General features: G+C 46.6%; 1 protein-coding gene across 3 annotated transcripts; it reads left to right on the top strand.

Moving 5' to 3' along the window:
* Positions 1-14,884: 14,884 nt before the first annotated feature.
* On the top strand, positions 14,885-240,027 carry LOC134969121 (pre-mRNA-processing factor 39-like). Of its 3 annotated transcripts, none has more exons than XM_063944845.1 (16): positions 14,885-14,992; positions 25,369-25,556; positions 26,292-26,417; positions 68,383-68,501; positions 106,383-106,550; positions 106,791-106,947; positions 159,199-159,303; positions 159,394-159,558; positions 171,886-172,012; positions 172,204-172,472; positions 191,687-191,862; positions 210,135-210,209; positions 211,398-211,472; positions 212,649-212,723; positions 239,021-239,321; positions 239,425-240,027. In XM_063944845.1, exons 1-16 carry the CDS (start codon positions 14,959-14,961, stop codon positions 239,485-239,487), a joined length of 2,223 nt encoding a protein of 740 aa, XP_063800915.1. In that variant the 5' UTR covers positions 14,885-14,958; the 3' UTR covers positions 239,488-240,027. The 3 variants fall into 3 exon arrangements, with proteins under 3 accessions (XP_063800915.1, XP_063800917.1, XP_063800916.1); XM_063944847.1 differs by lacking the exon at positions 14,885-14,992 and adding an exon at positions 15,017-15,120; XM_063944846.1 differs by lacking the exon at positions 14,885-14,992 and adding an exon at positions 15,018-15,154.
* The last annotated feature ends 48,331 nt before the right edge of the window (positions 240,028-288,358 follow it).

A 288,358-nucleotide genomic window follows, 5' to 3' on the forward strand; every position in this document is an offset into this window, starting at 1 on the left:
TGACGTTGTTCATGCCATGGCATGCGGTATCTTATTGTTGGTTGTGTTGACACACTGGTTGTGTTACATATTCTTTCAGCATGTGGCTGTGTATTTTTCACGCCGTTGGATGGTGTTCTATTGGATGCCACGTCCTGCGGCGTGTTCGAGGTGTGAGCTGGTATGACACTCACCATGTTTACACAATAAATTCTTTCCTCGTGTCAAAGTCGAAAAATATCGTTATTCTCATGCCTTGTACTAACCCCATGCGCTTGCCCGCTGCACGTGCACATTCTCTCCCGTGCGTGCGCATATTCGCAGTTGCGTGACGGCGCCTCCACGGACATGCGCTCAAGCGCGTGGTATGTGCATTTACGGTAGAGTTTGTGTGCGTCTGGCGGGCGACTCGATTGTCACATAGTTAATCCAAATAGTGTATTTTGTAGGTTATGGTCTCCTTAATAATATCAGTAAGTTTGTTTAGTGTAACTGGTTCATGGACAGAGAAATCCCTCTTTACATGATACGAAGGGTCAGACAGGTTTTGAGCAGTGGTGTTTAGTATGCAACGGTAGAGTATATTATTAGTAACATTCCGGTGTTGGTTTGAAAGAGATTAATCGCTCTTGCGAATAGTTATGGTTATAAGAAGTTTATGGACATTTACTGTATTTGCAATTCATTATCCATGCGGCGGGAATCCTGAGATTCCCTCCCACCTGAGCAGTATGAAATAGTCACAGCCCACCTGTTTGAATCAACCTATGACCTTTTGTTATAATGTGAAGACAGATTCCTGTGTCCAATGAACAATGAGATTGTAGGCCCCTTTGTAGTGAACTGTATGCAGTGTATATAAGGCAGCCAGTTTGGGCCAGCTCAGGCTACTCTCCACAAAAGGTTTTCATCACTGACTAACTTGAGAGCTGGTGACCAGGACTGCGCAGCGATCATTCCCCAGTGTGTAAGTTTTTCTCTGTAACCAACTTGTTCTCTGATTGTATTTGCCATACTCTCTCTCTCTCTCTGCTATTGTTAAACTGTTGTATATTGTATAATTTCTGTTATTTCTGTTTAGGTGTTTATGTTAGTGCTGTAGTGTATAAGATGTAATTGTTTTCCCCTTTTACATACTAAAATCTCGTTAGTAAAGGTTTTGGAACCTTACAAGGTATTGTGTGTTTATCATTACATTTCTAAGGGTATTCGGAGTATCTCAACCGCTCAAGCGGCTTTTGTATAATAGAGGTTAATCAGCATTACATTGTGTTGCATACAAGGTTTACTGTGTGTCATTCTGTGAGCGTCTGCGCCGCTCGTGTTCCTCTTGTGGGCACAGCGTCCGCTACGCTAGTAGCGTAGCATTACGGTACTCGGACCGCCTATAGCGTGCTCGATACCCAGCGTAAGCCGTGAGCGAACGTGCCGCTCGTGCGTCTCGACCACGGCCTAGCGCCTGCTACGCTAAGTGCGTACCATTACGAGTCTCTTACCAATATATAGTGAATGTTATAAGATAAATAATTAGCTTTATCACTCGAAATGCCCGTCTCCCTGGGCACAGTTCTCTAACTGGAGTCTGGAGGAGGGGCATAGAGGGAGGAGCCAGTTCACACTCATTCAAAGTCTTATAGTGTGCCCATGTCTCTTGCGGATCCCGTCTATACCCCATGGTCCTTACGGAGTCCCCAGCATCCTCTACAGACTAAGAGAAAAGGATTTACCGGTAGGTATTAAAATCCTATTTTACCCTGCACAGAAACAAAATAACCCACCCAAATCTAACTCTTTCTGCACATGTTATATCCTCCCCTGCAGTGCACATGGGAGGTCATTCCGAGTTGTTCGCTCTGTAAATTTTTTCGCATCGCAGCGATTTTCCGCTTAGTGCGCATGCGCAATGTCCGCACTGCGACTGCGCCAAGTAAATTTGCTATGCAGTTAGGAATTTTACTCACGGTTTTTTCTTCGTTCTGGTGATCGTAATGTGATTGACAGGAAGTGGGTGTTTCTGGGCGGAAACAGGCCGTTTTATGGGTGTGTGGGAAAAAACCCTACCGTTTCTGGGAAAAACGCGGGAGTGGCTGGAGAAACGGAGGAGTGTCTGGGCGAACGCTGGGTGTGTTTGTGACGTCAAACCAGGAACGACAAGCACTGAACTGATCGCAGATGCCGAGTAAGTCTCGAGCTACTCAGAAACTGCACAGAGATGTATTTTCGCAATAATGCGAATCTTTCGTTCGCAATTTTAAGAAGCTAAGATTCACTCCCAGTAGGCGGCGGCTTAGCGTGTGCAATGCTGCTAAAAGCAGCTTGCGAACGAACAACTCGGAATGACCCCCATGGTTTTGCCCAACTGCTAACAAAATTCCTGCTGCGATCAACAGTTAGATTTGGGTAGGTTATTTCGTTTCTGTGCAGGGTAAATACTGGCTGCTTTATTTTTACACTGCAATTTAGATTTCAGTTTGAACACACCCCACCCAAATCTAACTCTCTCTGCACATGTTATATCTGTCCCCCCTACAGTGCACATGGGCCCTCATTCCGAGTTGTTCGCTCGGTAATTTTCTTCGCATCGCAGCGATTTTCCGCAAACTGCGCATGCGCAATGTTCGCACTGCGACTGCGCCAAGTAAATTTGCTAAGAAGTTTGGTATTTTACTCACGGAATTACGAGGTTTTTTCTTCGTTCTGGTGATCGTTGTGTGATTGACAGGAAGTGGGTGTTTCTGGGCGGAAACTGGCCGTTTTATGGGAGTGTGTGAAAAAACGCTGCCGTTTCTGGAAAAAACGCGGGAGTGGCTGGAGAAACGGGGGAGTGTCTGGGCGAACGCTGGGTGTGTTTGTGACGTCAAACCAGGAACGAAACTGACTGAACTGATCGCAGTGGCAGAGTAAGTCCCGAGCTACTCAGAAACTGCTAAGAAATTTCTATTTGCAATTTTGAGAATCTTTCGTTCGCAGTTTTGCTAAGCTAAGATTCACTCCCAGTAGGCGGCGGCTTAGCGTGTGCAATGCTGCTAAAAGCAGCTTGCGAGCGAACAACCCGGAATGACCACCCTGGTTTTGCCCAACTGCTAACAAATTTGCTGCTGCGATCAACTCAGAATTAGGCCCTGAGTAAAACCTGGCTACAGACAGATAAAAACTCTGCACAGCGAGTAGTGGAAGTGATGGTTCTAGACCAGGCTATACAGGTATTAGACCGTGGTGTAAAACACTGGGCCCTGCAGGCTGATCCCCAGACAATTGAGGAGTTAGCAGTGGTGACTAAGAGGTACCTGACCCTGGGAAAATTTAATAAAGCCAAGCAAGAGTTACAGCCAGTACCTAAGCCCAGTACCCAGATCCCCATTGTTAAACCAAACAGCCCGTCTCCAGTCATATGTATTGAGTGCAGGGAGTCCAGTCATGCACAGCGGTACTGCCTAAAGCAGGGTGAGCTAGTGGATTGCAGCTCAGGGAAAACAGCGCAACCTGTAGTCAGTATGGTGGCTGGAATTGTTTCCCCAGCTGAAACTACCCTGTTTTGTCTGATGGTACAGATTGAAGGCTGGGGTATCTGGGCCTTGGTTGATACTGGCAGTGAATTGTCTATCATCTCTGCTAACCTGGTTCCTCCCGAGTATGGCCAGGTTGTACTTCTGGTAAAGGTGCTATGTATACTTGGGGACATAGAAGAATGCCGGTGGTGATTAAAAGAAGACCAGTAAAATGGTAGCCACAGTAGCTTCCAAACCTCCTTATCCACTAATCCTGGTCCAGTACTTCCCACTGTTGCAGTAGTTTGTTACTTGGCATGACATTGGCAGACAGACAGAGGTTGAGCTGTCCCAGGAAACAAGATCTACTGGAAGCCAAGGTTGTATGACTGTAAAGCCCTCCCTTGCCAGTGAGATTGAGACACATTGGTCCCCCATTCGTGAAAGAGTGTCTTTGCATGACTTTAGGCGAGATCAACATAACGATGGCAACTTGTCCAATACTTTTTAAAATGTGGTAGTGGTAAATGGTAAGGTAAACTCTGCTTTAACACCTGAAAATGTACCTTACTTTATGTGAAAAAGATTTTTTTACCTTGTAACTTATTTGCAAGGTAAGAGGGTACACCAGTTGCTGATTCCCCGAAAACACGAGCTGCTGGTATTGAGGGCGGCTCACATGCATTTATGGGGTGGCCATTTAGGGGAGGAGAAAACTCTCCAGCGTATCCAGCTATGGTTCTCCTGGCTAGGCATTCATGCTGCAGTAAAAATAGGATTTTAATTACCTACCGGTAAATCTTTTTCTCGCAGTCCGTAGAGGATGCTGGGGTCCATTTTTGTACCATGGGGTATAGACGTTTCCGCAGGAGCCTTCGACAGTGTGAACTGGCTCCTCCCTCTATGTCCCTCCTCCAGACCTCAGTATAGGAACTGTGCCCAAGGAGATGGACAACTTCGAGAGAAGAATTTACATTAAACTAGTGGCGAGATTCACACCAGCTCACACCATACCAAAAACATGTCGCCTAACATGGCCTTTAACATAACCCATGCTAACGTGCATGCATAACGTAACAGCAACTGCTGTGAAACATCTTAACACATGAGAACCTGTGTAAAAAGACAAAACGTAATTTGCAGGAAAAATGAGCACTGGGCGGACACCCAGCATCCTCTACAGACTACGAGAAAAGGATTTACCGGTAGGTAATTAAAATCCTATTTTCTCTTCCGTCCTAGAGGATGCTGGGGTCCATTTTAGTACCATGGGGATGTACCAAAGCTCCCAGTACGGGTGGGAAAGTGCTAATGTTCCTGCAGAACTGACTGACCAAACTGAAGGTCGTCAGCAGCCAAGGTGATATGGAAATAAGACACAACATTTGGAAGAAAATGCTCTACCTTCATGAAAAGTCAAATAAGGACTCTTGTGTGACAGAGCCCCTAATTCAGACACTTGTCTGCCCGAGGCCAAGGCCAACAGCATGACCACTTTCCAAGTGAAAAACTTCAACTCTACCTCTTGTAGAGACTCAAACCAGTCCGATTTAAGGACCTGCAACACCACATTAAGATCCCATGGCACCGCAGGAGGCACAAAGGGAGGTTGGATGCGCAGAACCGCCTTCACGAACGCCTGGACCTCAGGAAGGGAAGCCAACTATTTCTGAAAGAAAATAGACAAGGCAGAATTTGGACCTTGATAGACCCTAATCTCAAGCCGGCATCCACACCCGCCTGTAGAAATAGGAGAAGACGTCCTAATTTAAACTCCACCGCAGGAGACTTCTTGGATTCACACCAAGATACATCTTTTCTCCAAATACGATGCTAATGTTTGGACGTTACCCTTTTCCTGGCCAGAATAAGTGTGGGAATGACTTCATTGGGAATACCCTTACGGGCTAGGATCTGGCGCTCAACAGCCATGCCGTCAAACGCAGCCGCGGTAAGTCTTGATAAACAAACGGTCCCTGCTGAAGCAGGTCCTCGTGAAGAGGAAGAGGCTGAGGATCTTCCAGTAATAACTCCTGAAGATTTGGATACCAAGTCCTCCTTGGCCAGTCTGGAACAATGAGAATTGCTCGAACCCTTGTTCTTCTGATGATCTTGAGAACTTTTGGTATTAGTGGAAGTGAAGGGAACAGATACACCGACTGAAACACCCACTGGGTCACCAGTGCATCCATTGCTATTGCTTGCGGGTCTCTCGACCTGGAACAATATTTCTGAAGCTTCTTGTTGAGATGTGATGCCATCATATCTACTTGAGGAATGCCACAACGATCTGCTACCTCTGCAAAGACTTCTGGGTGGAGGTCCCATTCTCCTGGATGGAGATCGTGTCTGCTGAGGAAGACTGCTTCCCAGTTGTCCACTCCCGGAATGAAAATTGCCGACAGATCTTTTGCATGTCTTTCTGCCCAGAGGAGTATCTTTGTCACCTCTGCCATTGCCGCTCTGCTTTTTGTTCCGCCCTGGCGGTTTATGTAAGCTACTGCCGTTACATTGTCTGACTGGATCTGTATGGGACGACCTTGAAGAAGGTGTGCCGCTTGATGAAGGCTGTTGTACACAGCTCTCAATTCCAGAATGTTTATGTGAATGAGTACTTCTTGACTTGACCATCGTCCTTGGAAGCTTTCCCCTTGGGTGACTGCTCCCCAACCTCGGAGGCTTGCATCTGTGGTCACCAGGATCCAAGTCTGAATCCCGAACCTGCATCCCTCCAGGAGGTGAGAACTTTAAAGCCACCACAAGAGTGAAATACTGGCTTTTGTTGACAGGATTATCCTCCGGTGCATGTGTAGGTGCGATCCGGACCACTTGTCCAGTAGGTCCCATTGGAACACCCTGGCGTGGAATCGGACAAATTGTAGAACCTCATAGGCCGCTACCATCTTCCCCAGCAGGCGGATGTACTGATGAATCGAAACGCGTGCTGGTTTTAAAACTTGTTTGACCATCCTCTGGATCTCCAGAGCCTTTTCCACCGGTAGGAATACTTTCTGTCCTTCTGTGTCCAATATCATTCCCAGAAATGATAACCTCATTGTGGGTTCCAATTGTGATTTTGGAAGGTTTATGATCAACCGTGCTGTTGAAGCAAACTCAGGGAAAGTGCAATGTTCTGCACTAGTTTCTCCCTGGATCTCGCTTTTATGAGGAGATCGTCCAAGTATGGGATGACTTTGACTCCTTTCTTGCAAAGAAGAACCATCATCTCTGCCATCACCTTGGTGAATATTCTCGGAGGCGTGGAAAGCCTGAAAGGCAATGTTTGGAACTGGTAGTGGCACCTTAGGTATGCCTGATGTGGCGGGTAGATGGGAACATGTAGATAAGCATCTTTGATGTCCATCGATACCAGAAACTCCTTTTCCTCCAAGCTGGAGATCACCGCTCTCAGGGATTCCATCTTGAATTTGAACCTTTTCAAATAAAGGTTCAGAGTCTTTAGGTTTAAAATCGGTCTGACCGAGCCATCCGGTTTCAGCACTACAAACAGGCTTGAATAAAACCCTTTTTCCTGTTATGACACAGGAACTAAGGAAATTACGTTGTCTTGACATAATTCCTGTATTGCGTTCTGCACTTTTGCTCTGTCCTGAACAGAAGCTGGTAAGGCTGATTTGAAAAATCGGCATGGGGGAAGGTCCTGAAATTCCAATTTGTACCCTTGGGATACTATCTGCAATACCCAAGGATCCAGATCTGAGTGAACCCAGACCTGGCTGAAAGACAGTAGACATGCCCCCACCCAATCGTACTCCCGCAGGGGAGCCCCAGCGTCATGCTGAGGTTTTAGCAGAAGTAGCTGTTGACTTCTGCTCCTGCGAGCCTGATGGTGTTGTAGATTTTTTACCTCTTCCTCGACCTCTTCCTGCGAAGAAGGGGGTACCCTTTGCCTTTTTGGACTTGTTGGGCCGAAAGGATTGTATCATATGAGAATGAAATCCTTTCCTAGGTGGAGCAGCTGCGGAAGGCAGAAATGCTGACTTGACTGATGTAGTTGTTGAAATCATGGCATCCAGATTGTCTCCAAAGAGGGCTTTTCCATTGTAAGGAAGCGCCTCAATATTCTTTTTTTATTCCGCATCAGCATGCCATTGGCGGATCCACAGCGCCCTGCGGGCTGAAATCGCCATAGCAGAGGATCTTAAACTCAGCAACCCAATATCCTTCATAGCTTCAACTAAGTAACTTGCAGCATCTTTGATATGGCCGAGAGTTAGGACTATTTCATCCCTGTCAACTGTGTCTATGTTAACAAGCAAGTTGTCAGACCATTTTTCCACAGCGTTACCTACCCACGCGCAAGCAATGGTGGGCCTGAGCACCTTATAGCCGTATATATGGACTTTAGGGTTGTTTCTAATTTACGGTCAGCTGGATCTTTTCAGGAGGCTGAACCAGGGGCAGGCAAAACTATTTTCTTAGACAGCCGAGAAACTGAGGTGTCTATCATTGGGGGTGTCTCCCATTTGTGCCTGTCTTCCTCAGGTTAAGGGTACGCTACACGTATCCTTCTGGGAAGGGTACATTTCTTCTCAGGGTTAGCCCAGGATTCTTCAAAGAACGCATTCAAATCCTTTGAAGGAGGAAAAGTCACAACCTGCTTTTTATTTAATTTAAAATAATCATTTTCCTCAGGGACCATTGTTGTTTCAGGAAACTCCAACACTTTCTTTATAGCAACTATCATACATTGTATGCTTTTGGCTAATTTGGGGTCTACCCCTCTCAAATCCCCAGTGTCGACGTCAGAGTCGGAATCTGTGTCTTGCGTCCCCTTGCATTATCTGGGCCAGAGACTTTTTCTGGGAACTGGATGGGACCCGAGTGGATGATATGGAGGGCTCAGTAAACAGTGCATCCTCCACAGACTGCCTCCAATATTTAGTCTGTTGTTCAGACTCAGAGAATTTCTTTGCAAGCATTGACATATTCTTTTGCAACATTCTCACCCACTCCGGCTCCTTCTGAAAGGGAAGGGCCACCACATTACCCTCCTGTGCATCTAAAATGGATTCTTCCTGTGAAGAACCCTCCCCAATGTCTGACATGTTACACACTTGTACACGCACACACACACACACACACACACACACACACACACACACACACACACACACACAAACAAACACACACACACACGGGAGCTCTTGGGGATAGACCCACACTAAAGTCTGTCAGAGAGACACAGAGGGATTTGCCAGTCCACACACTGTGCCTTATTGTGAATTGTGAAAATATTACCCACTTACAGCGCATATACCCCCTCCCCCGTGCTCGGCACCCTCGTGCTGAGAGACATGGCGCGCGCTGCGTGTGTACCTGTATGCCGCCAACGATGACCGGAGGATCCCCTCTCTGCAGGACTCTGGTAGTATACTCACCAGCCTTCTGACTTCTGGCTCTGTTAGGGGGTGGCAGCAGTGCTGTGGGAGTGAACGCTGGCCAGGCTTGGGCTGTGTTCAGTACCCTTCAGGAGCTAATGGTGTCCTGTCAGCGGAAGTAGAACCAATAACTAATTGAGAAGTTGGTTCCCACTTCCCGCCCTAAGTCCCACAAAGCAGAGAAGCTGTTGCCAGCAGCTTCCCTGTAAAATAAAAAAACTAAGAAAGTCTTTTTCCAGCAAAGCTCTGTAGAGCTCCACTAGTGTGCATCCAGTCTCCTGGGCACATTTTCTAAACTGAGGTCTGGAGGAGGGGCATAGAGGGAGGAGCCAGTACACACTGTTGAAAAGTCTTAAAGTGCCGAAGGCTCCTGCGGATCCGTCTATACCCCATGGTACTAAAATGGACCCCAGCATCCTCTAGGACGTAAGAGATAAAATATTGTCAGGAATGCCCAGTGTACCAAAAGAATGCACCCCAGACAGAATTTAGGGCGCCCTTGGTTTTCCTGCCTTTAATTTCCATGCCTGTTGTGCCAGTTTTTATGGATCGATAGGGCCAGTAGAAAAATCGGATCATGGGCATCAGTATATATTGGTGACGGTGGACTATGTCACCGAGTACCCGGAGGCCATACCACTACATAACATGAAATCTAGCACTATTGTCCAGGAGTTGTTCATGCTGTATACCCGTCTAGGAATACCAAAAGAGGTCCTAACCGACTAAGGTACCCCTTTTGCGTCTAAATTAATGAAATACCTGTGTCACCTGTTAAGGGTGGATAGAATTACCACTTCGGTTTAATTACCACCTGCAGACAGATGGCTTGCTCCAATGCTTTAACAGAACCCTTATGCAGATTATGAAAAGAGCAGTGTCACGGGAGAAGCGAGATTGGGATATACTCTTACCTTAGCTAATGTTTGCAGTTTGAGAGATACGCCAAGCCTCTATGTGGTTTAGACCCTTCAAACTCCTCTATGGTAGACAACGCAGAGGGTTACTAGATCTATTAAAAGAAGGATGGGAGCATCAATTGTCCCAAGAGCCTAACGTCGTTCAGTTTGTGTCTCAATTGTATGGCTGTCTAAGGCAAATTGCACCACATCTGACCAGTATATGGTAAGGGATTAACAGCATCAAAAACGCAGTCAGGATGTTACTGCTGTCACCCGGACCTTTAATAGGGGCGACAACATACTGATACTTGTGTCTAGGTATGGCAGGAAGGTAGAAGGAAAGAGGTACAAGTCTACCATGTGAATTTGTTGAAGCCTTGGAAAGAAAGTGTAAGTTAGCCCTCTTTAGTGGCAGTGAAAACCCCAGAATGTCAGGTGCCTATTGAAGTCACTTTGAGTCCTAGCCAGAATCAAGAAGTGGTAAACTTAGTAGCACAGTACCAGGTTGTGTTCTCTGCCCTCCAGGGAAAAAGTCAAATCATACAGCATGACAATGTTACTCCACCCGGGGTGGTGATAAAACAAAGGCCATATTGTATATCTGAGGCCCAACAGGCAGCAGTAAAATGGGAACTGGAAGAAATGCGGTGCTTGGGGTCATAGATGAGTCAAACAGCCTTTTGGAGCTTTGAGATTCTGTAATGACTTCAGAAAGTTAAATAAAGGTCCTCAGTCTGATTCCTATCCTATGCCCCGGGTTGATAAACTGGTAGAAAACTTAGCAATAAGCCAGTAACTCATCACGCTAGATTTACTGAAGGGGAACTGGCAAATTCCTCTGAAGGAAGCTGCCAAAGCAACGACAGCCTTCTCTACCCCAGTGGGTTTGTTCCAGTATAAAGTCACACCTTCCAAAGGTGGATGCAGTGTTACAGTCTCTACACAGGCACAAGGGTTCACAGCTAACCTGGAGAAGTGTGCCATCATAATTGTGGAGGCAAAGTATCTGGGGTATATTGTATGCAAAGAGCAAGTTAAACCTCAACCCAGCAAGGTGGAAGCAGTCCTCACATGGTCTAAGCTAAAATGTAAGTCGCAACTCAGGACATTCTTTGGTCTGGTGGGCTATTATCATAGGTTCAGGGGCGGTACTTGCAGCAATGCAACGGTGCAATGCACCAGGGCCACGCCACGATGAAGGGGCCCACAGCCAGAGGCCCTACAATGAGTCAGATTGAGTAGGATACAATTGGGCGAGAGTTAACATATTGACATTCATTATGTCGACATGAAGAACAGTCAACAAACTGTCCCTTGTGATCTAGCAGTTTAGTACTTTGTACCGGTGGCAGCAGTGCCTTTTCTGGATCATATTGCATTGGCAATGTCTCAGCAGTGTCCTGGTGAGTATTTTCCCCACTATCCCTAATCCCTAAACCTCCCCGTAGTAGCTAACCTTAACCATTCCCCCTCCCCGCCGTCTAACCCTAGCCACCACCCCAGTGCCTAACCCTCCTCCCAGCAGCCTAACCCTAAACTTACCCGTAGTGCCTACTTTATTGGTGTTACATATAAAAGAAAAACTACTGTGTGGCATAATGTGTATAAGGAGCTCTACTGTGTGGAGTAACCTGTATAAGGCGTACTACTGTGTAGTGTAACGTATATAAGAAGCACTACTGTTTGGCGTAATGTGTATAAGGGGCACTATTGTGTGGCGTAAAATGTATAAGGAGCACTACTGTGTGTTGTAACATGTATAAGAGGCACTACTGTGTGTTGTAACGTGTATAAGGAGCTCTACTGTGTGGCGTAACGTATAAAGATCAGTACTGTGTGACGTAACGTGTATCATGAGCTCTACTGTGTGCCATAATGTATATTAAGAATACTACTGTGTGGCATAACATGTTTAAGAGGCACTACTGTGTGTTGTAACGTGTATAAGGAGCACTATTGTGTGGCGTAACGTGTATAAGGAGCACTACCGTGTGGCATAAGATGTATAAGAGGCACTACTGTGTGTTGTAACATGTATAAGGAGCACTAATGTGTGGCGTAACGTGTATAAGGAGCACTACTGCGTAGCGTAACGTATATAAGGAGTACTACTGTTCAGTGTAATGTAATTCAGTGTAACGTAATAAGGTTGCACTACTGTGTGTTGTAATGTGTATAAGGAGCACTACTGTGTGGCACAACATGTATAAGGTGCTCTACTGTGTGGCGTAACCTGTATAAGGGGTACTATTGTGTGGTGTAACGTATATAAGAAGCACTACTGTTTGGTGTAACGTGTATAAGGGGCACTATTTGGTGGCGTAAAGTGTATAAGGAGCACTACTGTGTGGTGTAACATGTATAAGAGGCACTACTGTGTGTTGTAACATGTATAAGGAGCGCTACAGTGTGGCGTAACATGTATAAGGAGCACTGCTGTGTGGCATAACATGTATAAGGAGCACTACTGTGTAGTGTAATGTATATAAGGAGTACTACTTAGGTGTTCTCATAGATAGCAAACTAAGCATCAGTACCCAAAGCAGGATTACAGCAAAGAAGGCTAATAAGATATTAGCATGCATAAAACGGGGAATTGATGCAAGGGACGAGGGTGTTATACTCCCATTATATAAATCACTAGTGAGGCCACACCTTGAATACTGTGTACAGTTCTGGGCACCATACTACAAAAAGGATATCCTGGAGCTAGAAAAGGTTCAGAGGCGGGCGACCAAACTAATTAAGGGCATGGAGACGCTGGAATACGAGGAAAGGCTTGAAAGACTAGGCATGTTTACACTGGAAAAGTGGAGACTAAGAGGGGACATGATCAACATCTACAAATATAAAAGGGGACAATACACAGAGCTTGCACGGGAACTGTTTTTGGTTAGCTCAACACAGAGGACTCGTGGACACTCGCTCAGGTTAGAGGAGAGGAGATTCCGCACAATACGACGTAAAGGCTTTTTCACGGTAAGGACAATACGTGTTTGGAATTCCCTGCCTGAGGGAGTTGTAATGGCAGACTCAGTCAACACCTTTAAGAATGGGTTAGATAAATTCCTAATGGATAAGGATATCCAAGGTTATGGTGCATAGTCACGCATTCTAGTTACTAAAAAAGACAGGGATAAAACGCAACAGCTGTCATCAGCATCAGTCAAAATGTAAGACCAATTAATCCTGCATAGGAGACCAAAAATAGGTTGTACTCGATGGACAATTGTCTTTTTTTCAACCTCAGATACATATTTTTTGACACACATTTTTTGGATTATGGGGGGGTAGGGCAATGCATATTGTTGCACCTGGGCCCACCACGGTCTTGTTCCGCCACTGCGTAGGTTCATACGTGATTTTGCCAGAGGGTAGCATCCCTCGCTGAATGTCTGAGGAAACAGTCCCCAGACAAGATCTGATCGTAGATGTGCTAAATGTAGCACATCTACAATCATTTACTCTGACATGTGGAGGGACGCCAAGCACAGGGCAAGTCCGCCCCGCATGACTGGCCCTAGCCCTCCCCCCCCCCCCTCGCACAGGTACAAAACCATTGCACGGTGGCGATGGTGTTTTACCCGATGAGTAGTTCCCTGCCAGCGCAGCTCCTGTGCGCTGGCAGTCCGCTACTCGTCGCGTCCCGGGTCGCAGAGGCTGTGTGTGACATCACGCAGCCGCCGCTGCCCGCCCCCCAACCATCCGGACAGGCCTCCGTCGTCCGGACCGTGGTTCTAACGCTGTTGTCACACCCCCTCCCGCCCCGTGACCGCCTCTGCCTGTCAATCAAGCAGAGGCGATCGCAGCCCAGAGATGCTGATAGCATCTCACTGGGCTCCCAGGGTGTGCATGCGCATGGCGCACGCCACAAAGCAATTCAGACCGCAATCGCTGCAGTGATGCAGTCTGAATTAAAACCTAGGCCCGCAGAGACTGCTTTACAGAATTTAAGAAAAGATTTGTGCGCAGAGCCTGTATTGCAAGCTCATGATTTCAGGTGTCAAATGTAACCCTTGCAAAACAACAGCTACTTATTCAAAATGGTAAGATATGGTGTATGTGCCCACTTTGCCAGAGTATTTCATGCCCAAAACAGCATTGGGGCAGGCAAAATACAAATGGGTCATATGTAAGTGACCACTCTCTGTTGATTTCAGGTGTCAAAATTGTGGCCAAGACTAGTTAACCCTTGCAAAACTACAGCTACTCATTCAAAATGGCAAATTATAACATATGGTGTGTGCCCAGTTTGCCAGTGTATTTCATGCCCAAAACAGCATTGGGCCAGGCAAAATACAAGTGGGTCATATGTAAGTGACCACCCTCTGTTGATTTCAGGTGTCAAATGTACTATGGCCCAAGACTAGTTAACCCTTGCAAAACTACAGCTACTTATTCAAAATGGCAATGTATAAAATGGTGTTTTTGCCCACTTTGCCAGTGTATTTCATGCCCAAAACAGCATTGGGCCAAGCAAAATACAAGTGGGTCATATGTAAGTAACCACCCTCTGTTGATTTCAGGTGTCAAATGTATGGCCCAAGACTAGTTAACCCTTGCAAAACTACAGCTACTCATTCAGAATGGCAAATTATAACATATGGTGTGTGCGCCCAGTTTGCCAGTGTATTTCATGCCCAAAACAGCATTGGGCCAAGCAAAAGACAAGTGGGTCATATGTAAGTGACCACGCTTTGTTGATTTCAGGTGTCAAATTTGTGGCCCAAGACTAGTTAACCCTTGCAAAACTAAATTGTCAGAATAAGAAGCTGTAATTTGAATAAAAAGTGAATAAGAAGCTAACTTCAGCCTCGTTTCCACCAATGCATTTGACTTCCCACTTTAGTGGACGCTCTGGAAACCATACATACATATATTATATATTACATGAATACAAAAGGGTGGACGCCGGCCTCTAGTACAAACACGACATGCTGCTCTGATATTGATATTGTATCTTTATAAAAAGAACACGTCTTGAAATAAATATTATACTAAACTGTAATGTAATAGATCTTCCTTAACTAAACGATCGATATGCCTGAATCAATGATGGCCGACCTAGATTCAGATGCTGGTCACGTTGCCCGAGTTGCACTGGCTGCTGGGTCCGGCTGATTGGCCGCTAACTGTAGGAAGGGGAGGGTGGTTACCGTCGCTATTGCATGACGTCACGAAGGGAAGATGGCGTGGAGGGTTCCGACAAACGGCTCTGGAGGTCCGAATTTAAAACCATTAATGGCAACATTTAAAATAGTTACTGTAAAGATTGCATGGGAATAGTGAGGGGTTATGCGGCCGATAAATTGTGTTATACGAGGAAATGTTGTATGAGATCCTGAATAGGTAATGTGACGGGATACTCTGATGTCCTGAATAGGTAATGTTAATGTAATGGGATACTATATAGGCCCTCAGATAGGTAATGTGATGGGATAATATGCAACCTGGGTAGGCAATGTAATGGGATACTCTGTAGGCCCTACATAGCTAATGTGATGTGATGGGATACTCTGTAGGCCCTGTATAGCTAATGTAATGTGATGGGATACTCTGTAGGCCCTGCATAGCTAATGTGATGGGATACTCTGTAGGCCCTGCATAGCTATTGTGATGTGATGGGATACTCTGTAGGCCCTGTATAGCTAATGTGATGGGATACTCTGTAGGCCCTGTATAGCTAATGTAATGTGATGGGATACTCTGTAGGCCCTGCATAGCTAATGTGATGTGATGGGATACTCTGTAGGCCCTGCATAGCTAATGTGATGTGATGGGATACTCTGTAGGCCCTGTATAGCTAATGTGATGGGATACTCTGTAGGCCCTGTATAGCTAATGTGATGTGATGGGATACTCTGTAGGCCCTGTATAGCTAATGTGATGGGATACTCTGTAGGCCCTGTATAGCTAATGTGATGGGATACTCTGTAGGCCCTGTATAGCTAATGTGATGGGATACTCTGTAGGCCCTGTATAGCTAATGTGATGGGATACTCTGTAGGCCCTGTATAGCTAATGTGATGGGATACTCTGTAGGCCCTGCATAGCTAATGTGATGTGATGGGATACTCTGTAGGCCCTGCATAGCTAATGTGATGGGATACTCTGTAGGCCCTGTATAGCTAATGGGATACTCTGTAGGCCCTGCATAGCTAATGTGATGGGATACTCTGTAGGCCCTGTATAGCTAATGTGATGGGATACTCTGTAGGCCCTGCATAGCTAATGTGATGTGATGGGATACTTTGCAGACCCTGGTTAGGTAATGTTTTGTGATACATTACCTTGCCCTACTGCAGAGTAACCTAACGGGATCCTCTGCAGGCCATGGATAGGCAATGTGTTGAGATACATACTCTTGGGCCTGGTAGGTAATGTGATGGGATAGTCTACAGGCCCTGGGTAGGTAATGTAATGTGAGGTGATAGTCTGCAGGTCATGAGTAGATAATGTAATTTGATTGGGTACTCTGCAGGTCCTGAGTACATAATATGATGGGATAGTCTGCAGGCTCTGGGTAGGTAATGAAATGTGATGGGATAGTCAAACTGGCCCTGGGTAGGTTAAGTAATGGGATGGGATAGCCTGCGGCCCTGGGTAGGTTAAGTAATGGGGTGGGATAGCCAGCAGGCCCTGGGTAGGTTAAGTAATGGGGTGGGATAGCCAGCAGGCCCTGGGTCGGTTAAGTAATGGTGTGGGATAGCCAGCAGGCCCTGGGTAGGTTAAGTAATGGGGTGGGATAGCCAGCAGGCCCTGGGTCGGTTAAGTAATGGGATGGGATAGCCTGCAGGCCCTGGGTAGGATAAGTAATGGGATGGGATAGTCTGCAGGCCCTGGGCAGGTTAAGTAATGGGATAGTCTGCAGGCCCTGGGTAGGTAATGTAATGGGATGGGATATTCTGCAGGCCCTGGGTAGGTTAAGGTATGGGATGGGATAGTCTGCAGGCCCTGGGTAGGTAATGTAGTGGGATGTGATATTCTGCAGGACCTGGGTAGGTTAAGTAATGGGATGGGATAGTCTGCAGTCCCTGGGTAGGTTAAGTAATGGGATGGGAAAGTCTGCAGTCCCTGGGTAGGTTAAGTAATGGGATGGGATAGTCTGCAGGCCCTGGGTAGGTTAAGTAATGGGATGTGATAGTCTGCAGGCCCTGGGTAGGTAATGTAATGGGATGTGATATTCTGCAGGCCCTGGGTAGGTTAAGTAATGGGATGGGATAGTCTGCAGGCCCTGGTTAGGTAATGTAATGGGATGTGATATTCTGCAGGTCCTGGGTAGGTCAAGGTATGGGATGGGATAGTCTGTAGGCCCTGGGTAGGTAATGTAATGGGATGTGATATTCTGCAGGACCTGGGTAGGTTAAGTAACGGGATGGGATTGTCTGCAGGCCCTGGGTAGGTTAAGTAATGGGATGGGATAGCCTGCAGGCCCTGGGTAGGTTAAGTAATGGGGTGGGATAGCCAGCAGGCCCTGGGTAGGTTAAGTAATGGGGTGGAATAGCCAGCAGGCCCTGGGTAGGTTAAGTAATGGGATGGGATAGCCTGCAGGCCCTGGGTAGGTTAAGTAATGGGATGGGATAGCCTGCAGGCCCTGGGTAGGTTAAGTAATGGGATGGGATAGCCTGCAGGCCCTGGGTAGGTAATGTAATGGGATGGGATATTCTGCAGGCCCTGGGTAGGTTAAGGTATGGGATGGGATAGTCTGCAGGCCCTGGGTAGGTAATGTAGTGGGATGTGATATTCTGCAGGACCTGGGTAGGTTAAGTAATGGGATGGGATAGTCTGCAGGCCCTGGTTAGGTAATGTAATGGGATGTGATATTCTGCAGGTCCTGGGTAGGTCAAGGTATGGGATGGGATAGTCTGTAGGCCCTGGGTAGGTAATGTAATGGGATGTGATATTCTGCAGGACCTGGGTAGGTTAAGTAACGGGATGGGATAGCTTGCAGGCCCTGGGTAGGTTAAGTAATGGGATGGTATAGCCTTCAGGCCCTGGGTCGGTTAAGTAATGGTGTGGGATAGCCAGCAGGCCCTGGGTAGGTTAAGTAATGGGGTGGGATAGCCTGCAGGCCCTGGGTAGGTTAAGTAATGGGATGGGATAGCCTGCAGGCCCTGGGTAGGTTAAGTAATGGGATGGGATAGCCTGCAGGCCCTGGGTAGGTTAAGTAATGGGATGGGATAGCCTGCAGGCCCTGGGTAGGTAATGTAATGGGATGGGATATTCTGCAGGCCCTGGGTAGGTTAAGGTATGGGATGGGATAGTCTGCAGGCCCTGGGTAGGTAATGTAGTGGGATGTGATATTCTGCAGGACCTGGGTAGGTTAAGTAATGGGATGGGATAGTCTGCAGTCCCTGGGTAGGTTAAGTAATGGGATGGGATAGTCTGCAGTCCCTGGGTAGGTTAAGTAATGGGATGGGATAGTCTGCAGGCCCTGGGTAGGTTAAGTAATGGGATGGGATAGTCTGCAGGCCCTGGGTAGGTAATGTAATGGGATGTGATATTCTGCAGGACCTGGGTAGGTTAAGTAATGGGATGGGATAGTCCGCAGGCCCTGGGTAGGTTAAGTAATGGGATGGGATAGTCTGCAGGCCATGGGTAGGTAATGTTATGGGATGGGATAGTCTGTAGGCCCTGGGTAGGATAAGTAATGCAATGGGATAGTCTGCAGGCCCTGAGTAGGTTAAGTAATGGGATGGGATAGTCCGCAGGCCCTGGGTAGGTTAAGTAATGGGATGGGATAGTCTGCAGGCCCTGGGTAGGTAATGTAATGGGATGGGATATTCTGCAGGCCCTGGGTAGGTAATGTAATTTGATGGTGTACTACAGGTCCTGAGTACATAATGTGATGGGATACTCTGCAGGCCCTGGATAGGTAATGTGATGGGGTGCTCTGCAGGTTATAGGTACATAATATGATGGGATAGTCTGCAGGCCATGGGTAGGTTAAGCTATGGGATAGTCTGCTGGCCCTGGGTAGGTTAAGCTATGGGATGGGCTAGTCTGCAGGACCTGGATAGGCAATGTAGTGGGATGGAGTACCCTGTAGGTTTTGGGTACATAATGTGATGGGATAGTCTGCAGTCCCTGGGTAAGTTAAGTGATGGGATAGTCTGCAGTCTGGGTAGGTTAAGTAATGGGATAGGATAGTTTGCAGGCTCGGGTTAATTAATGGGATGGGATAGTCTTCAGGCTTGGGTAGGTCAAGTGATGGGATAGTCTGCAGGCTCGGGATAGGTTAAGTAATGGGATGGGATAGTCTGCAGGCCGTGGGTAGCCAATGTAATGGGATGGGCTAGTCTGCAGGCCCTGTGTAGGCAATGGGATGGGCTAGTCTGCAGGCCCTGTGTAGGCAATGGGATGGGATAGTCTGCAGGCCCTGGGTAGATAATGGGATGGGGTACTCTGCAGGTTGTGGGTACAAAATGTGATGGAATAGTCTGCAGGTCCTGGGTAGGTAATGTAATGTGATGGTGTACTCTGCTACTCTTGGGTATAATTACTAAAGTTTCTAAACAAGACAAGCGGTGGTATTGCCCATAGCAACCAATCAGATTTTATCTATTATTTCTCTAACGTCCTAAGTGGATGCTGGGGACTCCGTCAGGACCATGGGGAATAGCGGCTCCGCAGGAGACAGGGCACAAAAATAAAGCTTTAGGATTAGGTGGTGTGTACTGGCTCCTCCCCCTATGACCCTCCTCCAAGCCTCAGTTAGGTTTTTGTGCCCGTCCGAGCAGGGTGCAATCTAGGTGGCTCTCCTAAAGAGCTGCTTAGAAAAAGTTTTTAGGTTTTTTATTTTCAGTGAGTCCTGCTGGCAACAGGCTCACTGCATCGAGGGACTTAGGGGAGAGAATTTCAACTCACTTGCGTGCAGGATGGATTGGATTCTTAGGCTACTGGACACCATTAGCTCCAGAGGGAGTCGGAACACAGGTCTCACCCTGGGGTTCGTCCCGGAGCCGCGCTGCCGACCCCCCTTACAGATGCTGAAGATTGAAGGTCCGGAAACAGGCGGCAGAAGGCTCTTCAGTCTTCATGAAGGTAGCGCACAGCACTGCAGCTGTGCGCCATTGTTGTCACACACTTCACACCAAGCGGTCACGGAGGGTGCAGGGCGCTGCTGGGGGCGCCCTGGGCAGCAATATTTAATACCTTTATGGCAAAAGAATACATCACATATAGCCATTGAGGCTATATGTATGTATTTAACCCATGCCCGATATCTAAAACTCCGGGAGAAAAGCCCGCCGAAATAGGGGGCGGGGCTTATTCTCCTCAGCACACAGCGCCATTTTCCTGCTCAGCTCCGCTGTGAGGAAGGCTCCCAGGACTCTCCCCTGCACTGCACTACAGAAACAGGGTAAAACAGAGAGGGGGGGCATTTTTTGGCGATATTTTGATATATTTAAGCTGCTATAAGGAACAACACTTATATAAGGTTGTTCCCATATATATTATAGCGCTTGGGTGTGTGCTGGCAAACTCTCCCTCTGTCTCCCCAAAGGGCTAGTGGGGTCCTGTCTTCGATAAGAGCATTCCCTGTGTGTCTGCTGTGTGTCGGTACGTGTGTGTCGACATGTATGAGGACGATGTTGGTGTGGAGGCAGAGCAATTGCCGATAATGGTGATGTCACCCCCCAGGGAGTCGACACCGGAATGGATGGCTTTGTTTATGGAATTACGTGATGATAATGTCAGCACATTACAAAAATCAGTTGACGACATGAGACGGCCGGCAAACCAGTTAGTACCTGCCCAGGCGTCTCAGACACCGTCAGGGGCTGTAAAGCGCCCTTTACCTCAGTCGGTCGACACAGACCCAGACACAGAATCTAGTGTCGACGGTGATGAAACAAACGTATTTTCAAGTAGGGCCACACGTTATATGATCACGGCAGTGAAGGAGGCTTTGCATATCTCTGATACTGCAAGTACCACAAAAAGGGGTATTATGTGGGGGGTGAAAAAACTACCTGTAGTTTTTCCTGAATCAGAGGAATTAAATGATGTATGTGATGAAGCGTGGGTTAACCCAGATAGAAAAGTGCTAATTTCAAAAAAGTTATTAGCATTATACCCTTTCCCGCCAGAGGTTAGGCCGCGCTGGGAAACACCCCCTAGGGTGGATAAGGCGCTCACACGCTTATCAAAACAAGTGGCGTTACCGTCTCCTGATACGGCCGCCCTCAGGGATCCAGCTGATAGGAGACTGGAAACTACCCTAAAAAGTATATACACACATACTGGTGTTATACTGCGACCAGCCATCGCCTCAGCCTGGATGTGCAGTGCTGGGGTCGTCTGGTTGGATTCCCTGACTGAAAATATTGATACCCTGGATAGGGACAGTATTTTATTGACTATAGAGCAGGCATGTCCAAACTGCGGCCCTCCAGCTGTTGTGAAACTACATATCCCAGCATGACCTGACACAGTTTTGCTGTCAGAGAATGCTAAAGCTGTGTCAGGGCATGCTGGGATGTGTAGTTTCTCAACAGCTGGAGGGCCGCAGTTTGGACATGCCTGCTATAGAGCAATTAAAGGATGCTTTCCTTTATATGCGAGATGCTCAGAGAGATATTTGCACTCTGGCATCGAGAGTAAATGCGATGTCCATATCTGCCAGAAGGAGTTTATGGACGCGACAGTGGTCAGGTGATGCGGATTCCAAACGACATATGGAAGTATTGCCGTATAAAGGGGAGGAATTATTTGGCGTCGGTCTATCGGATCTGGTGGCCACGGCAACTGCCGGAAAATCCACCTTTTTACCTCAGACCCCCTCCCAACAGAAAAAGACACCGTCTTTTCAGCCGCAGTCCTTTCGGTCCTATAAGAACAAGCGGACAAAAGGACAGTCATATCTGCCTCGGGGCAGAGGAAGGGGTAAGAGAGGGCAGCAAGCAGCCCCTGCCCAGGAACAGAAGCCCTCTCAGGGTTCTGCAAAGCCCTCAGCATGACGCTGGGGCCTTACAAGCGGACTCAGGAGCGGTGGGGGGTCGACTCAAGAATTTCAGCGCACAGTGGGCTTGCTCACAGGTGGACCCCTGGATCCTGCAGGTAGTATCTCAGGGTTACAGGTTGGAATTCGAGAAGTCTCCCCCTCGCAGGTTCCTAAAGTCTGCTTTGCCAACGTCTCCCTCAGACAGGGCGACGGTATTGGAAGCCATTCACAAGCTGTTTTCTCAGCAGGTGATAGTCAAGGTACCCCTCCTACAACAGGGAAAGGGGTATTACTCCACGCTATTTGTGGTACCGAAGCCGGACGGCTCGGTAAGACCTATTCTAAATCTGAAATCTTTGAACCTGTACATACAAAAATTCAAGTTCAAGATGGAGTCACTCAGAGCAGTGATAGCGAACCTGGAAGAAGGGGACTTTATGGTGTCCCTGGACATAAAGGATGCTTACCTGCATGTCCCAATTTGCCCTTCACATCAAGGGTACCTCAGGTTCGTGGTGCAAAACTGTCATTATCAGTTTCAGACGCTGCCGTGTGGATTGTCCACGGCACCTCGGGTCTTTACCAAGGTAATGGCCGAAATGATGATTCTTCTGCGAAGAAGAGGCGTATTAATTATCCCTTACTTGGACGATCTCCTGATAAGGGCAAGGTCCAGAGAACAGCTGGAGGACGGAGTAGCACTAACCCGACTAGTGCTGCAACAACACGGGTGGATTCTGAATTTTCCAAAATCTCAGTTGACCCCGACGACACGTCTGCTGTTCCTGGGAATGATTCTGGACACGGTTCAGAAAAAGGTGTTTCTTCCGGAGGAGAAAGCCAGGGAGTTATCCGAACTTGTCAGGAACCTCCTAAAACCAGGGAAAGTGACTGTGCATCAATGCACAAGAGTCCTGGGAAAGATGGTGGCTTCTTACGAAGCGATTCCATTCGGCAGATTCCACGCACAAACTTTTCAGTGGGATCTGCTGGACAAATGGTCCGGATCACATCTGCAGATGCATCAGCGGATAACCTTATCGCCACGGACAAGGGTGTCTCTTCTGTGGTGGTTGCAGAGTGCTCATCTGTTAGAGGGCCGCAGATTCGGCATACAGGACTGGGTCCTGGTGACCACGGATGCCAGTCTGAGAGGCTGGGGAGCGGTCACACAGGGAAGAAACTTCCAGGGCTTGTGGTCAAGCCTGGAGATGTCTCTTCACATAAATATACTGGAGCTAAGAGCGATTTACAATGCTCTAAGTCTGGCAAAACCCCTGCTTCAGGGTCAGCCGGTGTTGATCCAGTCGGACAACATCACGGCAGTCGCCCACGTAAACAGACAGGGCGGCCCAAGAAGCAGGACAGCAATGGCAGAAGCTGCAAGGATTCTTCGCTGGGCGGAAGATCATGTGATAGCACTGTCAGCAGTATTCATTCCGGGAGTGGACAACTGGGAAGCAGACTTCCTCAGCAGACACGATCTACACCCGGGAGAGTGGGGACTTCATCCAGAAGTCTTCCACATGATTATGAACCGTTGGGAAAAACCAATGGTGGATATGATGGCGTCCCGCCTCAACAAAAAACTGGACAGGTATTGCGCCAGGTCAAGAGACCCTCAGGCAATAGCTGTGGACGCTCTGGTAACACCGTGGGTGTTCCAGTCAGTGTATGTGTTCCCTCCTCTGCCTCTCATACCAAAAGTACTGAGAATTATACGGCAAAAGGGAGTAAGAACGATACTAGTGGCTCCGGATTGGCCAAGAAGAACTTGGTACCCGGAACTTCAAGAGATGCTCACGGAGGATCCGTGGCCTCTACCTCTAAGACGGGACCTGCTTCAGCAGGGACCGTGTCTATTCCAAGACTTACCGCGGCTGCGTTTGACGGCATGGCGGTTGAACGCCGAATTCTAAGGGAAAAAGGCATTCCGGAAGAGGTCATTCCTACACTGGTAAAAGCCAGGAAGGAGGTGACTGCACAACATTATCACCGCATTTGGAGAAAATATGTTGCGTGGTGTGAGGCCAGGAAGGCCCCCACGGAGGAATTTCAACTGGGTCGATTCCTACATTTCCTGCAAACAGGATTGTCTATGGGCCTCAAATTGGGGTCCATTAAGGTTCAAATTTCGGCCCTGTCGATTTTCTTCCAGAAAGAATTGGCTTCAGTTCCTGAAGTCCAGACTTTTGTAAAAGGAGTACTACATATACAGCCCCCGGTTGTGCCCCCAGTGGCACCGTGGGATCTTAATGTAGTCTTGGATTTTCTCAAATCCCATTGGTTTGAGCCGCTCAAATCGGTGGAGTTGAAGTATCTTACATGGAAAGTAACCATGCTACTGGCCCTGGCTTCAGCCAGGAGAGTATCAGAATTGGCGGCTTTATCATATAAGAGCCCATATCTGATTTTCCATACGGACAGGGCAGAACTGCGGACGCGTCCTCATTTTCTGCCTAAGGTGGTGTCAGCGTTTCACCTGAACCAGCCTATTGTGGTGCCTGCGGCTACTAACGATTTGGAGGATTCCAAGTTGTTGGACGTGGTCCGGGCATTGAAAATATATATTTCAAGAACGGCGGGAGTCAGAAAGTCTGACTCACTGTTTATATTGTATGCACCCAACAAGATGGGTGCTCCTGCTTCTAAGCAGACGATTGCTCGTTGGATTTGTAGCACAATTCAACTTGCACATTCTGTGGCAGGCTTGCCACAACCTAAATCTGTCAAGGCCCATTCCACAAGGAAAGTGGGCTCATCCTGGGCGGCTGCCCGGGGGGTCTCGGCATTACAACTCTGCCGAGCTGCTACTTGGTCAGGGGCAAACACGTTTGCAAAATTCTACAAATTTGATACCCTGGCTGAGGAGGACCTTGAGTTCTCTCATTCGGTGCTGCAGAGTCATCCGCACTCTCCCGCCCGTTTGGGAGCTTTGGTATAATCCCCATGGTCCTGACGGAGTCCCCAGCATCCACTTAGGACGTTAGAGAAAATAAGAATTTACTTACCGATAATTCTATTTCTCGTAGTCCGTAGTGGATGCTGGGCGCCCATCCCAAGTGCGGATTGTCTGCAATACTTGTACATAGTTATTGTTACAAACAAATTCGGGTTGTTATTGTTGTGAGCCGTCTGTTCAGAGGCTCCTACGTTTGTCATACTGTTAACTGGGTTCAGATCACAAGTTATACGGTGTGATTGGTGTGGCTGGTATGAGTCTTACCCGGGATTCAATATCCTTCCTTATTATGTACGCTCGTCCGGGCACAGTATCCTAACTGAGGCTTGGAGGAGGGTCATAGGGGGAGGAGCCAGTACACACCACCTAATCCTAAAGCTTTATTTTTGTGCCCTGTCTCCTGCGGAGCCGCTATTCCCCATGGTCCTGACGGAGTCCCCAGCATCCACTACGGACTACGAGAAATAGAATTATCGGTAAGTAAATTCTTATTTTTCCATACTGCAATAAAGAAATGATAGCTAGAATCTGATTGGTTGCTACGGGCAACATCACCATGTGTCTGCTTTAGGCACTGTAAATATACCCCAGAGAGTAGTATGTGTCTGTCATTTGCTGTAATGCATTGCTTATAAGGATAATGTAACTGTGTTGTTTTTTTTTTTTTTTTTTTATAAAATGTGTGCAGATGTGCCTTCTGTCCCTGTTCATCCATTCGTGCCCTGTGACGTTTTCACCACTGAGGACTGCTCAGGCAGTGATGATGATGCGCCCAAAGAGGAGGCGCTTAATATGCCACCACGCTGGATAGAATCTGTAAATAAGCCGAATAGTTACACAGAGTGGACTAAGCTGGTGTCTGTTGCAGAGGGAAAGGTAACTATTGCAGCTATTCTTATCTCTATCAAGCACTCTCGGTTCGCCACATGCACCGTTTCAATTTCTGGCACCCATAATAGATTTGGTCATTTTATTTATTACATGTTTGCAGCATTGTATACACAGAAGCAGCAGCAGCACCAAGTCATTTTCTCAGAGAAGGTGGGCCACGTGCAATATCAGTGCGAGTTCTTGCTTATGCAGTAACGTCTCCAGCACCGTGCATGCACATATCTACGGCAAAATGGAGTTTGGTATAATTTTCTCTCTGATTTCTGTACTGCATATATCTCTGGTAAAATGGCAACGGTACTATATTCCCGGTGACTTCTTCAGCAGCGGCCACATAGGTATATTCAGCGCGTGCAAGGTTTACAATGTGGGCCTCCCTTGACCCCACACCCTGCATCCATTATAGATCTGCCAATACAGTAGAAGCTGTGTCTGATGGACAGCCTGCTTGTGCCTGCATCAGTTTGTCTGTTCATTTAGCTGTCCTATTATCCAATCTTTGAATACATCAAACTCTTCTCTGACAACATGACTTGTTCTCGAATCCCTCTGATTTTAAACCCTTTAGGGGGGAATCAGTTCCCAGTGTTGTGCCTCCATGATGTTTGGCTAGGGTAACCCAACATCGCTAAGGTTAATTTAAATCCCTCTTTAGTTTACTTGGATGTGCAAGGAATGCTGACAGATGTCTACATACCTATCTCTCCTTGGCTCTCACAGAAAAACCTGGCAGCTTGTAGGAAAGTGTACGATGCTTTTCTCATGCAATTCCCACTCGCTCACATCTACTGGAGAAAGTATGCAGAGACGGTGAACAAGATTGGCACTGCAGAAGAAGCTGAAAAGGTGCGTGTGACTATTCCACAGTCTATAAGTGTTGTTGTTCCCCATTTACATTGGTAAACTGCTGAATTTATCTCTGGATGTTGTTGGCATATAACTATTAATATGTCCCTCTTGTAAGTTAAAATATGAGAAGCACTAGTGTGAGTTTGCAGAATCTCACATGAGATATAGGGCCGCAAGTAAATTTCTCCCGCTTCAAACTGCCAGGTAAAAAAACAAAAACTGAAGTTCTAGCAAGGGGGATGTAAAGATGGTTAAATATACTAAAGTCATTCATTTGAATTACCTTGAGTATACACCATGCTGTGTGTGTGTGTGGGAGGGGGGGGGCGGACCTTGGTGTTAATACAGAGAGGGAGAATTCCACAAAGATACTCATCCACTACAAACCTGGTCCAGCCCTTGTAATCCACAGTGGGTGTATTATTACTTGTAACAAATGTATCAGTTATTTATTTTTTCTCTATTCCTTATAAGGCGCAAGATACTATATTATGTATAATATTCGTGTTCATTAATACAGAGCAGTAAGAAAGTACCATCTCTGCAGAACATAACTGCCATTTTAATTAAGTCAGAAAGAAGCACACTCAAGTTGGGTACACCCTAGACGACTGCCAATCTTGCCGATGGGGCGATTTTACCCTCGTCCTGGACCAGGCAAGAAAGCCAGTACACACTAGCCGATTTAATAAACATCGGAACGATCCCTCGTTCCGTCCTTCATTACACTGCTGAGCACCTCAAACGATATCTTCAGATTGACCTGCATGCACAGCCAATCTGAAGATGCAACGATCGGCCCGTGGGAGCGCGCACTAGTGCATACACACCGGACTATTGGAATGATTTATCATTTCGGTCCGTTGGATATTGGCAATTCGTCAAAAATATCGTCTAGTGCAGGCCTGGCCAACCTGTGGCTCTCCAGATGTTGTGAAACTACACATCCTAGCATGCCCTGCCACGGTTTTAGCATTCCTTAATAGCAAAACTCTGGCAAAGCATGATGGGACTTGCAGTTTTACAACAGCTGGAGAGCCACAGGTTGGCCAGGCCTGGTCTAGTGTGTACCCAGCTTTAAGTGTAAATAATGATCTAACAAACCTACAATACTCTTGTAATGCCAACCACTGAGAAATAAATGATACTTTCTACACACTGTACAGGGGTTATCCTTCGACTGTTCTGCCACTGATGGTAAGCCTTTGCGCATGCGCAGACCTCACCCGCCATCCACCATTGGACTTCTGCCGCCAATGTATGTCGATGGCAAAAGAATTTGCTATCACTATCAAACCATCAATGGTTTTTGAACATTGATGATAGTTGGCCATCGCTACACTGTTCTACATAGACAGTACCCTTTCTATCAGTGTTACTAACTGTGATGTGCAACAAGTAGAAAAGAAGTGACTGAATCCTAAAACAAGTCTATTCCTTTCCCAAAAAACTCAAAATAGCTCCAACCCATATGAATGGTGCGTAGAAAGAGAATATAGTTTAGGATATTGCTGCATACTTCACAGTGCATTTATACTGTTTTATGTACAGATCTGGTGGTTAATGTGTTGAGCTGCTGGGTTTCAATATTACTGAATTAAGGTGGCTTTTTCCAGTTGTTAAAACTCCTTGTTAATAAAAGCAAAATATGCCAATTTTTAGTCATTTTAAAAATGTACATCAGTCACAGAAAATCTCAGTGCATTACCCCCTGGCTGTTGAATCACTTTGGTGTAGATGTACTAATCCTTGCTGGCCCTTCAGGGGGTGGAGCCGGAACTTCTGGTCCACTGCATTTCTAGGAAAAAAAACCTAATTAAAAAAAAGAACAAAATTGCAACACAGAATACCAATTTTTGTCATAAGTGAAATTGCCAGCTATGCTACCTATACACTTTTTCAAATGATTATGTCCCTACACTTTATGTTAAACCCATACACATTCTTCACTGCCTACACATTTTGTTAAACATGCATTGCCTCCACACACTGTAGTTAATCTAACATAAGCATCACATACAAATGTTGTTTCTGCTGCGGGGTACACTGGGCTCCACAAGGATTAACATCGGGGTGTAGTGTAGGATCTTGATCCGAGGCACCAACAGGCTCGAAGCTTTTGACTGTTCCCAAGATGCACAGCGCCGCCTACTCTATAACCCCGCCTCTGTGCACAGGAGCTCAGTTTGTAAGTTGGTGCCATAGTGTAAGCAGGCACTTAACAGGAACTACAAGGGCTGCAGCAGGCAAAGTCTCAGACTTTTCTGTCTGCTGCTCCGTCACCCCCAGCGGCGCTGTAAACTCCCGTGCCCTGGTTGCCCGGTCACTGCAGCGGAGGCTCCTGTTTCTTCAAAAACGGTCAGTCACGCACGCTGCCGTCCTCCCGGATCGTGGGGCCACAGGTACGGGAGAGGTAAGGGGCTTCTGTGCCCGCACTTTACCGCGATCCAGTGCGGCCGTAGGAGGCGGGCCACGCGCGTGCTGGCGTGGATACTGATTACTGGGCAGCCGCTCCACTAGCCCCCAGGGACAAATAAGGGGCACAGGTCTGGGTTTTTTCTTTACTATATTAACACCGCTTTTCACTGCCCGCAGCGCCCGGTATGGATGCCAGCAGGGGGAGCAGGTCAGACTTGAGGCCCCCCCAAAGGCGCCATTCCCGCCCTGGAGCTGCATATCTCTCCCTCACTCCTGACCTGTGGCCATCACAGATTGAGCTGAGCTGTTTCTAGGACTGCTGGGGCAAATCCTCCTCTGTAGAACCGCCTGATCGCCAGTGCTGTGCTTCATACAGGACACTTAAGTATTCTACCTGTCACTGGGACAGTGTTAGTTAAGAAAGAGTGCATACATTCAGGGTTGTGTGGTACAAACACCCTGTGATATACATCCAGTGTTTACTGTGCTTTGATATATCTATTGTTAACACATATAGCCATACTGAGTATTACTTTGTAGTGCTAGTCCAGTGCAGTTTTCTCTGACGTCCTAGTGGATGCTGGGGACTCCGAAAGGACCATGGGAATAGCGGCTCCGCAGGAGACTGGGCACAAAAGTAAAAGCTTTAAGACTACCTGGTGTGCACTGGCTCCTCCCCCTATGACCCTCCTCCAAGCCTCAGTTAGATTTTTGTGCCCGAACGAGAAGGGTGCAGTCTAGGTGGCTCTCCTGAGCTGCTTAGAAAAAAGTTTAGTGTTAGGTTTTTTATTTTCAGTGAGACCTGCTGGCAACAGGCTCACTGCATCGAGGGACTAAGGGGAGAAGAAGCGAACTCACCTGCGTGCAGAGTGGATTGGGCTTCTTAGGCTACTGGACATTAGCTCCAGAGGGACGATCACAGGCCCAGCCATGGATGGGTCCCAGAGCCGCGCCGCCGTCCCCCTTACAGAGCCAGAAGAGCAGAAGAGGTCCGGAAAAATCGGCGGCAGAAGACGTCCTGTCTTCAATAAGGTAGCGCACAGCACCGCAGCTGTGCGCCATTGCTCTCAGCACACTTCACACTCCGGTCACTGAGGGTGCAGGGCGCTGGGTGGGGGCGCCCTGAGACGCAATATAAACACCTTAGGGGGCAAAAAATGCATCACACATAAGCTGCTGGGCTATATGGATGCATTTAACTCATGCCTGTTTTTCCATAAAAAAGCGGGAGAACGGCCGCCGAGAAGGGAGCGGAGCCTATCTCCTCAGCACACTGGCGCCATTTTTCCTCACAGCTCCGTTGGAGGGAAGCTCCCTGACTCTCCCCTGCAGTCCTGCACTACAGAAACAGGGTAAAACAAGAGAGGGGGGGCACTAATTTGGCAGATAAATCTATACAGCAGCTATATAAGGGAAAAACACTTATATAAGGTTATCCCTGTATATATATATATAGCGCTCTGGTGTGTGCTGGCAAACTCTCCCTCTGTCTCCCCAAAGGGCTAGTGGGGTCCTGTCCTCTATCAGAGCATTCCCTGTGTGTGTGCTGTGTGTCGGTACGTTGTGTCGACATGTATGAGGAGGAAAATGGTATGGAGGCGGAGCAATTGCCTGTATTAGTGATGTCAGCCCCTAGGGAGTCGACACCTGACTGGATGGTCTTATGGAAGGAATTACGTGATAGTGTCAGCACTTTACAAAAGACTGTTGACGACATGAGACAGCCGGCAAATCAGTTAATACCTGTACAGGCGTCTCAAACACCGTCAGGGGCTCTAAAGCGCCCGTTACCTCAGGTGGTCGACACAGACCCAGACACGGATACTGACTCCAGTGTCGACGGTGAGGAAACAAACGTATTTTCCAGTAGGGCCACACGTTACATTATCACGGCAATGAAGGAGGTTTTGAACATTTCTGATACTACAAGTACCACAAAAAAGGGTATTATGTGGGGTGTGAAAAAACTACCCGTAGTTTTTCCTGAATCAGATAAATTAAATGAGGTGTGTGATGAAGCGTGGGTTTCCCCCGATAAAAAACTGCTAATTTCTATAAAATTATTGGCATTATACCCTTTCCCGCCAGAGGTTAGGGCGCGTTGGGAAACACCCCCTAGGGTAGATAAGGCGCTCACACGCTTATCAAAACAAGTGGCGTTACCGTCTCCTGATACGGCCGCCCTCCAGGAACCAGCTGATAGGAAGCTGGAAAATATCCTAAAAAGTATATACACACATACTGGTATTATACTGCGACCAGCAATCGCCTCAGCCTGGATGTGCAGTGCTGGGGTGGCTTGGTCAGATTCCCTGACTGAAAATATTGATACCCTGGACAGGGACAATATATTATTGACTATAGAGCATTTAAAGGATGCATTTCTATATATGAGAGATGCACAGAGGGATATTTGCACTCTGGCATCAAGAGTAAGTGCGCTGTCCATTTCTGCCAGAAGAGGGTTATGGACGCGACAGTGGTCAGGTGATGCGGATTCCAAACGGCATATGGAAGTATTGCCGTATAAAGGGGAGGAGTTATTTGGGGTCGGTCTATCGGACCTGGTGGCCACGGCAACGGCTGGGAAATCCACCTTTTTACCCCAGGTCACCTCTCAGCAGAAAAAGACACCGTCTTTTCAGGCTCAGTCCTTTCGTCCCCATAAGGGCAAGCGGGCAAAAGGCCACTCGTATCTGCCCCGGGGCAGAGGAAGGGGAAAAAGACTGCAGCAGACAGCCTCTTCCCAGGAACAGAAGCCCTCCCCCGCTTCTGCCAAGTCCTCAGCATGACGCTGGGGCCTTACAAGCGGACTCAGGCACGGTGGGGGCCCGTCTCAAGAATTTCAGCGCGCAGTGGGCTCACTCGCAAGTGGACCCCTGGATCCTGCAGGTAGTATCTCAGGGGTACAAATTGGAATTCGAGACGTCTCCCCCTCGCCGGTTCCTGAAGTCTGCCTTACCAACGTCTCCCCCCGACAGGGAGGCGGTATTGGAAGCCATTCACAAGCTGTATTCCCAGCAGGTGATAATCAAGGTACCCCTCCTACAACAGGGAAAGGGGTATTATTCCACGCTGTTTGTGGTACCGAAGCCGGACGGCTCGGTGAGACCTATTTTAAATCTGAAATCCTTGAACACTTACATACAAAGGTTCAAATTCAAGATGGAATCACTCAGAGCAGTGATAGCGAACCTGGAAGAAGGGGACTATATGGTGTCTCTGGACATCAAGGATGCTTACCTCCATGTCCCAACTTGCCCTTCTCACCAAGGGTACCTCAGGTTTGTGGTACAGAACTGTCACTATCAGTTTCAGACGCTGCCGTTTGGATTGTCCACGGCACCCCGGGTCTTTACCAAGGTAATGGCCGAAATGATGATTCTTCTTCGAAGAAAAGGCGTCTTAATTATCCCTTACTTGGACGATCTCCTGATAAGGGCAAGGTCCAGAGAACAGTTAGAGGTCGGAGTAGCACTATCTCAAGTAGTACTACGACAGCACGGATGGATTCTAAATATTCCAAAATCGCAGCTGATTCCGACGACACGTCTGCTGTTCCTAGGGATGATTCTGGACACAGTACAGAAAAAGGTGTTTCTCCCGGAGGAGAAAGCCAGGGAGTTATCCGACCTAGTCAGGAACCTCCTAAAACCAGGCCAAGTGTCAGTGCATCAATGCACAAGGGTCCTGGGAAAAATGGTGGCTTCTTACGAAGCGATTCCATTCGGCAGATTCCACGCAAGAACTTTTCAGTGGGATCTGCTGGACAAATGGTCCGGATCGCATCTTCAAATGCATCAGCGGATAACCCTGTCTCCAAGGACAAGGGTGTCTCTCCTGTGGTGGTTGCAGAGTGCTCATCTTCTAGAGGGCCGCAGATTCGGCATTCAGGACTGGGTCCTGGTGACCACGGATGCCAGCCTGAGAGGCTGGGGAGCAGTCACACAGGGAAGAAATTTCCAGTGCTTGTGGTCAAGCATGGAAACGTCACTTCACATAAATATCCTGGAACTAAGGGCCATTTACAATGCCCTAAGTCAGGCAAGGCCTCTGCTTCAGGGTCAGCCGATGCTGATCCAGTCGGACAACATCACGGCAGTCGCCCACGTAAACAGACAGGGCGGCACAAGAAGCAGGAGGGCAATGACGGAAGTTGCAAGGATTCTTTGCTGGGCGGAAAATCATGTGATAGCACTGTCAGCAGTGTTCATTCCGGGAGTGGACAACTGGGAAGCAGACTTCCTCAGCAGACACGATCTCCACCCGGGGGAGTGGGGACTTCACCCAGAAGTCTTCCACATGATTGTGAACCGTTGGGAAAAACCAAAGGTGGACATGATGGCGTCCCGCCTCAACAAAAAACTGGACAGATATTGCGCCAGGTCAAGGGACCCTCAGGCAATAGCTGTGGACGCTCTGGTAACACCGTGGGTGTACCAGTCAGTGTATGTGTTCCCTCCTCTGCCTCTCATACCCAAGGTACTGAGAATCATAAGAAGGAGAGGAGTAAGGACTATACTCGTGGCTCCGGATTGGCCAAGAAGGACTTGGTACCCGGAACTTCAAGAGATGCTCACGGAAGACCCGTGGCCTCTACCTCTAAGAAAGGACCTGCTCCAGCAGGGACCATGTCTGTTCCAAGACTTACCGCGGCTGCGTTTGACGGCATGGCGGTTGAACGCCGGATCCTGAAGGAAAAAGGCATTCCGGATGAAGTCATCCCTACCCTGATCAAAGCCAGGAAGGATGTAACTGTGCAACATTATCACCGTATTTGGCGTAAATATGTTGCGTGGTGTGAGGCCAGGAAGGCCCCTACAGAGGAATTTCAACTGGGTCGTTTCCTGCATTTCCTGCAAACAGGACTGTCTATGGGCCTAAAATTAGGGTCCATTAAGGTTCAAATTTCGGCCCTGTCAATATTCTTCCAAAAGGAACTAGCTTCAGTTCCTGAAGTTCAGACGTTTGTCAAGGGAGTACTGCATATACAGCCTCCTTTTGTGCCTCCAGTGGCACCTTGGGATCTCAATGTAGTTTTGGGGTTCCTAAAATCACATTGGTTTGAACCACTCACCACTGTGGACTTAAAATATCTCACATGGAAAGTGGTAATGCTGTTAGCCCTGGCCTCAGCCAGGCGTGTTTCAGAATTAGCGGCTTTATCCTATAAAAGCCCTTACCTAATTTTTCATACGGACAGGGCAGAATTGAGGACTCGTCCTCAATTTCTCCCTAAGGTGGTTTCAGCATTTCACTTAAACCAGCCTATTGTGGTGCCTGCGGCTACTAGGGACTTGGAGGATTCCAAGTTGCTGGACGTAGTCAGGGCCCTGAAAATATATGTTTCCAGGACGGCTGGAGTCAGAAAATCTGACTCGCTGTTTATCCTGTATGCACCCAACAAGCTGGGTGCTCCTGCTTCTAAGCAGACTATTGTTCGTTGGATTTGTGGTACAATTCAGCTTGCACATTCTGTGGCAGGCCTGCCACAGCCAAAATCTGTAAAAGCCCATTCCACACGGAAAGTGGGCTCATCTTGGGCGGCTGCCCGAGGGGTCTCGGCTTTACAACTTTGCCGAGCAGCTACTTGGTCAGGGGCAAACACGTTTGCTAAATTCTACAAATTTGATACCCTGGCTGAGGAGGACCTGGAGTTCTCTCATTCGGTGCTGCAGAGTCATCCGCACTCTCCCGCCCGTTTGGGAGCTTTGGTATAATCCCCATGGTCCTTTCGGAGTCCCCAGCATCCACTAAGACGTCAGAGAAAATAAGAATTTACTTACCGATAATTCTATTTCTCATAGTCCGTAGTGGATGCTGGGCGCCCATCCCAAGTGCGGATTGTCTGCAATACTTGTACATAGTTATTGTTACAAAAAAATCGGGTTATTATTGTGAGCCATCTTTTCAGAGGCTCCTCTGTTATCATGCTGTTAACTGGGTTCAGATCACAAGTTGTACGGTGTGATTGGTGTGGCTGGTATGAGTCTTACCCGGGATTCAAAATCCTTCCTTATTGTGTACGCTCGTCCGGGCACAGTATCCTAACTGAGGCTTGGAGGAGGGTCATAGGGGGAGGAGCCAGTGCACACCAGGTAGTCTTAAAGCTTTTACTTTTGTGCCCAGTCTCCTGCGGAGCCGCTATTCCCCATGGTCCTTTCGGAGTCCCCAGCATCCACTACGGACTATGAGAAATAGAATTATCGGTAAGTAAATTCTTATTTTTTTATTTTCAGTGAGACCTGCTGGCAACAGGCTCACTGCAACGAGGGACTAAGGGGAGAAGAAGCGAACCTACCTAAGTGGTGGTAGCTTGGGCTTCTTAGGCTACTGGACACCATTAGCTCCAGAGGGATCGAACACAGGACCCGACCTCGTCGTCCGTTCCCGGAGCCGCGCCGCCGTCCCCCTTACAGAGCCAGAAACAAGAAGGTGGTCCGGAAAATCGACGGCTGAAGACTTCTGTCTTCTCCAAGGTAGCGCACAGCACTGCAGCTGTGCGCCATTGCTCCTCATGCACACCACACACTGCGGTCACCGATGGGTGCAGGGCGCTGGGGGGGGGCGCCCTGAGCAGCAATAATAACACCTTGGCTGGCAAAACTAACACCATATATAGCCCCAGAGGCGATATAGGTGTATATTAACCCCTGCCAGAAACGATAAAATAGCGGGAGAAAGCCCGCCGAAAAAGGGGCGGAGCCAACTCCCTCAGCACACTGGCGCCATTATTCCCTCACAGCTTCGCTGGAAGGAAGCTCCCTGGCTCTCCCCTGCAGTCCTGCACTACAGAAAGGGTAAAAAAGAGAGGGGGGGCACAATTTAGGCGCAGTGTATATATATATATATATATATATATATATATATATATATATATATATATATATATATATATATATATATATATATATATATATATATATATATTATAGGCAGCTATAGGGGAAAACACTCTGTATAGTGATATCCCTGTGTTATATAGTGCCCTGGTGTGTGCTGGCATACTATCCCTCTGTCTCCCCAAAGGGCTTTGTGGGGTCCTGTCCTCTGTAAGAGCATTCCCTGTGTGTCTGCTGTGTCGGTACTGCTGTGTTGACATGTATGATGAGGATAATGATGTGGAGGCGGAGCAAATGCCTGTGAATGTGATGTCACCCCCTGCGGGGTCGACACCAGTGTGGATGGACTTATGGAAGGAATTACGTGACAGTGTCAGCTCCTTACATAAAAGGTTTGACGACATAGGACAGCCGGCTACTCAGCTTGTGCCTGTCCAAGCGTCTCAAATGTCATCAGGGGCTATAAAACGCCCGCTACCTCAGATGACAGATACAGATGTCGACACGGATACCGACTCCAGTGTCGACGATGATGAGACGAGTGTACCCTCCAATAGATCCACCCGTTCGTTATATGATTGAGGCTATGAAAAATGTATTACACATTTCTGATGATACCCCAGGTACCACAAAAAAAAGGGTATTATGTTTGGTGAGAAAAAACTACCAGTAGTTTTTCCTGCATCTGACGAATTAAATGAGGTGTGTGAGGAAGCGTGGACTTCCCCAGATAAGAAATTGATCATTTCTAAACGGTTAATGGCTGCGTACCCTTTCCCGCCAGAGGATAGGTCACGCTGGGAAACACCCCCTAGGGTAGATAAAGCACTGACACGCTTATCAAAGAAGGTGGCACTACCGTCTCCGGCCGCCCTAAAAGAACCTGCTGATAGAAAGCTGGAAAGTACCCTAAAAGCTATATACACACACACTGGCATTATATTGAGACCCGCTATTGCATCAGCTTGGATGTGCAGTGCTGCTGCTGCGTGGTCAGACTCCCTGACGAAAAACATTGATACCATGGATAGGGACAATATTTTGCTAACGATTGACCATATAAAAGACGCGGTCTTATACATGCGTGATGCACAGAGGGATATTTGCCGGCTGGCATCAAAAATAAGCGCTATGTCCATTGCCGCCAGACGGGGGTTATGGACTAGGCAATGGTCAGGTGATGCCGACTCCAAGCGGCACATGGAAGTTTTACCCTATAAAGGGGTGGAATTTTTTGGGGAAGGTCTTTCAGACCTCGTTTCCACAGCTACTGCTGGGAAATCGACTTTTTTGCCACAGGCTACCCCACAGCAAAAGAAAGCACCGTATTATCAGGTACAGTCCTTTCGGCCCCAGAAAAATAAGCGGGCTAGAGGCTCATCCTTTCTGCCGAGGGGCAGAGGAAGGGGGAAAAAGCTGCAGCACACAGCTAGTTCCCAGGAGCAGAAGTCCTCCCCTGCGTCCGGTAAGTCCACAGCATGACGCTGGGGCTGCTCAGGCGGAATCGGGAACGGTGGGGGCACGTCTCAGGTTTTTCAGCACACAGTGGGCTCTCTCACAAGTGGATCCCTGGGTCCTTCAAGTAGTATCTCAGGGGTACAGGCTGGAATTCGAGACGTCTCCCCCCCCGCCGTTTCCTAAAATCTACCTTGCCGGCAACTCCCTCTGCCAGGGAGGCAGTGTTGGTGGCTATTCAAAAACTGTATTCACAGAAAGTGATCGTCAAGGTACCCCTCCTTCAGCAAGGAAAGGGTTACTACTCCACAATGTTTGTGGTTCCGAAACCGGGCGGTTCGGTGAGACCCATCTTAAATTGAAAAGCCTTGAACACTTATATCAAAAGGTTCAAGTTCAAGATGGAATCGCTCAGGGCGGTTATTGCGAGCCTGGAGGAGGGGGATTACATGGTATCCCTGGACATCAAGGATGCGTACCTGCATGTCCCCATTTACCCTCCGCACCAGGAGTACCTCAGATTTGTGGTACAGGACTGTCGCTATCAGTTCCAGATGCTGCCGTTTGGGTTATCCACGGCACCGAGGGTCTTTACCAAGGTAATGGCCGAAATGATGATACTCCTTCGCAAGAAGGGAGTTTTAATTATCCCGTACTTGGACGATCTCCTGATAAAGGCGAGGTCCAAAGAACAGTTGATAGTGGGGGTGGCACTTTCTCAGGAAGTGCTACAACAGCACGGCTGGATTCTAAACATTCCAAAGTCACAGCTGGTCCCGACGACACGTCTTCTGTTCCTGGGAATGATTCTGGACACAGACCAGAAAAGAGTGTTTCTTCCACTGGAAAAAGCAGAGGAATTGTCATCTCTGGTCAGAGACATCCTAAAACCAGGAAAAGTGTCGGTACATCAATGCACACGAGTCCTGGGAAAAATGGTAGCTTCGTACGAAGCAATTCCATTCGGAAGGTTCCACGCAAGGACGTTCCAGTGGGACCTGTTGGACAAATGGTCCGGGTCCCATCTCCAGATGCAACAGCGGATAACCCTATCGGCCAGAACCAGGGTGTCGCTGCTGTGGTGGCTGCAGAGGGCTCATCTACTAGAGGGCCGCAGATTCGGAATACAGGACTGGGTCCTGGTGACCACGGATGCCAGCCTTCGGGGCTGGGGGGCAGTCACAAAGGGAAGAAATTTCCAAGGACTGTGGTCAAATCAGGAGATTTCTCTTCACATAAATATCCTGGAGCTAAGGGCCATTTACAATGCCCTAAGCCAGGCAAGACCCCTGCTTCAAAACCAGCCGGTACTGATCCAGTCAGACAACATCACGGCAGTCGCCCATGTAAACAGACAGGGCGGCACGAGAAGCAGGATGGCGATGGCAGAAGCCACAAGGATTCTCAGATGGGCAGAGAATCATGTGTTAGCACTGACGGCAGTGTTCATTCCGGGAGTGGACAACTGGGAAGCAGACTTCCTCAGCAGGCACGACCTCCACCCGGGAGAATGGGGACTTCATCCAGAAGTCTTCCAAATGCTGGTCAACCGGTGGGAAAAACCACAGGTAGACATGATGGCGTCCCGCCTCAACAAGAAGTTGAAAAGATATTGCGCCCGGTCAAGAGACCCTCAGGCGATAGCGGTGGACGCTCTAGTGACACCATGGGTGTACCAGTCGGTTTATGTGTTTCCTCCTCTACCTCTCATACCCAAGGTACTGAGAATAATAAGAAGGCGAGGAGTGAAAACCATACTCGTGGTTCCGGATTGGCCAAGAAGAGCTTGGTACCCGGAACTTCAAGAGATGCTTACAGAGGACCCTTGGCCTCTGCCGCTCAGACAAGACCTGCTGCAGCAGGGACCCTGTCTGTTCCAAGACTTACCGCGGCTGCGTTTGACGGCATGGCGGTTGAACACCGGATCCTGAAGGAAAAGGGTATTCCGGAGGAAGTCATCCCTACCCTGATCAAAGCCAGGAAGGATGTCACCGCAAGACATTATCACCGCATTTGGCGAAAATATGTTGCTTGGTGTGAGGCCATGAAGGCCCCGACGGAGGAATTTCAACTGGGTCGATTCCTGCACTTCCTGCAAGCAGGGGTGACGTTGGGCCTCAAATTGGGGTCCATAAAGGTCCAGATTTTGGCTCTGTCGATTTTCTTCCAAAAAGAACTGGCTTCACTGCCCGAAGTTCAGACTTTTGTCAAAGGAGTACTGCATATTCAGCCTCCTTTTGTGCCCCCAGTGGCACCTTGGGATCTCAATGTGGTTTTGGCATTCCTGAAATCACATTGGTTCGAACCACTTAAGACTGTGGATTTAAAATATCTCACGTGGAAAGTGGTCATGCTGTTGGCCTTGGCGTCGGCCAGGCGGGTTTCAGAATTGGCGGCTTTGTCTTGTAAAAGCCCTTATCTGATTTTCCATATGGATAGGGCAGAATTAAGGACTCGTCCTCAGTTTCTCCCAAAGGTGGTCTCAGCTTTTCACTTAAACCAACCTATTGTGGTGCCTGCGGCTACTAGGGACTTGGAGGATTCCAAGTTGCTGGACGTAGTCAGGGCCCTAAAAATGTATATTTCCAGGACGGCTGGAGTCAGAAAGACTGACTCGCTGTTTATCCTGTATGCACCCACCAAGCTGGGTGCTCCTGCTTCTAAGCAGTCTATTGCGCGCTGGATTTGTAGCACTATTCAGCTGGCGCATTCTGCGGTAGGCTTACCGCAGCCTAAATCTGTAAAAGCCCATTCCACACGGAAGGTGGGCTCATCTTGGGCGGCTGCCCGAGGGGTCTCGGCTTTACAACTTTGCCGAGCAGCTACTTGGTCGGGGGCAAACACGTTTGCAAAATTCTACAAATTTGATACCCTGGCTGAGGAGGACCTGGAATTCTCTCATTCGGTGCTGCAGAGTCATCCGCACTCTCCCGCCTGTTTGGGAGCTTTGGTATAATCCCCATGGTCCTTACGGAGTCCCCAGCATCCACTAGGACGTCAGAGAAAATAAGAATTTACTCACCGGTAATTCTATTTCTCGTAGTCCGTAGTGGATGCTGGGCGCCCATCCCAAGTGCGGATTGTCTGCAATACCTGTACATAGTTATTGTTACAAAAATCGGGTTTTGTTGTGAGCCATCTCTTCAGAGGCTCCATTTGTTATCATACTGTTAACCGGGGTTCCTATCACGTGTTATATGGTGTGATTGGTGTGGCTGGTATGAGTCTTACCCGGGATTCAAAAATCCTTCCTTATTGTGTCAGCTCTTCCGGGCACAGTTCCTAACTGAGGCTTGGAGGAGGGTCATAGGGGCAGGAGCCAGTGCACACCAGATAGTCCTAAATCTTTCTTTAGATGTGCCCAGTCTCCTGCGGAGCCGTCTATTCCCCATGGTCCTTACGGAGTCCCCAGCATCCACTACGGACTACGAGAAATAGAATTACCGGTGAGTAAATTGTGATTATATATGTATGTGTGCATGTACCTTCTGCGTGATTGCAATATATATATATATATATATGTATGTATATATATGTATGTGTATGTATGTATATATATGTGTGTATATGTGTATATATGTGTATATATGTATATATATGTGTATGTATATATATGTGTGTATATGTGTGTGTATATATATATATATATATATATATATATATATATATATATATATATGTATGTATATATGTGTGTATATATATATATGTATGTATATATGTGTGTATATATATATATATATATATATATATGTATATATGTATATATGTGTGTGTGTATATATATATAATATATATTATTCCTATATTGCTATACCTGATGGGGCCAAGTCTATCAGGTTTTATTTCTGTTTAAAATAGGATTGTATCACAATATATACTTGCAGTGTATTTTTACTTGTGATTTATAGTCACCATATAGTTTATATCTGTTGAACTCCCGGTCTGTGCTATCATAGGCACACTTCACCAAGTGATCTTGCTAGGTATATTGCTACATTTTGTACCAGGTTGCCCAATATTGTGCACATAATTATGTCTGCTACACGTGGCAATGACGCTGGGGCTTCTCCCACACTGCGTGGTAGTGAGGCTGCGGAGGTGCCAGAGGATAATATGGCAGCTGAGAGTTCAGGTTCAGGGGGTTCCTTACCCCCCAGTGGGTTAGTAGCACCTGGGGCATCACAGGACCCACCTTGGGCTACATTTTCCATGTTGTTAAACACTCTTGTAACTAAATTGAAGCTCCCTGTGGGACCACTTGTGCCACTGCAGCAGTTTATGGTCCCTTCTATTAATCCGCCATGGGCGGATCAACTTTCCACTCAGTAACAGCATTTGAACCGGTCTGTGACTAAATCTAAGTGTCACTCTTACGGAAGAGAAGTCATTGGTGGATGTCCCGGATTTGGTTGAGGCAATCATGCTCATTCTTCAGGTGTCTGATGATCTTGAGACTGTCTCTAAAAAAACGGATAGGTTTAAACGTAAGAAGGTGGTTAAACAAGTTTTAACTCATTCTGAACACCTGGTTGACATACGTCAAGAATCCTGTGAAAATCCAGGGACAAAATTCCCACCGAATAAGAGACTATTGGCTCGCTATCCTTTCTCTGCAGAGATATGTAAGAATTGGGAAACCCCTCCGCCTGTAGATTCTTATGTGGCGCGTATGGTTGTTTCCTCTGCTCTGCCAGTAACTACCGTCGCCTCTCTGAAGACACTGACGGATAGACGTGTGGAGGTCTGTTTAAAAGCGATTTATACCCTAACTGGGGCTGTGCATAGGCCAACAATTGCAGCAACTTGGGCTGCTGAAGCTGTTGAGGCGTGGGCTCAGGAGCTTGAGGCGGAACTGCCTTCCAACGCATCTGAGCATACTCGACAATGTCTCTCGTATATTGCCACTGCTTCTCTATACCTTAAGGAGGCGGCCTCCGATGCAGGGGTGCTCGCTGCCAAGGCTGCTATTACGTCCGTCTTGGCCAGACGTATACTTTGGTTGAGATCCTGGTCGGTGGATATGGATTCCAAGAAAACCCTGGAGGTGCTTCCTTTCAAGGGAGACATTCTTTTTGGAGAAAACCTCAAAAAGATTGTGGCTGATCTGGTTACTGCTAAAACAGCTTGCCTACCTAGTACGTCTCCTTCAGCACAGAAGGCTAAAGGTACTTTCCCTCGGCCCTTTCGTCCTCCAGGAAAATCAAAAGGTCAGGCGTACCCAAAGCAAGCTTGTGCTTCCATACCTGCCAAGCCCAGACCGAAGCGTGCCTGTCAGCCAGCTTCCAAAACTGACAAGCCTGCCGCATGACGGGGCGGGCCTCCCTCTGGGGGATCCCAGGGTTGGGGGCCGACTTCTAGGTTTTGCCCAGGAATGGTTGAGGACCACTTCAGATACCTGGGTAAGGGAAGTCGTCGCTCGAAGTTACGCCATACCCTTCAAGAATCGTCCCCCGCAGCGATTTTGCCTTTCAGATGTGCCTCTGGATCCGGCAAAAGGAAACACGTTGCACTCGGTGGTACATTCCCTTCTGACCACAGGAGTGGTAGTACAGGTGCCTCTGGCTCAGAGACGCAAGGGGTACTATTCACCGCTGTTTCTAGTCCTGAAACCGGACGGGTTCTCACGGCCCATTCTCAATCTGAAGTCCTTGAACAAGCATGTGCGGATCTCCAAGTTTCGTATAGGAAACGCTACGCTCTATTGTTCTGGCCATGGAACCTGGGGACTATATGGTCTCCCTGGACATACATGATGCCTACCTACATATTCCTATTGCTGTATCTCCTCAGCAGTACCTGAGGTTTGCGGTGGGCAACCTTCATTACCAATTTCAGGCGTTACCCTTTGGTTTGACAATGGTTCACCGTGTTTTCACCAAAGTTATGGCGGTCAGGACGGCTACACTCCGCCGTCAAGGGGTCAGGATCTTACCGTACTTGGACGATTTGTTGATCCTGGCAAATTCCCCAGAACTTCTCCTGTGTCATCTCGAACTGACGGTCCAGTGCATGAAAGCCCACGGGTGGGTGATCAACTGGAAGAAATCCTCCCTGGTTCCTGCTCGGAGCATGTTACATCTTAAAGCGTTATTGGACACTCACAACCAACGGTTATTCCTGTCTCAGGAGAAAATCCTGAAGCTTCAGGACAGGATTCGATGCTTCCTATCTCCTCCGCAAGTGTCGATACATTCAGCAATGCAAGTGCTAGGTCTCATGGTGTCGGCTTTCGACATGGTGGAGTACGCTCAATTCCATTCCCGCCCTCTGCAGAAGCTGATTCTTGCCAAGTGGGATGGCCTGCCTCACTGGATCAGGTCTCAAATGATCTCTTTGTCTCCGGAGGTCCGTCTGTCACTGTGCTGGTGGCTTCAGGACCAACGATTGAGCAGGGGTCGTCCCTTCTGGATCTCCAACTGGGTCCTTCTGACGACGGATGCCAGTCTGAGAGGTTGGGGCGCGGTGTTGGAGCAACACTCCCTTAAGGGTCGGTGGACCAAGGAGGAGTCTCTCCTCCCGATAAACATTCTGGAACTGCGGGTGGTGTTCAATGCTCTGAAGTTGGCCCAACATTTAATACAGAACAGACCTGTTCAAGTACAGTCGGACAACGCCACCACGGTGGCGTACATCAATCATCAAGGCGGCACTCGAAGCCGCATGGCAATGAGGGAAGTATCACGGATTCTTCAGTGGGCGGCGAGCCATCTGCCGGCCTTATCTGCAGTGTTCATTCCGGGCATCCTGAACTGGGAAGCAGACTCTCAGTCGTTGGGATGTACACGCAGAAGAGTGGAGCCTCCATCCAGAGGTGTTTCAACTTCTCGTGGACACGTGGGGCCTTCCAGATGTGGATCTAATGGCGTCTCGACACAATCGCAAGGTTCCGGTCTTCGGAGCAAGAAAAAGGGATCCTCAAGCTGCGTTCGTGGACGCTCTAACAATTCCATGGAACTTTCAGCTACCGTATGTGTTCCCTCCTGTGTCACTCCTGCTCAGAGTAATACGGACGTTCAAGCAAGGAGGAGGAAACCTGCTTCTGGTCGTTCCAGCGTGGCCCAGATGACGGCATGGCTCTTGAGGCTTCTGTCCTGAGGGCCAAGGATTTTTCTGAGGCGGTCGTTCAAACTATGTTGAAGGCCCGTAAGCCGGCTCCTGCTCGGATTTACCATAGGGTCTGGAATGCTTTCTTTACTTGGTGTGCGTCTCGCAATCATGGCGTTTTCAAGTTTAGTACGGCCAAACTATTGGCCTTTCTACAACGGGGCCTGGACTTGGTTCACATCTCTGCCTTGTCGGTTTGGTTTCAGAGAAAAATTGCTACCCTACCTGATGTCCACACATTCACTCGGGGTGTGTTGCGGATCCAGGCTCCTTATGTGCCACCTGTGGCCCCTTGGGACTTGGTGGTTTTGGAGGCCTTGCAGGAGTCTCCATTTCAGCCTCTTGCCTCTGCTGACCTTAAGTGGCTTTCCTTTAAGGTCCTTTTCTTGCTGGCGATTGCTTCAACTAGAAGGGTATCGGATTTGGGTGCCTTTATTCTGTAAGTCTCCATATTTGATTTTTCACCGTCACCGGGCGGTTCTTAGAACGCGGCCAGGTTATTTACCCAAGGTGGTGTCTTCCTTCCACCTTTAACCAGGAGATTGTGGTTCCGGCCTTTAACTCTCCTGAGTTGTCTTCCAAAGAGCGGTCTTTGGATGTGGTACGGGCTCTCCGTATCTATGTGAAGAGAACATCCTCCATTAGGAAATCTGATTCTTTGTTTGTACTGTTTGGTTTTCACAAACATGGCCTGCCTGCTTCCAAGCAGACTTTGGCCAGATGGATTAGAATGGTGATTGCACATGCTTATGTACAGGCTGGTCGTCCAGTTTCTGTTAACATTAAAGACCATTTTACTCGGTCGGTTGGACCTTCTTGGGCGGCCCACCGTGGTGCGACCCTTGAACAATTGTGCAAGGCGGCAACGTGGCCCTCTGGGAACACGTTATAAGGTTCTATGCCTTTGATACCGCCGCTTCCCAGGATGCTTCCTTTGGACGCCGGGTTCTTGTGCCCGCTACAGTGCGTCTCCTCCCGTGAGGAACTGCTTTAGGACATCCCCGATGTTAATCCTTGTGGAGCCCAGTGTACCCCGCAGCAGAAAACGATATTTATGGTAAGAACTTACCGTTGTTAAATCTTTCTGTGAGGTACACTGGGCTCCACAAGGCGCCCACCCATACGCACTTAGCTTCTTTGGGTTGGTATTGGCATAACCGCTGACACCCTCTCCTGTGGTGAATGTGTGGTGTAATTGGCTACGAGCGATTGTCGTCTCTGGTACCTGCTACTGCATTGGACTGGTTAGCGAAGCTGAGCTCTGTGCATGGAGGCTGGGTTATAGAGGAGGCGGCGCTCTGCATCTTGGGAACAGTCAAAAGCTTTGAGCCTGTTGGTGCCTCGGATCAAGATCCTACTCTACACCCCGATGTTAATCCTTGTGGAACCCAGTGTACCTGCAGAAAGAGATTTAACATCTGTAAGTTCTTACCATAAATCTCGTTTTCTCTAACATCCAAAAGGGTGACACTGGAAATACTAAGATGTCTAGAATATGGACAAAATATGTCTCCTCTCCCTTTATATCCTGGAAGCACAGTCCTTTTAAATTGCCCAAAGGAGCTGCATGATAATTTTAGAGCTGGTATACTTTTTAAGTTAATTATTTTATTTTAAACTATGTAGTCCTTACAGTTTTCTGGAAGGTTTTGTTTGGTCTCAAGCTGGACAAAATAATTTCTTTGATCTTTGGAGGAAAGAGACCCTTTCTCTCTGGGGCTCATGATGGTCTTAGTGAAGATCATGTCTCCCTTTGTGAGGGTGCAATGTGCACAGTTCCATTTGAGAGAATTACAGATCAAGCTAATTCAGGAATGGAACAAGTGTTACATTTCCAAACAGTTTTTCAGATGGTTTCCAAATACATGTCTATCACCCCATTTGGTGCTAGGACACAGCAACCCCAACGTGGTTCACCCATTCTCCGTCTTGGACTGAATAATAGGAAAAATGGGACACCAACCTTTTAAGGCTGGGAGGCAATTGTTCTCCAGTGCTGGACTCAGGTTCTTTCGACTCTGATGGAGTCCATGTTCTAATAAATGTGTCAGAAGTTCTCAACATTTTGTTAGTGCCACTGTGGTGGCTTACCTCAATCAAGGGGGCACCAAGAGTGCCTTGGCCATGAGACAGACTAGTTGAGTCCTTTGATTTACCGATCAAAGTATTTTAAAGACCACAGTAATCATAAAACTGAGAATCTGGAATCTGCTTGCTGAGAAAATCTGCTCCAAAGTGCTGGTACTTTGGAAACACTGGGGCTAATTCAGATCTGATCGTAGATGTGCTAAATTTAGCACATCTACGATCAGTTTCTTAGACATGCGGGGGAAAGCCCAGCAAAGGGCTAGTCCGCTCCGCATGTCTGACTACCCGCCCCCCCACGCACTGGTGCAAAAGCATTGCACGCCGGTGATGCATTTGCCTCCCTGATGAGTAGCTCGCTGGCAGCGGCTGCTTGTGACATCACACAGCTGCCACGGACCGCCCCCGCATTGGTCTGGACACGCCTGCGTTGTCCGGAACGCACCCCTCCAACGGCGTTCTAATGTCGTTGGCACGCCCCTCCGCCCCGCAAACCGCCTCTGTCTGTCAATCAGCTTTTAGCATCTCACTGGGCTCCCAGCATGCACACTCCACAAAGGGTTTGAGACTGCGTTCGCTGCCGCTGCGATCCAATCTGAATTAGGTACACTGTCTGTTATACCTGGTCTTTCTAGTAGCATTGCTGCCACAGATGTTCAAAACCAGTAAAACAGAGGGCAATCCAGTGAGTCTTATAACTCCAGACTGGCCAAGAAGATCATGGTACTTTACATACTAAGCTAGGCAGTGGTCCTTTGTCGTCCTCTGGCTACAAGACTACATATTTTAAATCCGGGCCACTTTCATCACTGGCATTTACTTTGGCATTCACTTTGGCTGGCTTTAATGATGTGACTTTTGAAATCATGTTCTGGTGTGGTTTAGACCATGCTCATACTCAAGGTTAGGAAGCAAGAATTACCACATGATCTGGAAGTTATACATATCCTGGTTACCTAACTCATCTTTTCAGTTGGATGGCTTACTACTGTTCTTGCAAGACAGTCTGGAATGGGGTTTGGCAATTAGCTCTTTAAAGGTTCATCTTTCTGCCCTCAGTTTTCTTGCTCTTTAAGTTGGAAGTGTCAAATTTCTTTCAGGGAGTGATGCATTTGCAGTCTCTATACAACACCCTATTTGCTACTTTGAAACACAATCTGGTGGTTCTGTTGCCATATACACAGCCAGGAGTTTCAGTGCTGAGGGCTCTGTTCTCCGCTTTCGCAAAGGCAGAGCTCTCCTTAGCAGTACACTTCTTTCCAGCCCACAGTCGTTACCATGTCCTATATTAATGAGGATCTTGTTATTAAATCCTTAGTTTGGAGTAAGTATTCAGAGGCTGTGGGGTCTTTCCTTTGTTCTCTGGATCTGGGTAGGGCTTTTTTGTCTAGTGTCTACAGGACCCATGAATTTAATCGGATGGATGTCCAGTTGATCTATTGCAGTGTTCAAAAGAAAAGTAGTCCAGCATCTAAATAGACCACTGCCATTTGGATTGCTTCAGTAGTTTGTCAGATAAAATAGGGAATGGGACCTGTTTCTGAACTGGTTATGGCACGTTCAGTAAGTTCTGGTGGGTGCTTCTTGGGATGTAAAGCATGGTGGCTTCGGTTAGCAGCTATGTCTGGCAGCCGTCTGGTCATCAGTACACCCTTACACAAAATTCCACAGGTTAAATATTCCTTCATCTAAAGACGCTCGCTTAGGGTGCAGGGTGCTGCTCACTACAACTTCTGAGTGTGCCCTTCTATAGGGACTGCTTTGGGACATGTCCAGTGTTTCCAGGTTCCCACAATTGAAATTTTTATTCTTAATGTTTAAGCTTTTTCCCGGAGTCCATTGGGGGACACTGTACACCCTCACTTTACACTCCTCTTTCTGTTTACGTTCTTGTTTGCTTCGTTTTTCTCGATGTTAGGATCTTTGCTCCAGTTATTGGAGAACCTTGCTTTCTCCCCTTTCTGTTCTATCCTCAGAGCTTTGTTAGAGTAGTACAGCACTTTCTGGCAGACTTTTATGGTATAGAAGGGGAGGAGCTTGACCTTCTATAATGTAACCCATACGGCGTTTCCAGTTTCTCGCAATGGACTCTGAGAAATATATTTAATGCAATTGTAGTATCCCCATTTTTGAGAGATTGCGCACCTACTTGTGGTGTAATTTACAGGTTTTTACGATTTAAGTGTATGACATTATGGGCCACGATGGGGGTATTTATGGAGTGTAGACTCTCAGCTTTTACATGGGGCTAGCTCTAGAATAAAAGTTTTATGTACTACTAAAAATTGTATGATCAAGTACAGTTTTGGCCTTTGTGGGGGTACTCGATAAACAATAATAGGATTTTAATTACCTACCGGTAAATCCTTTTCTCATAGTCCGTAGAGGATACTGGGGTCCATATTAGTATTATGGGGTATACACTGGGTCCACTAGGAGCCTTGGGCACTTTAAGAAATCAATAGTGTGCGCTGACTCTACCCTCTATGCCCCTCCAACCAGACTCAGTCTAGAAACTGTGCCTGAGGAGACGGACATACTTTGAAAGAAGGATTTAAAAGAACAGTGGTGATATTCGAACCAGCACACACACACTAGAGGAAAGCCATGCTAACCAAACTGGAACAGCAACAGCTGAACCAACAACAATACTGAACCAAGTAACAGTGCAGGAAGAACGAAGCACTGGGCGGGCACCCAGTATCCTCTACGGACTACGAGAAAAGGATTTACCGGTAGGTAATTAAAATCCTATTTTATTTACGTCCTAGAGGATACTCGTGTCCACATTAGTACCAAGGGGATGTACCAAAGTTCCCAAACCGGGTGGGAGAGTGCTGAGGTTCCAGCAGAACAGATTTACCAAACTGAAGGTCCTCATAGTAACATAGTATTTGAGGTTGAATAGAGGCAAATTGCCCATCGTGTTCAACCTGTTTTAAGTTGTGATGATTCTACATACTTGCTGAATAATGTTTTATGACTAGTTAGCTACTATAACTCATGTTACCCCCGGATTAACCACGATGATATTTTAAGTATTATAACCTTGGATAGCTTTTTCATTCAGAAGTTAATCCATTCCTTTTTTAAATCCAATTACAGAGTCCGCCATTACCACCTTTCCTGGCAGGGAATTCCACATCCTAATTGCCCTAACAGTGAAGAACCCTTTCCTCCGTTGCGTTCTGAACTTTCTCTCCTCTAGTCGCAGCGAGTGCCCACGTGTCCTAAACGGTGTTCTTTTAATAAATAATTCCTCTGATAACTCTTTGATGTCCCTTTACATATTTGAAGATATTAATATCTCCTCTTAGGCGCCTCTTTTCTAGTGTATACATATTCAGGCTAGCAAATCTTTCCTTATAGCCCAGTCCTTCTAGGCCTTTAATCAATTTAGTAGTTAGCCTTTGAACACTTTCGAGTTCACTGATGTTTTTTATACAATGGTGCCCAAAACTGAACACAATATTCCACGTGCGGACGTACCAATGCCTTATACAGCGGCATGATTACATCCGAGTCCCTTGTCTCAATTCCCCTTTTTATGCACGCTAGCACCTTACTTGCCTTCTTTACTGCGTTTTGACAATTGTGTACGGTTATTAAGCCTATTATCAATGAATACCCCCAAATCTTTTTCTAACTCTGTTTCCCCTAGGCGTTCCCCATTTAATATGTAGGATGCAAGTTTGTTTTTAGTCCCAAAATGCATAACCTTGCATTTGTCTGTATTGAACCTAATTTTCCATTTAGACGCCCAGAGTTCAAGTTTAGATAGATCATTCTGCAAGGACTCCACATCCAATTCTTAATTAATTACCTTACACAGTTTAGTATCATCTGCAAAGATTGACACTGTGCTTTCCAGGCCTATTTCTAGGTCATTGATAAATATGTTGAACAGTAGTGGTCCGAGTACGGACCCTTGTGGTATTCCGCTGACTACTGGGGACCAGGATGAGGACTTCCCATTGACCACTACTCGCTGTACCCTGCTATCCAACCAGCTGCTTATCCATGTGCAAATAGTTTTTCCTAGGCCAGGCTCCTTTAATTTGATCATCAGTCTCCTGTGAGGAACTGTATCGAAGGCTTTTGCAAAATCTAGGAAGACCACATCCACTGCTTTTCCTTGATCAAGATTATTGCTCACTTCCTCGTAGAAGCTAATTAAGTTAGTCTGACATGACCTGTCCCTCACAAACCCATGCTGGTTCTTGCTAATAATCCTAGCGGACTGTAGATACTCCTGTATGCCGTCCCTTAGAATTCCTTCCAATATTTTCCCCACTATAGATGTTAAACTAACTGGTCTGTAGCTTCCCAGAAGATTTTTGGATCCCTTTTTAAATAATGGTACTACCTCAGCTATACGCCAATCCTTCGGTACCATGCCTGATCTAATTGAACTATTGAAAATCAAGTATAGGGGTCGTGCTAGTTGTGAACTAAGCTCCATAAGACCCCTCGGGTGAAGTCCATCAGGACCAGGTGATTTATTAATCTTAATTTTGCTTAGTCTCTCCCGGACTACTTCTTCGCTTAAACAAGTATCTAACCATGAATCATTACTGTCACAATTGTTATGCTCTACTCCCACCATCAGTTCTTCACTGGTGAATACTGATGAAAAGAATTTGTTCAGTATTTCAGCTTTTATTTAGTCATCATTTATCAATTCTCCTAATTCATCTTTTAATGGACCGATATTCTCCTTTTTTAATCTTTTACCGTTTATGTATTTAAAAAACTTTTTAGGATTGGTTTTACTCTCTCTAGCGATTTGCTTTTCATTTTCCATTTTAGCTGCTCTTATTGCTTTTTGCATTTCTTATTACACTCCTTGTAATACTTGAAAGACTCCTCCTTTCCATTAGATTTAAATGCTTTGAAAGCCCGCTTTTTTTTAAAATCCATTTCTGCCTTAACCTTCTTGTTAAGCCACATCGGTTTGAGTTTAATACTCCTGCGTTTACTGCCCATGGGAATAAAGTTATGAATATTGCTATCCAGCAACCCTTTTAAAACATCCCACATTTCCGAAGTGTTCTTGTTATTAAACAGAACCTCCCACTGTCGTTAAGTGCACATCTAAGCATACTGAAATTAGCCTTCCTAAAGTTAAAAGTTTTGGTGGAACTCCTGTAGCTATGTTTCCTGAAACTGATGTTGAATGTGATCATATAGTGATCACTGTTACCCAAAGTCTCCCCAACTTTAGTGTTTGATATAATGTCCACATTATTAGTAATTACTAGATCCAGGGTAGTTTTACCCCTAGTTGGGTCCTCGACTAATTGAGACAAGTAGTGATCCCTAAACATATTTAAGAACCTGCTGCGTTACTCCAGTTTATATCTGGGTAGTTAAAATCCCCAATCACAAGGATGTCCCCCAATCCCGCAGCAGTTGTGATTTGCTGTAATAGTTGTTCTTCCTCATATATGCTAATATCCGGCTGTTTGTAGCACGTGCCTATGACTAGTTTTTTTGCATCAATTCCCCCACTTGAGATTTCAACCCATAGTGACTCCACATTATCGCCAGTCTCCTCATAGATAACCTCCTTTAGGTATGGTTTAAGTGATGGTTTAACATAAAGACATACACCACCTCCTCTTCTGTTAGCCCTGTCCCTCCTGAAAAGAGAATACCCCTCCAAGTTAGCAACTCAGATCAACAAACAATGAGTCCGATTTTCTGTGACGAGCTGTTCGCTTCACATAGATCTTCAAAGCCCTCACAACATCCAAGGACTTTGAAGTAGCAGAGGTGTCTGTAACCACCGGAACCACAAAAGGTTGGTTGATATGAAACGCAGACCGCACCTTTGGAAGAAATTGCTGACTAGTTCTGAGTTCAGCTCTATTTTCATAAAAAATCAAATAGGGGCTATTGTGAGACAATGCCCCCAGCTCCGAGACACGTCTTGCTGAAGCCAAAGCCAACAGTGTGATGGCCTTCCACGTAAGAAACTTGATGTCAACGTCCTGTAAAGGCTCATACCATTCCGATTGCAGGAACTGCAACACCACGTTGAGTTCCCAAGGTGCCGTAGGAGGCACAAAGGGCTGTTGGATGTGCAGAACACTCTTCAAAAATGTCTGAACCTCCGGGAGAGAAGCCAATTGTTTCTGGAAGAAAATGGATAAGGCTGAAATCTGGACTTTTAAGGAGCCCAAACGTAGGCCCACATCCACTCCTGACTGCAGAAAAAAGGAGAAAACGTCCATCCCAGGAAATTTCCTGTTCTCACACCAAGAGACGTATTTTTTCCCAAATACGGTGGTAATGTTTAGACATTACCCCCTTTCTGGCTTGGATCAAGGTTAGAATAACCCTGTCCAGGATCCGGAGCAATGAGAATAGCTTGAACCTTTTCCCTTTTTATTCTTTTGAGAATTCTTGTGATCAATGGAAGTGGTGGAAACACGTACACCACCTGGTAGTCCCATGGAGTCACCAGAGCATCCACCGCCACTGCTTGTGGGTCTCTCGACCTAAAACAATACCGCTTGAGCTTCTTGTTGAGACGAGAGGCCATCATGTCGATTTGTGGAATACCCCACCAACGTGGCAAGCACCCGAACACCTCTGGGTAAAGGCCCCACTCTCCTGGGTGTAGGTCGTGCCTGCTGAGGAAGTCTGCTTCCCAGTTGTCCATCCCGGAATGAAGACTGCCGACAAAGCCACAGCGTGCCGTTCTGCCCAGAGGAGAATCATTGTTACCTCTGACATTACTGCTCTGCTCTTCATTCCGCCATGTCGGTTAAAGTACATTACCGCCGTCACATTGTCCGACTGGACCTGAATGGCGTGATCCTGTAGAAGGGCATTGTATATGGCCCGTAGTTCCAGAATGTTTGGAAGAATGGTTTCCTGACTTGACCATTTTCCTTGGAACTATTCCCCTTGGGTGACTGCTCCCTCAACCTCTGAGGCTTGCGTCTGTGGTTATCAGAATCCAATTTTGAATCCTGAACCTTCGGCCCTCGGTCAGGTGAGAAGTCTGAAGCCACCACAGAAGAGAAATCCTGGCTTTTGGAGACAGATGTATCCTAGGCTGCATGTGAAGATGCAATCCGGACCATTTGTCCTACAGATACAGCTGGAAGGGCCTTGCGTGAAACCTTCCTTACTGCAGTGTCTCATAAGAGACTACCATCTTCCCCAGGAGGCGAATGCATAGATGCACTGATATCTGGGTTGGTCTTAGAACGTCCCGCACCATCGACTGAATTACCAATGCCTTTTCCAATGGAAGTAATACCTCCTGTGCCTCCGTATCCAGTATCATTCCCAGGAACGGAAGCCTCCATGTTGGTTCCAGGTGAGATTTTGTCAGGTTCAGCATCCACCCATGATCCTGGAGTAGTCGTGTTGAGAGGGCAATGTTATCTAATAACCTCTCCCTGGATGGTGTCTTTATCAGCAGATCGTCCAGGTAGGTAATATGTTCACTCCTTGCTTGCGGAGGAGAAACATCATCTCTGCCATTACCTTGGTGAACACCCTCGGTGCTGTGGAGAGGCCAAATGGCAGGGCCTGGAGCTGGTAGTGACAGTCCTGTAATGCAAACCTTAGATCAGCCTGATGAGGCGGCCAAATCAAAATATGAAGGTACGCATCCTTGATATCCAGAGACACCAGATACTCCCCCCTCCTCCAGACCTGAGATCACCGCTCTCAGAGACGCCATCTTGTATTTGAACACCCGTTAGTACGGGTTCAGTGACTTGAGGTATAAAATGGGCCCCACCGAACCGTCCGGTTTTGGTACCACAAACAGGTTGAAATAATAACCCTTGTTTTGCAGTTGAAGCGTAACTGGAACAATGACCGGAGTCTGTACCAGTTTTTGAATTGCTGCCTGCAAAGTCATGCTTGCGTCTGGAGAAGCTGGTAAGCCTGATTTGAAAAATCTGTGAGGTGGGAGTTCCTGAAAAGCTAGTCTGTAGCCCTGGGCGATAAGATCTTTGCCCCAGGGATCCAGGCATGATGTTGCCCATATGTGACTGAAATATCTTAATCGGGCTCCCACCTGCCTGTCGTCTAGGCAGTGTGGTCCACCGTCATACTGAAGGCTTTTAGGAAGCAGAACCGGAGATCTGTTCCTGTGATACTGCAGTTGCAGGTTTTCTGGGTTTACCTCTGTTGCCTTTGAAGGCTGTAGAAGAACCTTTGGATTTACTTTTAAATTTCGCTGTCCGAAAGGACTGCAGAGTTGTAGCAGAGTAGGTTTTCCTAGCTGGGGGTGCTGTGGAAGGAGGGTATGTAGACTTACCCGCCGTAGCCTTGGATATCCAGTTCATCTCCTAAAAGGGCTTCACCTGTGAATGGTAGGCATTCCACGCCTTTCCCGGAATCCACATCCGGAGTCCACTGGCATAGCCACAAGCCCCTACCTGCTGACACTGCCATTGCAGGGGTGTGTGCGTTGAGCAAACCAATTTCCTTTATGGCCTCCACCATAAAATTAGCAGAGTCCTGTATATGCTGTAGTAGTAGTAGTAGTAGTAGTAAAATGATCTCCCCCCCCCCTGGATAAGGAATCTAACCCGTCAATCAGATTACCTGACCATTTTGCAATGGCCCTAGTGATCCATGCACAAGCAATAGTGGGTCTCTGCGCCACCCCAGCAGCTGTGTACAGGGATTTGAGAGTGGTCTCAATATTGCGGTCAGCCGTGTCCTTTAAGGAGGCTGCCCCAGGGACAGGTTAGACTATCTTACGTAACCACCTAGATACCGATGCTTCAACAATCGGTGGATTTTCACACTTTTTCCTATCATCTTGAGGAAACTGGAAGGATGTGAGTAACCTTTTAGGGATCTGAAACTTCTTGTCCGGATTAACATAAGTTTCTTCAAACAGAGAATTTAACTCCTTTGAAGCAGGGAAAGTAGCAGAGGATTTCTTTTTTACATTAAAATAAGATTCCTCATCCACCTCTGCCACCTTGTCTGGAATGTGCAAGACTCCTCTAATAGCTTCTATAAGGGCCTGTATTTCTTGTGACAGGGCTGCATCCCCCCCACACGAGTCCACTTCACCCTCCTCCGCGTCTGATACGTCGTCATCGGTGTCAGCCTGCAGGATTTGGGCCAGAGTACGCTTTTGTGGACAAATGGCATGGGTCTGAGAGGCTGGTATGGGAACTGAATCTCTAGCCATCAGGTCCTCCACAGGCTCTCTTAAGTATTGCATCTCTTTCTCATTATGGGATAGTTTATTAAAAATATGTGAGATCATACCTTTAAGGGAATCCAACCATGCGGGTTCAGACACTAGCCTGAGAATGTGTACCGTCCTTGGTGCACTGTAGTGAATCCCCTGGGGAAGACAAACACTCTCCTGCGCAGGAAACACACTCCCTTGACATGGTAATGTGAAAGGACACACACACTTACACACAGTAAAGGTGAAAGCACAGTTAATCCACACAGAGCCCGCAGGGAGACACAGAGAAGATGGAGCCAGCCACACTGCGTCCTTTATGCTAAAGCCAAGCTCAGCTGGGTCACAAACCAAGCTCCTTAATAGGGCTTAGTATTCTAACACTGCTCCCACCTCTTACTATGACCCCCTGGTACCGCTGAGGAAACATGGAGTCTGTGTGGAGGAGCTGCGCTTCCCTGCAAGTCCTGTCAGTGTGAGCTGCAGAGGGAAAATGGCGCTGGTGAGCTGCTGGATCCGCTCATAGTGAAGCCCTGCCCCCGTAATGGGGTGCAGTCTTACCGGTTTTATTATACTGGCTGAGGTGTCTGAGAAGCTTAATAGCGGGTTAGAACCCTCTGTAAGCTGTTTGCCAGTAGAGGGTAATGCTAAAAAGATCAGCTCGGCCCCCACGGCGGAAACACACACGCACCTACTCACCACTCTTCTTACTTCTGCCTCTGTTAGGGGTGGCGGCGTGCTGCTGGACCGTACGCTCGCCGTGGTGGGGCATGCCAATAGGACCCTCAGGAGCTCGGCATCCTGCCAGCGGGGAACGGGACTATTAACCCTATAGAAGGTTGGGCTGTTAACCCCCCCCCCTCCCAAGTCCCAGGAAGCAGACATAGAGGTAGGAGCCAGCCCACATTATTGATTTCTTTAAATGCCCAAGGCTCCTAGCGGACCCCGTCTATACCCCAGTATCCTCTAGGACGTAAGAGAAATATGGATTACTTTTTTTTTATTTTTCAAGCACATGACAACCAGCAATCTTATTTTGCAGACATTTAATTGTATGTGTACAAGTCAAAGCTGTGTAATCATTAAATGATGGAAGCAGAGAGGAATTGTGGGATTCGGGCTGTGACTGCTTAAATGCATTTGCATCCAAATTGCCTTCACTAAAGTGCAATTACGTAAACTAGTAACATGTGCAGGTTCATTTGTATTAATAGCAGAATAGACATACGCTATTAGGTTTTAATCGAAATGCCCCTAAAAACACTCAAATGCTGCAGGCTAAACTTTACTTTGGGATGTAGTCAAAAGAGCAACAATGAAAATCTAGACAATCATAAGGTCAACACCAAAATGTAGACAACCCCCCCCCCCCCCCAACCACCCTCACTGACACTACACCCTGCTCCTACACACACACACACACACACACACACACACACACACACACACACACACACACACATTTTGTCCCTGTTAACAATTTGACTGTCTACATACTAATTTTCGACATATAAGGTGAATTCATTTCGCCCGGTAAAGTACACAATAACGGGCGTTAACCTATAGAATCCGGGATGATTTCTCGGACAATGACTTAACATGATTGCAGCACCCTAAAACATGCTATTTCTTCTTCAGGGTCCATAGGGCGCCACATGGGAAAAAATGAGGGTGCAGGTGGGATTTCTTTCGGATCTGCTCAGACCAGGGGAGACCTGCGGGGACAGCCACGGGCAGACGGAGGAGATCAGCGCACAGTAGCGCTGCAGGAGGATATCACACAGCCGCCCGACCTCACGGCAGTGTCCACCTGGCTCCAGCAAGCGTGACCTCACTTGCTGGAACCGGGTGGAAGCTGCCGTGAGCGGCGCGGCTGTGAGACATCCTGCTGCAGCGCTGATCTCCTCTATATGCCCGCGGCTTTCCCCTATCTCCCTGTGCGCCCCCTCCTGCTCTAATCCCTCAACTCAGTCCGACATCTTTTTATGTCTGACTGAGATGGTCGAAAAGGGGGCCAAAACCATTTTCGTTACAAGCACGTGGTTCGGCAGCTATTCTGCCAATCCACTTGCTTTTCGACAAGTCGAATTCATCGACTTGTCGAAATATTTTGGGGTATATTGAATAGATCGAATCACGGTTCGACCTTAAAAAGTCGAAAACTGACGTCTTTTCGACAGATGGCAGCTTTCGACTTTAATTTGAATATACCCCATAGTGTCTGTAGTATGATTTGTCTATTTTGAATTACTAAATAATATGCCACACCACTTTCCTTACCGTGTATGGGAAAGATAAATTTTGCTAAGTTATGCACTCAAATACCATGTAATATATGCATGAGCAATGCAGAAAAGGGGTGAATACCTTGGCCAGTCAGAAGTGTTTAGCCAATGCTGGCGACCTTTGTCATCATCTTCTTGTATTTGTACCTGACCTCTGGCACCTACAATTGATACATCTTTAACAGGTGTATATATATATCTGCTGATCTGCATCTGTACGCGGCCTACATTAGAATGCCTCTCCCCTGCCTGTTTTCTGTGCATGCTGAGAACCATCTGCATATTTCTCATACGTCCTAGAGGATGCTCGGGTCACCATTAGAACCATGGGGTATAGACGGGATCCGCAGGAGACATGGGCACTTTAAGACTTTGAAAGGGTGTGAACTGGCTCCTCCCTCTGTGCCCCTCCTCCAGACTCCAGTTTTAGAATTGTGCCCAGTGAGACTGGACGCACTACAGGGGAGCTCTACTGAGTTTCTCTGAAAATACTTTTTGTTAGGTTTTTTATGTTCAGGGAGGCTGCTGGCAACAGTCTCCCTGCTTCGTGGGACTTAGGGGAGAGAAGTATGACCAACTTCCAGTGAGTTCAATGGCTCTGCTTCTGGCTACAGGACACCATTAGCTCCTGAGGGTGCTGATCGCTGGGTACGCCTAGATGCTCACTCCCGCAGCCGGCCGTCACCCCCTTACAGAGCCAGGAGTCAGAAGACAGGTGAGTAGCAGAAGAAAAGAAGACTTCAGTGACTGCATTCTCTGAGGTACCGCGCAGCGCGCCAAGCTCCCACATACACACAGCACTACAGGGGGGGGGGCGCGGCGCCCAGGGCAGCTAATAAATCCTCAGTGCACACTGGCAAGAGGGGACATTAGTGCAGAGGCACTGTCCTAACCCCCGCCAGTATAATCGTATAGTAAAAGAAGTGGGACGGAAGCGCGCCATTAAGGGGGCGGAGCTTCGTCCTCACAGCTCACTCGGCGCCATTTCCTCCCCATCAGGCTGCAGAGATGCTGGTCCTTCCTTCACACTGACGAGTATCAGGGTGCAAAACGGGGGGGGGGGGGGGGGGGAGTCGGCCTGGCGGGGCCTGGCTAATTTGGTGCAATATACCTTATATTAAAAGCGCTGCAGGTCTGGGGCTTTTATTAGGCGCTTTAGATCCGCTGATTGAGCGCTGGGATGTGAGCTGGCAAATTCCCTCTGTGTCTGTCTGACCGGCTTTCCTGTGGGTCTGTCCCCTATAAGCCCAGTGTCTGTGGGTGTTTATTACATGTGTGTCGGCATGTCTGAAGCTGAGTGCTCTTCACAGGAGGAGGCCGTATTAGAAACACAAAAGGAAGTGGGGGTGGCCATGTCGGCACACAGCTGACTCCTGATTGGGGAATGTGTTGAATGTGTTGAATGCTTTGAATGTTAATGTGGCTCGTATTGGTAAGAGATTAGACAAGTCTGAGTCTTAGACCCAGGCATGGAAGAAGACTGTGGAGGATATGTTATTACAAGCCCAGGTCCACTCGGGGTCACAGAAACGTACGTTGGCTCAGTTGGCAGACACTGATACCGACACGGACACTGATTCCTGTGTCGACTATAACGATTCCAGATTAAATCCAAAATTGGCAAAGAGCATTCAGTACATGATTGTGGCAGTTAGAGGTATTACATATCACTGAGAACCCGGCTGTCCCTGATTAAAGGGTCTGTATGTATACGGAAAGGAAACCTGAGATAACGTTTCCTCCCTCTCATGAACTGAACACGCTATTTGAAAAAGTCTGGGAAGGTCCTGACGGAAAGTTTCAGATTCCCAAAAGAATTACGGTAGCTTATCCGTTTCCCTCGGCGGATAGGGAAAAGTAGGAGTCACTTCCCACTGTGGACAAGGCCCTGTCACGTTTGTCTAAAAAGGTGTCTCTCCCGTCACCTGACACGGTGGCCCTTTACGATCCTGCGGATCGTAAACAAGAAACTACGTTAAAGTCCATTTATGTGACCACAGGTACGCTATTCAGACCTGTCATTGCGTCTGCGTGGGTAAGTAGTGCTATCGAAAAGTGGGCAGACAACTTGTCTTCTGAATTAGATACCCTGGATAGGGATAGCATCCTCTTGACACTGGGTTATATCAAGGACGCTGCAGCATACCTTAAGGAAGCTGCGAGAGATATTGGTCTTTTGGGATCAAAGGCCAATGCCATGGCAGTCTCAGCTAGGCGAGCGTTGTGGATTCACCAATGGAATGCTGATTCCAAGAAAAGTATGGACTCTCTACCATATAAAGGTAAGGCCTTATTTGGCGACGGACTTGATGATTTGGTATCTATAGCTACCGCGGGTAAGTCATCCTTTTTGCCTTATGTTCCTCCACAACAAAAGAAGACGCACCACTATCAGATGCAGTCCTTTCGGCCCAATAAATACAGGAAGGGCCGAGGTTCTTCCTTCCTTGCTACTAGAGGAAGAGGTAAATGATCACCAGCCTTGTCAGGCTCCCAGGAGCAGAAGTCCTCCCAGGCTTCTGCCAATTCCACTGCCTGACGTTGGGGCTCCTATGCGGGAGTCCGCACCGGTGGGGGCACGTCTCAAACTCTTTAGTCAGTTTTGGGTTCGATCGAACCTAGACCCATGGGTTTTACAAACAATATCCCAAGGGTACAAGCTGGAGTTCCAAGACGTTCTTCCTCGCCGTTTTTTCAAATTGGCCTTACCAGCTTCTCTTCCAGACAGGGAGGTAGTTTGCGACGCAATACAAAAGTTGTGTCAAAATCAAGTTATCGTCAGGGTTCCACAGTCACAACAGGGAGAAGGTTTTTATTCAAGCCTGTTTGTGGTCCTGAAGACGGACAGCTCGGTCAGACCAATCCTAAACCTGAAATCCCTAAATTGCTTCCTAAAGAAATTCAAATTCAAGATGGAGTCTCTCCGAGCAGTGATCTCCAGTCTGTAGGAAGGGGATTTTATGGTGTCGGTGGACATAAAGGATGCCTACTTACATGTTCCCATTTATCCTCCACATCAGGCTTACCTGAGGTTTGCAATACAGGAGTGTCATTACCAATTTCAAACGTTGCCGTTTGGTCTGTCCACGGCTTTGAGGATTTTCACCAAAATAATGGCGGAGATGATGGTTCTCCTTCACAAGCAAGGAGTCCCGATTATCCCGTACTTTGACGATCTCCTGATAAAGGCGAGATCCAGAGACCAGCTGGTGCAAAACGTTGCACTCTCCCTTACAGTTCTTCAGCAACGTGGTTGGCTCCTAAACTTGCCACAATCAAAGTTGATTCTGACGACGCGGTTGTCGTTCTTGGGAATGATATTGGACACAGCGAGTTTTTCTTCCAGTGGAAAAGGCTCTGGAACTTCAGAGTCTGGTCAAACAAGTTCTGAAACCAGCAAGAGTGTCAATCCATCAATGCATTCGGTTGCTGGGGAAGATGGTTGCGGCCTACGAGGCCATTCAGTTTGGCAGATGCCAGAGTGTTCCAGTGGGACCTGTTGGACAAGTGGTCCGGGTCCCACCTACACATGCACCGGAGGATAATCCTGTCTTCCAAGACCAGGGTATCACTCCTGTGGTGGCTGCACAGCTCTCACCTCCTAGAGGGGCGCAGGTTCGGGATACAGGACTGGATCCTAGTCACCACGGATGCAAGCCTCCGAGGCTGGGGGGCAGTCACAATGGGAGAAAACTTCCAAGGAAGATGGTCAAGTCAGGAAACTTATCTCCACATAAATGTTCTGGAGTTCAGGGCCATTTACAACGGCCTTCTGCAAGCGGAACATCTTCGAGATCTGCCTGTACTGATCCAGTCGGACAATGTAACAGCAGTAGCGTACATAAACCGCCAGGCCGGAACGAAAAGCAGAGCGGCAATGGCAGAAGCCACGAGAATTTTCCGTATGGCGGAAAAGCATACAAGCGCTCTGTCAGCGATCTTCATTCCAGGAGTGGACAACTGGGAAGCAGACTTCCTCAGCAGACACGATCTCCATCCAGGAGAGTGGGGTCTCCACCAAGAAGTCTTCGCAGAGGTGACGGGTCGTTGGGGAGTACCTCAAGTAGACGTGATGGCATCTCGTCTCAACAAGAAGCTTCAGAGATATTGTTCCTGGTCAAGGGACCCTCAAGCAATTGCAGTGGATGCTCTGGTGACACCGTGGGTGTTTCAGTCGGTGTATGTATTCCCTCCACTTCCTCTCATTCCAAAAGTGCTAAAGATCATAAGAAGAACAAGGATCCGGGCGATCCTCATTGTCCCAGACTGGCCAAGGAGGGCTTGGTATCCAGATCTTCAGGAATTACTCATAGGAGATCCCTGGCCTCTTGCTCTGCGCAAGGACTTGTTACAACAGGGGATGTGCGTGTATCAGGACTTACCGTGGCTACGTTTGACGGCATGGCAGTTGAGCGCAAAATCCTAGCCCGTAAGGGTATTCCCAGTGAAGTCATTCCCACACTTATTCAGGCCAGAAAAGGGGTAACGTCTAAACATTACCACCGTATTTGGAGGAAATATGTTTCTTGGTGTGAATCCAAGAAGGCTCCTATGGAAGAATTTCAGCTGGGACGTTTTCTCCATTTTCTACAAGCAGGTGTGGATGCGGGCCTAAAGTTGGGCTCAGTTAAGGTACAGATTTCAGCCTTATCGGTTTTCTTTCTGAAACAATTGGCCTCCCTTCCAGAAGTTCAGACTTTCGTGAAAGGCATGTTGCACATCCAACCTCCATTTGTGCCTCCAGTGGCACGATGGGATCTTAGTGTGTTGTTGCAGTTCCTTCAATCACATTGGTTTGAACCTTTACGGAAGGTGGAGTTGAAATTCCTCACTTGGAAAGTGGTCATCCTGTTGGCCTTGGCATCTGCAAGGCGGGTGTCTGAGTTGGTGGCCTTGTCTCACAAGAGCCCTTATTTGATCTTCCATGAAGATAGAGCTGAATTGAGGACATGTCAACAATTTCTACCAAAGGTGGTTTCCTCTTTCCACATGAACCAACCTATTGTGGTGCCTGTGGCTACCGACGCCTTCGCTGAGTCAAAATCTCTGGATGTGGTCAGAGCTTTGAAGATTTATGTCGCCGGAACGGCTCAGATTAGGAAAACAGAGGCTATGTTTGTCCTGTATGCTCCCAACAAGGTTGGGTGTCCTGCTTCCAAGCAGACCATTGCACACTGGATCTGTAACACGATTCAGCATGCTCATTCCATGGCTGGATTGCCGTTACCGGAATCGGTGAAGGCCCTTTCTACTAGGAAGGTGGGCTCATATTGGGCGGCTGCCCAGGGGGTCTCTGCATTGCAACTTTGCAGAGCAGCTACTTGGTCGGGGTCAAACACATTTGCAAAGTTCTACAAGTTTGACACCTTGGCCGATGAGGACCTTAAGTTCGGTCAATCGGTGCTGCAGAGTCATCCGCACTCTCCTGCCCGTTCTAGAGCTTTGGTATAACCCCATGGTTCTAATGGTAACCCCAGCATCCCCTAGGATGTATGAGAAAATAGGATTTTAATACCTTCCGGTAAATCCTTTTCTCTTAGTCCGTAGAGGATGCTGGGCGCCTGTCCCAGTGCGTACTGTATCTGCAGTTATTAGTTGTGCTTACACACATGTTGTGTTACGGTTATTGTCAGCATGTTGCTGCAATTGTTCATGCAGTTGGCTTGTGTTCTGTTGAAGGCCACGTTGTGCGGCATGCTTGAGGTGTGAGCTGGTATGAATCTCACCTTAGTTTAACAATAAATCCTTTCCTTGAAATGTCCGTCTCACTGGGCACAGTTCCTATAACTGGAGTCTGGAGGAGGGGCGTAGAGGGAGGAGCCAATTCACACCCTTTCAAAGTCTTAAAATGCCCATGTCTTCTGCGGATCCCGTCTATACCCCATGGTTCTAATGGTGACCCCAGCATCCTCTATGGACTAAGAGAAAATAATTTACCGGTAGGTATAAAAATCCTATTTTTACGCCACGGAAAGTGACATAAGTACAACTCTGCACCAGACTCTGTGTATTAATATATATATAAAAAGTAAACATTTACAACCACTCTTAGACTATTCTGCCTCCCAGGGAGGCCCTCAGACATGAATTTCACAGTTTCCAGTCCTGCAGATACCGGATTTATTGAAGGCCCACTTTAGGTCATGTTATATGCTTTCCTCGACAATGTATACAGAAATGTTCCTCAACATATTGCATAGGGCATGCGTTCAACATACTTGTGTTTGTGATACCGGCATAGGGTTAGGCTGCGCCGGGGGTGTTTGGGTTAGGCACTAAGGGGGGTGGTTAGGGTTAGCCTGCAGGTACGGAGGGATAGGGGATGTGTGTTAGAATACTTTTATCTAGAAGGTGTCGGGATTTTGCGAATTGGCATGCCACTTTCGGTCTTTTGACCGCCGGCATCCCGTACACAACCTTTGCATAGATACTATCTGTTCCCTAATAGGAGATATATAATTGGGCTTTCAACAACTCATACCTATTTTAAATATGGCCAGTCCCCAGGCTGATCTTCACTGTTTCTGGACATGTCCGTATTTGTCGATTCTGGTTGCAAGTGCTCAATTACTCATGAGAACATTTGTTTAACTATATATCATTAACCCCTAAATGGGTTCTGTTTGGTATTCTCCCCGGAGGTCTTTGAATTTTTAAAGGGAGGCAGACACCTACTACTGGCGGGGGATCCGGATTGAAAGTCGACAGTAACTAGGTCGACAATGTCTAGGTCGACCACTATTGGTCGACAGGGTCAAAAGGTCGACAGGTCAAAAGGTCGACATGAGTTTTTCACAATTTTTTTCTTTTTTTTGAACCTTTTCATACTTAACGATCCACGTGGACTACGATTGGAACGGTAATCTGTGCCGAGCGAAGCGAAGGCACCATACCCGAAGCATGGCGAGCGAAGCGGTGCACTAATTGGGGTTCCCGGTCACTCTACGAAGAAAACGACACCAAAATAACATTAAAAACTCATGTCGACCTTTTGACCTGTCGACCTTTTGACCCTGTCGACCTAGTTACTGTCGACCAATAGTGGTCGACCTAGACATTGTCGACCTAGTTACTGTCGACTTTCAATACCACACCCACTGGCGGTCAGCACAGCTGTCCGAAAGTCTATCCTGCATGTCTGCCCCAACCTGGTCTCTTTGTAAAACTAGACTATTTTAACTCTTTGGCATGGTATGGATGGAGGTAGTGCAAGCAAGGAGGCTAAAACCAAAATACTGGGACAGATGTATTAACCTGGAGAAGGCATAAGGAAGTGATAAACCAGTGATATGTGCAAGGTGATAAAGGCACCAGCCAATCAGCTCCAATATGTAAATTAACAGTTAGGATCTGATTGGCTGCTGCCTTTATCACCTTGCACTTATCACTGGTTTATCACTTCCTTATGTCTTCTCCAGGTTAATACATCTGCCCCACTGTTTGAAATGTGGGGAGAGTGTTATTGTGACCCTCTCATGGGCATTCAGACCCAAATTAGAAACTCGTTATGTAACACCTCCTGGTAACTTTTTTGTACTTGCTTGTTGATCATCTTTGTGAACCTACCAGTGTCCACTTTTCTTTCGTCTGGTGGCCATATGACTTCTTGTTCATATTATATTCATGCTCAATTGGCCATCTGTATTACTTTGTTGGGCTTTCTAACTGTGACTTTACATGTATTTCTTTCTACTATGTCAATTGTTCATACATTGCTTCAATAAAAATATATAAAAGCATGCAATGATTGTCATACATACAAACACACTGAATGTGCCCAGACATATTGCATGGAAGTTGCAGTAATGGATCATGAGTTAGCAAGCATAGAATGATCAGATAACAGGAGTAGTTAAACAGAACACCATTATATAGACAAGGTCATCAGTAAGTTAGACCACATATGCAAACTAAAAAGAACACAGAGAAAGTTTTGCTGTGTTCATTTGAATCCTTACTGTCGATGTACTAGCAATATGCAACGGGGCACTGGTTGACCATTCAAGAGAGTCTTTTACACTTGTATTGCGAAATGTCAAGATACCTACGTAGCAATTCTCCCAGATTGCAACGTCCTCTGCACAGTCGAAATGAAGTGCAAAGAATTTTCATTCTACGTGCGTTAAGGAAATGCTGCACCTTCAACGAAGCGTGAATTGAACCTGCTGCCTGTCCTGGTGAGATCAGTGTTCTCCCCGCAACTCAGCAGTTGGGGAGGTTCCAGAGAGCTGGAGGAGTACTTGCTTCTGAATATATGGTACCTGCCGAGGACCAATGAAGATGGTGACTGAGGAGAAACCACTTGGAGAGAAAAAGGCAAGTTTAAATAGCACTAATACAGGTTGAGTATCCCTTATCCAAAATGCTTGGGACCCAGAAGTATTTTGGATATCGGCTTTTTCCGTATTTTGGAATAATTGCATACCATAATGAGATATCATGGTGATGGGACCTAAGTCTCAGCACACAATGCATTTGTTTCTTATACACCTTATACACACACCCTGAAGGTCATTTTAGCTAATACATTTTAATATATTTGTGCATTAAACAAAGTGTGTGTACATTCACACAATTAATTTATGTTTCATATACACCTTATACACACAGCCTGAAGGTCATTTAATACAATATTTTTAATAACTTTGTGTATTAAATAAAGTTTGTGTACATTAAGCCATCAGAAACAAAGGTTTCACTATCTCACACTCAAAAAATTCCATATTTCGGAATATTCCGTATTTCAGAATATTTGGATATGGGATACTCAACCTGTAGTCCAGTCCACATGGAGCGCACAACACACACAATAAACTATAAAAACTAACTGTGCTTTACTATGTAAATAATTCTTGAAAACATAGAACACTTGCTTAGAAACGTGAATTAAGTATATTCCTTCAATAGTAAAACAAAAAAGATTATCTAAGGGTGTGTACACACGGTGAGATCCTTGCTATGCCCGATTTTCACTTGTGATTTCCCTTGAACTCCCCGGAGCCCAGATAGCACGGATTTTGACTAACTTTTCTTGAGATATGGACTATGTGTGCTTACGATTTTGGCTTATGTGAGATGTCATTGACATGTGAGATGAACTAGATAGTACATCGATCTAGCAAGGATTGACTTGCCTGCACAGTCTGTTTTTTCTTGCGATGCCGACCTGGCGGGACCGCGCATCGGGATCGCAAGGTGACTTTCACCTTACGATCTGCACTAACTTTTCTTGCGATTTTGACTATATAGTCAAAATCGACAGAAAACATCTCACCGTGTGTACTAGGGTGCATCAAACGCCCCATGAATTTTTAAAAGTAAGAAAAATGATTTGTCCCCAAGCTACATTTTTTTAGAATTAAGGATATATTGCATACCAATTTTGAAGAATCTGAGATATTTATGTGGCCCACCATGTCCATGAAGATTAAAGATTTCTATTAATTTCTATATTTCTATTTATTTTATTTTATTTCTATTTATTTCTATAAATTTCTATTTATTTTATCTGAAAAATAAATAATGATTTGATTAATGATTTGTGATTTGGATGTGAACAGCCACGATAGGCCCGTGAGGCTTCATGCTGTTCCCTTTCTTTGTTATGTTCTTTTTGGGTGTGGAGGTGGACCACCTAAAGTCAAATCGTACAGCAAAACAAATTTGCATAGTTGTTTCTATGCTAAAAAGGTACATTTTAAGAATAGGGACAGCAAGCATTCCGAATGTCGGGGCGTTTGATGCACCCTAGTGTGTACACACCCTAAGAAAACAAAACAACGAATATTTGTCTTAACATATTGTGCATTTTAATAATCATTTTTACAGGTTGTTTTTTTTTTTTTGTGGGACACAAACTCCTGGTAATGTTTTACCTCTAGGAGCCATGGCGCTGGAAAACAAAAACAGACTCCACCTCTCTGTAACCCCTGTTTCTTCCTCCGTTTTTTTCCTGTGTCCTGTATGTCCTGCACAGGAGGTCGGCAAAAGGCTTTTGCTCTTTGTAATTCTTTTATTTCCTTTTTTGTTTTTTTATATAAAAAAATCTTTGCATAAATTTCCTCAAAGTGTTTTATTGTTTACATTGCTTTTTTTGTTTTGTTTGTTTCTTTCTAACAATTGACAGTTGTGAAAATGCCATCAGTGAGCATTGGTAAATATATGAATTGTGGCTAAGTTTATGCATAGTTAGAAAATAATGTGTATGCACAATATAGTATATACATGAGCTGTGTTCATTTACTGACCTGTTTCCTGTGCTTTTGGTGGGGGTTCTTTTATTCTTTGTGAGGGTTTTTATTTTTACATGTTTCTTCACTTTTTATGTCCTGCTATTGTGTATAATAGTGGAGTTGTGTTATATATGCAAAAAATGCCAACCTAAATGCAAAGTAGTTCTAGTCATACATAGGAAAATACACTTAGTTTATTAAATATTAAAATAGTATACATTACCATTTTTTCTTAAATGTTTTTCACTGAAACATACCTCTACCGACACCATTGGAGTACTGCAATTTTCACGCAGATTATAGAGTGGCGCTTCCAAAGCCGGATTGCATGTGTACTAACATTTGTGCTCTGTTCAGGTCTATATTCGTGCTGTGAAGGTGAATCCACTCAATATAGCCATGTGGGTAAATTACATCTCCTACGTGAAAAAAACCTTGAATATGTCTCTGCCAGAATCTCAAGAGAAATTGGATCGGTAAGCGAAGGATGACCTGTACATAGATATATATCTCTCCCCCCCCCCCCCACCCCCCCCCCCCCCCCCCACCTCCCCCCCCATCCCAGACATTCAGCTTGAATTGGGCATTGGAAATGGATGGTATTTCTGTGTATGTTTGTGTGGGGAATATCTCATGAGTTGGGTTGTGAGTAATACATTTGTATGTATGCCAGTATTTACGGGTGGAAGTAATACTATATTAAAGACTGCATTGTTGTAAAATGTTTAAAGCATGTCTATTACCCCATAGTTATTTTGAAACTAAGCTATATACACTGCATGTTCCCTCACTTGGATATCTAGTTGTTCAGTTGCCAAATTTCCTATTTCAATAATTAAATTGTAAACCAGTGACGTGCGGTGGGGTGAGGCAGAGCCTTTCCTGTCATACTTGCGTCTAAACCAGAGTTTTGATTGAATAAAGTATATGAAAAATACTGATAATTTGTTTGAAATATCTTCTTTGCATTATTCTAATAATTTTTATAGCCCAAACTCTGGTGTAAAAAGTCTATGGCAGGTGAGGCAGTGCCACACCTGCTGACCTTTTCTGCACTTCTCAGATCAAAACCCATCAAACTTCCAGGAGTTTATACTGCTGCACCTGTGTATAATGCCCAGATGTACCCTTTGGCTCATATATTGCATTGAAATCTGGCTCTGGGGTTAGCCAGTGCCTCCTGAGCCATTTAGCTCACCGCACGTCCCTGTTGGAAACTATTTCATGGCTCCGATACGGCTTACCAATTGTGTATGCATTCTTTTCCTAGCCTATTACGTTACTACATTTGTTTTTTTTGCATGTGTCCATCTGGTTTCTGTTTTAACAGGTAGAAGTGCATTTCTTTTTGTGCTTTTAAGAGGCCAGGAAGAAATTTTATCGTGGGAGACCTCTTCCACCAGTCTGACACTGACCAGCCAGCCAAAGTCTATTCCACTCTTAAAAACTATTTTAGTATTGTGATTTATATGCAATGATTGATATTAATGTGTTCATAATAAATATATAAATGTTGCCATTGTTTTCTACTTGCAGTTCTCAAACATACTTGCAAACAGCATCAACTGTTTTAGGTCTCTTAGAAGTTCTGCCAACCAGAATAATTTTGTTTGTAAATATCCTCTTTCCACTCCATAGATTATTCTCAGTGGAGTTTTTAGAGTTTGGAAGATAGATATATACATCATATTTTTAGATTTGGACAGTGTTTGTGAACTAACGCACAATGTATTTAAACAGTGCCTGCCTTCTCGTTAACTGATTGCCAGGACTTCTTGTTTTTGCAGGATCATTGAAAGGGCATATACTCATGTGCTATGCTTACTCAGAGCTGCCTTATGGTGTTCTTTGAACATTATCTTTCTCTCATTCATTGGGACACTTTAAAATATTGTATACAAATGTGCATTAAGCTTGGCCACTTCAAATCTCCCTTCAGAAACTCATGCCCCTCCACCTCCAAACCCTGTATGCTTCCAGTATCATCACTTTTCTTAAGTGCCCAAAGACGTCATGGGATATTTGGGGCAGGCTGAGGAGGTACTGTGGATGGTACCTTCTGTTACCTGCCAACTCCCAAAATGGGATATCTTCTGAGCAGGGCCTGGTGACTGATGGTGACACAGATCTCTGTTCAGTTGCTATATCAAATTGCCTGGTCTAGAGAGGTTACTGGCATGTGATGCAGAGGACTAGAGGCTGTGATCGCCTATGGAGGACCCCAGTGAAAATGGCAGAGAGAGCCTAGGCTATCTCTGGCCCAAGCTATTGTTTAGCTTACACAGCTCACAGCAAGTTCCATGCAGCCATAGGGAATGATATTTTTCCCTATGGCATCTCCAGTAAGTGCCCTTCTAGTGGTTCTTCAGTCTCGGCAAGCGTCATACTATCCATTTTGTTTCAAAATTATGACAACATGTCATAACTCAGATGGTAAGCTAGACCACTCTTTTACTGTTCACGTAGTGGAAAGGACCTACTCTAAGACCCATCATTAACTTTGACTTGAGTCAGTGAGTCAGCATAGAGGTAGTTGGAGCAATTGGCATATCGTTTGCAATCTGACTACCCAAATTGGATTTGCTAACAATGGTATAGTATCTGAATATCTGCTGCATGCTACTGTTTATGCGGTTCTCTTTTGTGCCTTCTAGAAGTCTGGGAGATGGATGTTGAGTTCAAATTAGAAGAGGTGGTATGGGAGCGCTAGTGTTAATTATTATATGTACCTGCAAAGTAAAAAACAAATATTTAATAAAACAATTGATTAGCATTAAAAAATGCTGCTGCTATGTTGCAGAAGTTTACACACTCTTTTGAGTACTTTTCTTGGGATACCGGCCGGCCGGTATGGAGGTTGCTGGTGTCAGAGTTTCCGTGTCTTTTGTGGGCGGGGAGGTGGATTCCCTATCTACCTGTCCCTATCCTACCTTCCTTCCCTGCGACGCTGGTTACTCATCCTGGCAGTCGTCCTCCGTTCCTGGCGTGTTCCGCAAAACCGGAAGTGATCGCTCCGTGACTTCCGGTATGACGTATGTCCGGTTTCCCACCAGCCAACGCGTTTCGTGACTGAGCACTTCGTCGGGGATGATTGTTGTTCCTGTTGGATTAGGCTTTATAAAGGGAAATCCTCATAAAACTTTATTGACAAAATCGGAAGTCCTTACCGGAAGTGACTTCATAAAAAAGCGGGTAGCACATCTTCTATTACTTTGCAGTGAGTTATATGAAATGTATGTGAAAATAAAATAAAAAATGTAAAAGAATGTATATGAAGGTGTTATTCTTGTAAATTCTTGAACCATTCTTGTGAAGGAGAAGGTTTTTTATATAAAAATTATTTATGAAAAAACTTTCGTTTATAAAAAGACTTTCAGTTCTATGTCTATGTTTAGACCTGGTGGTTTCATTGTTGCCAGTTCATATATCCACTTCGTCTCTGTTTTTTTCAGATCGGTGACTGTCTCCTCCTCTCCAATGAGGTTTCTCTGACGTCCTAGTGGATGCTGGGAACTCCGTAAGGACCATGAGGAATAGCGGCTCCGCAGGAGACTGGGCACAAAAAGAAAGCTTTAGGACTACCTGGTGTGCACTGGCTCCTCCCCCTATGACCCTCCTCCAAGCCTCAGTTAGATTTTTGTGCCCGACAGAGCTGGGTGCAATCTAGGGGGCTCTCCTGAGCTTCTTAGAAAAAGTTAGTTTTAGGTTTTTTATTTTCAGTGAGACCTGCTGGCAACAGGCTCACTGCATCGAGGGACTAAGGGGAGAAGAAGCGAACCTGCCTGCTTGCAGCCAGCTTGGGCTTCTTAGGCTACTGGACACCATTAGCTCCAGAGGGACCGAACACAGGCCCAGCCTCGGAGTCCGGTCCCAGAGCCGCGCCGCCGGCCCCCTTACAGAGCCAGAAGCAAGAAGAGGTCCGGAAAATCGGCGGCAGAAGACATCAGTCTTCACCAAGGTAGCACACAGCACTGCAGCTGTGCGCCATTGCTCCTCATGCACACCACACACTCCGGTCACTGATGGGTGCAGGGCGCTGGGGGGGGGCGCCCTGAGCAGCAATATAAACACCTTGGCTGGCAAAAATACATCACATATAACCCCCAGGGCTATATGGATGTATATTAACCCCTGCCAGATTCCAGAAAAAAGCGGGAGAAAAGTCCGCCGAGAAGGGGGCGGAGCCTATCTCCTCAGCACACTGGCGCCATTTTCCCTCACAGCTCCGTTGGAGGGAAGCTCCCTGGCTCTCCCCTGCAGTTAATACACTACAGAAAGGGTTAAAAAGAGAGGGGGGGCACAATTTAGGCGCAGTATACAAATATATGCAGCTATAAGGGAAAACACTTTTTTATAGGTGCTATCCCTGTGATATATAGCGCACTGGTGTGTGCTGGCATACTCTCCCTCTGTCTCCCCAAAGGGCTTTGTGGGGTCCTGTCCTCTATCAGAGCATTCCCTGTGTGTGTGCTGTGTGTCGTTACAGCTGTGTCGACAGGTATGTGGAGGATAATGAGGCGGAGCGAATGCCTGTAAATATGTTGTCACCCCCTGCGGGGTCGACACCGGGGTGGTTGAACTTATGGAAGGATTACGTGAAAGTGTCAACTCCTTACATAAAAGGTCGACGACACGGAACAGCCGGCTACTCAGCTTGTGCCTGTTCCAGCGTCTCAAATGTCATGAAAAATGTATTACACATTTATGATTATACCCCAGGTACCACATAAAAGGGTATTGTGTTTGGTGAGAGAAAACTATTAGTAGTTTTTCCTGCATCTGAGAAATTAAATGAGGTGTGTGAGGAAGAGTGGTCTTCCCCCGGTAAGAAATTGATAATTTCTACAACGGTTATTGGCAGCGTACTCTTTCCCGCCAGAGGATAGGTCACGCGGGGAAACACCCCATAGGGTAGATACAGCGCTTACACGCTTATCAGAAAAGGTGGCACTACCGTCTCCGGATACGGCCGCCCTGAAGGAGCCTGCTGATAGAAAGCAGGAGGTTACCCTATAAGATATGGTCACACACTAGGGCATTATATTGCGACCAGCCGTTGCTTCGGCATGGATGTGCAGTGCTCCCGCTGCGTGGTCAGATTTCCTGTCGGAAAATAACTATGGATAGGGACAATATTTTGCTGAAAATAGAGCATATAAAAGACGTGGTCTTATACATGCGTGATGCTCAGAGGGATATTTGCCGGCTGGCATAAAAAATAAGCGCTAGGTCCATTGCCGCCAGACGGGGGTTATGGACTTGACAATGGTCAGGCGATGCCGACTCGAATCGGCACATGGAAGTTGCCCTATAAGGGGGTAAAACTGTTTGGGGATAGTTTTTCAGACCTCGTTTCCACAGCTACTGCTGGGAAATCGATTTTTTTTGCCACAGGCTACCCCACAACAAAAGAAAGCACCGTATCATCAAGTACAGTCCTTTCGGCCCCAGAAAAGCAAGAGGGCTAGAGGCTCATCCTTTCTGCCGAGAGGCAAAGGTAGAGGAAAAATCTGCAACACACAGCTAGTTCCCAAGAGCAGAAGTCCTCCCTGCGTCCGGTAGGTCCACAGCATGGTGCTGGGGCTGCTCAGGCGGACCCGGGTACGGTGGGGGCCCGTCTCAGATATTTCAGCGGACAGTGGGCTCTCTCACATGGATCCCTGGGTCCTTCAAGCAGGATCTCAGGGGTACAGGCTGGAGTTCGAGACGTTCTTTCCCCCGCCGTTTCCTAAAATCTGCCTTACCGGCACCTCCCTCTGCCAGGGAGACGGTGTTGGTGGATATTCAACACTATAATCACAACAAGTGATTGTCAAGGTACCCCTCCTTCAGCAAGGAAGGGGTTACTATTCCACAGTGGTTGTGGTACCGAAATGGTTCGGGAGACCCATCTTGAAATTAAAATACTTGAACTTTTTTATCAGAAGATTCAAGTTCAAGATGAAATCGCTCAGGGCGGTTGTTACGAGCCTGGACGAGGGGGATTACAGGGTCTCCCTGGACATCAAGGATGCGTACCTGCATGTCCCCATTTACCCCCCTCACCAGGAGTACCTCAGATATGTGGTACAGGACTGTCACTATCAGTTCCAGACGCGGCCGTTGGAGTTGTCCACGGCACCGAAGGTCTTTACCTAGGTAATGGCCGAAGTGACGATACTCCTTCGCAAGAAGGAAGTTTTTATTATCCCGTACTTGGACGATCTCCTGATAAAGGCGAGGTCCAAAGAACAGTTGGTAGTGGGGGTAGCAGAAGTGCTACAACAGCACGACTGGATTCTCAATATTCCAAATTCACAGCTGGTCCCGACGACACGTCTTCTGTTCCTGGGAATGTTTCTGAACGCAGACCAGAAAAGAGGGTTTCTTCCAGTGGGAAAAGCCGAGGAGTTGTCATCTCTAGTCAGAGACATCCTAAAACCAGGACAGGTGTCGGTACATCAATGCACACGAGTCCTGGGAAAAATGGTAGCTTCGTACGAAGCATAATTCCATTCGGATGACTCCACGCAAGGACGTTCCAGTGGGACCTGTGGGACTAATGGTCCGGGTCCCATCTACAGATACAACAGCGGATAACCCTGTCAGCAAGAAACAGGGTGTCGCTGCTGTGGTGGCTGCAGAGGGCTCATCTACTAGAGGGCCGCAGATTCGGAATACAGGACTGGGTCCTGGTGACCACGGATGCCAGCCTTCGGGGCTGGGGTGCAGTCACACAGGGAAGAAATTTCCAAGGAGATTTCGCTTCACATAAATATTCTGCAGCTAAGGGCCATTTACAATACCCTAAGCCAAGCAAGGCCCCTGCTTCAGAACCAGCCGGTACTGATCCAATCAGACGACATCACGGCGGTCGCCCATGTAAACAGACAGGGCGGCACAAGAGCAGGATGGCGATGGCAGAAGCCACAAGGATTCTCCGATGGGCGACCTACACCCAGGAGAATGGGGACTTCATCCAGAAGTTTTCCAAATGCGGGTAAACCGTTGGGAATGACCACGGCTGGACATGATGGCGTCCCGCCTCAACAAGACGTTGAAAAGATATGGCGCCAGGTCAAGGGACCCTCAGGCGATCGCTGGGGACGCTCTAGTGACACCATGGGTGTACCAGTCGGTTTATGTGTCTCCTCCTCTACCTCTCATACCCAAGGTACTGAGAATAATAAGAAGGCGAGGAGTGAAAACCATACTCGGGGTTCCGGATTGGCCATGAAGAGCTTGGTACCCGGAACTTCAAGAGATGCTGGCAGAGGACGCTTGGCCTCTGCCGCTCAGACAAGACCTGCTGCAGCAGGGACCCTGTCTGTTCCAAGACTTACCGCGGCTGCGTTTGACGGCATGGCGTTAGAACACCGGATCCTAAAGGAAAAGGGTATTCCGAAGGATGTCATCCCTACCCTGATCATAGCCAGGAAGGATGTCACCGCAAGACATTATCGCTTGTTGTTGCTTGGTGGGAGGCCATTAAGGCCCCGACGGAGGAATTTCAACTATGTCGATTCCTGCACTTCCTGCAAGCAGGGGTGACGTTTGGGCCTCAAATTGGGGTCCATCAAGGTCCAGATTTCGGCTCTGTCTAATTTCTTCCAGAAAGAACTGGCTTCACTGCCTGAAGTTCAGACTTTGGTTAAAGGAGTACTACATATTCAGCCTCCTTTTTGTGCCTCCTGTGGCACTTTTTGGATCTCAACGTGGTGTTGGATTTCCTAAAGTCGCATGGGTAGAGCCACTTAAAACCATGGAGCTAAAGTATCTCGCGTGGAAAGTGGTCATGCTGTTGGCCTTGGCCTTGGCCAGGCGTGTGTCAGAATTGGCGGCTTTGTCATATAAAAGGCCTTATCTGATTTTCTATATGGAGAGGGCAGAGTTGAGGACTCGTCCTCAGTTTCTCCCAAAGGTAGTCTCAGGTTTTCACTTGAACCAACCTATTGTGGTGCCTGCGGCTACTGGGGACTTGGAGGATTCCAAGTTGCTGGACGTAGTCAGGGCCCTGAAAATTTTATTTTTCCAGGACGGCTGGAGTCAGGAAAACTGACTCGCTGTTTATCCTGATGGCACCCAACAAGCTGGGTGCTCCTGCTTCTAAGCAGTCTATTGCGCGCTGGATTTGTAGCACTATTCAGCTGGCGCATTCTGCGGTAGGATTACCGCAGCCTAAATCAATAAAAGCCCATTCCACAAGGACGGTGGGCTCATCTTGGGCGGCTGCCCGACGGGTCTCGGCTTTACAACTTTGCCGAGCAGCTACTTGGTCAGGGGCAAACAAGTTTGCAAAATTCTATGAATTTGATACCCTGGCTGAGGAGGACCTGGAGTTCTCTCATTCGGTGCTGCAGAGTCATCCGCACTCTCCCGCCCGTTTGGGAGCTTTGGTATTATCCCCATGGTCCTTACGGAGTTCCCAGCATCCACTAGGACGTCAGAGAAAATAAGAATTTACTTACCGATAATTCTATTTCTCGTAGCCCGTAGTGGATGCTGGGCGCCCATCCCAAGTGCGGATTGTCTGCAATACTTGTACATAGTTATTGTTAACTAATCGGGTTCTTGTTGTGAGCCATCTATTCAGAGGCTCCTCTGTTATCATGCTGTTAACTGGGTTTCATATCACAAGTTGTACGGTGTGATTGGTGTGGCTGGTATGAGTCTTACCCGGGATTCAAAATCCTTCCTTATTGTGTACGCTCGTCCGGGCACAGTGTCCTAACTGAGGCTTGGAGGAGGGTCATAGGGGGAGGAGCCAGTGCACACCAGGTAGTCCTAAAGCTTTCTTTTTGTGCCCAGTCTCCTGCGGAGCCGCTATTCCCCATGGTCCTTACGGAGTTCCCAGCATCCACTACGGACTACGAGAAATAGAATTATCGGTAAGTAAATTCTTATTTTTACCTGTTGTATAGCTGTGAATCTCAGATCAGTGGGATTCATTTAATGTTTTGCTTTAAAATGTTCAGGGACACTGTCTGTAACCCTTTTCTAATGTTGTACAGATGTTCAGCAACACGGATTCTTAATTTTCTCTTCGTCTGTCCCACATACTGCATGCCGCACGGGCACTCTAGGAGATATATGACTCCTTCTGAGTCGCACGTCAATTTGTTAATTTCCACTGAAAAATAATACAATAAAAAAAGATGAAACAAAAGGATTCTTCAAATGTCTCAACTGCAATTGTTGCAAATTAACAAAGGCAAGATCTACACAAGCTGTTACAGCCTTCAAATCAAATCAAACAAAGAATATTCCATAAAACAAAAATTGACGTGCGACTCAGAAGGAGTCATATATCTCCTAGAGTGCCCGTGCGGCATGCAGTATGTGGGACAGACGAAGAGAAAATTAAGAATCCGTGTTGCTGAACATCTGTACAACATTAGAAAAGGGTTACAGACACATAGTGTCCCTGAACATTTTAAAGCAAAACATTAAATGAATCCCACTGATCTGAGATTCACAGCTATACAACAGGTAAAACCTCATTGGAGAGGAGGAGACATAGTCACCGATCTGAAAAAAACAGACGAAGTGGATATATGAACTGGCAACAATGAAACCACCAGGTCTAAACATAGACATAGAACTGAAAGTCTTTTTATAAACGAAAGTTTTTTTATATATAATTTTTTGATATAAAAAACCTTCTCCTTCACAAGAATGGTTCAAGAATTTACAAGAATAACACCTTCATATACATTCTTTTAAATGTTTTAATTTTTTTCACATACATTTCATATAACTCACTGCAAAGTAATAGAACATGTGCTATCCGCTTTATTATGAAGTCACTTCCGGTAAGGACTTCCGTTTTTGTCAATAAAGTTTTATGAGGATTTCCCTTTATAAAGCCTAATCCAACAGGAACAACAATCATCCTTGACGAAGTGCTCAGTCACGAAACACGTTGGATGGTGGGAAACCGGACGTACGTCATACCGGAAGTCACGGAGCGATCACTTCCGGTTTTGCGGAACACGCCAGGAACGGAGGACGACTGCCAGGACGAGTAACCAGCGTTGCAGGGAAGGTAGGATAGGTACAGGTAGATGGGGAATCCACCTCCCCGCCCACAAAAGACACGGAAACTCTGACACCAGCAACCTCCATACCGGCCGTCCGGTATCCCAAGAAAAGTACTCAAAAAAAGTGTAAACATTCTGCAACATAGCAGCAGCATTTTTTAATGCTAATCAATTGTTTTATTAAATATTTGTTTTTTACTTTGCAGGTACATACAATAATTAACACTAGCGCTCCCATACCACCTCTTCTAACTACTTTTAAATTGGAGCAGCTTTTTACACCTTAGCGCGGTATTAACCTACATTATTTTGAGTTCAAACTACTCTTAAATCCCTGCCTGTGTCTGAGGAGTTCTTGTTCACTTCTGAGCTGGACATGATTATTTATTTGCCTGGCCACAAGGGGAAGAGGTCCTTACTCCCCTGTAAGTTCCTCCAGACTGAAGTGCTCTAGGTTTTGCCTCTTGTGAGCCTTAAGGGAGTAAGTTCTCCAGAGGACAATCCTATATTCCTTGTGGCAGTCAGCAGGGAACAGAAGTAGCTTTGGCAGTAGGCGTCCAGCTTCCAAACTAATCTGCATGATGGCCAAGTTACTTACCAGGGATAGCCTGTTGTGACCGCTTGGCTGCTTTTTCTACTGTGACTGATGGTATATTTCTGCCACAGATGCATAGGTGAGTGGATTCAACTCACAGAGATACATCCATCATAGCTCCCCTGATGTCCCTACACATATGGGTATTTCGTCACTGGCTTCCCTGGAAAACATAAGTGATTTGCATTATGGGGAGCCATTCTGTCATTGATCTCCCCAGAAGTAGTACCAAAATGAAGTAGGATGGGGACAGCCTTTTCCTACTTGGATGATCTGCTGAACAAGGCTGGCTTCCTCGCCTTGCTGCATATATATGTACGGGAGACATTCCTGACCTTAGACCAGGGGTTCCCAACAATGGTCCTCCATTCACACTAACTGTGCAGGTTTTAAGGATATCCATACTTAAGCACAGGTGACTTAAGTACCTCAGTTATTTTGCTTTAACCATCTGTGCTCAAGCATGGTTTGATCTTCAATTACAAGCAATCCATTTTAACTCCTTAACAGTGGATGGTCTTCATGGGACTGCTTTTCAGTACCCATCAGCAAGGTATTTTTTGCCACATGGAAAAAAAATCTCCTTGCTGGAATTTGTGAAGTCGCTGGTAGTTTGTAGATTTTTGAATGAAAATCATAGAAAGGATGGTGGTCTCCTACACTGGTATTCAGTGTACATAGTTTTATCCCAGGGAGATGAAAACTAAATCTATTTAATGGAAAAAAATCTCTCCATGGTCTAACCAGCAAGTTCAGCAGAATATCTCTAAGGATGCTCTTTTTGTTGCTGAGGGGCAGTAACCTCAGTGGCTGTTGCTGTTGGGGCAACGGTATTCTCTCTCTCTCTCCTGTATTTGAGGCTTAAAATACTGAAGTTCTGGCATCCTTTGTTGAATAGTAAGGAGGAGGCATTTTAATTTTTCAAGGCAGATTTCTGTATTGCGCTCCTGTGCCCCAATGCTTCCAGGGTCCCCCACTGAACTTAGAAGTTTTATAAATCTGTTAAATCGCTTTCTCTGTGTTTCACATCTCTGCATAACAGCAACACGTGTGCTTTACTGTTTAATATAAACAATTTGGAGTAAACCGTGTTCAGAACATTGAGACTTCTTTTAGTGCACATGAACAGTAAATACGGACACTGATGATTGATGCGCTCACAGGGCTGTTGTGTCGGTGACTGGATGTTGTCAGCATGTTGGCAGTCAGAAGGCCAAGACCATAATGTCGAATGTCAACACAGTTAAAATACCCAACATGTTGACATATGAAGTGTTGACAGTGTTAAAATGGTGACAATAGAAATTTCATGGTTAGGTGTAAAATTGACTGTCGACATTATGTACCTGTTGAGTTTTTAACTTGTCGACATGCCATGCCTTGTCGACATTATGGTGCCTATAAAATGACTGTTGACATGTTGATTTTCGACAAAACATGGCAAAATAGTCATTGACCTATAAATGGATTATGCAGTGATGAGTCGTTATCAGAAGGTAATACTGCTAACTAATGCAGTGCTGCCTATGACATACATAGATTTTGACAGGAGATTATATTCACTTGGCCCATCTAGTGTGCTTTAAACACATGTACACGCTTACACACTAGGGTTAATTTTATTGGTAGCAAATTAACCTGCCAGTACATTTCTCTAGCATCCATAATGGATATTGGGGAGGCTTAGTACGATGGGGTATAGACGGGTTCCAAAGGAGCCGGTGCACTTTAAATTTCTTCACTGGGTGTGCTGACTCCTCCCCTCTGCCCCCTCCCACAGGTAGTTTTAGAAAAAAGTGCCCTCAGGAGAGGATGCACATCTCTGCAGCTCCAGAGTTTTCTTCAATTTATTTTAAACTTTTATTATTTTCGGTATGCTGTTTGGGCAACAGTATGCCTGCACCGTGGGAGTTAGAGGGTGGTGGAAGCGGTCACCGGCCTTGCGAGGTGCAGAGCCTCTTCCCCGCTGCAGGACCACCGTCCTGAGAGGTTGTTTGTTCAGCGGGGCACTGCGCCTTGGCTGTCGCAATCGTAGCACGCTGAACACCCTTAACATATGCCTGAAGGTGACGTCTGTGGTGAGTACAAACCGGGGGCCCCGCCAGGGGGGACCCCCGGTTCAAAGTGCAGCTGAAAGTGGGTGTGGCATACGGGACCCGTTTGTGGGGGTGCCCCGCTAGAGTCCCCCCCCCTCCCCCAATGTAAACTGACTCAAGATGGCTCAAACTAGCACTTGTGTGTGTTTTTAAGCCTGATTGGAGACATTGTCGGTATAAAAGTCACTATAGTTCTGGCCCCATGGTGTGTGTGTGTGTGTGTGTGTGGCGGCGGAGCTACCTCAGATCTGGACCAGAGGCATTTTAGCGCCTTTAGCTGCTTAATGCAGCAGCAAACCGCACACACAGCACTTCCTGATTCACAAGACAGGCTGGAAAACTGGTACAGGGTGTAGCAAAGGGGGAGAGCTGCTATTGTACTAGCGTTTTGCTGTGATATTATTAGCTGACAGCCTCACTGGGACTGTGCAGCTAGGGGTGTGCTGGTGTCTTTCTCTGTGTGTCTCCTCTCACATATAGTAAGGGCAGGCTTGATCAGTATACTATACATACAATGGAAGGTGAGTATCTACTGCTCCCACAGATAGCTGCGGTGAGGGCGTCCAGGGAGGGAGATGTCACTCTCTCCACCAAAACAATCACAAAACAAATACAAGAGTCCGCCTTCTACTGCGCTATCTGCAAGTCCTCAAATAAGAATAGTGATGGTTTGTCAAAAAATAGTTTAGAAGTCCCAAACTTCAGAACCCAGGAAAGAAAGCCACCAACAGTCTAGATAATTCAGGGTGAATGGTGTTTGGGAATCTTAAATGACGGTAGTTGACAGATGTATATTGTGAATGTGTGATTGGAGAGCTCCTTATAGGTACGCACCGTACTCACATGTACAATGTGCGCAAAGTGTCGATAAAGGTATCTTTCTCCTCCATAAATGGAATGGATTCTGTCGGTCTTCTTTCTTTTTAGTTCCCCCTCATAAAACAAAGAAGAACAGAAGGGTGTAGAAACTCCAATGGTGTAATACGTTCGATGTACTGCCGTCGGAAAAGATACATGAAAACTAACAAGGCGACGTAAATCCTATTTGTAATCGGGAACGTACCGAACTTACATAAATACAAATGAAATACTCCTATAAAGGTATCTTTCAAAGGTTCAAATAATATGGGGGTGATGCGTACCCCAAACTCACATTCTGCAGATGTTGTAAAGGCACATCAAGGTTTCTTTAGAGAATAGTTTCCTGCTTCTTCTCTACCGTGCTCTCGTCGAGACCACAAGATACATAAAACCCACAAAGAAGAAGGTTTTATGATATGTCCATTTATTACAAAAAAACGTTTTTAAAACATCTAAAAGTTTTTTAAGACATAAATCACCATGCATACAATGGAGGGAAACATCCCAATACTGGGAGGTAGTTGTAAAAAACACAGACCTGGGGTGCGGTGAATCCGGACTCCCACACTCCTAGGTACTGATCTCCCGGGTATCGGGATGTACCGCCTTAATTACCAACGCGTTTCAACTGAAAAGTCTTTGTCAAGGTATAACTAGGTGGTGTACTGTGCAGGTTTAAATACCCTGTAGCATGGTGACACCCATTTTGGGGGCGGATCAGAGAACACTATCTAAACTCCCTATATGGGTCATGAAAGCCTGTTCGGTATGGAATGATTCCCATATCCATTAGAATAATAAATAGTGACCCTAATAAACTACTTAATAGATATAAAAACATGAAAACTGCTTCTGTTCTTTGTTTTATGAGGGGGAACTAAAAAGAAAGAAGACCGACAGAATCCATTCCATTTATGGAGGAGAAAGATAGCTTTATGGACATTTTGCACACATTGTACATGCGAGTACGGCGCGTACCTATAAGGAGCTCTCCAATCATGCATTCACGATATACATCTGTCAACTACCGTCATTTAAGATTCCCAAACACCATTCACCCTGAATTATCTAGACTGTTGGTGGCTTTCTTTCCTGGGTTCTGAAGTTTGGGACTTCTAAACTATTTTTTGACAAACCATCACTATTCTTATTTGAGCACTTGCGGATAGCGCAGCAGAAGGCGGACTCTTGTATTTGTTTTTTGATCAGTATACTATCTGTGTGTATGTTGTTGTGATTACTGTAAACATGGGTAAACACAAACTCTGTAGTGTATGCCACACTAGATTCTCTCCCTTATCTACTGATTCTGTTTCATGTGAACAGTGCAGCCAATCTTCACAAATCTGTGAAGGGGCGGAGGGAGATGGACCAGAGCCCTCCTGGCTAGGAGCTATTAAAACTATGATTTCTCTTACATCCCAGAGGATGCTGGGGACTCCAAAAGGACCATGGGGTATAGACGGATCCGCAGGAGACATGGGCACACTAAAGAGACTTTTACTGGGTTTGAACTGGCTCCTCCCTCTATGCCCCTCCCCCAGACATCAGTTAGACTTCGTGCCCAGGAGTGACTGGACACACACTAGGGAAGCTCTGAGTTTCTCTAGAAAGACTTTTGTTAGGTTTTTTTATTTTCAGGGAGACCTGCTGGCTACAGGCTCCCTGCATCGAGGGACTGAGGGGAGAGAAGTCAGACCTACTTCTTCTTAGTTAAAGGCTCTGCTTCTTAGGCTACTGGACACCATTAGCTCCAGAGTGTTCGATCACTTGGCTCCCCTAGCTGCTTGTTCTCGGAGCCGCGCCGTCACCCCCCTCACAGAAGACAGAAGCCGGGTGAGTATTAGAAGAACCGAAGACTTCAGACGGCAGAAGACTTCAGTAACGGTACAGCGCAGCGGTCGCACTGTGCTCCATGCTCCCACACACTTTACCAACGGCACTCGCAGGGTGCAGGGCGCTGGGGGGGGGGGAGCGCCCTGGGCAGCCGTTACTGAGGTTCACTGGACTGGCAGAACGTAGATTCCATACCCCCGCCAGTATAAAAAATTAAAACTGAGCGGGACTACAGCGCGCTGGGAAGGGGCGGGGCTTAGCCGCACAGCTCACCAGCGCCATTTTCTCTCTCTCCACAGCCGCGGCAGAGACGCTGGCACGGACCTCCAAGCTCCTTCAACTGACAGGGGAGCAAAACGGGGGGGGGGGGGGGGGGCACATGAATTTTGGTGCTTTTTATAATATATTGCAGCACTAGACACATATATTATCACCCCCATTTTGTGTCATCTCTTCTAGGGGTGGACTATTCCACACTGGGTAATCCTACGCTGACCGCCCAAGATGGCTGCCGCACTTGGTACCTTGTGAGGGTGGAATACACAACCCTTGGAAGGGGTGTAGTACTGGTCACCTTACCGACGCCGGGATCCCTGCAGCATACCAACGCCGGGATCCCGGCGGGGAGGGGCGAGTGCAGCAAGCCCCTTGTGGGCTCGCCACGCTGCGGGCTCGGTGGCGACCTACGGTCGCCACGGGTTCTATTCCCACTCTATGGGTGTCGTGGACACCCACGAGTGGAAATAGTCCCTGTTGGTCGGCATGCCGACCATCGGGATAGTGAGCCGTCGGACTCGTGGAGGAGGTCATGTGACTGTCGGTCAGCTGACCAGTGGTCACATGAATACCACCCCTTGGAAGTTATTACCCAAAATGCCTACACCAATCCTGCATTATGCTTTCTGTGTGCTTAAGGTTTTCTTTTATGTCTGTGTGGCTTATCTATTGTTGTATTACTCAAATCCTCTGTATCATGTGCATTGTTTTTGTGCGGTTGTGTTGATACTACGTGTCGACATGTCTGAGGCTGAGTGTTCCTCCCCGGAGGTTGTTACTAGGGGCATAGAGAGGGATTTGGGAATGACTGTCAGCACAGCCGACTGCTGATTGGGTAAATATGCTGAGTACACTGATTGCAAATGTGGCTTTATTGTCTAAGAGGCTGGATAAATCTGATTCTCAGACACACACATGGAGAAAATCCATTGAGGACGCTTTATCTCAGGTACAGACCACCTCAGGGTCACAAAAGCGTTCATTTACCCAGATGGCAGATACAGATACTGACACGGATTCTGATTCCAATGTCTATTTCAATGAGGCTTCCTTACATCCGAGGGTTGTTAGGAGTATTCAGTACATGATTGTAGCAATCAAAGATGTTTTACATATCTCTGAGGAACCTGCTGTTCCTGACACAAGGGTTTGTTTATTTAAAGGAAAAAGGCCTGAGGTGAAGTTTCCCCCCTCTTATGAAATGAATGCGCTTTGTGATAAGGCTTGGGAGTCGCCTGACAAACGGTGGCAGATTCCCAAGAGAATTTTGATGGCATATCCTTTCCCCTCTGACGACAGGGACAAATGGGAGTCGTCTCCCAATGTGGACAAGGCTCTATCACGATTGTCCAAGAAGGTGGCACTTCTGTCTCCGGACACGGCTGCTCTCAAGGATCCAGCGGATCGCAAGCTGGAGACGACATTGAAGTCCTTTTTCGTCAATACTGGTGCATTGCTCAGACTTGCTGTGGCGTCTGTATGGGTGAGTAGTGCTATTGCTAAGTAGGATGATAATTTGGCTTCTGATATGGATACCCTTGATAAGTATAACATTCTTTTGACTCTTGGTTATATCAAGGATGCTGCAGATTACCTAAAGGATGCGGCAAGGGATGTTGGCCTCTTGGGATCAAGAGCCAATGACATGGCGGTCTCGGCCAGGAGGGCACTGTGGATTCATCAATGGAATGCTGATGCCGACTCCAAGAAGAATATGGAAGCTCTCCCTTTTAAAGGTAGTGTCTTGTTTGGTGACGGCCTTGCTGACCTGGTGTCTACCGCTACTGCGGGTAAGTAATCTTTTCTTCCTTATGTTCACACACAACAGATGCAGTCCTTTCTGCCTAATAAATACAAAAAAGGAAAGGGCTCGTCCTTCCTCGCTTCAAAGGGTAGAGGAAGGGGAAAGAAGTCGCCCGCTGTGTCAGGCTCCCAGGACCAAAAGTCCTCCCCTGCCTCTACCAAATCTACCGCATGACGCTGGGGCTCCCCTGCGGGATTCCGTGCCGGTGGGGGCCATCTCCAATTCTTCAGTCAGGTCTGGTTTCAATCGGCCCTGGAACCTTGTGTCTTAGACATAGGGTCCCAACGGTACAAACTGGAGTTTCAGGGGATGCCCCCCGCCACTTTTTCGTGTCGGCCTAGCCAGTTTCTCTTCCAGAAAGAGAAGTGGTAAATGCTGCAATACAAAAGCTGTGTCAACAGAGGGTCGTTGTGCTGGTTCCCCCGTCCCAACGGGAGGAAGGGTTCTATTCGAGCCTCTTTGTCGTACCGAAGCCGGACGGCTCGGTCAGACCGATTCTGAACCTGAAATCCCTCAATCCATACTTAAAAAGTTCAAGATGGAGTCTCTTCGAGCTGTGATCTCCAGCCTCGAAGGGGGGGATTTTATGGCGTCAGTCGACATAAAGGATGCTTACTTACACGTCCCGATATACCCTCCTCATCAGGCCTTCCTGAGGTTTGCGGTGCAGGATTGTCATTACCAATTTCAGGCGTTGCCGTTTGGGCTTTCCACGGCCCGAGGGTGTTCATCAAGGTGATGGCGGAAATTATGGTTTTCCTTCGCAAGCAAGGGGTCACAATTATCCCGTACTTGGACGATCTCCTGATAAAGGTGAGGTCAAAGGAACAGTTGTTAAGAAGTGTGGATCTCTCCCTGTCTGTCCTGCGACATCACAGTTGGGTTCTAAATTTGCCAAAGTCTCACTTGATCCCGTCCACTTGGTTGCGCTTCCTGGGCATGATCCTAGACACGGAGCTTCAGAGTGTTTCTTCCAGAGGACAAAGCTCTCGAAATCCAGCGAATGGTCAGGGAGCTTCTGAGGCCGACAAGTGTCGATTCATCAATGCACTCGAGTGCTAGGGAAGATGGTTGCGGCTTACGAAGCCATTCCGTTTGGCAGGTTTCATGCCAGGGTGTTTCAGTGGGATCTGCTGAACAAATGGTCCGGGTCTCACCTGCACATGCACCGGAAAATAAGTCTATCTTCCAGGGCCAGGATTTCTCTCCTGTGGTGGCTACAAGGTTCTCACCTTCTAGAGGGGCGCAGATTTGGAATCCAGAACTGGACCCCACACGGTGCATGTTTTCCAGGTCTCCTCACAGAATCGCAAGTGAAATAATTAGCTCCACCTGTGGACCTTTTAAAATGTGTCAGTGAATAATTAATATACCTGTGCACCTGCTGGGTTACCTGCAAAACTTGCACTGTGTGGGGTCCTGAGGACCGAGTTTGAGAACCTATGCTCTAGGACGTAAGAGAAAATAGTATTTTAATACCTACCAGTAAATCCTTTTCTCCTAGTCCGTAGAGGATGCTGGGCGCCCATCCCTGTGCGGACTGTTCCTTGCAGTTGTATTGATACTGGTTATTTTTGGTTACACAAGGTTTGTGTATCGGTTATATTCAGCTTGTTGCTGTTGTTAGTTCATACTGTTATCTGGTTTCTTGCCACTCCGGTTGTACGGTATGTTTGTGGTGTGGGCTGGTAGGTTTCTCGCCCTTAGTTTAACAAAAATCCTTTCCTCAAAATGTCCGTCTCTCCTGGGCACTGTTCCTATAACGGAGGTCTGGGGAGGGGCAAAGAGGGAGGAGCCAGTTCACACCCAGTAAATCTTTTTAGTGTGCCCATATCTCCTGCGGATCCGTCTATACCCCATGGTCCTTTTGGAGTCCCCAGCATCCTCTACGGACTAGGAGAAAAGGATTTACCGGTAGGTATTAAAATCCTATTTTCTGTGATGTCATCACAACTGTCAGCTAATATTCAGAAAACTCAGCTACTACAACAAACTGTTGCAGACTTTGCTGCTAGGGCAGATGTTACATAGCTCTCCATCTCTCATGCAGGTCCAAAGAAGCGTGGTTTACCTGCCCTACACTCTGATTCAGATGAGGATATACAGGAGGATGGGGAGGACTTAGAGCCCATTAGCAGGGATTCTGATTCTGCTCATGGTATTGAACCCCTGATTCTGGCTATACGGGATGTGTTCAAGCTCCCTCTAGAGGACGCTGCGTCACAGCAGTAGTTTTTCTTTTCACAAAATAAGTTCAATGTCTCTTTCCCTGATTCTGCAGAGTTAGATGACCTTTTCCAATTGGCCTGGAAAAAAAGACAAAAAATTCCAAGTGTCAAAAAAGTTTTTGCGCACTTTCCCATTTGCTCCTGAAGGTATGAAAATTCTAGTAAGAATCCCCGGGGGTTGACGTATCAGTCTCTCGACTGTCTAAAAAGGCGGTGCTGCCTGCCCCAGCTTCTTTACCATGAAAGGTCCTTGGGACAGAAAGATAGACTACACTCAAATCTATTTACATGGCAGCAGGTGTATCGCAGAGGCCGGTTATAGCAGGTTGCTGGATGACCCATGCCATTCATACGTGACGTGGGCAACTCAAATTCAGGTGGGCTGGGCCTCTCCGGGGATATGCCTCTGGTCGCTATGATGACTCTCCTCAAGCACATTCAGGACACTACACGCGTGAGTGTGACTCGCTTAAGGAGATGGGGAATATTAATGCTAGGACTTCTGCCATGGTAGTGTCGGCGCGCAGGGCTTTGTGGTTGCGTCAGTGGATAGCAGACGCAGAATCCAAGCGCAGTATGGAATCCCTCCCCTTTTCTGGGGAATGGCTCTTTGGGGTTGAGTTGAATACGTGGATTTCCAAGGTCACAGCTGGGAAATCCACATTTCTCCCCTCTGGGACCCGCCAGCTAGACGTTCCTTCCCGGGGCCGACTGTTCAGTCCTTTTGGTCTAACAGATTTCGATCTAGGGCCAGAGGTGCCTCCAATGCAAATATAGGCTTCAGAGGAAAGTCAAATAGACTTTCCACCACCGGTTCACAGGAACAGAGCACCAGTTCAGCATCCACTAAGCCCTCAGCATAACTGTGCCCACCCACCCCGAGGAGATCTCAAGGTGGTAGCTCGACTGCGTCACTTCAGCCGCATCTGGGAGGGCTTCTACCAGGATACCTGGGTAAGGGAATTCATTTCTCAGGGCTACAATCTGGAGTTCGATGGTGCTTCTCCCTAACGATTTTTCAAATCAAGCTTGCCAGCTTTGGGGGATACGCAAGTTACGTTGCAACAGGCCATCCGAAAGTTGGTCCAGTCCCATGTCAATGTTCCAGTACCGTTACCACAGCGAGGCAGGGGTTATTACTCCAGCCTGTTTGTGGTACCAAAACCGGATGGCTCGGTACGGCCCATTTTGAATCTAAAGTCCTTGAACCTTTACCTAAAGGTTTTCAAGTTCAAAATGGAATCCAGGGCAGTGATTGCGGGCCTGGAAGAACAGGAATTCCTGGTTTCCTTGGATATCAAGGACGCCTACCTTCATATTCCAATTTGGCCACATCCATCAGGCTTATCTGAGGTTTGCCCTACTGGACGATCACTACCAGTTCCAGGCACTACCCACTGGCCTGTTCACGGCTCCGAGGGTATTCACGAAGGTGATGGCGGAGATGATTCTCCAACTCTGGGTCCAGGAGGTCAATGTTGTCCCTTACCTGGGCGATCTTCTGATAAAAGCAAGATCCAGGGAGCTTTTATTGCTCCATATCGACCACACTATTCAACTTCTGTCACGCCATGGGTGGATACTCAATCTATAGAAGGCTCACCTGGAGCCGACTCAACGGCTCCTGTTCCTGAAGATGTTGCTGCATACTGTGGCCCAGAAGGTGTTCCTCCCGGAGGACAAAGAGAGAACACTTAAGGAGTTTGTCCACATGGTACTCCGGCCTACTCGAGTATCCATCCATCTTTGCATCATATTGTTGGGGAAGATGGTCGCCTCCTACGTGGCGATCCAATATGGGAGGTTCCATGCCAGAACATTTTAATTGGATCTCCTGAGCAAGTGGTCCGGATCACATCTACAGATGCACCGGATGATTCGGCTGTCACCTCAGGCCAGGATTTCCCTCCTGTGGTGGCTGCAGTCCTCCAAACTACTGGAAGGCCGGAGTTTCAGGATTGGACCCTCACGACGGATGCGAGTCTGCGAGTATGGGGTGTTGTCACCCAAGGTGCACAGTTCTAGTGCAGGTGGTCATCTCACAAAGCCCTCCTTCCGATCAACATTCTAGAACTTCGGGCGATATACAATGCTCTGCTTCAGGCCCCTCCTCTGCTCACGGATCACACGATTCAAGTTCAGTCAGACAATGCCACAGCAGTGGCGTACATCAATCGGCAAGGAGGGACAAAAAGCAGTGCCTGCGTACGAGAAGTGTCAAGGATACTCCTCTGGGCAGAAAGAAATGCAAGAACAATGTCTGCAATCTTCATTCCGCGTGTGGACAACTAAGAAGCGGACTTCCTGAGTTGTCACGATCTCCACCCAGGGGAGTGGGGTCTCCACCATCAGGTGTTCGACTAGATCATCCACCGGTGGGGCTGCCCACAGATAGACATGATGGCTTCTCGTCTCAACAAGAAGCTTCACTGGTATTGCTCACGAATCGGGGACCCTCCGTTGAGGGCAGTGGATGCACCGACGTCGCCTTGGCCTTACTGGCTGGTCTACCTGTTTCCTCCGATTCCATTGCTCCCAAGGGTGCTCTTGCAAATAAGAAATCAAGGAGTCCAGGCATTTCTGATTGCCCCGGAATGGCCTCAGAGGGTGTGGTATGCGAATCTTCTGGACATGTCTGTCGAAGACCCTTGGCCTCTACCACTAAGAAGCGATCTTCTTCAACAAGGACCGTTCGTCTACCCGGAATTACCGCAACTTCGGTTGACGGCATGGAGGTCAAGCGGAACATCCTAGCTCATAAAGGCCTTTCCAAAAAGGTTATTGCTACCATGGTTCAGGCCTGGGACATCAAAACACTATCATCATATCTAGAGAAGATATGTCTCTTGGTGCGAGGAACGCGCGTATCCGCCTGCAGCGTTCCACTTGGGACATTTCTTGCGTTTCCTTCAGGCAGGTGTGGATAAGGGTTTGCGTCTGGGTTCCATTAAAGTCCAGATTTCAGCTCTCTACATTTTTTTTTTCCCCCGGAAGATTGGCACTGTTGCCAGAAATTCAGACCACCTTGCAAGGGGTACTCCACATACAACCTCCTTTTGTGCCATCTACGGCACCCTGCGGTTTGAAAGTGGTTTTGGAATTTCTACAGTCGTCCTGGTTTGAACCTCTGATGACGGTAGAAGACAAGTACCTCACATGGTAGACAGTGATGTTACTGGCCATGGCTTCTGCTAGACGTGTCTCATACTTGGGGGCCTTATCGTGTAAGAGCCCATACTTTTTTTTTTTTACGTTGGCAGAGCGGAGCTCAGGACTAGGTAGCAGTTCCTGCCGAAGGTTGTCTCTGCGTTTCACCTGAATCAACCTATTGTGGTTCTGTCCAGTTCTGCAACTTCTGCTCCTCCGGTGGCATTGGATGCTGTGCGAGCCTTGAAGATCTATGTCAAGCGAACGGCTCTGATCAGAAAGATGGATTCCTTGTTCGTGCTCTATGATGCGCAGAAAAAGGTTTGTCCTGCTTCAAAGCAGTCCATTGCTCATTGGATTATGCTTACTATCCAACAGGCCTATGTTTCGGCAACCTTACCTGTTCCTAAGTCTCTAAAGGCCCGCTCTACAAGATCAGTGGGTCTTCCTGGGCAGCTGCTTGTGGAGTCTCTGCCTTGTGATTATGCCGTGCTACTACCTGGTCGGGGAAGAAAACCTTTGTGAAATTCTACCAGTTTGATTCCCTGGCCACACAGGATACCCAGTTTGGGCAGGCAGTGCTGCAGCAGTTTCCACACATTCCCGCTTGTTCTGGAAGCTGTGGGATGCCCCCATAGTACCAAGTCTCCCCAATATCCCTTATGGATGCTAGAGAAAATAGGATTTTAATTACCTACCGGTAAATCCTTTTCTCTTTCATAAGGGATATTGGGCGCCCGCCTCAGTGCGTTGACTTTTCTGCAAGTTCTCTGTTATGTGGTTACCTGTTCAGCTGTTGCTGTTATTGTTACCAGCCGTTGCTGGTTGTTATATGTTCGTGGTGTGCTGGTATTAGATCTCACCACTTTTTGTTATGTTCCTTCTCTCATATATGTCCTTTCTCCTTCGGGCACTGTTTTACCTATAACTGCCTGTGGGAGGGGGCATAGAGGGTAGGAGCCAGCACACCCATTGAAGAAATTTAAAGTGCACAGGCTCTTTTGGATCCCGTCTATTCCCCATCGTACTAAGTCTCCCCAATATCCCTTATGGACTACGAGAAAAGGATTTATCGGTAGGTAATTAAAATCCTATTTTTTTTGTTTGTGGGAGGGTTCCGGAGAAAACCCACGCATGCACGGGGAGAATATACTAACTCCACACAGGGCCATGGTGGAATCAAACCCATGATCTTATTGCTGTGAGGCCGTAATGCTAACCATTACATCATCCGTACTACTGATAGCCCCTTTTAAATTGCCTGAGGCTCTACCTATGTTGAGCTAACCTGTTATGTACAGCCGTGGTCAAATGGTTTGAGAATTACATAAGTATTGGTTTTCACAAAGTTACCTGCTTCAGTGCTTTTAGAACTTTTTTGTCAGATGTTACTATGTATACTGAAGTAAAATTACAAACATTTCATAAGTGAAAAAGGCTTTTATTGACAATTACATTCAGTTTGTGCAAAGAGTCAATATTTGCAGTGTTGACCCTTCTTTTTCAAGACCTCTGCAATTCGCCCTGGCATGCTGTCAATCAACTACTGGCTGCCACATACTGACTGATGGCCACTAATTTTTGCCTAATCAATGCTTGGAGTTTGTCAGAATTTGTGGGTTTTTGTTTGTCCACTCGCCTCGCTTCGCTTCTTAGGTTGTCATCGAGGAGAAACTAAATGCTGAAGGATGACACAGTGCTTACTGTAATTTCTTACATAAGTTCTGGTTTGGGTACGCTTTACCAGCGGCCGATGGCGACGCGGCAGGGGAGGGGCGAGTCCAACGAAGCCCCTTGCTGGCTCGGTGGTTAGCTATGCTCGCCACAGGTTCTTTTCCCACTCTATGGGTGTCTGCTCACATTTTATTGGCTGTAATGCGATGTATATGCGTTTATTTGCCATTATCATTTGAAGTTATTAAGCATTCATTAGAAGCTTAATATTTGTCAATTGTTCATAATGGAATGTTTGTACATGGTAGGATATACTGTATATATAATAGAATGCTTTGTTATATCTTAATGCAATCTTTTCACTTGATTTAATAGGTTATATGATTGTTCATGCTTTTCATTTTGTACCTGTTTGTTTAACTAATTTGTATTTTTAATCATATTTGCTAGCAAAAAAAAATTCTAATAGTAGTGAGACTCAAAACTAAAAAATGTATCTCTGGTTGTAATCATGTGAGATAAATAAAGGAAGAAGGTGTCTCTTACCTGTGCTTTCCCTGTTCCCTAATTACCTTGTAAAATTCCTTCCTCAATGAGCATTGCATGATAGTGATATGTTTGATATGCAACACAATTATTAGTCATTCTTTAATCCCTATTTCTCTATCGTCCTAGTGGATGCTGGGGTTCCTGAAAGGACCATGGGGAATAGCGGCTCCGCAGGAGACAGGGCACAAAAAGTAAAGCTTTCCGATCAGGTGGTGTGCACTGGCTCCTCCCCCTATGACCCTCCTCCAAGCCTCAGTTAGATTTTTGTGCCCGGCCGAGAAGGGTGCAATCTAGGTGGCTCTCCTAAAGAGCTGCTTAGAGAAAGTTTAGCTTAGGTTTTTTATTTTACAGTGAGTCCTGCTGGCAACAGGATCACTGCAACGAGGGACTTAGGGGAGAAGAAGTGAACTCACCTGCGTGCAGGATGGATTGGCTTCTTGGCTACTGGACATCAGCTCCAGAGGGACGATCACAGGTACAGCCTGGATGGTCACCGGAGCCTCGCCGCCGGCCCCCTTGCAGATGCTGAAACATGAAGAGGTCCAGAATCGGCGGCAGAAGACTCCTCAGTCTTCTAAAGGTAGCGCACAGCACTGCAGCTGTGCGCCATTTTCCTCTCAGCACACTTCACACGGCAGTCACTGAGGGTGCAGGGCGCTGGGAGGGGAGCGCCCTGGGAGGCAAATGAAAACCTATTTGGCTAAAAAATACCTCACATATAGCCTCCGGGGGCTATATGGAGATATTTAACCCCTGCCAGAATACACTAAAGAGCGGGAGACGAGCCCGCCGGAAAAGGGGCGGGGCCTATCTCCTCAGCACACAGCGCCATTTTCCTTACACAGCTCCGCTGGTCAGGACGGCTCCCAGGTCTCTCCCCTGCACTGCACTACAGAAACAGGGTAAAACAAGAGAGGGGGGGCCAAATAGTGGCAAAAATTATATTATAAAAGCAGCTATACAGGGAGCACTTATTATAAGGCTATCCCTGTCATATATAGCGCTTTTGGTGTGTGCTGGCAAACTCTCCCTCTGTCTCCCCAAAGGGCTAGTGGGGTCCTGTCTTCGTTAAGAGCATTCCCTGTGTGTCTGCTGTGTGTCGGTACGTGTGTGTCGACATGTATGAGGACGATATTGGTGTGGAGGTGGAGCAATTGCCAAATATGGGGATGTCACCTCCTAGGGGGTCGACACCAGAATGGATGCCTTTATTTATGGAATTACGGGATAGTGTCAACACGCTAAAGCAGTCGTTTGACGACATGAGACGGCCGGACAATCAGTTAGTGCCTGTCCAGGCGCCTCAAACACCGTCAGGGGCTGTAAAACGCCCTTTGCCTCAGTCGGTCGACACAGACCCAGACACAGGCACTGATTCCAGTGGCGACGGTGACGAATCAACCGTATTTTCCAGTAGGGCCACACGTTATATGATTTTGGCAATGAAGGAGGCGTTACATTTAGCTGATACTACAGGTACCACTAAACAGGGTATTATGTGGGGTGTGAAAAAACTACCTATAGTTTTTCCTGAATCAGAAGAACTAAATGATGTATGTGATGAAGCGTGGGTTGCCCCCGATAAAAAGATGCTAATTTCAAAGAAGTTATTAGCTTTATACCCTTTCCCGTCAGAGGTTAGGGCGCGCTGGGAAACACCTCCTAGGGTGGACAAGGCGCTCACACGCTTATCTAAACAAGTGGCGTTACCCTCTCCTGAGACGGCCGCACTTAAAGATCCAGCAGATAGGAGGATGGAAAATATCCAAAAAAGTATATACACACATACAGGTGTTATACTACGACCAGCTATAGCGACAGCCTGGATGTGCAGTGCTGGAGTAGCTTGGTCAGAGTCCCTGATTGAAAATATTGATACCCTGGATAGGGACAATGTTTTACTGTCTTTAGAGCAAATAAAGGATGCATTTCTTTATATGCGTGATGCACAGAGGGATATCTGCACACTGGCATCACGGGTAAGTGCTATGTCCATTTCGGCCAGAAGAAGTTTATGGACGCGACAGTGGTCAGGCGATGCGGACTCAAAACGGCATATGGAAGTTTTGCCGTATAAAGGGGAGGAGTTATTTGGAGTCGGTCTATCAGATTTGGTGGCCACGGCTACAGCCGGGAAATCAACCTTTTTACCTCAAGCTACTCCCCAACAGAAAAAGACACCGACTTTTCAACCGCAGCCCTTTCGTTCCTTTAAAAACAAGAGAGCAAAGGGATATTCATATCTGCCACGAGGCAGAGGAAGGGGGAAGAGACACCAACAGGCAGCTCCTTCCCAGGAACAGAAGCCCTCCCCCGCTTCTACAAAAGCCTCAGCATGACGCTGGGGCTTCTCAAGCGGACTCGGGGGCGGTGGGCGGTCGTCTCAAGAATTTCAGCGCGCAGTGGGCTCACTCGCAGGTAGATCCCTGGATCCTGCAGATAATATCTCAGGGGTACAGGTTGGAACTAGAGACAGATCCGCCTCGCCGTTTCCTGAAGTCTGCTTTACCAACGTCCCCCTCCGAAAGGGAGACGGTTTTGGAAGCCATTCACAAGCTGTACTCTCAGCAGGTGATAGTCAAGGTACCTCTTCTACAACAGGGAAAGGGGTATTATTCCACTCTATTTGTGGTACCGAAGCCGGACGGCTCGGTAAGACCTATTCTAAATCTGAAGTCCTTGAACCTGTACATAAAGAAGTTCAAGTTCAAAATGGAGTCACTCAGAGCAGTGATAGCGAACCTGGAAGAAGGGGACTTTATGGTGTCCTTGGACATCAAGGATGCGTACCTCCACGTTCCAATTTACCCCTCACACCAGGGGTACCTCAGGTTCGTTGTACAAAACTGTCACTATCAGTTTCAGACGCTGCCGTTCGGATTGTCCACGGCACCTCGGGTCTTTACAAAGGTAATGGCCGAGATGATGATTCTTCTTCGAAGAAAAGGCGTATTAATTATCCCATACTTGGACGATCTCCTAATAAGGGCAAGGTCCAGAGAACAGCTAGAGAGGGGATTAGCACTGTCTCAAGAAGTGCTAAAACAGCACGGCTGGATTCTGAATATTCCAAAATCCCAGTTAATGCCGACAACTCGTCTGCTGTTCCTAGGGATGATTCTGGACACGGTTCAGAAAAAGGTTTTTCTCCCGGAGGAAAAAGCCAAGGAGTTATCCGAGCTTGTCAGGAACCTCCTAAAACCAGGAAAGGTGTCTGTACATCAATGCACAAGAGTCCTGGGAAAAATGGTGGCTTCTTACGAAGCAATTCCATTCGGCAGATTCCATGCACGAATTTTCCAGAGGGATCTGTTGGACAAATGGTCAGGGTCGCATCTTCAGATGCACCAGCGGATAACCCTGTCTCCAAGGACAAGGGTATCTCTTCTGTGGTGGTTGCAGAGTGCTCATCTATTGGAGGGCCGCAGATTCGGCATACGGGATTGGATCCTGGTGACCACGGACGCCAGCCTGAGAGGCTGGGGAGCAGTCACACAAGGAAGAAACTTCCAGGGAGTGTGGACGAGCCTGGAAACGTCTCTTCACATAAACATTCTGGAACTAAGAGCAATCTACAATGCTCTAAGCCAGGCAGAACCTCTGCTTCAAGGAAAACCGGTGTTGATCCAGTCGGACAACATCACGGCAGTCGCCCATGTAAACAGACAGGGCGGCACAAGAAGCAGGAGTGCAATGGCAGAAGCTGCAAGGATTCTTCGCTGGGCAGAGAATCATGTGATAGCACTGTCAGCAGTGTTCATCCCGGGAGTGGACAACTGGGAAGCAGACTTCCTCAGCAGACACGACCTTCACCCGGGAGAGTGGGGACTTCATCCGGAAGTCTTCCACATGCTGGTAACCCGTTGGGAAAGACCAATGGTGGACATGATGGCGTCTCGCCTCAACAAAAAACTGGACAGGTATTGCGCCAGGTCAAGAGATCCGCAGGCAATAGCTGTGGACGCGCTGGTAACGCCTTGGGTGTACCAGTCGGTGTATGTGTTTCCTCCTCTGCCTCTCATACCAAAAGTATTGAGAATTATACGGCAAAGAGGCGTAAGAACGATACTAGTGGTTCCGGATTGGCCAAGAAGGACTTGGTACCCGGAACTTCAAGAGATGATCACGGAAGATCCGTGGCCTCTACCTCTAAGGAGGGACTTGCTTCAGCAGGGTCCCTGTCTGTTTCAAGACTTACCGCGGCTGCGTTTGACGGCATGGCGGTTGAACGCCGGATCCTAAAGGAAAAAGGCATGCCGGAAGAAGTCATTCCTACTTTGATTAAAGCAAGGAAGGAAGTAACCGTGCAACACTATCACCGCATTTGGCGAAGATATGTTGCGTGGTGCGAGGATCGGAGTGCTCCGACGGAGGAATTTCAACTGGGTCGATTCCTACATTTCCTGCAATCAGGATTGTCTATGGGTCTCAAATTGGGATCTATTAAGGTTCAAATTTCGGCCCTGTCGATTTTCTTTCAAAAAGAATTGGCTTCAGTTCCTGAAGTCCAGACTTTTGTTAAGGGAGTGCTGCATATACAGCCTCCTGTGGTGCCTCCAGTGGCACCGTGGGATCTCAATGTGGTTTTGGAATTTCTAAAATCTCATTGGTTTGAACCACTAAAAAAGGTGGATTTAAAATATCTCACATGGAAAGTGACCATGTTACTAGCCCTGGCTTCGGCCAGGAGAGTGTCAGAACTGGCAGCTTTATCTTACAAAAGCCCATATCTGATTTTCCATTCGGACAGGGCAGAACTGCGGACTCGTCCGCATTTTCTCCCTAAGGTGGTGTCAGCATTTCATCTGAACCAGCCTATTGTAGTGCCTGCGGCTACAAGTGACTTGGAGGACTCCAAGTTACTGGACGTTGTCAGAGCATTAAAAATATATATTGCAAGGACAGCTGGAGTCAGAAAATCTGACTCGTTGTTTATATTGTATGCACCCAACAAGATGGGTGCTCCTGCGTCTAAGCAGACGATTGCTCGTTGGATCTGTAGCACAATCCAACTTGCACATTCTGTGGCAGGCCTGCCACAGCCTAAATCTGTAAAGGCCCACTCCACAAGGAAGGTGGGCTCATCTTGGGCGGCTGCCCGAGGGGTCTCGGCATTACAACTTTGCCGAGCAGCTACGTGGTCAGGGGAGAACACGTTTGTAAAATTTTACAAATTTGATACTCTGGCTAAGGAGGACCTGGAGTTCTCTCATTCGGTGCTGCAGAGTCATCCGCACTCTCCCGCCCGTTTGGGAGCTTTGGTATAATCCCCATGGTCCTTTCAGGAACCCCAGCATCCACTAGGACGATAGAGAAAATAAGAATTTTCTTACCGATAATTCTATTTCTCGGAGTCCGTAGTGGATGCTGGGCGCCCATCCCAAGTGCGGATTATCTGCAATAATTGTACATAGTTATTGTTAACTAATTCGGGTTATTGTTTAGGAAGCCATCTTTCAGAGGCTCCTCTGTTATCATACTGTTAACTGGGTTTGATCACAAGTTGTACGGTGTGATTGGTGTGGCTGGTATGAGTCTTACCCGGGATTCAAAATTCCTCCCTTATTGTGTACGCTCGTCCGGGCACAGTACCTAACTGAGGCTTGGAGGAGGGTCATAGGGGGAGGAGCCAGTGCACACCACCTGATCGGAAAGCTTTACTTTTTGTGCCCTGTCTCCTGCGGAGCCGCTATTCCCCATGGTCCTTTCAGGAACCCCAGCATCCACTACGGACTCCGAGAAATAGAATTATCGGTAAGTAAATTCTTATTTTTAATTACAGGTTGAGTATCCCTTATCCAAAATGCTTGGGACCAGAAGTATTTTGGATATTAGATTTTTCCGTATTTTGGAATAATTGCATACCATAATGAGATCATGGTGATGAGACCCAAGTCTAAGCACAGAATACATTTATGTTTCATATACACCTTATACACACACAGCCTGAAGGTCATTTTAGCCAATATTTTTAATAACTTTGTGCATTAAACACAGTGTGTGTACATTCACACAATTCATTTGTTTCATATACACCTTATACACACAGCCTGAAGGTCATTTAATACAATATTTTTAATAACTTTGTGTATTAAACAAAGTTTGTGTACAATGACCCAAACAAAAACAAAGGTTTCACTATCTCAGTCTCTCAGAAAATTCCATATTTCGAAATATTTGGATATGGGATACTCAACCTGTATATGTATTTGTCTCTTTTCTGTTAACACTTATTTTAAATGTTTAATTTCACATTGCTTCAATATGCTTGATTATTCAGTAATGATTTAATAGTCTTGTTATTAGCATGATGTTCTAGATCATTGCTCTCTATAGAGTACGTTTTTTAAGAGGTTTTCTCTTTTCTTTAAACTCGTGGTATCCCAGCCTTTTTGAGTGTTCTTTTATAGGTTAATGTACTTTTTTTTTTTGTGTGTGTGTGTGATCTGTGCTCAAATGAATTCTGATATCTACTTTTGGACCCATGTTTTTTTGTTGTTAATATTTTTAATGGCTGTTGGCTACAAGTACAGATATGGGATCTAATACCTGGAAACCTGTGATCAAGAACCATAAAGTGGAAAAATAAGTTGCTGTTTCCATCCAGTGACCTTGTCATACTATACATAGACATGTCCTAATAAATAGTTGAATGCTGGGGAGAATGTGGGAGTATTTTTTTTTTTTGTTTTGTTAATATATCTTATTATATTCTAGGAATGATGCTCCAGATTAACAAAATAAAGTTTTCCGGAAAGCATCCTAATGTGCATATCGCTTTTATTAAATACATCTGCTAATAAATTAGAAAAAGGGATTAATCATTAGTTTAGATAGCTAGACATACTGAAGTCGCGGCATGTAAATTTTGAGTGTTGGCCTAGGATGATTCTTAACCTGAAATTTGCACACTAAAATAAATCCTAAGCATTTTTACATATATAATGAAACTTTATATATGTATTTCTCACCCCTGTGCTGAGCCTGTTTTGGCACTTTTTAGGCGGGCCTCTTTCCATCAATATCGGTATGTTTTTTCCAAAACACCAAAAAGCAAGCTTTCTAGATGTAGGTTTTTGTAATAAAATCTACACTTGAAAACTACAGTATAATGAATATTTTCTTTTTGCTGGTTTTAATGAAATAAATAAAATGTATAGGAATAATATTATAGACTTGCATACCGTTTTGACAACCCACTGTTTCAAATCAGGGCACCCTAAGTTTATTGAAACCAGAATCATTAGAAATTAGCTAATTAGAACCCCTGATCTCTGGACTTAACATTTTCTGTAGTACAGGGTGTTTGTTGGCTTTGAGGATTCCCCTCTGTTACATGTATACCTGTAACCAAAGTGCGGAAGATCAGGAATGTTAAGTGCCCACGCCCATCCATTAGTTCTACTAGTATTTTTCTGGTGCAGGTAGATATTGTCTGGTGATCGTATGTGCTCACCAGACAGTAACCACTGCAGGGCTAAATAATGATTATTATTTTTTATTGGTCTGTTGATCTTTGGGGTGGCTTACACATTGGAGGTGCCACCTTGAAGATATTTTTTGTGGCATCCTGCTCTACTGCAGGAGGTCCGCCACAGAGGCATTTAATGTATACCCAAGCCCTGGGTGTAAGTGTATCTTGATGTGTGCAGTAACTAGTAACATTTCCCTGCTAAGCAAAACCAGTAGTACTGATATTCTGTAGGAAAAGCCCATCTCCAGCCACTAGTTACCAGCCTGTCAAAATGACGGAACAACATAACCATATTGTTAGTGCCAGCGACTGTGTGTGGCCGATTTGAAGCAACACTTGAAAAACGTGTGAAAAACGCTTTAATTCTCCCCATGAGGTGAGGAGCAGCATTAGCTTTTTATTATATAGGATGTACAGGTTTCTCTTTACTGTAGGGATTGTGATAAAATCAGTACATTAATCCCACTACGAGCATCTCCTGTTAGCTGTGACTTGTGCACAAGTGTAGAATTGAGTTTTACTTTTTCTCTGCACATAGCAGAGTCACGCTTTTCTAAACTGCTTTATACTGTATCAGTGACCACTAGTGATTTCATTGGGGTCTTTTTTTTATTTTATTTTATTTGGTACTTAGAAGTCTTTAACATGACTATTTTTCTGTAAGTACTTATTTATGCTGCTTGGAATGTGTTTATTGTGCATTATTGTGTATTTTTTGTGTGTGAAGTCTGTTCCAGGGTCTATTGTTCATTCTTCGCCACCTCCTGTCATCATTCAGTAGCCTTGCTGGTATTCAGCTTTAGATTAAGGCTACTGCTGGTGGGGTCCTCTCCTGTTATTTGTGAATGCTCTGGTTTTGGCCTAATAGCTCCTGTATCTCTACTCTAGTAGTCTATTTATTTCTCTCTTCCTCATAAATTTGCTTAGTGCTGTATGTGGGATTCTAATAGTAATAACAAGTAGAAATGCCAGTGGTTTTCAATAAAATTATTTATACTTTTATCACAGTTTAAAAAAACATACAAATACATTACAACAGATTATAAAAGGAATTTATTATATCTGAATATATTAATCTCTTCAATATATCCAATCATTAGTTTCAGCACAAACTTCGTTTTAGCACACACTTTAGCACATAGTTTTAGCACAAACTATATTGCAGAGTGTCAGTCTGCAATATAGTTATAATTTGGCAATAAGTTTGTGCTAAAACTATGTGCTAAAACCAATGATTGCCTATATTGAAGAGATTAATATACTCAGATATAATCAATTCCTGTTATAATCAGTTGTAATGTATTCGAATGTTTTTTTAAACTGTTATAAAGTATAAATAATTTTATTGGAACCTGGCATTTCTACTTTTTAATACTATTATAATTCAATATAACCATGCGCAATCTTTTTTTGGTGGTAATTTGCATTTTGTGCTAGAACTCCTACAGAAGAGTTCTTGAGGATTTCTGCAGGTGATTCTATTTGTATATTCTTACCAATCGCATACTTTCAAATCATTTGCTGGCGCCTTGAGGGTTTCCTTGTATTTTCTGCTGTATGTGGGAGTAAGCCTCCATAGCCAACTCCTTTGGGCCCACCTCCCATAACCTATGCTCCCCTAAGGAACTACATGTAAAATGGAATTAATGGTAAGTACACCACGTTTATCACACCCCTCTATTATTGCAGTATCCGCTCACTAAAGGTAACAGTGCATTTTGGATACAAAATAAATCCCCTGACATTAGTTGGTGTTGTAAAAGTTTTTTGTTTTTTTTTGTGGTTAAAATGTATGATGCTTAATTTATATTATGGTTATCATAGAAAGGGACCATAGAGTACCAAATCTTGCCAATTTTTTTAACAATTATTATTAAGCCAATTAAAGATATACCTCAAGTTACTTGTGCCTCTTCTGCTTTGAGAGTACAGAACTCCAAAGCATTTGATTCTTGTAGCGCAGTGTAATGAAATCCTATGGTCGGCAGAACGTTTGGTTTGGGTGGTGATTTTTGTAGACCAATAATACAGTTTAGGATACATTTGCACATTTCTCATACGTCCTAGAGGATGCTGGGGACCACATCAAGACCATGGGGTATAGGCGGTTCCGCAGGAACCATAGGCACTCTTAAGACTTTTCAATGGATGTGAACTGGCTCCTCCCCCTATGCCCCTCCTCCAGACCTCAGTTTTACAAATGTGTTCAGGCAGACTGGATGCACTCTGAGGAGCTCTACTGAGTTTCTCTGAAAATACTTATTAGGTTTTTTATTTTCAGGGAGATCTGCTGGCAACATACTCCCTGCTTCGTGGGACTGAGGGGGCAGGAGCAGAACCAACTTCCTAAAGAGTTTCATGGCTCTGCTTCTGGCTGACAGGACACCATTAGCTCCTAAAGGGTACTGAACGCTAGCCGTGTCTAGATGCTCACTCCCACAGCACGCCGTCGCCCTTCTCGCAGAGCCAGAAGTCAGAAGACAGGTGAGTATGAGAAGAATGAACTTCTATCAAGTAAGTGACGGCTGAGGTGCGGCACGGCTGGCGGGAGCGCAGCGCGCCATTGCTGCCCACACACGCAAGCACTGTAGGGTGCAGGGAGCGGGGGGACAGCAAAAATATACCTCAAAACTGGCTAAAAAGGGGCATAAGGTGCCACTGGCACAGCTCTACCCCCGCCAGTATAAATATTACTGTGATTACTGAGTGTAAGGATGCCCCATTGCGGGGCCGGAGCTTCCTCCTCAGGCAGCCAGCACACTGCTCAGCGCCATTTTCTCTCCTCAGGCTGCAGAGAACACGCTGGTCCTCTCCTCCACTTCTGACAAGTACAGGGTGATATTTGGGAGTGCACAGGGCGTTGTAGTGCAATTTTATAGTGTGATTAACTGTATAAAAGCGCTATTTGGCTGTGGACATTCTGTGTTCACACATTACTGGCGCTGGGATTGTGAACTGGCTGCTCCTATACTGTGTTCCTCTGACAGATTTTACTGTGGGTCTGTCCCCAAATAAGTCCAAGTGTGAGTGTGCTGTACACGTGTAAGGCATGTCTGAGGCAGGGAGTTGCTCCCTGGAGGAAGCCATTTTAGGGACACAGACTTGTAATGTGGTGGTATTCCAGTGGGACCTGTTGGACAAGTGGTCGGGGTCACACCTGCACATGCATCGAAAGATAATCCTGTCGTCAAAAAACAGATTTCGCTCCAGTGGTGGTGTTACACAGCTCTCACCTACTAGAGGGACGCAGGTTCGTGATTCAGGACTGGGTCCTGGTAATCACGGATGCAAGTCTCCGAGGCTGGGGAGCTGTCACTCAGGGAGAAAACTTCCAAGGACGTTGGTCACATCAGAAAGCCTGCCTTCACATAAATGTGCTGGAGCTGAGAGCCATTTACAACGGCCATCAATAAGCGGTACATCTTCTTCAAGACCGTCCCGTGCAGATCCAGGCAGACAATGTAACAGCAGTCGCATACATAAACAGGCAGGGCGGAACGAAAAGCAGAGCGGCAATGGCAGAGGCGACAAAAATCCTCCGCTGGGCAGAAAAACATCTACAGGCTCTGTCGGCAGTATTCATTCCTGGAGTAGACAACTGGGAAGCAGACTTCCTCAGCAGACACGATCTCCATCCTGGAGAGTGGGGCCTCCACCAAGAAGTCTTCGCTGAGGTGACAAGTCTTTGGGGAGTTCCTCAAGTAGACATGATGGCATCTCGCCTCAACAAGAAGCTTCAGAGATACTGTTCTAGGTCAAGAGACCCTCAAGCGATAGCAGTGGATGCATTAGTGATCCAGTAGGTTTTCCCGTCTGTGTATGTCTTTCCTTCACTTCCGCTGATCCCAGAGGTACTCTGGATCATAAGAAAAACAAGGGTTCGAGCAATCTTCATTGCCCCAGACTGGCCAAGGAGGGCTTGTTACCCAGATCTTCAGGAGTTGCTCATAGAAGATCCTCGGCCTCTTCCTCTTCGCGAGGACCTGCTGCAGCAGGGGCCATGCGTGTATCAAGACTTAACGCGGCTACGTTTGACGGCATGGCTGTTGAGCGCTGGATCCTAGCCAGGAAGGGTATACCCAAGGAAGTCATCCCCACTCTTATTCAGGCCAGGAAAGGGGTAATGTCAAAACATTACCACCGTATTTGGAGAAAATATGTGTCTTGGTGTGAATCCAAGAAGGCTCCTATGGAAGAGTTTCACTTAGGACGTGTCCTCCATTTTCTACAGGCTGTTGTGGAAGCAGGCCTCCGATTGGGATCAATCAAGGTTCATATTTCAGCCTTGTCAGTGTTTTTCCAAAAACAATTGGCCTCTCTTCCAGAGGTTCAGAACTTCGTGAAAGGGGTTCTGCACATCCAGCCTTCATTTGTGCCTCCAGTGGCACCATGGGACCTTAACGTCGTGTTGCAGTTCCTTCAATCAGATTCGTTTGAGCCTCTACAACAGATAGAGTTGAAGTTTCTCACTTGGAAAGTGGTGATGCTTTTGGCATTGGCATCTGCGCGGTGGGTGTCTGAATTGGGGGCCTTGTCTCACAAGAGCCCTTACCTGATCTTCCATGAAGATAGGGCAGAGTTGAGGACTCGTCAACATTTTCTTCCGAAGGTGGTTTCATCTTTCCACATAAACCAACCTATTGTAGTGCCAGTAGTTACTGACACATTCACTGAATCAAAGTCTCTAGATGTGGTTAGAGCTTTGAAAATCTATGTGGCTAGAACGTCTCGTATACGGAAAACAGAGGCCCTGTTTGTCCTGTATGCTCACAACAAAAATGGGTATCCTGCTTCCAAGCAGACTATTGCATGTTGGATCAGAAATACGATTCAGCAAGCTCATACTACGGCTGGATTGCCGTTACCGACATCTGTAAAGGCCCACTCCACTAGGAAGGTGAGCTCATCCTGGGCGGCTGCCCGGGGCGTCTCTGCATTACAACTGTGCCGAGCAGCTACTTGGTTAGGGTCAAACATATTTGCAAAGTTCTACAAGTTTGACACCTTGGCCGATGAGGACCTAAAGTTTGGTCAATCGCTGCTGCAGGGTCATCCGCACTCTCCCGCACGTACTGGAGCTTTGGTATAAACCCCATTGTCTTGATGTGGTCCCCAGCATCCTCTAGGACGTATGAGTAAACAGGATTTTGATACCTACCAGTAAATCCTTTTCTCCTAGTCCGTAGAGGATGCTGGGCGCCCATCCCAGTGCGTACTTTACCTACAGTTTTAGTTATTAGAGGTTCACAAGTTGTGTTATCTTAGTTCAGCATGTTGCTGCAATTAGTTCATTCCTGTTGGCGTGTGTTATGTTAAATGCCATGTGTGCGGTATGGTTGAGGGTGTGAGTTGGTATGTATCTCACCACTAGTATTAAAGTAAGTCCTTCCCTCGAAATGTCCATCTCCCTGGGCACAGTTCCTATAACTGAGGTCTGGAGAAGGGGCATAGGGAGAGGAGCCAGTTCACACCCATTGAAAAGTCTTAAGAGTGCCCATGGCTCCTGCGGAACCGCCTATACCCTATGGTCTTGATGTGGTCCCCAGCATCCTCTACGGACTTGGAGAAAAGTATTTACCGGTAGGTATCAAAATCCTGTTTTTTTCTTGGCGCTCATGATACTTTATTAGCACTTTTATAATTTCCCTCAATGTATATTGATTCAAATAAAGTGGTGTTAGGTATACTGCCCCTGCTTTATATTGCGGCCAGTACACTTTTTTGAGATCAGGAAGGTGCTTGTGCTTTGGTTTCATCTGCATAGTAATAAATTACTATTTCTGCAATACTTTTTATAGGGTGATTATGGATGCCGTGGATGCTGCCGGCTCGGACTACCTCTCGGATGGTCTGTGGAATCTTTGCATAGAGTGGGTGATAAAATTGGGTCATCTAAAAAGAGCACTAGCACTAATGGACCGTTTACTTTGTATCCCCACTCAGCAGTATCAGTATCATTTTATGAGGTAAGAACACTATATATATATATCTATATCTATATATCTATATATCTATATATCTATATATCTATATATCTATATATCTATATATCTATATATCTTGCTGTGCTATGCTTTCCTTTTTCCATACACACAATATTCTTTACAACTTTGTCTGTTTTTTATATTTTACAAACATGTAAACCTCAAAACATAATTCATGCCGCTTGTACAGTAACCTACACATGTCTCTCTTGTACCATACAGACTTACTCAGTTTGTATCTAGATATTCACCTGTTGACATATTGAGCTCGGAGGAGCTTGAATGGATCTACTCAAACGTTCAAATTGAGAATGAAAAGGAAAATGATCAGGTTGCTGATGAAGACTGTCCGCCAGAGGATATTATACAGTCATTAACGGTACGTACCGTTTCTTATATCTATAGTATCATCTTTAAAGTGGCTTAATAACACTAATGTTGTGTTTGGCAAGTACTTTTAATTTCTCTTACGTCCTAGAGGATGCTGGGGTCCATTTTAGTACCATGGGGTATAGACTGCTCCGCAGGCGCGCTCTGAGGGACATATAAAATCCTTACTCTCACTGGCAAAATGTACATACATGTGAGCCGCTGATGTACACTACCCCCACCAGTATTAAAAAAAATTGTTCACGGAGGTAAAATCGCGCCATTACAAGGGGGCGGGCTTTCTCTTTAGACTTGCCAGTAACACTCATGGGCGCCATTTTCTTCAACAGAAATGCCAGTGTGCTGATCCTGAAGTTGCTCCTTCTCACACATCGCTGATACAAGTTCCAGGGTGTTATAGAAGGGGAGGGGGGCAACATTACATTAGGTCTGAGTACTTAATATTGAATTATACAGTGCTGTGATTGTGTATACTGTATACAATACTTATAGGCGCGTGGTGTGGACAGGCAAATCCCTTTTGGGTCCCTCTGACAGACATTAATGTTGGTCTGTCCCCATTAGCTCCCCGGTGTGGAAGTGGTGTGTCTGTACAAGAGTGCACCATGTCTGGAGAAAGTTCTTCCCCAGAGGAACCCAGTTTGAATGAACAAGAGTGTCTGAGCCTGTGTGAGTGAGAGAGCTGCAGAATAATATGTCTAAGCTTGCAAAGAAATTTTCTGAGTCTGAACAGCAGACAAAGTATTGGCGACAGTCTGTGGAGGATGCACGGTTTGCTGACTCCTCCACGTCATCCACTCGGGATCCCTCCAATTCCCCAAAAAGGTCTCTGGCGCAGATTATGCAAAGGGACACTGACACAGATTCCGACACGGAGGTCGACACTGGGGATTTGAGAGGGATAGACCCCAAACTGGCTAAGAGCATTCAGTGTATGATAGTCACTATAAAAGAGGTGTTGGAAATTACTGACACAACACCTACCCCTGAGGAAAAATATTATTTGAAATCAAATAAAAAACAGTTGGTGACTTTTCCTCCGTCTAAGGACTTAAATGCATTCTTTGAAGAATCCTGGTCTAACCCAGAAAAGAAGTTTGCTATCCCTAAAAGGTTGCGTGTAGTGTACCCCTTCCCTGAAGAGAATAGGCGTAAGTGGGAGTCACCCCCAATGGTAGACGCCTCAGTCTTTAGGCTATCCAAGAAAATCATTTTGCCTGCCCCAGGGTCAGCTTCCTTAAAAGAACCTGCTGACCGCAAGTTAGAGACTACTTTTAAGTCTGTCTATATAGCTACGGATACGTTACTCAGGCCCACAATTGCTTCTGCGTGGGTTTGTAACGCTGTGGAAAAATGGGCAGACAACTTGATTATTAATATTGACACTGTTGATAAGGATGATATGCTTCTAATTTTAGGTCATATATAAGATCCTGCAGGTTACATAGTTGAGGCTATGAAGGACGTTGGCTTAATGGGCTCAAGAGCCTCTGCTATGGCAATTTCAGCTCGCAGGGTGCTCTGGATCCGCCAATGGAATGCTGACGCAGAATCCAAAAGAAATATTGAGGCGCTCCCCTACAATGGTGAGGCACTTTTTGTTGAAAAGCTGGATGCCATGATATCAACTACTACATCTGGCAAATCAGCATTTCTGCCGTCGGCAACTGCACCGCCTAAAAAAGTATATCATTCTCATACTATGCAGTTCTTTCGGCCCAACAAGTACAAAAAGGCAAAGGGTACTCCCGTCTTCGCAGGGAGAGGAAGAGGTAGGAAATCTACAACACCATCAGGCTCGCAGGAGCAGAAGTCAACAACTACTTCTGCCAAAACCACAGCACGACGCTGGGGCTTCCCCTGTGGGTGTGCGATCAGGTGGGGGCGCGTCTTCTGTTCTTCAGCCAGTTCTGGGATCACTCAGATCTGAATCCTTGGATATTACAAATAGTATCTCAAGGTTACAAACTAGAATTTCAAGACCTTCCCCCATGCCGATTTTTCAAATCAGCCTTACCAGTTTCTGTTCAGGACAGAACAAAAGTGCTCAACGCCATACAGAAATTAGTTAAAAATTAAGTAATTTCCTTGGTTCCTGTCGAACAACAGAGCAGGGGATATTATTCAAGCCTGTTCGTAGTGCCAAAGCCGGATGGCTCGGTCAGGCCGATTTTAAACCTAAAAACTCAATCTTTATTTAAAAAGATGCAAATTTAAGATGGAGTCCCTGAGAGCCGGGATCTCCAGCTTGTAGAGAAAGGATTTCCTGGTGTCGGTGGACATCAAGGATGCTTATTTGCATGTTCCCACTTTTTCTCCGCATCAAGAATACCTGAGGTTTGCAGTTCAAGACTCTCACTACCAGACGTTACCTTTCGGGCTCTCCACGGCTCTGAGAATATTCACCAAGGTAATGGCGGAAATGATGGTTCTCCTTCGCAAGAAAGGAGTCAACATAATTCCTTACTTGGACGATCTCCTCATAAAGGCGAGATCGAGGGACAAGTTGGTCCAGGACATAACACTATCCCTGACGGTACTGCAAAAGCACGGTTGGATCATCAACTTCCAAAAATCACAATTGGAACCGACAATGAGGTTATCATTTCTGGGAATGATACTGGACACTGAAGAACAGAGTATTTCTACCGGTTGAAAAAGCTCAGGAGATCTAGAGCATGGTCAGATAAATTTTGAGACCAAAGCGTGTATCTGTTCATCAGTGCATTCGCCTGCTGGGGAAGATGGTAGCAGCTTACGAGGCTCTACAATATGGCCGATTCCATGCCAGGGTTTTCCAGTGAGACCTACTGGACAAGTGGTCCGGATCGCATCTGCACATGCATCAACAGATAACCTTATCTGCGAAAGCCAAAATTTTGCTCCTGTGGTGGATACAAAGTTCTCGCCTCCTAGAGGGATGCAGGTTCGGGATTCAGACTTGGATCCTGATGACTACAGATGCAAGCTTCCGAGGTTGGGGAGCAGCCACACAAGGGGAAAGCTTCCAAGGAAGATGGTCAAATCAAGAAGTACTCCTTCATATAAACATTCTGGAGCTGAGAGCTGTGTACAACAGCCTTCTTCAAGCGGCACACCTTCTACAAGGCCGTCCCGTACTGATCCATTCAGACAATGTAACGGCAGTAGCTTAGATAAACCGCCATGGCGGAACAAAAAGCAGAGCGGCAATGGCAGAGGTGACAAAAATTCTCCTCTGGGCAGGGAGACATGCAAAAGCTCTGTCGGCAATTTTCATTCCTGGAGTGGACAACTGGGAAGCGGACTTCCTCAGCAGACACGATCTCCATCCAGGAGAATCCAGAGGTCTTTGCGGAGATAGCAAATCGTTTGGGCGTTCCTCCAGTAGATATGATGGCATCACGTCTCAACAAGAAGCTTCAGAGATATTGGTCCAGGTCAAGAGACCCACAAGCAATAGCAGTGGATGCTCTGGTAACCCAGTGGGTGTTCCGGTCAGTATATCTGTTCCCTCCACTTCCGCTAATACCAAAGGTTCTCAAGATCATCAGAAGAACAGGGGTTCGTGCAATTCTCATTGCTCCAGACTGGCCAAGGAGGGCTTGGTATCCAGATCTTCAGGAGTTACTACTGGAAGATCCTCAGCCTCTTCCTCTTCACGAGGACCTGCTTCAGCAGGGGCCGTTTGTTTATCAAGACATACCGCGGCTGCGTTTGACAGCATGGCTGTTGAGTGCCCAATCCTAGCCCGTAAGGGTATTCCTAATAAAGTCATTCCCACACCTATTCTGGCCAGGAAAGGGGTAACGTCCAAACATTACCATCGGATTTGGAGAAAATATGTATCGTGGTGTGAATCCAAGAAGTCTCCTGCGGTGGAGTTTCAATTAGGACGTCTTCTCCTATTTCTACAGGCGGGTGTGGATGCTGGCTTGAGATTAGGGTCTATCAAAGTCCAAATTTCGACCTTGTCCATTTTCTTTCAGAAACAGTTGGCTTCCTGTCCTGAGGTACAGACGTTCGTGAAGGGGGTTATGCACATCCAACCTCCCTTTGTGCCTCCTGCGGCGCCATGGGATCTTAATGTGGTATTGCAGTTCCTTAAATTCGGACTGGTTTGAGCCTCTACAAAAGCTAAAGTTGAAGTTTCTCACTTAAAGTGGTCATTCTGTTGGCCTTGGCCTCAGGCAGACGAGTGTCTGAGTTAGGAGCTCTGTCTCACAAGAGTCCTTACTTAATTTTTCATGAAGGTAGGGCTGAACTGAGAACGCGTCAGCATTTTCTTCCAAATGTTGAGTCGTCTTTCCAGATCAACCAACCTGTTGTGGTGCCAGTGGCTTCTGACACCTCAGCCGTTTCAGAGTCCTTGGATGTCGTCAGCATTAAGGATTTATGTTGCTAGAACGGCTCGGGTTAGGAAAACAGAAGCTTTGTTTGTGCTCTATGACCCCAACAAAATTGGGGGTCCTGCTTCTAAGCAGACTATTTCGTGCCGGATCAGAGGTACCATTCAGCACGCTCATTCCACGGCAGGGTTGCTGTTACCGACTTCGGTAAAAGCCCACTCTACTAGGAAAGTGGGTTCGTCCTGGGCGGCTGCCCGGGGTGTCTCGGCATTGCAAATCTACCAAGCAGCTACTTGGTCTGGGGCAAACACGTTTGCCAAGTTTTACAAGTTTGATACCTTGGCTGCTGACGACCTTAAGTTTGGTCAGTCAGTTCTGAAGGAACATTAGCACTTTTCCACCCATACTAGGAGCTTTGGTACATCCCCATGGTACTAAAATGGACCCCAGCATCTTCTAGGACGTAAGAGAAAATAGGATTTGAATAACCTACCGGATAATCATTTTCTCGTAGTCCTGTAGAGGATGCTGGGCGTTTAAATTTTTACACAGGTTCTCATGTGTTAAGATGCTTTTACAGCAGTTGCTGTTACGTTAAGCATGCACGTTGGTATGGATTATGTTGAAGGCCATGTTTTGCGGCATGCTTGTTGTATGGTGTGAGCTGGTGTGAATCTTGCCACTAGTTTAATAAAATTCTTCTCTCAAAGATGTCCGTCTCGGGCACAGTTCCTATACTGAGGTCTGGAGGAGGGGCATAGAGGGAGGAGCCAGTTCACACTGTAGAAAAGTCTTAAAGTGCCCAGGGCTCCTGCGGAACGGTCTATATCCCATGGTACTAAAATGGACCCCAGCATCCTCTACGGACTAGGAGAAAAAGATTTACCGGTAGGTTATTAAAATCCTATTTTCCTCTGTACTATAGTCTTCACAAGTTTGCAAAAATGTAAAATATCTTTAGTTCTTTTCTCCAGCAAGATCCACCGGATACATTGGGATATGATGGAGTGACCGCTGATTTGCACCAAATGGTCAAAGCTTTTCGGCCTCCCATCATGCAACGGGCCTGTCCATATATCCCCGCCTCCTGGCTCAGGCAAATCAGTTTTTTGTTTGGTGCGGCAGGAGCTGGGACATGGTCAGAGGGCTGCTGGTTTTTAGCAGCCATAAGCTTTTTTATTTTATTTTTATAGTCTTACAATTTTTTCTGAGTGATCTTTCTAAACAGCGTCTTATACGTACCTTAGAAAGAGTCGCTCCAACAACGCTTACCCACAAGTACAGTTCTGTTTCGGCGGGCAACTGTGTTGGATGAACTAGCAAGTGCAGCAGACGTTACCAGGCTGTGGGCGGAGCACGGGAAGAAGGTATGGCATCCGTTCCGCTTAGAGGGGGAACACGGACACAGCCGCACTGTTTTGGGAGAAGACTGCCAAACAGTCGCTGACGCGACTGCCACCTAGAGAGCACCAGCGCTAGGCCTTATGGATCATAGTCTCCAGGGGTAGTATGAGGCCGTGATCCCTAGGGTTGATGTCATCAGTGGGTTGTCAGATGCTGTCCTAGTCGCCCCTTTCCCTGGTTCATGACCAGTTTCCTCCAAGTCTTCCGCCATGAACTGTTTTACCGCTTCCGTCTGAGACGCTGTGTTCTAAGGGGACCCAGGTGCAGCATAGGCGGTTGTGTGACTGGTGCATCTGTGTTCACTAGGTTCACGGAGCGGTGGTATATATTAAGTGTCTGGATCGACTCGGCGTTCGCAAACGTATTGATCGGTCCTGGAAGCGGGGTGAGTGTCCCTGTATCCCACTCGGAGTATGGGTTATACAGCACTAAGGGGTCTATTTACTAAGCCTTGGATGGAGATAAAATCCCTGGAGATAAAGTACCAGCCAATCGGCTCCTAACTGCTATGGCGCAGACTGTGTTTGAAAAATGACAGTTAGGAGCCAATTGGCTGGTTCTTTATCTCCAGTGACTTTATCTCCATCCAAGGCTTAGTAATAAGAACCCTAAGTCTCGATCTACCTTTGAGTTCGAATAGTTGGAAAGTACCTAATGCATATGGGTCTGATAATAATTATTACTGTTGTTTTCTTTTGCTATACGTCTGAATACGGTTAAAACTTATATAAGGTAATGCAGTAATGTTTCTCCTACATACTTGAAATGTATCTGTAGTTGATTATGTGCTCATATTACTTATTATACTATATAACCTGTAACTGATTTGCTAGTGTGATTACTGACTTTACTATAATTCTGTCAGTCTTTTCTGTCTTTTCCGATCCTCAATGCTGGTGCTAAGCAGGGTAGGGTCGGATTGTATGTCACTTTAACACATCTTAAAGTGATTACAGTTACAAATTGTGTAGTGCACTGTGATAGTGTTTGATTATTTATCATGTCTAAGAGCGGCAAAGGTGAGGAAAATACACTTACTGAAGCACCAACACTCATCATGTTTGTCGTGCCAAGCTGGATTAACCTCTCAGGATCTGGTTCAGGATGGTTTGTGTGCAAATTGTTTAACTTTCACCAAAGTATCTTGAAAAATTCAAGGCAGACACAGGTGCAAGTTGATCCCCCATGGGCTATGTTTGCACAGACATTATCCAGTATTGCTGAGCGGATAATTCCAACTTCTGTACCAGTGATAGGTTACAGTATTAACCCTTACATGCAGCAATTCCACCTGCGGTTTATCATTTCCAGCAGGGAAAGCAGTAGCCTCTCAACAGAAACAGGCCAAAAAGCCAGTGGTAAGTAAATCACATAGACATGAAACAACATCTTCACAGTCTACACATGTTTTAGATGAGGATTCGTCAGAGGAGGAAGACTCATTACACTGGTTCTGCGTACAAGGAGGAGGAGGAGGAGGAAGGTTTCAGCTCAGTGGATATATCTGAGTTAATTAATGCAATGAAGGCCATTCTATCTTTAGAAGATTAGCAGAACCTGTATTTAAACGTCCCAAAACAGTTAAGACTGAGTTTCCTGGGTCAGAGCAGCTGACGGAAATTATGGAAGAGACTTTGGCTTTGCTCATTAAGAAAATTAGAATATCCTCTTCCTGCTGGGGACTGTTTGAAAAAGGAGGTGGCTCCCAAAGTAGATACGCATGTTGTTCGATTATTGTGAAAATCTACATTCCCTCTGCCTTCAACATCATGAAATGATGTCATGGATAGGAGAGTGGATGGTTTAATAAAAACTATTTTTTCCCTGTCTGGGGCAATCATAAGACCAGCCATCATGGCTTCAGTCTGGATGGCAAAAGCAGTGGTTGCCTTGGTGGATGCATTGGAATGGGAAATTTCAAAGGCATCTAGAAAGCAAAAATCCCATGTTGCGCATATTAAACAGGCTGCAATATTTTTGGAAGAAGCAGCCTTGGATATGGGTACAATTGCCTCTCAAGCATCAGCCTCAACAGTAGCTGCTCGCAGAGCAGTTTGGCTACGTACATGGAAAGTTGATTCAGAATCCAAGAAGGTTTTGGAGTCTTTACCTGTTACTGGAGATATTCTTTTGGTAAAGAGTTAACCAGTATTTTGGGAGTCTGAAGCAGACTCCAAGAAAGTAGTTTCCTTCCACATACAAATTCAAGCCTAAAATTCCAACTTTTCGGCCCTTTCGGTCTCAAGATAAAGCAAAAGGAAAAGGTGATGGTAAACAGTCCCAATACAACAGGTCTGGTAAGACTAAAAAGCATTGGGTTACCAGAGGACCGGCTTCTAAAACAGAAGATAAGCCATCAGCCTGATGGTGCGGGCCTCCACTTGGGGGACCCCAGGGTGGCAGGCCGACTTCTTCATTGTGCACTTCTTCTACCACAAATGCCTAGGTGAAAGAAGCGGTATCTCACGGTTATATGTTTGCTTTCAAGAAAAACCCTCAAAGGTTTTTTTGTACCAGCCCATCTTTGGTAGAAACGAAGGCCAGGGCTTTGCAAAAGGCAGTTCAGAAATTGCTTCAGTCAGGAGTAATCATTCCAGTTCCTCCTGCACAATGAGGACAGGGTTTTTACTCCAACCTGTTTCTAATCCAGAAGCCAAATGGGTCGTTCCGGCCCATATTCAGTCTCCGAGTGCTGAACATTTGGGTGCCTCTTTTTCATATGGAGACTTTACAATCCAAAATTTTGGCCATGGAGCCAGGGGATTTTATGGTATCCCTGGATATCCAGGATGCTTACCCACATGTTCCTATAGCCCTGCCCCATCAGCGCCATCTCAGATTCGCTATCCTCCAACAGCATTTATAGTTCCAGGCCCTGCCATTCGGATTGGCCACATCCCCAAGAGTATTTACCAAAATTATGGTGGTAATGGCAGCTTTTCTCCACCAGCAGGGGATAAGAATTTTTCCATACCTCGATGTATTCAACCTCCTTTTGTTCCTCCTACGGTGCCTTGGGACTTAAGTTTACTTCTAAAGGCCCTTCAAGTTGCCCCATTTAAACCACTTAAGAGAGTGGATGTTAAATGGTTGACAGCTAAAGTTCTCTTTCTGCTGACTATTACTTCAGCTAGAAGAGTTTCAGGTTTAGGGGCATTGTTATGTCGTCTTCCATTACTGATTTTTATTTTTCTGTTTCATCCACTAGGGGACACTGGAGCGTTCCTTAGACATTAGGGGTGTGAAGCTTGCAACCGGAGGTGTGGCACAATCTAAAATTAGCATTGTGTGCACAGCCGGTTCCTCCCCCTTCACATCCCTCGTCCCTCAGTTTAGAAAATTGTGCCGAGGAGGTACAAGCACAGGGAGCTCCTGCTCCTTGAAGTTTTCTTTATTGATTTTTTTTTTTATTTTTTTAGTCATCATGACTGGCCCAATCCCTCCTAACTAAAGGGAGGGTGCAGGTTTTAAGAGACTAGTCTTTTAGCAGAGCCCAATCCCACCTAGCAAAGGAGGGAGCAGGCAGAACCTAAGTGGACATAGCCCAATCCTTCTTAATAAAAGGAAGGTGCAGGCATTGCTGAAAGGAGACTAAGATCCCAATAAAGGGATCTGCTTCTCTCTTACTAAAACAAAAATCCGGAGCACAGAGACAGTGAGTACTGGTGGTATTTCAGGGCCCTTAGTCAGATGTATCACGGCGGGTGCAGCATCCCCCGCTCGCTCCCCTATGATAGTTGATTAATGTTCAAACATCAGACCCCTCCCGCCCCAGCACTGAAGGGGAGACAGGAGAGTTCCTTCAGATTACAGCGCTGTCATACAGAGGGCTCACATGTTCCGGCCGCTGAAGGTCAAGGGGAGACTGCGGGATGTATCACAGCCGCTGACGCGCAGCTGCCTGCTCTGCACTTTCCCCCGCCTTGCTCATACACAGGGGCGCCGTCTTGCCGCCCGCTCGGATGGTCCCGCCGGCCTCTGAAGCGTGCCTGCCCGGCACTGCAGCCTCGTTGAGGCACAGCCGCTCTTCCCATCAGCGGCACAGAGAGCGGAGGGGAGACGGGGGCACAGTACAGGGCCAATGCTCTTGAAGGAGCTATAGCAGGGTGAGCGGCGGCGGTTCCGGTATGAATGATCGACCATGTTATGGTCGACAGTCATTAGGTCGACCACTATTGGTCGACATTGACATGGTCGACATGGACACATGGTCGACACATGAAAATGGTCGACACATGAAAGGTCGACATATGAAAAGGTCGACATGAGTTTTTTAACTTTTTTTGGTGTCGTTTTTTGCGTAAAGTGACTGGGAACCCCAATTAGTGCACCGAGTCCCCTCGCATGGCTCGCTTCGCTCGCCATGCTTCGGGCATGGTGCCTTCACTCCGCTACCGCTTCGCTCGGCACACTTTGCCGTTCCAATCGTAGTCCATGTGGATCGTAAAGTATGGAAAAGTTCCCCAAAAGAAAAAAAAGTTAGAAAACTCATGTCGACCTTTTCATGGGTCGACCTTTCATGTGTCGACCATTTCCATGTGTCGACCATGTGTCCATGTCGACCATGTCAATGTCGACCAATAGTGGTCGACCTAATGACTGTCGACCATAACATGGTCGACCATGTGAATGGATACCAGCGGCGGCTATGGGAAATGGATGAGGGTTTTTTTTAATGAAGTGCATAAAATTTTGTACTGGAGGACATTTTTACATACAGTAAAGGCGCAAAGTGCCTTTTCAGCAAAAGGACAGCCCCCAATAGGGACATAATTTCCCTCAGCCAGTGAAAGGACAGAGGGAGGGGTTTTTATACCTAGGTTAGACTTAGAAAATATGTAGTAATTGCTCCCTCTGCTGGTTGTTTTTATTTTAGGTCTCTGCTGCAAAGGATTTGTTTAACATGGTTTAAATCAAGCATCTTTCTTTATGCTTTATAATTTTCAAGGGACTTCTAATAAAAAGATCCTAGGAAAATATAGGGACCGTCTGGATATCAACCCCGACCTCAGAACTGAATCACAGTTTTGGTATGCGAGGGTTGCAACGAGGCTGTTTAGTGTAATTAATTTTTATTTATTTTTTCTCAGAATCCAGCCAGATAAATCCAGTATACCACTGTTCCCGTCATCTACTACGGTATTCCACTACATATAATTTTACCATACTATTTATATTTTCAACGGACTTCTATTATAAAGATCCTAACGAAAATACAAGGAAGCAAGCGGATACACACTCTACCATTGGAGCTGAGTTACGGTTTGAGGTGTAGAGGTTGCATGTCGGCTGGTGTTTCTATTTATTTATTATTTATATAAATATATTTTTGGCCTGTTCTAGTTTCTATATAAAGAAGGGAACAGTAATTCCAGCTGGATCCGATAACTTTGCTTCCGTCATCTCTCAGCCTTTCTCTTCCTAGTTAAAGGGTGAAAGCGCCACGAGATATCCTGGTAGGAGGTTTTCCATGACAGGTTTCATGCAAAGACCTCCAACGGGACAGAGACCTGTTATGTTTGTCCGTAATGTATCAACAAAAGCACACAGTCCCGGGGTGTGCGGTTCCTACCTAGTAAGGGACGCTCCACACGGGAGCAGGGCTCCGGCTAGAACAAGGATAACCTTGCAGATTGAATCTCCAATGGGAGACCGTAATCTCGCACACAACAATCAGTGCTGCGGGATTCAAAAAGACTATGGATGACTTGCTCATCAGGTTTAAAAGAAAAGAAAAGAGAAAAAAAGAAACGCCTCTCGCACAAGCGGTAACAATGTGCAAGGCAGTTAAAAGGGCCTCTTCCTCTCGTACCGGAAACAAGAAGAAAGCGGGTCTTCTAATTGATACAATGGGTGAGTTGATTGAATCTAACCTAGACGCCGAAATTGCAAAAGGGGACACTGCAATCGCAACAATCTGTGATCCTAGACTTTAAAGTACAATAAGTACAGGAGCCCGTAGATTCCAATTGTTCGAATTCCAAAAGCGCGTTCAGCAGCGTTTTCCAATTCCTAAACCCCTCCAGTCTCAAATGGAGACTGTTTTGGAACCAACCTGACTAACGTTTTCAATTTCCAAGTAACTTATCCCCTTCCTAAGAGTATAATGGATAAGTGGGAGTTTCCACCGTTTGTGGGTGTTTTCCTAGGAAGGTTTTCGAAGAAGACAATCTTACCGTTACCTCATATAACGACCTTAAGAGGTTGTAGCAGCTTTAGCGTAAATTTTTGTGTCATCAGAGACCTACGGTCGTCTGCGTGTGAGTTAAGACCATGCCAGCATGGTCTGGACGCTTAGTACGGGCTATTTAGAGGGAAAATGGCTTGGAAGAAGTTACACAACTGGCGTAACACCTTCAAGATACAGCTTCACACTTGTGTCAAGCCTCTAGGGATATTCACACCAAGGTGAGGTAGAATACTACCCCCCTTTGAGGATGAGATGATTTTCGGTCCAGTGTTGGACAAGTGGATTTCGCAAGCTACGGCATCCACTTGTCTGCCTACTCCTTATATAAGAACCATTACACAGGTTAGGAGAGGTTATTCGAGACCAGTGGGTAATTCTTTTAGAGCTCAGTCCTTGCGAGTCCGAGGAAAAGTTTTTGATACACAACTACGTGGGGGCAGAGGTAGAGGCCGCTCACAGGCAGCCAGAAAGCTGGATGAATCTGCTGACAAGACCATGACAGGACAGTCTCACGGCTCACCTGGGATTCCCCTTGGTGGGCGACAGTCTGAAGTTGCCTCGGTGCCCTCAAAGTACAAGAACTACTGCCAGCAATGGAAAGATTGCTACGTTCAGAGGTCATTCTCCCGGTTGCCGCCTCTCAGTGAGGAATGGCTCTCTACTCCAATCCTCTTGTCAATGCCAAGTCAGACACAGTCCGGCCGATACTCAGTTTAAAAATTTTAAACCGGTTTCTAAGTGTCTACAAATTCAAGCTGGAATCAATCCAGTCGATCATTGCATGTTTAGAACATACTGATCTACATATCCCAATCTGGGCCCCTCACCAGGCTTACTTAAGGTCTGCACTGCTGAGGGATCGCTACCAATTCAGGGTCTTGCCGTTCAGTCTGTCACTGACCCAAGACTCTTGACAGAAGATCATGGCATTCATGGTGACAGACTCGGGACTGTTGAAGTCACGATTGGTCCTTATCTAGACGACATGCTAATCAATGCATCCTCTCGAATCCAGTTGATCAGGGATGTTCAGACATCCCATCCATCCTCTGTCAACATGGGGAGATTGTGAATTTCCAGAGATCCAGCCTCTGGCCAACTCAACGGGTTCAACTCCTCGGTCTCCTCTTGGACAGGGTACTTCTGAGAGGATTCCTACCAAAGTACACGGTCCAGGACCTACAGAGATACTGAGGCCGGGACGATTTTCTACACCTCTGTGTGAAATTTTTCGGGAAGTTGGTGGGCGGCTTCATTCCCGTCCATTACAGATGAACCTCATTGCTCAGGGAGCAAGGTCACACTAGCTTCTAAGTCGAAGACTCCGACTTCCACCACGCTTACGCACTTCCCTACTTTGTCTTTGCACAGGAATCTCGCAACAGGCTAGAGATTCGACATTTGTGATCGGTGGTTCCTACCAGCAGACGCCATCCTCAAAGGTTGGGGCGCCGTCTTACAGTAGCATTAGTTTCGGAGAAGTTGGATGCTCCTGGAGAATACCTCTTTCTTGGCCAAAGGGCCAGGTCATGGGTCAACACATAAGGATGCGGTCGAACACCGTCACGACGACGGCATACGTAAACAGTCAAGGAGGAAAAAGGAACGGAATGGCATTAAAGGAAGCCACAAAGCATGTATCCGGGACAAAGGGTCCAACAGCTGAAGGAGTGGACACATTAACACTTTCTTGGCGTTACAGCAGGGTTTACATTTTTCCTCCTTTCCAACTCATTCTCAGGGTTCTGAAAAGGGTTGAAACGAGAGCGAGTGTCTGTGATTCTAATCGCATCAGATTGGCCCGCTGCTTGGGTAGTAATTGAAGATCCTTGAAGGTTATCTCAGACAGGGGCCCTGCTATCTCAGGGACTGTTACAACATCCAGAAACGGGCTGCTTTTAACGGCGTGGTTATTGAAACCCGGATCCTATGAAACAGAGGGATACCAGGATCGACTATTCTTACGATGATTACCGCTAGGAGGCTGGTCACAGACGTACACTACTACAAGCGTTAGTAGAGGTACTAGGGCTGGTGTCATGAGGTGGGTGGACTTCGGCGAACTTCCACTTCTCCGGACTTCTACTTTTCCTTTCGGCAGGTCAGGAAGTAGGACTGAGGCTGGGTTCTCTGAACGGTCAAGTTTCTGTTCCATCTATCCTATTTCGACAGCGGTTAACATCCTTGCCAGAGGTTCAAACCTTTTTACAAGGTGATCGGGGGCTCCAACCCCCTTCTTCGTCCTCCTCCTGCGTCTTGACACTTAAATTTGGTGTTTAAACAGACCTGACATATCTATCTTAGACGGTCACGTTAATGCTGGCCTTGGCTCCCGCCAGGCGGTTTTTCTGGGTTGGGAGCTTTTAGGACAGATCTCGGGGTTTCGAGTATCCCAACCAGTTGTAGTATAATTTCCGGGTCTCGCAGATAGAGGCGTGTCCTGGGCTGTGTCCGAGTTTACCGGCTTTGCCTACAAGTTACATCGTCCTTCAGTAAGTCGGACCGTTTATTGTGATGAGCCTCAGCAGTCTTGCCCAGCGTCAGAGCAGTCTGGGCCTAGACTTGCCTGTCAGCAAACTCACATTTCCTGTGGCAAACAGGTTCCGTTTCAGACGGGTGCTCGTACCACCCGACCAGTGGGCGGCTCCTGGGCGGCGGCCAGAGGGGTTTCCACTACTTCACTTTGCAAGGCGGCAATGTGGTCCTCAGCCCACAGGTTCGCAAGGTTTTACAGGTTGATACTTTTGCGTCCGGAGACTCTAAGTTTGGACGTTTAGTTTTGCAGGCAACCGACGGCACTCCCTCCCTGGGAGAAAACTTTGGGACGTTGCGTAATGTCTAAGGAACGCTCCAGTGTCCCCTAGTGGATGAAAGAGAAAAGAGGATTTTGGTACCGATAAATCCATTTCTCTGAATCCTCTAGGGGACACTGGACGCCCGCCTCGGTGGCTCACATAGTTAATCCCTGGACTTTGACGTACAAGGTCATAGGATCAAATCACATTGTGGATCTGTGCCTAATGTGGATTTTACAAAGTTTGTACAAACAGCGTTAGTTTTTCAGTTAAGAGTTCTTGGGTGCTGTTTGATGGGTTGTTCGGTTCCTCGCCATGTGCTCAAGTATCGTGTTCTATTCTCTCAGTCAAATTTTCCAAACTGAAGGACGAGGGATGTGAAGGGGGAGGTACCGGCTGTGCACACAATGCTAATTTTAGATTGTGCCACACCTCCGGTTGCAAGCTTCACACCCCTAATGTCTAAGGAACGCTCCAGTGTCCCCTAGAGGATTCAGAGAAATGGATTTATCGGTAAGTACTAGTGTTTCCAATGTCCCCCATGGGTTAAAGTGAACATGGAGTTTTTATACTTGCGTTACATTTTCTGACTTAAGTGAGGAATTGCCCACTTACCATTTTACTCTAGTTTTTGTTCTTTGATCTCCTTGTTAGGGTTCACGTTACTGCGGTTGTTGGAGATCTTTATTTTTTTCTCTCTCTCTCTGTGCAACTTGTTCTATCCTTGGGGCTTTCTACTAAAATAATGAAGTTCTGGGAGCCTATGAGGGTGGATTCAAATAAGAAAAATGAGCTAACCTGTTGCGATGCAAGGGGTGCAAATGCATTTATTATTTTATCTGTGCAGGGCAAATACTCACTGCTTTTGCATATATGGCCTGATTAAAGTCCCAACGCAAAAAATTTAATAAAATGCAATTCCTGGACCCCTTGGACGAGCTGCGGTGGCCAACCTGTGTGACCTCATGGGTGACTCAACCAACCCATGGTGTCATAATTAATCCGATTCGGATGCGGCACTAGATCACAAGTGCATGCAGGATGCGTCTACTTATATCAAATGCCTCCTGCTGCATTAACATATCTGAGCATCGCTGATGCTTCCAAGTAAGCAGCAGCTATGCTCACTCTGTTCAGCTCTAAATCTGGTCCATAGAGAGCAAATAGTGGATAGCTTTGTTTTTATGTTGAAAATTAGAATTAAAACCAAGGCATTCCCATCCCAACTTTAAGGGGTATAAGCTGGAATTCGAGCATAATCAGCCTCGGCTCTGAGCTGGTCCTGGTTGTAAAAATACAGGGAAAAAATTGACAGGGGATCCCCTGTATTTTTAGAACCAGCACCGGGCTCTGCGTCCGGTCCTGGTGCAAAAAATACGGGGACAAAAGACATAGGGGTCCCCCGTATTTTTAACACCAGCACCGCGCTCCACTAGCTGGAGAGATAATGCCACAGCCGGGGGACACTTTTATATCGATCCCTGCGGCCGTGGCATTAAATCCCCAACTAGTCACCCTTGGCCGGGGTACCCTGGAGGAGTGGGGACCCCTTAAATCAAGGGGTCCCCAAGCCCGAGGCTGCCCCCCCCCCCCCCATCCGAGGGCTGCGGATGGGGGGCTGATAGCCTTGTGTCAAATAAAAGAATATTGTTTTTTGCAGCAGAACTACAAGTCCCCGCAAGCTGGTACTTGGAGAACCACAAGTACCAGCATGCGGGGGGGAAACGGGCCCACTGGTACCTGTAGTTCTACTGCAAAAAAAGTACCCAAATAAAAACAGTACACGCACACCGGGAAAGTAAAACTTTATTACATACATGCTGACACACACATACTTGCCTATGTTCACACGCCGACTCTGTCCACGTCTCCAAGATGAATCCATTGGGTACCTGAAAATAGGATTTTGTATCTACCGGTAAATCCTTTTCTCTTAGTCCGTAGAGGATGCTGGGGACTCCAAAAGGACCATGGGGTATAGACGGATCCGCAGGAGCTTGGGCACACTATAAAGACTTAAACTGGGTGTGAACTGGCTCCTCCCTCTATGCCCCTCCTGCAAACCTCAGTTAGAAAACTGTGCCCAGGAGAGATGGACAATTTCGAGGAAATAATTTATTGTTATAACACGGTGAGTGTCAAACCAGCTCACACCTCAAACACACCGTAGAACGTGGCATTCAGTAGAATACCCGCCAACGGTATGAACAAAACACAGCCACAAGCTGAGAGAATATGTAACACAACCATTGTGTCCACAGAAGCAAAAATAAGACCCCGCACGCCATGTCATGAACAACGGTGGCAACCGCCAGACAGAGAAGACACACCACCAGGGTGTAACCAAAAGCAATAACTGCAGACACAGTATGCACTGGGACGGGCGCCCAGCATCCTCTACGGACTAAGAGAAAAGGATTTACCAGTAGGTACTAAAATCCTATTTTCTCATACGTCCTAGAGGATGCTGGGGACTCCAAAAGGACCATGGGGTTTATACTAAAGCTCCAAAACGAGTGGGAGAGTGCGGACTCTGCAGTACCGAATGAGCAACCATAAGGTCCCCAAAAATTAGGGCATCAAACTTGTAAAGCATAGCAAAAGCATTTGAACCCGACCAGGAAACTGCTCGGCAAAATTGAACCGCCGAGACTCCTTGGGCATCCGCCCAAGAAAAACCCATCTTCCCAAAAGAATGGACCGCTACCGACTTCGGTGACAGCAATACAGCTGTAGAACAAACCTGCCAAACCTCATCACAGATTCAGCGCGTAACAAACTGCATAACACAGTCTCCTAAACCATGCTGGGAACATACCAGACAAACAGAGCCTCTGTTTCTCCAAACTGAGCCAAATTGACGACCTACATACTCATATCTCTGGCCAGAGCGAGGGAATTCAAATCAGCGAAAGCCTAAGTAACCACCGGGTACAAAAATAGGCAGATTTCAGCGAAACCCAGAAACCACTCTTGGTAGAACTACCAACAGAGTACTCAATTTCTCTCTATCCACCTGAAAGATCAAACAATGTTTTTGTGAGACAAAACCACCACTTCTGACACCCGCCTTGCGGACGTCAAAACCAATAGCCTGACCACGTTCCAAGAGAGAAATTTTGTAATGAAACTTATTAGGCTTGCCTCCACACCGGCTTGTAACGTATGGATAAGCACGACCTAGCTGAAAGTCCTCCATAGGAGCCTTTTTGGAATACCCACCAAGACACATAATTAGTCCAACTACGGTAGTTCCTTCCTAGCCTGAAGAATTGAGGAAACAACTTCCCTGGGAACACTCGTTCGGCTTAGGATATGGCATTCAACCGCCCAGCCGTCAGACGCAGTCGCGGTAATTCCGGATACACGCCCTGATCTTGTTTAACATTACCTCCCGTAGAGGAAGAGGGCAGTAATCTTCTATGAGTAAACCATGAAAACTGGATAGTCAACCCTTGCTGGCTAGACCGGACTCAAGAGAATCACCGGAACCGTTGATCATCTTATGCTTACCACTGTCAGAAAAGTGAAAGCGGAGAGGCCACATAGATCGACTAAAAACACCCACGGTGTCCCGAGGATGTCCACTGCTATATCTTGAATGTCCTTTGACTTGTACTAATCTCCTTGAGGCCCTTCGTCGAGGCGAGACGCCAACATGTCCAATTGTGACACTCCTCAAATACTTGTCACTTCTGGGAAGGTTTCTCGATGATTGAATTTTTCCCGGCTGGATACCGTGTCCGCAGAGGAAATCTATTTCTCCGTCGTTTACCTCCGAAACGAAGACTGCCAATATAGCGTTTACCAGACTTCCCACTCAACTGCAAACTGTGCATTTTCCGTCATTGCCGCTTTGCTCCTTGTTCCACCATAGCGGCTTACTTACGCCACTGCTGACAAGTTGTCTGGCAGAACTAACGCGGGCAGAACACGAAGAATACGTTCATTCAAAATAGCTCTTAATTCAAGAAAGCTTACAGCAAACAAGTTTCCCAACTTGACCGTATCCTCTGGTGCTACGGACTGCTCCCCAGCTTCGGAGATCTGTACGCAGGGATACCAGGATCTAAACCTGGATCCCTAACCTTCATTTCTCTAGAAGAAATAACCGAGCAGACACCACAGGAGCGCTGTCCTGGCCGTTTGGATTATATTCCGGTTCATGCGCAGGTGAGACCCGAACCGCATTTCCAACTGGTCCCATGAAAACCACTCTGGTATTAGACCTGCTCACCGAAAAAGGCCTCCTAGGCCGCACCCATCTATCTTAGTAACGGAACATATTGAAGAGGCGTCACCTCAAAACCGATCCAACTGCATTCTCAGACCTCTTTCCACAGGAAAAACACTGAACCTTAACCGGTCAGTATCTACTCTGAAACCCACTTTTGACATCTGCGTCGTTGGGAACAACAGCCAATCCCTGTGCCGAAGAACAGTCCGAGAGAAACAACGATTTGCACCTTTATACAGGGACAACCAGCCAATGTCCTGAACCTGACGCACCTCTGTATGGCTTCGCGCACTACCTCCCCTTCCAAAGGGGAAAGGCAAAATCTATTAGAAAAAACCGTAAGGGGAAACCACCGTAACTCAGTGTGTTCCCCTTTGGCTTCTATAAATAACTCACAGGTCCTGTAAGTAAGTGGGCAAAAAATTCATAATAATAATCACGGAACCCCGAGGGGTCTGAGGGAAGCATACTCATACAATTTTGATAACACTCCCCCTCCATATACCTATAAATATACATATATTTCTCTGACGTCCTAGTGGATGCTGGGGACTCCGTAAGGACCATGGGGAATAGCGGCTCCGCAGGAGACTGGGCACATCTAAGAAAGATTTAGGACTACCTGGTGTGCACTGGCTCCTCCCACTATGACCCTCCTCCAGACCTCCGTTAGAATCCTGTGCCCGGCTGAGCTGGATGCACACTAGGGGCTCTCCTGAGCTCCTAGAAAGAAAGTATATTTTAGGTTTTTTATTTTACAGTGAGACCTGCTGGCAACAGGCTCACTGCAGCGAGGGACTAAGGGGAGAAGAAGCGAACCTACCTAACTGGTGGTAGCTTGGGCTTCTTAGGCTACTGGACACCATTAGCTCCAGAGGGATCGACCGCATGGAACCGGCCATTGATGTTCGGTCCCGGAGCCGCGCCGCTGGCCCCCTTACAGAGCCAGAAGCAAGAAGAGTCCGGAAAATCGGCGGCTGAAGACATCAGTCTTCTCCAAGGTAGCGCATAGCACTGCAGCTGTGCGCCTCATACACACTTCACATTTCGGTCACTGAGGGTGCAGGGCGCTGGGGGGGGGGGGCGCCCTGAGCAGCAATAAATACACCTTGGCTGGCAAATATATCACAATATATAGCCCCAGAGGCTATATATGTGATAATTACCCCTGCCAGAATACAGGAAAAAGCGGGAGAAAAGTCAGCCGAAAAAGGGGCGGAGCTGTCTCCCTCAGCACACTGGCGCCATTTCTCCCTCATAGCTCCGCTGGAAGGAAGCTCCCTGGCTCTCCCCTGCAGTCTACACTACAGAAAGGGTAAAAAAGAGAGGGGGGGGGCACTAAATTTAAGCGCAATATACATATAGCAGCTATAAGGGGATATAATTTAGTTAATCCCTGTATTATATAGCGCTCTGGTGTGTGCTGGCATACTCTCTCTGTCTCCCCAAAGGGCTTTGTTGGGGTCCTGTCTTCTGTCAGAGCATTCCCTGTGTGTGTGCGGTGTGTCGGTATGGCTGTGTCGACATGTTTGATGAGGAGGCTTATGTGGAGGAGGAGCAGGTGCCTATAAATGTGTTGTCACCCCCTGCGGGGCAGACACCTGAGTGGATGGACTTGTGGAAGGAATTACGCGAAAGATTCGACTCCTTACATAAAAAATTTGACGACATGCCAAATGCGGGACAGCCGGCTTCTCAGCCCATGCCTGCCCAGACGTCTCAAAGGCGATCGGGGGCTCTAAAACGCCCGCTACCTCAGATGGCAGACACAGATGTCGACACGGATACTGATACCAGTGTCGATGACGCAAATGTAATGTCCACTAGGGCCACTCGTTATATGATTGAGGCAATGAAAAATGTTTTACACATTTCTGATGTAACCCCAGGTACCACAAAAAAGGGTATTATGTTTGGGGAGAAAAAACTACCAGTAGTTTTTCCCCCTTCTGAAGAATTAAATGAAGTGTGTGAAGTAGCGTGGGCTTCCCCCGACAGAGAATTGGTGATTTCAAAAAAATTACTAATGGCGTACCCTTTCCCGCCAGAGGATAGGTCACGTTGGGAAACACCACCTAGGGTGGATAAAGCGCTTACACGCCTATCAAAAAAGGTGGCACTACCGTCTCCGGATACGGACGCCCTAAAGGAACCTGCTGATAGAAAGCAGGAGGCTCTCCTGAAGGCTATATATACACACACTGGTGTTATACTGAGACCAGCTATTGCTTCAGCATGGATGTGCAGTGCTGCAGCTGCGTGGTCAGACTCCCTGTCAGAAAACATTGACACCCTAGACAGGGACACTATATTGCTTAACATAGAGCATATTAAAGACGCGGTCTTTTACATAAGAGATGCACAGAGGGATATTTGCCGGCTGGCATCTAAAATCAGTGCACTGTCCATTTCTGCCAGGAGAGGGTTATGGACCCGGCAGTGGACAGGGGATGCAGATTCTAAAAGGCACATGGAAGTTTTGCCTTACAAGGGTGAGTAGTTGTTCGGGGATGGTCTTTCGGACCTAGTGTCCACAGCAACGGCTGGAAAGTCAGCATTTTTACCACATGTCCCCTCACAACCAAAGAAAGCACCATATTATCAGGTGCAGTCCTTTCGTCCCCAAAAGAGCAGGCGAGGTAGAGGCGCGTCCTTTCTGCCCAGAGGCAGAGGTAGGGGAAAAAAGCTGCAGCATTCAGCCAGTTCCCAGGAACTAAAGTCCTCCCCCGCTTCATCTGCTAAGACCGCCGCATGACGCTGGGGCTCAACAGGCGGTGCCAGGTACGGTGGGGGCCCGTCTCAAAAACTTCAGCAATCAGTGGGCTCGCTCACAAGTAGATCCCTGGATCCTTCAAGTGGTATCTCAGGGGTACAAGCTGGAATTCGAGACATTGCCCCCCCCCCCTGCCGTTTCCTCAAATCTGCCTTACCAACAACTCCCTCAGACAGGGAGGCTGTGTTAGAGGCAATTCACAGGCTGTATTCCCAGCAGGTGATAGTCAAGGTGCCCCTATTGCAACAAGGACGGGGTTACTATTCCACAATGTTTGTGGTACCGAAACCGGACGGTTCGGTGAGACCCATTTTAAATTTAAAATCCTTGAACACATATATAAAAAAATTCAAGTTCAAGATGGAATCGCTCAGGGCGGTTATTGCAAGGGGGATTACATGGTATCTCTGGACATCAAGGATGCAGACCTGCATGTCCCCATTTACCATCCTCACCAGGAGTACCTCAGATTTGTGGTACAGGATTGTCATTACCAATTCCAGACGTTGCCGTTCGGCCTGTCCACGGCACCGAGGGTATTTACCAAGGTAATGGCCGAAATGATGATGCTCCTTCGAAAAAAGGGAGTTTTAATTATCCCATACTTGGACGATCTCCTGATAAAAGCGAGATCCAGAGAGCAGTTGTTAGTGGGCGTAGCACTATCTCAGGAGGTGCTACACCAGCATGGTTGGATTCTGAATATTCCAAAGTTACAGCTGGTTCCTGCGACAAGTCTACTGTTCCTGGGGATGATTCTGGACACAGTCCAGAAAAAAGTGTTTCTCCCAGAGGAGAAAGCCAAGGAGCTGTCGTCTCTAGTCAGAGGCCTCCTAAAACCAAAACAGGTGTCGGTGCATCACTGCACGCGAGTCCTGGGAAAGATGGTAGCTTCCTACGAAGCAATCCCATTCGGCAGGTTCCATGCCAGAATATTTCAGTGGGACCTGTTGGACCAATGGTCCGGATCGCATCTTCAAATGCATCGGCTGATAACCCTGTCTCCAAGGACCAGGGTGTCTCTCTTGTGGTGGCTGCAGAGTGCTCATCTCATGGAGTGCCGCAGATTCGGCATACAGGACTGGGTCCTGGTGACCACGGATGCCAGCCTTCGAGGCTGGGGGGCAGTCACGCTGGGAAGAAACTTCCAAGGACTTTGGACAAGTCAGGAGACTTCCCTACACATAAATGTTCTGGAACTGAGGGCCATTTACAATGCCCTGAGTCAGGCAAAAGCCCTGCTTCAAAACCAGCCGGTTCTGATCCAGTCAGACAACATCACGGCAGTCGCCCATGTAAACCGACAGGGCGGCACAAGAAGCAGGGCGGCGATGGCAGAAGCCACAAGGATTCTCCGATGGGCGGAAAATCACGTGTTGGCACTGTCAGCAGTGTTCATTCCGGGAGTGGACAACTGGGAAGCGGACTTCCTCAGCAGACACGACCTCCACCCGGGAGAGTGGGGACTTCATCCAGAAGTCTTCCAACTGATAGTAAACCATTGGGAAAGGCCACAGGTGGACATGATGGCGTCCCGCCTAAACAAAAAACTAGAAAAATATTGCGCCAGGTCAAGGGACCCTCAGGCGATAGCTGTGGACGCTCTAGTGACACCGTGGGTGTACCGGTCGGTTTATGTGTTCCCTCCTCTTCCTCTCATACCCAAGGTACTGAGGATAATGAGGAAAAGAGGAGTAAGAACTATACTCATTGTTCCGGATTGGCCAAGAAGGTCTTGGTACCCGGAACTTCAAGAGTTAATCTCAGAGGACCCATGGCCTCTGCCACTCAGACAGGACCTGCTGCTGCAGGGGCCCTGTCTGTTCCAAGACTTACCGCGGCTGCGTTTGACGGCATGGCGGTTGAACACCGGATCCTGAAGAAAAAGGGTATTCCGGAGGAAGTCATTCCTACGCTCATTAAGGCTAGAAAAGAGGTGACCGCTAAGCATTATCACCGCATATGGCGTAAATATGTTGCGTGGTGTGAGGCCAAGAAGGCCCCAACAGAGGAATTTCACCTGGGTCGATTTCTGCACTTCCTGCAGTCAGGGGTGACTATGGGCCTAAAATTGGGTTCCATTAAGGTCCAGATTTCTGCTTTGTCGATTTTCTTCCAAAAAGAACTGGCTTCACTGCCTGAAGTTCAGACATTTGTTAAGGGAGTGCTGCATATTCAGCCTCCTTTTGTGCCTCCAGTGGCACCATGGGACCTCAACGTGGTGTTGAGTTTCCTGAAGTCACATTGGTTTGAGCCACTAAAAACCGTGGATTTAAAATATCTCACGTGGAAAGTGGCCATGCTTTTGGCCTTGGCTTCGGCTAGGCGTGTGTCAGAATTGGCGGCTTTGTCATGTAAAAGCCCTTATCTGATTTTCCATATGGATAGGGCAGAATTGAGGACTCGTCCCCAGTTTCTCCCTAAGGTCGTATCAGCTTTTCACTTGAACCAACCTATTGTAGTGCCTGCGGCTACTAGGGACTTGGAGGATTCCAAGTTACTGGACGTAGTCAGGGCCTTGAAAATTTATGTTTCCAGGACGGCTGGAGTCAGGAAGACTGACTCGCTGTTTATCCTGTATGCACCCAACAAGCTGGGAGCTCCTGCTTCAAAGCAGACTATTGCTCGCTGGATTTGTAGCACAATTCAGCTTGCGCATTCTGCGGCTGGGTTGCCGCAGCCTAAATCGGTAAAAGCCCATTCCACAAGGAAGGTGGGCTCTTCTTGGGCGGCTGCCCGAGGGGTCTCGGCTTTACAACTTTGCCGAGCTGCTACTTGGTCAGGGGCAAACACGTTTGCAAAATTCTACAAATTTGATTCCCTGGCTGAGGAGGACCTGGAGTTCTCTCATTCGGTGCTGCAGAGTCATCCGCACTCTCCCGCCCGTTTGGGAGCTTTGGTATAATCCCCATGGTCCTTACGGAGTCCCCAGCATCCACTAGGACGTCAGAGAAAATAAGATTTTACTCACCGGTAAATCTATTTCTCGTAGTCCGTAGTGGATGCTGGGCGCCCGTCCCAAGTGCGGACTGTCTGCATTACTTGTATATAGTTATTGTTAACTAAAAGGGTTATTGTTGAGCCATCTGTTGAGAGGCTCTGTTATGTTCATACTGTTAACTGGGTATAATATCACGAGTTATACGGTGTGATTGGTGTGGCTGGTATGAGTCTTACCCGGGATTCAAAATCCTTCCCTATTGTGTCAGCTCTTCCGGGCACAGTATCCTAGCTGAGGTCTGGAGGAGGGTCATAGTGGGAGGAGCCAGTGCACACCAGGTAGTCCTAAATCTTTCTTAGATGTGCCCAGTCTCCTGCGGAGCCGCTATTCCCCATGGTCCTTGCGGAGTCCCCAGCATCCACTACGGACTACGAGAAATAGATTTACCGGTGAGTAAAATCTTATTATAAATACAGGTACCAGGCAATAACCGTCTGATAATTATTTTCCCAGGAAACACCATTGATGCCGACAGGGCATCCATAACAACTATATCTCCCCTATCGTGTTTACTGTTTAAGCACACAAACACCCATTTGCTAATACTTAATTTTCCGAATCAAGTACCGCCATACGCCGGCGAAGCCGACAGTTATCCCCACAGCAGCTTATGACAAAACGCTCACCCTTGCCGACATGTCGACTAACCAATAGTGGGTACAACCAGGGAACCAGTGAATTTGTGATATGAGTGATTAAGCGTCCATTATAAAACATAATGCTATATGACAACCATATAGCATTAAAACCCTGTGCCCCCCCCCCCCCCCCCTCTCTGGCGGGGATCTGAGGCAAATGGCGCTGACTGAGGGCTAAACTCCGCCCCTTTCCGCTTTGCTTAAGCCAGCTCAAACCTATACATAACTTTCATTTGAGCTGGGGCTTATTATACAGGGATTAACCTCCTGTATACACCCCTATATGTACATAACCGCAGCCCAGGGCGCCCCCTCCCGCGCCCGGCACCCACGAAAATCGTTGGTGTGTGGGAGCGATGGAGTATGTTCCCCCGCCCGGGATGAATCAAGAAATGCTGCCCAGAGTGCTCCCCCCCCCCCCCCCCCCCCCCCAGCGCCCTGCACCCATGGAGCCGGCGCTGGTGGGAAAATGGCGCGCCAGCATTACAATCACCTGTAAGATGCAGCCCAGGGCACTCTGCCCCCCCCCCCCCAGCGCCCTGCACCCATGGAGCCGGCGCTGGTGGGGTAATGGCGCGCCAGCATCACAATCACCTGTAAAATGCAGCCCAGGGCACTCTGCCCCCCCCCCAGCGCCCTGCACCCGTGAGAGCCGGCGGCGGGGAAGAAAAGGCGCGTAGTGCGCTACCACATGCTGGCGGGCGTCCGGGACACGGAGCCCCGGCCCCGCCAGAGAGTCACGGATATAAGTTATATGCTGACGGGGGAATGATATGCTTTTACGCCAGCCTTTAGAAGAAAACGGTAACCTGCTGCCCAGGGCGCCCCTTCCCCCCCCCTCCCGGCGCCCTGCACCCTGAGAGTGCCAGTGTGTGTGGGATCATGGAGTGCAACACGACCGCTGTACCTCCGTTACTGAAGTCTTCTGCCGTCACTGAAGTCTTCTGTTCTTCTAATACTCACCCGACTTCTTCTGGCTTCTGTGAGGGTGGTGACGGCGTGACTCCGGGAACAAGCAGCTAGGCGCACCAAGTGATCTAACCCTCTGGAGCTAATGGTGTCCAGTAGCCGAGAAGCAGAGCCTTTGAACTACGAAGAAGTAGGTTCTGCTTCTCTCCCCTCAGTCCCACGATGCAGGGAGCCTGTAGCCAGCAGGTCTCCCTGAAAATAAAAAACTTAACATAAAGTCTTTTAGAGAAACTCAGGAGAGCTCCCCTAGTGTGTGTCCCATCACCCCTGGGCACAAAGTCTAACTGAGGTCTGGAGGAGGGGCATAGAGGGAGGAGCTAGTTCACACCCAGTTTAAGTCTTTATAGTGTGCCCAAGCTCCTGCAGATCCGTCTATACCCCATGGTCCTTTTGGAGTCCCCAGCATCCTCTAGGACGTATGAGAAAATAAAATTCTGCTCACCAAAATCCAGTGTAGCATCTCTCGTCTTCTTTTTTGTAATCCACGTACTTGGCAAAAAAACAAACCGCATTACCCGGACCACGCACTGAAAGGGGTCCCATGTTTACACATGGGACCCCTTTCCCCGAATGCTGAGACCCCCCGTGACTCCTCACCGCTGACCGCAAAGTTCCCACCATTGAAGATAATGGAGCGGTATGTGCTATGCGTGTCTGACAGCTCAGACGCGCACAGCCAATCAGGAGAGTGCCACGACGTGGCGCTCCATGATTGGCTGAAGGGACCCTCTGTGACAGGAGTCACAGGGGGTCTCAGCATTTGGGGAAAGGTGTCCCATGTGTAAACATGGGACCCCTTTCAGTGGTCCGGGTAATGCTTTTTCTTTTTTTGCAAAGTACATGGATTACAAAAAAAGAACAGGACACAGCTACACTGGATTTTGGTGAGTATAATTTTATTTTCAGGTACACCGTGGATTCTACTTGGAGTAGTGGAGGTCGGCGTGTGAACATAGGTAAGTATGTGTGTCGGCATGTATGTAATAAAGTTTTACTATCACGGTGTGCGTGTACTGTTTTTATTTGGGTTTTTTTTTTTTGCTGTAGAACTACAGGTACCAGCGGTCCAGTTTTTCCCCTGCATGCTGGTACTTGTGGTTCTCCAAGTACCAGCTTGCGGGGAAGGCTTGCTGGGACTTGTAGTACTGCTGCAAAAAACAATATTCTTTTATTTGACACAAGGCTATCAGCCCCCCATCCGCAGCCCTTGGATGGGGGGACAGCCTCGGGCTTCACACTTGGCCCTTGGGTGGCTGGAGGGGGGACCCCTTGATTTAAGGGGTCCCCACTCCTCCAGGGTACCCCGGCCAAGGGTGACTAGTTGGGGATTTAATGCCACGGCTGCAGGGACCGATATAAAAGTGTCCCCCGGCTGTGGCATTATCTCTCCAGCTAGTGGAGCCCGGTGCTGGTGTTAAAAAATACGGGGGACCCCTACGTCTTTTGTCCCCCGTATTTTTTGCACCAGGACCGGACGCAGAGCCCGGTGCTGGTTCTAAAAATACGGTGGATCCCCTGTCAATTTTTCTCTGACGTCCTAGTGGATGCTGGGAACTCCGTAATGACCATGGGGAATAGACGGGCTCCGCAGGAGACTGGGCACTCTATAGAAAGATTTAGGACTATCTGGTGTGCACTGGCTCCTCCCCCTATGACCCTCCTCCAAGCCCCAGTTAGATTTCTGTGCCCGGCTGAGCTGGATGCACACTAGGGGCTCCTGAGCTCCTAGAAGAAAGTATAGTTTAGGTTTTTTATTTTACAGTGAGACCTGCTGGCAACAGGCTCACTGCAGCGAGGGACTAAGGGGAGAAGAAGCGAACCTACCTAACTGGTGGTAGCTTGGGCTTCTTAGGCTACTGGACACCATTAGCTCCAGAGGGATCGAACACAGGACCCGACCTCGTCGTCCGTTCCCGGTGCTGCGCCACCGTCCCCCTTACAGAGCCAGAAGCAAGAAGGTGGTCCGGAAAATCGGCGGCTGAAGACTTCTGTCTTCTCCAAGGTAGCGCACAGCACTGCAGCTGTGCGCCATTGCTCCTCATGCACACCACACACTGCGGTCACTGATGGGTGCAGGGCGCTGGGGGGGGGCGCCCTGAGCAGCAATATTAACACCTTGGCTGGCAAAACTAACACCATATATAGCCCCAGGGGCTATATAGGTGTATAATAACCCCTGCCAGAAACGATAAAATAGCGGGAGAAAGCCCGCCAAAAAAGGGGCGGAGCCATCTCCCTCAGCACACTGGCGCCATTTTTCCCTCACAGCTCCGCTGGAAGGAAGCTCCCTGGCTCTCCCCTGCAGTCCTGCACTACAGAAAGGGTAAAAAAAGAGAGAGGGGGGGGGGCACAATTTAGGCACAGTATATATATTATATAGGCAGCTATAAGGGATAACACTCTGTATAGGTGATATCCCTGTGTTATATAGCGCCCTGGTGTGTGCTGGCATTCTCTCCCTCTGTCTCCCCAAAGGGCTTTGTGGGGTCCTGTCCTCTGTAAGAGCATTCCCTGTGTGTCTGCTGGGTGTCGGTACTGCTGTGTCGACATGTATGATGAGGATAATGATGTGGAGGCGGAGCAAATGCCTGTGAATGTGATGTCACCCCCTGCGGGGTCGACACCAGTGTGGATGGACTTATGGAAGGAAGTACGTGACAGTGTCAGCTCCTTACATAAAAGGTTTGACGACATAGGACAGCCGGCTACTCAGCTTGTGCCTGTCCAAGCGTCTCAAATGTCATCAGGGGCTATAAAACGCCCGCTACCTCAGATGACAGATACAGATGTCGACACGGATACCGACTCCAGTGTCGACGATGATGAGACGAGTGTACCCTCCAATAGATCCACCCGTTACATGATTGAGGCAATGAAAAATGTTTTACACATTTCTGATACCCCTGGTACCACAAAAAAGGGTATTGTGTTTGGTGAGAAAAAAAATACCAGTAGTTTTTCCTGAATCTGACGAATTAAATGAGGTGTGTGAGGAAGCGTGGACTTCCCCAGATAAGAAATTGATCATTTCTAAACGGTTAATGGCTGCGTACCCTTTCCCGCCAGAGGATAGGTCACGCTGGGAAACACCCCCTAGGGTAGATAAAGCACTGACACGCTTATCAAAGAAGGTGGCACTACCATCTCCGGATATGGCCGCCCTAAAAGAACCTGCTGATAGAAAGCAGGAAAGTACCCTAAAAGCTATATACACACACACTGGCATTATATTGAGACCCGCTATTGTATCAGCTTGGATGTGCAGTGCTGCAGCTGCGTGGTCAGACTCCATGTCGGAAAACATTGATACCATGGATAGGGACAATATTTTGCTAACGATTGACCATATAAAAGACGCGGTCTTATACATGCGTGATGCACAGAGGGATATCTGCCGGCTGGCATCAAAAATAAGCGCTATGTCCATTGCCGCCAGACGGGGGTTATGGACTAGGCAATGGTCAGGTGATGCCGACTCCAAGCGGCACATGGAAGTTTTACCCTATAAAGGGGTGGAACTTTTTGGGGAAGGTCTTTCAGACCTCGTTTCCACAGCTACTGCTGGGAAATCGACTTTTTTGCCACAGGCTACCCCACAGCAAAAGAAAGCACCGTATTATCAGGTACAGTCCTTTCGGCCCCAGAAAAATAAGAGGGCTATAGGGAAAAAGCTGCAGCACACAGCTAGTTCCCAGGAGCAGAAGTCCTCCCCTGCGTCCGGTAAGTCCACAGCATGACGCTGGGGCTGCTCAGGCGGAACCGGGAACGGTGGGGGCACGTCTCAGGTTTTTCAGCACACAGTGGGCTCTCTCACAAGTGGATCCCTGGGTCATTCAAGTAGTATCTCAGGGGTACAGGCTGGAATTCGAGACGTCTCCCCCCCGCCGTTTCCTAAAATCTGCCTTGCCGGCAACTCCCTCTGCCAGGGAGGCAGTGTTGGTGGCTATTCAAAAACTGTATTCACAGAAAGTGATTGTCAAGGTACCCCTCCTTCAGCAAGGAAAGGGTTACTACTCCACAATGTTTGTGGTACCGAAACCGGACGGTTCGGTGAGACCCATCTTAAATTTAAAAGACTTGAACACTTATATCAAAAGGTTCAAGTTCAAGATGGAATCGCTTAGGGCGGTTATTGCGAGCCTGGAGGAGGGGGATTACATGGTCTCCCTGGACATCAAGGATGCGTACCTGCATGTCCCCATTTACCCTCCGCACCAGGAGTACCTCAGATTTGTGGTACAAGACTGTCATTATCAGTTCCAGATGCTGCCGTTTGGGTTATCCACGGCACGAGGGTCTTTACCAAGGTAATGGCCGAAATGATGATACTCCTTCGCAAGAAGGGAGTTTTAATTATCCCGTACTTGGACGATCTCCTGATAACGGCGAGGTCCAAAGAACAGTTGATAGTGGGGGTGGCACTTTCTCGGGAAGTGCTACAACAGCACGGCTGGATTCTCAATATTCCAAAGTCACAGCTGGTCCCGACGACACGTCTTCTGTTCCTGGGAATGATTCTGGACACAGACCAGAAAAGAGTGTTTCTTCCACTGGAAAAAGCAGAGGAATTGTCATCTCTGTTCAGAGACATCCTAAAACCAGGAAAAGTGTCGGTACATCAATGCACACGAGTCCTGGGAAAAATGGTAGCTTCATACGAAGCAATTCCATTCGGAAGGTTCCACGCAAGGACGTTCCAGTGGGACCTGTTGGACAAATGGTCCGGGTCCCATCTCCAGATGCAACAGCGGATAACCCTATCTTCCAGAACCAGGGTATCGCTGCTGTGGTGGCTGCAGAGGGCTCATCTACTAGAGGGCCGCAGATTCGGAATACAGGACTGGGTCCTGGTGACCACGGATGCCAGCCTTCGGGGCTGGGGGGCAGTTACAAAGGGAAGAAATTTCCAAGGACTGTGGTCAAATCAGGAGATTTCTCTTCACATAAATATCCTGGAGCTAAGGGCCATTTACAATGCCCTAAGCCAGGCAAGACCCCTGCTTCAAAACCAGCCGGTACTGATCCAGTCAGACAACATCACGGCGGTCGCCCATGTAAACAGACAGGGCGGCACGAGAAGCAGGATGGCTATGGCAGAAGCCACAAGGATTCTCAGATGGGCAGAGAATCATGTGTTAGCACTGACAGCAGTGTTCATTCCGGGAGTGGACAACTGGGAAGCAGACTTCCTCAGCAGACACGACCTCCACCCGGGAGAATGGGGACTTCATCCAGAAGTCTTCCAAATGCTGGTCAACCGGTGGGAAAAACCACAGGTAGACATGATGGCGTCCCGCCTCAACAAGAAGTTGAAAAGATATTGCGCCCGGTCAAGAGACCCTCAGGCGATAGCTGTGGACGCTCTAGTGACACCATGGGTGTACCAGTCGGTTTATGTGTTTCCTCCTCTACCTCTCATACCAAAGGTACTGAGAATAATAAGAAGGCAAGGAGTGAAAACCATACTCGTGGTTCCGGATTGGCCAAGAAGAGCTTGGTACCCGGAACTTCAAGAGATGCTTGCAGAGGACCCTTGGCCTCTGCCGCTCAGACAAGACCTGCTGCAGCAGGGACCTTGTCTGTTCCAAGACTTACCGCGGCTGCGTTTGACGGCATGGCGGTTGAACACCGGATCCTGAAGGAAAGGGGTATTCCGGAGGAAGTCATCCCTACCCTGATCAAAGCCAGGATGGATGTCACTGCAAGACATTATCACCGCATTTGGCGGAAATATGTTGCTTGGTGTGAGGCCATGAAGGCCCCGACGGAGGAATTTCAACTGGGTCGATTCCTGCACTTCCTGCAAGCAGGGGTGACGTTGGGCCTCAAATTGGGGTCCATAAAGGTCCAGATTTCGGCTCTGTCGATTTTCTTCCAGAAAGAACTGGCTTCACTGCCTGAAGTTCAGACTTTTGTCAAAGGAGTTCTGCATATTCAGCCTCCTTTTGTGCCCCCAGTGGCACCTTGGGATCTCAATGTGGTTTTGAAGTTCCTGAAATCACATTGGTTTGAACCACTTAAGACTGTGGATTTGAAATATCTCACGTGGAAAGTGGTCATGCTGTTGGCCCTGGCTTCGGCCAGGCGTGTGTCAGAATTGGCGGCTTTGTCCTATAAAAGCCCTTATCTGATTTTCCATATGGATAGGGCAGAATTGAGGACTCGTCCTCAGTTTCTCCCAAAGGTGGTCTCAGCTTTTCACTTGAACCAACCTATTGTGGTGCCTGCGGCTACTAGGGACTTGGAGGATTCCAAGTTGCTGGACGTAGTCAGGGCCCTGAAAATTTATGTTTCCAGGACGGCTGGAGTCAGAAAAACTGACTCGCTGTTTATCCTGTATGCACCCACCAAGCTGGGTGCTCCTGCTTCTAAGCAGTCTATTGCGTGCTGGATTTGTAGCACTATTCAGCTGGCGCATTCTGCGGTAGGCTTACCGCAGCCTAAATCTGTAAAAGCCCATTTCACACGGAAGGTGGGCTCATCTTGGGCGGCTGCCCGAGGGGTCTCGGCTTTACAACTTTGCCGAGCAGCTACTTGGTCAGGGGCAAACACGTTTGCAAAATTCTACAAATTTGATACCCTGGCTGAGGAGGACCTGGAGTTCTCTCATTCGGTGCTGCAGAGTCATCCGCACTCTCCCGCCCGTTTGGGAGCTTTGGTATAATCCCCCATGGTCCTTACGGAGTTCCCAGCATCCACTAGGACGTCAGAGAAAATAAGAATTTACTCACCGGTAATTCTATTTCTCGTAGTCTGTAGTGGATGCTGGGCGCCCATCCCAAGTGCGGATTGTCTGCAATACCTGTACATAGTTATTGTTACAAACATCGGGTTTTGTGGTGAGCCATCTCTTCAGAGGCTCCATTTGTTATCATACTGTTAACCGGGGTTCCTATCACGTGTTATATGGTGTGATTGGTGTGGCTGGTATGAGTCTTACCCGGGATTCAATAATCCTTTCTTATTGTGTCAGCTCTTCCGGGCACAGTTCCTAACTGAGGCTTGGAGGAGGGTCATAGGGGGAGGAGCCAGTGCACACCAGATAGTCCTAAATCTTTCTATAGAGTGCCCAGTCTCCTGCGGAGCCCGTCTATTCCCCATGGTCCTTACGGAGTTCCCAGCATCCACTACGGACTACGAGAAATAGAATTACCGGTGAGTAAATTCTTATTTTTTCCCGTATTTTTACAACCAGGACCGGCTCAAAGAGCCTGAGGCTGGTTATGCTTAGGAGGGGGGACCCCACGCAATTTTTTTTCTTGATTTTAAACCATTCCCACCCCTTCCCACTGAAAACCATGCTGTCTCTATTTTAGTCAGTTAAAAAAATATATATTCTTTTAAAAAATATATAAATAATACTTTTGCCTCCTAATAGACAAACCAAGTAGATAATCCCTTCTAATATAAATAGATATGCTATTAGCAACCAAAACATTTTTTTTTTACATTTTTTTATTAGATTCCGCCAGCAAAGTGAGGCGGAATGAAATTGACGAAATTACTGTCGAAAAGCACTGTTGTCAAATCGACATTCTTCAATTGAATATACTTTTGTCGAAAAGCCGCATTTTTAACATTGCAGACATGTCGAATTTTAGTAAATGTCGAATTGCAAAAAGCCGAATCTGAAACGGCAGGTTTTTTTTGTCGAAAAGTACTATATTGCATTGTCGAATCCAATTCGACATGTTTTTTTTGTCGACAATGCCCCGTTTTTCGACTTTAGCGGCAATTCGACAGCAATTGCATATACCCCTAAGTCTCTCTGCAGCATGGTTAAACCAACGTTCAAATTGTTCCTTTTTTTTTATTTTCTCGCAACTTTGAAATAGGGCTCAAGCTTCTCTATACACCAGTAATACTCCAGTATTTACAATCCACTTTATTCTTTAAGAAATGGACTTCTCCACTTTTTTAACTGCTTGTTAAAACTCCCTCAATGAATCTCAAACCGCCAACAGTGAGGCTCAATTCAGAAAGCAAAGTAGCAAAATCTTTCATCTTGGAACACCTTCCTACCACTTTCTGATGACCTTTTCAAACTTGGGTTGCCGCAGGTGCGTGACTTGGTGCGAGTCTGTCCATTTTGTTAAAGCAGTAATCATTTTCAAGGCAAAACCAACCTGATTTTGCCTTGTAAACGATTACTACAAAAAAAAGGGCCTCCATGAATATAAGTATAGTACACTGCTCAAAAAAAATCAAGGGAAAACTAAAATAACACATCCTAGATCGGAATTAATGAAATATTCTTATTAAATACTTTGTTCTTTACATAGTTGAATGTGCTTGACAACAAAATCACACAAATTATCACTGGAAATCAAATTTATTAACCAATGGAGGTCTGGATTTGGAGTCACCCTCAAAATTAAAGTGGATAAAACATACTACAGGCTGATCCAACTTTGATGTAATGTCCTTAAAACAAGTCAAAATGAGGCTCAGTACTGTGTGTGGCCTCCACGTGCCTGTATGACCTACCTACAACGCCTGGGCATGCTCCTGATGAGGTGGCGGATGGTCTCCTGAGGGATCTCCTCCCAGACCTGGACTAAAGCATTCGCCAACTCCTGGACAGTCTGTGGTGCAACGTAGCGTTGGTGGATGGAGCGAGACATGATGTCCCAGATGTGCTCAATTGGATTCAGGTCTGGGGAACAGGCGGGCCAGTCCATAGCATCAATGCCTTCGTCTTGCAGGAACTGGTGACACACTCCAGCCACATGAGGTCTAGCATTGTCTTGCATTAGGAGGAACCCAGGGCTAACCGCACCAGCATATGGTCTCACTAGGGGTCTGAGGATCTCATCTCTGTACCTAATGGCAGTCAGGCTACCTCTGGCGAGCACATGGAGGGCTGTGTGGCCCCCCAAAGAAATGCCACCCCACACCATTACTGACCCACTGCCAAACCGGTCATGCTGGAGGATGTTGCTGGCAGCAGAACGTTCTCCTTGGCGTCTCCAGACTGTCACGTCTGTCACATGTGCTCAGTGAGAACCTGCTTTCATCTGTGAAGAGCACAGGGCACCAGTGGCGAATTTGCCAATCTTGGTGATCTGTGGCAAATGCCAAACGTCCTGCATGGTGTTGGGCTGTAAGCACAACCCCCACCTGTGGACGTCGGGCCCTCATACCAGCCTCATGGAGTCTGTTTCTGATTGTTTGAGTAGACACATGCACATTTGTGGCTTGCTGGAGGTCATTTTGCAGAACTCTGGCAGTGCTCCTCCTGTTCCTCCTTGCACAAAGGCAGAGGTAGTGGTCCTGCTGCTGGGTTGTTGCCCTCCTACGGCCTCCTCCACGTCTCCTGATGTACTGGCCTGTCTCCTGGTAGCGCCTCCATGCTCTGGACACTACACTGACAGACACAGCAAACCTTGCCACAGCTCGCATTGATGTGCCATCCTGGATGAGCTGCACTACCTGAGCCACTTGTGTGGGTTGTAGGGAGGTCATACAGGCACGTGGAGGCCACACACACTACTGAGCCTCATTTTGACTTGTTTTAAGGACATTACATCAAAGTTGGATCAGCCTGCAGTGTGTTTTTCCACTTTAATTTCGAGGGTGACTCCAAATACAGACCTCCATGGGTTAATAAATTTGATTTCCATTGATGATTTTTGTGTGATTTTGTTGTCGGCACATTCAACTATGTAAAGAACAAAGTATTTAATAAGAATATTTCATTCATTCAGATCTAGGATGCATTATTTTTGTGTTCCCTTTATTTTTTTTGAGCAGTGTATTAATGGAAGCCTATTGCTATCACTCTAATGTCTGTGGACGTGTACAAAAAGAAAAGCTATTTCTCTTAGGGTCCACAGTGATCCGCAGGATCTTCCTTGGGATATAAGGAAGCAACAGCAGAACGGGCACCAAACAGTTAAGCTTTTCATACTCCCATGTTGCAATGGGCCATCCCCCTATATCTCCGCCTCCCGGCTCAGGAAATTAATTTGTTTGTTTGGAGCGGCAGGAGCCGGACCACTAGAACTGTTGGGCTGCATTTTAAGTAGCCACAAGCTTTATTTTATAGCTTTCTATGCGTCTTAAAAGCATAATAGAAAAGATGCTCAATCAACTCTCCACCGTGTCGCGACAACAATTGCCTACAAGTACACTGTAGTTTCAGCGGGCGCCATACTGGATGTGCTAGCAAGTCCGTACTGCCGATCACAGGCTGCAACCAGAGAACGAGGAGAAGGTAAGGTGTCTTTTTCCAGTTAGTGGTTTAAGACGCATATACCGCAGCCTTTCTGTTCCGGGGGTTGTACCAGTGCTAGGCCTCAGGGATTAAAGGTTCTGGGAAATAGTAGAGGCCGCAGTCCCAGAGGTTGATGTCAACAGTGGGGGAGTAAGACGCTCCCCTGGTCGTCCCTCTCTCCCAGTTCATGACCAGTTTCCGCTGAGTCTCCCATCATAAACTGATATCCACTTCCGTCTGAGATGCTTAACATTTTATAACGGTCAGAGTCGCATGTGCAGCTTTGTACACTGGTGTATCTGAATTCGTGCAGCCGTTTGTTTGCGGCATGGTCGCATATGGAAGTGGGGTTTAAGTCTCCACGTATCCCGCTCTTCTGGGGCAGGTGATTCCGCACTGATTCCTACCTACTCTTGGGGTTTTGAGCAAGGATTAGGTGCCTGATGCCAATAGGCGTTGTGAACATTTACTGCTGTATTATTCGCTGTGCGATGAATATGTTAATGTCCAGTTTTAAGGTAATGCAGTAATGTCTTTTCTTATGTACCTATGTATTGTGTAGTTGAAAAATGTGCTCATATTGCATATGATATATATGTTTCATATATTTAAAACTGTGTTGTTTCTCTCTGTTATTCAGATCCTCAATGCTGATGCAAGGCTGGGTAGGATCTGATTGTACTTCACTTTAAAGTATTAAAGTGAGGATGGTCACATTTATGCGTAGAATTACACAGATTATTGTGGTAATAATTGTTGCTATGTCCAAAAAAGGCAAAAGTGACGAGGCTCCTACAGTAACATAATGTTTTTCCTGCAAAGCTGGGTTAACCGCCCAGGATCTCGTACAAGATTACTTTTATGTTCAAATTGCTATAACTTCCATAAAAACCTTCTAAATAAACTGGTTCCAAATCAGGTACCTGTTCAATTACAGGAACCTCCTTTTTGCACAGACTTTGTCTAAATTAGCAAACCGTATGGCTCCTGCTATGGTATCAGGTATGGGATTCCCACTTAACCCTTTACATACAACATCCCACTTGGGTCATGCCACATCCAGTGTTAGGTTCAGATCAGTCCTCAACTGCCTATCAGCAAAAACAAAAAGCTGATAGACTCAAGGAATAGAGGTCAGTCAGACAGGGAGCTACATCTTCACTGTCTACACAATTTTCAGAATCGGAGGATACTGCAGGTGATGAAGCTGAATGTTCCCATTCTGAATCTGCATCTAGAGAAGAGGAGCACTCTTCTGCAGTGGACATACCCAATTTAATTCAAGCAGTTAAATCTATTCAGTCAATTGAGGAGGCAGCAGAACCTGTGCTAAAGTCTGTGGTTAAACATGCAAAAACAGAATTTCCTAACTCAGATCAGCTGAAGGAAATTATGCAAGAGCATGGGTTACACCCAGTAAGAAGTCTCAAGAGTCTCCAAAAGTGGGGTTCTTTTTATCCTTTTTCCTACTGTGAACTGTTTAAAAAGGGAGGTTCCTCCCAAGGTAGATGCACAAATAGTTAGACTTGTGCGTAATTTAACATTGCCTCTGCTTTCAACATCCTTAAATGATGTAACTGACAGAAAGATTGATGGGTTTCTTAAGACTGTTCTCTCTCTAGCAGTGACAGTAACTAGCCCAGCTATGGCCGTAGCCTGGGTAGTGAAAGCAGTGCCAGGGTGGGCAGGAGCTTTGGAAGATGATCTTTTAACAACTACAAGAGAACAGTTATCCCATATTGAATGTATAAAGCGGGCAGCTGTGTTTTTTGGGGTTTTTTTTTTTTTTTTAAGAAGCTGGAAGCTGCCCTTGATATAGGTACAGTAGCTTCTCAGGCTGTAGCTTCAGTAATAGCTTGCAGAGCTATTTGGTTACGTGCATGGAAGGCTGATTCGGAAAAGCAGTCTTAGTCCGATAAAGGAATCATTGCCTTTTACTGGAGATATTCTGTTTGGCACAGAATTAAATAACATTCTTGTGTCTGAAGCAGACTCTTAAAAGGTGAGCTTTCCCTCTTCATATAAGGCTAAGTCCAGATTTACTGCTTTCCAGTCCTTTCGGGCTCAAAGTAAAGCAAAAGGAAAAGTCTCATTCAGATAAATCTGGTAGGACAGACACCCAGCTTCTAAACCTGAGGACACCTGTGGTGGGAGTCCGACTACTACATTTTTCACAGGGTTGGCTACAGTCTACCACAGATACCTGGGTGCAAGAAGCGGTTTCTCGCGGTTATGCTTTTTCCTTTAGGAAAAACCTTTCTCAAAGATTATTTTGTACCAGCCCGTCTCCTGTGTAATCAAAGGCCATGGCTCTAGAGGACGCAGTTCAGAAACTACTGCAGTCAGGAGTAATAGTGCCAGTTCCAACAGCACAGAGGGGACGAGGATTCTATTCCAACCTGTTTCTTGTTCAGAGACCAAATTGTTCTTACCAACCCATTCTAAATCTCAAGATTCTGAACAAATATATCTGGGTGCCTCGATTCCGTATGGAAACCTTGCAGTCCATCTTGGTTATAGAGAAGAACAATTCCAGACGCGCTGTCACAGCTGCCAGCAAGGGATTGTCAGTCCCAATACAGAGTTTTTACAACAAAAGGCAAGTAAGCCGGCGCTGGCTGTCTTTCCAATAATTAAAACAACTATGGATGATTGAAAAACACTTGTATTTATTAACTGACACTAATTAGTGAATAAAAACATGAATAAAATATAAAATTCACACAATCATATAAAATTAAGGGCATATATGGAGCTGAGAAAAAATTCAAATGTGCTGCTAATGAGTGTCCACTGAGGATCCCGGACTAGAACACTGGACAAAAGTTCCCTGGGGAAGAGAAATGGAATACAGCTGGTTTTACCCGTATAAGCGGAGGCTTCCAATTGCTTTTGAAAACAGCAGGCGAGCTGTATCACTTGTATTCAAGCTGGGTCTCTCCGATGAATGCTGTAATTGATATGTCCCACAGAGAACAAATCCAAGGCAGGTGTTCCAAAATAGATTGTCAAAAGTCCATATCTGGATCCTGTGATGAAGTGGAGCACTGGTGATAGTGGTGATGGCAGCTTTTTCACACTTAACGCGTTTCCCTAGGCACGGTCACCTAGCTTCTGATGAAGCTAGGTGACCGTGCCTAGGGAAACGCGTTAAGTGTGAAAAAGCTGCCATCACCACTATCACCAGTGCTCCACTTCATCACAGGATCCAGATATGGACTTTTGACAATCTATTTTGGAACACCTGCCTTGGATTTGTTCTCTGTGGGACATATCAATTACAGCATTCATCGGAGAGACCCAGCTTGAATACAAGTGATACAGCTCGCCTGCTGTTTTCAAAAGCAATTGGAAGCCTCCGCTTATACGGGTAAAACCAGCTGTATTCCATTTCTCTTCCCCAGGGAACTTTTGTCCAGTGTTCTAGTCCGGGATCCTCAGTGGACACTCATTAGCAGCACATTTGAATTTTTTCTCAGCTCCATATATGCCCTTAATTTTATATGATTGTGTGAATTTTATATTTTATTCATGTTTTTATTCACTAATTAGTGTCAGTTAATAAATACAAGTGTTTTTCAATCATCCATAGTTGTTTTAATTATTGGAAAGACAGCCAGCGCCGGCTTACTCATCTTGGTTATAGAGCTGGGAGAATTTAAGGTATCCCTGGATATTCAGGATGATTACCTCCGTGTACCTATTTATCGTCTCATCTATGCTAACTCAGGTTTGCTATCCTTCATCAGCATTTCTAGTTTCAGGTTCTACCTTTTGGACTGGCCACAGCTCCCAGGGTATTTACCAAGATCATGGTGGCGATGGCAGCTCTTCTTCGTCATCGAGGAATAAGGATTTTCCCATATCTAGATAATCTGCTTATCCTGGCTCAGTCTCAGGAAATTCTGCAACACCATCTTCAAGTGATTATAGCCTGCCTACAGAATCAGGGCTGGCCTATAAATTGGACAAAGTCCTCTTTAGTTCCATCACAAAGGATGACGTATTAGGGGGCTGTAATGGAAAGCAGTTTTCAGAGAATATTTCTGCCTTTGAACAAAGTAACCACACTGCAGACGAGGGTTCAGAAATTTCTACACAGTCGGAGAGTATCCATCCAGACAGCAATGGAAGTTCTGGGATCAATGGTCTCGACATTCGACATGGTAGAGTATGCTCAATTTCATTCAAGAATTCTTCAACATTTGATCTGCTCCAAATGGAATAGACTGCATCAGACGGTAAAAATTCAATCGCTCTTTCTCAGGAAGTGTGTCGGTCATTAGCCTGGTGGCTACAGACGGCCCATCTGGACAAAGGGCAACCTTTCTGAATTTCAGATTGGTTGGTTCTGACAACAGGGGCAAGTCTTCCGGGCTGGGGATCCGTGACGGAACAGTACTCGTTCCAGGGACGCTGGACCAAGGAAGAAAGTTGTCTGCCAATCAGTATTTTGGAGCTTCGGGCCATATACATTGCACTCACCCAAGCAAAAGAAATCCTTCACGGAAAGCCGATTTAGATTCGCTCAGACAATGCCACGGCAGTATCGTACCTCAATCACCAAGGAGGCACTCAAAGTCAAATGGCAATGAAGGAGGTAAGCTGCGCATTACGAGTCCTAAATTGGGAAGCAGACTTTCTCAGCAGGCACGACATTAATTTAAGCGAATGGACCTTACACCCAGAAGTCTTCCAGATTCTGGTAAACATGTGGGGGCCTGCCGGATGTGGAGCTCATGGTATCCCTTTCGGAACAACAAAGTTCCCGCTTACGAGTCAAAAACAAAGGGTCCAGAAGCATGGATGCTCTGTCGGTGAGATTAAATTTTCATCTGGCTTATGCGTTTCCACCAATCTCTCTGGTACCTAGATTGATTTGAAAATTGAAAACAGGAAGGGGGCGCCGTGATACTAATAGCTCCGGCGTGGCCCAGAAGAAACTGGTACACATCTGCAGAAGCTGTCTGTGGACACTCCGTTCCCACTACCTCAACATCCATATCTGCTGATTCAGGGTCCCTGTCTTTACAAACATCTGGATCGACTATCTGACGGCATGGCTCTTAAAACATCCGTTTTAAAAGCAAAAGGTTTTTCATAAGAGGTAATTCAGACGATGCTTGCAAGAAAGCCATCCTCTGCTCACATTTATTACTGGATTTGGCATGCACAGTTTCAGTAGTGCGCTGCCAAAGGTTTTGACCCGAAGTCTTTCAGAGTTTCTAGAATTCTAGCTTTCTTTCAAGCAGGAATGGACAGGGGTATCCGCATAGCTTCCTTGAAGTATCTGTATGGTTTCAAAAGAAAATTGCAGACCTACAGGATGTTTGCACTTTTTTTCCAGGGAATGCATTCAGCCTCCTTTTCTTCACCCCACAGCTCCCTGGGAAATAGTTCTCAGAGTACTTCAAATTGCCGCATTTGAACCACTGAATCATGTGGATCTCAAATGGTTGACCTCTAAAGTGCTTTTTCGTCTGGCTATTGCTTCAGCGACAAGAGTATTATATTTAGGGGTATATTCAATTACTGTCGAATCCATTCCGATATGCATTTGTGGGAATGGATCCAACCAGCCCTATTCAATTGAGTGGCCAAATCCGACTGTCTGATTTGGCCGGTGTCCGTGCAGCTCCTGTCAGCAGCTTCCCGTGTGTGAGATCACAGGGAGCTGCTGGATGGAGCCGCACATCACAGCACTCAGCCGTGTAGCCCAGTGCTGGCTGGGGAGCGCTGCAAGGAGAGAGGTGCCTGGTCGGGGGGACGCCCGTCATAAGGTACCTGCCTGTCCTGCTGCCCCTAGCCTGCCGAGCTGCTCCCCATAGCCAACCACCCCGCTCCTCCGTCTCCTCTCCTCAGTTCGACTTTTTTTTAAAGTCTGATTGAGAGTGTCGGAAACGGGACCAAAACCTGTAGAATTTGGTCTCGTTTCTGACAGAAGCACGTGGATTGGCGGCTATTCCTCCGATCTACGTGTTTTCTGACAAGTCGGAAAGCTAAATAATAAATGAATAGATCGGAACCCCTTCCGACCTTAAAAAAGTCGAAAACTGACTTCTTTCCGACAAAACGGCAGTTTCGACTGTAATTGAATATACCCCTTAGGGGCACTGTTGTGTCGCCCTACTTTTCTGCTATTTCATCCATATAGAGCAGTTCTTCAAACTAAATCTGGATATTTTTCTAAGGTGGTTTCTTAAGTTCCATCTTAATGAAGGAATAGTAGTTCTGGCATTTCAGGGACTGGACTTGTCTGTGGGAGATGCATCATTGGACGTAGTTTGTGCTCTTAACCACTTACCTGGCATGGTTGCATCAGATGCGACCATGCCTGCAAGTGCTTTATCTGACCTGGTCGCACAGGATGCGACCAGTCAGGTAAAGTGTGTTCAAAATAAAAGCTGCGATGTTTCGATGTTTGAAAAAAAATTATATATATATTTTTTTTTTACTAAAATCAATTTGGACAGGGTTAAATTCATGTTTCACCTAATTCATTCATAAAATGGACAATTTCCGAGCGTTTTTTTTTGGTAAAATAAAATCGTCAGTTAAGTGGTTAAGGATCTACATGGATCGTACCAGTGGCTTCGGATGACTATCAGAAACATAGCTGATCTCCCCCTTTCCGGCTAATGTCTGCCCATTCTACTCGTAAGGTAGGTCCGTCATGGGCAGCCCACTGTGGTGCCTCAGCTGAACAAATCTGTAAGGCAGCCACACGTTCATCCGTTAACATATTCATTAGACATTATGTCTTTGACACATTTGCCTCTCAGGATGCTGCATTTGGCGAGGAGCGTCTATTCCCTTGGTACTTCTTTGGAAAGTCCTGTGGATCACTGTGTACCCTGATAGGGAAAGCACAGGTTATGGTAGACTTACCTAGATAACCTTCTTTCTCTGAAGTCCCATGGGGATCCCACCCTGACGCACCTATTTTGAGAATCTGTACACTTACTAACCTCTTCCTGTCTTTGGGTATGGAAGTGTGTGTGTATGTTCTTGCCTGAATAGGTCTCCCTCTCGTTTGAACAGTTCCTGCCATGAGTTTTGGAATCTACTGAATTGCCTGAGGCGGGGATATAAGTGGCTGGCCCATGGCATCCTGGGAGTCTGAAAAGCTTAACTGTTTGGTGCCCGTTCCGCTATCGCTTCCTTATATCCCAAGGTAGATACTATGGACCTCAGAAAAAGAAGGTTACCTAGGTAAGTCTACTATAACCTGTGCTTTTTTCCCTTCTTCCAGGGGTATAGCAAGTGGCTTGAAGAGTTTGGATACTCTAAAGTGACCATCTTCAACTTGGGCTCCTCCCCCTTTATACCACAATGGGATGTCCAAGGCTTAGTTATTTTTTATTTTATACAGTATATCAGGGGTGGCTAACCAGTCAGAGTCAAAGAGCCAAAAAATCTTGTTAGGTACATCAAAGAGCCAAAGGCGAGCATGCAAAAATGGGGTGTGGCCTTGTGCCCGCTAGGCCACGCCCTGGTATAAAATACATTGAAAAAGCCAGATCCACATAAATACATTTTTACAGCCAGATTCAACATAAAATACATTGAAGAAGTCGCTTCCGCATAAAATAACTGAAAAAGCCAGAACCATATAAAATATAATGAGACGATTCACATAATACACTTCAGCTCTCCCATGTGTCACTTCAGCCAGCACCCTGCTGTGTCACTCCAGTCAGCTCCCCCACACGTCACTCCTGCTAGCACCCTCCTATGTCACTTCATCCAGCTCTCCCATGTGTCACTCCTGCTACCACCCTCCTATGTCACTTCATCCAGTTCTCCAATGTGTCACTTCAGCCAGCACCCTGCTATGTCATTCCAGTCAGCTCCCCCATGTGTCACTCCTGCTAGTACCCTCATGTGTCACTCCAGAGCAGCTACCCCGCCCGCCCCCCAACTCATGCCATTGCAGCAGATCCTTATTACCCCTTTCACACCGCACAAATATCCCGGTATCGACCCGGGTTGGTCTGAATGGGCCATGGTCGAATTCCTGGGTCGCCTGACCCGATAACTCAACCTGGGTTATAAGCAGTGCTATTCCTGGGTTGAATACCGGGTCAGTGGCAGCGTAAACGGGTTCCCGGGTCGATGGGACCCGTTTACTACATAGGGAGAGGCGGCACGGAGATGAGCTCATCTCCCAACGCCGCCTCCACCCCCACTGCCGCTAACCCCCATCCTGCAGCTATGGCAACCGACCCAGCAAATTGCCGGATCGGGAAGCCACCTGTTAGGGTCCAATGCCGGATCCTACCCGGGAAGGACCGTTTGTAATTCCCGGCTGGGATCCTGTATTGGCAATGTGAAAGGGGCTTAAGGATCCTCTGTTTGATGGTGGTTGTTTTATCTCTAGTATCTGGCTTCCTCAGTCCACAGCCCTCGTAGTGCTTCCGCGTGACTTTCTGGAGTGCAGTGGTTATCGGATCTGTTGTGGTAATGTGACTTCAAGTGTTGGGAGCCACATTTAAAGAAAGAAAGAGCCACATGCGGCTCAAGAGCCACAGGTTGGCCACTCCTGCAGTATATAATGGCCCAAGAGAGCCAGGTGCTCTTTTATCTTTTACTGTTCGAGTTTATTTTCTTTGCTGTGAAGATGCCATGAGCGGCTTCTGTAACACCAGCAGCCTATTTCTGCCATTGCAGATCTCCAGTTGGGACCAGGGTACCGCTGTAATAAGCAGCTGCCCAAGATTACCCAGCTCTTGATGATTAGACCCAATAACCTAAACAAGTGCTGGCCATTTATAATCTGTAATTTGACTCTGCTAACAATGCCTGTCTCAAGGTTTGGGGTGCCGTTATTCTTTAATCCAAACCTCAGTGTCCAGGAACTCTGCATTAGTGAATGTCCTTGCCGAGGCTTAGTCCATTCTTCAAGGTCAACCAGTGAATGTTCATTTGAACAATGCAACTGTGTCTGAACAACCATAAGGCCACAAGGTAAAGAGAGAAGCCATCCACATAATATAGTGGGCTGAGCTGAACATTCCAGCTATCATATAGGTTTTAACTCCCAAGTGTCAACAATTAGGAGGTTGATTACTTAAGCAAGACCAGATCTGCATCTTAAAGAGGTGTCCCTCCATCCAGAGCGATGAACTGCGCCAATTGATCCAGAAATTGGCAAGTGGGATCACCTGGTGGTTGAAAAGATGGCATCCAGGCTGAATCCAATTGTGCAGAAATACTGCTTTTGAACCAAAGATCTAAGAGGGTCATTCCTACCCGTTCGCATGCTGCTTTTTTTTTGCAGCCGTGCGAACGGATCCAAACTGCACATGCGCGCGTCATTGCCTGGCGCCGCCCGCCGCTGGGCAGCGATGAGAATACTGAAGAACGCGTTCGCAACGGGGAAAGCAAGAGGATTGACAGGAAGAGGCCGGCCGGTGGAGGAAACTCACCGTTTTCTGGGCGTGCCAAAGAAAACGCAGGCGTGTCTGGACGTCAGCTACAGGAAAGATTGTCGCAACGGGTGAGTAAGTCCTGAGCTGTGCAGAGACTGCACAAACTTTTTGCTTGTGCAGTTTCTGCACAGCGGATTGCAGCCCTGCAAAGCCCTAACCCCCTCCCCTGTAGGCGGCGACTACCTGATCGCAGCAGTGCTAAAAGTAGCCTGCTTGCGATCAGGTCGAAATGACCCTCAAAGAGCGTTCTTAATAGACTCCATGGTAGTTTATGGGGTCTAACCTCTTATGTACCTGTACTCTCTGGTGACAATGCTTCCATGAGTTCTAGAAAAAACAAAGGTAAAATAATAGAGGTTTGAATCAAACTGAAGGGCCCAGATTGGCCAAACAGGTCTTACTACACAGACATTCGGAGCATGTTGGAGGCTTAGCACCTTCCAATGAGGTCAGGCCTTCTCAGTTGGAGACATTCAATTTGCCGGCTTTAGGGATTCTGATGCCAGAATCCCCACTTGGGTGGTGGTCCACGCCACCACATGAGGGGGAAAATAACCCTGTCGCCACTGGGCCCAAAGTGTGGCAAGCGGACCCGCTGCGCTTGCCGCTGGTATTCCGGCAGTCGGGATCACGGCATCAGTGTCCTGCCATCAGTATCCCGACAGCCGGCATATCATACTGAATCCTTCTCAGCCATGGCCCCATTTTTGCACCTCATCTTATCTTGGTTGATTATAACAGGGTGGCTACTGAACCAGTCATACTGAGTGAAAAGAAGGGATTTTTTTTTTTTTTTTTGCAAATTAATTTTTATTGATAATTTAAAAAATACAAACAACGAGTAGTAATATCAGAGCTACAACATCAAAAAGAACTCGGAGACGTGAGCGTTAACAAGATCCGTAGAGGGATTGCTGCATTTCAACTAACATATTGTGTCTCCAAAAACAAATCTAGAGGAAAGATAAAGAACAAGAAAGAAAGAGCTTAGAGAAAAGGAGTAAAGTTACTCCCAAGATAGGGGAGGAGGGGAAAGGGTATCCCAAGAAAAAATATTTAGGGCGAGGTGGGGTTCTCTCCTCCCAACTCATGGAACCCTGGCACATCAATAGCAGTGACTACTTAAATATAATAGAAAATGAGGTTTTATCCTCAAAGGAAGATTTATAATGGATTGTCTCTTTGTATTAAAACCAAGGGCTCCATGTGGCAGTAAAAGATGTTTCCCACTTCTAGAGACGCAGTGAAGTCCTCCATTGCCATATAATGATCTAGGCGGGCGTTCCACTCCTTCATAGTAGGGATAACTGTAGATTTCCAGTGTATTAGAATGACTGCCTTGGAGACACTTAAAATATGGCGTAATAGTGATTTCTTAAGATGATGTCTGGGTGTACGAGTAAGATTTAATAGCCAAAAACTAGGAAAACGGGGTAGATCTTGACCAAGAATAATGTTAGCTGCCTCCACCACTTTGTGCCAATATGGTTGAAGAAAAGAGCATTCCCACCATATATGTAGGGGGGTCCCACATCACCAACTTGTGTTGGGTACTCCGGGGTAGATTTTCGCAAGGAGATTCTGGCATCTATACCACCTTGTGAGTACTTTGTAGTGAGTCTCCAAAACATTGGTAGTTAAGGAGAAAGTATTATTATAGATATCTTCCCAATCATCTGTAGTTACTAAACCCGCGAGATCTGGTTCCCAAACCTTGACATATTTAGGTGGGAAGAAAATCTGTGGTCAATAATCCATTTATAAAACGTAGATAGTGTGTGTCTGGGATATGTTTGGGAGAGACACAGCTGTTCGAACAAAGTCATAGATCGTTTACCCTTCCCAGAAGAGCAAAACGTCATTAGGTAATGTTTAATTTGGAGATACCTCCATATTTCTTTGTTAGGTAGATTCTATTTAGCCTGCAATTCGGGGAAGGGTATTATGCCATATGCGTCCAGCAGCTGATCTACTCTCAGGATGCCTTTCTCGCCATAAACAAAACGGCAAGGAGTGGCAGCCTGGGGGAAACTCGGGATTCCCAAACAATGGCAAAAGTGGAGAAGGAGGCGCGGAAACATGAGGAAGGGTACGTAGAAGACGCCAACACAGAAATATAGGGCCAGCCAGTGGATGCAGTACCCGGGGGACTTTAGAGAGCCAAGGGGAATCCGAGCTAAGGGAGGGAAGAGAGGCCAATTCAATGTCCACCCATTGTTTCCTGTGGAGTTTGCGACTCCACTCCATTACTCTCGTAAGGAGTACTGCTTGGTAGTATGAGAAAAAGTGGGAAAGTTGGAAGAGTGTCATGTTTTAATCGTGACTTACATCCCGCCGAAACGTAATCTCTAATCTTACGTTGTAGGGAGGTAAACCATGATCGAGGGATAGCGATGGGCAATGTTTGCAGCAAGTAAAGGATTCTGGGCAAGATGTTCATCTTAACTACCCCTATTCTACCTATCCATGAATTTTTTTTTCCCACCCGATTTGATAAGGTCAGATTGGAGTTTGGATAAGAGTAGGGGAAAATTTGAGTGGTAAATCTGAGAAAGATCCCTATGGAGGATCACCCCTAAATATTTTAATTGTGTTGGATGCCATGCGAAGGGTGAAATGGATTGGAGAACTTGGAGACTCGTCTGATCCAATGTTAAATTTAACGCCGTGGACTTTTGCAAGTTAATTTTGAAATTGGAGAGAGTGCCAAAACGCTTAAATTCTTTAAGGAGATTGGGTACTGAGGTCAGAGGGTTGGATATCACTGCGAGGAGATAATGGATTCCCGGTGTCACCGAGTCTTTCTCTCGCAGAAAAAGATTCTGGACTTACTTCCAAGGTTCGAGCTGTCTTACAACATTGCAGGGTGTCCATCCATGCCTGCATGCAGTTTCTGGGATCAATAGTGGCCACATTCAACATGATGGTGTAGCTCCGTTTCAATCCCGTCCAATACAATTGCAGGTTCTGGCCGTCGGCGGAGTGGAATGGGTCGTATCCACACCTCAAGACAATTGCTGTCTCCAGGGCGGTTCGCTACACTCTCTCGTGGTGGCTGCTCCAGGCCAACCTAAATCAGGGTCGCCTCTTCAGGATTCCAGATTGAATCTTGCTCACTACCGATGCCAACCTTCGGGGGGATGTCTGCGGACATCAGTCATTTCAGGGACACTGGTCAGTACAGCAGAGCTAGCTCTCCGTCAGTATCTTAGAACTCTGGAAGATCTTCAGAGCTCTTTGGTCAGCTCAGTCTATCCTCCAGGTTTTTCCAGTTAGGGTACAATCGGACAACGCAACGACCGCTGCACACACAAACCATCAAGGAGGCAGTTGCAGAGCCATGAGAGAAGTGAGCAACATCTTCCACTGGGCGGAGTGTCATCTACCCACTATCTCAGCAGTGTTCATCCCAGGCATTCTCAACTGGGAAGCAGACTTCCTAAGCAGCCAGAACGTACACTCAGGCTAATGGGCCCTGCATCCGGAGGTGTTTTAGTTGCTGGTCAGCCATTGGGGCCTCCCGGACATACATATATATGATGGCGTCTCAACACTACCATCAGGTACTGAAGTACTGCTCCCGAAAAAAGGATACGGCAGACTTTCTGGTAGACGCGCTGACGGCTCCTTGCACTTTCCCACTCATCTACATTTTACCTGCAATCCAGGGGTTGCTGCGAGTTAGTCGCAAGTTCAAGTGGGATGGCTCTGGTGGGTCTGCACAGTCTCTCCATAGACACTCCACTGCATCTACCACGGAGGACGGATCTCCTATTTCAGGGCCTTAGTCTTCATCCGGATCCAGACCGTCTCGCTTTGACGGGGTGGCTCTTGAGACATCCGTCCTAAAAAAAAAAAAGACTTTTTTTTTCAGGGCGTAATTAATACCATGCCCAGAGCCAGGAAACCTTCCACAGCCAGGATTTATCATCGTGTTTGGAGGACTTTTGTGTGGTGCTCTGCTAAAGGTTTCCATCCAAACTCTGTTCGGCGTTCGCATCTGCTGCCTTTCTTCAGGCAAGTCTAGACCTGGGTCTCCAACTTTCATCCTTGAGTCCAGGTCTCTGCCCTATCTGTCCTGTTCCACCGTCCGTTAGCTCAATTGCCTGACGTTCCTACTTTTTTGCAGGGAGTGCTACATGTCCATTCCCTTTTTGTGCCTCCAGTTGCTCCACTGGATCTGTCCCTTGTCCTTAGATCTTTCTGGTCAGCTCCTTTTGAGCCTCTGGATATGGTGGATCTACGTGGGCTAACTTGGAAGACCTCTTCGCTATTTCTTCAGCCCGTAGAGTATCAGATCTCAGTGCCTTATCATGGTGCTCTCCCTTTCTAATTTTTCACGCTGACAAGGTGGTCCTTTGCACTCGCTTACATTACCTGCCGAAGGTTGTCTCTAGGTTTCACGTCAACCAGAAGTTTGTTTGTTTCGTCCTTTGCGGATTGTTCGCAAGCAGAAGCCTTTCTAGATGTTGGGTGGAGTCTCTGCATATATGTGGACAGAACCAGGGAAGTCGGATTCCCTTTTCGTTTTATATGACTCTCACAAGCAGGGCTGGCCAGCTTCAAAACAGATCTTGGCCAGGTGGTTCCATTTGACTATTTGCCATGCCTATTCGGCGGCAAGCCTCCCTGCCTCGACTGGGTTGATGGCTCATTCTACACTTTCCGTGAGGGCTTCTAGGGCATTCCATCGTAGGGCCTCTGCAAAACAGCTATGCAAGGTGGTTGTGTGGTCTTCTGCCCAGACCTTTATTAAGTTTTATGCGTTTGACACCTTTGTGTCTGTTGTTGCTGCCTTTGGACGTAGGGTCCTTAGCGCAGTCCAGAAGCAGCTCTGCCCTTGAAGGAACAGCTTTAGGACGTTCCAGTGTCAACCCAGTACCCCCTACTGGACGAGAGAGAAAATCGGGATTTATGGTCTTACCTGGTTAAATCTTTTTCTTGGAGTTCATAGGGGACACAGGGGACCCTCTCTAATGCACCTGACTTGCGGGATCTTGTTCCTATATTGAGGAGTGTGTGTACAGCTCTCTAGTGCATCTTTCTCTGTATGAGTGCTGGTCTTCCTGCCTCGCTCCTGCTGAGGGCTTGCTAACTAAACTTGCGGGCCTAGGCGAGGGGTTGGGGGCATAGTGGACAGGAGGACTGAGGGCTGACAGGTACAAAAATGTAACCCTTTGGTGCCCAAACGTAATTTCATCCAGCCTATATTCAGCTTCAACCTTGTGACCCCTATGGACTCAAATAAAAGGATTTAACCAGGTAAGACAATAAATCCTATTATTAACACTTTGATTTTTTTTTTTAAAGCGTTCTAAAATGTTTGCACAGTACTGTATATAGAAATATTCAAATAAAATATTAAAATAGCCGCAGCAAATTTATCCGCCCCATATTCAACTGTCCTTGATGCTGGCCATAATCGGTGATGGCCGATGATAGGTATGCCTGGCAGCAAAAACACATAGGTCTGGGAACTTATCTCGGATCCTGTGTGTTTTCACCCGGAAAAAAAAGGGGGGAGAGGGTCATTGAATTGCCCAAAGCTAAAACCCTGTTGTGTTTTTTTTTTTAATGAAAATTTATCGGGTCTAACGGAATATCCTGCATAATATGTATATATTTTAAATAAAATGGGTTTGTTTGGGTGATGTATTAAAACTATTTGGCAACTATGAATGATGTAAGTATAACTGTATATAAATACTCATTGGAGAACTTGTTTACATACGCAGAAGGCATGCAGCCTGTTATTTCACTTGGAATCGGTTACAACACTAATGGTCATTTATCAATTTTCTTTTGCTGTATATTTGTAGTAAGCAAATTGCTTACTTGTAATGGAAATGTGATCTTCTCAAATTTTTAGTAATGTTATAATGTAAAATAATACCAGGGGAGCCTAGAGATAATAATGCCATCTTCAGATGGTGTCATGCAGGCTGTCCTCCATTTGCCCTACTCCTACTTCTCCCTTACTGCGTGCTGACAGGCATAGCCCGGAGTCGGCTTCAGTGATCAACCTGTGTCTCTAAGTGGCTGATTGCATAGAAAATGAATAGTTATCATAGAAATAAAGTTAAATAAAACTTACTTCCATTTCTAATAGAGATTGATGAGCTCCTTCTCTGTGGTCTGGTCAGCTAAGGTGCAATGAAAGTCCCGGCAGGCACTAGGTCACAGAGAATACTTTGTTACTTTGACTATGCAGAACACACTACTTTTCATTTGTTGCATTTTTTTCTTTATATTTTACAGGAATCTGAGATTACAAAGTTTCGTGAACACATAATAAAGAGCAGGGAACAACTATATCTCTTAAATGAAGAGGAAGTTAAAAAACGCTGTCCATTTGAAAGGGAGGTGAGTTGCATTCATTCATATAATCAAATATATGTATCCTTCTAATTAAATTATATCCTAGGTTATTTTCTCAATTTCTTTTTCAACCAGATAACAATCCATTATTTCAATGCCTTACCAATAAATGTGAAGCAGCTACAAAGCTGGAGAAGATATCTGGACTTTGAGATTTCTCAGGGTCTGCATGATCGGATAGTCATACTGTATGAGCGCTGCCTGATGTCCTGCACATTATACGAAGATTTCTGGCTGTCGGTAAGTCTCATACTGTATTTACCACAGCTAGCAAGTGCTGGGGCTTTCATGCTGGATATAAATGATGGCATGATAACCGATGTTTAGGAAAACATGCATTCTGCTGATGGCAATTGCAGGTATTGTTGGCTCTTTTATCCAGAAACACATTATCTAAAAAAAACTTTAAAAAACAAAAAATGATTAGTGGCTCTCCGAATTCTGTTGTACACACAGGTGGAATCAGTGGGGGTAATTCAGAGTTGATCGTAGATGTGCTAAATTTAGCACAGCTATGATCATTTACTCTGACATGCGGGGAGATGCCCAGCACAGTGTGGATGGAGTTGAGATCATTATAAAAGTGCCATCTACATATGTTGTGCCAATCACTGTTACACAATATGATGAGGCAGGAAATACAAGGGGTGGTGTGGATGGAGGCAGAGTCATTATAAAAGTGCCATCTGCATATGTTGTGCCAATCACTGTTACACAATATGATGAGGCAGGGAATACAAGGGGTGGTGTGGATGGAGGCAGAGTCATTATAAAAGTGCCATCTACATATGTTGTGCCAATCACTGTTACACAATATGATGAGGCAGGAAATACAAGGGGTGGTGTGGATGGAGGCAGAGTCATTATAGTGTGGATGGAGTTGAGATCATTATAAAAGTGCCATCTACATATGTTGTGCCAATCACTGTTACACAATATGATGAGGCAGGAAATACAAGGGGTGGTGTGGATGGAGGCAGGGTCATTATAAAAGTGCCATCAACATATTATTACCCGTGCCACGCGCTAGTCCAGGGAGGCAGAGGGAGATTAGGGAGGTAAATGTGTGGCTTAGGGATTGGTGCAGGAAAAGAGGGGTTTGTGTTCCTGGAACACTGGGCGGACTTCTCAGTCAGGCGCCATCTCTTTTGTCGTGACGGATTGCACCTGACTGAGGAGGGGGCAGCGGTGCTGGGGGGAAGGATGGTTAGAAGGTTGGAGGAGATTTTAAACTAGGAGTCTGGGGGGGAGGGTTTAGCTAGAAACTACGGGTCATGCAGTGAGAATAGTGGGGATGGCGGTAGTAAACGAAATGGGGGAGAAGTTGGGGGGAGGGTAAGAGCAGGCGGTAAGGTTACTAACATGGGTACTAAAAGGGATTTTACCAAAGCACTAACCAATGACGATTACAGGTCATCCTTGCCACATAAGGTGAAAGATGTCCCTAACGCAAGGGAAAATACTTATCTTAGTTGTATGTATGTAAACGCCAGAAGCATTACTGGTAAAAAGGGTGAACTAGAAATACTTGCAGCAAGCAAACAGTATGATATTATAGGCATTACTGAAACTTGGTGGGATGAATCTCATGATTGGACAGTCAAACTAGAGGGCTATACACTGTTTAGGAGAGACAGACTAAATAAAAAGGGTGGAGGGGTGTGTCTGTACGTAAAGCCGTTTTTAAAACCTAATATATGGGAAGATATTCAGGAGGGGACTGTAGACACTGTTGAGACATTATGGGTAGAAATTGCATGCGGGGAAAAAGGAACAAAAAAGTTAGTATTGGGTGTATGCTATAGGCCGCCTGGTATCAACGCATCTGATGATGAATTGTTAATAAAGCAAATTGAAAAAGCAGCAGGAGTAGGAGACTATGGGGTATATGCAATTGCGGTCGAATTCCCGAAATTGTCGAATTTCGGGTCATTTTCGACCAAAAAAAAAAATCGCCTATGCAATTCAGTGCTTTCCGACCAAAAAACGGACTTTCAAAATTCGACTTTTTGAAATTCGAATTTTTGCAAATTCGACTTTTCTGCAATGATACAAGTGCTGCAATTCGACCAAAGCATATTCAATTCAAGTTTGGAAATTCGACAGCAGGGCTTTTAGACAGCAAATTCGTCATTTTCAATCCGCCACACTTTGGAGGGTGAAAACAAATAAAAAAATTTTAAACATGTTTTTTTTGGTGTTTTTTTTTTTTTGGGAATAGCAGATCTATTTATATTAGAAGGGATTAGGTACTTTTTTTTTTTTTTGGGTCCTGTTTTTATTTGGGTATTTTTTTCCCAGTAGTACTACAGGTACCAGCGGGCCCGTTTTACTCCCGCATGCTGGTACTTGTGGTTCTCCAAGTACCAGCTTGCGGGGGAGGCTTGCTGGGACTTGTAGTACTACTGGAAAAAACAATATCTTTTTATTATCACAAAAGGCTATCAGCCCTCCCATCCGCAGCCCATTGGATGGGGGGGGACAGCCTCGGGCTTCACCCCTGGCCCTTGGGTGGCTGGGGGGGGGGGACCCCTTGATTGAAGGGGTCCCCACTCCCCCAGGGTACCCCGGCCAGGGGTGACTAGTTGGATATTTGATGCCACGGCCGCAGGGCACGGCATAAAAGTGACCCCCGGCTGTGGCATTATCTGTCCAGCTAGTGGAGCCCGATGCTGGTGTTAAAAATACGGGGGACCCCTACTCTTTTTGTCCCCCGTATTTTTGGCACCAGCATCAGGCGCAGAGCCCGGTGCTGGTTTTAAAAATACGGGGGATCCCTGGCCAATTTTTCCCCGGATTTTTAGAACCAGGACCAGCTCGATGAGCCCGAGGCTGGTTATGCTTTGGAGGGGGGACCCCACGCCATTTTTTTTTCTCGGGTTTTTCCCGTTTTTTACCGTTTTTTAAAATCGCGGTAAAATCCGCCAAATCGGCCGATTTTCGCCCGCGATTCTGGCGAATCCGTTTTTCATTGAATATGGTGAATTCCGGAAGCCACCTTCCGGAATTCACCTGGCGAATTTGGTCGAATTAAAAAACGGCGAAAATTGCCGCGAATTCGACCGCAATTGCATATACCCCATAGTAGTGATGGGAGATTTTAACTATCCAGAGATAAACTGGAAAAACGATTCATGTGATACTGCTAGGGGCAATATGTTTTTAAACACACTAAATGATAACTACCTAGTCCAACTAATTGAGGAACCAACTAGGTACAATGCAATCTTAGACCTGGTATTAACAAACAATCAGGATTTGGTATCGGGTATTATAGTAGGGGAACCCATAGGAAACAGCGACCACAATATGGTCACATTCAATATCAGTTTCTACAAACAGCCCTATACTGGCTCAACTAGGACTTTAAACTTTAGCAAAGCAAATTTTGAAAAGATGAGGGTATTTTTCAGGGATATTGAATGGGAAGGTTTGTTTTTAGGAAAAAATACTACGGAGAAATGGGAGGTACTAAAATTCCTGCTAGCTAAAAAAATAAGAATTTACTTACCGATAATTCTATTTCTCGTAGTCCGTAGTGGATGCTGGGGACTCCGTAAGGACCATGGGGAATAGCGGCTCCGCAGGAGACTGGGCACATCTAAAGAAAGCTTTAGGACTATCTGGTGTGCACTGGCTCCTCCCCCTATGACCCTCCTCCAAGCCTCAGTTAGGATACTGTGCCCGGACGAGCGTACACAATAAGGAAGGATCTTGAATCCCGGGTAAGACTCATACCAGCCACACCAATCACACCGTACAACTTGTGATCTGAACCCAGTTAACAGCATGATAACAGAGGAGCCTCTAGAAAAGATGGCTCACTACAGCAATAACCCGATTTTTTTGGTAACAATAACTATGTACCAGTATTGCAGACAATCCGCACTTGGGATGGGCGCCCAGCATCCACTACGGACTACGAGAAATAGAATTATCGGTAAGTAAATTCTTATTTTCTCTAACGTCCTAAGTGGATGCTGGGGACTCCGTAAGGACCATGGGGATTATACCAAAGCTCCCAAACGGGCGGGAGAGTGCGGATGACTCTGCAGCACCAAATGAGAGAACTCCAGGTCCTCCTCAGCCAGGGTATCAATTTTGTAGAATTTTACAAACGTATTTGCTCCTGACCAAGTAGCTGCTCGGCAAAGTTGTAAAGCCGAGACCCCTCGGGCAGCCGCCCAAGATGAGCCCACCTTCCTTGTGGAGTGGGCATTTACAGATTTTTGGCTGTGGCAGGCCTGCCACAGAATGTGCAAGCTGAATTGTACTACAAATCCAACGAGCAATAGTCTGCTTAGAAGCAGGAGCACCCAGCTTGTTGGGTGCATACAGGATAAACAGCGAGTCAGTTTTCCTGACTCCAGCCGTCCTGGAAACATATATTTTCAGGGCTCTGACAACGTCTAGCAACTTGGAGTCCTCCAAGTCCCTAGTAGCCGCAGGCATCACACTAGGTTGGTTCAGGTGAAACGCTGAAACCACCTTAGGGAGAAACTGAGGACGAGTCCTCAATTCCGCCCTGTCCGAATGGAAAATCAGATAAGGGCTTTTACAGGATAAAGCCGCCAATTCTGACACGCGCCTGGCCCAGGCCAGGGCCAACAGCATGACCACTTTCCATGTGACATATTTTAACTCCACAGATTTAAGTGGTTCAAACCAATGTGACTTTTGGAACCCAAAAACTACATTGAGATCCCAAAGTGCCACTGGAGGCACAAAAGGAGGCTGTATATGCAGTACCCCTTTTACAAACGTCTGAACTTCAGGGACTGAAGCTAGTTCTTTTTGGAAGAAAATTGACACGGCCGAAATTTGAACCTTAATGGACCCCAATTTCAGGCCCATAGACACTCCTGTTTGCAGGAAATGTAGGAATCGACCCAGTTGAATTTCCTCCGTCGGGCCTTACTGGCCTCGCACCACGCAACATATTTTCGCCAAATGCGGTGATAATGTTTTGCGGTTACATCCTTCCTGGCTTTGATCAGGATAGGGATGACTTCATCCGGAATGCCTTTTTTCCTTCAGGATCCGGCGTTCAACCGCCATGCCGTCAAACGCAGCCGCGGTAAGTCTTGGAACAGACAGGGTCCTTGCTGGAGCAGGTCCCTTCTTAGAGGTAGAGGCCACGGATCCTCCGTGAGCATCTCTTGAAGTTCCGGTTACCAAGTCCTTCTTGGCCAATCCGGAGCCACGAATATAGTGCTTACTCCTCTCCATCTTATCAATCTTAGTATCTTGGGTATGAGAGGCAGAGGAGGGAACACATACACTGACTGGTACACCCACGGTGTTACCAGAGCGTCTACAGCTATTGCCTGAGGGTCCCTTGACCTGGCGCAATACCTGTCGAGTTTTTCCCAACGGTTTATAATCATGTGGAAGACTTCTGGGTGAAGTCCCCACTCTCCCGGGTGGAGGTCGTGCTGAGGAAGTCTGCTTCCCAGTTGTCCACTCCCGGAATGAATACTGCTGACAGTGCTATCACATGATTTTCCGCCCAGCGAAGAATCCTTGCAGCTTCTGCCATTGCCCTCCTGTCTGTTTACGTGGGTGACTGCCGTGATGTTGTCCGACTGGATCAACACCGGCTGACCTTGAAGCAGAGGTCTTGCTAAGCTTAGAGCATTGTAAATGGCCCTTAGCTTCAGGATATTTATGTGAAGTGATGTCTCCAGGCTTGACCATAAGCCTTGGATATTCCTTCCCTGTGTGACTGCTCCCCAGCCTCGCAGGCTGGCATCCGTGGTCACCAGGACCCAGTCCTGAATGCCGAATCTGCGGCCCTCTAGAAGATGAGCACTCTGCAACCACCACAGGAGGGACACCCTTGTCCTTGGTGACAGGGTTATCCGCTGATGGATCTGAAGATGCGACCCGGACCATTTGTCCAGCAGGTCCCACTGGAAAGTTCTTGCGTGGAATCTGCCGAATGGGATTGCTTCGTAGGAAGCCACCATTTTACCCAGAACCCTTGTGCATTGATGCACTGAGACTTGGCTCGGTTTTAGGAGGTTCCTGACTAGCTCGGATAACTCCCTGGCTTTCTCCTCCGGGAGAAACACCTTTTTTTTTTTTTTTTTTTTTGGACTGTGTCCAGGATCATCCCTAGGAACAGAAGACAAGTCGTCGGAACCAGCTGCGATTTTGGAATATTGAGAATCCAATCGTGCTGCCGCAACACTACCTGAGATAGTGCTACACCGACCTCCAACTGTTCCCTGGATCTTACCCTTATCAGGGAATCGTCCAAGTAAGGGATAACTAAAATTCCCTTCCTTCGAAGGAATATCATCATTTCGGCCATTACCTTGGTAAAGACCTGGGGTGCCGTGTACCATCCATACGGCAGCGTCTGAACTGATAGTGACAGTTCTGTACCATAAACCTGAGGTACCCTTGATGAGAAGGGTAAATTTTGACATGAAGGTAAGCATCCTTGATGTCCCGAGACATCATGTAGTCCCCTTCTTCCAGGTTCGCAATCACTGCTCTGAGTGACTCAATCTTGAATTTGAACCTCTGTATGTAAGTGTTCAAAGATTTTAGATTTAGAATCGGTCTCACCGAGGCGTCCGGCTTCGGTACCACAACAGTGTGGAATAATACCCCGTTCCCTGTTGCAGGAGGGGTACCTTGATTATCACCTGCTGGGAATACAGCTTGTGAATGGCTTCCAAAACTGTCTCCCTGTCAGAAGGAGACATCGGTAAAGCCGACTTTAGGAAACGGCGAGGGGGAGACGTCTCGAATTCTAATTTGTACCCCTGAGATATCACCTGAAGGATCCAGGGGTCTACTTGCGAGTGAGCCCACTGCGCGCTGAAATTCATTGAGACGGGCCCCCCACCGTGCCTGATTCTGCTTGTAAAAGCCCCAGCGTCATACTGAGGGCTTGGCAGAGGCGGGAGAGGGTTTCTGTTCCTGGGAACTGGCTGATTTCTGCAGCCTTTTTCCTCTCCCTCTGTCACGGGGCAGAAATGAGGAACCTTTTGCCCGCTTGTCCACGAAAAGACCGCCTGATAATACGGCGTCTTCTCATGTTGAGAGGCGACCTGGGGTACAAACGTGGATTTCCCAGCTGTTGCCGTGGCCACCAGGTCTGAAAGACCGACCCCAAATAACTCCTCCCTTTAATAAGGCAATACTTCCAAATGCCGTTTGGAATACGCATCACCTGACCACTGACGTGTCCATAACCTTCTACTGGTAGAAATGGACAACGCACTTAGACTTGATGCCAGTCGGCAAATATTCCGCTGTGCATCACGCATATATAGAAATGCATCTTTTAAATGCTCTATAGGCAAAAATATACTGTCCCTATCTAGGGTATCAATATTTTTAGTCAGGGAATCCGACCACGCCAACCCAGCACTGCACATCCAGGCTGAGGCGATTGCTGGTCGCAGTATAACACCAGTATGTGTGTAAATACATTTTAGGATACCCTCCTGCTTTCTATCAGCAGGATCCGTAAGGGCGGCCATCTCAGGAGAGGGTAGAGCCCTTACAAGCGTGTGAGCGCTTTATCCACCCTAGGGGGTGTTTCCCAACGCACCCTAACCTCTGGCGGGAAAGGATATAATGCCAATAACATTTTAGAAATTATCGGGGAAAACCACGCATCATCACACACCTCATTTAATTTCTCAGATTCAGGAAAACTACAGGTAGTTTTTCCTCACCGAACATAATACCCCTTTTTGGTGGTACTCGTATTATCAGAAATGTGTAAAACATTTTTCATTGCCTCAATCATGTAACGTGTGGCCCTACTGGAAGTCACATTTGTCTCTTCACCGTCGACACTGGAGTCAGTATCCGTGTCGGCGTCTATATCTGCCATCTGAGGTAACGGGCGCTTTAGAGCCCCTGACGGCCTATGAGACGTCTGGACAGGCCCAAGCTGAGTAGCCGGCTGTCTCATGTCAACCACTGTCTTTTATACAGAGCTGACACTGTCACGTAATTCCTTCCAACAGTTCATCCACTCAGGTGTCGACCCCCTAGGGGGTGACATCACTATTACAGGCAATCTGCTCCGTCTCCACATCATTTTTCTCCTCATACATGTCGACACAAACGTACCGACATACAGCACACACACAGGGAATGCTCTGATAGAAGACAGGACCCCACTAGCCCTTTGGGGAGACAGAGGGAGAGTTTGCTAGCACACACCAGAGCGCTATATATATATACAGGGATAACCTTATATAAGTGTTTTTCCCCTTATAGCTGCTGTATCTTTAATACTGCGCGTAATTAGTGCCCCCCCTCTCTTTTTTAACCCTTTCTGTAGTGTAGTGACTGCAGGGGAGTGACAGGGAGCTTCCCTCCAACGGAGCTGTGAGGGAAAATGGCGCCAGTGTGCTGAGGAGATAGGCTCCGCCCCCTTATCGGCGGCCTTATCTCCCATTTTTCTATGTATTCTGGCAGGGGTTAAATGCATCCATATAGCCCAGGAGCTATATGTGATGCATTTTTTGCCATCCAAGGTGTTTTTTATTGCGTCTCAGGGCGCCCCCCCCCCAGCGCCCTGCACCCTCAGTGACCGGAGTGTGAAGTGCGCTGAGAGCAATGGTGCACAGCTGCAGTGCTGTGCGCTACCTTGTTGAAGACAGGACGTCTTCTGCCGCCGATTTTCCGGACCTCTTCTGCCTTCTGGCTCTGTAAGGGGGCCGGCGGCGCGGCTCTGGGACCCATCCAGGCTGGGCCTGTGATCGTCCCTCTGGAGCTAATGTCCAGTAGCCTAAGAAGCCCAATCCACTCTGCACGCAGGTGAGTTCGCTTCTTCTCCCCTTAGTCCCTCGATGCAGTGAGCCTGTTGCCAGCAGGTCTCACTGAAAATAAAAAATCTAAACTAAAACTTTCACTAAGAAGCTCAGGAGAGCCCCTAGTGTGCACCCTTCTCGTTCGGGCACAAAGATCTAACTGAGGCTTGGAGGAGGGTCATAGGGGGAGGAGCCAGTGCACACCAGATAGTCCTAAAGCTTTCTTTAGATGTGCCCAGTCTCCTGCGGAGCCGCTATTCCCCATGGTCCTTACGGAGTCCCCAGCATCCACTTAGGACGTTAGAGAAATACACTCAAATATATTCCTATGAGTAGCAAAAAAGGGAATAAAAATCATAAACCGATGTGGCTTAACAAAAAGATTAAGGAACTTATGGGCAAGAAAAGGCGAGCATTTAAAAAATACAAATCTGACGGGGAAGCAGAGTCATTTCAGCACTATAAGGAATGTAACAAAAATTGCAAAAAGGAAATAAGAGCGGCTAAAGTAGAAACTGAAAAACTAGTAGCAAAGGAAAGCAAAGCGAATCCCAAAAAATTCTTTAAATACATTAATAGCAAGAGATTAAAAAAGGAGAGTATAGGCCCTTTGAAAGACAAGTTGGGAGTCTTAAGCAAAAATGATAATGACATAGCGGACACACTAAATGAGTTTTTTTCAACAGTATTCACTAGAGAGGACCCAATTCAGGGACTGACACAATCTCAATAATGACAATATCACACTGATAGGTACTTATTTAAGCGAGGAAGTAGTCTGTGACCGATTAAAACATTTAAAGATTAATAAATCACCAGGGCCCGATAGTATTCATCCAAGGGTTCTAATGGAGCTTCACTCTGAACTGGCAAAACCGCTATCTTTGATCTTTGAGGATTCAGTTATATCAGGTATGGTTCCCAAAGACTGGCGTATAGCGGAAGTAGTGCCTATATTCAAAAAGGGAAGTAAAGCTGAACCAGGTAATTATAGACCAGTTAGTCTTACATCTATAGTGGGGAAAGTATTGGAAGGTATTCTAAGAGATAGTATTCAGAAGTTCCTTGAAACCAATAAGGTCATTAAAAGGAATCAAAATGGGTTTATGAAGGACAGATCCTGTCAAACCAACTTACTTGGCTTTTATGAAACAGTAAGCGCAAACCTAGATCAGGGTAAAGACGTGGATGTAATCTTTTTAGACTTTGCCAAAGCGTTCGATACTGTACCACACATGAGACTTATATACAAGCTACAAGAATCAGGGCTAGGAAGCACAATATGCACTTGGGTAAAAAACTGGTTAGATAATAGGAAGCAGCGCGTTGTGGTTAATGGATCTTTTTCAACTTGTACTGAAGTGCTAAGTGGTGTGCCGCAAGGCTCAGTATTAGGACCGCTATTGTTCAATATTTTCATTAACGACCTAACAGAAGGTCTAGAGAGCATGGTGTCAATTTTTGCAGATGATACCAAATTGTGTAAGGCTATAAATACAGAGGAGGATGCCGAGTCTCTTCAGAACGACTTAGTTAAATTAGAAGCATGGGCAGCCAAATGGAGAATGCGCTTCAACACAGACAAGGGTAAGGTAATGCACTGTGGTAACAAGAACAAAAATTACACCTACCTACTAAATGGGGTAAAATTAGGGGATTCTGTACTGGAAAAGGACTTAGGTGTCCTCATAGATAGCAAGCTAAGCAGTAGTACCCAAAGTAGGACTGCAGCAAAGAAGACTAATAAGATATTAGCATGCATAAAACGGGGTATTGATGCTAGGGACGAGAGTATTATACTCCCGTTATATAAATCACTAGTGAGGCCACACCTTGAATACTGTGTACAGTTCTGGGCACCGTACTACAAAAAGGATATCCTGGAGCTTGAAAAGGTACAGAGGAGGGCGACCAAACTAATTAAGGGCATGGAGACGATGGAATACAAGGAAAGGCTTGAAAGACTAGGCATGTTTACATTGGAAAAGCGGAGACTAAGAGGGGATATGATCAACATCTACAAATATATAAGGGGACAAATACACAGAGCTTGCGCGGGACCTGTTTTTGGTTAGATCAACACAGAGGACTCGTGGACACTCGCTCAGGTTAGAGGAAAGGAGATTCCGCACAATACGGCGTAAAGGCTTTTTCACGGTAAGGACAATACGTGTTTGGAATTCCCTGCCCGAGGGAGTTGTAATGGCGGAATCTGTCAACACCTTTAAGAATGGGTTAGATAAATTCCTATTGGATAAGGATATCCAGGGGTATGGTGCATAGTCATGCATTATAGTTACTATAAATAGGGATAAAATGCAATGGCTGACAGCAGCATCAGTCAGAAATTTTAGTCAAATCATCATGCATAGGACACCACAAATAGGTTGAACTCGATGGACAATTGTCTTTTTTCAACCTCAGATACTATGTTACATATGTTGTGCCAATCACTGTTACACAATATGATGAGGCAGGGAATACAAGGGGTGGTGTGGATGGAGGCAGAGTCATTATAAAAGTGCCATCTACATATGTTGTGCCAATCACTGTTACACAATATGATGAGGCAGGGAATACAAGGGGTGGTGTGGATGGAGGCAGAGTCATTGTAAAAGTGCCATCTACATATGTTGTGCCAATCACTGTTACACAATATGATGAGGCATGGAATACAAGGGGTGGTGTGGATGGAGGCAGAGTCATTATAAAAGTGCCATCTACATATGTTGTGCCAATCACTGTTACACAATATGATGAGGCAGGGAATACAAGGGGTGGTGTGGATGGAGGCAGAGTCATTATAAAAGTGCCATCTACATATGTTGTGCCAATCACTGTTACACAATATGATGAGGCAGGGAATACAAGGGGTGGTGTGGATGGAGGCAGAGTCATTGTAAAAGTGCCGTCTACATATGTTGTGCCAATCACTGTTACACAATATGATGAGGCAGGGAATACAAGGGGTGGTGTGGATGGAGGCAGAGTCATTGTAAAAGTGCCATCTACATATGTTGTGCCAATCACTGTTACACAATATGATGAGGCAGGGAATACAAGGGGTGGTGTGGATGGAGGCAGAGTCATTATAAAAGTGCCATCTACATATGTTGTGCCAATCACTGTTACACAATATGATGAGGCAGGGAATACAAGGGGTGGTGTGGATGGAGGCAGAGTCATTATAAAAGTGCCATCTACATATGTTGTGCCAATCACTGTTACACAATATGATGAGGCAGGGAATACAAGGGGTGGTGTGGATGGAGGCAGAGTCATTGTAAAAGTGCCGTCTACATATGTTGTGCCAATCACTGTTACACAATATGATGAGGCAGGGAATACAAGGGGTGGTGTGGATGGAGGCAGAGTCATTGTAAAAGTGCCATCTACATATGTTGTGCCAATCACTGTTACACAATATGATGAGGCAGGGAATACAAGGGGTGGTGTGGATGGAGGCAGAGTCATTATAAAAGTGCCATCTACATATGTTGTGCCAATCACTGTTACACAATATGATGAGGCAGGGAATACAAGGGGTGGTGTGGATGGAGTTAGGGTCGTTATAAAAGTCCCAAAGCATTGTGTATATTAGATCCCACATATGTACATGCATATTACAAGTTATAGCATACAATGGCTGAAAGCTTGCTGCCTCTTGCCGGTCATGGTTTCTTATGTCCACATCTTCCATGATATAATATACAAAGATTATCAGATTGTTAATAAGTAACTATAATCTGAATTTACATGAATGAATTGTGTTTTTATACAGTATGCCCGATATATGGAGAACTATTCTATTGAATTTGCTCGTTCTATATATGAGAGAGCTTGTCTGATTCATTTGCCAAAGAAAGTTACTCTACATCTTCGTTGGGCAGAGTTTGAAGAGAAACATGGTATGTCTAATATTATGCTGGAGGAATTGCTAGGGTAGCTGGGCTTTGTATGTTGTCTATCCAGAGATCAATATATAGTGCTATGTGCAATTTGTGGCCAGTCCTGAGTAACCCTCACTACATTTCATTTTGAGCCAGGCTATGACTCCAGACCTGGAGGTGTAAGATTTGTATATACTGTTTCCTCTTAGGACGTGTCGATGCAGCCCGTATTATCTTGTGTAACACAGATAATATGAATCCTGGTTTGGCCATGGTGCGTCTGAGACGTGTGAATTTGGAAAGGCGAAATGGGAATCTACAGGAGGCAGAGAGGCTCCTGAGGGAAGCTGTGCAATACAGTTTAGGCAAGGAGCTGGCAGTATTTTACTCTGTCAAGCTGGCACGGCTTCTGCTAAAACTCAAGAAGGATCCATCGAAAGCAAGAGATGTTATCACTGAAGCTCTGCAGAAGGAACCGGTGAGAAGTCCTAAAAGCATTGCAAATATTGATCTGTCTAGTGCATAGGTTCTCAAACTCGGTCCTCAGGACCCCCCACAGTGCATGTTTTGTAGGTCTCCTCACAGAATCACAAGTGAAATAATTAGCTCCACCTGCAGACCTTTTAAAATGTGTCAGTGAGTAATTAATACACCTGTGCACCTGCTGGGTTACCTGCAAAACATGCACTGTGTGGGTTCCTGAGGACAGAGTTTGAGAACCACTGGTCTAGTGCTACTACATTTTAGGGGAGTTGGCTGCATAAACATCTGTAGAGACAAATGGGTATGCTTAATAGATTTAAAGATTGTTTTTTCAAAACCACGGCTATTAGCTCTGTATTTAAAAGGGCAATGATATGCATAATCTGGCTTGTTTTGTGTTTATTACTATTTCCCTTTTAAATCCACTCCTCAAAACTGCAGAGAACTGGTGGCTTTGAAAAAGCTATTTTATAGCAATTTATCCAAAAGTGTATATAACATAGTCCTGGCGAATATGCTGCTGCCACAGCCTTGCGTGCAACTTGTAATAGCTTCAACTTTGCTTATGCTCCCAATTGCAGCCAATGCATTTTCTTCTTCAGGGACCACAGGGATACCTTGGAGTGTTGGTGGTAGGATAGAACTTTGCATCAAAATGTAAAGCTTTTGATATCCCAGGATGCTCTGGTCCTTCTCCCCCCTATACACCGCCCACAGCCCAGGCTATTCAGTTTTTTGTTGGTGCTGGCAGGAGCCTGATGCATCTTTTAACAGTGGGGCTGCTTTTTAGCTGCCCCAAGCATTTCTTTTATGTTTTAAATGTAATTTACTTGAGCAAGCAGCACTAGGCTTTCCTAAGGATGCCAGCGCTGCTGCTCCTCCAACTCCCCGCAGCCAACGAAACACTGGTGCATGTACCAGTGATTACGGTGGTCACCTAAAACTTGCTGCTACCGGAGGACAGCCCAGACTGCGTCCGGAGGAGGGGGGGGGCAGGTAAGGCGGATCCCTGCTTGCGGCAACCCACGTATTAGACACAGTCTGTCTCAACTCCTGTCTTGGGGATGGACCAGAGGCACTGTTGTGGACACCATTTCGTCTAGGACTCCATTAGACCACCAGGACATTTCTATACTGGCGCTGGGTTTACTGAGGCCAGGGCACCTGGGGATTAACGTCAGCATAGGGGAGGCCAGCTCTCTTGGCACACCTTCCCCCAGCTCACGGTGCAGTTTCCCATCTCTGAACTGTTCTTCCTCCACCCTTCTCCCTCAGTGGCCATTTTAACAATACAGGGGCAGAAGCTGAAGGTCTCCGGGAACACTGGGTCCATTCTACCTGTATACCTCTCCTAGGTTCCATGTTACACAGCGCTATATCCTACAAGCCACTGCGGTCTGTGTAGTTGATTAAGGGGTATATTCAATTGAAGTCTGATCCATTCCAACATTCATTTGTCGGGATGGATCCGACCTGGGCTTTTCAATGACATCTCAATTCGACTTTTTTAAAAAGGTGAATTGAGATGTGGGAGGGGGGGGGGGTGAGAGCCGCGGGCAAACGGGGGAGAGCAGTGCTACAGCAGCGGCTATATAGCCCCCGCCTCAGCTCTGCCCGTCCCCGCTCGTCTCTCCAGAGTCCGGCGCTGCTCTTCCCATCTCACTTCGACTTTTTGTAAAGTCTAAGTGAGATGGTCGAAAAGGGGGCCAAAACCTGTCTGTTTTGGCCCCGTTTTCGACACAAGCACATGGATCGGCAGCTATTTCGCCGATCCACCTGCTTTTTGACAAGTCGACTTCCTCTAAAAAGTTGGGGTTTGATTGAATAGGTCGGAACCTCTTCCGACCTAAAAAAGTAGAAAACTGCCATCTTTTCCACAGACGGCAGCTTTCGACTTCAATTGAATATACCACTTCGTGTACATTGCAGTTATTTAAATTGTATTCTGCATTGGCTGTGACTTGTGCTAGCTCTACTGTCTGATTTCTTTTTCATCCACTAGGGGTCACTGGAGTACTCTTGGGATATGGACGGCTTCCACCGGAAGAAGGCACTGAATAAATTAATTTTTTGAGACTACTCCTCCCCTCCATATCCTGCAGCACTTCAGTGTTTTTTCTGTGCTCGACACAGTTAGAAGGCATAGTGGAGCTCATCCACAAAGTATTGGAATTTTTTTCTAAGTTTTTTTTTTTTTTCTTCAATTTCCACGTCCTTTCCCCCCTTCTAACAGGCGTGGGTCAGGGACAGTGGAAGCGGCTGAGTAGCCGTGAGTGTCGGACCTCTCTGTAAAGAGCTCCCTCACTCCACTTGCAGGCTGCCTGCAGGAAAGCTGGACGGAGCTTGGATGAAGGCCCCGTCATAGACTTTTGTCACGGTCCAGGTATGTTGGGTTGGGGCGGTCAGCGCTTGCTGCCGCTCCACTGTTGGGGATTGTTGGGTACTCACCGCTGCCCGGAGCGCGTGTACATGGGCCGCTTCACGGTCCATGCGGCGCGCTCTCACTCTCCGGCTCCCAGCATCCTAAAAGACCGCTGCTCCCTGCGCAGCAGCAGCGCTGCTTGGCTACACAGACACGCCGTTATGCTGTGTGTGGCGGGCGGGAGCACGTGTGCATGGGCCGCTCCACGGCTCCATGCAGCACGCTCTCTGCTTCCGCCATCCGCCCGCAGCAGCCGAGGAGTTCCGTTGTCCGGGGTCTACAGTCAGGCCGCTCACACGGCCCTTTGCAAAACTTCCACAGGCCCAGACCCGGTGCTGTACACGGAGGTCGTGGGAGTGGGGGGGGGGAGACTTTAACAGTATTTGGCAGTGCAAGAAATGCTTAATATGTTTAAATGTTCTCCTGTCTGTTCCAGGTTTCCTATTTTTACATCTCGGCTAAGAGTGGTACTAGAGGAATTTTGGGGTCAGTTTTCGTATTTCTGGCAGGCACTGCACTTGCCTAGATATATACCAGGAACTTTGGTGTTATTACTGAGTCGTGCAGTCTGTCTGTGTGGAGTTTGTATTGTCTGTCTTCATAATGAGTAAGACACCAGCAAAATCTAAGAAACATTTGTCATGTCATGTCTGTAAGAGTGTGTTGCCTGATGGATCCACCACATGTACAGCATGTGTTGTTAATACAGCCATAAATACGATTTCCATTCCAGAAGTAAAGGCATCTCAGGACCCGCCATGGGCTTTACTTGCAGATGTATTAGTTGGTTTACAATCAGAACTGGCCGCCTCTCGTGAAGAAAGAGAGGCGGCAAGATCTGAGTTTAAGATGAGACCATTTGAGTTACCTGGGGAGTCTCAAACTGGTCATAAGTCCACCTTGAGTGGAAAAGATAAGTTTCCTTTTCCTACTAATTTTCCTGTCTCTGGGATACTAGACCTCACTGAACAGGAGTACGAGGAGGGCGAAATAGAACAACAGTCAGAAGGTGACGACTTTGACAGCCCAGGTATTGACAATCTCATCAGAGCAGTTCGTCAGTCGCTGGAGTTTACGGAAACTGAGGAGCCACTGACGAATGATGAGGTAGTCTTTACTAAACGACAGAGATCTCCGATGTGTTTCCCTATCTCGGAATCTCTTAATAAAATGTTACTGGAGTCACGGAAAAATCCGGACAAACGGTTTTCTATTCCTCGTAGATTTAAATCGAGTTACCCGTTTCCAGAGGCCATGACAGCTACATGGGAGAACCCACCTTTGGTGGATTCATCCGTATCTAAACTTACGAGGAAGTTAACCATACCAGTCCCAACTGCTACTACGCTTAAAGACCCTGCAGATCGTAAAATAGAGGCTATGCTAAGGTCCATGTACACAGCAACTGGAGTGCTGTTAAGACCTGGGTTGGTTGGCATTTGGGTTACTAAAGCTTTAATGGTATGGATAAAAGAGCTCAAGTCGGCTCTGCAAGATGATCATCTTATACTTCTCGCGGATCAAATCTGGGAAGCTGCTGAATATCTATGTACAGCTTCTACTGACGTCTGTCAGCTTACTTCTCGCCTGTCCTCATCGCTAGTCACAGTACGACGAGCACTTTGGCTGCGTTCGTGGCAGGCGGAGACGGAGGTTAAAAAAGGTATAGAGGCATTGCCTTATGATGGCGAGAAACTTTTTGGTCCTGAATTGGACAAATGGATTTCTGAGGCTACTGGAGGGAAGTCTGTTTTTCTTCCATCGCCTACAACTATACCTAAACGGAAATATTCTGGTCCGGCGTTCAAATCCTTTAGAACTCAGCCCTTTCGTGGGCAGGGAGGAGCAGTCACGCCGGGCAGAAGAGGTCGGGGACGTAGTGCCCGACAATCCAATGCACGTCGTCAAGACACCAAGACCACTAACAAACCAGTGGCATGACGGGCTCCCAGCCCATCTCGGATCTCCAATTGTGGGAGCACGCCTTCAGAGCTTTCAGGGGGCGTGGCTGCAGACGTCCACAGATGGGTGGATCCGCAATTTAGTATTAGAGGGTTACAAAATAGAGTTCGATTATCTTCCGACAGGAAGATTTTTCACGACAGGACTGCCTGTGTCGGACGACAAGAAAGCAGTTCTGCAGGTTGCCATTCAGTCTCTGCTGAATGCTGCAGTGATAATTCCGGTCCCTGTGCAGGAACAGGGGCAGGGTTATTATTCCAGTCTGTTTCTGGTACCAAAACCAGATGGCTCAGTCAGGCCAATATTGAACCTAAAAGGTCTCAATCATTACGTCACTTACCACAGATTCAAGATGGAATCTCTCAGGTCAGTAATTGCAGGGTTAGAGCCACAGGAATTCATGATTGCACTAGATCTCAAGGATGCGTATTTGCACATTCCGATTTGGCCACCTCACCAGAGTTTCTTAAGGTTTGCGATAAGACGAGACCATTACCAATTTCAGGCTCTACCGTTTGGCCTCTCATCAGCGCCTCGGGTATTCACCAAGGTAATGTCCGTGATGACAGCTCATCTCAGGTCCCTAGGGGTAATAATTGTTCCGTATTTAGACGATCTACTCATAAAGGCTCCGTCTCAACAATTGCTTCTCCAACATGCCTTACTAACGTACAATGTACTAGTTCAGCACGGTTGGATAGTCAGTTTAAAGAAATCACATCTAATTCCGTGTCAACGACTTCAATTCCTAGGGATGATTCTCGATACAGTAAAACAAAGGGTTTACCTGCCACAACAGAAAGTACAGGGCATTCGTCATCTGGTGCAATTAGTGCTCAAGTCACGCACAGTCTCAGTACATTTGTGCATTCGCCTTCTAGGCACAATGGTGGCGGCTTTCGAAGCACTTCAGTTCGGAAGATTTCACTCACGTCCGTTTCAACTGGAGGTGTTAGCACAGTGGTCGGGATCACATCTGCAGCTGCACCACAGGGTGAGGTTGTCACCACAAGTCAGGGTGTCTCTTCTCTGGTGGTTAAAAATACACAATCTATCTGCAGGGAGACGATTCGGCGTCGCGAATTGGATAATTCTGACAACAGACGCAAGTCTCAGAGGTTGGGGAGCTGTAGTTCAGAGTTATCGGCTCCAGGGCCTCTGGGCGGATCACGAAAGATCGCTATCCATAAATGTTCTGGAACTCAGGGCGATTTACAATGCTCTAAGACAAGCGGTGTACATGTTTCGTTTTCAGACTGTTCAGGTGCAGTCAGACAACGCGACGGCAGTCGCATATATAAACAAACAAGGAGGAACGAGAAGCCGCATGGCTATGCGGGAAGTAGCTCGGATCCTCAGATGGGCCGAATATCACCAGGTGATATTATCGGCAGTGTTCATTCCTGGAGTGGACAACTGGGAGGCAGATTTTCTCAGTCGTCGGGATTTTCATCCAGGAGAGTGGGCATTGAATCCAGAAGTATTTCAGATGTTGATCCAGAAGTGGGGTTACCCTCAGGTGGATCTAATGGCATCCCGCCACAATCATCAGGTGTCAAGATATGTGTCCAGAACAAGAGATCCAGGGGCAGTGGCGGTGGATGCTCTCACAGCCACGTGGCCATACAGCCTTGTGTATCTGTTTCCACCGTTTCCGCTGCTCCCGTTGGTGCTAAAACGGATCAAGAGAGGGTTCGTCACAGTCATTCTAATAGCGCCTCATTGGCCTCGGAGGGCTTGGTTCTCGGATCTCCTCGGGTTACTCGCAGACGATCCGTGGCCACTCCCACTACGTCCGGACCTGTTACAACAGGGTCCGTTCCTTTACCCCGATTTAGCGCGGCTGCGTTTGACGGGGTGGCTGTTGAAAAGGCCATCTTAAGGAAAGAGGGCATTCCTGAGTCTGTTATACCAACCATGGTACGAGCTAGGAAGCCGGTTACGGCAGCTCATTATTATAGAATTTGGCGTACTTATATAGGTTGGTGTGAAGCTCGGAAATTTCCGACATCGTCTTTTAAATTATCCCGTCTTTTGTTATTTTTACAAATGGGGTTAGATGGAGGACTACGTCTTTCCACATTAAAGGTGCAGGTATCTGCGTTGTCAATTTATTTTCAAAGGAAATTGGCCTCGTTGCAGTCAATACATACGTTTCTACAGGGTGTAAAGAGGATACAGCCTCCTTTCATTCCACCTACAGCACCATGGGACTTGAATCTGGTTTTAGATTTCTTACAGTCCGATTACTTTGAACCCTTACAACAAGTGGATATTAAATTTCTCACTTGGAAAACGATTTTTCTTTTAGCCTTAGCTTCGGCTAAGCGTGTTTCAGATTTGGGTGCCTTGTCATGCAAGTCACCGTATTTAATTTTTCATGATGACAGAGCGGAACTTCGGACGAATCCCGCTTTTCTACCAAAGGTAGTGTCGTCTTTTCACATCAATCAACCAATAGTAGTTCCTGTGTTAACAGGAGACTCTGGAACGTTGGATGTGGTTCGCGCATTGCGTATCTATGTTTCCCGAACGTCTACTGTGCGTAAGACAGATACGTTGTTTGTTCTCTATGACGCAGCTAAGAGGGGTTGGCCAGCCTCTAAGCAGACCTTATCCAGATGGATCAAACTGACTATACGTCAGGCTTACCTTTATGCTAAGTTACAGCCACCTACTTCAGTAACAGCTCATTCCACACGTTCTGTGGGGACGTCATGGGCAGCGAGTCGTGGGGCTTCTACGACACAGCTTTGCCGTGCGGCTACTTGGTCGTCAGTGCACACGTTTGTGCGCTTTTACAAGTTTGATACGTTCGCGGCAGCAGCATCTAGCTTTGGCCGTTTAGTGTTACAGGTGCCAAACAGCTCTCCCGCCACGGAGGAGACTTTGGTACATCCCAAGAGTACTCCAGTGACCCCTAGTGGATGAAAAAGAAAATAGGATTTTGGTACCTACCAGGTAAATCCTTTTCTTTGAATCCATAGGGGGCACTGGACGCCCACCCAGAGCAGTTTACCTGTTTTAGGAGTCCAGTGGTTCTTATGGTAACACACTTTCACGACTGGTTTAAATTTAACAAGGGTTAATCAGTTATGGTGTCAACTGTTTAGTTGTCTGTTACGTTGTGTCAACTTTATTGTTGTCTGTGAGACTATATGTAATTCTCCTTTTGTCAATCTCTCTATCGATCCTGTTCGGCTCAGTAAAAAACACTGAAGTGCTGCAGGATATGGAGGGGAGGAGTAGTCTCAAAAAATTAATTTATTCAGTGCCTTCTTCCGGTGGAAGCCGTCCATATCCCAAGAGTACTCCAGTGCCCCCTATGGATTCAAAGAAAAGGATTTACCTGGTAGGTACCAAAATCCTATTTTTTCTACTGTCAGCTTATACCTTTCCCTTTTAATTCTTACAACCCTAAGAACAGGTGTATAAGGGTTTAACCTACCTCACAGCTACCAGTGTTTGGGAAGATTGTCACAGTACTATTATTGTTGCACACTGCTTAGTGCCATATTGTGTGTGAGTGTGCTTGCAGCTACGTCTAGCAAAAGCAGGGGTCACAAGGAGGCTGCTGCTCCTGTACTGGTCTCCTGCAAGTCCTGTTCAGCTGGTTTATCCCCTCAAGACATTGTACAGGATGGTTTGTATGCATCTTGTTTTGTCCCACCTAACCAGCCAGCCCCTCCAGCTCCTGTGCAGGATCCCCCCCATGGCTTCTTTTTCACCTACTGGCACAGATAGCGGACTGTCTAGCAACCCCAACGGTGGTTCCCCCTATGGGATAACCCCAGCAAGTACACCCTGCTATGCCCTCTCCCTGGGTGGATGTGCTCTCTGCCTCAGTACAGAGTCTTGCTACTACATTTACTGCTTTTCAACAGATGTTACAGGGTAAAAGACCCTTACTAAAACCACTAAGCATGGTGTGCCATTCACACAGACTACGCAGCTTTCAGATTCTGAGACGTCATCTGGAGAGGCAGAGGAGGCAGATGTCTCTCTCACTGAGTCCCCTTCAGGGGAGGAGGAGCGTGAGTCTACCTTAGATGTATCTGTTCTAGTATTGGCCCTCAAATCCATTCTTCAAATAGAGGAAGGGCCTGTTTCTAAACCAAAAGCCATGCTTTTTAAGCATCAGAAAGTAGTTAAGGAAATTCAACCTCATTCTGAACAACTTATTGAACTCATGTAAGAAGCATGGAATACCCCTGGTAAAAACTTACAGCTACCTAAGAGACTGGCTTCGTTTTACCCTATTCCAGCGGATAAGTGGGAGATTCCCCCAGCTGTGGATTCCCATGTGGCACGCTGTGGATTCCCATGTGGCACGTCTTCCTTAAAGGAGACTACGGTTCGGAGAATTGAAGCCCTTCTCAAATCTGTCTATTCCTTTACAGGGGCTATTGCTTGGTCAGCTATGTCTGCTGCCTGGGTGGCTAAATCCATTGAGGGCTGGGCAAAGGCTCTTGAGCAAGGCCTTACCTCTGATGTTTCCTGGGAACTTATGTCCCACATCACGCATATCAGATATGCACCCTCCTATGGGTATGGGTCGTTGGGTCGATAGTCATTTGGTCGACAGGGGCAAAAGGTCGACATGGTCATTAGGTCAACAGGTTAAAAGGTTGACATGGGTTTTTGGACTTTTTTGGCGTCTTTCTTCGTAAAGTGACGGGGAGCCCCAATTAGTGCACAGTGTCCCCTCGCATGCTTCGGGCAAGGTGCCTCGCTCCGCTACTGCTGCGCTCTGCACAGGTTATTGCTCCCAATTGTAGTCCACGTGGATCGTCAAGTATGAAAAAGTCCAAAAAATAAAGAAAATAATTTTAAAAACTCATGTCAACCTTTTGACCTGTCGACCTAGTACATGTCGACCTTCAGTGGTCGATGTAATGACTGTCGACTTAAGCTGTGTCAACCTAACGACCGTATCCTGCCTCCTACCTAGGTGAAGTGGTTCTGGATACTGGTCTTCTCGCTTCCAAGGCATATGCTACTTCGGTAGAGGCCCGCCGCGTCCTCTGGCTACACTCATGGAAAGCTGACATGGATTCCAAGAGGCCACTGGAATTGCTATCTTACACCGGGGATATTCTATTTGGCGCAGAATTGGACAAAATTGTGGCTACTCTGGCAGCCGCCAGAACTGCTTTCCTGCCCTCAGCATCTACCTTTCTCTGACGTCCTAGTGGATGCTGGGGACTCCGTAAGGACCATGGGGAATAGACTGGCTCCGCAGGAGACTGGGCACTCTATAAGAAAGATTTGGTACTATCTGGTGTGCACTGGCTCCTCCCTCTATGCCCCTCCTCCAGACCTCAGTTAGATTTCTGTGCCCGGCCGAGCTGGATGCACACTAGGGGCTCTCCTGAGCTCCTAGAAAGAAAGTATATGTTAGTTTTTTTATTTTACAGTGAGACCTGCTGGCAACAGGCTCACTGCAACGAGGGACTAAGGGGAGAAGAAGCGAACCTACCTGCTTGCAGCTAGCTTGGGCTTCTTAGGCTACTGGACACCATTAGCTCCAGAGGGATCGACCGCAGGACCCGTCCTTGGTGTTCGTTCCCGGAGCCGCGCCGCCGTCCCCCTTACAGAGCCAGAAGCATGAAGATGGTCCGGAAAATCGGCGGCAGAAGACTTCAGTCTTCACCAAGGTAGCGCACAGCACTGCAGCTGTGCGCCATTGCTCCTCATACACACTTCACACTCCGGTCACTGAAGGTGCAGGGCGCTGGGGGGGGGGCGCCCTGAGCAGCAATTAAAACACCTTGGCTGGCAAAATAACCACAATATATAGCCCCAGAGGCTATATATGTGGTAATTACCCCTGCCAGAATCCAGAAAAAAGCGGGAGAAAAGTCAGCCGAAAAGGGGCGGAGCCATCTCCCTCAGCACACTGGCGCCATTTTCCCCTCACAGTTCCGCTGGAAGGAAGCTCCCTGACTCTCCCCTTCAGTCTACACTACAGAAAGGGTAAAAAAGAGAGGGGGGCACTAAATTTAGGCGCAGTTTAATACAATAAGCAGCTATAAAGGGTCATAATTCAGTTAGTCCCTGCATTATTATAGCGCTCTGGTGTGTGCTGGCATACTCTCTCTCTGTCTCCCCAAAGGGCTTTTGTGGGGTCTTGTCTCCTTTAAGAGCATTCCCTGTGTGTGTGCGGTGTGTCGGTACGGCTGTGTCGACATGTTTGATGAGGCTTATGTGGAGGCGGAGCAGATGCCTATAAATGTGATGTCACCCCCTGCGGGGCAGACACCTGAGTTGATGGACTTATGGAAGGAATTACGTGCAAGTGTCGACTCCTTACATAAAAAATTTGACGACATGCCAAATGCGGGACAGCCAGCTTCTCAGCTCGTGCCTGCCCAGACAATTCAAAGGCCATCAGGGGCTCTGAAACGCCCACTACCTCAGATGGCAGACACAGATGTCGACACGGATACTGATACCAGTGTCGACGACGAGTCAAATTTAATGTCCACTAGGGCCATTCGTTGCATGATTGAGGCAATGAAGAGGTATTACACATTTCTGATATAAACCCAGGTACCTCAAAAAAGGGTATTATGTTTGGGGAGAAAACACTACCAATAGTTTTTCCCCCATCTGAAGAATTAAATGGTGTGTGAAGAAGCGTGGGCTTTCCCCGATAAAAAATTGGTGATTTCAAAAAAATTACTAATGGCGTTCCCTTTCTCGCCAGAGGATAGGTAACGTTGGGAAACTCCCCCTAGGGTGGATAAAGCGCTCACACGTTTGTCTAAAAAGGTGGCACTACCGTCTCCGGATACGGCCGCCCTAAAGGAACCTGCTGATAGAAAGCAGGAGGCTATCCTAAAGTCTATATATACACACACTGGTGTTATATTGAGACCAGCTATTGCTTCAGCGTGGATGTGCAGTGCTGCTGCTGCTTGGTCAGATTCCCTGTCGGAAAATATTGACACCCTAGACAGGGACACTATATTGCTAACCGTAGAGCATATAAAAGACTTATACATGAGAGATGCACAGAAGGAGATCTGCCGGCTGGCATCTAGAATAAGTGCATTGTCCATTTCTGCTAGGAGAGGCTTATGTACTCGGCAGTGGACAGGAGATGCAGATTCTAAAAGGCACATGGAAGTTTTGCCTTATAAGGGTGAGGAATTATTCGGGGTTGGTCTCTCAGACCTTGTTGCTACAGCTGGGAAGTCAGCATTTTTGCCCCATGTCCCCTCACAGCCTAAGAAAGCGCCGTATTATCAGGTACAGTCCTTTCGACCCCAGAAAAACAGGCGGGGAAAAGGCGGGTCCTCTCTGTCTAGAGGCAGAGGAAGGGGAAAAAAGCTGCAACACACAGCAGGTTCCCAGGAACAAAAGTCCTCCCCCGCTTCTTCCAAATCCGCCGCATGACGGTGGGGCTCCACAGGCGGAGCCAGGTACGGTGGGGGCCGCCTCAAAAATTTCAGCGATCAGTGGGTTCGCTCACGGGTGGATCCCTGGATCCTTCAAATAGTATCTCAGGGGTACAAGCTGGAATTCGAGGCGCCTCCCCCCCCCGCCGTTTCCTCAAATCGGCCTTACCGACAACTCCCTCGGGCAGGGAGGCTGTGCTAGAGGCAATTCACAAGCTGTATTCCCAGCAGGTGATATTCAAGGTACCCCTACTTCAACAAGGACGGGGTTACTACTCCACACTGTTTGTGGTACCGAAACCGGACGGTTCGGTGAGACCCATTTTAAATTTGAAATCCTTGAACACATACATAAAAAGATTCAAGTTCAAGATGGAATCGCTCAGGGCGGTTATTGCAAGCCTGGACGAGGGGGATTACATGGTATCCCTGGACATCAAGGATGCTTACCTGCATGTCCCCATTTACCTTCCTCACCAGGAGTACCTCAGATTTGTGGTACAGGATTGCCATTACCAATTCCAGACACTACCGTTTGGACTGTCCACGGCACCGAGGGTGTTTACCAAGGTAATGGCAGAAATGATGATACTCCTTCGAAAAAAGGGAGTTTTAATTATCCCGTACTTGGACGATCTCCTAATAAAGGCGAGGTCCAGGGAGCAGTTACTGGTCGGAGTAGCACTATCTCGGGAAGTGCTACAACAGCATGGCTGGATTCTAAACATTCCAAAGTCACAACTGGTTCCTTCCACACGCTTACTGTTCCTGGGGATGATTCTGGACACAGAACAGAAAAAAGTGTTTCTCCCGCAGGAGAAAGCCAAGGAGCTGTCATCTCTAGTCAGAGACCTCCTAAAACCGAAACGGGTATCTGTGCATCACTGCACACGAGTCCTGGGAAAAATGGTGGCTTCATACGAAGCAATTCCATTCGGCAGGTTCCATACAAGGACCTTCCAGTGGGACCTCTTGGACAAGTGGTCGGGATCGCATCTTCAGATGCATCAACTGATAACCCTGTCTCCAAGGACCAGGGTGTCTCTACTGTGGTGGCTGCAGAGTGCTCATCTTCTAGAGGGCCGCAGATTCGGCATACAGGACTGGGTCCTGGTGACCACGGATGCCAGCCTTCGAGGCTGGGGCGCAGTCACACAGGGAAGAAATTTCCAGGGACTTTGGTCAAGTCAGGAGTCGTCCCTACACATAAATATTCTGGAACTGAGGGCCATTTACAATGCCCTAAGTCTGGCAAGGCCTCTGCTTCAAAACCAGCCGGTTCTGATCCAATCAGACAACATCACGGCAGTCGCCCATGTAAACCGACAGGGCGGCACAAGAAGCAGGATGGCGATGGCAGAAGCCACAAGGATTCTCCGATGGGCGGAAAATCACGTACTAGCACTGTCAGCAGTGTTCATTCCGGGAGTGGACAACTGGGAAGCGGACTTCCTCAGCAGACACGACCTACACCCGGGAGAGTGGGGACTTCATCCAGAAGTCTTCCTACTGTTGGTAAACCGTTGGGAAAGGCCACAGGTGGACATGATGGCGTCCCGCCTCAACAAAAAGCTAAAGAGATATTGCGCCAGGTCAAGGGACCCTCAGGCGATAGCTGTGGACGATCTAGTGACACCGTGGGTGTACCAGTCGGTTTATGTATTCCCTCCTCTGCCTCTCATACCAAAGGTACTGAGAATAATAAGGCGGCGAGGAGTAAGAACGATACTCGTGGTTCCGGATTGGCCAAGAAGAGCTTGGTACCCAGAACTTCAAGAAATGATATCAGAGGACCCATGGCCTCTACCGCTCAGACAGGATCTGCTACAGCAGGGGCCCTGTCTGTTCCAAGACTTACCGCGGCTGCGTTTGACGGCATGGCGGTTGAATTCCGGATCCTAAAGGAAAAGGGCATTCCGGAGGAAGTCATTCCTACGCTAATAAAAGCCAGGAAAGCAGTAACCGCAAACCATTATCACCGTATTTGGCGAAAATATGTTGCGTGGTGTGAGGCCAGGAAGGCCCCTACAGAGGAATTTCAGCTGGGTCGTTTTCTGCACTTCCTACAGTCGGGAGTGACTATGGGCCTAAAATTGGGTTCCATTAAGGTCCAGATTTCGGCTCTGTCGATTTTCTTCCAGAAAGAACTGGCTTCACTGCCTGAAGTTCAGACTTTTGTAAAGGGAGTGCTTCATATTCAGCCCCCTTTTGTGCCTCCTGTGGCACCTTGGGATCTCAATGTGGTGTTGAGTTTCCTAAAATCACATTGGTTTGAACCACTTAAAACTGTGGATCTGAAATATCTCACGTGGAAAGTGGTCATGTTATTGGCCTTGGCTTTGCCAGGCGTGTGTCAGAATTGGCGGCTTTGTCATGTAAAAGCCCTTATCTGATTTTACATATGGATAGGGCAGAATTGAGGACGCGTCCCCAGTTTCTCCCTAAGGTGGTATCAGCTTTTCACTTGAACCAACCTATTGTGGTGCCTGCGGCTACTAGGGACTTGGAGGATTCCAAGTTACTGGACGTAGTCAGGGCCTTGAAAATTTATGTTTCCAGGACGGCTGGAGTCAGGAAAACTGACTCGCTTTTTATCCTGTATGCACCCAACATAATAGGTGCTCCTGCTTCTAAGCAGACTATTGCTCGCTGGATTTGTAGCACAATTCAGCTGGCGCATTCTGCGGCTGGATTGCCGCATCCTAAATCAGTGAAAGCCCATTCCACGAGGAAGGTGGGCTCATCTTGGGCGGCTGCCCGAGGGGTCTCGGCTTTACAACTTTGCCGAGCTGCAACTTGGTCAGGGGCAAACACGTTTGCTAAATTCTACAAATTTGATACGCTGGCTGAGGAGGACCTTGAGTTCTCTCATTCGGTGCTGCAGAGTTATCCGCACTCTCCCGCCCGTTTGGGAGCTTTGGTATAATCCCCATGGTCCTTACGGAGTCCCCAGCATCCACTAGGACGTCAGAGAAAATAAGAATTTACTCACCGGTAATTCTATTTCTCGTAGTCCGTAGTGGATGCTGGGCGCCCATCCCTATATACTTGTATATAGTTATTGCCTAACTAAAGGGTTATTGTTGAGCCATCTGTTGTGAGGCTCAGTTATATTTCATACTGTTAACTGGGTATAATATCACGAGTTATACGGTGTGATTTGTGTGGCTGGTATGAGTCTTACCCGGGATTCAAAATCCTTCCTTATTGTGTCAGCTCTTCCGGGCACAGTATTCTAACTGAGGTCTGGAGGAGGGGCATAGAGGGAGGAGCCAGTGCACACCAGATAGTACCAAATCTTTCTTATAGAGTGCCCAGTCTCCTGCGGAGCCCGTCTATTCCCCATGGTCCTTACAGAGTCCCCAGCATCCACTACGGACTACGAGAAATAGAATTACCGGTGAGTAAATTCTTATTTTTAGTTCTTTAATCCCCAGGGCATAGCTAAAGGAAAGTCCTTCCTCCGGCAGTTTGTTTCTAGAAATACCGCCAAGCAGGCCTGGGCTACCAAACGTCCAAGTTGTGTCAAGTCTGAAGATATACCCTCAACTTGAGGGGGGGAGCCTCCTCCTGGGGTATTACAGGGTGGGAGGCAGACTTGTTCAGTTTGCACAGTTGTGACATCGGACTACCACAGACGCCTGGGTGCAAGAAGTGGTGTCTCACAGTTACGCTCTCTCATTCCGGAGACGCCCCCTTCAGCAATTCTTTCGCACACATCCTAGATCTCAATGAATGAAATATTCTTATTAAATACTTTGTTCTTTACATAGTTGAATGTGCTGACAACAAAATCACACAAATTATCAATGGAAATCAAATTTATTAACTCATGGAGGCCTGGATTTAAAGTCACACTCAGAATTAAAGTGGAAAAACACTACAGGCTGATCCAACTTTGATGTAATGTCCTTAAAACAAGTCAAAATGAGGCTCAGTACTGTGTGTGGCCTTAACGTGCCTGTATGACCTCCCTACTACGCCTGGGCATGCTCCTGTTGAGGTGGCGGATGGTCTCCTGAGGGATCTCCTCCCAGACCTGGACTAAAGCATTCGCCAACTCCTGGACAGTCTGTGGTGCAACATGGCGTTGGTGGATGGAGCGAGACATGATGTCCCAGATGTGCTCATTTGGATTCAGGTCTGGGGGACGGGTGGGCCAGTCCATAGCATCAATGCCTTAGTCTTGCAGGAACTGCTGACACACTCCAGCCACATGAGGTCTAGCATTGTCTTGCCTTAGGAGGAACCCAGGGCCAACTGCACCAGCATATGGTCTCACAAGGGGTCTGAGGATCTCCTCTCGGTACCTAATGGCAGTCAGGCTACCTCTGGCGAGCACATGGAGGGTTGTGCGGCCCCCCAAAGAAATGCCATCCCACACCATTACTGACCCACTGCCAAACTGGTCATGCTGGAGGATGTTGCAGGCAGCAGAACGTTCTCCTTGGCGTCTCCAGACTGTCACGTCTGTCACATGTGCTCAGTGAGAACCTGCTTTCATCTGTGAAGAGCACAGGGCGCCAGTGGCGAATTTCCCAATCTTGGTGTTCTCTGGCAAATGCCAAACATCCTGCATGGTGTTGGGCTGTAAGCACAACCCCCACCTGTGGACGTCAGGCCCTCATACCACCCTCATGGAGTCTGTTTCTGATCGTTTGAGTAAACACATGCACATTTGTGGCTTGCTGGAGGTAATTTTGCAGAGCTCTGGCAGTGCTCCTCCTGTTCCTCCTTGCACAAAGGCGGAGGTAGCGGTCCTGCTGCTGGGTTGTTGCCCTCCTACGGCCACCTCCACGTCTCCTGATGTACTGGCCTGTATCCTGGTAGCGCCTCCATGCTCTGGACACTACGCTGACAGACACAGCAAACCTTCTTGCCACAGCTCGCATTGATGTGCCATCCTGGATGAGCTGCACTACCTGAGCCACTTGTGTGGGTTGTAGGAAGGTCATACAGGCACGTGGAGGCCACACACACTACTGAGCCTCATTTTGACTTGTTTTAAGGACATTACATCAAAGTTGGATCAGCCTGTAGTGTGTTTTTCCACTTTAATTTTGAGTGCGACTCCAAATCCAGACCTCCATGGGTTAATAAATTTGATTTCCATCGATAATTTTTGTGTGATTTAGTTGTCAGCACATTCAGCTATGTAAAGAACAAAGTATTTAATAAGAATATTTCATTAATTCAGATCTAGGATGTGCTATTTTAGCGTTTCCTTTATTTTTTTGAGCAGTAAGTATGTATGTATATGTGTGTATATATATATATATATATGTGTTTATATATATATATATATGTGTGTGTGTGTGTGTGTGTGTGTGTGTATATCTTGTGGATGGCGGCACTCCACGGACTTCAAAGTTGCAGTAAGTATAGGTGACACACATCATGAGTAGCTGTTATTTATATATATATATATATATATATATATATATATATATATATATATATATATATACATGGTGAGAACTTCAATGTATTGTTTGTATCCTGACGACAATTTTGAATGAAATTGAAACGTTGACAAATTTACACGGAGTCTGACCGTTTGTTCATCAGTATCTACAATGCTGTGAGTGCCGCCTGATATCATTGTGTGTATGTATATATATATATATATCTAGCTATATCTGCAATGGGCACTAAATCAACTACACAGACCACAGTGGCTTGTAGAATATAGCGCTATATAACCTAGCTCCTAAGAGAGGTATGCAGGGAGACTGGGCTCTGCATTCCCAGAGACCTGTGACTGCGAGTAAAATAGCTGCTGAGAGTCTCTGAGGGGGAGGAGGGTGAAGGAGGAGCAGCTCAGAGGCAGTATGTCACTGTGAAATCCTGCTCTGAACTGGGGAAGTGGCTGCTGAGAGAGAGCTGACCTTCCCTAACTGACATCAACCTCCAGGGCCACTGGCCTCAACTAACTCCCGGCTCCAGTAATATTCCACTGTCGTGGCCTAGTGGGTTGCTGGATGAACCGGGCGCACATCAGAACCTCTGGTCTGTCTTCAGGTAGAACCCATGGTCTGTCTTCAGGTAGAACCCATCTTATCTGTCCCCCCGTGCTCTGGCTGCAGTCCGGGGTCTCCCAGGAAGCCGTGCAAGCAATGCTCCAAGGGAAGTTGATGGAGCAGCAGCGCTGGCTTCCTTGGGACAGCATAGCGCTGCAGGGTCTTGAAGTAAAAGGAAAGAAAATGAAATCCTAAAATAAAATCTTGAGACTGCTTAATAGCAGCCCAACTGTTGAAGGTGCATCCGGCTCTTGCCACCACCAAAATAAAACTGAATAGCCTGGGCTGTGAGTGGGGTATACGGGGAATGACCGTAGCATCCATGGAGCTGTAAAAGCTTTAACTGTTTGGTGTCTGGTCCTATCCAACCACCTATATAACCCAAAGAATTCCCTGTGGATCATATTGACCCCGAAGAAGAAAGGGGTATTAGTGAGGAGCTCCAGAACTCTAATCAGTCTGTCCAATGTCATCCAACTCCTGTGCAATTCTGTCAGTTTGGCCCAATGACTCCAAGATGTTGTCCTGTGAGAAGATTACCACAGATCAAGGGATAATGGGAAAGAGAAGGCAAGGCTGACATAATGTCGACACATGATTTTAGTGTTAGGCTGCAGTTAGATTAGGGTTAGTCTTCTAGGCAAAACACATTGTTGACATGCGGTCCACATACACAATGTCGACATTCCGCCAGTGTTGATGTTTTACATATCTAAGTTCTGAATGTCGACATAATATACCACACCCTTTAGGTTTCACTTAATTTAAGGCCCTATTCATTCTTGTTATATCGATTTGCTCCCTAACCTGAATCCAGTCCCATAATCTCCGCTCTCCTTTCTTGTCCCCAGTCCATAAACTAACAATTTACACCAGTTTCCTAGCAAAAGTTGACACTGTAACCTATACCCCTATTTCCAGTCCTGACTACGTATTAAAAATAACTTGGAAGCCCAAATGAACAAAACAGCTGGTGTCCAAGTATTTGAATCTGTCAGACACCTTGCTGTCAGATGTACCCACCCGTGTGCTACGTTTACTGACAGCATATATACATATGACGGAACACATGTTACATCACATTTTGTTACCAACCCGTCAAAATGAAGGAACAACATAACAGTAATGCCAGCACCAGCGAACGGAGTAACACTTGAATTGCTCCATTGGGCACCATCTTGTGGCCGCCGGCGTGCAACACACTTGAATTCCCTTCATAAAAGTGAGGAGCCGCCTTTTAGTATATAGGATATTAACATCAATACTCGCCAAACATTAGGAAATTTGATCTATAGTTGCCACCAATGTATTTGTATGTTTAGTTTTAAGACCATTCTACTGTATGTACAGGGGCATATTCTCAGCAGAAAGGTTGACCGAGTTTTCTGATTTGCACACCCAGGATAATATCTGCCTTCACCAATGCCTGCTGGAGATTGAGATGTCCAGAAATGCTACTGATGACGCTGTGCTCTGCGTGGAGAAAGCCGTGCAAAGTAATCTCCATATTGATGCCAAGAGACAGCTGTTACAGAGACTTCTTCAGTTCCTAGAGGACTACGGCAGTAGTGTCACAAGGTAATGTGTTACCTTTCCTATATTGTTTCTGTTTCTGCAAGAAAAAAGACAAAGTTTTGTTTGATCCATTGTTTACGTTGGTAGATATTTCTAGTTTGACCATCACAAGTTGCTAATTTCTGCTCTGCTGCCAGCACCATGACATCATGTGACTGCTGTACCTGGCAGTCTTTACATTGTTCTGTTTCCAGGGATGAACAACCTGTTGCCAAAATAGATTTCCCAAGATAACCAGCCACCAGAAAGGATAGAGTGGAAGTAGCAAGTAGTAGTGGGGAGATGTTTAAGTGATTCATTCGCAGACTGGGGGAACCTGAAAGGAGTGCTGGAGAGGTGGCAAAAACTAAAACGTGCAATACTAAAGGCAACAGACCTTTGTGTCAAAAGGGTTAGAATAAGCACCAGGAAAAGGAAGCCAGTGTTGTTCACAAAAGAAGTATCAACTAGTGTGAAAACAAAAAAGATGACCTTTAGGAAATGCAAATCGGCTCAAAATAATGACAGACGGAAGGAGTCAAAGAAAGTGATCAGGTGTGCAAAGACGCAAGCTGAGGAGAAAATGGCCCAGTCAGTAGATAAAGGGGGAAAAACTTTTGTTTAGGTATATAATTGAAAGGAGAAAATCACATGGAGTAATAATAAGACTTAAGACAGAGAGTGAGAATTTGGTGGAGGGAGACAAGGCAATAGCAGATCATCTAAATAATAATTATTGCTCAGTATTAACTACAGAAGGAAGAAAGGGGCCACATCGATGGGACCAGATGGGATACATCCAAGGATGCTAAAAGAGATGCTAGTAGTACCATTAACAGAATGATTCAACCAGTCACTAGATACAGGTGCAGATGTAGTATTTCTAGACTTTAGTAGTGCATTTGACACTGTCCCACATCACATATATAAAACAGTTAAATGGATAAGAACCTGATTGCAGGATAGGAAACACAGTTGTAGTCAATGGCATTCTATGGAGGGAAATGTTAACAGTGGAGTACCCCAGGGATCTGTGCTTGGACCAGTGCTCTTTAATATCTTTGGTGACATTGCAAATGGTATTAAAGGGAAAGTATGCCTTTTTGCAGATGACACCAAGATATGTAACAGGGTAGGCACACCGGGAAGGGTAAAACAAATGATTGCTAATCTAGGTAAACCTGAGAAATGGTCAAGAATGTGGCAACTACAGTTTAATGCTAAAAAATGCAAAATCATGCACTTGGGTCTCAAAAACCCAAAGGCTAAATATAGAATCAAGGGTACTATAATGCAAACTACTGAGGAGGAAAGGAATTTAGGAGTCCTTACTTCGTGACTTAAAGGCAGAAAAGCAATGCAACAAAGCAATGAGAAAGGCAAGTCAGATGCTTGGTTGCATAGGTAGAGGAATCGGCAGAAAAAAAGTAATAATGCCACTGCGTAGGTCATCTGGAATACTGTGTCCAGTTCTGGAGACCATATCTCCAGAAGGATATAAATACATTGGAGAGCATAGAAAGAAGGGCAACTAAAATGGTACATGGCCTGCATCAGACAACTTACCTGGAAATACTAAAAGAACTTAACTTGTATAGTTTGGAGCAGAGAAGGCAAAGTGAGGACATGATAGAAACTTTCAAATATATCAAGGGTTTAAACTAAGTACAGCAGGAAAACATTCTTCAAAGGAAGAGAAGTAACAGAACTTGAGGACATGAACTGAAATTGGAGGGAGACAGGTTTAGGGGAACTTAAGGAAAGGGTAGTGGATAAGTGGAATGACCTCCCATTAAAGGTGGTAGAGGCCAATTTATACTTGCTTGGGATAGGCGTATTAATATTCTTACAAAGAACTAATGCGCCCTGCAGACTCGGCGATGGGCCGCCGAGCTGCTTGACCGCCGATACGGCAGACAGGCGACCCGGCGGCGCGGGGGGGTGAAGTTTCTTCACTCCCCCCGGCTCCGTAGACGTGCAAGCAAATATGGACGATCCCCGTCCATATTGGCATGCATGCACAGCCGACGGGGCACCAGCGATGAACGAGCCTCCACACTGACAGATATGAACGTTATCCTGTTCATTAATGAACAAGATCGTTCATATCTTGCAGTGTTATCGCCCAGTGTGTAGGGCGCATAAGGTTCAAAAGGGTTTGAGATTGCCTAAAGAATAAAAAAGGAGCAGACAGATGGACTAAGAAGGAACAGGGGCAGAGTAGATGTGCAAAGGAGGAACCTTCTCCTGGGTTTCTTATCTGCCGTCAAATTCTATTTTTGTTGCTCAACAGCTTATTTTGCCACAAGCTATCCATGCTCACAATAAAGGTGGGTACACACTAATAGATATATCTGCAGATATATCTATGGACGGATCGAGCAGTGTGTTTTACACACTGCCCGATCCGTCGGGGACGGACGTCATGAACTGACGTTCAGCGGTCAATCACCGCCGGCCGCCGCAGCATGTGTACGGGCAGTCGGCCGACCGCCCCTTACACACACAGCGACGCGCCAATATATCGGCTGCGCGGCAGACTCGAAACGTCTGAACGACGGAGTTCACAGACGTATCGGCCGTACACACTAGCCGATGGTCCCGCGATATATCGGCCGTTCAAGAGAACGGCCGATGTATCGACCAGTGTATACGGGCCTTAAGAAGCAACATAGAGCAGGTGTCGCCCAAATACCTGTTCTTTTCTTACTGTTGGTCCATGTAGGAACGGCCATTAAGGAGAAACCGTATCTAGCAATTTGTTATCTTATATTACAGGTACAGTAACGTCTGGAGGTCCAGTGTCTTGGCCCATGATTGTTTCATAAAGTGTTCAGACAGAGCTGCATGTTCCTAATTAAGAGTATTGTGTTTTTTCAGACCAAAATAGACACATTCACATTTAATAAATTAGATTAGTTATAAAGGGGTGGTGTGAGTATCTGGTCAAAAGGTTCTGAATGTTAACAGAATAGCGCTGAATGTCAACAGTCAGAACATGTAAACGTGCATTTAGGTCAACATTGATAAAATGTCAACATATTCAGAATGTCGACATATAACGTGTGAACATCAAAATATAGACATGTTTCTCTTACGTTCTAGAGGATGCTGGAGACTCCAAAAGGACCATGGGGTATAGACGGGATCCGCAGGAGACATGGGCACACTAAAAGACTTTGACTGGGTGTGAACTGGCTCCTCCCTCTATGCCCCTCCTCCAGACCTCAGATTCTGTGCCCAGGAGTGACTGGAGACACACTAGGGGAGCTCTCCTGAGTTTCTCTTGAAAAAACTTTGTTAGGTGTTTTATTTTCAGAGAGACCTGCTGGCTACAGGCTCTCTGCTTTGTGGGACTGAGGGGTGAGAAGTCCGACCTAATTTTGCTGAGTTAAGGGCTCTGCTTCTTAGGCTACTGCTCACCATTAGCTCCAGAGAGTTCGATCACTTGGTGCGCCTAGCTGCTTGTTCCCAGAGCCGCGCCGTCACCCCCCTCACAGAAGACAGAAGCCGGGTGAGTATGCAGAAGGCTTCAAACGGCAGAAGACTTCAGTAACGGAGATACAGCGCAGCGGTTGCGCTGCGTTCCATGCTCCCACACACACACACCAACGGCACTCACAGGGTGCAGGGCGCTGGGGGGGAGCGCCCCGGGCAGCAAGTTACTGAGGGTCTTTTGACTGGTAAGAGATGCATATTCCGTGTCCGAGCACCGTATACGATACCCCCGCCAGTATAAAAAAATTCAAATTTAAGCGGGACTACAGTGCCCCGGGAAGTGGCGGGGCTTAGCCGCACAGCTATCCAGTGCCATTTTATCTCTTCACAGCCGCTGCAGAGACGCTGGCCCGGACCTCCCCTCTCCTTAAAAGTAAAAGGGAGCAAAATGGGGGGGGGCGCACAGGCAATTTGGTGCTATATATGTATGTGTATTTACAGCGCAGCCATCATATCTTATTGATTTAGTAGTGTATGGGCGCTGGGGTGTGAGCTGGCATACTCCCTCTGTGTTCTCTCTGCAGGCTTCCCTGTGGGTCTGTCAACTTTTGGCCAGTGTGAGTATGGGTGTGTCGGTACTGCATGTCGACATATCTGAGGCTGAGTGTTCCTCCCCGGAGGACGTTACTGGGGGTGCGGAGAAAGATTTGGGAATGACACTGTCGGCACAGCCGACTGCTGATTGGGTAAATATATTGTGGATACATTGAATGCAAACGTGACATTGTCTAAGTGGCTAGATAAATCTGATTCTCAGACACAAACATGGACATTGTCTCAGGTACAGACCCCCTCAGGGTCACAAACGTTCATTTACCCAGATGGCAGATACAGATACCGACACAGACTCTGATTCCAGTGTCGACTTCAATGAGGCCAGTTTACATCCGAAGGTGGTAAAGAGTATTCAGTACATGATTGTTGCTATTAAAGATGTTTCACATATTTCTGAGGAACCTCCTGTTCGATACAAGGGTTTGTTTATTTAAAGGGAAAAAGCGTGAGGTGAACGCTCTTTGTGAAAAGGCTTGGGAGTTGCCTGACAAAAGATGTCAGATTCCCAAGAGAATTTTTATGGCATATCCTTTCCCCTCTGACGACAGGGAGAAATGGGAGTCGTCTCCAATGTGGACAGTGCTCTGTCCCGACTGTCCAAGAAGGTGGCGCTTCCGTCTCCTGACACGGCTGCCTTCAAGGACCCGGCAGATCGCAAGCAGGAGACGACATTGAAGGCCATTTTCGTTACTACTGGTGCACTACTCAGGCCTGCTGTGGTGTCGGCGTGGGTGAGTAGTGCTATTGCTAAGTGGGCTGATAATTTAGCTTCTGACATGGATACCCTTCATAAGGATAACATTCTTTTGATTCTTGGTTATATCAAGGACGCTGCTGATTACCTAAAGGATGCGGCGAGGGATATTGGCCTCTTGGGATCAAGGGCCAATGCCATGGCGGTCTCGGCCAGGAGGGCGCTGTGGATTCATCGATGGAATGCTGATGCCGACTCCAAGAAAGCTATGGGAAGCTCTCCCTTTCAAAGGTAGTGTCTTGTTTGGTGACGGCCTTGCTGACCTGGTATCTACCGCTACTGCGGGTAAGTAATCTTTTGTTCCTTATGTTCCCACACAACAGAAAAAGGTGCCTCATTATCAGACGCAGTCCTTTCAGCCTAATAAATACAAAAAAGAAAAGGACTCGTCCTTCCTCGCCTCAAAGGGTAGAGGAAGGGGAAAAAGGTCGCCTGCTGTGTCTGGCGCCCAGGACCAAAAGTCCTCCCCCACCTCTACCAAGTCCACCGCAATACGCTGGGGCTTCCCTGCGGGAGTCTGTGCCGGTGGGGGTCCGTCTCTGAATCTTCAGTCAGGTTTGGTTTCAATCGGCACTGGATCCTTGGGTTTTAGACATAGTGTCCCAAGGGTACAAGCTGGAGTTTCAGGAGATCCCCCCCCCCCCCCGCCGCTTTTTCAAATCGGCCTTGCCAGTTTCTCTTCCAGAAAGAGAAGTGGTAAAGGCTGCGATACAGAAGCTGTGTCAACAGAGGGTCATTGTCCCGGTTCCCCCGTCCCAGGGGGATGAAGGGTTTTATTCGAGCCTCTGTCGTGCCGAAGCCGGATGGCTCGGTCAGACCGATTCTGAACCTAAAATCCCTCAATCCATACTTGAAAACTTTCAAGTTCAAGATGGAAACTCATCAAGGTGTGATCTCCAGCCTAGAAGGGGGGGATTTTATGGCGTCAGTCGACATAAAGGATGCCTACTTACACGTCCCGATATATCCTCCTCATCAAGCCTTCCTAAGATTTGCGGTGCAGGATTGTCATTACCAATTTCAGACGTTGCCTTTTGGGCTTTCTACGGCCCGAGGGTATTCACCAAGGTGATGGCGGAAATGATGGTACTCCTACGCGAGCAGGGGGTCACAATTATCCCGTGCTTGGACGATCTCCTGATCAAGGCGAGATCAAAAAAACAGTTGCTACGAAATGTGGAACTCTCCCTGATGGTTCTGGAACATCATGGTTGGATTCTAAATTTGCCAAAGTCTCACTTGATTCCGACAAATCGCCTGCCCTTCTTGGGCATGATTCTAGACACGGAACTATTGAGGGTGTTTATTCAGGCAGAAAAAGCTCTGTAAATCCAGACCATGGTCAAGGACATTCTGAGACCGGCAAGAGTATCGAATCATCAATGCACTCGTGTGCTAGGGAGGATGGTTGCGGCTTACAAAGCCATTCCGTTTGGCAGGTTTCATGCCCGGCTGTTTCAGTGGGATCTGCTGAACAAATGGTCCGGGTCTCACCTGCACATGCACCGGAAAATAAGTCTATCTTCCAGGACCAGAATTTCTCTCCTGTGGTGGCTGCAAGGTTCTCACCTTCTAGAGGGACGCCGATTCTGTATCCAGGATTGGGTCCTACTGACCACAGATGCAAGTTTCCGAGGCTGGGGTGCAGTCACACAAGGAAGAAGTTTCCAGGGAAGATGGTCAACCCAGGAATCTTGTCTCCACATAAATGTACTCGAGTTAAGAGCCATTTACAACGGCCTCCTGCAAGCGAGGAACATTCTTCAAGGTCTCCCTGTCCTGATCCAGTCGGACAACATAACAGCGATGGCGTACGTAAACCGCCAGGGCGGAACAAAGAGCAGGGCAGCAATAGCAGAGGCCACAAGAGCTCTCTGCTGGGCGGTACAGCACGTTAGCGCTCTGTCAGCAGTCTTCCTTCCGGGAGTGGACAACTGGGACACAGACTTCCTCAGCAGACACGATCTCCATCCAGGAGAGTGGGCCCTTCATCGAGAGGTATTTGCGGAAGTAACAAGGCGTTGGGGACTTCCTCAAATAGACATGATGGCGTCTCGCCACAACAAGAAGCTTCTGCAGTATTGTTCCAGGTCGAGGGAACCCCAAGCCAGTGCAGTGGACGCCCTGGTAACTCCGTGGGTGTCTCAGTCAGTGTATGTGTTACCTCCACTTCTCTCATTCCAAGAGTGTTGAGAATTATAAGACGAACCAGGGTTCAGGCAATTCTCGTCGTTCCAGATTGGCCATGGAGGGCCTGGTATCCGGATCTTCAGGAATTACTCGTAGAAGATCCTTGGCCGCTTCCTCTAAGAGAGGACCTGTTACTGCAGGGGCCATGCGTGTTTCCGGACCTACCGCTGCTGCGTTTGACGGCGTGGAGGTTGAACGCCAAATCCTAGCTCGGAAAGGTATTCCCGGGGAAGTCTTCCCCACTCTCCTTAAGGCTAGAAAGGAGGTCACGGCATAACATTATCACCGTATTTGGAGAAAATGTGTTGTGGTGTGAAACCAAAAAAGCTCCTGTGGAGGAGTTACACTTGGGTCGTTTCCTCCATTTTTTGCAGGCAGGCGTGGATGCAGACCTGAAATTGGGTTCCATCAAAGTGCAGATTTCGGCTTTATCCATTTTCTTTCAAAGGGAATTGGCCGCCCTTCCTGAGGTTCAGACTTTCGTGAAGTGAGTGCTACATATCCATCCCCCGTTTGTGCCACCCGTGGGATCTTGAAGTGGTGTTAAAGTTTATGTCTCACTGGTTTGAACCTTTGCGAAAGGTTGAGTTAGTTTCTCACTTGGAAAGTGGTCATGCTTTTGGCCTTGGCGTCTGCCAGACGAGTGTCAGAATTGGCGGCTTTGTCTCACAAGAGCCCGTATTTGATTTTTCATGTGGATAGAGCGGATTTGAGGACTCGTCAACAAATTCTGCCGAAGGTGGTTTCTTCGTTTCACATAAATCAACCTATTGTGGTTCCTGTGGCTACGGAGGCTGTCGCGGTTCCAAAGTCTCTCGATGTCGTCAGAGCTTTAAAAATTTATGTCGCCAGAACGGCTCTTGTTAGGAAAACTGAAACACTGTCCTGTATGCTCCCAACAAGATTGGTAATCCTGCTTCCAAGCAGACTATTGCATGCTGGATTTGTAATACGATTCAACATGCTCACTCTTCGGCTGGATTACCATTGTCGAAGTCTGTAAAGGCCCATTCGACCAGGAAGGTGGGCTCGTCTTGGGCGGCTGCCCGAGGGGTCTCACCACTTGAGCTTTGCCGAGCAGCTACGCGGTCGGGTTCAAACACTTTTTTGCTAAGTTCTATAAGGTTGATACCCTGGCTGAGGAGGACCTCATGTTTGCTCAATCGGTGCTGCAGAGTCGTCCGCACTCTACTGCCCGGTCTGAAGCTTTGGTATAGACCCCATGGTCCTTTTTGAGTCCCCAGCATCCTTTAGGACGTAATAGAAAATAGGATTTTAATACCTACCGGTAAATCCTTTTCTCCTAGTCCGTAGAGGATGCTGGGCGCCCATCCCAGTGCGTACTGTTACTTGCAGTTGTATTGTTGGTTGTTGGTTTCGGTTACACAAACGTTGTGTATCAGTAATGTTCAGCTTGTTGCTGTTTTTCGTTCATACTGTTATCTGGGATTCCTGCTAATCCAGTTATACGGTGTGTTTTGTGGTGTGAGCTGGTATGTATCTCGCCCTTAGTTAACAAAAATCCTTTTCCTCGAAATGTCCGTCTCTCCTGGGCACAGTTCCTATAACTGAGGTCTGGAGGAGGGGCATAGAGGGAGGAGCCAGTTCACACCCAGTCAAAGTCTTTTAGTGTGCCCATGTCTCCTGCGGATCCCGTCTATACCCCATGGTCCTTTTGGAGTCCCCAGCATCCTCTACGGACTAGGAGAAAAGGATTTACCGGTAGGTATTAAAATCCTATTTTTTGTTGTTGGTGGCTTATGGTTAGGCCAAATGTCGACATGCAGCCTTTTTAACCATGTCGGCCACATTGCATGTGGACATGTCTTCCTAACGGTCATATTCTGTCTCCATGCTGAATGTCAACCCTAAAGTAATGACAGGGTTAACTGCGCACACACACGCACGAGCCAGCACTCCCAAATGTTGCTGACAACTATACTTAACTGGTTGCCTACATAGGTAAAGGGTCCATATGGTGTGGCACTCCAAGCTTTGAAAAGGCACTAGGACGCAGTGTTTAGAGATCAACGATTTAATGCCAATCTTAATTAGGCATTTTCATCAGGATAAAGTATATAAAACAAGGTCTTACCTTATATAAGAGAGAGTATTCACCCAGTGCTCTGGCATCTTCCCAGAACGGGACCACTCACCTGGCTGGGGTGCACCATGTATGACGTCACCACGCAAAGCATTAGGTGCGCCGATGCCGCAACACCAATGTGTGGACCTTCACCATACAAAGAAGTAAACAGGCTGAAGAATAACACTTGTACAGCCAATATAAAGATGAAATAAAATACCAGGCTTGTAGAAGCAAGCAATATATGAACAGGGCAGGAGCAGCAATACAATACCTGCAGTAATTATATTGTGAAATGCACCTATAGGGTTCACTGTAAGCAATCAAACAGTAGTATGGACCCCTAGTTTATATCAGATGACTTAGACCAAGAAGCTCATTGAGTCCTTTAGGGACAATAGTATTCAAACGGTGTATCCAATTGCTCTCACATTGTAGGAGTGTCTGTGCCCTATCTCCTGCACGGATATTCACAGGAACATGATCTATCATTCTATGGGCTTTGTCCTATTAGCTGCGGTGAGTTACCGCGGCAAAAGATTCCCCTGGGACTATCCAATTAGCTCCGTAAACTGGCACTTTTTGGGGATTATGAGGCATGCAAAGCAGAATCCCTGATAACCAGCCCCAGGAGACCCGTTATCGTATGGTAGGACGATGGGTCAGCGATCTTATCACAGATCCCATGTGTTATCGGCCGATAACGGTTGATTTACCGCACGGTAAAAGCGGGTTGTAATTGGATAGCCTTATAGCATTATCGGGCTCAAAAGCCAATTATTATGGTAAATCACTGCATCTAATAGGATAGCGCCCTATATCTGAAAGATATAATGTTAAACGGATTACTGATTGTGTTAAACGGCTTACGTCAGTCCCCTTGCTAGCTGAAAATTAGATTAGACACCACTTAACCTGTAATTCTAGGTATGTTGTTTTCCTAAAAAGTGTCTGTGTGGTCTTTCAGAAATCGAGAAGACAGAGAAAACTTTTAAAGAGAGTATGTCTGCCATCAGGGCTGCTCTGAGCTCTGGTAGCAGCGAGCAGCCGGTGTTAGGCACTTTGCCACTAGGAATTATGAGCTGACATCTTTCAGATATAGAATGATAGATCATGTTCCTGTGACTATCCATGGAGATCGGGCACGTAGACTTCTACAATGTAAAACCATTTGGATACAACATTAGAATACTATTGTCCCTAAAGGGGTCATTGAGCTTCTTGGTCTAAATCATCTGATATAAGCTAAGGGTCCATACTACGTTATGATTTCTCACAGTGACCCCTATACGTGCATTTCACTTCATAATAACTATTGTATTGCTGCTCCTGCATTTTTATATTTATCTTTCATCCACTAGGGGACACTGGAGCCACATATACAGTAGGGGTGTGAAGCTTGCAACTGAGGGAGGAGGGGCTTAAAGGGGGAGGAGCTGGCTGTGCAAACAATATTTTAATTTTAGATTGTGCCACACCTCCGGTTGCAAGCGTCACACCCCTACTGTATATGATGTACCAGTGTATTCAGAGAGATGGATTTATCGTAAGTACCAAAATCCTCTTATTGTTTGCTGCTACAAGCCTGGTATTTTATTTCATCTTTATATTGGCTGTGCAAGTCTGTTAATCTTCAGCCTGTTCACTTGTTTGTATGGTGAAGGTCTACACATTGGTGATGTGTCACTGGCGCACCTGTGTATGATGACGTCATAAATGTTGCATCCCGGCCAGGTGAGCAGTTCTGTCATAGGAAACGCCAGAGCATTGGGTGAATACTCTCTTACAGTATATAAGTTAAGACCTTGTTTTATATACTTTATCCTAATTAAAATTGCCATTGAAACATTGGGGCAGATGTATTAACCTGGAGAAGGCATAAGGAAGTGATAAACCAGTGATATGTGCAAGGTGATAACGCACCAGCCAATCAGCTCCTAACTGTTCATTTACATATTGGAGCTGATTGGCTGGTGCGTTTATCACCTTGCACATATCACTGGTTTATCACTTCCTTATGCCTTCTCCAGGTTAATACATCTGCCCCAATGATCTTTAAACGCTGCCTGCTAGTGCCTCTTCTATGCTTGGAGTGCTGCACCATATGGAACCTTTATGTGTGTACGTACAAAAAATATTCCAGAGGGCGTTGGGGAATGTCACATTTTATGTTCTTACCGGGACTTAATATTCAAAATTGTCCATACATAGAAGAAGATAATTGCTTTCATTACACTTGTATAAGTGACTCCTCAATGTGATTGTCAGTTTTGTCCAATATTTGAGAGATACCCTCTCACCAGAAAGAATCACCCCAAAAAAGACCAAATGGCCACTCATTAGAAGATACCAAGTATTCATTCTCAGTTAAGAAGAAATTTCAGTTTTATAATTGCATAAAATGCTTACATATAAAATAGAATCAATAGACCACAGCCAATACAGGAAAGATGAAACCAAATCCCACCTCCGCCTTAGTCGGGTGCAATCTCAAGGTAGGATCCTCAGATTGGATGATGGATATTTAACTGATACAACCCTACGTGTTTTGTCCTAATAAAGACTTCTTCAGGGGTAGGTATCATATAAAATAGCACATCTATATGTATTGAATTGATGAAAAACAGTTTTTTGCAAAAGGTGTAGGGGATGGCATTTCTCACTGGGGATCCAATGTGGCTAAAGGTGCTTTCTCACAATGTGCACCAGTGAAGTTCACTGGCTCTAGCTGCAATGTAATGATTACATATGTGTGTTGCTGTTTATGTTGCTGATACTCTTTCCCTTAGTATATTGTTTATAAGTCATTTCTAGCTAGATGTGTGAGAACAGCTTGCACCCAAAAGTAGCACACTACCACCAATACATTTTATTAAAGTGTATTTATAATCTAAAATCAGGGGATGACCTTTTAGATGTGAGCAAAATTGTGACTAAATTTCACACAGTTTTGGAGAGGTGCAAATTCATCACAAAGCAATCCTGCTTCTGTGGTAAATATACTATATGAATAAAGGCAGAACAGTGACAAAATTGAAATTCTGCTCTGTGGTTGGGGAAGAAAATAGTCAAAATCCGCAGCTAAAAGCAGAATGAGGGCAGTGTTTTGTGAAATAGTTTTAAGGCTGTTGCTCGTTCTCTGTTTTCCAACACTTCTATTGAGGCTTGAGCCGCTACATGAGTGATGGGGAACCTTTGGCACTCCAACTGTTGTTGAACTACACATCCCAGCATGCCCTGCTACAGTTTTGCTATTTGGCCATGCTAAAACTGTAGCACTGCATGCTGGGATGTGTAGTTCAACAACAGCTGGAGTGGTTCCCCATCACTGCGCTACATGGTTCCCCTGCCGTATGAAAGGGACAGGCACGTATTAACACCATTGTGCTTTAATAAAATTGCAAGAAAATACTTCTAATGGTTGAAAACAGTTTCTGAAAAGTTAATAACTGCAGCTTCTAGAAAATAAACCTCTAAATATTTCTTGTTTGAACTTACTGTTATTAGCACTGTAATTTCTCTGACGTCCTAGTGGATGCTGGGACTCCGTAAGGACCATGGGGAATAGCGGCTCCGCAGGAGACAGGGCACAAAATAAAAGCTTAAGGATCAGGTGGTGTGCACTGGCTCCTCCCCCTATGACCCTCCTCCAAGCCCCAGTTAGATTTTTGTGCCCGGCCGAGAAGGGTGCAATCTAGGTGGCTCTCCTGAGCTGCTTAGAATAAAAGTTTAGTTTAGGTTTTTTTATTTTCAGTGAGTCCTGCTGGCAACAGGCTCACTGCATCGTGGGACTAAGGGGAGAAGAAGCGAACTCACCTGCGTGCAGAGTGGATTGGGCTTCTTAGGCTACTGGACATTAGCTCCAGAGGGACGATCACAGGTACAGCCTGGATGGGTCACCGGAGCCGCGCCGCCGTCCCCCTTACAGAGCCAGAAGAGACGAAGAGGTCCGGTGAAATCGGCGGCAGAAGACATCCTGTCTTCAGACTAAGGTAGCGCACAGCACCGCAGCTGTGCGCCATTGCTCTCAGCACACTTCACACTCCGGTCACTGAGGGTGCAGGGCGCTGGGGGGGAGCGCCCTGAGACGCAATATAACAGTATATACCTTAGGTGGCAAAAAGAATACATCACATATAGCTCCTGGGCTATATGGATGTATTTTAACCCCTGCCATTTTTACACAAAAAAGCGGGAGATAAGGACGTCGTGAAGGGGCGGAGCCTATCTCCTCAGCACACAAGCGCCATTTTCCCTCACAGCTCCGCTGGAAGGACGGCTCCCTGACTCTCCCCTGCAGTCCTGCTTCAGAATCAGGGTAAAAAAGAGAAGGGGGGGCATTTTTGGCAGCAAATAACGATAATAACAGCAGCTATAAGGGAATAACACTTATATAAGGTTATCCCTGTATATATATAGCGCTGGGTGTGTGCTGGCAGACTCTCCCTCTGTCTCTCCAAAGGGCTAAGTGGGGTCCTGTCCTCTATCAGAGCATTCCCGGTGTGTGTGCTGTGTGTCGGTACGCGTGTGTCGACATGTATGAGGAGGAAAATGATGTGGAGGCGGAGCAGTTGCCTGTGTTGGTGATGTCACCCCCTAGGGAGTCGACACCTGACTGGATGATTGTATTTAAACAATTAAGTGATAATGTCAGCAATTTGCAAAAAACTGTTGACGACATGAGACAGCCGGCAAATCAATTAGTGCCTGTCCAGGCGTCTCAGACACCGTCAGGGGCGCTAAAACGCCCGTTACCTCAGTGGGTCGACACAGACCCTGACACAGATACTGAGTCTAGTGTCGACGGTGACGAGACAAACGTAATGTCCAGTAGGGCCACACGTTACATGATCACGGCAATGAAAGAGGCATTGAACCTTTCTGACACTACAAGTACCACAAAGAAGGGTATTATGTGGGGTGTGAAAAAACTACCAATAGTTTTTCCTGAGTCAGAGGAAATAAATGAGGTGTGTGATAAAGCGCGGGTTTCCCCCGATAAAAAACAGCTAATTTCTAATAAATTATTAGCATTATATCCCTTCCCGCCAGAGGTTAGGGCGCGTTGGGAAACACCCCCTAGGGTAGATAAGGCGCTCACACGTTTATCTAAACAAGTAGCGTTACCGTCTCCTGATACGGCCACCCTCAAAGAACCAGCTGATAGAAGGCTGGAAAATATCCTAAAAAGTATATACACACATACTGGTGTTATACTGCGACCAGCAATCGCCTCAGCCTGGATGTGCAGTGCTGGAGTCGCATGGTCGGATTCCCTGACTGAGAATATTGATACCCTGGATAGGGACAATATTTTGTTAACTATAGAACATTTAAAGGATGCATTGCTATATATGCGTGATGCACAGAGGGATATTTGCACCCTGGCATCAAGAGTAAGTGCTATGTCCATCTCTGCCAGAAGAGCGTTATGGACGCGACAGTGGTCAGGGGATGCGGATTCCAAACGGCCCATGGAAGTATTGCCGTATAAAGGGGAGGAGTTATTTGGGGCTGGTCTATCGGACCTGGTGGCCACGGCAACGGCTGGGAAATCCACCTTTTTACCCCAGGTCACTTCACATCAGCAGAAAAAGACACCGTCTTTTCAAACTCAGTCCTTTCGTTCCCATAAGTACAAGCGAGCAAAAGGCCACTCCTTTCTGCCCCGGGGCAGAGGAAGAGGAAAAAGACTGCACCACGCAGCCGCTTCCCAGGAGCAGAAGCCCTCCCCTGCTTCTGCCAAGTCTTCAGCATGACGCTGGGGCTTTACAAGCAGACTCAGATATGGTGGGGGCCCGTCTCAAGAATTTCAACGCGCAGTGGGCTCACTCGCAAGTGGATCCCTGGATTCTACAGGTAGTATCGCAGGGGTACAAACTGGAATTCGAGGCGTTTCCCCCTCGTCGGTTCCTGAAGTCTGCTTTACCAAAGTCTCCCTCCGACAGGGAGGCAGTTTTGGAAGCCATTCACAAGCTGTATTCCCAGCAGGTGATAATCAAGGTACCCCTCCTGCAACAGGGAAAGGGGTATTATTCCACGCTGTTTGTGGTACCGAAGCCGGACGGCTCGGTGAGACCAATTTTAAATCTGAAATCCTTGAACACTTACATAAAAAGGTTCAAATTCAAGATGGAGTCACTCAGAGCAGTGATAGCGAACCTGGAAGAAGGGGACTATATGGTGTCTCTGGACATCAAAGATGCTTATCTCCACGTCCCAATATACCCTTCTCACCAAGGGTACCTCAGGTTTGTAGTACAAAACTGTCATTATCAGTTTCAGACGCTGCCGTTTGGATTGTCCACGGCACCTCGGGTCTTTACCAAGGTAATGGCCGAAATGATGATTCTTCTACGAAGAAAAGGCATTTTAATTATCCCTTACTTGGACGATCTCCTGATAAGGGCAAGATCCAGGGAACAGTTAGAAGTCGGAGTAGCACTATCTCAGGTAGTGTTACGTCAGCACGGGTGGATTCTAAATATTCCAAAATCGCAGCTGATTCCAACGACACGTCTACTGTTCCTAGGAATGATTCTGGACACAGTCCAGAAGAAGGTGTTTCTCCCGGAGGAGAAGGCCAGGGAGTTATCCGAGCTAGTCAGGAACCTCCTAAAACCAGGCCAGGTCTCAGTGCATCAGTGCACGAGGGTCCTGGGAAAAATGGTGGCTTCTTACGAAGCGATTCCATTCGGAAGATTCCATGCAAGAACGTTTCAGTGGGATCTACTGGACAAATGGTCCGGATCGCATCTGCAGATGCATCAGCGGATAACCCTGTCGCCAAGGACAAGGGTGTCTCTCCTGTGGTGGCTGCAGAGTGCTCATCTACTAGAGGGCCGCAGATTTGGCATTCAGGATTGGATCCTGGTAACCACGGATGCCAGCCTGAGAGGCTGGGGAGCAGTCACACAGGGAAGGAATTTCCAGGGCTTGTGGTCAAGCATGGAAACATCTCTTCATATAAACATTCTGGAACTAAGGGCCATTTACAATGCCCTAAGTCAAGCAAAACCTCTGCTTCAGGGTCAGGCGGTGTTGATCCAATCGGACAACATCACGTCAGTCGCCCACGTAAACAGACAGGGCGGCACGAGAAGCAGGAGGGCAATGGCAGAAGCTGCAAGGATTCTTCGCTGGGCGGAAAATCATGTGATAGCACTGTCAGCAGTGTTCATTCCGGGAGTGGACAACTGGGAAGCAGACTTCCTCAGCAGACACGACCTTCACCCGGGAGAGTGGGGACTTCACCCAGAAGTCTTCCACCTGATTGTAAACCGTTGGGAAAAACCAAAGGTGGACATGATGGCGTCACGTCTAAACAAAAAACTGGACAGATATTGCGCCAGGTCAAGGGACCCTCAGGCAATAGCAGTGGACGCTCTGGTAACGCCGTGGGTGTACCAGTCAGTGTATGTGTTCCCTCCTCTGCCTCTCATACCAAAAGTACTGAGAATCATAAGAAGGAGAGGAGTAAGAACTATACTCGTGGTTCCGGATTGGCCAAGAAGGACTTGGTACCCGGAACTTCAAGAGATGCTCACGGACGAACCGTGGCCTCTACCTCTAAGAAAGGACCTGCTACTGCAGGGGCCTTGTCTGTTCCAAGACTTACCGCGGCTGCGTTTGACGGCATGGCGGTTGAACGCCGGATCCTGAGGGAAAAAGGCATTCCAGAAGAAGTCATCCCTACTCTGGTCAAAGCCAGGAAGGACGTAACCGCAAAACATTATCACCGCATTTGGCGTAAATATGTTGCGTGGTGTGAGGCCAAGAAGGCCCCTACAGAGGAATTTCAACTGGGTCGTTTCCTTCATTTCCTGCAAACAGGACTGTCTATGGGCCTAAAATTAGGGTCCATTAAGGTTCAAATTTCGGCCCTGTCGATTTTCTTCCAGAAAGAACTGGCTTCAGTACCTGAAGTTCAGACATTTGTAAAAGGGGTGCTGCACATACAGCCTCCTTTTGTGCCTCCAGTGGCACCTTGGGATCTCAATGTTGTGTTGAGTTTTCTAAAGTCACATTGGTTTGAACCACTTTCCACTGTGGACTTAAAATATCTCACATGGAAGGTGTCGATGCTGTTAGCCTTGGCTTCAGCCAGGCGTGTGTCAGAATTGGCGGCTTTATCATATAAAAGCCCTTACTTAATTTTTCATTCTGACAGGGCGGAATTGAGGACTCGTCCTCAATTTCTACCTAAGGTGGTTTCTGCATTTCACATGAACCAACCTATTGTGGTACCTGCGGCTACCAAGGACTTAGAGGACTCTAAGTTGCTTGACGTTGTCAGGGCCTTGAAAATATATGTTTCCAGGACGGCTGGAGTCAGAAAATCTGACTCGCTGTTTATCCTGTATGCACCCAACAAGCTGGGTGCTCCTGCTTCAAAGCAGACGATTGCTCGTTGGATTTGTAGTACAATTCAGCTTGCACATTCTGTGGCAGGATTGCCACAGCCAAAATCAGTAAAAGCCCATTCCACAAGGAAAGTGGGCTCATCTTGGGCGGCTGCCCGAGGGGTCTCGGCTTTACAACTTTGCCGAGCAGCTACTTGGTCAGGGGCAAACACGTTCGCTAAATTCTACAAATTTGATACCCTGGCTGAGGAGGACCTGGAGTTCTCTCATTCGGTGCTGCAGAGTCATCCGCACTCTCCCGCCCGTTTGGGAGCTTTGGTATAATCCCCATGGTCCTTACGGAGTCCCAGCATCCACTAGGACGTCAGAGAAAATAAGATTTTACTTACCGATAAATCTATTTCTCGTAGTCCGTAGTGGATGCTGGGCGCCCATCCCTAGTGCGGATTGTCTGCAATACTTGTATATAGTTATTGTTACAAAAATTCGGGTTATTATTGTTGTGAGCCATCTTTTCAGAGGCTCCTTTGCGTTTATCATACTGTTAACTGGGTTCAGATCACGAGTTGTACGGTGTGATTGGTGTGGCTGGTATGAGTCTTACCCGGGATTCAATATCCTTCCTTATTATGTACGCTCGTCCGGGCACAGTATCCTAACTGAGGCTTGGAGGAGGGTCATAGGGGGAGGAACCAGTGCACACCACCTGATCCTTAAGCTTTTATTTTGTGCCCTGTCTCCTGCGGAGCCGCTATTCCCCATGGTCCTTACGGAGTCCCAGCATCCACTACGGACTACGAGAAATAGATTTATCGGTAAGTAAAATCTTATTTTTACTGGTCCCCTGTAGTTGGCTCGTTGCCTTTGACAAACGCAAAACACTGCTGCCTGAGCAGGAAGACGTGATGAACGAAGCAGACGAATGGTGAGCACTTTATCTACTCCAAATTGTATAAGTTATTCAGTATTGTTGCTCTTGCATAATGCATAATACTTTTTCTCTTGCGTCCTAGTGGATACTGGGGTTCTGTACTTTAGTACCATGGGGTATAGATCGGGTCCACTGGAGCCTGACACTTTAAAAACCTTTAGTGTGTGTATGTGTGTGCTGGCTCCTCTCCTCTATGCCCCTCCTACAAGACTCCGTTTAGAAAAATGTGCCCAAGGAGCCGGGTGCATTTCTCTGGAGCTCCAGAGAGTATCCTTTTGTTTTTATTTTAGTTTATTATTTTCAGGTAGTCCTGGTTGGCAACCAGGCTACCTGCTTCGTGGGACTTAGAGGGGGGACCGAACCAACCTCCTGAGGGTTAATGGTTCGTAATCCCAGCTGACAGGACATTAAGCTCCTGAGGTACTGATCACATGATCACACATAGTTAGTATGTGTGCCCACACCAGCAGCTAGCCGCCACCCTCTTAACAGATGCAGAAGTACACGGTGCGGTGAGTGTTACGCTGGGGTCCCCGGTGCAGTTTTGCCAGCAAGTCGCGTGGCGGTCACGGGCCCAGAGCTGCGGTGCCCGCCGCAGAAAAACTGGCTCTGGGCTGATTCCCCTCAGTGTTCACTGTCACAAAAGGCTTTGTGAGTTCTATATGCATATTCAGATGTTTTAGTAACATGGCTAGTATAATCTATTGATCAGGGCCTGCGTGCCATTACAGGGGCAGGACCTGAGGCAGGAAAGTGCCATTTCCTGCTGCTGCGGATCATCAAGCTGCATGTACGCTGCTCTTCCAGAGACCCTCGTTGCTACAGGACTCCAACTGTTGTTGAACTACACATCCCAGCATGCCCTGCTACAGTTTTGCTATTTGGCCATGCTAAAACTGTAGCACTGCATGCTGGGATGTGTAGTTCAACAACAGCTGGAGTGGTTCCCCATCACTGCGCTACATGGTTCCCCTGCCTTGTGAAAAGGACAGGCACGTATTAACACCATTGTGCTTTAATAAAATTGCAAGAAAATACTTCTAATGGTTGTAAACAGTTTCTGAAAAGTTAATAACTGCAGCTTCTGGAAAATAAACCTCTAAATATTTCTTGTTTGAACTTACTGTTATTAGCACTGTTGTACTTCGTAATATAAATGTACTGTTTACTGTTCCCCTATAGTTGGCTCGGTGCCTTTGACAAACACAAAACACTGCTGCCTGAGCAGGAAGACGTGATGAACGAAGCAGACGAAGGGTGAGCGCTTTATCTACTCCAAATTGTATCAAGTTATTCAGTATTGTTGCTCTTGCATAATGCATAATACTTTTTCTCTTGCGTCATAGTGGATACTGAGGTTCTGTACTTTAGTACCATGGGGTATAGATCGGGTCCACTGGAGCCTGACACTTTAAAAACCTTTAGTGTGTGTATGTGTGTGCTGGCTCCTCTCTATGCCCCTCCTACCAGACTCAGTTTAGAAAAATGTGCCCAAGGAGCCGGGTGCATTTCTCTGGAGCTCCAGAGAGTATCCTTTGTTTTTATTTTATTTTATTATTTTCAGGTAGTCCTGGTTGGCAACCAGGCTACCTGCTTCGTGGGACTTAGAGGGGGACCGAACCAACCTCCTGAGGGTTAATGGTTCGTAATCCCAGCTGACAGGAAACTGAGCTCCTGAGGTACTGATCACACATAGTTAGTATGTGTGCCCACACCAGCAGCTAGCCGCCACCCTCTTAACAGATGCAGAAGTACACGGTGTGGTGAGTGTTATGCTGGGGTCCCCAGTGCAGTTTTGCCAGCAAGTCGCGTGGCGGTCACGGGCCCAGAGCTGCAGTGCCCGCCGCAGAAAAACTGGCTCTGGGCTGATTCCCCTCAGTGTTCACTGTCACAAAAGGCTTTGTGAGTTCTATATGCATATTCAGATGTTTTAGTAACATGGCTAGTATAATCTATTGATCAGGGCCTGCGTGCCATTACAGGGGCAGGACCTGAGGCAGGAAGGTGCCATTTCCTGCTGCTGCGGATCATCAAGCTGCATGTACGCTGCTCTTCCAGAGACCCTCGCTGCTACAGGACTCCAACTGTTGTTGAACTACACATCCCAGCATGCCCTGCTACAGTTTTGCTATTTGGCCATGCTAAAACTGTAGCACTGCATGCTGGGATGTGTAGTTCAACAACAGCTGGAGTGGTTCCCCATCACTGCGCTACATGGTTCCCCTGCCTTGTGAAAAGGACAGGCACGTATTAACACCATTGTGCTTTAATAAAATTGCAAGAAAATACTTCTAATGGTTGTAAACAGTTTCTGAAAAGTTAATAACTGCAGCTTCTGGAAAATAAACCTCTAAATATTTCTTGTTTGAACTTACTGTTATTAGCACTGTTGTACTTCGTAATATAAATGTACTGTTTACTGTTCCCCTATAGTTGGCTCGGTGCCTTTGACAAACACAAAACACTGCTGCCTGAGCAGGAAGACGTGATGAACGAAGCAGACGAAGGGTGAGCGCTTTATCTACTCCAAATTGTATCAAGTTATTCAGTATTGTTGCTCTTGCATAATGCATAATACTTTTTCTCTTGCGTCCTAGTGGATACTGAGGTTCTGTACTTTAGTACCATGGGGTATAGATCGGGTCCACTGGAGCCTGACACTTTAAAAACCTTTAGTGTGTGTATGTGTGTGCTGGCTCCTCTCTATGCCCCTCCTACCAGACTCAGTTTAGAAAAATGTGCCCAAGGAGCCGGGTGCATTTCTCTGGAGCTCCAGAGAGTATCCTTTGTTTTTATTTTAGTTTATTATTTCTCTATCGTCCTAGTGGATGCTGGGGTTCCTGAAAGGACCATGGGGAATAGCGGCTCCGCAGGAGACAGGGCACAAAAAGTAAAGCTTTTTCCGATCAGGTGGTGTGCACTGGCTCCTCCCCCTATGACCCTCCTCCAGACTCCAGTTAGATTTTTGTGCCCGGCCGAGAAGGGTGCAATCTAGGTGGCTCTCCTAAAGAGCTGCTTAGAAAAAGTTTAGCTAGGTTTTTTATTTTACAGTGATTCCTGCTGGCAACAGGATCACTGCAGCGAGGGACTGAGGGGAGAAGGAGTCAACTCACCTGCGTGCAGGATGGATTGGCTTCTTGGCTACTGGACATCAAGCTCCAGAGGGACGATCACGGGTACAGCCTGGATGGTCACCGGAGCCACGCCGCCGGCCCCCTTGCAGATGCTGAAGACAGAAGAGGTCCAGAATCGGCGGCTGAAGACTCCTGCAGTCTTCAAAAGGTAGCGCACAGCACTGCAGCTGTGCGCCATTTTCCTCTCAGCACACTTCACACGGCAGTCACTGAGGGTGCAGGGCGCTGGGAGGGGGGCGCCCTGGGAGGCAAAATGATTACCTATAAAGGCTAAAAATACCTCACATATAGCCCTAGAGGCTATATGGAGATATTTAACCCCTGCCTGATTTCTCTAAATAGCGGGAGACGAGCCCGCCAGAAAAGGGGCGGGGCCTATCTCCTCAGCACACGGCGCCATTTCCTCTCACAGTTCCGCTGGTCAGGACGGCTCCCAAGTCTCTCCCCTGCACTGCACTACAGAAACAGGGTAAAACAGAGAGGGGGGGGCACATTTATGGCGATAATTTGATATAACAAAGCAGCTATAAGGGAGCACTTATTATAAGGCTATCCCTGATATATATATAGCGCTTTTGGTGTGTGCTGGCAAACTCTCCCTCTGTCTCCCCAAAGGGCTAGTGGGTCCTGTCTTCGTTAGGAGCATTCCCTGTGTGTCTGCTGTGTGTCGGTACGTGTGTGTCGACATGTATGAGGACGATATTGGTGTGGAGGCGGAGCAATTGCCAAATATGAGGATGTCACCCCCTAGGGAGTCGACACCGGAATGGATGCCTTTATTTATGGAACTACGGGATAGTGTCAACACGCTAAAGCAGTCGTTTGACGACATGAGGCGGCCGGACAATCAATTAGTGCCTGTCCAGGCGACTCAAACACCGTCAGGGGCTGTGAAACGCCCTTTGCCTCAGTCGGTCGACACAGACCCAGACACAGGCGATGACTCCAGTGGTGACGGTGACGAATCAACCGTATTTTCCAGTAGGGCCACACGTTATATGATTTTGGCAATGAAGGAGGCGTTACATTTAGCTGATACTACAGGTACCACTAAACAGGGTATTATGTGGGGTATGAAAAAACTACCTATAGTTTTTCCTGAATCAGAAGAATTAAATGACGTGTGTAATGAAGCGTGGGTTGCCCCTGATAAAAAACTGATAATTTCAAAGAAATTATTGGCATTATACCCTTTCCCGCCAGAGGTTAGGGAGCGCTGGGAAACACCTCCTAGGGTGGACAAGGCGCTAACACGCTTATCTAAACAAGTGGCGTTACCCTCTCCTGAGACGGCCGCACTTAAAGATCCATCAGATAGGAGGATGGAAAATATCCAAAAAAGTATATACACACATGCAGGTGTTATACTACGACCAGCTGTAGCGACTGCCTGGATGGGCAGTGCTGGGGTAGTTTGGTCAGAGTCCCTGATTGAAAATATTGATACCCTGGACAGGGACAATATTTTACTGTCGTTAGAACAAATAAAGGATGCATTTCTTTATATGCGTGATGCACAGAGGGATATCTGCACACTGGCATCACGGGTAAGTGCTATGTCCATTTCGGCCAGAAGAGCTTTATGGACGCGACAGTGGTCAGGTGATGCGGATTCAAAACGGCATATGGAAGTTTTGCCGTATAAAGGGGAGGAGTTATTTGGAGTCGGTCTATCAGATTTGGTGGCCACGGCTACAGCCGGGAAATCCACCTTTCTACCTCAAGTCACTCCCCCACAGAAAAAGGCACCGACTTTTCAACCGCAGCCCTTTCGTTCCTTTAAAAATAAGAGAGCAAAGGGCTATTCATATCTGCCACGAGGCAAAGGTCGAGGGAAGAGACAGCAACACGCAGCTCCTTCCCAGGAACAGAAGCCCTCCCCGGCTTCTACAAAAGCCTCAGCATGACGCTGGGGCTCCTCAAGCGGACTCGGGGATGGTGGGCGGTCGTCTCAAAAATTACAGCGCGCAGTGGGCTCACTCGCAGGTAGATCCCTGGATCCTGCAGATAATATCTCAAGGGTACAGGTTGGAATTAGAGACGGATCCACCTCGCCGTTTCCTGAAGTCTGCTTTACCAACGTCCCCCTCCGAAAGGGAGACGGTTTTGGAAGCCATTCACAAGCTGTACTCTCAGCAGGTGATAGTCAAGGTACCTCTTCTACAACAAGGGAAGGGGTATTATTCCACTCTTTTTGTGGTACCGAAGCCGGATGGCTCGGTAAGGCCTATTCTAAATCTGAAGTCCTTGAACCTGTACATAAAGAAGTTCAAGTTCAAAATGGAGTCACTCAGAGCAGTGATAGCGAACCTGGAAGAGGGGGACTTTATGGTATCCTTGGACATCAAGGATGCGTATCTCCACGTTCCAATTTACCCCTCACACCAGGGGTACCTCAGGTTCGTTGTACAAAACTGTCACTATCAGTTTCAGACGCTGCCGTTCGGATTGTCCACGGCACCTCGGATCTTTACAAAGGTAATGGCCGAGATGATGATTCTTCTTCGAAGAAAAGGCGTATTAATTATCCCATACTTGGACGATCTCCTAATAAGGGCGAGGTCCAGAGAACAGCTAGAGATGGGATTAGCACTGTCTCAAGAAGTGCTAAAACAGCACGGGTGGATTCTGAATATTCCAAAATCCCAGTTAATGCCGACAACTCGTCTGCTGTTCCTAGGGATGATTCTGGACACGGTTCAGAAAAAGGTTTTTCTCCCGGAGGAAAAAGCCAAGGAGTTATCCGAGCTTGTCAGGAACCTCCTAAAACCAGGAAAGGTGTCTGTACATCAATGCACAAGAGTCCTGGGAAAAATGGTGGCTTCTTACGAAGCAATTCCATTCGGCAGATTCCACGCAAGAATTTTCCAAAGGGATCTGTTGGACAAATGGTCAGGGTCGCATCTTCAGATGCACCTACGGATAACCCTGTCTCCAAGGACAAGGGTGTCTCTTCTGTGGTGGTTGCAGAGTCCTCATCTATTGGAGGGCCGCAGATTCGGCATACAGGATTGGATCCTGGTGACCACGGACGCCAGCCTGAGAGGCTGGGGAGCAGTCACACAAGGAAGAAACTTCCAGGGAGTATGGACGAGCCTGGAAACGTCTCTTCACATAAACATTCTGGAACTAAGAGCAATATACAATGCTCTAAGCCAGGCAGAACCTCTGCTTCAGGGAAAACCGGTGTTGATCCAGTCGGACAACATCACGGCAGTCGCCCATGTGAACAGACAGGGCGGCACAAGAAGCAGGAGTGCAATGGCAGAAGCTGCAAGGATTCTTCGCTGGGCAGAGAATCATGTGATAGCGCTATCAGCAGTGTTCATCCCGGGAGTGGACAACTGGGAAGCAGACTTCCTCAGCAGACACGATCTTCACCCGGGAGAGTGGGGACTTCATCCAGAAGTCTTCCACATGCTGGTAACCCGTTGGGAAAGACCAATGGTGGACATGATGGCGTCTCGCCTCAACAAAAAACTGGACAGGTATTGCGCCAGGTCAAGAGATCCGCAGGCAATAGCTGTGGACGCGCTGGTAACGCCTTGGGTGTACCAGTCGGTGTATGTGTTTCCTCCTCTGCCTCTCATACCAAAAGTATTGAGAATTATACGGCAAAGAGGCGTAAGAACGATACTAGTGGTTCCGGATTGGCCAAGAAGGACTTGGTACCCGGAACTTCAAGAGATGATCACGGAAGATCCGTGGCCTCTACCTCTAAGGAGGGACTTGCTTCAGCAGGGTCCCTGTCTGTTTCAAGACTTACCGCGGCTGCGTTTGACGGCATGGCGGTTGAACGCCGGATCCTAATGGAAAAAGGCATGCCGGAAGAAGTCATTCCTACTTTGATTAAAGCAAGGAAAGAAGTAACCGTGCAACATTATCACCGAATTTGGCGAAAATATGTTGCGTGGTGCGAAGATCGGAGTGCTCCGACGGAGGAATTTCAACTGGGTCGATTCCTACATTTCCTGCAATCAGGATTGTCTATGGGTCTCAAATTGGGATCTATTAAGGTTCAAATTTCGGCCCTGTCGATTTTCTTTCAAAAAGAATTGGCTTCAGTCCCTGAAGTCCAGACCTTTGTGAAGGGAGTGCTGCATATACAGCCTCCTGTGGTGCCTCCAGTGGCACCGTGGGATCTCAATGTAGTTTTGGATTTTCTAAAATCTCATTGGTTTGAACCACTAAATAAGGTGGATTTGAAATATCTCACTTGGAAAGTGACCATGCTTCTAGCCCTGGCTTCTGCCAGGAGAGTGTCAGAATTGGCAGCTTTATCTTACAAAAGCCCATATCTGATTTTCCATTCGGACAGGGCAGAACTGCGGACTCGTCCGCATTTTCTCCCTAAGGTGGTGTCAGCATTTCATCTGAACCAGCCTATTGTAGTGCCTGCGGCTACAAGTGACTTGGAGGACTCCAAGTTACTGGACGTTGTCAGAGCATTAAAAATATATATTGCAAGAACAGCTGGAGTCAGAAAATCTGACTCGTTGTTTATATTGTATGCACCCAACAAGATGGGTGCTCCTGCGTCTAAGCAGACGATTGCTCGTTGGATCTGTAGCACAATCCAACTGGCACATTCTGTGGCAGGCCTGCCACAGCCTAAATCTGTAAAGGCCCACTCCACAAGGAAGGTGGGCTCATCTTGGGCGGCTGCCCGAGGGGTCTCGGCATTACAACTTTGCCGAGCAGCTACGTGGTCAGGGGAGAACACGTTTGTAAAATTTTACAAATTTGATACTCTGGCTAAGGAGGACCTGGAGTTCTCTCATTCGGTGCTGCAGAGTCATCCGCACTCTCCCGCCCGTTTGGGAGCTTTGGTATAATCCCCATGGTCCTTTCAGGAACCCCAGCATCCACTAGGACGATAGAGAAAATAAGATTTTACTTACCGATAAATCTATTTCTCGGAGTCCGTAGTGGATGCTGGGCGCCCATCCCAAGTGCGGATTATCTGCATAAATTGTACATAGTTATTGTTAACTTATTCGGGTTATTGTTGTAGGAAGCCATCTTTCAGAGGCTCCGCTGTTATCATACTGTTAACTGGGTTTAGATCACAAGTTGTACGGTGTGATTGGTGTGGCTGGTATGAGTCTTACCCGGGATTCAAAATCCTCCCTTATTGTGTACGCTCGTCCGGGCACAGTACCTAACTGGAGTCTGGAGGAGGGTCATAGGGGGAGGAGCCAGTGCACACCACCTGATCGGAAAAAGCTTTACTTTTTGTGCCCTGTCTCCTGCGGAGCCGCTATTCCCCATGGTCCTTTCAGGAACCCCAGCATCCACTACGGACTCCGAGAAATAGATTTATCGGTAAGTAAAATCTTATTTTTTTAGGTAGTCCTGGTTGGCAACCAGGCTACCTGCTTCGTGGGACTTAGAGGGGGGACCGAACCAACCTCCTGAGGGTTAATGGTTCGTAATCCCAGCTGACAGGAAACTGAGCTCCTGAGGTACTGATCACACATAGTTAGTATGTGTGCCCACACCAGCAGCTAGCCGCCACCCTCTTAACAGATGCAGAAGTACACGGTGTGGTGAGTGTTATGCTGGGGTCCCCAGTGCAGTTTTGCCAGCAAGTCGCGTGGCGGTCACGGGCCCAGAGCTGCAGTGCCCGCCGCAGAAAAACTGGCTCTGGGCTGATTCCCCTCAGTGTTCACTGTCACAAAAGGCTTTGTGAGTTCTATATGCATATTCAGATGTTTTAGTAACATGGCTAGTATAATCTATTGATCAGGGCCTGCGTGCCATTACAGGGGCAGGACCTGAGGCAGGAAGGTGCCATTTCCTGCTGCTGCGGATCATCAAGCTGCATGTACGCTGCTACTCCAGAGACCCACGCTGCTACAGGACTCTGTACTGGTACCAGGGGGTCATAGAAAGGGGGGAGCACGCTAGCGGTAGCGCCGCTGCACTATTGTCAGATCATACACTTAGTTACACATTGTACTCCTCTGTGCTGGTGTCCGCTCCTCAGTGTCACTCCAGGGGCTCTCTAGGGGCTGTGTGAAGGTATTGGTCAGTGGGCTGTGCTGTATTACAGTTGTGTAAGATGTCTGTTGACATGGTAATGTGTTCTGCTTGTAACTCAACCCCATCTTCAGCGGGGTCACTCGTGTGAGCCATGTTCCTTATCTTCACAGGGACACAGTTCACAGGCACTTGACTGGCTTAGATAGTTGTTTTTTTTTAAATTCAATGTTTTTTATTGAAGTTTTTCAATTTTGCTTTAACACTTCACACAAACAGCACACATAAAACTACCACACACAATATGTGCAGAGACAAGGGTACATGTATACATCATATAATATGTCTAATAGGTATTACTTCTCATACCTCTTATAATCGCAGAGCAACGGTGTCCTGGGTCAACACATCCTAAACAAAACACTTCCATTATATTCATATGCATAACAGAATTGGCACATTATGTTACATATATCATAGCAGAGCAAGACCGGCCGCGGGGGTGTCCCCCTCCCACAGAGCCCTAGCCCTATACCGATACACGGGAAGGAATCCAGATCTACTCATTCCCTATCCTTGTAGTATTTAGAGTCCAACCACCTGCCCCATATTGTGGACCATTTCCTCTCCACTTTCCTAGCCAGAAACACAAATTTTTCGTGTGCTATTGTTTCGTTGACCAGGGATATCCACGTCCTAGATGCCGGGGCCTCACCAGCCAGCCATAGACGGGCAATACAAACCCTAGCTAAGGCGCATAAATTAATAACATATCTCCTACTAGGCGGATCCAAAGCTTCCTCATCCACAATCAGCAGTGTACAGAGCGCAGGAGTACATACGAAGGATGGAATACCTGTATCACACAGGATACGTATAACAGCCGTCCAAAACAGACACACCAGGGCATAACCACAGTAGATGCCAAAAATCTGCATCCACAGCTCCACACCTAGGGCATTGCGAGCTGTGGGAACCCCCAATATGCGCTAATCTCACCGGGGTCATATACACCCTGTGCAGAATGTAAAGTTGTATTTGCTGGTATCTAACAGAGGAAGTGGAGATCCGATGGGCTCCCATAGCAGTATTCCATGCATCGTCCGATAGCATACCCACATCTGTCTCCCATTTACCCCGAAGAGCCGTAAGGGGGTCATTGTGATGCATTTGCAGGATACGACCATATATTCTAGAGACTAAATGTCCCGAATCTAGCGTTTGCAGCATTAATTTAACCGGGGAGTCAGCCAGGACTGGAGGGCCATTTGGGAACTGGGCCGCCAGCGCGTGTCTTAACTGTAGGAAATGAAAGAAGAACCTTGAAGGGATGTTGTGTGCGTGCTGCAGTTGTTGGAATGAGTTAAGAATCCCATCACTGTATAAATGGCCCAAGGATGATACTCCCCATTTTCCCCAAATTTTCCGGACCTGAAGATGACACAGTTCTGGCAACCCATATATGTTATCCAGTGGGGTATCAGGATCAATGCCATGACCCCGCATCACAGAGTGCACCATTTTCCATATTAGTAGGGATTGCTTAATAAGTGGCAATGTGGACATTTTAATGTTACCACAAAGAAGTAGTTGCAGTGGGGAGCCCCCCGGGTAATCATGGTGCAACATCAGCGAGTGCAGAGCCATGGCATCGAGGTCACCAACCCACTCCCAGACATGCGCCAGTTGCGCCGCATAATAGTAGAAACGGAAGTTGGGGAGGGCCAGACCCCCCATTTCTCGTGATCTGGTCATGGTATCTAGTCGTAAACGTGCTCGTTAACTGGCCCATACCAGGGAGGAAAGCAACCCATCTATTTGTTTGAAAATCTTCTGTGGAATATAGACAGGAGATTGCTGCAAGACATAGAGAAGTTTGGGCTGGAAGACCATTTTAACCATATTAACCCTCCCCGTGACCGTCAAAGGCAACTTACCCCATGTCTGCACTCGGTCGCGGAGATACGTTATTTGAGGGGTAATATTAAGAGAAGAAAATTTTTGAGGGTCATTAGACACCCAGATACCCAAATATTTGAAGGATTCCACCCACCTTAATGGAAGAGCCACCAACGGGGAGACAGGGACTTCGCCTCTAAGTGGGATAATAAAGGATTTCTCCCAGTTAATCAGGAGACCAGAGTATCGCCCGAACTCAACAATAATTTCCAAGATCCTAGGCATAGACTCAGCATAGCGATCCACAAACATCAGAACGTCATCAGCATATAGGGCCACCCTGTCCTCCCGAGCGCCCACTTTAAGTCCATAGATCCCTGCATCTGCCCTCAGAAGACACGCAAGGGGCTCGATGGCCATAGCAAACAGGGTAGGGGACAAGGGACAACCCTGTCGCGTGCCTCTAGATAAGGGAAAAGAGTGAGATACGAAACCATTAACCGCCACCCTTGCCGAGGGAGACGAATACATCAGCCGAACATATTTAATAAAATTCGGGCCAATACCAAATCTACGCATAACTTCCCATAAATATTCCCACTCCACAGAGTCAAAAGCCTTAGCGGCATCCAATGACACGATTATGGAGGAGGAAGGGTCCACCCGTGGGATTTGTAGGTGGGTAAACAGACGTCTGAGATTAATAGAGGTCGATTTATTGGGCATAAATCCCGTCTGATCCGGGTGTATAATATGAGAAATAACTGTATTTAATCTGCTAGCCAGCACCTTAGCCAAAATTTTAATGTCAGTAGGTAGGAGGGATATAGGGCGGTAGGACTCCACTTTCCTGAGATCCTTATCAGGCTTAGGGAGAACCACAATCACTGCCTCCGCCATAGATGGGGGAAGAGACTCCTGTGTAAAAATCTGGCCATATAACTCAAGTAGGCGCGGGACAAAAAAATCCAGGTTATGCTTATAGACCTCAGAGGGTATTCCATCTAAGCCCGGGGCTTTACCACTAGGGGAGGCCTCAATCGCTGCCCTAACTTCATCGGGGGAAATAGGTGCCTCTAGAAGGTCACAAGCCTCACTGGATAGGGTGGGGAAGCAGACCCCGTCTAAATAATCGTTCAATTGTGTTGAGGTACAATCCATTTTAGATTTATACAGGTGGCTATAGAAGGATACAAATTCAGCCGTCATTTGTGAAGTCTGGGTCAGGTGAACTCCTTCAGCGCTCACAATCTCCACCACTACACTAGTAGGTCTGTCCCCCCGAGCCAAAGAGGCCAGATATGTCCCCGGCCTGTCCCCAGTAGCGTAAAAGGAATGGGATGAGAAGGAGTCTATGCTGAGTCTTTTCCATTAGGTAATCTCTCCATTCCTTCTGAGCCGACAGCCAGGCTGCCTTGGAGCTGTCCAAAGAATCCTGCAAGTATTGCAACTCCGCTGCGACACTCCGGACCTCCAACTCAGCCTCCCTTCTCTTATAGAAGGATTTCAAATCAGACACCCGTTTAATCAAACTCCCCCGTAAAAAGGCCTTAAATGTGTCCCATAAATTAGAGATAGCCTGGTCGGCACTATTCAGCTCAAAGAATTCCCGCCATGCGGCCACCAGATCAGAGCCGTCCCCCATGTGAACAAGCCAAAATGGGTTAAATTTCCACACAGTTTGGCCCCTATCGCAATTAAAGTCTAAATTAAAGGTTAAAGGGGAGTGGTCTGATATACCCCTAGTCTCATATCTAATATTACCAACGCGGGGAACCATGTCGCTCGAGAGGAGGGCCAGGTCAATCCTAGAGAACGAGGAGTGAGAGTGTGAAAAACACGAGTATTGTTTGAGAAAAGGATATCTCAGTCTCCACGGATCAACCAGGCCCAGCCCCGACACCACATTTGCAAAACCGGATCTCCCAGGACATGCAGCAGACGGAGACATAGAGAGCCTATCCTTTACCACATCTAGCACATTATTGAAATCCCCGAGGCAGATGACAGACATCCCAGGGGATGATGCCATGAACCCAGCAACCTTCTTAAGAACATCGGGGGAGTATGGAGGGGGCACATAAACAGCTAGCAGGAGGACAGGGACGTAAAACAATCTACATTTCAAAAACACATATCTCCCCCAGGGGTCCGTTTGTATAGATTCCATTACAAAGGGGACGGTCCGCTTAATAAGGACCGAAACCCCACGTGAGGCAGACGTGTGCATAGAGTGGTATGCCCATCCCACCCAGGGTCTCTTCAATGAAAGAATCTTACTCCCCACCAAGTGTGTTTCCATAAGGCAGACAATATCAGCGGCATAGTGTTTGATCTGTCGGAGTACGAGAGACCTCTTAATTTTATCATTGAGCCCTCTCACATTCCACGATAACACCTTAAGTCCTGCCATAGTACACCAAAAGTATAATAGGTGCATCACCCCGCGGCCAGCCAGCCCCGCCACGTACAGATTCAATAACCAGACACCGTTGCTTATATTGCACAGTAACAATCCATGTACTTTTACAACATACATTTCCCCTTAAAAACCAAATATAACCTAACATCCTCCCCCGCCCCCCTCCCCGTATACCACCCCCAACATGCAGCATACTTGGATCCCAAAACTGAGTGAGCATACCTAAAAAAAAAACTAAACCAAACTTTGTCGCACCATCGACCAGTGCAACTACTCCTTAATGGGGGCCAAGAATGTAATGACTCTTGGGAATGGAGAACAACTAGAAAAAGGGAAAATTAGGAGGTAGCTCTCAGCCACCAACCATTCCCCCCTCTAAAACAAAAACAGATGAGGGGGGATCATAAAGACCCGCCCCCTAGGTCCATCTAGCATCCAAATAAAACCTACTCGGATATCATGAAACCACCCAAATCAGGCCAAATATATAGCATTCCCCTCCCCCCCCCTGCTCACATCCCGCAACCTATCACCTCACAGTAAATAGCACACATAAGTAACCCAAACAGGATGAGTAAAAACAAAAAATACAAAAAAAAAAGGACCGGAGAAAGTCAGCCTCCAAAGACAGCCGGAGATTCACGGATCTGCAAGGGCACGCCTCGCCGGGAATCGTCTGTCCAGCCACACCATGGCCTCACGAGGAGTTGTGAAAAACTTTGTTTCCCCATCAGCCACCACCCGCAGCCTAGACGGGAAGAGCATGGCATATGGCAGGTCAAGTTCACGGAGCCTCCTTTTGACAGGCAGAAACTGAGCCCTTTCTTTTTGTACATCCACCGCAAAATCCGGAAATACTGATATAGGCAACCCATTCCATTTCAAAGGGCCCTTGGTACGAGCCAGCCTCAACACTGTGTCCCGGTCTCGGAAGTGGAGGAACTTAGCAATGAAGGTGCGGGGTGGAGTCCCCGGAGGCAGCGGGCGCATTGGAACTCTATGGGCCCGTTCAACAGTAAAGTAAGGCGAAAAATCCTCAGATCCAAAGGCATCCCGGAGCCATTTTACAAGAAACTCTTCGGGAGCGGAGCCTTCTTCCTTCTCGGGCAGGCCAATGAAACGGACGTTATTGCGCCGCAAACGCCCCTCCATATCCGTGAGCTTTTTTCGCACGTCAGTCATCTGAGATTCCAGAGCATCAGTACGACGACCCAGCGGGCCGACAGAATCTTCAACATTGGATATACGGGTCTCCGCTTCTCCCACTCTCTCTCTCACCCGCTGGAGGTCCTGATGAATAATAGAGAGATCAGACTGCACTTGCCCGATTTTATCAGCCAGACGCACCTCGCTGGCAGTCACCGCATCCAAAACTCTCTGTAGTGCGGCATCCGGAGGGTCAGAAGAGGCAGAACTGTATGCAGGAGAAGGGGGCGATGCCTCAGATCTTGCAGTCTCCCCCCTCCGTTGCTGAGGGCCCTGGTCTCGAACAAACTTATCCATCGCTCCCGCCGCCGCGCCAGTCTGGCGACCCTTCACCATTTTGGACAGCACGGTGTCGTTCCCTCCGGTTAGCAGGATATATCAAAGCAAATACAGGCAGAGGGGGGCGCTCACCCCAACACCCCACGGGCCCGGCAACGGGTGCAAGCCAATATATAGATATGTATAAATAGCCGGCAGGACCAAGGTCTCCAGGTATAATGCAAAGTGTCCGCCTAATACAGCAGGGATGCAGGGACTGTCACCCCCAAACAGAGCCGCGGGACGCAGAGGATCAGCACCCCAGCAGCAGCCTCCAGATTTGGCAGGGAGGCTCGCACCACCGATAATACAAGCAGGGACAGCAAGCCCGAGGATTAAAACAGGAGGGGGAAGAGGATTATATGCAGCCCAATAGTCCCTCAGCCAGTGTAAATGAGGTTCCAGTGGTTGATCCCCCGTACAGTATAGAAAGTGCACCACCTGCACTTGGGTCCCAGAATAGAAGGGGATATAAAATGGGTCCAAAAAACGGCTGCCAGGTCAGGCATCCAGCGATGTGTGTAAGGTGGCCACACACCCCTCCAGGCTTCACCACGCGCAGGGGCAGACAGTGCAGTCCCGCGGGTGTAGGTGAGCCCCGGCCGCGGTCAGCGGAAGACAGCGGGAGCCGCACTTCCGGTATCGCGGACAGCACGAGCCTGCGGCAGAGGAGACGGTGCAGGGAGCTCCACGCAAGGCTCCCCCGGACACCACAGGAGGCTTGCTGGGCGGCAGAGGAGAGCTCTCGGCACTCAGGTGCTCCGGACGGCCGCAGCGGGCGGCGGTGGTGATCAGGAGCCGAACTTCCGGCAGCAGCACGTGGAAACCGTTCCCCACTCCGGCCCAGCACAGATCAGGGTCCACAGGTATTCAGGGCTCCCGGTCCTCCGGAGACGGCGGCAGGAAACCCAAACCCACTCCAGGGGGGGCAGGGGGTATTCAGACACCGATGGCCCCAGTGTTAGACCCAGGGGGGAGTACAGGATATTGCTGCAGGATTTAGTGGCTGGAGAGCTGCACGATGCTAGTGCTACTCTATGCCCGTCCAAGCCACGCCCCCCGGCTTAGATAGTTTTTAAAGCATGATTCAGATCGTAAATTCAGAATTGGCTGCAGCCAAAAGAAAGAGACAGGTGTTAAAACAGATTGTGTCCAAAGCAGCAGATACCAAGAAAGCTTCTCAGCCCACTCTAGTGGTTTCAGATAAACGCTCACTGCCACAGGTGCTCCAGTCTGATTTTGATAAGCCTGATGTAGATGATGAAGACAGCTCTCTGTCCCCTGGGGTGGAAGCTCTCATTTTTGCTGTAAGAGAGGTCCTTCACATACCGGATTAGGAGGCAGAACCGGACGAGGAGTTGTATTTTAATGTTAGACCTAAGACGTCGGCAACTTTTCCTGTGTCTAAAGAACGAAACTCCCTGGCCAGGGAAGCTTGGTTAAACCCTGATAAAGAAGTGTAAAATTCTGCAGAGGTTTTTATCTACTTTTCCCCTCCCAACTGAGGACAGGACGGTATGGGAAGCCCCCCCCCCCCCCCATCATCATGGCTATATCCCTAACAGAAAAGAAAAAAAGAAAGACTCTAAGCCGGGCACTCTTCTTTTAAAAAATGTAACTTTTATTGAGAATCATATAAAATATAGTGTGACAAATAAGCAATAGTATTAGAAGTAAAAGAATTGGAAAATGTGTAACAACTGCGCTGTATATGTGTTTAAGCTGCTTGGTTTAAAAATAACACTAATAAAACCTATAACGAGTGCTAAGGATTCTATAAAATGTCTGGGTTTAAATATGTATGAATAACTGTGCTGCCATGAATAATAATTCATGACAGCACAGTTATTCTTATATATTTAAACCTAGACATTTTATAGAATCCTTAGCGCTCGTTATATATGTTTTATTAGAAGTAATAGGATGTATATAATAAACAGTAAATACTGCCAAGGTGAAGAATTATTTTGTATAGTAAAGGTTGAGTATCCCATATCCAAATATTCCAAAATACGGACTTTTTTGAGTGAGATAATGAAACCTTTGTTTTTTGATGGCTCAATGTACACAAACTTTGTTTAATACACAGTTATTAAAAATATTGTATTAAATGACCTTCAGGCTGTGTGTATAAGGTGTATATGAAACATAAATGAATTGTGTGAATGTAGACACGCTTTGCTTAATGCACAAAGTTATAAAAAATATTGGCTAAAATGACCTTCAGGCTGTGTGTATAAGGTGTATATGTAACATAAATGTATTCTGTGCTTACACATGGGTCCCATCACCATATCTCATGGTATGCAGTTATTCCAAAATACGGAAAAATCCCATATCCAAAATACCTCTGGTCCCAAGCATTTTGGATTAGGGATACTCAACCTGTATCAGGAGTAGCCTTGCATATATCTACAGTCAATGAGTAGATGGCTTTATTACTCCTAAAATGGTGTCCTGTATGATAGTCTTAGCACCAATAGATGATTTTTTAGTATGATGATACAATAAATGGTTTGTTGCCTAGTTTGATGTTAATTCACCTACTGTTAAATGTCTAACAGTGGTGTCACCATAGGCATTTTAATTCTGCAAATTAACCAAGAGTATATAATCTGCTAGGTAAGTATGATAGAAAGTTATCCATATTATACATTTATACTGTTGATTAGACAGTGAGGGGGTAATGCTTATACCAGAAATAGGATACTGTATTCCCAAAAAGTACTTGTGTGCTCACCTCTTGGATCTTATTGGTGTAAATAGATTATATAGAAAAAATGTGGAAAGAAATGGAGGAATAGGGAATTATTCCTTTTGCTTTCCAGCAAGGATGTTTACTGCACCTGGTATTCCTTGGCAGTCTTCCAAACAAGTACTGACCTGGCCTTCCAGAGCTTCGCTTCCAAGATCAGACAAGATTAGGCGTCTCCTGTGGAGTTTGGCAGTAAACTGCTGGATGAGAGAGCACTCATTCCTAGTAAATGGAATGTGTGCTTCTGCTGTCCAGAAAAGAATCTCCGCACAAAATGGTCTCTAATTATATAGAGACGAGGGCTGGATGAGAGAGCACAATTGTACAGATGTGCAAGAATATAGAGAGAAGATAATAGCAATGAAAGCCTATGTGGCATCAATTGCGTATATAAGGAATTGAAGGGAAAAATTAGTTGCAAATGAATATTTGCTGTGCAGAATGCACATACAGAAGAAAAACCTGTCAGAGGATCCAAGTATGGTGAGATTCTATAAGTATGCAGAAAAATACATTGGTTGCTCACAAATACAGATCATAGAGAGCAACCAATTGTTGGACATAAATCTAAAAGTACTTGAAGAAATAGCCAGGATATCCCTGTAATAAGTATATATCAGAACCAGGTGTTGCCAATTCAAATCAACAAAAAAGGAAGAATAACAGTTGCTCATGAACACAGATCATAGAGAGCGTGCAATGGTTAAACATAAACCTAAGAGTACGTGACAAAAATAGCCAAATTGTCCATGTAATGGATATCAAAAACCAATATTTAAACCAAGTGTTGCCCTAGGGCTAGCAATAGTGCATGTTGTTTGTAAGGAATCGTATATGTGTCACTGTCCGTCACCAATACAGATCAACAATGTAACAACAATATGAAGAAAAAAAACAAAAACAATGAATAGGATGGAAACAATTCCTGTCCCAAAAAAGGTTTAGCAGAGGTGCATTCTCTTTTAAAAGAGAAACCTATAACTCACAATCTATCATAGATTTAAAATTAGTAGTGCATAGAAATTCTAATAAGCTAATGTATATAATGATTCTGCCCTAGTGGGCGCTTACATAACCGGGATGTCACCAATGAGATAATGGCTGCGCGCTGCCCTATATCTCCACCAGACGGACTGTTTCACCTATTACAGGCTTGTTCACTGGTGTGGTTTGAATTTTCAATAAGGTGTATATAAAGGGAATAAGGGGGAGGAGTATGCTACCCACCCCTGTTTCCTGCATCCCCATTGGTGCTGAATGTCCAGGTAATTCATTTACAGGTGTATCTGGTTGCGGCGTTCCTAGTGAGGCATTACTACCGGCGACGCGTCACTTCCGGCAACGCGTATAGCTAGGAATTTGTTAACTAGAGTTTTCTTTCCCTATAAGAACAAACTTATATCTAGTTAGGGAAATGCTGCCGGGTGTACTGTTCTTTCTGGGTGTACCGGAAATGCGTCGTCATAGATGTCGCACCCGCCGTGGTCCAGGATCAATATCATCCGGCCCTCAATGGTTGGCGGAAGTACATCCTGGTTGGCACAGGGCAATACTGGTTGGTGGAAGTGTGTGCTGATTGGCACGGGGCAATAATGGAATGATCAAATAAGCCCCTCCAAGTGCATATCAATTGGTTGGCAAGATGGCCGCCGCAGTGTTCGCAAATGATTGGCAGAGTTTGTGAAAGTTCTTTATCCTAAAATTGTTTATCTTTCCGTTTTTTATTTCAAATTGTGCCTGATATGAATCACTGGCACCTATGAAACACCAGATATTTAGATTTGTATAGAAAAAGGGGGGGATTAAAAGTGATGTCAGTATGGCTTATAATAAATAAAACAAACAGTTTTATTAGTGTAATGAATATAGGAAAAACAGTGAGGATCTTTGTGTTTACCAACAGAAAGGTATGAGGGCTATATCCCTAAAAGAGCCAGCTGACCGTAAAATTGAGACCATGCTCGAGGCAATATATATGGCAGCGGGCGCTAGCACAACGCCCCACAATTGTTTGTGGGTGGATTTCCAGGGGGGTAGTTAAGTGGCCTGATAAGGTTATTGACGGATTAGACTCTCTGCCCTGGGATGAGGTCATTACTCTGCTGCAACATATACAGGATGCTGCAAATTTTATGAGCGAGGCTATTAAGGAGTTGTGTAAGATTAATGGCCGCACTACTGCTATGGCTGTTTCGGCACGCAGAGCTCTGTGGTTACGTCAGTGGTTGGCAGACACTGATTCCAAAAAGGGTGTAGAAAATCTTCCCTTTACAGGTGATGCCTTGTTTGGAGACAAATTAATTAAATGGATCTCCCAAGCAACGGCGGGTAAGTCTACCTATCTGACGTCTGCTGCGCCACCTGCTAGATGTTCTTACACCGGACTCTCCTTGCAGTCCTTTCGTGTGGCAAGGTTCAGAGGCAGGGGCCGAGGGGTCTCCACCACTCCCAGAGGATCTTGTGGTAAGTCCCGTAAACATGCAACTGCTGTCTCCCTGGACCAGACCACCGGATCCCCTGCCGCTAAGCCTTCCACGTGACGGTTGGCCCCAGCAGCAAGGTGACTTTCAGGTAGGTGCTGGCCTTCAACACTTCGCAGACGTGTGGGCGGAGTCCTGCTGGGATCCTTGGGTGAGAGACCTCATTTCCCAAGGATACCAGCTGGAATTTCAAGCACTCCCTCCTCACAGATTTTTCAAGTCAGGCTTACCAGCTTTACCCGCAGCAAAAGTTACCTTGCAAGAGGCTTTTCAAAAACTTTTGCAGACAGGGGTGGTGGTTCCGGTACCTCCTCCGTTACGCAACAGGGGTTTTTACTCCAGTCTTTTTATCGTTCCCAAACCAGACTGTTCTGCGTGCCCCATCTTGAACCTGAAGTCTCTAAACCCGCATCTAAGGGTGTTCATATTCAAGATTGAATCCCTGCGGGCGACTTTGTCCGCTCTGGAGGAGGGGGAGTTCCTGGTGTCTCTGGATGTCAAGGATGCTTACCTACACATTCCCATGTGGCCCCCTCATCAGGCTTACCTCAGGTTCGCCATATTGGACGATTATTTCCAGTTTCAGGCTTTACCCTTCGGCTTATCCACGGCTCTGAGGGTCTTCACCAAGGTCATGGTGGAGATGATGCTGCAACTAAGCGTGATGGGAGTAAACATAGTCCCCTACTTGGACGATCTCCTAATAAAGGTGGTGTCCAGGGAGTGTCTGCTGCACAGCATCGATCTGATGACTCACCTACTTACGGATCATGGGTGGATCCTACATTTTCAGAAATCTCACCTGGAACCAACCCAACGTCTTCAGTTCCTGGGAATGATACTGGATACTGTGTCTCAACACGTTTGGGAGCTTTGGGACTTCCCCATGGTACTAAAGTACAGGACCCCATTATCCACTAGGATGTAAGAGAAAATAGGAATTTGATACCTACCGGTAATTCCTTTTTCCTAGTCCGTAGTGGATACTGGACGCCCGCCTCAATGCTTCACTCCTGCTTACCTGTGTAAGTATTTGGTTGGACCGACGTTGCGGTCCCATTATGATGTTGTGATAGTGGGCTATCCTGGTTGGGTTGATGTTGCTATCCTCTGGTCGTGTTAGCGCCCTCCTTTTAATTATGTTTGTGTGTTGGCTTGTTGCCTCACCGCTGTTGTATTGTTTCTTTTCTTATATTATGTTCATCTCCTCAGGCACAGTTTTCTTAGACTGAGTCTGGTAGGAGGGGCATAGAGGGAGGAGCCAGCACACAGATAAACGCACTAAAGGTTTTTAAAGTGCCAGGCTCCAGTGAACCCGATCTATACCCCATGGTACTAAAGTACAGAACCCTAGTATCCACTACGGACTAGGAGAAAAAGAATTAACGGTAGGTATTAAATAGGATTTGAATTACCTACCGGTAAATCCTTTTCTCTTAGTCCATAAAAGATTTTGGGGAATCTAATACAATGGGGTATAGACGGGGTCCAAAGGAGCCGGTGTACTTTAAATTTCTTCAGTGGGTGTGTTGGCTCCTCCCCTCTATGCCCCCTCCCACAGGCAGTTATAGATAAAAATGTGCCCAAAGGAAAAAGGACATATGAGAGAAGGAAACATGACGACAAAGAGTGGCGAGATTTATAAACCAGCACACCACTAACATACAACAACCAGCAACTGCTGGAACAACAATAGCAACAGCTGAACGGGTAACCACATAAAAGAGAACCTGCAGAAAAGTAAACGCATTGAGGCTGGCGCCCAATATCCCTTATGGACTATGAGAAAAGGATTTACCGGCAGGTAATTAAAATCCTATTTTCTCTAGCATCCATAAGGGATATTGGGGAATCGCTGGGGATGTCCCAAAGCTTCCAGAATGGGTGGGAACGTATGGAGACTGATGCAACACTGCCTGCCCAAACTGGGTATCCTCTTTTGCCAGGGTATCAAACTTGTAGAACTTCAGAGAAGTGTTTTTTCCTGACCAGGTAGCTGCTCGGCAGAGTTGCAAGGCTGAGACTCCACGGGCAGCCGCCCAGGAAGAGCCCACTGATCTGGTAGAGTGGGCCTTCAGAGACTTAGGAACAGGCAAGGCTGCTGACACATAAGCCTGATGGATAGTAAGCCTAAGCTAACGAGCAATGGACTGCTTCGAAGCAGGACACCTCTCGCATGCAGGCTCTGCGTTTTGTTCCTCCTTGTCGATTGATGTACTCCACTGCTGTGGCGTTGTCCGACTGTAAGTGGATCGCGTGCTCCTTAAGTAGAGGAGAGGCCTGAAGTAGAGCATTGTAGATCGCCCGATGTTCTAGAATGTTGTTTGAAAGGAGGGCTTTTTGGGCTGACCACCTGTCCTAGAACTGCGCCCCTTGGGTGACAGCTCCCCATCCTTTCAGACTCGCATTAGTTGTGATGAGGATCCCATCCTGAATCCCGAAACTCCGATCTTCCAGGAGATTGGAGGATTGCAGCCACCACAGGAGGGAAATCCTGGCCTGAGGCGACAGCTGTATCATCCGGTGCATCTGAAGATGTGATCCGGACCATTTGCTCAGGAGATCTAGCTGAAAAATCCCTGGCATGGAACCTCCCATATTGAATCACCTGGTATGAGGCGACCATCTTTCCCAACAATCGTATCAAAGATGGATGGACACTCGAGTAGGACGGAGCACCATGTGGACCATCTCCTGAAGTGTTCTCACCTTGTCTTCTGGTAGGAACACCTTCTGGGCCACAGTATCCAGCAACATTCCCAGGAACAGGAACCGCCGAGACAGCTCCAGGTGGGACTTCTGTAAGTTGAGGATCCACCCATGGCATGACAGAAGTTGGATAGTGCTGTCAATATGGAGCAACAAAAGCTTGATCTTGCTTTGATCAGAAGATCGTCCAGGTAAGGGACAATATCGGCTCACCTTTGTGAACACCCTCGGAGCTGTGGACAGGCCGAAGGGCAGTGCATGGAATTGCTGTTCTTCCAGGCCAGCAATCACTGCTCAGAAGGATTCCATTTTGAACTTGAACACCTTCAGGTAAGGATTCAAGGATTTTAGATTCAAAATTGTTCTTACCGAACCGTCCAGTTTCTGAACCACAAACAGGTTGGAGTAATATCCCTTGCCTCGTTGTAGTATTGGTACCGGAACAATGACGTGTGACTGGACCAACTTTAGGATGGCCTGTTGCAACGTAACCTGCATATCCTCCAAAGCTGGTAAGCTTGATTTTAAAAATCGTTGGGGAAGGAGTACTGTCCCACTCCAGCTTGTAGCCTTGAGAAACAAGATCCCGGACTCAGGAATCCTGGCAGGAAGCCTCCCAGACGCGGCTGAAGTGACGCAGTCGAGCTCCCACCTCGAGAGCCCTTCGGAGTGGGTGGGCACCGACATGCTGAGGTCTTAGCGGAAGCAGAACTGGTGGTCTGTTCCTGAGAGCTGGTGCTTGCAGGCTTTATTTACTTACCTCTGGTGCCTCTAGTCGCATTGGAGGGACCTCTGGCCTTAGATCGAAATCTATGAGACCGAAAGGACTGTACAGACGGCCCCGAGCAGGAGCGTCTCGCCGGCGGGCCCCAGTCGTAACTTTGGAAATCCACGTATTCAATTCAACCCCAAAGAGCCATTCCCCTGAGAAGGGGAGGGATTCCACACTGCGTTTGGATTCCGCATCCGCATTCCACTGACGCAACCACAATGCCCGGCGTGTCTACACTGCCATGGCAGAAGTCCCAGCATTAATGTTCACCGTTTCCTTAAGGGAATCACAGAGGACGCGTGTAGTGTCCTGAATGTGCTTTAAGAGGTCACCATAGTGACCAGGGGCATAGCCCTGGAGAAGACCTCCTGAATTTGAGTGGCCCATGAATGAATGGCATGGGCCATCCAGCAACCCGCAATGACCAGCCGTTGCGATACACATGCTGCTATGTAAATAGATTTGAGTGTAGCTTCTATTTTCCTATCCCCAGGATCCTTTAGAGTAAAGAAGCCTGGAGCGCAGGTATCACCGCCTTTTTGGACAGTCGAGAGACTGATACATCAACCCCCGGGGGTTCCTCCCAAAATGTCCTACCTTCATGAGGAAATGGGAAAGTGCGCAAAAACTTTTTGGGCACTTGGAATTTTTTGTCTCTATTTTTTCCAGGCCAATTTGAATAAGTCAATTAACTCTGCAGAATCAGGGAAAGTGACATTAGGCTTGTTTTGTGTAAAGAGAAACGACTACTGTTATGCAGCGTCCTCTAAATGGAGCTTTGAAACGTCCCGTATAGCCAGAATTGGGTTCAATACCCTGAGCAGAATCGGTATCCCCAGGGTCCAAGTCCTCCCCATCCTCCTGTACATCATTATCAGATAGTAGAGCAGGCAAACCACGCTTTTGTGGTCCTGCATGAGAGGAGGGGGTCTGTGTTACATCTGCCCTAGCAGCTAAATAAGCTTGCCTTTACTGTATGTGAGAGGAGACACACAGAGAGGACACCAGCACACCCCTAGCTGTACAGCCCCAGTGAGGGTGACAGCTAACTATAACACAATAAACACTAATGGGCCCTACACACACAGCGATGTGCCGCTGAGGTGCCCGACGGGCGGGCGACTTAGCGGTAGGGGGAAAGTGACGGGGGTAGTGAAGTTTTTTTACTTCACCCGGCTCCATAGCAGTGCATGCTAATATGGACGAGATTGTCCATATTGGCTTGCATGCATAATCGACCCAGCACCAATGATGAAAGAGCGCAGGGCCACGCATCGTTGATCGTTGGTGCCTACACACTGAACGATGGGAACAAGGAAAAGGAAGCCAATGTGGTTTGCGAAAGAAGTAGCAAATATTGTTAAAGCAAAAAAGATGGCTTTTAGGAAATATAAGCAGACACAAAATAATGAAGACAGAGATATATCTTTTTTAGACAGAAGGAGACTAAGAAGGTAATCGGTTGTGCAAAGGCACAAGCTGAGGAGAAAATGGTCAGTGGGTAAAGGAGGCAAAACTTTTTTTTATAGGTATATAAGCAAAAGGAGAAAAACAAAAGGCGGAATAATAAAACTGAAGACAGAGACTGGGAGTCTTGCTGAGGGAGACACTAATAGCAGATCATCTTAATAATTATTTTTTCTCAGTATTTACTACTGAAAGAGAGGGGAAGGGGCCACAGTTAAGTTGCAGGGATATTCAGGAAAATGAAACAATTACATTTACAGAGGAGAAGGTCCTAACAGAACTCTCAAAGCTGAAAGTGGACAAATCTATGGGGCCAGATGGGATACATCCAAGGATACTAAAAGAACTTAAAAAGGTGCTGGTAGAACCATTGACAAATTTATTCATCCATTCATTAGCTACAGGAATAATTCCAGAGGACTGGAAAAGAACAAACATAGTCCCATTGCACAAAAGTGGAAGCAAGGAAGAGGAAAATAACTACAGAACAGTGAGTCTTACATCAGTAGTAGGGAAATTGATGGAAACACTCTTAAAAGGAAGTTGTAGCTTAACTCAAATCTGGCAATTTACAGGATCCCAACCAGCATGGATTCACTGGGGGGAGATCATGTCAAACAAATTTTATTGACTTTTTGACTGTGACTAAAGTGATGGATAAACGTGGAGCCACGGATATAGCTTATCCAGACTTTAATAAGGCTTTTGACATTGTTCCACATCACAGACTGCTAAATAAACTTGAAAGTTTGGGATTGGATATTAGGATTATTGAATGGATAAGAATTTGGTTGAAGGATAGAAAATAGAGAGTTGAGGTAAATGGAGTGCATTCACAGGAGGGAAATGTTTCCAGTGGAGTACACCAGGGATCTGTACTTGGACCAGTTCTTTTTAATATCTTTATTAGTGACATTGCAAATGGCATTAAAGGGAAAGTATGCCTTTTTGCATATGACACAAAGGTATGCAAAAGGGTGGGGTAAAACAAATGATTGAGGATCTAGGTAGACTAGAGGAGTGGTCAAGAGTGGCAATTACAGTTTAATGCCAAAAAATGCAAAATCATGCACTTGGGTCTCAAAAATCCAAAGGCTAAATATAGTATTAATGGCACTATACTGGAAACTACTGAGGAGGAAAGGTATCTTGGAGTCACTATTTCAGGTGATTTAAAGGCAGGTAAGCAATGTAACAAAGCAATGAGGAAGGCAAGTCAGATGCTTGGCTGCATTGGGAGAGGAATCAGCAGCAGAAAGAAGTAATAATGCCACTGTATAGGTCATTGGTACGGCCTCATCTAGAACACTGTGTTCAATTCTGAAGGCCATATCTTCAAAAGGATATTAATACATTAGAGACTGTACAAAGAAGTGCACTAAAATGGTGCATGGCCTACATCACAAAACATACCCAGAAAGACTAAGAAATCTCAGTATGTATAGTTTGGAGCAGAGAAGGGAAAGGAGTGACATGATAGAAACTTTTTAAATATATCAAGGGTTTTGACATAGTCCAGGAGGGAAACATTCTCCAAATGAAGAGAAGCAATAGGACACGAGGACATGCACTGGGACTGGAGGGGGGAGGTTCAGGAGAAATTTGCGGAAAAATTACTTCACAGAAACGGTAGTGGACAAGTGGAATAGCCTCCCATCAGAGGTGGTAGAGGCTAAGACAGTAGAGCAATTTAAACATGCATGGGATAGACATAAGGATATCCTTTAAAATAAATAAGGATCAAATAAGGTTAGAGATAAAAAAAAAAAAAGACGGGCTGACTAGATGGGCCAAGTGGTTCTTATCTGCCGTCACATTCTATGTTTCTATGATGTGAATGAGTTCTCGTTCAGATCGTTTAGTTATATCGCCCAGTGTGTAGGGCCTATTGTGTCTGTCCTGTAGAGGACCCAGATAGTGTACAATAGCGTCTCTAACCCTTTGCTACACCCTGTTCCAGCGTGGCTTGTAAGGCAGGAAGCGCTGTGTGTGCTCTCTGTGGCTGCATTGAGCAGAGGAAGGCGACAAAACGCTGCTGGTCCCGCTCTGAGGAAGCTCTGCCCCCTCCAGTGGTGCTGGAGCTACATTATTTGTGATTAATGGCGCTGGAGCTACATTATTTGTGATTATTTATACTGGCAAAGTCTCCCTTTTGCTCAAAAATGTAACACAAGTGGTAGTTCCAGCGTTTTGCAGCCAGTCTACACGGGGAACCCTAGCGGGACCCCCCTCAGGAGGGTCCCGTATGCCGCGCCTGTGTTAGGGGTGTGCGGCGTGCTGCGGTTTTGACAGCCAGGGCGCAGTGCCTCATTGAACAACAACCCATCAGGACGGTGGTCCTGCAGCGTGGAAGCGGCACTGCACCTCGCAAGGCCAGTGACCATCCTCCCCTAACTCACATGGTGCAGGTATACTGTTGCCCAAACAGCATACCAAAAATAACAAGCATTAAAAAGAAATTGAAGAAAACTCTCTGGAGCTCAGAGGTGTGCATTCTCTCCTGAGGGCACTTTTTTCTAAACTGCCTGTGGGAGGGGGCATAGAGGGGAGGATCCAGCACACCCAGTGAAGACTTTTAAAGTGCATCGGCTCCTTTTGGACCCCGTCTATACCCCATCGTATTAGATTCCCCAATATCCGTTTTGGATGCTAGAGAAATTCCTATATTTGCATATTTTAGAACTATACGACAGTTTAAAAATAATTGTAATAGGCAAATTTATTAACTGGTGACGATAACAAAACATATCCATAGAAGTTCATTTGGAATGTGTGGCACTGTCTTAGCACGCATCCACTGGGAAGTGTCCAAGATCAATCACTGCAGACAGGTTAATGGTAGAAAATCGGCATCTTTTCTCACTGCTTCCTCCGAGCCACTGATATTGTTCCTGCCCATTTGGACAGGATAGATAGCAAGCTGTAGAGCAGGCATTCCCAACCACGGTCCTCAAGGCACACCAACAGTGCAGGTTTTAGTGATATCCAGGCTGCAGCACAGATGGTTAAATCAAAATAACTGCAGTACTAATTAAGTCACCTGTGCTGAAGCCTGGATATCACTAAAACATGCACTTAGTGTGCCTTGAGGACCGTGGTTGGGAATGCCTGCTGTAGAGAGTAATGGATTTCTATAAACGAATCCGAGAATAACAAAACACTCTCCAGGCTTGCCTTTCATGTAACACAAATGGTGCAGAATACTTTGGGTGAAGCTGTGTGTCCCAAATGAGCATGTCGGACAGGAGCAAAATGCCTGCTGTGTTTTATTAATGCATAATTCACATCTATTCATGACATCAATATGCTTTATTTATTCTGGGGAAGCAATCTGTGGCTGAAGCCAAGTGCCTGTAAGCTTTTCTTCTTGACCTTTTTATGTGGTCTTTTTTTGGTTTCATTTTTTTCTTTTGGCAGGGGAGTACATAAGCCTGCTGGAATTCACTCCATCTGGGAATTACTACTGATGCAGTGGGTCTCTGACACTATTTCCCCAGTTGCTTTCCCCATGTTGCTTCTAGAAAACACACTTGCGCTTCCTTGCTTTAATTCTCTGACAGTTTCTTAAAGATTTTCATTTATAACAATTTCTAGATTAAAATTTCACGCTGTGATGTAAAATCAAATCCTTAAGCAATTTATATTTGTAATTTCTATACAGGGACAAAAGTGATGCTTCTGCCTCCACTACAGAATCTGTAAAGGCTTCTACGGATAAAATAGTCCCTGAATCTTCATCAACTCCAACAACAAATAGTGTAATTACGGATGCTGCACCAACTGCACCAACACAAACTAAATGCACAATAATACCACCTCACAGACCATTAATGCGACCTCCACAAACATATTATGGTCCTCCTCGTCCTATGTTTGCAGGAGGTCCCTTTCCCTATAGACAGCCATGCTATATGGGAGGACCATCTACACCTTTTTTCACAAGCCAAGAGGCATGGCGTCCGGTGAGCAAAAATAAACCATTCTATGTAACAGTTACTTGGTGCTTTGTTTTCATAGTGCATATTTATTGACACTAATAAATGATACTCTTCTTTCTTTTCTTAGAGCTTTGGACCATTTAATGTCCCTCCGCCATGGGGTCAGAACAGATTTTATCCACCTTTTTGACTTGCATTTTTCAATAGTTCTTGACTAGTGGTCCTATTGCAATGAGGGGGCTACTTCTGCTTTATTTAAGTGAATTTTCCTATGAGGTTTGTTGTTGCTTCTCAGTGAAGTCTAGAAAGGACAGTTGCATTCTATAACGGTGTGTAACGTGCGTGGGCATTGGATATCTAAACAACACCAGATGACCAACTTTTGGAATTGTCACATACAACCACCCAATCTACACATCTATGCAGCAGCTAGTTTATATTGATTTTCATTTAATTTTTAGCTTTCTACACATGGTTTTACATATGCTGAGAAATACAACTTCCTATATGATGTGATGCTACTTAAAACTGTTCAATTCCCTTATTGTTTAACGTTCTTTACGCCATTTGTAAATAAAAATATGGGCAACTGATGTTTCATTTTTAGACCGTAGTATATATTACTTTTTTGTATGCACTTGTTTTTATTTTTTTGAGCATTGTTTATGAAAAGAAAAAATGTAATGCAGAGTCTATCCTTACCAATAAAATCAGTTCACCATCAACCATATTCAACAACTTAAAATTTTAACAAATAACTACACTGATCGAGTTATTTCATATAGTCGACCAAGAGAGACTGTGTAGAAGTTTTACTGGCTGTCAAGGGTATTCTTTTATTGGATGCGATGTGATCACATGACACACACATGATGATTAATCAGACAAAATCATCGGCCAGCTACATCCTGCCCCTTTAGTCCCTACTAGTCAAAGGTGTCAAATCTGTGTTTCCCAACTCTGTCCTCAAGGCATTGGATAATATCCACAGAACAGGTGCCTTAATTAGTACCTCAATTGGTTTGATTTAACCATCTTTGCTCAAGCATGGATATCATTAAAACCTGAAATGTAAGGGTGGCTTGAAGACTTAAGGCCAGATATAGTAAGTCTTGAAAAGTGGCAAAGGGGAGAGAGAGAAAGTACCAGCCAATTAGCTCCTAAGTGCCATGTTACAGGCTGAGTTTGTAAAATAACAGGAGCTGGTTGGTTAGATTGTAGCTCTCCACTTTCACTTTTTAAGGCTCAGTACACCTGGCCCTAAGTTTGGGAAACCGTGTTAAATGATGCAACTGCCTGTAACGGAACAGATTGCATTTTCTTGTAGTTCTAATTCTCTCTACCTTTTTACATGGCCGTATGAAATTTAATGGCTGCTCAAGTTATGACTGTAGATGCATCCACTATACAGGTTGAGTATCCCATATCCAATTATTCCAAAATACGGGCTTTTTTGAGCGAGAGTGGAACCTTTGTTTTTTGATGGCTCAATGTACACAAACTTTGTTTAATACACTAAGTTATTAAAAATATTGTATTAAATTACCTCTAGGCTGTGTATAAGGTGTATATGAAACATAAATGAATTGTGTGAATGTACACACAGTTTGTTTAATGCACAAAGTTATAAAAAATATTGTCTAAAATGACCTTCAGGCTGTGTGTATAAGGTGTATATGTAACATAAATGCATTCTGTGCTTAGATTTACGTCCCATCACCATAATATCTCATTATGGTATGCATTTATTCCAAAATACAGAAAAATCCGATATCCAAAATACCTCTGGTCCCAAGCATTTTGGATAAGGGATACTAAACCTGTACTTGCACATGTTCTTTGTGACATGATCAAATTGTGGTACGCCAGACTCCTAACCGGCTATAATTAGCCAAATCAGGCTAATGTCAATAGGTTTCTACTCACACAATGGGGAAAATCAAATTAGCAGTCGGGTGTCCGCTGCGGCTAATTACCTGCGCCAGCATGGTTTTTACCCCATGAGTTGAGCACTATCAGACGCTGGGTTTCTCTTATATAACAAGACAATCCTAACTACAATTGAATAATCCTACTCACCTGTCCCACGCCGCTGACCGCCCGCTATCCACTGCTAACACAGTGGGAGCTTCTGGATGACGTAATCAAACGGCGCCGGACAGGCGGGCCGACGTCATGACGTTGGTTGTCATGGTGATGCAGTCTAACAAAACAATACAGATAAAAACAGCTTGAGTATGTGTATTAACACATTTCCTCAATATGATAACAAAAAAACAAAAGTGATCACCAACACCAGACTATAAGCATAATGTTAAAAAACATGTCTGATCTAAATTCAGATATAAAGACAAAAGAAAAGGAAGAGGAAAATAAGAACAGCGGATCTTAATGCACTTGTTCTATAATAACTAGCCAATATCAAAACATACAGTGTATGCCTAAATTTTCGTTCAGCCCTCCTGGTGCTATAGTATTTAGCTTAAATATCCATTTGGTCTCTAACTGTAATAGAGTTCTCTCCCTATTACCCCCTCTGTGAGAGATAGGGACGTGATCTATCAACATGGCTCTGATACTGGGCTGACTGTGTCGGGCTGTCAGCCAGTGGCGAGCCACCGGCTGATCACTAGTCCCCTTTTCCAATGCCTGTTTGATTGCACTGCGATGTCCGGCCATCCGATCCCGGAATTGCCTTTGTGTTTTACCTATATATGCTAGTCCGCAAGGACATTTTAGCATATATATGACGTGTAGTAGTGCAAGTAAGGCGATGATTAATATTAAATTGTCTGCCCGTGGAGGGGTGATGGAACGAGGATCCTGTCATAAGTGTGTTGCATGTGGAGCAACCAAGGCAGCGATAGCAACCCAATTTGGGTCTCAAAAAGTGCGTCTGTTCAGCTTTAGTTAAGGGGAATACATCCAATTTAACTATTCTATCTGCCAGGTTGCTACCCCTAGTATAACTAAGGAGTATGCGACTATAGTTTAAAGCTGGTAAATCTATATCCGTAGAGATTATCGGCCATAATTTTTTAACTTTTTTTGTAGTAAAATCAGTATTTACCGTATACTTGTTAACCAATGGGATGGTAACAGCAGATTTGGACTGTAGGGACTTAGTGTCAGAGGATTTGCCTTTTAACACCTCTTCCCTGGGGATATCCAACACTTTCCTCTTTGCTTTAAGTAAATCCTTCTTAGGGTAACCCCTTTCCATAAATTTATTCATCATGGTATCCATGACAACTTCGGTGTCCTCTGGGTCCGAGGTAATCCTACGGGCTCTAAGGAACTGGGAGTAAGGTAATCCCTTCCTTAATGGGAGGGGGTGGAAACTGTCATGTGCCAATAACGAGTTCCTATCTGTCGGCTTTACATAAAGTGAAGTTTTAATGATGTGATTCTGACACTCAATGTTAACATCCAAAAAGTGAATGGAGTTTTGACTAAGTTGATAGGTGAATTTTACACAGCTGTCTGATCTATTGTGTACATCAAATAGTGCTTCAAGACTCTCAATTGAATCACCCCAAAAGAGCAACAAACCATCTATAAATCTCCTATAGTATATCACATGTTGAAACACTTGCTCATTATCATAGATTAGACATTTCTCAATCTGATACATGAATGAGTTAGCATACGAAGGGGCCACCGGGGACCCCATCGCACAACCCATTTTTTGGCGATAATATTTGCCATTAAATGTGAAATAATTCCTAGTCAGGATCAAATACAACAATTGTATGAAGAGTTCCACCGGTGGACCTGTATATAATACATTATTGGTTATTAATGACCTGACAGCCTCTACACCTGCCTCATGAGGGATGCAGGTGTAGAGGCTGGTGACATCCGCACTACACATAACAAGTGTATCAGGTAATGGGTCCAGTTGTTGCAATTGTAATAGTAAAGAAGTGGTATCCTTCAAATATGAGAATATACCCTGTACACATGGATTCAAATATGCGTCTAAATAAGCGGATACTGGATGCAACAATGATTCTATAGCGGAAACTATGGGGCGGCCCGGTGGTTGTTTCAATGATTTATGAATTTTCGGGACCGTATAGATTAATGGTACCCGTGGATGTTCAACCATAAGTGCTTTAGATACCTCCACTGGAATATCCCCCTTATTAACCGCTTGTTGTAAGATTGCATCCAGTTCACGCTTATAACCCCAAGTGGGGTCCTTTGACAATAATTCATATGTTTGATCATCTGCTAGTTGTCTATTGCATTCAAGGACATATTCACTCAAGTCCTGGACCACTACTGATCCCCCCTTATCAGCCATCCTTATGACTATATCAGTCCTTTGTGATAGACTGTTGAGGGCTTCCCTCTCATCCTTAGACATATTTGGATGGTAATGAAACGAATTGGGAGCAGGGGATGCTGACTGTTCTAATAGCCGCGTGAAAGTCCGTATAGATGAGTTGTATGATATTGGCTCAAATTTTGATCTAGGAATAAGTTTTTTCAACTGTACAGGGATAACTTCCTCCTTCTTCTCTTTGGACCCGTCCGAGCCAAAGTACTCCTTCTGAGAAGTTTGATAGACTTCTTGGAAAAACAGCCACTAACCCCTATTCCACACTGTAACTGAATCCGCTGCGGCTGCTGTAATAAATACTCTGTCCCCAGTTAGCGTACACACGCCGGAATAGCCATGCAGCTTACACTCAGTGCATACACACAGACCGACACGCTGAGAGCACGAGGCAGCTCTAGGTGTGGCAATTATACTATACAAACGCTTAACAGAAACTGAATGCGACACCAGTATTTGATTGTATGCCTTACCCTTTGCTTTCTGGATTTGAGCAGACATATTTTAATCCTTACATTGTGTAGTACCTCTGGATCAAAACTACCTATCCTAGGAAATGATGCTTTATCCCCCACAGTCATTCGTGTCCATTCATCACAAAAAGTCTCAGTGTGGGGACCATACTTCCCCCCACATTACCAACCGAGCTGACCCTCTGGGTCTCAATTCTGCTGTCTGAACCCTGACTGAGGAACGTCCCTGTGTTGTGCACTTGGCTCCCATTGTGGACCCTTTTAATACGGGAAAACTTCCTAAAATGCTCCAAACAGTAGTCTAACGGTGGAAGTCCTCAAAGTTCTTCCACTAACTTCTTCTGCTCCGAGTACCACGGATCCGCCCTGTTTAGCAGACACGCGTAGCCAGTGCAGGTCCTACTTCGGCCTATATCCCCTGGGCCTTTAGGAGTAACTTACCGTACCCAGTGAATATCTGCCTAAAAGACAATTTTTACACAAACCACGCTTGCATGTGCTTTACACAACGCGTATGATGACAAGGTTTACGCACAAATATGCAAAACTTCATATCACGTTGCGCCACGTATCGCTCACACAACCGTGCGGTCCAATCGTACAGCTTATAGACACTTGCTATCTATAAGTTGTAGGATCACTGGAGTCTTCACACTGTGCTCCAAAACAGCCGGAGTGTAATACCAAGAAAAAAAAACCTTTAAAACAACAACTTCACAAAGAAAATACAAAGATAGTGAACCACTGCGCTCTCAGCGGCTGCAGTTGCGTAGCACCCCGGTGTCACTCAACAACATACAACATGGACATAAACAGAAAAAATAAGAACTACCCAACTGCGCACAGCTTAAAAAGTCTACTTAGATGTCTTAAAAGTTCGGGAATAAGTCAGTCCATAAGAGGAGAGGAGGTCGTCTTCCAATCTTTTTCTCTTCCTTTTTCTTTTTTTCTTTTTTCTTTTTTTCTTTTTTCTTTTTTTCTTTTTTTCTTTTTTCTTTTTTTCTTTTTTCTTTTTTTCTTTTTTTCTTTTTTTCTTCTTTAGTTCATTTGATAGAGGAATCCCCTCTAGATTTTTCCAATGTCCCTCAAAAAAATATGGATAGAAGAACAATATCGTGTAGTATGTCCTGGATTTTGATAGTTCTAGATTATGTGGTTTATCGGGATGGTTCGTACCGTACTCACGTCTAAAAAGGAAGAACATTTACGTGGGGGATCTCTTTAAAGCATCCTCACAATTGGAAGCACTCGATAGTGGAGCTCCACTTCCTGGGGAATAAAGTGGAGAAAGAAACCGCTACAGGCTGGACACCACTTTAGAAGACTGTAAGTGGGGTACGCTTGCCCATCTATATCCTGACATCCGTTTGATCTGTCGTAGCATGAATTATGGTTAAAGATACCTTTATGGGTGTATCGAATATACTTGGAGTGTGAGTACGGTATTCTGGTCTATTCCTCCGGCTATCAGTGTGATTGGTAGAACAGACTCCACTGTGATTTATTAATTGAGCTGTTCTTCTCCCCATTTTCTCTCGCGTTGGGGCACCACTTTGGGAGGATTTGAAAGAATACGAATACCTTTCCATCCAGTTAGGAGAAGTTTTGGGCCCATAAAGAAACCTTTTTGTGTGGGAATTCTTCCTTTTTAGACGCGAGTACGGTACGAACCATCCTGATAAACCACATAATCTAGAACTATCAAAATCCAGGACATACTACACGATATTGTTCTTCTATCCATATTTTTTTGAGGGACATTGGAAAAATTTAGAGGGGATTCCTCTATCAAATGAACTAAAGAAGAAAAAAAGAAAAAGGAAGAGAAAAAGATTGGAAGACGACCTCCTCTCCTCTTATGGACTGACTTATTCCCGAACTTTTAAGACATCTAAGCAGACTTTTTAAGCTGTGTGCAGTTGGGTAGTTCTTATTTTTTCTGTTTATAACAACTTCACAAAGCTTTATCACACTCTGTTGCACGTGTTCACCTAGACCGTGCTCACCAAGTTCACCGAGTTCATCAAGCGGGGTTCAATACATTCACACCTTTTTCAGCCCACACTAGCACTCTATAGTTTTCTGATCAGAAAAATATCCTTCTCTGTTAACTGATAGCTTTCCCCAGAGGTAACACACTTTATCAATGTTATTCTAATCTGCGTTTGAAACCAGATAGTTATGTGCTATTTGTAGATAAACATCTACTACTCCGCTTTTAAATAGAACTTTCTCTATCGTCCTAGTGGATGCTGGGGTTCCTGAAAGGACCATGGGGAATAGCGGCTCCGCAGGAGACAGGGCACAAAAAGTAAAGCTTTAGGATCAGGTGGTGTGCACTGGCTCCTCCCCCTATGACCCTCCTCCAAGCCAGTTAGATTTTTGTGCCCGGCCGAGAAGGGTGCAATCTAGGTGGCTCTCCTAAAGAGCTGCTTAGGAAAGTTTAGCTTAGGTTTTTTATTTTACAGTGAGTCCTGCTGGCAACAGGATCACTGCAACGAGGGACTTAGGGGAGAAGAAGTGAACTCACCTGCGTGCAGGATGGATTGGCTTCTTGGCTACTGGACATTAGCTCCAGAGGGACGATCACAGGTACAGCCTGGATGGTCACCGGAGCCTTGCCGCCGGCCCCCTTGCAGATGCTGAAGTAAGAAGAGGTCCAGAATCGGCGGCAGAAGACTCCTCAGTCTTCTAAAGGTAGCGCACAGCACTGCAGCTGTGCGCCATTTTCCTCTCAGCACACTTCACACGGCAGTCACTGAGGGTGCAGGGCGCTGGGAGGGGGGCGCCCTGGGAGGCAAATGAATACCTATTTTGGCTAAAAATACCTCACATATAGCCTCCGGAGGCTATATGGAGATATTTAACCCCTGCCAGAATCCGTTAAGAGCGGGAGACGAGGCCGCCGAAAAAGGGGCGGGGCCTATCTCCTCAGCACACAGCGCCATTTTCCCTCACAGAAAGGCTGGAGGGAAGGCTCCCAGGCTCTCCCCTGCACTGCACTACAGAAACAGGGTTAAAACAGAGAGGGGGGGCACTAATTTGGCGATATGCTTATATATATATTAAGATGCTATAAGGGAAAACACTTATATAAGGTTGTCCCTATATAATTATAGCGTTTTTGGTGTGTGCTGGCAAACTCTCCCTCTGTCTCTCCAAAAGGCTAGTGGGTCCTGTCCTCTATCAGAGCATTCCCTGTGTGTGTGCTGTGTGTCGGTACGTGTGTGTCGACAGGTAGGAGGACGATGTTGGTGAGGAGGCGGAGCAATTGCCTGTAATGGTGATGTCACTCTCTAGGGAGTCGACACCGGAATGGATGGCTTATTTAGGAAATTACGTGATAATGTCAACACGCTGCAAGGTCGGTTGACGACATGAGACGGCCGACAAACAATTAGTACGGTCCAGACGTCTCAAAAACACCGTCAAGGGTTTTAAAACGCCCGTTTACTTTAGTCGGTCGACACAGACACAGACAGGGACACTGAATCCAGTGTCGACGGTGAATAAACAAACGTATTCCTTATTAGGGCCACACGTTAAAGGCAATGAAGGAGGTGTTACGTATTTCTGATACTACAAGTACCACAAAAGAGGGTATTATGTGGGATGTGAAAAAACTACCATAGTTTTTCCTGAATCAGATAAATTAAATAAAGTGTGTGATGATGCGTGGGTTCCCCCCGATAGAAAATTATGGGCGGTATACCCTTTCCCGCCAGAAGTTAGGGCGCGTTGGGAAACACCCTTTAAGGTGGATAAGGCGCTCACACGCTTATCAAAACAAGTGGCGGTACCGTCTATAGATAGGGCCGTCCTCAAGGACCAGCTGACAAGGCTGGAAAATATAATAAAAAGTATATACACACATACTGGTGTTATACTGCGGCCAGCGATCGCCTCAGCCTGGATGTGCAGAGCTAGGGTGGCTTGGTCGGATTCCCTGACTAAAAATATTGATACCCTTGACGGACAGTATTTTATTGACTATAGAGCATTTCTATATATGCGAGATGCACAGAGGGATATTTGCACTCTGGCATCATGAATAAACGCGATGTCCATAACTGCCAGAAGATGTTATGGACACGACAGTGGTCAGGTGATGCAGATTCCAAACGGCACAGTATGGCCGTATACAGGAAGAGGACTTGTTTGGGGTCGGTCCATCGGACCTGGTGGTCACGGCAACTGCTGGAAAATCCACCGTTTTTTACCCTAAGTCACATCTCTGCAGAAAAAGACACCGTCTTTTCAGCCTCAGTCCTCTCGTCCCTATAAGATCATATCTGCCCAGGGATAGAGGAAAGGGAAGAAGACTGCAGCAGGCAGCCCATTCCCAGGAACAGAAGCGTTCCACCGCGTCTGACAAGTTCTCAGCATGGCGCTGAGACCGTACAGGACCCCTGGATCCTACAAGTAGTATCCCGGGGGTACAGATGGGAATGTCGAGACGTTTCCCCTTCGCAGGCTCCTGAAGTCTGCTTTACCAAGTCTCCCTCCGACAAGGAGGTAGTATGGGAAAAAATTCACAAGCTGTATTCCCAGCAGGTGATAATTAAATTACCCCTCCTACTACAGAAAAGGGGTATTATTCCACACTATATTGTGGTACTGAAGCCAGAAGGCTAGGTGAGACTTATTCTAAAAATTTGTTTTTGAACACTTACAAAGGTTCAAATTAAGATGAAGTCACTCAGAGCAGTGATAACGAACCAGAAATAAGGGGACTATATAGTGTCCCGGGACATCAGGGATGCTTACCTCTATGTCCCAAATTTGCCCTTCTCACTAAGGGTACCTCAGGTTCGTGGTGCAGAACTGTCACTATCAGTTTCAGACGCTGCCGTTTGGATTGTCCACGGCACCCTGGGGTCTTTACCAAGGTAATGGCCGAATTGATGATTCTTCTTCGAAGAAAAGGCGTCTTAATTATCCCTTACTTGGACGATCTCCTGATAGGGGCATAGTCCAGGGAACAGTTGGAGGTCGGAGTAGCACTATCTCGGATACTGCTACAATCAGCACGGGTGGATTCTAAATATTCCAAAATCGCAGCTGATCCCGACGACACGTCTGCTGTGCCTAGGGATGATTCTGGACACAGTCCAGAAAAAGGTGTTTCTCCCGGAAGAGAAAGCCAGGGAGTTATCCGAGCAAGTCAGGAACCTCCTAAAAACAGTGCATCATTGCACAAGGGTCCTGGTAAAAATGGTGGCTTCCTACGAAGCAATTCCATTCGGCAGATTTCACGTAAGAACTTTTCAGTGGGATCTGCTGGACAAATGGTCCGGATCGCATCTTCAGATGCATCAGCGGATAACCCAATATCCAAGGACAAGGGTGTCTCTCCTGTGGTGGTTATAGAGTGCTCATCTTCTAGAGGGCAGCAGATTCGGCATTCAGGATTGGATGCTGGTAACCACGGAGCCCAGCCTGAGAGGCTGGGGAGCAGTCACACAAGGAAAAAATTTCCAGGGAGTGTGATCAAGTATGGAGACTTTTCTCCACATAAATATACTGGAGCTAAGGGTAAATTTATAATGCTCTAAGCTTAGCAAGACCTCTGCTTCAAGGTCAGCCGGTATTGATCCAGTGGGAAAAACATCACGGCAGTCGCCCACGTAAACAGACAGGGCGACACAAGAAGCAGGAGGGCAATGGCAGAAACTGCAAGGACTTTTCGCTGGGCGGAAAATCATGTGATAACACTGTCAGCAGTTTTTCATCCCGGGAATGGAAACTGGGAAGCAGACTTCCTCAGCACGACCTCCACCCGGGAGAGTGGAAACTTCATTGAGAAGTTTTTTCCACATGATTGTAAACCGTTGGGAAATACCAAAGGTGGACATGATGGCGTCCCATCTGAACAAAAAACGGGACAGGTATTGCGCCAGGTCAAGAGACCCTCAGGCAATAGATGTGGACGTTCTGGTAACACCGTGGGTGTACCAGTCGGTGTATGTGTTCCCTCCTCTGCTTCTCATACCTAAGGTGCTGAGAATTATAAGACGTAGAGGAGTAAGAACTATACTCATGGCTCCGGATTGGCCAAGAAGGACTTGGTACCCGGAACTTCAAGAGATGCTTACAGAGGTCTTATGGCCTCTGCCGCTAAGAAGGGACTTGCTTCAGCAAGTACCATGTCTGTTCCAAGACTTACCGCAGCTGCGTTTGTCGGCATGGCGATGGAAAGCCGGATCCTAAGAAAAAAAAGGCATTCCGGAAGAGGTCATTCCTACCCTGGTCAAAGCCAGAAAGGAGGTGACCGCACAACATTATCACCACGTGTGGCGAAAATATGTTGCGTGGTGTGAGGCCAGGAAGGCCCCACAAAGAAATTTCAACTCGGTCGTTTCCTGCATTTCCTGCAAACAGGAGTGTCTATGGGCCTCAAATTGGGGTCCATTAAGGTTCAAATTCGGCCCTGTAAATTTTCTTCCAGAAAGAATTGGCTTCAGTTCCTGAAGTCCAGAAGTTTGTCAAGGGAGTATTACATATACAAACCCCTTTTTTGTGCCTCCAGTGGCACTGTGGGATCTCAACGTAGTTCTGGGATTCCTCAAATCACATTGGTTTAAAACCAGTCAAATATGTGGATTTGAAGCATCTCACATAAAAAGTGACCATGCTCTTGGCCCTGGCCTGGACCAGGCGAGTGTCAAATTGGTGGTTTTTTCTTAAAAAAAGCCCATATCTGTTTGTCCATTCGGACAGGGCAGAGCTGCGGACTCGTCCCCAGTTCTCTCCCTAAGGTGGTGTCAGTGTTTCACCTGAACCAGCTTATTGTGGTGCCTTGCACCTACTAGGGACTTGGAGGACTCCAAGTTGCTAGGAGTTGTCAGGGCCCTGAAAATATGTTCCAGGACAGCTGGAGTCAGAAAATCTGACTCGCTGTTTATACTGTATGCACCCAACAAGTTGGGTGCGCCTGCTTCTAAGCAGGCGATTGCTCGTTGGATTTGTAACACAATTCAACTTGCACATTCTGAGGCAGGCCTGCCACAGTCTAAATCGGTTAAGGCCCATTCCACAAGGAAGGTGGGCTCATCTTGGGCGGCTGCCCGAGAGGTCTCGGCATTACAACTCTGCCGAGCAGCTACGTGGTCAGGGGAGAACACGTTTGTAAAATTCTACAAATTTGATATCCTGGCAAAAGAGGACCTGGAGTTCTCTCATTCGGTGCTGCAGAGTCATCCGCACTCTCCCGCCCGTTTGGGAGCTTTGGTATAATCCCCATGGTCCTTTCAGGAACCCCAGCATCCACTAGGACGATAGAGAAAATAAGAATTTACTTACCGATAATTCTATTTCTCGGAGTCCGTAGTGGATGCTGGGCGCCCATCCCAAGTGCGGATTATCTGCAATACTTGTACATAGTTACAAAAATCGGGTTATTATTGTTGTGAGCCATCTTTTCAGAGGCTCCGCTGTTATCATACTGTTAACTGGGTTTAGATCACAAGTTGTACGGTGTGATTGGTGTGGCTGGTATGAGTCTTACCCGGGATTCATAATTCCTCCCTTATTGTGTACGCTCGTCCGGGCACAGTACCTAACTGGCTTGGAGGAGGGTCATAGGGGGAGGAGCCAGTGCACACCACCTGATCCTAAAGCTTTACTTTTTGTGCCCTGTCTCCTGCGGAGCCGCTATTCCCCATGGTCCTTTCAGGAACCCCAGCATCCACTACGGACTCCGAGAAATAGAATTATCGGTAAGTAAATTCTTATTATTGTGTGGTTTGTCCTTGGCGATCTTACGCAACTTGCGTAATTACGCAACCGCACGTGCCTTTTCACGCTTGTGCGTGCTCACGTACTTTGTCCGGGCCACGTGTACAAAAGTGCGCCCGCACTAAAACAAATCACACAGTATAAATGTGAACGATATAAACTATTGTCGCTCACGAACACACCCCACAATTGCTCTGTTTTAACCTAAAATACTAGGCCAGAGCTGCGTTTTGTGTTCTTACAACTATATCATTAACACAGTTACTTCAAAATGTATATAGCAACACAGATGTATCCGGTTTCACACAAACCTATAAATGACCGTTATAATCTATGGCAACAATATGTGGGATGGATGCAAAGTATGGGTACGCTGTGTGCGCCTTTACCAAAGTTACATGTGCAAAAGGAAAAGAAAAAAAAACAACAACTTTTAAATGGCTTTTTTTCCTTTGTCCTTGCGGTTCACGCCAGCATCCCTAACCAATGCAGTACAGGCGCTGTTCATCAGCACAAGATAGCTCAACACAATATAATAATGCTTATCCACCCTTTGCTGCTGGCAAGCGCCTGTACTGTTGTGCAAAAGCCGGGTATGAGACGAGCCGGACGATGTCCCCAATTGAGAAGTTTGATAGACTTCTTGGAAAAACAGCCACTAACCTCTATTGCACACTGTAACTGAACCCGCTGCGGCTGCTGTAATAAATACTCTGTCCCCAGTTAGCGTACACACGCCGGAATAGCCGTGCAGCTTACACTCCGTGCATACACACAGACCGACACGCTGAGAGCACGAGGCAGCTCTAGGTGTGGCAATTATACTATACAAACGCTTAACAGAAACTGAATGCGACACCAGTATTTGATTGTATGTTGTGGTCCAAAGCAGCAAAAAGTAATAATATATTTGTAAAAGGGGTTTACAATAAGTTAAAATATAATGGTACAACACAATACAATTCAATCACAGAGAGAGAGTCACACCCAATGATGCATACGTTTGTTCGCCTGCGCAACCCGGATCCGGTCCTCTAGTCGATCTGGCAAGATGACCTTAGAGCAAGAGAGAGAGAGTGACCGGCCCAGGTGCAAGGTTTATATACCCTTGCCCAAAATACAATACAATGGGGTTGTATGCTCTCCACTGATTGGTTGGAGGGATGGTCGTTTACAGTACAGGAGAGGTCATTGGTCGGTTTGAAGAGATGGGCGATGCCTTGATCCAGGGGTGTGTAGCTCTGGATTCCAGCCGCATACCAAGTACATAATAAACACAAATATACCTTTAATCTGCCTTTGCGAATAACTTCGCAACGACATGCGATCTTCTCCAAACCAACACCGGATTATTACTCATAATTATCCGAACACGTAGATACCATGCATGATGCTCTGATCAGTTACTGTCCCCTCATATACTGTAAAGGTGTATAATTCCCTTGTTGTGCCTTGCAAATAAGTAAAAGTTGCATGAGGGGAAAGGGCAGACTATGTGCAATGTGTGCACCAAGTTTGGGAAACATGCAATGTGTGACAGATATTTTCATGTTCATTAGATTACCCTGTCATGCTATCTTCAAGCAACATGATCCTACACATGAAATGACCATCCATTCTCAAGATACACACAAAAATAAATAAATATATATATATACATATATATATATATATATATATATATATACACAAGTGTTACTGCAGGCTGCCTCTAGTTAATAATTTGTAACCACAAGCTTGTGTGTATCTATTTGGGATATTTGTCTCCCATTGTTCTGGTTTCCATTAAACAATGACAGTTTGGTTCGTGTGTATCTTTCTTCACAGACCAGGGGGTCTGTTCAAACATTGGAATACCAAGACATTGTGTTGGAAAGATGTGCTTGTTTGGTTAGATTAGTGTGTGTGTGAACAGTGACTCGACACAGACTGTGGCATGTACTGCATTAATTTCCATTGCAAGTAAGAATCTTTCTGTAATTGCTCATACCACGCCCGTACGCGCACTCCCGTGGCAGGCGATTGTAGGCAATTTGCGAGTATGCTGCATGCACGCCAGACTAAGTACATATATGGATGCCATCTGTGTGGTGTTTGCATGTGGTGTGTGTATTGCAATATTTTTCGACTTCGACACTTCAAACGTAAATTCCTAGTAAGACGTGCCACATCAACTTTCCACTGCAATGGATCGAAATCCGTGGTGGGCACAAAGGATAGACCTTTGGATAAAACCTGTAGTTCAAAGTTAGTGAGAGGGGCAGATGATAAGTTAAAGACTATATCCGTTATCTCCTTGGGGGTCTTGTGCTCTTGCTGTCTTTTGTTTTGCCCCGCCCTCCGCGTCCTCTTCCGGGTTTGGGGCTTAACACCGATCTGGTCTGTACCCCTGAAGGGTGAGTACCAGTTGCAGAAGGAGTTGATGAATTATGGGCATCTGAATCACTGTTAGATGTTCCAGAAGTAGTATTATCCCACTGTCGTTTACGCATCCTTGAACGTCTAGTGGGGTATGTCTGCTCATTATAATTTGATGAATTCCCCAACCATGGATATACCCTCCGTTGTTGATAGTCCTGTTGGACTTTAAGCAGCTTTTCTTTTCTTTTTCATCCACTAGGGATCACTGGAGTACTCTTGGATATGGACGGTTTCCGTAGGAACAGGGCACTGAATATTTAATTTTAGAACACTCCACCCCTCCATATCCCCGAGTACCTCAGTGTTTTTTCTGTGCTCGAAGTAGCAACAGGTCAATGTGGCTGGGTCCACAATTCTTTTGAATAATTTTTGTTTTAAAGCTTTTCTTTTTTCTTTTTTTTCACATCCCTTTCCCCCTTCCAAAAGGCAGGGTCAGGGATAGTTTTTTTTTTTTTTTTAACTTTATCAAGTCCTGCCTATACTGGTCCATCTGGGTGTTAAGCTTATCTAACCAATTCGTAGTGGTGTCCTTGGATAAGGTTGCTCGGTGCTGTGTCTCAAATTCTTGAATAAGAGCTTTCGTGGAATTGATTTCTTTTGTAGATTCCTCCACTACCAAAAGTAACAAGTCCATAGAACACTTGTTGAGTATGGCTACCCAACGACGGCAGAAGGGGACACTGTATCTCCCTATTGTTGGTGTGTTTTTTATCCGGAATCCTCTGGGAATTTGGTTATTACGATAATAATCAGAGAGACTAATACCATGGTAGGTAAAGTCACATTCCTGCTGCTTTAGGCGTAATAATTGTCGGTATAATTCCTCTGCTGTATTAGACACGTGATTATCATCCATTGTGGTGGTAACCAATATGGCTTGTGCTTCCCCATCTGAGTAACTGAATCTGTCACGAGCATCCATATGAGGGAGCTCCAGTGCCTCATCCAGATCTTTATCCTCATTAGATCGTATTTGTGACATGTTGGCTGCTAGTAGCAAGTACTACACAGCTGATCCACCCACGTGTAGCAAAAATCAATATAGATGAAATGTCCCGATGTGAAAAAAGTATCTGACGGTGCCTTGGTATAACCGGTCTATGTTGAGCCACACACCCATATAGATCCCGGTCAATATAGAAAACAGCTGTTACCCGGCACTCCACTAAAGGGATATGTAGATTACTTGCTGCGGTTCCCTCCGTAGGTTAGTATGCACTAACCCCATGTAGTTTGCAGAATTCGGCGGCACTCCAGCAGACTTTCAATGCATTTTAAAATAGCATAATTTTATTGTTCCAACGTCGTCAGGGACAGCACATCACACACAAACAATCCAAAAACAACACTTATATAGCAAGACAATCCTAACTACAACTGAATAATCATACTCACCTGTCCCATGCCGCTGACCGCCCGCTATCCACTGGTAACACAGTGGGAGCTTCTGGATGACGTAATCAAACGGCGCCGGACAGGCGGGCCGACGTCATGACGTTGGTTGTCATGGTGATGCAGTCTAACAAAACAATACAGATAAAACCAGCTTGAGTATTAACACATTTCCTCAATATGATAACAAAAAAACAAAAGTGATCACCAATGTTTGTATGTTTTGATATTGGCTAGTTATTATAGAACAAGTGCATTAAGGTCCGCTGTACTTATTTTCCTCTTCCTTTTCTTTTGTCTTTATATCTGAATTTAGATCAGACATGTTTTTTAACATTATGCTTATAGTCTGGTGTTGGTGATCACTTTTGTTTTTTTGTTCTCATATTGAGGAAATGTGTTAATACACATACTCAAGCTGTTTTTATCTGTATCGTTTTGACCTACCTCCCAGTAGGTCTGCCCCTTATAGGCACTGTGTGTGCGCGCACGCCAAAAAAATGGTTGTGGCCAGTTAAAATGGGATGTGATACACATATGCCCCCAATAGTGCAGTGCCAGATCCACAATTGCCCCTCACAGTGCCAGGTATACAAATGCCCCTCACAGTGCCAGGTATACAAATGCCCCTCACAGTGCCAGGTGTACAGATGCCCCTCACAGTGCCAGGTATACAAATGCCCCCATAGTGCCAGGTATACCAATGCCCCTCACAGTGCCAGGTATGCAGATGCCCCCCACAGTGCCAGGTATACAGATGCCCCCCACAGTGCCAGGTATACAAATGCCCCCCACAGTGCCAGGTATACCAATGCCCCTCACAGTGCCAGGTATACAGATGTCACCCCCGTGCTGCTTTCGGCGGGACACGGAGGAGAGCGCGGCTATGTCAGGCGGTGGCGTGTAGGACTTGAAACCAGCCGCCGGTTCGAGAGCCAATCAGAGCTCGCGGACCGGCAGCCGCGGCTCCTGATTTGCTGCCGGTCCGCGAGCTCTGATTGGCTCACGAACCGGCGGCTGGTTTCAAGTTCTACACGCCGCCGCTCCCACCCGACAGCCGCGCTCTCCTTCTGAGTCCCTGTCCAGACAGCTGAGACACGCTGCCGCCGGACTGAGCGGCGGCGTGTCTCACAGAGAAGCAGGTGGGCCGGAGCAAACGGCTTCGCGGGCCTTATACGGCCCGCGGGCCGGAGGTTCCCCACCCCTGGCTTAGAGCATCCAATAAATAAATCCATTTGGTTTCTTTCTGCGACAGGATCTTAGCTCTATCTCCCCCTCTACTCATTTTGGGCACATGGTCAATAATGGTATATCTAAGTTGACCCAAATGATGGTTTGCCGATGATAAAGCTGATTGTATACCGTAGAACAAAAGCTATTTACTAATATCGTGAAGCCGTAATGGCCGCTGTCCCTCGTGCACGTGCTACGCACTTCGTACGCTATTTGCGTACAAAGACCTCGCACGTGGTACGCAAGTTACATACACACGCTGCGCTGTGAGTATGGAATTCACACAGCGAGCGTACACACAAATAATAACCTTTTAAACCTTACACAGATTATGCTTATACTGTAAATCTTAGTGTTGAGATACTGCAAGGATATAACACTGTTTAACCTTGGTCTGTAAGCTAGCTGTTTGAGCGATTGAGATGCTCAGCAACCCTTAATAACAAATGGTGAGACACACTCCTTGCTAAGGTTCCAACACCTTTACTAACAATATTTAACTAAGTAAAAGGGAAAAGAAACAGTTAACAGTTCATACACTACAGGCTAACATTAAAATCTAACAGAATAACTAAACAGAAATATACACAATAGCGAACGATCGCAAACACAAATACATCGACTAAGAATGAATGGCTAACATTAAAACGGGTAACAAAGTGGCCACAGAGAAACATACCATACGGGGAACACTCGCTAGCGCAACCGGATCCAGTCCTCCAATTATCAGAGATAAATGTTGAAGAGAGAGAGTACTGGCTGGTCTGGGGACAGTGACCCTTTTATACACAACATACAGTGTACTACAAAGGGCCCTACAATCTTATTGTTCATTGGACACAGGAATGTCCCTCCGCATTATAACAAAAGGTCATAGGTTAGTTTGAACAGGTGGGCTGTGACTATATCAAACTGCTCAGGTGGGAGGGAATCTGAGAATTCCCGCCGCATGGATAATGAACCGCAAATATAGTTAATGTCCAGAAACTACTAATAGACATAACTATACGCAGGAGCGATTAATCTTTACCTAACCAGCACCGGATTGTTCCTAATAAAATGTTCTTTAGTTAAGCTGGCCATACATCAGGACGATATCTTTCCAACCAGCCAACTAGTTGGCTGGTTGGAAAGATAATGTGGCAGTGTGTGGGAGCAAACGATTATCAGCCGTTTGCTCCCACACGCTGAAAAACGGACAGAAACGGTCTGTCCAACTAGTTGGGAAAATCAAACCTGTTTGATTTTCCCAACCAATCGTTCAGGTGTAGGGGAAACTTTCCCCCCAACTGAACGATAAGTAGGCGGACACTGCCTGCCAGTGTCCGCCTACTGCGCCGGCAGCATGAAAAGCCCCCCCATTACCTGTGACAGCGGGCTGTGCAGTGTGGGGCCTGAAAAGGGGGCGGAGCTACGGCGGCACAAAGGGGCGGAGCTACACAGAATAGAGGGGCGGAGCTACACGGGACCAGACAGCTTTGCAGTGACGGCCAGCCAGACTTGGTAAGTGGAGGGTGAGAGGGAAGTGTGTGTGTGTGTTTGTATATATATATATGTGTGTGTGTGTGTGTGTGTGTGTGTGTGTGTGTTTGTATATATGTGTGGTGTATGGTGGAGGTGTGTGTGTGTGTGTGTGTGTGTGTGTGTATATATGTGTGAATTGTGTGTGTGTGAGGTATGTCTGTGTGTGCGCGCTTTATGGACGCCACTGCTGGGGGGGCCATTACATGCAAGGACGCTACTACTATAGGGGGGGCATTACGTATAAGGACGCTACTATTGCTGGGGGGGGGGCATTACGTATAAGGACGCTACTATTACTGGGGGGCATTACCTATAACAATGCTACTACTACTGGGGGGCATTATGTATAAGAACGCTACTACTACATGGGGGCAATACATATAACGATGCTACTACTACTGGGGGGGCATTATGTATAAGGACGCTACTATTACTGGGGGGGCATTACCTATAACAATGCTACTACTACTGGGGGGCATTATGTATAAGAACGCTACTACTACATGGGGGCAATACATATAACAATGCTACTACTACTGGGGGGCATTATGTATAAGAACGCTACTACTACATGGGGGCAATACATATAACGATGCTACTACTACTGGGGGGGCATTATGTATAAGGAGGCTACTAATACTGGGGGGGCATTACATATAAGGACGCTACTACTGGGGGGGCATTATGTATAAGGACGGTGCTACTACTACTGGGAGGGCATTACATGTAAGGATGCTACTACTACTGGGGGGGGCATTATGTATAAGGATGCTACTACTACTGGGGGGGCATTATGTATAAGGACGGTACTACTACTGGGGGCACATTACGTATAAGGATGCTACTACTACAGGGGTGGCATTACGTATAAGGACGCTGGATCAGATGAGTATAATTATCTTTTATTTTCAGGTACCCGTGGATTCTACTTGGAGAAGAGGACCGACTGCTTCGTGTCAACATAGGTAAGTATGTGTGTGTCGACATGTGTGAAATAAAGTTTTACTGTCACGGTGTGTGTCTCCTGTTTTTATTTGGGTATTTTTTTTCCATTAGAACTACAGGTACCAGCGAGCCCGTTTTTCTCCCGCATGCTGGTACTTGTGGTTCTCCAAGTACCAGCTTGCGGGGGAGGCTTGCTGGGATTTGTAGTACTACTGGAAAAAACAATATTTCAATTTTCTCAAGGCTATCAGCCCCCCATCCGCAGCCTTTGGATGGGGGGGACAGCCTCTGGCTTCACCCCTGGCCCTTGGGTGGCTGGGGGGGGGGACCCCTTGATTGAAGTGGTCCCCACTCCCCCAGGGTACCCCGGCCAGGGGTGACTAGTTGGATATTTAATGCAATGGCCGCAGGGCACTGTATAAAAGTGACCCCCGGCTGTGGCATTATCTGTCCAGCTAGTGGAGCCTGATGCTGGTGTAAAAAATATGGGGGACCCCTACTCTTTTTGTCCCCCGTATTTTTTGCACCAGCACCAGGCGCAGAGCCCGGTGCTGGTTTTAAAAATACGGGGGATCCCCTGTCCGTTTTCCCCCCGGATTTTTAGAACCAGGACCTGCTCGAAGAGCCCGAGGCTGGTTATGCTTTGGAGGGGGGACCCCACGCAATTTTTTTTCGGGTTTTTCCCATTCCATTTAAAAAAAAAAAAATATATATATATATATATATATATATAATAATCTTTAAAAAAATATATAAATAATACTTGTGCCTCCAAAAAAGAGGGCACCAGGCAAGCTGTACATTTTACTACATTGGGAGTGCCGAATATCTACATCTTTTATATATATATATATATATATATATATATATTTGCCTTGGCAGCCCAACCATGCTGGTATCCATAGTTCAGTATGAAAATAAGTAAATCTAATAAATGTATGGTGGTGAAAGAAAAGCCCAGTTTCACTGAAAAAAAGACACTTCTGCATGTTTTGAAATTAAAAAACAAAACAAAACTGAAGAACTGTAGGCAGGCACTGTCCGCCTACTTCGGTGACATCACAAGTTGGACAGAAGTTGGAAGGTTGGTTGGTCTGATGAAAAGTTGGTTAGATGTGTGGAGCACTGGTAAAAAGTTGGTGAGATGTGTGGGGCACTGTTTTAGTTGAACAGACAAGTTGGATGGTTGGAAGTTTGGAGTGTTGGAGAAAAGTTGGTCTGATGTATGGCTAGCATTAGGTACCAAACACCACTGCTCAAACCCTGTCTGACCCTTCGTATCATGCAAAGAGGAATTTCTCTGTCCAGCGACCAGTTACATTAAACAAACTTACAGTTATTATTAAGTGGAACATTATCTATAAAACGTACTATTTGGTTTTATTATTTAACGATTGAGTCGCCCGCTAGACGCACACAAACTCTACCGTAAATGCACATACCACGCGCTCGAGCGCATGGCCGAGGAGGCGCCATCACGCAGCTGCGAGTATCCGCACGCACGGGAGAGAATGTGCACGTGCAGCGGGCAAGCGCATGAGGTGAATATATGGCAACGTGTAGCATGATATTTTTCCGACTTTGACAGTCCACCCTTTGGCAGTCATCAATAACTGCCACTTCCTAAAACAGTTCAAAAAAGAAAAATATATGTCATAATGTAAATACCATTTTATGATTGGGTAAAGGGAGGAGAGGAGCAGGTGGGAAAAAAGTATGACCTAGTGAGATAGTAGAAGCATGTGTGTATGAATCCATGTTTGAGGGGTCATGTATCATCGTGCCGTACGTGTTTTAAATCAAGCTTCGAGGTATTGCGAAGTATACATTTGAATTCCTTCTTATCCCGTATTACGGGTCTGTGGATGGGCTGTCAAACTTTACCGAGCTCTTTTCGGCTTTTGGTTGCAACAAATGGGGGAGCACATTTAGTTGATGATACATGAATGGGGGATATGTGAGTGCTGATATCTGTATCTATATTCCCTATCGACTATGTGTGTCATTACCTGAAGATTGTAGAGGTGAAGATAAGAAGCAATTATTATAAATGCAGTCGTAAACTATGTGAGTTTAATATGCATTTGCCGATTGAGGTCTTGTCTGATGTCTTGTCTTGATGTACATGTTGTCTGATGTCTCTCGGTGCTTTTGCTATAAATAACGAGCAAAAGTTGTTCCATTGTCCATAAAGTTACAGTCTCTAAAAGTGTTGGGCTATCGTAAAAGTTAAAGTCACTAGGGAAATTGGGGCTTGTAGCATAGTTCATCAATGGTCTGTATAAAAGAGGTTGGCAAATTCTTCTTCCAAGCGGATGTCTTCGTGCCTTGGAGGAAAACAAAGGAGAAACGGGTGAAAGAAACGGACCAAGGAATCACATTTTCATCACAACATTGTCTCTATCGTTGGGTCATAAATCAAATTAGTTGTTGTTATTACAGTGTCCTCGCTCCTTAAACTCATCATCCTGGTATTACTTTTACGCTTCGCTAAAACCCGAACGCATCTAAATATCAGGCCAACCAATATGACGACTCCTAGAATACACAAAAGAAATTTCCCTACATCCATAATAATACCTTGGGCCCATTCTCCTAAGCCCGAGAACCAATTTCGTGGGTTCAACCATGACACCCAACTGGTCAGCTCATTACCCACAGCAGCAAGTGTGAGATTGTGTTTCCTTCGAAACTCCCACTTTAATTGTAAAATGTCATCCATCTTTTGGTCTATGACCTCGGCTGGGTCCTCCGTGCTGTTTGTAATGTACGTGCAACACTTTATTCCATATTGAGTTGCTAGGGTAACACAATACCCACCTGTCACAGCTGTGAGGTAATTGAGAATCATCCTATGCTGAACCAGTTCTGTTTTGTAGGCTTGTAACTCTTTCCCAGTGTACCTGAATGTGTCGTCATACATTTCAGTGATATTGTCTAATAAATTTGCAAGCGCAGATATATATTTATAATTTATCACTCCTCTGGCGGTACGAGTGATATCTAACGCGAGTAGGAATTGAATCCCGGTGGATTCATGGATCAGATCAGAGGCTGAATGCTCTGTCCTCTCTATCAGGTGCCGTTTAATGACGTGCTCGTAATGAGTGTGAGTATAAGGAGCTTGGGCACTGCGATTAATATCTTTCATTTTGTTATGGGAAACAGTCATTACTTCAGGCAGTACTTTTCGAATATAGCACAATCCCTCTGAGTTTGGGGCAAGCCACTTATACGCCTTCCTCCCGCATATGAAATATGCATCATCGGGGAGAACATATGGGACGGAGTATGACATTACCATGTTACAAATTTTCCATGTGAAATCTCCTAACCCTAATTATCCCATCTGTTTAGTACACGTATCAGGTTGTATGATATGTGCACAGTATCCTGGTGATACTTCTCCAACTCGCATGGTCCTTCTTCCTAGAGTGTACCTATACCGGAAAAATCTTCCATGGTCGGCTATCTGGCGTATAAATTCTGTGTCTATGGGCATTCTGTCGGCTCTGTATGAAAAGGTCATGGTTTGATTACTCCATGACACTTCCCAATTTCCCGGCTTTCGAGGATTGGAAATGTTAAAGCACACTAAGGACCTATCCACATGATATTGGTGGAGCTTCAAACTAGGAGGACTAGAGATATTAAACCTCTTGTCCACCGGCCTCCCACCACTTAACTCAAGTACCTCTCCTACAGTTAAAGGGAATGGTACTAGTCCTGATTTGCTATGACCTTGAGGTACTTGAGAGCATACCCAACAGTCTGTCTGATTTAACACTTTACCCACTAAGGAGTGATAGTCACTCAATGGATGCCGGTCCATGTGGACATTAAAACTGGACTGACACTTCTTGATGCACCCATCCTCAACTATATTGTCACAATGCCTACAGATGCAGTTTTCTTCAGCTAACAATCCTTCACAATTTCTTCTATTGTCAATGCTACCAGATCGTTTTCTGATACTCGCCTTTACTCGGAGATTATGTTGCTCTTGGAAATTTACGCCTGCATCCTGGTCATCAGAACCCATTCCCGATCCTCTCTTGACCTCCATTGTACTCTCACCGAAACAGACTGCTGTGATCAACATCATGGTCAACAGGAAAATCCGGATTACAGTCTCTCGGGGCAAGTCCATTTTAGAGGAGTAAAAGGAGAAGAATAAGAAGGGGGAAAGGAAATAGGAGGGAGGTGGGAACTGGAGAAAATAACAAATGGGAAAAAGAAATCTGGCTCGACAAGCTTCCGGTCTTATTATTCTCAGCGCTCAGGTGTCGTCTCTATCCCCCCTGAACAGACACTCTAGTGATACAACCTCTACCGTCTGTTCTTTATCACGGGACCTCTCTGGGTCAGTGACCTTTTTACAATGAGACGAATGGACCCAAGTCTCTCTCTCGGCAACCTTCAATGCTGTTGTGCTGGTCAATAAGACTTGATATGGTCCTTCCCATCTGTCAATAAGGCAACCTGAGCGTAGAAAATTCCGTATCATTACATAATCCCCAGGTTCAATGTCATGACAATTACTGTCTGGCAGATCAGGAATCACCAACTTTAGATTATCATTCTGATTCCTCAATTGCTTACTCATCTTAACCAAATACTTTACGGTTACTTCATTGTTACATTTCAAATCATCCTGGGGGTTAATCATAACATGGGGTTGTCGACCAAACAGAATTTCAAAAGGAGACAGATTAAGAGGGGACCTGGGAGTGGTTCTGATGCTGTATAGTACAATTGGCAAAGCTTCGGGCCATAACAGTCCTGTTTCAGTCATTACCTTGCTCAATTTATTTTTAATAGTGCTGTTTACTCTTTCCACCTTTGCACTCGCCTGGGGGCGGTACGGAGTGTGCAGCTTACTATTAATTCCCATAAATTTACACAATGTTTGAAAGACTTCACCTGTAAAATGGGTACCCCTATCACTTTCAATTATTCTAGGGATACCATACCTACACACAAATTCCTGCACAATTTTCTTTGCAGTAAATACAGCGGTATTTGTGGCCGCAGGAAATGCTTCAACCCAATTTGAGAACACATCAATACAGACCAATACATATTTTAAATTTCTACAAGGTGGCAATTGTATGAAATCAATTTGTATTACCTGAAAAGGGCCATCTGTCGGAGGGATATGGGATGGCTCTGTCGGTATTGCCTTTCCGATATTCTTCCTCAAGCAGGTGAGACATGTCATCGCTCTTTTACCCGCATGGGAAGAAAATCCTGGGGCGCACCAATAAGCTCTTACCAACTTACACATTCCTTCTTTGCCTAGATGAGTCAGCCCATGTGCTGCTTCCGCTAGACTTGGAAGGTATGATCTGGGTGCCACTGGCTTACCCTGTCCATCTATCCAGAGTCCTGAGGACTCCTGGCCATATCCTTTTGACCTCCAAACTGCCTTTTCCTGTGGGGAACACAAATTTTGTATTTCACACAATTTCTGTGTGTTTACAGTATTAAATACCATCAGTTGTGTACTGTCTGTTTGTATGGGGTTACTAGCTGCTGATTTAGCAGCTTCGTCTGCTCGGCTGTTACCAAGTGATACCGGGTCTTGGCTATATGTGTGAGCTTTACACTTAATAACAGCCACTTAATAACAGCCACTCTGTTGGGTTCCTGTATCGCTGTTCGAAGTCTTTTGATGTGGGCTGCATGCGCTACGGGTGTGCCAGCTGCCATCATGAAATTTCTGAGGCGCCATAGGGCCCCGAAATCATGGACTACTCCGAAGGCGTACCTAGAATCTGTGTAAATATTGGCTGATTTGCCCTTAGCCAATTCACATGCTCTGGTTAGGGCAACCAGTTCAGCAACTTGTGCTGAGTGTGGTGGGCCTAGCGGTTCCGCTTCTATGGTACCTTGGTCATCTACGACTGCGTATCCAGTACACAAGTCTCCCGAGTCCGTCTGTCTGTGACAAATACCGTCAGTGTAGAAAGTAAAATCTACATCTTCCAGTGGGTTGTCACTGATGTCGGGCCTTGCCGTGAAATTTTGGGTCAAATATTCCATACAATCATGCGTGTCATCTCCTGTATTGAATCCTCTTTCACCATCACTCTCATCCTCCACCCTTTGTGCCTGTCCAGGCACACCTGGGAGATACGTTGTAGGATTTAATGCGCTGCATCTCCTTATGGTGATGTTTACGGGGGCCATCAATGCCAATTCCCATCTTGTAAACCGCGCTGATGAGACGTGTCTGGTTTGCTGGTTTGGGCCGAATTCAGTAAGGCTGACACTGCATGTGGTGTATGAATTGTGAGGTTGTGTCCTAGCACTACATCTTCGCTCTTTGTGACTAGCAATGCTATTGCTGCAACGCTTCGCAAGCATGTGGGGAGGGATCGCGCTACCGTATCTAGTTGAGCGCTATAGTAGGCTACCGGCCTGCTGGCATCACCATGCTTCTGGGTTAAGACACCTGCTGCGCACCCAGCACTCTCTGTTCCGTACAGCTCAAAGGGTTTCCCATAGTCTGGCATACCTAATGCCGGTGCCTGAGTTAGGCACTGTTTGAGTCTCTCAAATGCCATCTCGGATTCGTCTGTGTGCGAAATCCGATCAGGTTTGCTTGATGAGACCATTTCCTGCAAAGGTAGGGCCAGTATGGAAAAACCTGGGATCCAGTTACGGCAATACCCACACATTCCTAAGAACGTTCTAATCTGTTGCTGGGTTTGTGGCAGGGCCATGTCACGAATTGCTTGAATTCTATCAGCGGTAAGGTGTCTCAGTCCTTGTGTTAAACAGTGTCCCAAATACTTCACACGGGTCTGGCATAACTGTAACTTGTCCTTGGAAACCTTGTGTCCTGTGTCTGAAAGATGAAACAGGAGTTGTTTCGTATCTCTCAGGGACGCTTCCAGTGAATCTGAACACAGTAGTAAATCATCCACATACTGTATCAATATTGATCCACTCTCTGGTTGGAAAGACTGTAAACAATCATGCATGGCCTGTGAGAAAATACTTGGACTGTCTATGAAACCTTGTGGTAATCGAGTCCAAGTGTACTGAACTCCTCTGTATGTGAATGCGAATAAGTATTGGCTGTCAGGGTGCAGAGGTACCGAGAAGAAAGCGGAGCAGAGGTCAATCACAGTGAAAAATTTGGCAGTGGGAGGGATTTGCATAAGGATGACAGCTGGATTTGGCACTACAGGGAATTGACTCTCAACTATTTTGTTGATCCCTCTTAGATCCTGCACTAATCTGTAACCCCTCCCCCCACTCTTTTTAACAGGGAAGATGGGACTATTGGCAGTGCTGGACGTTCTTACCAGAATGCCCTGTTGTAGCAAGCGCTCTATTACAGGGTAAACTCCTAACTCCACCTCTGGCTTCAGAGGGTATTGTGGGATTTTTGGAGCTATCCTACCATCTTTTACTTGCACAACTACTGGGGCTACGTTTGCCATCAATCCAGTGTCTTGTCCATCCTTGGTCCAAAGTGATTCCGGTATCTGGGAAATCATTTCCTCTACCTTGGACGGACACCTATTTACAACAACAGTGTGTGACATTAATCTTGTTGGGGAGTCTAGCATATCCTGCGCTTCCTGAGCGTGGTTTTCGGGTATGTCCAAGAACACACCTTCAGGAGTACAGTATATGACGCATCCCATTTTGCACAGTAAATCTCTCCCTAGGAGATTAGTCGGAGCCGATGCAGCCAGCAGAAAAGAATGCTTGGTATGCAAAGGCCCTATCGTAATCTCTACTGGTTTGCTTAAAGGGTATTGTCGCACTACTCCTGTTACTCCCATGGCTGGAATTGTTTTACCAGTGGTTCTCATGCCCACGGTCGAATTTATCACTGACTTGGCCGCCCCCGTATCTACAAGGAAATTTAGAGATTTATCAGCTACATCAATTGTGACCTCAGGTTCATTTCCAAGGCTCGCAATTAATTTCACTGGCTGCAGACTACAGGTGTGGCCCCACCCCTATGGTGCGTGGTGAACTCCCTGCATTGCGCTGGCAGCTATTACCTGTGAAGGAGGTAAATGGGAATTATCAGAGACTTGCCAGTTTCTTCTTGGGGGATACCTTCTCGTTTCCCCTGCGTGTGGCTCATATCTCCGTCTTTGCGGTCCTTGATCCCAATCTCGTATGTCATGTCGTTGTCTAGGGTTTTTATATGCATTGTGTGGATTACTGGTGCAGTTACGTGCAAAATGACCTTCCCTATTACAATTGTAACATTTTACCATATGCGGCTTACCACCAGGGGTCTGAGATTTAGACTGAGGCGGCCTTGTTGTAAGGGCTTGGATACTTATAGCCATCAGTTTATCACTCTGTGACTCCCTGCATCTTGTGATGTTCCTGTCGTGCCCAACAGCAGTCTCTCTTAAGGCGGCCACCGACATTCCTCTCCAGTTAGGTTGAGTGGTTTGCACCCTATTCCTTAATACCTCCTTTAAACCGTCCATCAAGACGGACACCGCTACCTCTCTATGGTGTACATTTGCCTCAATTTCCACGATCCCAGTATATTTAGCCATTTCCTCCAGTGCCCGGTGGAAATAGTCAGAGGCAGTTTCTCCTTCCGTTTGTTTGATGGAGAAAATTTTATTCCATTTTACCACAGCTGGGAAGTATATTCCCAGCTGCAGATTGATCCTGGTTACATTATCTTGATTATACTCATCCGTAAGGGGTACTTCTTCATCTAATTTACAGTCAGCTATAAATTTTACAAGGTCAATACTAGAGGGCAGACATGCCCTCAGTAGTGTCCTCCAGTCTTTGTTGTTGGGTTCAGTGGAGTTACCCAGGTCCTTAATGAACCTCTGACATGCAGCTAAATCTTTTCTGGGATCAGGAAATTCAGACAAAATTGTTCTTAATTCTGCTCGGGACCAGGGACAGTGCATTGCAATATTCCTGATGGGTGTGACCCCATTTGTGTCGGTCTTCCCATTGGGGACCGCTATCACTCTAACAGGATTAATATTAATTACTTCACTCTGGGTTGATTCTACAGTGGGTGGTGCAACAGTTTCAGCATATTGTACAGTGCCGTACTTACCTCTAGATACAACCTCACCTGTCCCTGAACTATGTGCCTTTGATACCACTCTTACTGGTTGGGCGATGCCCACTGAAGTATCGTTTATGGTGGCCGCTAGAGAGAGAGCTGAAATCGTAGTGGGCTCATCTTCCTGGTCGTATTCCTGGGGGAAGTTTAAAATGGGATACAACTTGCATGGGTTAGCGTTAGTATCAACATTTGCATTAACTTTCATTTTATTCTTATCATTACTACATTGGTTAAATGCACCCTTATCGTACACCCGCATGTCATTCTCTGCAGCCACTTTGTCCCCTACTATATACGGTGGTGGTGCCGTTGCTATCAGAATCCTACCAGGATTTGAATTTGCTTTCTGAGCTAATTCCTGTTGTATTTCACTTTCCTGTTGCCATGCCTGTAAACAATCATAATGTCTAATCCTCCGCTTTGCAGATTTTATTTGGCCTATCCTTTTTCTTAGATTCGGTAATACCTCAGGGTTCAAACTGCCTACCCGGGGAAGCTGCTCCCCATCATCCTCTGTCATTCGTTCCCATTCTTTGCAAAATACCTGTGTGTGTGATCCATATTTTTCACACATTATATACCGTGCTGACCCTTTGGGCCAACAAATACCAACGTGAACCCTTGTTGGACGTCCCTTCTTTGAACAACTGGCCCCCATTGTTTGCAGATATTGCTGTCTCAGCGAATTCTTACAAACAAACCAAGTTGCCCGCGGTAAGGCGACGGTGAAAGTTCAACTAGTGCCTTCACTCACTTTACGCCCCAATTGGCCAGTACGAGTTCCAGCAATGTGCCCACCACTGGACGTACCCAATCCGCGGGATCTTTTTGTATCCTCTATTTACTGGGGCGTGTGGGAGTATGCTACCCTCCCCAGTAAGTATTGGTTGTTGGAGATTTCCCGAGTGAACAGCGAAACTCCTTTAAAATAACAAAAACCTACACAAATCACGTTAGAATGTACAAATAGCGTTTATGATCCCACAGTAAATTTTAATGGGTATCAAGGTAACAAACTAATGCACACAATTACGTGCGGTCCAGTCGCACTGCGCATAAGTAACTTAATATTTATACGCTGTACGACCAACGGAATCAGTTGTTTAGGCTGCGAAACCTTCAGCCGGAGCTCAATCTACATGGGTAATACGCAAACCCCCCCGGGCTGCGCTTAAACTTTCGCAGTCCTTTTGTCTGCGGATACTACTTGCTCCTTTTTACCTTGTATAATGTTAACGCGGGCAAGCCAGTCCCACGCCACCAAGTGTCCACTCACCTGATGTGGTCTCCGACGGGATCCCGATTTCTGGGTTCACAAAATAATACCTTTATTTCCACACTCACTCCTACTCACTCATATACACACTGATCTTTCTGTACAGAAATTCCTTTCATACAGGCAGTAGTTCAATCCCTGGGTTTTGCAGTAGAAGAAGGTTCTCTTTTAACTAAGCTTTTTGGAAACTGAACAAACCTGTGCTATTATCAGGTGGCTATACTATACCGCCCCCACTAAAACAATGTTATCGTGTGATTTGAGTTTCGGTGGGCGTATCCGTACGCCACGTTGCGTATACATGCCACGTGCGTATGCCTTTGTGTTGCGTACGTAATCTCGCACGTTGCCCGAGACACGTATGCACAAAGTCCAGATATGCCCACAGCAACGCAACTAACACGCTTCTATAAATGTAAACAATGTTCAACTGTAATCGCTTACCGTACACCACACAGTATTTGCTATGCTGTGTGCGTGTCCTTTACAATTATTCCCTTAAAAATTATCCTTTATAATCTCAACTAAATAGCACCAGATTTCCTCAGCACGTCTCTAATAATCGATTTTAATGGCAACAAGAGAGTGAGCCGCAGCAATGCAGATGTGTGCGTGCGTGCGTGTGTGCGTACGCAAAACAGAAATAAACAGTTTTTAAAAGATAATAGCGTATTGTTCTTACCTTCCTACCTTCTGGTTTCGGATTCCACCCCAGCACTCCTACAGCGTAGCGAAACAGACGCTTATCTAGTCAGTACCACTGTATCCCTCACCACCAATACGGATACGAAGGGATACTGCGTTCCCGCCCTTTGCTGACGGATAAAGTCTATGTTTGCTAGTGCGGATATGTGGAGGACGGACGAGGCCCCAATTGATAAAGCTGATTGTATACCTTAGAACACAAGCTATTTACTAATATCGTGAAGCCGTAATGGCCGCTGTCCCTCGTGCACGTGCTACGCACTTCGTACGTTATTTGCGTACAAAGACCTTGCACGTGGTATGCAAGTTACGTACACACGCTGCGCTGTGAGTATGGAATTCACACAGCGAGCGTACACACAGATAATAACCTTTTAATCCTTACACAGAGTATGCTTATACTGTAAATCTTAGTGTTGAGATACTGCAAGGATATAACACTGTTTAACCTTGGTCTGTAAGCTAGCTGTTTGAGCGATTGAGATGCTCAGCAACCCTTAATAACAAATGGTGAGACACACTCCTTGCTAAGGTTCCAACACCTTTACTAACAATATTTAACTAAGTAAAAGGGAAAAGAAACAGTTAACAGTTCATACACTACAGGCTAACATTAAAATCTAACAGAATAACTAAACAGAAATATACACAATAGCGAACGATCGCAAACACAAATACATCGACTAAGAATGAATGGCTAACATTAAAACGGGTAACAAAGTGGCCACAGAGAAACATACCATACGGGAACACTCGCTAGCGCAACCGGATCCAGTCCTCCAATTATCAGAGATAAATGTTGAAGAGAGAGAGTACTGGCCGGTCTGGGGACAGTGACCCTTTTATACACAACATACAGTGTACTACAAAGGGCCCTACAATCTTATTGTTCATTGGACACAGGAATGTCCCTCCGCATTATAACAACAGGTCATAGGTTAGTTTGAACAGGTGGGCTGTGACTATATCAAACTGCTCAGGTGGGAGGGAATCTCAGAATTCCCACCGCATGGATAATGAACCGCAAATATAGTTAATGTCCAGAAACTACTAATAGACATAACTATACGCAGGAGCGATTAATCTTTACCTAACCAGCACCGGATTGTTCCTAATAAAATGTTCTTTAGTTAGGTACCAAACACCACTGCTCAAACCCTGTCTGACCCTTCGTATCATGCAAAGAGGAATTTCTCTGTCCAGCGACCAGTTACATTAAACAAACTTACAGTTATTATTAAGGGGAACATTATCTATAAAACATACTATTTGGTTTTATTATTTAACGATTGAGTCGCCCGCTAGACGCACACAAACTCTACCGTAAATGCACATACCACGCGCTCGAGCGCATGGCCGAGGAGGCGCCATCACGCAGCTGCGAGTATCCGCACGCACGGGAGAGAATGTGCACGTGCAGCGGGCAAGCGCATGAGGTGAATATATGGCAACGTGTAGCATGATATTTTTCCGATTTTGACACCGACTTGAAGGGTCTCGCCACCGGCTGGTCTTTCCCCTTTCCTTCCAATGTAGCTCTGATGGCCGATCTATGTAAGGCCATTCTCTCCCGGAATGTCCTTGTGGTCTGGCCCACATAGACCAATCCGCAGGGACACACAATGGCATAGACTACATAGGAGGACGTACATGTAACAAAGTGTCTAATATCAAACTCTCTGTTGGTGCGGGGGTGTTTAAATATTGATCCCGGGGTCATGAAATTACAAGTTTCACACTTCAGACACTTAAAACAGCCATTTTTATGAATCACTTCTGATTTCTTGGAGACATCCAGTATGACCCAGGTCCATTAGGTTACGACCTTTCCTATATGATGGCATGATCGTTTTGCCTTTGAAGCATGGAGTTTCAGGGTCTGTTGATACTAATGGCCACAGAGCTTTAGTTACCCTCGGGAGGACCGAGCTAGCCGTGGAGAATTCCTTGATCAAAGGGATTTTGGACTCTACTTGACCTTTCTGGTGGGTTGTTAGGAAGGCTTCCCTAGGTTTACTTAAAATTTCTTCCTTAGAAATAACAAGCACCAAGTGTTATACATGTACACCACAAGATGGCAATAAAGAGAAACCAAATAATACACTATACCAGAGGTTCTCAAACTCGGTCCTCGGGGGCCCACACAGTGCATGTTTTGCAGGTCTCCTCACAGAATCGCAAGTGAAATAATTCGCTCCACCTGTGGACCTTTTAAAATGTGTCAGTGAGCAATTAATACACCTGTGCACCTGCTGGGGTACCTGCAAAACATGCACTGTGTGGGCTCCCGAGGATCGAATTTATGAACCTCTGCACTATACTAATGCAGTACCACATTAAGTGCATCATGCAATCAATGTATATACACATATATTGTTTAAGCAACCTGGCTAGAAGTATCCATAATTTCCTAGAAAAAGAGAATTATCGACTAATGATGGCTAAAGGCGTAAATACTTAGACACAGATGTATATAAAAAACAGTGGCGTGCGGTGAGCTTCAGTGGCTGGTGAGGCACTGCAGCCATAATGTCTGCTGTGTCCCGCCGATGCCCGCCACCGCACCCAATCCAATGCCTGTTACCACTGCTGTCCCTGGGTCAGTGGCAGACAAATAAAGGCAGAGGGCGATTCCAGGGAGAAGCAGTGGGTGACAGCAGTGGGTGATGCTAGGCAGAGGGTGAAAGGGAGAGGGTGTTGCCAGTGAGAGGGTGATAGCAGTGGGTGATGCCAGGGAAAGGATGACAGCAGTTTGTAACAGGGAGATGGTGACAGCAGTGGGTGACGCCAGGGAGAGGATGATGCCAGGGAGCTGGTGACAGCAAGAGGGTCACAGGGAGAGGGTGACAGCAGTCTGTGCCAGCTGTGGGTCACAGGGAGAGGGTGGCAGGAAGAGGTTGATGCCAGGGAGAGGGTGACTGCAGTTGGCGCCAGCTGTGGGTGACGGAGACAGGGTGACGCCAAGTAGAGGGTGACAGCAGTCAGTGCCAGCTGTGGGCAACGGGGAGAGGGTGACAAGGCGAGGTTGACGCCAGGTAGTGGGTGACAGTGAAAGGGTAGAGCAGTGTGTGCCAGCTGTGGGTAACGACAGTGAGAGGGTGACAGCAGTCGGTGCCAGCTGTGGGTGACGGGAAGAGGGTGACGCCAGGGAGAGGACGGCAGGGAGATAGTGACAGCAGTCGGGGCCAGCTGTGGCTGACGGGGAGAGGGTGACAGCAGTCAGTGTCAGCTGTGGGTGATGTCGAGGGGGTGAAGCCAGGGAGAGGATGACAGTGAGAGGGTACCAGCAGTCGGTGACAGTGAGAGGGTGACGGGAAGAGGGTGATGCCAGGGAGAGGGTGACAGTGAGAGGGTGCCAGCTGTGGGTTACAGCAGTCGGTGACAGTGAGAGGGTGACGCCAGGGAAAGGGTGACAGTGAGAGGGTGCCAGCTGTGGGTTACAGCAGTCGGTGACAGGAAGAGGGTGACGCCAGGGAGAGCACATTACTGTCCCATCTACCAGCAGTATAGAATACAACAGAAGGAGTACAGCCCTGAGCCTTGGGTCCCTGATAAAGCATGGGTGAGCTCAGCCCATTACAAACTAAAGTACCCGCCACTCTCCCCCGCCGCAGGCCCCGCTGCACATAAGCGTGCGCAGCACATTTTATTAGGGGGTGCACCGTCGTAGAGGCGTGTCTAGTACCACCTACCTCGTGGGCATGTCCAGCAACACCTATCAGGCGTGTCTAGCACCGTCTACTGGGTGTGTCTAGCACCGCCTATTGGCATTCTTTTCTATTCAATATGCACCTTACCTATATGGTGGTTTCTCATAACGGGGAACCTCTGAAGAAATGTATCCTTCCTGGGCAGACAGCGTCTTCAGTCGGTAATCACTATTCATGTACGAGATCACATGATCCGGAAGATGCCTGTTTGTGTAGGAATATAACCAATGTGATCATCATACAACAGAGGTTCAACCAGACTCGTGTCACCTCCTTCCCTCTGCATCTATCAGCCACTCCATTACCCCTTCCCTGCATCTCTCAGCCACACCATCATCTCCGCCCTGTATCGTCTCTCACCCACACCATCATCTCCCTGCGTCGTCTCTCAGCCACACCATCATCTCTGCCCTGCGTCGTCTCTCAGCCACACCATCATCTCCGCCCTGCGTCGTCTCTCAGCCACACCATCATCTTCTCCCTGCGTCGTCTCTCAGCCACACCATCATCTCCTCCCTGCGTCGTCTCTCAGCCACACCATCATCTCCTCCCTGCGTCATCTCTCAGCCACGCCATCATCTCCCATCTGAATCTCGTAAGTATCTTCTTTACATTATTTTAATCATTAATGACAGGGGAGGCACTGCCTTCCCTGACTGCACGTCCCTGATAAAAAAAAATTCAATATACTAAATTCTATAAAGGTAAGCATAGCAATGTGATTACGCTAAATAATGTTCATGCAACTAGTTAAAGAAAGCATCCAAGATTATTTGTCTCGTTTAATCCGAGTGGAGTCACTGTGCGTAACAGGAAAATCCATCTTGCCTCCATCTGTAAGAATTGTTGTGTCCCTCGGTCTCCACCTCTGATATTTGGAGGGAAGTGGTCGATTTTGTGGCGCATACTCACCAGGAGATGTTTTACCTCTCAAAAATGAAGGGCAACTGGTTGTTCTTGTATTTTTACCTCAATGGTTGCACAAATTGCTTAGAGGTGTAGGGCCATGCGCACACGAAATTGCCTAATCGTTTTGCCGATGTATAATAATCCACATGAGCAATTGATGTAATAAATGACATGGGTACTTAGACAGGAGAGAACATGCCTTATTTGAGTTTGTGCCCCTGAATGCGGGTGTGCGAATGTTGGGCCACATTACATAAAGCTGCACGTGGTGCACCCTAAACGCTTTTAACAAACCGGTCGTCAAAATTTGGAAATTTGAAGGACGCATTGTGTTTAATCCCTCCCCGTTGTGATATTTCTGATTTTTCCAACTCCCCATTTCCTCTCTCTGACCACCACCTACTCTCCTTTAACCTATCTCTCTCTCTGCTTCCCCATCTCTACCTCCCAAGGCTACCATCACTAAGCGTAACATTGAGGCTATTGACACCACATTCCTTTCCACCCTGTTTGACTCACTTCTCTCTCCTATTCTCTCTCTCTCATGCCCTGAACAAGCCACTTCCACATACAATGCATCCCTTCTTCTGTTGACTCTGTTGCTCCACCAAACACTATTCACCCTCACAAATTAACACCTCAGCCCTGGCACACCAAATGCACCAGATATCTTCAAAAATGCTCACGTACTCCTGAATGACCCTGGCGGAGATCACACTCTAAGGCAGATTTCCTCCATTTCAAACATGCTCTCATCCTTCAGTACTACCCTTTCCCTTGCTAAACAGTCATACTTCAAAAACCTCATCTCCCAGTCTTCCAACCCCCGGCGCCTCTTTGCCACTCTCAACTCACTTCTCTGCCCACCTCCACATCGTCTCCCTTCCTCACTCTCTGCTCTTGACTTTGCCACTTACTTCACATCCAAAATTGACTCCATACATCAGGACATCACATCACACCAGCAGCAGCAGCCAGCCTCCTCCCATCCCTTACCACCCCTCCCCATCCCTCTCAACATGGGCGTGCGCAGCACATTTTATTAGGGGGTGCACCATCAGAGGGGTGTGTCTAGCACCGCCTTTTAGGTGTGTCTAGCACCATCTATTGACGGTCAACGCAATATAAAAAGTCCACCCTAGTACCAGTACTAATAAAGCAGATACATTGTCAGATGTTGTGGTGTGCACCAAACAAACACCCCTGATGGCACTCACTGCAATTACACTGCTCCTCCTCAGCCTGGTCTGGCTCCCCCTCTCTTTCCTCTGCAAGCTGCAGCAGCTTACTTACAAGTCAGCCACTCACTGACAGTCGCAGAATAGTACTGCTGCTGCTTGAAAAACGAGTGACGTGTCAATGTTGCTGATCCTCATCAGTGGCTGGCGTTGGCATAGCATAGAAGGAGAGAGGTGGGCATGTGGCGGGTGTGGCGGGTAATCACATCATACTGTTTTTGTACATGGAGGTGGAGCTGGGAGTTTGAAAGCCAGTGGCAGTGGCACCCTTGATCAACCCAGGCGTCCGGTCAGTAATACAGTCCTGACAGGGTGCAGCGCAGAGGGGACAGTAATCAGCTTGCTCGGCGATCGTTTCATCAGGCATGTGAGATCAGGGTGCCAGACATTAGGGGGTGCCTGTGCGCACCAGGAACCCCCCCTGCGCACACCTATGCCTCTCAACAACTCTGACATCTTTCTCCCATGCATCTGGTGAGGAAGTCAAGGCCCTCATTTGTTCCTGTCCCCTCACCACCTCCCAACTGTTAGGCGCCGGGGTCCGCTCGTCGGTGCGGCCCGGCGCCTAGCAACCAGGGACGCCGTACGCGGACAGCCGCCGGCTCCCTGGCAACGCTGGACGCCGGGCGCACTGAGCCGCACGGACCCTAGCAACGGGGACGCCACTGACGGACCGCGTTCCCTGTTGCTGGGTCCAGGGTTTAATGATCCTACACCTGTTTCCTGGCCGTGCAGCAAGGCAGCTGCACGGCATGTAGGTAATTAGCCCTGTCAGCACCTGATTGGAGGACTCCTGTTCATATGCACTCTCAGGGCTTCTCACAGACGCCGGTAATAGCTTCCTGCATGCTGTCTCTGTTTGCTGAGAGTCTGTTCCAGTCTTGCTGTATCCGGTCATTCCAGTATTCGGAAGTCCTGAACTCGGAAGTTGTCATCTTATTCCTGGAGTCCTGACTAATCACCTTATAACATCCAGTGGTGTTCGTGAGTCGCGGCTTTGCCGTGTGTTGCGGCTTGTCCGCTTTATTATTTATTATTTGTGTTTTGGAGCATTTCGCGGAGGGTTCCGCTTCCACAGGTCCACTCTGGTATCCAGCGGTGCTGGGTAGGAGTATTGGACAAGTGGATTTTGGTTGTCCTTTTCCCTGGCGGGTTTCCGCACATACTTCAGGTTTTGTTAGTTAGCTTGTTGCCCCTGGCCTGTTGTCAGTCAGAGGTCCTCTTGTTATCATCCTGCCTCGGATTTCCCTTTGTCTCTCACTAAGACCGGGGGGCACCGGAGTTGGGCAGACATAATCCGCCCTTCAAACGTGGCTGCCAGGGGCTCAAGAAACCATAGTCTCGCAGGGGATTTCCGATAGCACGGGTGAGACAATAGAGTTAGGGCGCCAGGGGCAACTAGTCTTTCCTGCTCCCGTTACCTGCATTCCATTCCAGCGCTCTGGTCCTTGTCATAAAATCTCCTCCGGTCAGGAGTGCTGGAATCATAACACCCACTTGACCCTATCCTCTTCCACCTCCTCCGCTACCTCTCTCATTCTGCCTGTTCCCATCTTTCCCACCTTCTCCATCACTCCCTCTCATCGGGCACTGTCCCCACTGCCTTCAAGCATGCACTCATCGCTCCTATTCTTAAAAAAATCTACCCTTGATCCAAACACACTCTCCATCTACCAACCCATCTCTCTTCTCCCTTTTGCCTCCAAACTCCTTGAGCGTATTGTCTACAACCGCCTTACTTCCTTTCTTTCCTCACAATCACTGCTTGAAACATTCCAGTCTGGCTTCCATCCTCTCCACTCCACTGAAACTGCCCTTACAAAAGTATGCAATGACCTCCATGCTGCTAAATCTAGGGGCCACTACACTCTACTTATTCTGCTCCATCTATCTGCTGCTTTTGACACTGTGGACCACCCTCTCCTACTGCAAATCCTACACTCCATTGGTCTGCGTGATACCGCCCTCTCTTTGCTGTCTTCCTACCTCTCTGACCGTTTATTCTGTCTCCTCTCATGACTCCACCTCCTCCCTCACTTCCACTAACTGTAGGTGTACCCCAAGGTTCTGTCCTTGGTACTCTTCTTTTCTCTCTCTGTACGTCCTCACTAGGTAAGCTCATTAGTTCTTTTGGTTTCCAATATCATCTTTATGCTGATGACACTTAAATCAATCTTTCCGCTCCAGACCTCTCCCCTGCTCTCCTCAGTCGTATCGCCAACTGTCTCTGCTATCTCTGGATGTCCCAGCGCTTTCTTAAACTTAACATGTCTAAGACCGAGCTGATAATCTTCCCTCTCTCCCGCATAACCTCACCTCCTACAATCTCATTATCTATTGATGGCACTACTATCTCCTCTAGCCCCCAAGTGCGTTGTCTCGGAGTAATCCTTGACTTCTCCCTCTCCTTCAAACCACATGTTCAGCACCTCTCGCAAACCTGCCGTTTTCATCTAAAAATATTTCTAATCAGACCCTTTCTGACCCAGGATGCTACGAAGACTTTTATCCACTCATTGGGTACCTGTAGACTGGACTACTCTAATCTCCTCCTGACTGACATTCATGACAAATCCCTCTCTCCACTCCAATCTATCCTCAATGCTGCTGCCCGACTCATTTTCCTCACCAAATGCACTACGTCCACCTCTCCTCTCTTACAAGACCTTCACTGGCTCCCCTTCCTGTTCAGAATCCATTTCAAGCTTCTCGCACTCACTTACAAAGCCCTCACCCACTCCTCTCCCATCTACATCTCTGGCCTTATCTCCCTTTACACTCCCACCCGTCCTCTTCGCTCTGCTAATGCACGCCGACTCTCCTGCCTACTGATTACTTCAGAGGTTCTCAAACTCGGTCCTCGGGGGCCCACACAGTGCATGTTTTGCAGGTCTCCTCACAGAATCGCAAGTGAAATAATTAGCTCCACCTGTGGACCTTTTAAAATGTGTCAGTGAGTAATTAATACACCTGTGCACCTGCTGGGTTACCTGCAAAACATGCACTGTGTGGGCTCCCGAGGACCGAGTTTGAGAACCTCTGGATTACTTCCTACCTCCAAGATTTTTCACATGCTACTCCATTTCTCTGGAATTCCCTACCTCTCCCCCTCAGACTCTCCACCTCTCTACAAAACTTCAAACGGCTCTCAAGACCCACCAAACCAAGCCAAATCTCATTCTAACCCTCTGTTCCACGCTCTCTCTACCCCATCTGTGTCACCTTTGTCTGTCTACCACTCCCCTTTAGAATGTTGGCCCTCACAAGTAGGGCCCTCTTCCCTCATGTGCTTATACTTTTTCTTACTTTAATAATCTTCAACTACACCAAATCCAGCAGTCTTCTGCTACCTGATACTTATTCCAGTGTCATCTGCTGATGAGGATGCTGGGGTCCACATTAGTACCATGGAGTATGGACGGGTCCCTTGGGAGCCATGGGTACTTTAAGAATTTAATAGTGTGGGCTGGCTCCTCCCTCTATGCCCCTCCTACCAGACTCAGTTTAGAAAATGTGCCCGGAGGAGCACCTAGGGGAGCTCCTAGAAGTTTTTCTAGTTTTATTATTTTCTAAAAGTGTTAGGTACAGGGAGGCTGCTGGCAACAGCCTCCCTGCTTTGAGGGATTTGGAGAAGGAGGGGGGGGGATGAGTAGGAACCAACTCTTGAAGTTAATGGTTCTCTGTCTCCGCTGACAGGACACTGAGCTTCTGAGGGTGATGATCGCAAGCCTCCGAGGCGACCGCTCACTCCCGCAGCACGGCCGCCACCCCCTAACAGAGCCAGAAGAAAGAAGAGTGGTATGACGCCGGCGACCCGGGAAGTGGGTCACCGGTGAAAATGGTGGAACAAGGGTGAGAGCGCAGTCCTGACAGGCTGCGCTCCAGTGGCTCAGCACACACTGGATTTATAGCGCTGTGAGGGGCATCTTCGGCCAGCATAAATACCCAAACACTGGTAAACTATGCTAACAGGTGCTAATCCCGCTGTTAGCAGCAAGATACCTCAGGCCAGTATAATTCTATAAGTGCGGGAAGACGTGCAATTACAGGGGACGGGGCTTCTCAGAGCTGATCCAGCACTCACCAGCGCCATTTTCTCCCTGCAGATCACACAGACAGACGCTGACAGGGAGCGCTGCCCTCCACATAACACCAGCATACCTCTGCGGTACCAGGGTGTTATAGACAGTAGGGGGAGAGTGATTTTGTATATGTGTGTGTGTATATATATATATATATATAGATATCGTGTGTGTGTATATCTATATATATCACATTATCATGTCTAGGGATTCTGTCTCTTGTGCTGCAGAGTGTATATCTTTACCTGATGAGTCTATCCCATGTACTCAGGACTGCAATGTGTTTTCCCAGCCCTCTGAATCTGAACCCCCATGGGTGGATTCTTTACGGGGGATGATATCACAGATTTCTTCTAGGATGTCATAATAAGCAAACGCAGGTTTTGAGGAATTCTGTAGAGGTGTTGCAGTGTTCAGCTCCCACCACCTCATCTAGGACCCCTCCTATTTACCCAAAAAAGCGTGCTCTTGCCCAGATAATGCAAGTTGACACTGATACTGACTCTGATACAGGAGATGGTGATGGGATATGCAGGGGGGAGGGATGCATCCCTTGCTAAAGGGGTGCAACAAATGATTGAGACCATTAGGGACATTTTACATATTACTGAGAAAATACCTGAGCAGGTAGAGGAGGCTTACTTTACTGACAATAAGAAAACCTCCCTTACATTCCCTGCATCTAAGGAGTTAAACGCATTGTTTGAAAAATCCTGGAAAAACCCGGAGAAAAAGTTCCAGATCCCTAAAAGGGTTCTCATTGCGTTTCCATTCCCTGAGGACAGGAAAACCCACCTGTAGTAGACGCGTCTGTATCTAGGTTGTCTAAAAAGGTGGTTTTACCTGTCCCTGTGTCAAAAGCTTTAAAAAAAGTTGGCTGACCGCAAGATTGAGACTACGCTCAAATCACTATACACAGCTAATGGTGTAGCTTTAAGACCCACTATTGCTTGTGCATGGATTTCTAAAGCCATAGTGAAGTGGTCAGGCACATTACTAGAGGAATTAGATTCTATGGATAGAAGTGACATTGAATTGTTTTTACGTCACATACAGGATTCTGCAGGTTTCATGGTGGAAGCCATGAAGGACTTTGGCCATCTTAATGCGAGGGCTTCTTCCATGGCTGTCTCGGCACGCAGGGGACTCTCGCTGCGCCAATGGTCTGCGGATGCAGAATCCAAGAAAAGTGTGGAGAATCTACCCTTCACAGGTCAGGCTATGTTTGGGGAAGCATTAGATGCGTGGATCTCCACAGTAACTGCGGGTAAGTCAACTTTTCTTCCCTCAGCAACACCGCCGACTAGGAAATCTTATCCTACGTTTTCAATGCAGTCCTTTCGGGCTGCGAAAGTTAAAAAGTCCAAACCCCCTTCCACTTTCTTTAGAGGATGTTGGAGGAAATCCAGAAAACCTGCACCAACAGGTTCCCAGGAACAGAAACCTGGTTCTGCTTCCTCAAAATCTTCGGCATGACGGTGGACCTCCCAGCCTGGAGATCGGACAGTTGGGAGCAAGACTAAGAAATTTCAGTCATGTCTGGGCATCTTCATGCCTGGATCCCTGGATAAAGGATATTGTTACCCAGGGGTACAGCCTGGAATTTCAAGAACTCCCACCTCACAGATTCTTCAAATCAGGCTTACCAGCTTCGCTGACAGAAAGTACTATCCTACAGGAAGCCATTCAAAAATTGTTACGGTCAAATGTCATTGTTCCAGTTCCACCTTACCTAACAAACAAGGGTTATTACTCAGACCTGTTTGTGGTACCGAAACCGGATGGGTCGGTCAGGCCAATATTGAACATAAAGTCATTGAACCCTTATTTGAGGAAACTCAAATTCAAGATGGAGTCTCTGAGAGTGGTTATCTCAGGTCTGGAGGAGGGAGAATTTCTGGTATCCCTAGATATCAAGGATGCGTACCTTCACATTCCGATCTGGCCACCTCACCAGGCTTATCTAAGATTTGCGCTACTGGACTGTCACTATCCGCTCCAGGCACTGCTGTTTGGTCTCTCCATGGCACAGAGGGTGTTCACCAAGGTCATGGCGGAAATGATGCTGCTCCTCCGCAAGCAGGGTGTGAACATAATTCCTCATCTGGACAATCTGCTGATAAAAGCATCTTCCAGGGAGAAGTTGTTACAGAGCATTACTCTCTCGATTCAACTGCTCCAAGATCATGGATGGATCCTGAATCTTCCAAAGTTGCACTTGGAGCCGACAAGGAGACTGTCCTTCCTGGGGATGATTCTCGACACGGAAGTACGGAGTGTGTTTCTGCCAGAGTAGAAAGCGTTGGTGATTCAAACAAGGGTCCGATGTCTTGAAGCCAGCCCGGGTGTCAGTTCATCAGTGCATCCTACGAGGCTCTACAGTACGGACAGTTTCATGCACGGTCCTTCCAACTGGATCTCCTGGACAAATGGTCGGGATCTCATCTTCACATGCACCAGAGGATACGTCTGTCGCCGAAAGCCAGAATCTCGCTCCTCTGGTGGCTGCAAACTTTTCACCAACTGGAGGGCCGCAGGTTCGGAATTCAGAATTGGATCCTTCTAACCACGGATGCGAGATCCAGAGGTTGGGGAGCAGTCACCCAAGGGGAAAACTTCCAAGGAAGGTGGTCAAGTCTGGAATCCATCCTTCCGATAAACATTCTGGAACTAAGGGCCGTGTACAATGGTCGTCTACAAGTGGCACATCTTCTAAAAGATCAGGCCATTCAAGTGCAGTTGGACAATGTTACGTAGGCGGCTTACATAAACCTATAGGGCGGAACGAAGAGCAGACCTGCAATGTCGGAGGTAACAAGAATCCTCCTCTGGGCAGAGAAGCACGCGGTGGTGCTGTCAGCAATCTTCATCCTGGGAGTGGACAACTGGGAAGAGAATTTCCTGAGCAGACACGATCTCCATCCAGGAGAGTGGGGCCTCCACCTGGAGGTGTTCGCAGAGGTAACAGGTCTTTGGGGTGTACCTCAAATAGATATGATGGCCCACCGCCTCAACAAGAAGCTTCGGAGGTACTGTTCCAGGTTGAGAGATCCACAGGCAGTGGCGGTGGATGTGCTGGTGACTCTGTGGGTGTTCAAGTCAGTGTATGTGTTCCCTCCACTTCCACTCATCCCAAGGATTCTCAAAATAATAAAAAGAATAAGAGTTCAGGCGAAGTTGCTCCGGACTGGCCAAGAAGGGCTTGGTACGTGGATCTTCTGGAGTTACTGCTGGAAGATCCAGGGCCTCTTCCTCTTCGCGAAGACCTTCTCAACAGGGGCCATTCGCTTATCAAGACTGGAGGTTGAATGCCAGATCTTAGCTCGGAAGGGTATTCCGCACAAAGTTATTCCTACTCTGATACAGGCTAGGAAAGGAGTAACGTCTAAACATTACCATCGTATTTGAAAAAAGTATGTGTCTTGGTGTGAATCCAAGCAGTTTCCTATGGTGGAGTTTCAACTAGGGCGGTTTCTCCTCTTTCTGCAAGCAGGTGTGGATGTGGGCCTACGCTTGGGCTCCATAAAGGTCCAGATTTCAGCCTTGTCCATTGTCTTCCAGAAACAATTGGCAGCCCTCCCTAAGGTTCAGACTTTCTTGAAAGGCGTTCTGCACATCCAGCCTCCCTTTGTGCCTCCTACGTCACCTTGGGATCTTAATCTGTTGCTGCAGTTCCTGCAATCGGATTGGTTCGAGCCTTTACAGGAGGTTGATGTTGATAAAGTCAAATATTTACCTTGAACCTAAGCTATATACTTATTATAGACAATGTACGCAATAGGCGCACGAGGTACCGTAATGGTACGCACTTAGCGTAGCAGATGCTAGGCCGTGGGCGCGACGCACGAGCGGCACGTTCGCTCACGGGCTTATGCTCAGTATCGAGGACACACTAGGCGGCCCGAGTACCGTAATGCTACGCTATTGGCGTAGCGGACGCTGTACCGCGGGAGTGGGATACGAGCGGCGTTGACGCTCACTGAATGACACACAGTAAACCTTGTTAACAACACACTATAAGGGTATGCTTATACTGTAAACCTTAATGCTGTAATATTACCACAATGTAACGCTGATTGACCTTAATAATATGAAAGCTGGTTGAGCGATTAAGACGCTCAGAAACCCTCTATAATAACTGGTGAAACACACAATGGCCCTCATTCCGAGTTGTTCGCTCGCAAGCGGATTTTAGCAGATTGCTCATGCTAAGCCGCCGCCTACTGGGAGTGAATCTTAGCATCTTAAAATTGCGACCGATGTATTCGCAATATTGCGATTACACACCTCGTAGCAGTTTCTGAGTAGCTCCAGACTTACTCGGCATCTGCGATCAGTTCAGTGCTTGTCGTTCCTGGTTTGACGTCACAAACACACCCAGCGTTCGCCCAGACACTCCTCCGTTCCTCCGGCCACTCCTGCGTTTTTTCCGGAAACGGTAGCGTTTTTTCCCACACGCCCATAAAACGGCCTGTTTCCGCCCAGTAACACCCATTTCCTGTCAATCACATTACGATCGCCAGAATGATGAAAAAGCCGTGAGTAAAATTCCTAACTACATAGCAAATTTACTTGGCGCAGTCGCAGTGCGGACATTGCGCATGCGCATTAAGCGGAAAATCGCTGCGATGCGAAGATTTTTACCAAGCGAACAACTCGGAATGAGGGCCAATACTTGGTAAGGTTCCAACACCTTCATAGAAGAATTTTAGTATAAAAAGGGGAAAAACAGTTACAGCTTATACACTACAGACCTAACATCAATACCTAAACAGTATAACAAGAAATAAATGTGTACAATAGCGAACGATCGTAAACAGAACAAACAAAGAGAATAAATGGCAAACACTTAAAGGATAACAAAATGGCCACAGAGAAACTTACACACGTGGGAATGAGTCGCAGGAGCGTTCTGGAAACCAGCCCTCAGCTTTCACCGTGAAAACCTTGTAGAGAGTGAGTGAGAGCTGGTCTGGCAATGGTGGTCTTTATATACACAACATACAGTGCAATACAATGGGCCCTACAATCTTATTGTTCATTGGACACAGGAATGTGTCTCTGCATTATAAAGAAAGGTCATAGGTGGATTCGAACAGGTGGGTTGTGCCTACTTCCAACTGCTCAGGTGGGAGGTATCCTCAGGATTCCCGCCGCATGTGTAATAAACTGCAAATACAGTAAATGTCTATAAACTTCTTTTAAACATAACTATACGCAGGAGCGAACAATCTCTTCCTAACCAACACTGAAATGTCACTATTAAAATACTTTTCAGTTAGATACTAAACACCACCATTCAACCTTGGTCTGACCCTTCGTATCATGCAAAGAGGAATCCCCATGTCCACGAACCATTTACACTAAACATACTTGCTGACATTGTTAAAGGGAATACTATCTATAAAACACACTATTCAAGTTAAATATGTTGCGATCGAGTCGCTCGCTAGACGCTCACAAACTCCGCCGTAAATACACATCTCCATGCGCAGGCGACGTCGGAGCGTCCCTTACGCAACCTGAGGGGATGCGTACGCACGGGGGAGTGGGTGCACGAGCAGCGGGTACGTGCATTGGGGTTAGTACTAGGCATTGTGAATCACAATATTTTTCGACTTTGACAGTCCACCCTTTGGCAGTCACTAATAACTGCCACTTTCTAAACAATACAAGCAGAAAAATATATATATTATCATGTAAATACCTCATTATGATTGGGAGTAGGGAGGAGAGGAGGAGGTGGGAAATATATGACCTAGTGAGATAGTAAAAGCATGTGTGTATGAAATTCATGTTTGAGGGGTCATGTATCATCGTGCCGTACGTGTTCTAAATCAAGCTTCGAGGTATTGCGAAGTATACATTGAATCCTTCTCATCCCGTATTAAGGGTCTGTAAATGGGCTAACAAACTCTACCGAGCTCTTTTCGGCTTTTAGTTCCAACAAATGGGGTGCACATTAGTTGATGATACATGAAGGGGGGAAATATGTGAGTGCTAATATATGTGTCTATATTACCTGTCGACTATGTGTGTCACTACCTGAAGATAGTAGGGATGAAGATAAGAAACAAGCGTTATAAATGCAGTCGTATGATTGTGTATGTGGTCGCCGATTGGAGTCTTGTTAATGTCTTGTCTGATGTCTTGTCCGGATTGTCGTATCTTTGCTGTAACTTTGCTGTAAGTGGCAAGCAAAGCTCTACAAGTGTCCATAAAATTACAGTCTCTAAAAGCTCATCAGGTGTTTGTGAAATTACAGTCTCTAAAAGCTCATCAGGTGTCTGTGACACAGTTCATCAGTGGTCTGTATAAAGAGTCATCAAATTCTTCTTCCAAGTGGAGGTCTTTGTACCTTGGAGAAAACCAAAGGAGAAACGGGTGAAAGAAACGGACCGTGGAATCACATTTTATCACAACATTGTCTCGATTGACGGGTCATAAATTAAACCAGTTGTTGTTACAATGCCCTCGCTCCTCAAACTCATCAATTTGGTACTACACTTGCAATTCATTAAAATCCGAACACATCTGAATATCAGACCAATCATTAGGATACACAAAATAAATTTTCCTACATCCATGATAACTCCTTGAGCCCATTCTCCTAAACCTGAAAACCAATTTCGTGGGTTCAACCATGACACCCAGCCGGTCAATTCATTACCCACCGCAGCGAGTGTAAGATTGTGCCTCCTTCGAAACTCCCACTTTAATTGCAATATATCGTCCATCTTTCGATCTATGATCTCGATTGGATCCTCAGTGCTGTTGGTAATATATGTACAGCACTTCACACCATACTGAGTTGCTAGGGTGACACAATACCCGCCTGTTACTGCTGTGAGGTAATTGAGAACCATTCTATGCTGGACCAACTCCGTTTTGTAGGCTTGCAGCTCTCTCCCAGTATACCTGAAGGTGTCATCATACATCTCGGTGATATTGTCTATCAGGTTCGCTAGCGCAGTAATATACCTAAAATGTATAACTCCTATGGCGGTACGGGTGATATCTACCGTGAGAAGGAATTGAATCCCGTTGGATTCGTGAATCAAATCAGAGGCCGCATGCTCTGTCCTATCTACAAGGTGTCTTTTAACGATGTGTTCGTAATGAGTGTGAGTGTAAGGAGCTTGAGCATTGTGGTGAATATCTTTCATATTTTGTCATGGGTAATGGTCATTACTTCAGGCAACACTCTTCCAATGTAACACAATCCCTCTGAGTTTGGGGCAAGCCACTTATACGCCTTCCTCCCACATATGAAATATGCATCATCGGGGAGAACATATGGGACAGAATATGACATAACCATATTACAAACCTTCCATGTAAAAAGTCCTATCCCTAACTCTCTCATCTGCTTAGTACACGTATCAGGCTGTATGATATGTGCACAGTATCCTGGTGATACTTCTCCAACTCGCATGGTCCTACTTCCTAGAGTGTACCTATACCGGAAATATTTTCCACCGTCGGCTATTTGGCGTATAAGTTCTGAATCTACGGGCATTCTATCGGCTCTGTGTGAGAATGTCATGGTTTGGTTGTTCCATGACACTTCCCAATTTCCCGGCTTTCGGGGATTGGAAATGTTAAAACATATTAGGGACCTATCTACATGGTATTGGTGGAGCTTCAAACTAGGAGGACTAGAAATATTAAATCTCTTGTCCACCGGCCTCCCACCCCTTAACTCTAGTACCTCATCTATCGTTAAAGGGTATGGCACTAGTCCTGACTTTCTATGACCTTGAGGTACTTGTGAGCACACCCAGCAGTCTGTCTGATTTAACACTTTACCCACTAATGAGTGATAATCACTCAATGGATGCTGGTCCATGTTGATATTAAAACTGGACTGACATTTCTTGATGCAACCGTCCTCAACTATATTTTTACAATTCCTACAGATGCAGTTCTCCTCAGCTAACAATCCTTCACAATGTCTATTAATGTCATGGCTACCAGATCGTTTTCTGA

The sequence above is a fragment of the Pseudophryne corroboree genome, chromosome 11 (genome assembly GCF_028390025.1).
Source record: "Pseudophryne corroboree isolate aPseCor3 chromosome 11, aPseCor3.hap2, whole genome shotgun sequence".
NCBI classification, from domain to species: Eukaryota; Metazoa; Chordata; class Amphibia; order Anura; family Myobatrachidae; genus Pseudophryne; species Pseudophryne corroboree.

Bases quoted from the DNA above. Each gene is read 5' to 3' on its own strand.
- LOC134969121 (XM_063944845.1), top strand. From the start codon at position 14,959: ATGGCGTGGAGGGTTCCGACAAACGGCTCTGGAG. The intron at 159,304-159,393 runs GTGAGTTGCATT...TTTTTCAACCAG, and splicing joins GCTGTCCATTTGAAAGGGAG to ATAACAATCCATTATTTCAA. The intron at 211,473-212,648 runs GTGAGCGCTTTA...GTTCCCCTATAG, and splicing joins ATGAACGAAGCAGACGAAGG to TTGGCTCGGTGCCTTTGACA.